Source organism: Erythrolamprus reginae, chromosome 7 (assembly GCF_031021105.1).
Source record: "Erythrolamprus reginae isolate rEryReg1 chromosome 7, rEryReg1.hap1, whole genome shotgun sequence".
NCBI lineage: Eukaryota > Metazoa > Chordata > Lepidosauria > Squamata > Dipsadidae > Erythrolamprus > Erythrolamprus reginae.
This window is the reverse complement of record NC_091956.1, coordinates 68,052,419-68,337,401: the sequence shown is the minus strand read 5'-3', so window position 1 is coordinate 68,337,401 and position 284,983 is coordinate 68,052,419. Positions and strand designations below refer to the sequence as shown.

Here is a 284,983-nt window from a genome sequence, read left to right as displayed (position 1 = left end):
ATAGACACATAATTGATTTTCTTCCTGTAGTAGAATAGCGCTATAAAATTCATCCATAGATGAGGAAAAAGTAGATCTTGATCTACTTAATGGATCCTGAGTAACTGGCTATAGATCAGTAACTACCCCTAATACTTGTATAATGATAGTAGCCACAAAAGGCCCACCCCACCTTAAATTGCCATTTGATCAAACTATTGTTTCTTTATCAAAAGACACTTCATTGCAACCTGGTCCAATAGTTGAGCTTTTTTTCCTCTTAGGCTTCTAAATCTCAATGTCTGACTTCTGTCTCAACCTCCAGTTGGTAAATCCAAAGGTTAAAAAAAATGGTAGTAATAAATCCTTGAAAACAAGAGATTTGCTAATTTCTGAAATTAGCCCATGTAGTGTCTTGTTACTCTTCTTATATTCTGTCCTCCCCCCCCCTCAGCTGTTAGTTTTCCTAATTTGCTAGTCTGTGAGGAAAGTGAACCATGAAATAATTGCCAAGCTTTGTAGTCAGCACAATTTATCATGTTCCACAAAAATTGAAATGTTTAAGTGCAGATGTCACCATGAATGCCATTTCTTCATATCCCAGAATACTTTTGGATTCCAGCATGTTTTGCTAAATGCCACCTTGGACAGTGCTAAGCACTGGCATTCAATCCCAAAGTGGAAAACATTGAAGATACCATCTGCTTCTTTCTTTCTTTCTTTCTTTCTTTCTTTCTTTCTTTCTTTCCTTCCTCCCTCCCTCCCTCCCTCCCTCCTCCTCTTCCTTCCTTCCTTCCTTCCTTCCTTCCTTTCTTGGATGAAAACATCTTATGAAATCTAATTTTGGTCCTGTGAATAGTGCAAGTAGAAAGTTAGTGTACCTGGGAAAGACAGTTATTTACGTTGTATCAAAGATTGTTGTTGCATCTGATTTATTATACCGTAAGTACTGAAACTGCAATGCAGAAAGCAGATTGTTCTTTTTAAGATCATTACCTTCAACAAAAGATTAGATTAGATTTATTGGATTTATATGCCGCCCCTCTTCGCAGACTCGGGGCGGCTCACAACAATGGTGAAGAACAATACATAGTAACAAATTTAATATTTAAGAATCTACATTACAGTTTTAGATTAAAAAGTCCAAAAAAGAAACCCCAATATATATATTTAAAAACACACACAATCGAATCATACACAAAGACTACATGGGCAAGGGGGAGATGTTTCAATTCCCCCATGCCTGAAGGCAGAGGTGGGTTTTAAGAAGTTTACGAAAGGCAAGGAGGGTGGGGGCAATCCTAATCTCTGGGGGGAGCTGGTTCCAGAGGGTCGGAGCCACCACAGAGAAGGCTCTTCCCTTGGGTCCCGCCAGATGACATTGTTTAGTCGACGGGACCCGGAGAAGGCCAACTCTGTGGGACCTAACCGGTCGCTGGGATTCGTGCGGCAGAAGGCGGTCTCGCAGATGACTCAGAAAGATCAGCCTGCCCCATCTCCATAAAGTTTAATGAGGAATGTTGCCCAAATTGATGTAGTTCCATTTGACTCTGAATTAACAAAGGAACTAGAAATATTAGTTTATTGCTATTTCATTCAAATTGGGGAAGATTAAACCCTCTTCTATTAATACAAAAAGAATCTTAGTATAACTTGTGCTGCCATATATTGTTAAATCTTCCTATGACAACTTACCTGTCTGATTATAAGGATGTAGTTGCTTTAATATTGGAAGAGGCTACTCATTTTTCCAGTATATTCTTGTCTAAAAATATAAGGCACCCCTTGTCTTCAGTTCAATTCATTTCCATAACATGTGAGATACTGCATTAATTACCAGGGGCAAAAGATAGTCTGAATCTTGTAGGGCCAACTTTCTTTACTACAAATGCATGTCCAGTTTTATGTTACCTACAGTGTTTCAGTAAGACACAGTAAACATGCCAATTTTGCTGTTCTTGGTTGCTGACATGTTAAACCATGTTGTCCATCTGTATGCAGCCCATTTGCAAAGTTGGGTTATGATGGTCAAAAGTAATATTTAGCTTGTAAACTGCCCCTAGACCTGCCTGTGTTTCTCCTGTCCCACTCCAACAATTTCCTTGTTATTTGAGGGTAAGCAACACCAATGACATATTATTTTAAGCAGTAAAAGCCATTATGGCCGATATACTAGTGGTAGGTAAGTGGTCAACGAATAGCACGTGTAATTTTGCACTGATAGTTTTTCTTTTCCAAAATACAAAAAAGGGAAAGTATTTAATACTGTAAGGAAGCCAATTTGGTGTAGTGGGTTTAAGGCATCAGCCAAGAGACTCTGAGTTCTAGTTCTAAAGGACAAAGCCCTCTGACCTTGGACTAGTCAGTTTCTCTCAGTCCTGAGAAGGAGGTTATGGCAAAGCACCTATGAAAATCTTTGCTAGGAAAACTGCAGGGACATATCCAGGCAGGGTCCAAGAATTGGGCAGGAATGAGAATGAAATAAAGTACAGTGATACCTCGTCTTACAAACGCCTCGTCATACAAACTTTTCGAGATACAAACCCGGGGTTTAAGATTTTTTTGCCTCTTCTTACAAACTATTTTCACCTTACAAACCCACCACCGCTGCTGGGATGCCCTGCCTCCGGACTTCCGTTGCCAGCAAAGCACCTGTTTTTGTGCTGCTGGGATTCCCCTGAGGCTCCCCTCCATGGGAAACCTCATCTCCAGACTTCCGTGTTTTTGTGATGCTGTGATTTCACTGATGCTCCCTTCGCTGGGAAACCCCACATCCGGACTTCTATTGCCAGCGAAGCGCTCATTTTTGCAATGCTGGGATTCCCGTACTGGGATTCCCCTGCAGCATCACAAAAACACAGAGGTCCGGAGGTGGGGTTTCCCATGGATGGGAGCCTCAGGGGAATCCCAGCAGCGCAAAAATGGGCACTTCAGCTGGCAAAAGGGGTGAATTTTGGGCTTGCACGCATTAATCCCTTTTCCATTGATTCCTATGGGAAACATTGTTTCGTCTTACAAACATTTCACCTTAAGAACCTCATCCCGGAACCAATTAAGTTTGTAAGACAAGGTATCACTGTATATGTAATTAGGAAATATTGATATTGTGCTCTACTTTAGGAACATGTCTTCTCCATGTGTTATTAATTTAGATTAACAATGTTCAATTAAGGACATTCCTTATGATTTGGAATTTATTTCTTTGAACTAAAGAAATCAGTAATTAGGGTAATTTATTTATTGGCTGTCCAAGAATGTGTTTAGTGCCAAAAGTGATCTAATGTGCTTTGTGATCTAAAGCTACGGAGCGTTTTTGGATTTATTACTAATCTTCCAACTTACTGAAGATGTCTTACCTAACAATTGATATTAAAAGCAATAGAATAACTTAGAAAATCAGGCAACCTATATTAAGGATCTGATAAAATTGCAAAGATAGCTCACTGAGTAACGGTCCTCAGTCTGACTAGAGTCGGTTTAGAGTTATGGCGAGATAATCTGCCCCATCCAACTGAATAGCATAAGTGTAGGGAGAGAGTGAAAGGGATATTAGAAGCTAATGGCTTTCTGCTCTGAAATGCCTTAAGTCTACAGATTGTTTAAACCCCGCCAACTGTTGAACAGAATGCAACTTGATGGGTTCCAGGGCGCTGTCTTTCTACTTCCAAATAATCGCTTCTGCCACCCAGAGTTTTGAGAAATAATTATTATACTGTAGTGAAATGAGCTAAATGTGGGTTGCATGTTGATGGTCAACCATGAGATAATAGTAGCAACATGTTGGAAGGCATAGAAACATAGAAGTCTGACAGCAGAAAAAGACCTCATGGTCCATCTAGTCTGCCCTTATACTATTTTCTGTATTTTATCTTAGGATGGATATATGTTTATCCCAGGCATGTTTAAATTCAGTTACTGTGGATTTATCTACCACGCCTGCTGGAAGTTTGTTCCAAGGATCTACTACTCTTTCAGTAAAATAATATTTTCTCATGTTGCTTTTGATCTTTCCCCCAACTAACTTCAGATTGTGTCCCCTTGTTCTTGTGTTCACTTTCCTATTAAAAACACTTCTCTCTTGGACCTTATTTAACCCTTTAATATATTTAAATGTTTCGATCATGTCCCCCCTTTTCCTTCTGTCCTCCAGATTATACAGATTGAGTTCATTAAGTCTTTCCTGATACGTTTTATGCTTAAGACCTTCCACCATTCTTGTAGCCCGTCTTTGGACCCGTTCAATTTTGTCAATATCTTTTTGTAGGTGAGGTCTCCAGAACTGAACACAGTATTCCAAATGTGGTCTCAGATCTACAAGTATTCGGAATGACCATGCTGTCCTCAAGTGGCACTATAACATTAAAATAAAACCTGCCCATCATCAGCTCTCCAACATTCAGCTATTGCACAGTAAATGCAGGAGGGGAAACCTATCTATTGTCAGCGCCCCAAACAGCATTAGAAATAAATCAGATTCCAGTCCAATTCTCTCACTCAAGGTACGATTTATTATCAGAGCCATATTGGTCACGCAAATGCCATTGTGATACTAACTTCCTTCCAGTATCCCACCTAGGTCAAGGTTCATTCCACATCCCCACACCCACAAGTCCATCACGAGGACCAGTCCAAGTGCAGGGATTCCACCAACTTCCCCCTTTTCAATTCAATTCAATTCAATTTATTAGATTTGTAGACTCGGGGCTGCTCACAACAATGATAAAAACAATATTATAGTGAAACAAATCTAATATTAAAAAGAAATATATAAAACCCTATCATATTAAAAACCAGACAACACATACATACCAAATATAAAATATAAAGAGCCTGGGGGAAAGGTGTCTCAAATCCCCCATGCCTGGCAGTATAGGTGGGTCTTGAGTAGCTTACGAAAGACAAGGAGGGTGGGAGCAGTTCTAATCTCCATGGGGAGTTAATTCCAGAGGTCCAGGGCCACCACAGAGAAGGCTCTTCCCCTGGGGCCCGCCAGACGACATTGTTTAGTCGACGGGACCCTGAGAAGGCCAACTCTGTGGGACCTTATCGGTCGCTGGGATTCGTACAGTAGCAGGCGGTTCCGGAGGTACTCTGGTCCAATGCCATGTAGGGCTTTAAAGGTCGTAACCAACATTTTGAATTATGACCGGAAACTGATCGGCAGCCAATGCAGGCCACAGGGTGTTGTAGAAACGTGGGCAAATCTAGGAAGCCTCACAATGGCTCTCGCGGCCGCGTTCTGCACTTTTCTTCAATTGATGCAGAACAAAAGATGACCTTGGGCTCTAAGGAAGGAATTTGTTGTGGCTAGTAACTTTCCCTCTCATTAAACTACCCCTCCCAATTCCCCTAATACTGTGCTACTGTGGCAGGCCAAAGTCTCTAATTCCACATGATGGCTTCGGACTGACATCTATAATGTAGAGAGCAAAGTCGTTTGCTAGTTGTGTTGCTATATATATATATATAGCTGGTTTTGTGAAAATGTATGCAGTGTTACATTGGATGATCTATTTCATCGAATTTAATAATGCAGAGCAGCCTTTGCCGATGGGCAATTCTAATAACTTTATTAGTGTTAAGAACAGACTTTCTTGAGCTTGTTTAAGCTTCCAGTAATATTTAAAAAAACTTTTTTCTGTTATTGCTTACTGTGTAGGGAGAGTAGCTCCATTTTACGTTTGCACAGTACACAGTCTGTGAAAAACCAAGATACGATTTTTTGGGTAGTCCTTTGAGAAATCATGCCCCACAAACTACTTCTAGCAGGCCATCAACACAAACTGTGTCATGATCATTAGATGCAGTTTTTTTTCACCTCGAGTGTATTTTTGCCAAGACATTTATGGAATCAAGCTCAAAGCAATGCCTTGAACGTAGTACAAGTTACAGACAGCTGGAGGAGAAACCATGTTTCTGAATGTGCTTCCATTGGCAACCAGATGGATCAATAATAAAGGAAAACATAATTCAAGCCAAGCTTCTCCAGTCTTGACAACTTTAAGACTTGTGGACTTCAACTCCCAGAATTCTGGGAGTTGAAATCCACAGGTCTTAATGCTGCCAAGGTTGGAGAACCCTGGTTCAGAAGACAGAATATGCATAGACACGAAGAAACACCAGATATAAAGACCCTCTCTATTTTACTGACAGAGATGTAGTTCTGTATCCACCGAAACCTTCCCCAAGTATCCATATGGCGTACTGGATTTTTGAGAAAGCTTTAATACATTTTTAAAAGTGTTTGTTATAAACAGGGCATAGAATATGAGCAAACAGCAAAAAAGATTGAGCTGTAATAAACTTTGGGGGGCGGGGTTCTTTTTAACTGAAGCAATTGATCCATAATAATAAATAATAATATAAGATACTTTAGTATGTAGGTCTCTGCATAGCAGATTGTGTTTGCTAACAGCTGCATAGCAGAGGAAAGCCCTCTGCTGTAAAAATCCCAGGTTTTAGAACTTCCCTCTTAATATATTTGTTGCTTTAGTAGTTGGAAATTTATCTCACCAATAAAAATGCTTAATCATCCACAAGTGGGATTGAGGACTGAGAGGGATGTCCATTATTATTATTGTTTTAAATGAAAAAAAGTTGTATTGAACATACTAAAAGGTATCCTTAAAATCTCATATTTATAGCGTATCATCAAATAATTTTTGGGAGTGTCCCCTTACAAGAATGTATATGAGGAAGACTACAAAAAGAAAAGGAAATTGAACATTTTCTTCCTGTTTGCTTCTTTTGTATCTTGTTTGTTTGTTTGTTTATTTTGAAGGCATCAAATGTTACCCATTTATTTTGCTGCAACGATTTACTGATGTGAAATATCAAAATGTTTTTTACATGTACATAGTATCATTTCTCCTTCCCTTTTTCATGGCTAAGCCACCTGATAAAGGCATTTACCATTTTATAAATAGAACAAAATGTAAAGCAGGAATTAATTTGGTGGGTGGGAAGGGCTGTTATTTTTATAGCAAGATGTTCCTTGTACTTATTAGCATTTTAAAATAATTTTGTACTTGTCAAACTGTACATTCCATCCATTTCTCGAAATATTTTTTATTTAAAGTACTTTATAAACACAAAAAAAATTGATAAAAGTTTCATCAATAAAGACAAAAATATTTGGATTACAGTAATAGCTCCAAAGTTCTCTCCTGTATCATATAGACTACTTGCTATACCAGCAAATGCCAACTTAAAAAAAAAACCTAGAAAAAAAATCCTTTTAAATACTGTAATGGCAACTAAATTATTTCTAATTGCATTTTTTTTTTCAATTTCTGTTTTTTAACAAGAAATTTGCTTCTGTCTGTGGATTTGGAATATTTCCCAATTTATATTTGAATGAGGAGCCTGCTTTGACAGCATTCATCGTGAGTTTTATTCAGGTGTTACTGTTTGCTCTTCAGAATTTTGCTCAGGAAAACCTTTGTTTTTCTGTTTCAAGCTGGAGTCAGCTCTGTCTATACTGATTGCCTGTAAAGCCATAAGGCCATTTCCTCTTTCACTCATCTAACAGTTGTAGCATTAATTCATTGTTTAAAAATTTATAACTGTGCTCTGAAACCAGTTTAAAAATAGAGAGCGGAGGCTACCTGAACACATGAATATGATACTGTAAACCAGAACTCTTCAGAATTTTGGCTTATTAGCAAACAAGCGTATTTACTCCTACGGACGGTGGAAGAAAACAAACTGAAAATTAAAAAGAAGCCGTGATTTGACTTTGAGCTTTCTCTCTGCCTTATTTCAGAGGACAAAACAGAATATCTGATTTGAATTACAGTAGTACCTCTAGATACGAGCTGCTCCACATGCGAGTATTCCAAGTTACGAGCCGAGACACGAGCAAAATTTCTGTTTGACACCCGAGCTCAAATTCGGGATACAAGCCGAGCTTCCACTAGGTGGCGCAAGAATTCCTTGCTTCCAGTTATCTCGACGCGAAAAACAAAGTCTAAAGGCATTCGTTCGAGATGCGAGTTGATTGACATACGAGCTCGGGTCTGGAACGAATTAGACTCGTATGTCGAGGTACCACTGTACATCAAACCTGCTGCTGTGTTACCCATATCTGCCTAGAGCAGTCGTTCTCAACCTTTCTAATGCTGAGACCCCTTAATACAGTTTCTCATGTTATGGTGACCCCCACCATAACTCTAGCGCCAATCCTCACAACAGAGCTTTAAGCTGATTGGCAGGAAGGTCAGAGAGAGACCTCCAATGTAAACACCGGATTGGTCGGATTGTAAAAATATGTTCCAAGGCGCCAGATTAGAAATTTTAGTTCCTAACACCATGGGAAATTTGTTTTTTCCCATGGTCTTGTCTTTTCTCTGTGAGACAGTCATTTGACTCCAAAAGGGGTCTCGACTCCCAAGTGGAGAACCACTGGCCTAGAGCAAGAGTGTCAAAATTGTGATGACATGTCATGTCATGTATCACAACTTTTTTCCTTGACTAAACATTAAGGAAAATTCCTTAACATCCCTAAAACAGGGGTGGGCATGTCCTGTAAAAGACACATCTGATCCTCGGGCCATGGGTTTGACACCCCTGACCTAGAGGAAGAGCTATCCGAACGACCAGGGTCAGTGCTTATGCTGACCAGTTTCTTCATCTGTAGCAAACCCATATTCTGAAGAAATCAGAGGATGGTTAAAATAATCAGAGGAAAGAGTATTGTAATCTCTCCTTGCCATTCCAAACACTTGAGGCAAGCTGGCTTTTCAGTCATGCTACTATTGTGAAATGCTGTGTAAACTGATTGTACTGAACAGAAAAACCTACGGTAATGAAATTGTTAGAACAGACTGCTTGTTTTGGGGGAGTTGTTTAGTTTTTGTTTTCATGTGCTTTGTTTTTGTTGAGTAAGACTCCTCTAAAAACATACTAATCTTTTAAGTTTTAGCTATTCTGTGTTTTTTTCTCCCTTCCTGGTTTGACAGAGGAAAACAATCCAGCATGGTAACCTACAGCCTAGTCTTCAACTTGATTAGCAAAATAGAGAGGAAGATGGAAATAATCATGACCGCCCATTGATATTTGCATAGGCAAAGGCTTTCTTTATAAACCAATCTTTTTTGTTATACTATGTGGAGTGTGTGCGCCTATGCAAAGCCCCAGTGGTTTGTGGAGAATTTGTTTTCCTACAATATTTAGTAAAGTGTTGCAAACATATTTCAGTCACTAGTATATCTCCTGTTACTTTATTTCTATATCTTTTTTTATCGCTCTCACCTTCCTTTCCAATGCACTTTATATCACTTGGAGAATGTGGGAGTCAGACGCTATTACTAAAGGGACTTGCCTAAAATCAAGAGGCGGACACATTGGTCGTTTTTTTTCCCTTTATTGTTGTCCTTTCTGTACTTTTCAGTTGTGACAAGTGACTCAGCGAGGGTCAGGAGAAATATTGGAAAACCATTATTCGGTAGTAAAACATGGCTATTTTTGTTATATAGAGGATTATAATGTAAATATGTGATACTGTGTTATTCTGTATTAGTAAAATATTGCAACTGTAAAAGCTGAAGGATTGTGAATTCTAAGCAATTTTATTGCAAGGATTTTTTAATAAAAAATATCTGAGAAGTGTCATATGTTTTTCTTAACAAATGCATTGGTTGACCCTAGTTTCTTAGAATAGCAAAACTTGAAATCATCTCACATACTATTCTTGGGTGCTACAAATTATAATCTACAAAAATCCATGGAATTTGATGGAATCCATTTAATTGAATTTTCACATTCACTTCTGTTAATATACAGTATTTTGTATAGGGGAGAAAGGGAATTAAGAATTGTTTCTCATAGTAGAAGAAATTTAATTCAGCAGCCATAGCATTTTGTATTTTATAATACCAAGTTATATCTTATAATCAAGGAGGTTGCAGTATTAATTATAAATAAGAAACAGATGGAAAAAACCATACTATCTTACCGAAATCCCAATGACCACTTCAGTATTTTAAGTTTGGATCGCATACATGTTTAAGTATTTTAAGTTTAAGTATTCAGAAGTTAAATACAAATACTCACAAAGAAAAAATACATCTAAAAAAGGGAAAATTTAATAAAATGTTCTTTAAAAACTACTTGGTTATAAATTTTATTTTATTTTTCCCACTGTGCTCCAACTCATAATTACAATCAATATATTTATAAATACTTTACCTATTTCCCCCCCCCCTTTGGAGTTGTATTCTAAGTACAGTGATACCTTGTCTTACAAACTTAATTGGTTCTGGGACGAGGTTCTTAAGGTGAAAAGTTTGTAAGATGAAACAATGTTTCCCATAGGAATCAATGGAAAAGCGATTAATGCGTGCAAGCCCAAAACTCACCGCTTTTGCCAGCCGTTTTTGTGCTGCTGGGATTCCCCTGAGGATCCCCTCCATAGGAAACCCCACCTCCAGACTTCTGTGTTTTTGCCATGCTGCAGGGGAATCCCAGCATGGGAATCCCAGCATCGCAAAAACGAGCACTTCGCTGGCAACGGAAGTCTGGAGGTGGGGTTTCCCAGCAAAGGGAGCATCAGGGGAATCCCAGCAGCACAAAAACGAGTGCTTCGCTGGCAACGGAAGTCCGGAGGCGGGGCATCCCAGCGGCAGTGGTGGGTTTGTAAGGTGAAAATAGTTTGTAAGAAGAGGCAAAAAAATCTTAAACCCCAGGTTTGTATCTCGAAAAGTTTGTATGATGAGGCGTTTGTAAGACGAGGTATCACTGTATATGCTTGCCTTGTAATAGAATGTATGATATACAGTATAAGTAAGCCATTCTTGCTTAAATTTAGTTAAGCTTCTGTTAAGAATATACATATGCTGTTAATTTTGCCATTTCTCCAAGTTCAGTTTCCCAGTCTGACATCACATATAAATTGCATCCATTGATAACCATTCTGGTACTTTAAAAAAATTAAACAGGAGTGACGTAAATAAGAAGACCAATTTACAAGCCCATGTCAAATGTAGCTGTTTTTCTTCCATACAAAATGTAAATGAGTACCCCAATTGATGTTACATAGAAACATAGAAGTCTGACGGGAGAAAAAGACCTCATGGTCCATCTAGTCTGCCCTTATACTATTTTCTGTATTTTATCTTAGGATAGATATATGTTTATCCCAGGCATGTTTAAATTCAGTTACTGTGGATTTATCTACCATATCTGCTGAAAGTTTGTTCCAAGGATCTACTACTCTTTCAGTAAAATAATATTTTCTCATGTTGCTTTTGATCTTTCCCCCAACTAACTTCAGATTGTGTCCCCTTGTTCTTGTGTTCACTTTCCTATTAAAAACACTTCCCTCCTGGACCTTATATAACCCTTTAACATATTTAAATGTTTCAATCATGTCCCCCCTTTTCCTTTTGTCCTCCAGACTATACAGATTGAGTTCATTAAGTCTTTCCTGATACGTTTTATGCTTAAGACCTTCCACCATTCTTGTAGCCCATCTTTGGACCCGTTCAATTTTGTCAATATCTTTTTGTAGGTGAGGTCTCCAGAACTGAACATAGTATTCCAAATGTGGTCTCACCAGCACTCTATATAACAGGATCATAATCTCCCTCTTCCTGCTTGTTATACCTCTATTATACCTGTTTGCTGACATTCTGGCTCCATTTGGTAAAATAGATTAACCTATCTAAGAGCTAGAAAGAAAGATATTCAGGTAGGGGTAAGTAAGGTGTTTCAACTAATTTTCTGAATTTCAATTCCAAGCTTGCCATACCAGCTCTCCATAATATCTCCTAGATGACAGTTCTTGATTACAGGGATTCCAGTGAATTGAGAAAAGTCACAAGACAAATGTTCCCAGTTCTTTAAAAACAGAGCAGAACTAAATCTTGTGATCAGGCTCCATCTGATGATGCAGCAAAACGGCTAAAACGACTCTTCATACCAGAGGAAAACACATAAATTAAATCATAAAGAGGAAACCACGGGTATTTTCATACATTTTTGTCAACAGTGCTGGGAAATGTTCTAATATAGCGAAGGGTCCAAGATGCCTGTTTTATAATCCCACTGTCATGATTGCAAGATGAGCCATAGATAATGTTTCCTTGCTTATTATTAATCACTGTGGGAATAGAAACATATTAGTCTTTGATATCCCAACATCAGAAGGAATCTGGTAGCACATTTTCAGACTAACAGCATAAGCTTTAGATAACTCACAAAAAGGTATTTCTGTAACTTTGAAGAAGTTGACAGAGGCTTCTCTGTTTATTTAGTATTCCCCAATTCTTTCAGTTGTTCTTCCCATTTTCTTTCTTGTTTCTTGTTGCTATTTATTCGTAAGATCCATTTAAAATATGGTCATCAGAGAAAAGAAGTAATGTATTTGAGACAGCTGGTTCTGCTGCTGTGATTTGTTCATATAATGTGTGATGTTATAGGTCAGTGATGGCGAACCTTTTTTCCCTCAGGTGCCGCATAAGGCGGTCTCGTAGATATTCTGGTCCGGTGCCATGAAGGGCTTTATAGGTGATGACCAACACTTTGAATTGTGACCAGAAACTGATCGGCAACCAATGCAGACTGCGGAGTGTTGGTGTAACATGGGCATACCTTGGGAAGCCCATGATTGCTCTCGCAGCTGCGTTCTGCATGATCTGAAGTTTCTGAACACTCTTCAAAGGTAGCCCCATGTAGAGAGCGTTACAGTAGTCGAACCTTGAGGTGATGAGGGCATGAGTGACTGTGAGCAGTGACTCCTGGTCCAAGTAGGACCGCGACTGGTGCACCAGGCGAACCTGGGCAAACGTCCCCCTCGCCACAGCTGAAAGATGTTTCTCTAATGTGAGCTGTGGATCGAGGAGGATGCCCAAGTTGCGGACCCTCTCTGAGGGGGTCAATAATTCCCCCCCCAGGGTGATGGACAGACAGATAGGATTGTCCTTGGGAGGCAAAACCCAGAGCCACTCTGTCTTATCAGGGTTGAGTTTGAGTCTGTTGACACCCATCCAGACCACAACAGCCTCCAGACAGCAGCACATCACTTCCACTGCTTCGTTGACTGGACATGGGGTGGAGATGTACAGCTGGGTATCATCGGCGTCCTGATGATAACTCAAGTCTTAATATGAGCTTTTACAAGTGTTCGATCGGATTCAGATTTACTCTTCCTCCATAGCTTCTGTAGACGTCTCTTCTGGCATTTCAACTCCCGGAGCTCCTCGTTGAACCATTGAGCCCTACAGGGTATAGTGCCACAGAGAAGTCACAGCGGAGCAAACTGGTCAAGAGCCTTTGCTGCAGCCTTGTTCCAGGCCTCATCAAGAGACTCTGCTGAACTCTGGACGAGTGCATCTGGAATAACCCCAAACGCCCTCTGAAAGCCCTCTGGGTCCATCAGGCGTCTGGGGCGGAACCTCCTAGTCAGTTCCGCCTCCATGCGGGGAAGGATTGGAGCCAGGAAGTCGAGCCGCAATATAAAATGGTCTGACCATGACAAAGGCAACGCTTCTAAGCCCCTTAGTCTCAGACAATTACTCAGTTGCTCAGAGAGGAATACCATGTCGGGTGCGTGCCCCCCTCATGAGTTGGACCCTGTACTACTTGAGTCAGGTCCATGACTGTCATGGTGGCCATGAACCCCTGTGCTAGCCCAGAGGTTTCACCAAGTGGCGGTAGGTTAAAGTCCCCCAAGGCCTTGATACTAGAAAACCCACTGGAATCGGGGAAACTTATTATGAAAGAGGTGGAGGATTTCGGCGAGGTAGCAGGTTTAAAAATAAATATGTAAAAATTACAAAATTATGAAGTCAGTATCATTCAAAGAAAACATCATAAAAATGTTCTACAGGTGGCATATGTCGCCATCAAGACTAGCACAGATTTTTCCTAAAACCAGACCAAATTGCTGGAGGTGTTCAAATCCGTCGGGAACTTTTTTCCATATTTGGTGGAGCTGTCCAAAGATAAAAAAATTATGGACTAAAATAAAACATTGGATATTCGAAATTACGGGCATCAATCTACCACTCAAGCCAGAGACCTTCCTACTGGGAATAATAGATACAAAAATAAAGAAAACAGATTATCACATAATCCAACACATTATAACAGCAAGCAGAATATCAATAGCTCAAAACTGGAAAAGGGAGGAGGTACCATCAGACAGAGAAATAATTAAAAAAATATTTGACTGCGCCGAATATGATTCCTTAACACAAAAACTGAAAGATAATAAAGAAACAGAAAACATAACCACATGGGATAAGTTCTATAACTGGATCAAGGAAAGGGAGAGAGAGAAGCGAAGGGAAACTGAGTAAAAGAGAACAAATCACAAAGGGATCAGGAATGAAGAGAAAGGAGGAGAAAAACAAGATAAAACAACTTATTTGATTGCTCGCTGATATCCTTTTACTTATTTATTCAATATTAAGAAATATACCAGAAACATAACAATCAGAATTTTAAACATTACACCTAGAAAAGGAAGTACTAGACTAATAGATTAAACAAATCTTAAGAAATAGGATTCTGCTGAAAGTACAACCGGAAAAATGAAATACAAATATAACTGCAGGTTGGCAGAGGGGGGGGGGAGGGAAAAGGGGCGTCCTACGTTTATTGTTAGTGTTGAATGTGGTTTGTTCGACCTTAATGAAAATAACAATTAGACGCATATGATAAGAACAACCTGTCCTGTTCATACTGTTTTGTATCATTTTTGTGTATAGTTTTGTATATAATCAATAAATATTATTTTTTTAAAAAATAAAGTCCCCCAAGACAATAAGTCTGGGGAACCCTACCGCCAGCCCGGCTACCTCCTCAAGCAGCACAGGCAGGGCTGTTGACATGCAGCTGGGAGGCAGGTATGTGAGTAACAAGCCCACCTGAACTCCTAAGTCCAACTCGCAACCCGCAATCTCTGGAGCAATGAATCTACGCAGGCAAAGTTTGTCCCTGGCTATAATAGCCACTCCTCCCGCCCTTCCCTGGGGTGGGGCTGATGCCATACCCGAAACCCGGCTGGGCAAATTTCAGAGAGAGGAACTCCTCCCTCTGGGCCCAGCCAGGTTTCGGTCACCCATGCCAGGTTGGCCTCCTCATCTAGGATCAAATCCCGGATGAGGAGAGCTTTATTTACCACCAACCTGGCATTGAGTAGCAGCAGCCTGAGCCCAGGGCCAGAGTTACACTCATCACCAGTGCCTTGAGTTGAGCTCATGGAGATGGAAGAAGGAATTGCTACTAAGCAGCTATCACTCCTTCCCCTGGAACAGCTAGCTCCATGGCTCCCGTCATATCTGCCTCTCCCCAGCAAGACCAGAATATTCTGACCCTCTGTCACCCCAGAGATAGGTGCCCCCTCCCCTCCTGCCTCTCCAGCGTCAGGTGTGCCAAGAATTTCATTTGTACCGTATCCATTCACCTCATACATACTATAATAACACCCACCCATCCCATCCCATCCACCCCCATTCATTCCACTCCATTCATTCCAGTAGTTATAAACATCCATCACTAAAAACCCCAATAAAAACCATACTGCAGGCATGAGGTTTGTGCAAAATAGAGATGCTTCACAAAGTAACTGGTACAACAAAGCAGTCACTCTTGAAAGACTGAGGCAAATGCACACCCTCCAGATGTGCAGCATGGCTGCTTTGATAAGTTTTTCTAATCTTCTTCATTTGCACATTAGTTCAAGTGCTTGCTTCCCCATCGGTCTCAAGACTGATGTAAGATCTGCGGCCGGTTAGGTCCCACAGAGTTGGCCTTCTCCGGGTCCCGTCGACTAAACAATGTCGGCTGGCGGGACCCAGGGGAAGAGCCTTCTCTGTGGCGGCCCCGACCCTGTGGAACCAGCTCCCCCTGGAGATTAGGATTGCCCCCACCCTCCTTGCCTTTCATAAACTTCTTAAAACCCACCTCTGCCATCAGGCATGGGGGAACTGAGACATCTCCCTTTGCCTATGCAGTTTTATGTATGGTATGTCTGTGTGTATACTTTTTTATATAAAGGGGTTTTTAGGCTTTTAATGTAAAATTGTTATTTTAGACTTTAATATTAGATTTGCTATTATATATTGTTTGTCACTGCTGTGAGCCGCCCCAAGTTTACGGAGAGGGGCAGCATACAAATCTAAATAATAATAATAATAATAATAATAATAATAATAATAATAATAATAATAATAATGGTGGGACAGAGGTCTTCCCTTAGGCCTCAGTGGTCGGTCCTCTCTCCCCTCCTATTTAATGTTTACATGACACCACTGGATGAGATCATCCGAAGGCACAACTTAACATTCTATATGACCAGATTATTACTTTTGTGATATTTCAATTAGTTCTAAAAATAATGTAATGGGCTTTGGGTTTTTTTTATTTTGATTTTTTCCCCCTTGACCTTATATAGTTGTTTTTAAAACTGAAGAAGGCTGGCTGAGAAAATATTTACACTGCCTTCTGTCATGAACGCAGAATTTAGACTAAACAAACACCATTAGGATATAATTTCATATTGTGGGTTCCATCAAGAAAGTTTATATTGCCATCTAGCGGCTGATACTAGTGCTTAATATTGTACATTGTTTTTGCTCTTTGAATTTGGTTTCTTGCAAGTTTCATTACTCAACTAGGTAATATTATGAATGTGGATTTTTCCTTCTGTTTATATACTGTAACTTTCCCTACTAATATTGGTGGGGGTGTGGTTTTCTCCTTGGTAGCATTTTGATTAGCATATTTTTTTTTCTGTTTGACAGTTTGCCTGATGTAATCCCTGCTTATCTGGGTAATGGCTCTTGAAGGGGGTGTTTCTCGTCTTTTTGTTTCCTTCTTAGCTCTTCTACCTCTTTTACTGATGGTTCATTTCTAGGTATATAGGGGAGCTACCTAAAGATCACTCAGGTACTCTGGGACCTGCAGGTCTAATGGTATAGCCAGATCTTGAAGGACTTTCCTTATTAGGAAAGACTTAATGAACTCTATCTGTATAGTCTGGAGGACAGAAGGGAAAGGGGGGGGGCATGATTTAAACACTGAAATATGTGAAAGAGTTAAATAAGGTTCAGGAGGGAAGTGTATTTAATAGGAAAGTGAACACAAGAATAAGGGGGCGCAATCTGAGGTTAGTTGAGGGAAAGATCAGAAGCAACATGAGAAAATATTATTTTACTGAAAGAGTAGTAGATGCTTGGAACAAACTTCCAGCAGACGTGGTTGGTAAATCCACAGTAACTGGATTTAAACATGCCTGGGATAAACATATACCCATCCTAAGATAAAATACAGGAAATAGGATAAGGGCAGACAAGATGGACCATGAGGGTTTTTTTCTGCCGTCAATCTTCTATGTTTTATGTAATGTTAAATTTTTTTTTTTATTTATTTTGTCCAATACACAATGAGGGTTTTAGTGGGGGGATATATATATATATATATATATATATATATACACACACACACACACACACACACACACACACACACATACATACACATAGTAAAATACATGATGAAGGTTATAGAGGAGATACTCATAGTAAAATATATCTAAGAAAGAATAGAAAAGAAGATATAGTAATAGAACATATCAATGAAAGAATAGAAGAAGAGATATAGGAATAGAAGAAAGGAATAGGAGATATAGGAGAGCAATAGGACAGGGGACGGAAGGCACTCTAGTGCACTTTTACTCGCCCCTTACTGACCTCTTAGGAATCTGGATAGGTCAACCATAGATAATGTAGAGGTAAATTGTTGGGGGTTTGGGGATGACACTATAGAGTCCGGTAATGAGTTCCACGCTTTGACAACTCGGTTACTGAAATCCTATTTTTTACAGTCAAGTTTGGAGTGGTTAATATTAAGTTTAAATCTGTTGTGTGCTCTTGTGTTGTTGTGGTTGAAGCTGAAGTAGTGGCCAACAGGCAGGACGTTGCAGCATATGATCTTGTGGGCAATACTTAGATCTTGTTTAAGGTATCTTAGTTCTAGGCTTTCTAGGCCCAGGATTGAAAGTCTAGTCTCGTAGGGTATTCTGTTTCGAGTGGAGGAGTGAAGGGCTCCTCTGGTGAAGTATCTTTGGACATTTTCAAGGGTGTTGATGTCTGAGATGCCTGAGATAAATGGGAGAGAAAAGTCCATAAAGCAGACACCATGGCATAGAAGGCCTACCTCCTGGACTTACCAGGTGTAATTCCTTAAGAGATGGGATCCACAGCATGCCTTCTTTGTCAGATCTGATGGGATACTCTTCCAGGTGAGCCCAAGGGCGAAATCCTCTCCCAGTTCACTCGTGCCTGTCACTTGTTGGAGAGTTAGTTGTGAAGGGAGCATGAGGCTCCGCCCATCTGTCCAGATGCCCCCATTTGGGTTATTTTACCCTCCGCGCTCTCAGATGACTGACAAAACGGGAGCATTTCACTCCTGGGTGAGCCCCACATTACAGAAATCCAAGTGGGAGGTGAATAAGGCATGAGTGATTGTGAGCAGAGCCCAATGATCCAGGAACAAGTGAACTAGAACTGAGGCACCTAAAACACGACTTGAGTATTGCCCACAAGATCATATGCTGCAACGTCCTACCGGTCAATGACTACTTCAGCTTCAACAGCAATAACACAAGAGCACGCAACAGATTCAAACTTAATACGAACCGCTCCGAACTTGACTGTAAAAAATATGATTTCAACAATCGAGTTATCGAAGCGTGGAAGTCATTACCGGACTCAATAGTGTCAACCCCTAACCCCCAACACTTCTCCCTTAGACTCTCCACGATTGACCTCTCCAGGTTCCTAAGAGGCCAGTAAGGGGCGTACATAAGTGCATTGGTGTGCCTTTCGTCCCCTGTCCAATTGTCTTTCCTTTCTCCCACTTATCATATATATTTTCTTTCTTTCATATATCCTCTCCTATAAGTTCACTTTTACCCTTATAAATATTACTACATGTCTATGTATTTATGTATTGGACAAATAGAATAGAATAGAATAGAATAGAATAGAATTTTTATTGGCCAAGTGTGATTGGACACACAAGGAATTTGTCTTGGTGCATATGCTCTCAATGTACATAAAATAAAATATACATTTGTCAAGAATCATGTGATACAACACTTAATGATTGTCATAGGGGTCAAATAAGCAATGAAGAAGCAATATTAATAAAAATCTTAGGATATACGCAACAAGTTACAGTCATACAGTCAACATGGGAGGAAATGGGTGATAGGAATAATGAGAAAAACTAGTAGAATAGAAGTGCAGATTTAGTAGAAAGTCTGACAGTTTTGAGGGAATTATTTGTTTAGTAGAGTGATGGCATTCGGGAAAAAACTGTTCTTGTGTCTAGTTGTCTTGGTGTGCAGTAATCTGTAGCGACGTTTTGAGGGTAGGAGTTGAAACAATTTGTGTCCAGGATGCGAATAAATAAATAAATGAATAAATAAATAAATAAACTACAAATAAATAAATAAATGAATGAATAAATAAATAAATAAACTACAAATAAATAAATGAATGAATGAATGAATGAATAAATAAATAAATAAACAAACAAACAAACAAACTACAAGGCTTTGCAAAGGCCCTCCAAGCCATGACTGCCACCTGTTCTTCCAGCAGGGTTTATGGATCCAGGATGACCCCCAGATTGTACAGCAGACCTGCCTGACATACAGTGGTGGGCTCCTATGGGTACGGTCAGTTACGCAGAAATAGCAAAGTAGTGGTCAGATACACAGTATTGGAAGTAAAATTTTGTGGGGGTTTTTTCTTTTTTCCCCTTCTGGGCTCTGGGTATGCTTTTCCTATCGCTGTAAATGAGGTTGAATGTGTATAATTTTAGAAGAGCTGTGCATGCGTGTGTGTACATACACTTTATATAGTAGATAATCAGGAGTGGGCTATTGCCCAGATGGGGGGCAGCGAAAATGGAGCTCCACCCCAGATCACCGAATTTGCATTGAAAGATGTTGAAACAAAATGCACAAGCCACACCCACAGTGTGGTAGTGAAAATTTTGGTAGCCCATCACTGCTGGCATAGTACTAAACCCATTCAGCACCAATGGTGGCATCATCCTAGAACTGAAAATCCAAAAATTCAAAGCCACTCAATGATATTGAAACCTTATTGAGATCCTCATAACCTCCAGGCATTGGGATAAAATGTTCACAGCATCATTTAATTTGCTAGTAGTGATTGTGTGTGTGTGTGTGTGTGTGTGTGTGTGTGTATATATTTGTTTTCGTAAATTTTCACGGGTATATGTATGTAGATTGTTCTGAGTTCGGGTTTTGCCCTGTGTAATGTTGTGTGTGTATACCTCATCTCATGGTGATGCATGAGCTCAGCTCGCAGACCAATATTCCCTCTAATTTTTTTTCAGTGTGCGCAGAAAAGTAGTGTCAGAGTGACACATTTTCATGTCTGAGCACCTGATGTTTTTTCACAGATGTCACCCAAGACAACAACAAAATCAGTGTTATTTGAAACTCAAAGTTATGTTTATTCAATGTACCCGCTTAATTAAAAGTATATCACTTATAATACTGCATGTCTGCGATATTAAAATATGTGTACAGTGATACCTCGTCTTACGAACTTAATTCGTTCTGGATGTGGTTCGTAAGGTGAAAAGTTCGTAAGATGAAATAATGTTTCCCATAGGAATCAATGGAAAAGCGAATAATACATGCAAACCAAAAACTCACCCCTTTTGCCCATTACTGCCAGCATTCGGATCCTTGTTTGTGGGGGGGTGGCGGTGGGGGGTGGATGTGACATTCCCAGCGCTGCTACTGCTTCTCAAAGGGAAACCACCACCGCCACTATCCTCTTGTCCTGGCTGGGACGTGGCAGCCCCACCCTTTGGGAGGGTGGGGCTGAAGCAGAGGGGCGGCTGCGAGAGGCCCCCTGCATCGTTTGGGGGCTCAGTGCCAGGGCTGTCAGCAAAGGGGTTGTGAGAGGGTTTTCTCCAAGCGCTTTGGGAACACCTGCCACACAAGGATCAGATAATCCTCCACAATGGCCAAACCCACAAATAGCAGCCTCACTAATTACCACAGCCCCACCCAACCACAGGTGGCCTCATTTTCTTTGATAATAATTTCTCAGTTGTTGCTACCTATGCATCGCTCTCCGCATGCGTGGCTGTATCATTAACTCTTGTTCTGAATCCAAGGAGGAGAGAGATAATTGATCTCCTTCTGAGCTGTCTGCCACACTCTCCTCCTCCCTGTCACTCATGTCTTTTTGGTCAGAGGAGCCTTCATCAGCAGATTCCACCGGGGGCAAAACAGGCCTGCAGCATGTGGATGTCTCCCCCACATCCACAGTCCTTGGGGCAGGAGCAGGGCCAGAGCTAACCACAACACGTGGAAATTGTTTTTTTTTCCCCTCCTCATAGTTCAAGCTTTATCTTCCTTTCCTACAATCTCCCTTTCTTAGTTTGCAATTCCGCTTTTTCTCCAACCTGTGATGAGACACCATTTCCCCCCTACCTCACTTCCAAATAAAGGAGCTTCACTATGAAGTAAATTTTCTGGACTATCCAGAGATTTCAAGCTTTTCCTCCATTGTGGAAATGTTTTTTCTTTCTCCTTTCTCCTCAGTCTCTTCCCATGGACACCAGAGATGAATCATCTGAGAAAGGCAACCGTGTGTACTGAATTAAAGAAATAAAAAGGCAACAGGAAGTCCACATTCCTCTCCCGAGCTGGCTTGAAACACTCCTATAGAATTCAGGCCTCCCCAAGCCTGAAAATATTCCCCCTCCCCCTTTCACCCCTGCTTGTCTCTCTGCACCAAACTCTCCTCCATTGGGTGAAGTCAAGGGAGACTCTGCCCGGAGACCAATGACACAGCAGAAGGGAGCATTCCAATTGGGCCTTTTGCTCCTGGTGTCTCCCTAATCCAAAATTCAAGCATGCCCCCCCACCCCATCCAGACTTATTCTTCTTCTGGGGCTGGGAGCACCTGCGTCTTTCTCCCCTCTCTCTGGGGGCGCTTGTGGGACAGCAGCATCCCTCAGCGCCCCTCCTGTTCTCGGCCTCCCTCGCCGGGGCTGTGTGTGGGAGCGGGGAGGAGCCAGACCCAGACTGGCGGGGGGCATGTACCCCATGATGATTGTGCGGCACTTGGAAAGTGCTGCGCGGAGGTTTTTTGTCGCCTGCACAGCCGCGCGGCCATGAGGGAGCAGTGTATAGCACCATGCCACCAACCCCAATTGAAAGATACAGTAGAGGCCATTTATCCTCTCTCGATTTTTCTTCTGGCTCTCACCTAAAGAATAGAATAGAATAGAATAGAATTTTATTGGCCAAGTGTGATTGGACACACAAGGAATTTGTCTTGGTGCATGTGCTCTCAGCGTACATAAAATAAAATATACATTTGTCAAGAATCATGTGGTACGATACTTAATGATTGTCATAGGGGTCAAATAAGCAACGAAGAAGCAATATTAATAAAAATCTTAGGATATAAGCAACAAGTTACAGTCAAACAGTCAACATGGGAGGAAATGGATGATAGGAATGATGAGAAAAACTAGTAGAATAGAAGTGCAGATTTAGTAGAAAGTCTGACAGTGTTGAGGGAATTATTTGTTTAGAAGAGTGATGACGTTCGGAAAAAAACTGTTCTTGTGTCTAGTTGTCTTGGTGTGCAGTGCTCTGTAGCGACCTTTTGAGGGTAGGAGTTGAAACAGTTTGTGTCCAGGATGTGAGGGGTCAGTAAATATTGAAACATTCACATTCACTCTTATCCAATAGCATCTAAAAGTACCACTTCCATGTTCTCACCAGCTGGTAGAAGCCCCCACCTTATTTAACTCCTTCAAGGAAGAAAGAATAAGCTACTTTCCAAAGAAGACCTGTTCCATGTCTATCTGTCTCTATACAGTGGTACCTCGAGATACGAGTTTAATTCGTTCCGGACCTGGGCTCTTAAGTCGAGCAGCTCTTATCTCGAACGACTTTTCCCCATAGGAATTAATGTAAATAATTTTAATTGGTTCCAGTCCTCAAAAAACTCACAAAGTTAGTCTAAATTATGCAGAAAGACATGTTTTTAATGAAGAAATGTACATGTACATATAAATGAATAATGAAGTTTCTTTCACTTAACTTGTAAACTTTCTTAAACTTTTAAATTTACATATGTTCAACTTCTCTGCCACCCAATCCTGTAGGACAGAGGTCCCCAACCCTTTTTGCACCAGGGACCGGCTTTAAGCGATCAAGAGAGGAATGGGTGAATGAATGGACGGAGAGTGGGAAGGAAGGAAGGAAAGAGGGAAGGGACAGGAACAGAGGAAGGAAGCAAGGAAACTTATGAAAGGGGAGAGTAAGAGAGGAATGAGTGAAGGGAGGGAGGGAGGGAAGAAGGTGGGAAGGAGAAAGAAAAGAAGAAATAGAGGAAGGGAAGGTAAAAGAGAGAAAGAAAAAGAGCAAGAAAGAAAGAAAGAAAGAAAGAAAGGGGGAAGGGACAGGAACAGAGGAAGGAAGCAAGGAAACTTATGAAAGGGGAGAGTAAGAGAGGAATGAGTGAAGGGAGGGAGGGAGGGAAGAAGGTGGGAAGGAGAAAGAAAAGAAGAAATAGAGGAAGGGAAGGTAAAAGAGAGAAAGAAAAAGAGCAAGAAAGAAAGCTGCAAGCACCACCCCCCGAGCCCCCCAGGCCGGCTGCAACCTTTTAAAACACGCGCGCCGCTTCGCAGCTGTCTCCTGAAGCCGAACGCGGAAGTTAGCGTTTGGCTTCAGGAGACAGCTCCTTGGCGCTTGTATCTCGAATTTGGGCTTGTAAGTAGAACAAAAATATCTCTCCCCTCCCAGCTCTTATCTCGAGTTGCTCTTAAGTAGAGCAGCTCTTATGTCGGGGTTCCACTGTATTACATTTCCAAGGTTGCCATTAGCAATTAATCTCACCAATGCTGGGAAAAACCTGCAGCAATCTTTTCTCCTAAAAATTGGCGGCCACCTGTGATAGAGTTAGACATTGCTCAAGCTGGCTGAATATTTATTTATTTATTAGGTTTGTATGCCACCCCTCTCCGAAGACTCGGAGCAGCTCTCAACAACAAAACAGTACAAATCCAATAGTTAAAAACAATTAAAAACTCCTTAATATAAACAACAGTCATACAACTCAGACAAACTATATATAAAACAGAAATGGCCCAGGGGAATCAATTTCCCCATGCTTGACCGCAGAGGTGGGTTTTAAGGAGTTCGCGAAAGGCAAGGAGGGTGGGGGCAATCCTAATCTCTGGGGGGAGTTGATTCCAGAGGGTCGGGGCCGCCACAAAGAAGGCTCTTCCCCTGGGTCCCGCCAGACGACATTGTTTCATTGACGGGACCTGGAGAAGGCCAACTCTGTGGGACCTAACTGGTTGCTGGGATTTGTGCGGCAGAAGGCGGTCCCGGAGATATTCTGATCCGATGCCATGAAGGGCTTTATAGGTCATATCCAACACTTTGAATTGTGACCGGAAACTGATCGGCAACCAATGCAGACTGTGGAGTGTTAGTGTTACATGGGCACACCTGGGAAAGCCCATGATTGCTCTCGCAGCTGCATTCTGCACGATCTGAAGTTTCCAAACACTCTTCAAAGGTAGCCCCATGTTGAGAGCATTACAGTAGTCGAACCTCGAGGTGATGAGGGCATGCTTGACTGTGAGCAGTGACTCCCAGTCCAGGTAGGGCCGCAACTGGTGCACCAGGCGAACCTGGGCAAACGCCCCCCTCGCCACAGCCGAAAGATGTTTCTCTAATGTGAGCTGTGGATCGAGGAGGATGCCCAAGTTGCGGGGGTCAGTAATTCCCCCTCAGGGTAATGGACAGACAGATGGAATTGTCCTTGGGAGGCAAAACCCACAGCCACTCCGTCTTATCAGTATTGAATAATGGGTCACTAAGGAGAAAGTCATAGGGGTAGTATCCTGTGACTTAGGCTACTTCAGAACATGGTCTGCTAGTTTTCTAGAAAAACTCAGCTTACAGGGTTTTTCATTCTAGCCAGTGACCACAAATCAGTGACTTCTCAGCTGAGCTCTTTTGGACAGAGGTTTATCACTTCCCAGAACTCTAAAAGAGGCGATTTGCCAGTTTCTTTTGCCTCAACACAGGGATAACTGGGAACAAGCTACAGCAGATATTTCTGTATACAAATTTCAGTTGTCTTATACCAGGGGTCTGCAACCCGTTGCTCTGGAGTTGCATGTGGCTCTTTCATCCCTCTGCTGTGGCTCCCTGCCACTCAAAATATGCATCACAATCGCCAATGTGCGACACCTGCCGGCACATAATTAATTAAGCTTTTCTAACCATCTTTTTTAAAAATTCAAAATGTTTTTGTTGCATACAGAAATAAAAAATTGTTCATTGATTACATAAATTACACTGTAGATTTTTTATACATGGCATAAAGGTAAAAAATGATATATGCAGTCTTATCTTCATTTTAGATGTCAAAAAGGGTTTTGTGACTCCCGGTGTTTTTTTTTCTGTGGAAAGCAGGTCCAAATGGCTCTTTGAGTGTTTAAGGTTGCCGACCCCTGTCTTATATCTTGTGTAATTTGTAGAACAGCATGGTATCAACACAAAGAGGCTTGGGAAATTCTAAACCTTTTTATGCAAACATGGGAAAGGTGAGTCTGAAATCCCTATTTGCTCATTTCCACAACACCAAGACTGGTATTGTTCTGGTTTCTGGTAGAAATTTAGTAATTACAAATAACTCTTATTAAATGCATCATTTCATGAATAAAGCAACTCCGTTTATTTCTCTGCTCTCCTGTACTTCAACACATTCCATACAGCACTCGGTCCGTTATTTCTCTCTTAGCCGCATTTCTCACATTCCTCTTCCTGCTTCACTTAAACAAGATTTATTTTCCTAACCACATAACTTTGAGAAAAAACAGCAACACTGACTGAATACAATACAAAATACTTTGGCTTACTTTAGCGTGGCAAAAACACATCCATTATTCTTTTCGGCAACGTTGAAACTCCACCCTTCTTCTCCACTGACCCCCTGACGTGCCAAATGCATCACTACAATATTTAACCCATTCCTCTCCTTAATATCTTCTTCCAGACCTCTGCTCTCTATGTTTTTGGGCCCTTCTGAATTTGGGGTCAACCCAGAGAGCGTCTGATTCTCCCTCGCTAGATCCTGAACTCATAGCCCCATCCTGTGGCTGGCCTCCCACCTGTTCTACTACCTGTAACCCCGGGGCCCGCCACTACTTCATAAACACTATCTGAATCCGAGTCCTCAATATCTTCATCATCCTTCAACAACTGATCAGGAGTATGTACAACAGGTCTGACGAGGCCCTCAATGAAATTTCACAGAAGCTTCTTCTCTTTATGATTCAGATTACGCTCTGCATAATATTCTCTTTGCTTCAAGTCTTTTTACGGAAGAAATAAAGCAACATGCAAAGAAAGCGACTGTGCTTCTCTAACAATCACCTTTAGAAACATAGAAACATAGAAGACTGACAGCAGAAAAAGACCTCATGGTCCATCTAGTCTGCCCTTATACTATTTCCTGTGTTTTATCTTACAATGGATCTATGTTTATCCCAGGCATGTTTAAATTCAGTTACTGTGGATTTACCAACCACATCTGCTGGAAGTTTGTTCCAAGGATCTACTACTCTTTCAGTGAAATAATATTTTCTCACATTGCTTTTGATCTTTCCCCCAACTAACTTCAGACTGTGTCCCCTTGTTCTTGTGTTCACTTTCCTATTAAAAACACTTCCCTCCTGAACCTTATTTAACCCTTTAACATATTTAAATGTTTCGATCATGTCCCCCCTTTTCCTTCTGTCCTCCAGACTATACAGATTGAGTTCATTAAGTCTTTCCTGATACGTTTTATGCTTAAGACCTTCCACCATTCTTGTAGCCCGTCTTTGGACCCGTTCAATTTTGACAATATCTTTTTGTAGGTGAGGTCTCCAGAACTGAACACAGTATTCCAAATGTGGTCTCACCAGCGCTCTATATAAAGGGATCACAATCTCCCTCTTCCTGCTTGTTATACCTCTAGCTATGCAGCCAAGCATCCTACTTGCTTTTCCTACTGCCTGACCACACTGCTCACCCATTTTGAGGCTGTCAGAAATCACTACCCCTAAATCCTTCTCTTCTGAAGTTTTTGCTAACACAGAACTGCCAATGCAATACTCAGATTGAGGATTCCTTTTCCCCAAGTGCATTATTTTACATTTGGAAACATTAAACTGCAGTTTCCATTGCTTTGACCATTTATCTAGTAAAGCTAAATCATTTACCATATTACAGACCCCTCCAGGAATATCAACCCTATTGCACGCTTCAGAGTCATCGGCAAATAGGCAAACCTTCCCTACCAAACCTTTCCCTATGTCACTCACAAACATATTAAAAAGAATAGGACCCAGAACAGACCCTTGTGGCACACCGCTTGTAACCTGTCTCTGCTCAGAATACTCGCCATTAACAATAACTCTCTGATGTCTATGCTTCAGCCACCTTTAACTCTGCACTTTGTATTTTGGTGGGTTTTATCCAATGCTTACATAAAGCTCTGCTATCCGTCTGCTGAGATTCTCAGCCGTTGTAACACAAGAGCGTGTGACTCAGTTCCTAAATATAGCAAAATGTGTCATCTCAGTCCAAGGTGCCGGCCTGATTACTAATGAGGTTTTTCTCAGTCTTTAGCACATCTGGAAATCATATGACACCAAACTGTATACTGACATTACGAAATAGGCTGTTTTGGGGTTTTTTTTTCTACAAACTATGAAGAAATGAATGGTGTTCCTTTTTTGTGAAATACTAACAGAACATAACATCTGTGGTCATAGCCATATTACAGACTTCAACCAATTTTAACAGTAATTTCCTGTTTGGTGGGGGCCTGGGAACTGTGGTTGTGGGAGATAGATGAAGTGAAGCTTCTATTACTTCTATTTTTTTATATTGTTCTTATGGCTATTAAGTCCACATATTAACTCTAGCAGAAGCCAGCCTTTGGAATCCACTATTCCAGTGTTTCCCAACCTTGGCAATTTGAAGATATTTGTACTTCAACTCCCAGAATTCCCCAGCCAGCAGACACTGGCGGGGGAATTCTGGGAGTTGAAGTCCAAATATCTTCAAGTTGCCAAGGTTGGGAAACACTGCACTATTCCTAAAAGGTATTATTTTCGGTAATGTATCTTTGATCCATGGTGAGCCGTGGTGGCGAAGTGTTCAGAGTGCAGTACAGTGTCCCCTCGATTTTTGCGGGTTTGAACTTCGCGAAGTCTATACCACGGTTTTTCAAAAATATTAATTAAAAAATACTTTGTGGGTTTTCCCCCTATACTACGGTTTTTCCTGTCCGATGATGTCATATGTCATCACCAAACTTTCGTCCACCTTTAATAAATATTTTTTTAAATAAACTTTAATAAAGAAACATGGTGAGTAATAATCTAAATGGTTGCTAAGGGAATGGGAAATTGCAATTTAGGGGTTTAAAGTGTTAAGGGAAACTGTTCATAGCCAAAAATAGTGTATTTACTTCCGCATCTCTACTTCGCGGAAATTCGACTTTTGCGGGCGGTCTCGGAACGCATCCCCCGCGAAAATCGAGGGAACACTGTACTGCAGGTTATTTCTGCTGATCATCGGCTGTCAGCAGTTTGGCAGATCGAATCTCACCAGGCTCAAGGTTGACTCAACTTTCCATCCTTCCGAGGTGGGTAAAATGAGGACCCAGATTGTTGGGACAATATCCTGACTCTGTAAACCACTTAGAGGGCTGTAAAGCACTGGGAAGTGGTATATGAGGCTAAATGCTATTGCTATCCTACAGATAAATCCAGCAATCATAGCTAGTAGCCAGTGGCAGCCTTAAATGTATATACAGTGATCCCTCATTTTTCGCGGGGGATGCGTTCCAAGAGCACCCGTGAAAAACGAATTTCTGTGAAGTGGAGGAAAGATATTTTTAATGTATTTATTTTATTTATTCATTTATTCATTCATTCATTCATTTATTCATTTATTTATTTATTAGATTTGTATGCCGCCCCTCTCCGTAGACTCGGGGCGGCTCACAATACAATAAAACAGTTCATGACAAATCTAATAATTTACAATTTAAAATATTTAAAAACCCCATTATTAAAAAGACATACATACAAACATACCATACATAAATTATATAGGCCCGGGGGAAATATCTCAGTTCCCCCATGCCTGACGACAAAGGTGGGTTTTGAGAAGCTTACGAAAGGCAAGGAGGGTAGGGGCAGTTCTAATCTCTGGGGAGAGTTGGTTCCAGAGAGTCGGGACCGCCACAGAGAAGGCTCTTCCCCTGGGGCCCGCCAAGCAAGTATTTGAAATTTTAAAACCCACCCTTTGCATTAAACAGCCATTCTATAATGTTTCTAGGCTGGAACTACATGTGATATCCTACCAGTTTCTTTAATAGAGTACAGTAGTACTGCAGAAGAATTTTATGAATTTTTAATGGATTTAAAATTTTTAATGGATTTAAGCCCCCTTTGAAAACCTGTGAAGTAGCGAATCTGTGAAAGATGAACCGTGAAGTAGTGAGGGATTGCTGTATTCTTCATGCCCTTTATAACAGATTAATTTTCTTTCATGTACTATATGTGGAATATCCTAATATTTAGACTCATTGGAGGACTGAACCATTCCAGAACCATGGCACAATAAGAAAAATATAGCTCAAGCTAATCTATCTTATCTGTTAAGATTCACATTATGAATTAACAAAATTCTGGGCATAAGCAAATGCAAAAAAATGCCATATGCTTTAGGAAGAACACAACACAATGAGGAATATTGGTGTTGATCATGTTTGAATGCAGCATTCATTTTACTGAAATGTATGAAAATATATATTTTTTAAAATTATCATAAAATGAATCTATTTTTTCCATTTGCTTTATAAGCCTAATACATACAATCTTCATTTTATGTTTACAGAACTTAGGATATGCATGAATGAATCTGTTTATGCAAAGAATTTTGCTGGCTGTCTTTCCATTACGTACTAAAGGCAAAAAATACATAATGTAAAAGTTTGTTTTTACAAAGATCTAACATCTTACAAAACAAACTTAAAAGGTAATTATTATTCATTTCTGCTATGATTATAATCAAATCTTTTAATGTTATTGAATGATGTACAGTGTTCCCTTGATTTTCGCAGGGGATGCATTCCGAGACCGCCCGCGAAAGTCGAATTTCCACGAAATAGAGATGTGGAAGCAAATACACTATTTTTGCCTATGAACAGTGTCACAAGCCTTCCCTTAACACTTTAAATCCCTAAATTACAATTTCCCATTCCCTTAGCAACCATTTAGATTATTACTCACCATGTTTATATATTAAAATTTATTTAAAAAAATATTTATTAAAGGCGGACGAAAGTTTGACGATGACGTATGACGTCATCAAGCAGGAAAAACCGTGGTATAGGGGGGGGAACCGCAAAGTATTTTTTAATTAATATTTTTGAAAAACCGTGGTATAGGCCGTTTGTGAAGTTCGAACCTGCAAAAATCGAGGAAACACTATTGATTAAAAAATAATAATGCAGTACTGCAACATCTAAAAGTCTTGCCTAAAGAATCAGATCAAAGCGGTTAGAATTTTAAAAGCTTTAATGTCATCTTTTTGACATTGTTTTTCAATCCGAAGTTTATAGCGTAGCATAGTGTGTCTATCTATATGTAAGTCACTTGAGTTGTTTTATGCTAAGCTGAATACTAAGGATTTCAGTTGATTTTTTAAAAGTACATAACAATTCCATTTTAATTATTCTGCTAGAATAAGGAATTTGCTTCATAGACATTTGTTGATAAATATTGAGGAACAGCTGGCAGTTGTGGCCAGAAGGACCTTTCAGTAACAGTGGGTCATGCATATCAGTTACGCTCGTTCCTGGATCAACTGACTCTGTTCACAGTGACCCATGCCCTAGTCACTTCCTGTCTTGACTATTGTAATGTTATCCACAGGAAGAAAGTCATCCTAAGCATGAATAAAGCTTTGTTGTACAGTATTCCCTCGATTTTCATGGGGGATGCGTTCTGAGACCACCTGCGAAAGTCGAATTTCCGTGAAGTAGAGATGCGGAAGTAAATACACTATTTTTGGCTATGAACAGTATCAGAAGCCTTCCCCTGACACTTTAAACCCCTAAATTGCAATTTCCCATTCCCTTAGCAACCATTTAGATTATTACTCACCATGTTTATTTATTAAAGTTTATTAAAAATATATTTATTAAAGGCAGATGAAAGTTTGGCGATGACATATGACGTCATCAGGCAGGAAAAACCATGGTATATGGAAAAAACCCATGAAGTATTTTTTAATTAATATTTTTGAAAACCCGTGGTATAGACTTTTAGCGAAGTTCGAACCCGCAAAAATTGAGGGAACACTGTATTTCCTTCCCATCTAGTGTCCTACTGAATACTGTGTGGGGATGATGTTTTACAGCAAGAGCAGTGGAGGGCTCCCCACCGCCGGTGCTACTGGGGTGCTCCCGGCATAAAGTGACCAGATTATTACTTCAGCAAAGCGGGACATCATTCCGGGGGGAGGGCGACACATATAGATGGACGGACAGCAGCATGAGCCCAAACTCACGCAGGCTTCAACTGGGGCATGAAACCAGCTTGCTTAGGCAAAACAATCACTGCGAGAGGGGGGAGGAAATAACCTCAGAGGTTGGATCGGTTGTTCCCGAGATTGGCGCTGCTGTGGTTGGCTCTGGCCCAGCTCCTGCCCCAGGGAATGGGGAGGTGGATGCAGGGGAAACTTCAACATATCATAGGCCTGTGTTATTGCCGACAGAGTCAGTTCAGAGTTTAGTTTCCTTGGACGAAGAAGAAGGTAGGAGTGACTTGGAAGAGGGGGGCTTGGCACACAGCCCAGACAGTCAATCTCCATTATCTTCCACTGATTCAGATGAAGACGTCTTGGACCCACGCAAGTGCAGAATTATGTGTAGAAGAGACCAAGTAAGAACATATTACAGGAGATAAGAGAGGCCACCTGTGTTTGGGTGGGGCTCCAGTAATTAGGGCTCCTGCTATAAATAGCAGCATGTGGGTTTGGCCGTTGTGGAAGAGTATCTGATCGCAGTTTGTCAGGAATCCTGGGTTGCTGGTTTCTGGACTTTGTTGATTTTTCACGCCTTTGAAACCAAAGCAGAGCAACGTGTGTGTGTGTGTCTCACTTCATTGGAAGAAGAAGGGGTGTGAAGTTTCTTCACAGCTGCTAGCTAAGTACTTAATGACTGCTTAAGGGAATTTGTACAGACTACCTGGTTGTTTTGGAACGAATGCTCTTTGCAATACAAAAAGAGTGCTTAGTTTATTTTGAATTTTGTGATAAAGAACATTGTTTTGAATTTTCAAACGTGTGTGTGTGTCTGAAATTTGTACCCTTGAATTTTCGGGAGGCTCCTACCAGAGAGCCCAGCAGAACAAGCGCCAGCAGAGGAGGCAGGAACCAAGTGAGGAGGAGGAGGAGGCAGAGCCACTGGGCCAAGCCACTCCATCTGTGGCACTGGTAAGAGCTGCTCTGCGTCAGTCTTGCTCGGGGAGCACGCTCGGAACCCGGAGCAGCCTCCTTGCAGCCAGACCTTCAGCAATCACGGATTGGCCTGACCCTTCTCCTTCGCTTAAGGTGACCACATGTCCCATTTTTTAAAAATCGTGCACACATCTGACATGTGTAGGTGCACCCACCCCCGCAAGATTCTGTTTCCTCACATGCGCCTGAAGGCAAATCTTGCGTGAGGATGCTCGCACTCATGAGATTTCGGCATTTTTTGCTGATTTCTTTGCTTCCGTGCATGTGCAGAAGCAAAAAAATCAGTGAAAATCACCAAAATCTTGTTCCCATGAGCACTCTCACGCAAAATTTGGCTTTGGGTGCATGCGCGGAAGCTGAATCTCACACGTGCACACCTTGGGGGTGCACAATTACGTGTGCATTCTGATTTTAACTACCGGGACAGAGCACCTGACCGTTCCGGCTGCTGCCCATCACTGAGCAAGAGAGCCACTATGGAGAAGGCCCACTAGAGTCTACACCGGACACTCAGAGCCACTTGGGTCCATTTTCCACTGAAAACAAAACAGGGACCATCTTCTGCCTCATGCATCCCAGCGGCTGGTTAGGTCCCACAGAGTTGGCCTTCTCCAGGTTCTGTCGGCCAGACAATGTTATCTGGCGGGGCCTAGGGGAAGAGCCTTCTCTGTGGCGGCCCCGGCCCCTGCCCTCTGGAATGAACTCCCTCTGAAGATGTGTACTGCCCCCTTCCTCCTGGTCTTTCGTAAAGCTCTGAAGACCTACCTCTGCCAGCAGGCACGGGGACTGTGAGCGACGAGATTGTCCCCGATCGATGTGAATGATTGAATTGGATGAATGTGGATAACTGTATAAGGGTTTTTTAAAGAATTTTTATTAATTTTGTACTTGTCTTTTTAAAAATAATTAGATTTCTCACATATACTGTCTGCATTTACAATGTTGTCCGCCACCCTAAGGCGTTTTGAGAAGGGCGGCATAGAAATCTAATAAATAAGTAAGTGGCGAAGGTAAGTGGAACCCAGCCCTGTATATAAAGAGCCACCTTTGTACTAATTCATTCACAAGCTGCAAAACAAATTATGGACATTTAACTAATGTTTTTGAAGTAAGGCTAACATGTCACCCAATATAAACCAGTCAATCTTAAAACACTCACAAAAGAACCATAAAACTGGACCCAAAGTTGAATAGTTTAACCTCAAGGGTATCTTTTGATGATTAACCTAGAGATACATCATTATCATCATCCACAAAAAACAGTAATACACAGCAAATGACATTGATATGCTTGATTTCGTGTCACAATATCACAAGTTGAACACTTACCAAGCGTCTAGGACTGTGTGATGTATTTTTGTATGATGCGTGCAGATCCAAGTACAGTGGCCTTTTGCAACTGACATATCGCAATCTTGTCGATGTTTATTGTTTTCAAATGCTGGCTGAAGTGTTTTGGCACAGCACCCAATGTGCCGATTAGTACTGGGACCACCTGTATTGGTTTATGCCAGATTGTAATTTGATTTTAAGATCATGATATCGGCTAAGTTTTTCTTTTTGTTTTACAGCGACATCAATCATCCAAACTTTTTTTCTTTTCTACAATCATGAGGTCCGGTGCATTGTGTTTCAAAACTTCGTCAGTTTGAATTATTATTATTGTTGTTGTTGTTGTTGTTATTATTATTATTATTGTCGTCATTGTTATTGGTGGTGGTGGTGGTTATTTCCCATAATAAAAATGTAGCCAAATAAACATCTTCCTGAATTGCTCTAATTGGAGCACCCTATCTTAAAGAAGTATGATTGCACCTTAAAAAACCCATAAGAATTAAATCTTCTCAAACATGTGAACTCTTATGTAGGACTATTAGCAAAGGCAGGGGATCAAAAATCCCTTGGTGTTTCCGCGCAGAGAGATAGGTAAAAGCTGTTATCTTGGGCTACAAGAACCGCAATGATTCAGACCGCCCACCAGATGGCGGTAAAGAACTTGGATTTCGTATCTCTTGCTTCTACCTGGCGCGGTCATCCAATTTCTCTCGTTCAGTCTAATAATGCAGATTAATTGTATTTTGTGGGTGAGGAACATTTTGTGGGCTTATGGGGCTTTTCTTGTTGCCGCAATATATATTTTATTGCTCCCACCCTCCTTGCCTTTCGTAAACTCCTTAAAACCCACCTCTGTCGTCAAGCGTGGGGGAACTGAGACATCTCCCCCTGCCTATGTAGTTTTTGTGCATGATATGACTGTATGTATGTTTTTTATATTGGGGTTCCTTGCTTTTTAGACTTTTTAAATGTACTATTGTTATTTTAGATTCTAATTATTAGATTTGTCATTATGTATTGTTTTTATCACTGTTGTGAGCCGCCCCGAGTCTACTGAGAGGGGCGGCATACAAATATTATTATTATTATTATTATTATTATTATTATTATTATTATTATTATTATTAACCACAACAACAACAACAACAACACCTTGTTGCCAACACCTGTCTTGAAGAAAAGAAAAATGATTTCTGTCGTAAGAATAAACCGACTGGCAAAGCAGTCCGATTTAGCAACCGAAACGGGCGATTAATCCCTGACTCGCTACCGTCTCGCCGGCACCTTCTGTGGGGAAAGAAGCGGGCAGGGGGATGCGCCTCTTCTCTTCCGCATTACCCTTCACGAAACTGCGGGCTCCGCAGGGGGCCCTCCGGCCTCCTCCCGCCGCTTTGGGTGGAGCTTTCCGCGGGCTCGGGACTGAGCCCCGAGCCGAGGCTTACATGAGCGAGACCGCGTGACCAGCTCTTGGGATTGCAGGAAGCGCCAAGCCAACCACGGCGCGCTGCGCAGGTTGTGCCAGCCGAGGCCGCGCCTCTTTCGGATCCTGGCGCGTCAGCCGCCCCTCCGGAGGCCAAGAGGCTCGGCCGGCCGATGGCGAGCCGCAGTCCGGAGCGCGAAGCGGAGCCGGGTCCAGGGACGGACGTTCTAAGCCGCCGCGAATTTTCCTCAGCCTTTAGCGGAGGGTGCTTGCTTAACCTCCCGCGCTTGAACCAGGCCCGGCGGCCGTCTCCTTTTAGCCGCGTTTAACGACCTCCGTTTGCCGGACGGTTGTCGGACAGCGTCCTCTTTCGGGGGAAACGAGCTCTCCGTGGCCGGCCCGGTATAGGTCTGTCGTGCGTCCCCCCACTTCCTTTTTGCGGCGGTGGGTTTTTTAAAAAAACCCCGTAGAGGCCGGTTTGAGGCAGGAGCGATAGGACGCGAGCATCCGAAATCCCGAGGGGTTTTTATATAACCAGCGTCGGGGTTTGTGTAAGGTGAGGTGGAGGAGGAGGAAGGACGGCCGAGTGGCTTTCTAAGCTTCCGTCCATATACCTGACCTTGCCTCCTTTTCGCCTAAACGGCGCAGAATAAGCGCTCTTAGCAAGGCGAGGCGGCTTTTCTTGGCTCGTGAGGCGGCTTTTCTTGGCTCCTGTCAGGTAAATCGTGAGGTAATTCCGTCGCCCGCATCCCTCTTCTGTGGGGGGTTTTTTGGGTAGGGGGCAGTCGGGTGCGGTCCTGGTCCTGCCGTCGTATCCTTCCATCGCCGTGAGCTGCCTGGGAGATGGCGTTCCCTGCCGGCAGGAGCGAAGCTGGGTGGGCTCAGCCGCTCTGAGGTCACCGCGCTCGGCTCGCTCCCGCGTCTCCACCACCACCACCACCGACGTGACTCCCGAGCTGCTCCTGCCGAGGACCGCGGGGGAAAGCGCAGCGGGCATGCCGCGGCTCTCGCTCGCTCGCCTCCTTGCCCAGGATCCGGGCTTCCGTCGAGCTGCTGGCGGCGCCCCTCCGGGCCTGGCAAGACGCTAAGGGAGAAGAGAAGGCCGCGTTCGTGAGAGAAGCGTCCCCCGAAAAAGAGAAACGCTCCCTCCCCCCTGCCCCTCTCCCCGGCTGCCATTGTTCTTGGCCGGGAGGATGTGGGTGAACCCGGAGGAGGTGCTGTTGGCCAATGCCTTGTGGATCACAGAACGGGCCAATCCTTACTTCATCCTGCAGAAGAGGAAGGGCCACGGGGGAGATGGAGGCAGCGGAGGGATCACTGGTAAGAAGGGGGGGTTCCTCTCTGGGGAAAAGGGGTGCTCAGCAGGCGGGGGGGGGCATGAAATTGACATCTATGGTGGCCGAGATGTGTTGAATGGTATGCATGTGTGTGGATTGCATTGTTGTGTTGAGGATTTTTAACTCGGGTTTTATAGTTTTTTAGACTTTATTATATTTGATTTCTTTTTATTGTATCTGTATTTTTTGCTTGTTCGTTTGTTTTGTTAAGTACACATTGGAGGCATGAAAAGATATAATAATATTTATATACATGATACTAGTAAAAAGAAAAATAAGAAAAAACATTAATAATAATAATTTATTAGATTTGTATGCCACCCCTCTAATAATATTATTATTAGATATAATAATATTCATATACATGGTACTAGTAAAAAATATAAATAAATATTAGGACAGGGGACAGAAGGCACGCTGGTGCACCCCTTACTGACCTCTTAGGAATCGGGAGAGGTCAACAGTGGATAGTCTAAGGCAGGGGTCCCCAAACTTTTTACACAGGGGGCCAGTTTACTGTCCTTCAGACTGTTGGAGGGCCGGACTATTAAAACAAACCTATGAACAAATCCCTATGCACACTGCACAAATCTTATTTAAAGTAAAAAACAAAATGGGAACAAATACAATATTTAAAATAAAGAAGTAATTAAATAATTAAGTAATAAAGTAATTTATACTTCTTTATTAACAAGTAAATTTAAACTTAAATCAACAAACTCCCTCCATTTCTCCTTCCTTCCCTCCCTCCCTCCTTCCTCTCCATTTCTCTCTTCCCTCTCTTTTCTTCCTTCTCTCATTTGTTTCATTTTCCTCTCCCTCGTTTTCTCTCCATCATTTTCTCATTTTTCTCATTTCTCTCTCTCTCTCACTCTTTCCATCTATCCCCCTTTCTCTCTTCCTCTCTATCTCTCCCTCTTTCTCTCTCTTTCTTTCTCTGTCCCTCTCTCTCTCTCTTTCTCTCTCTTTCTTTCTCTCACTCATTTTCTTTCTCTCTCCCTCTTTGTATCTCTCACTCTTTCTCTCTCTCCCTCTCTCTCTATCTCGCTCCTATCCTCCCCGCCCCTTGCCTCTGTACCGCCTCCTCACTCAGCAGCAGACCGCGGTGAGTTGACAGGAGATTCGGGAGCTTATTATATCTATTGATAAAATCTCGTGGGCTGCCGCGGGCCGGATGAATTGCCTCGGGGGCCGCATCTGGCCCCCGGGCCGTAGTTTGGGGACCGCTGGTCTAAGGGCAAAGTTTTGGGGGTTAGGTGAAGATACTAGAGAGTCTGGTAGTGAGTTCCATGCATCAACTACTTGGTTACTAAAGTCGTATTTTCTGCTGTTGAGTTTGGAGCAGTTTACTTTAAGTTTGTATCTGTTGTATTCTCGTCTGTTGTTGTGATTGAAGCTGAAGTAGTCGTTGACAGGAAGGATGCTGTAGAAGATGATTTTATGGGCTATGCTTAGGTCGTGTTTAAGGTGACGTACTTCTAAGCTTTCGAAACCTAGGATTATAAATCTAGTTGCGTAGGGTATTCTGTTGCAAGTGGAGGAGGGCTCTTCTGGTAAAGTATCTCTAGACATTTTCTAGAGTGTTTATGTCCGAAATGCGGTGTGTTGATTGCATGTGTGTATGTTGCTTAGATTGCTGTGTTGAGGGTTTTAAACTGGGGTTTTATGGTTTTAGACCTTTTTATATTTCACTTCTTTTTATTGTATTTGTTGTGGTTGGCTGTGGCCCAGCTCCTGCCCCAAGGAATGTGGAGGTGGATGCAGGGGAAACATCAACATGTCATAGGCCTGTTTTATTGCCGACAGAGTCAGGTAGTGAAGTTTCCTCGGAAGAAGAAGGTGGGGGTGGCTTGGAAGAGGGGAGTTTGGCAGACAGCCCAGGAGGAGATCAATCATCCTTATCATCTCTGGATTCTGAACAAGAATGTATGACACATCCATGCATGTGTAGAGTAATGCATAGGAGAGAACAACTGAAGGATTATTACAGGAGATACGTGAGGCCACCTGTGGTTGGGTGGGGCTGCTGTAATTAGTGCTACAGATAAAAGAGCAGCCTGCTGGTTTAGCCTCATAGCAGTTTATCTGATTCATAGTTTCGTCAAGATCGTGGTTTTTGCTGTTCAAGATTGTGTGTGGACTTTAGAATTGGACTCAATTTCCCAGTTATTGGGTGAGAAATTGGATTGCATTTAACCTGTGCCTTGTGTGTACCAGAAAATCCCTTTGACATTTAAAAAGGGAGCTGTTTCTGTTTTTTCTGTTGATAAAGACTTTGGGGTTTTCCTTCTATCGTGTGGTGTGTGTCTTTCTGGTCTAATTACCCTGTAATTACGGGCGGTTGGGACACGCCGGCAGAACAGTATTGGTATCTTTTCATGTCATTGTAAGCCACCCTGAGTCCTTCGGGATTGGGTGGGATAGAAGTTGAATTAAATAAATGCTGAACCCCTCTTTTTTATCAGGAAGACAACCCTCCTGAATTCAGTGGGACTGCTGATGAGGAGGCCCTTTTGGACTAGATATCCTGTATTGATCTAGCTCTTTTTTGGGGGGGTGTCTTATTACCACTGATGGCGAGGGAGGAGGGCTATACTTGAGCAGTTCTTGGTTCTCCTTGAGGTCGGTTTTTTGCTTGCAGATCTTACATTGCCCAACAAGATAACAATGAGGTATCAACTCTAGTTTCTTCCCCAAAAACTTTTAACCTTAGATTGTCTGCAGTTTACCTCTCCCTGTTTCTAGGAGGTCTGTAATGGGCATACATAGGCACACCACTGTGCCTACCATCCCTGTCCTATTGCCCTATTGCCTTCTTTTATCATTACTTTTTATTTACGTTATGTTTATACAAACTACTGTCTATATGTGTTTCACAAATAAAATGAATGAAATAAATAAATAAACTGGAGAGCAAACCCCACTTTCACTTGCACTGATGTTACCCAGTCATGGAATGGAGTGGAATGTAATAATAATAATAATAATAATAATAATAATAATAATTTATTAGATTTGTTTGCCGCCCCTCTCCGAAGACTTGGGCCGGCTCACAACAATAACAAAAACAATATAATAGTAATACAAATCTAATATTAAAAACAGTATGTATAAAACCCCAAGAATTAAAACCATACAACACATGCATACCAAACATAAAATATAAAAGCCTGGGGGAGGTGTCTCAGTTCCCCCATGCCTGGCGGTATAGGTGGGTCTTGAGTAATTTACTAAAGACAAGGAGGGGGGGCGTTCTAACCTCTGGGGGGAGTTGATTCCAGAGGGCCGGGGCCGCCACAGAAAAGGAATGGGATACAATATGATACAATACCTTTATTGCCACTTTGAATGTACACTAATCAGCATACGTTAAAATGAAATTTCATTGCATGCAGTTCTCAAAGGTTCTCAAAGTTCTCCACTTCCAATATACACTACATAACCATGAATGAATGAATTAATGAATGAATGAATGAATGAGGAATGTCTAGAACCTAACAACCAAGCCTTGATAGCACCAAGAACTTCACAATTCAACCTTGAGCTGCTGACCTGTATATTTTCTATAGGCTCTATAAGATTTTAACATTTCAGGTTGAAAAGGTAACACATCTCTTAAACCAGAGGTGGGTAACTATGGCCACTTTATGACTTGTGGACTTCAACTTCCAGAATTTAAGTCCACATATCATAAAAGGACCATGGTTTCCCACCCTATCTCAAACAAAACTGAAAATGACTTCTATATTTTCTTCCATTATGTCTTTTGGATGTATGTATACACTTTACTTGAACTTTGCTAGCGCTTCTACAATCTAATGTCCTTCAGATATGTTGATCATGAAGCTCCCTGCCAAAAGCCACTTGGTAGGGACTCTTGACGATTGTCATCCCAATATTTTTGGAAGGTATTAGGCTATGGAAGGTTGTAATTACCGTATGTACAGTAATTACTTGCAGTATTATTTTGGGTTGACAATTTTATTGCTAATTATTATTTCCTTTGTCATTGCATGGAAAAACATTGGAATTTATGACAATTCCATAACCGCTGGAATTATTATTGACCTTCTGTAGGAAATCTTTTAAAACTCTGTTGATCTCCCTGAGAGGTACTTCCAAGTACTTAAAGAAAAAAATTAGTGTATTATTCTGCTTTGAAATTTTTTTGTAGTTTCCTTATCTAAGGTTCTCTGTGAAAGTTCCTTTGCTTCTATTTTGCTGTAAATACGTTGCTTCTATTGTGCTGTAAATACGTTGCTTCTATTTTGCTGTAAATACGTTACATTGGGTACAAAATTGCCTAAGGTCACAGAATTAAAACTGCCTTGTAGAGTCTTACAAAAATCAGTTCTGAACATCAAGGTTAAAAATGGCTTAGGATATTTTCTGTTTCCTACACAAACAAATAGGGGACGGGCTCCTTTTAAAAATTTCTGTAATTGCAATGTCCCGAAGGTAGTTTTTCAAGTGGTAACTGGACTTTCTGGTTTTTCTTTGAAGACACTTTGCTTCTCATCCAAGAAGCTTCTTCGGCTAAGAAGCGAAATGTCTTCAAAGAAAAACCAGAAAGACCAGGTATCTCTTGAAAAAGCACAACCTGGATGACTGAAAATCTCCATAGACATGTACTTGCAGTAGTTGTGGAATCTCCATAGACATATAGTTGCCGTGGTTCAGATCCATATCTATATTTTGTTGGTGTTAACAAGCAATAATCCATAACTAGAGAACTCTTTTTGATTTAATAGTTTATATTTATATTTAATAATAGTTTATATTTAATAGTTTATATCGGTGGTCATCATGGCTACCATGTTTAGATTTACTATTGAATAATTTTGCTTAGAGCTTTGAGCAGTCAGATAAATACTGCACATTGTATTTATGTTGAGTCTTACATAGTTATCCAAGATATTATTAACTTTACAATATAGAAAAAAATAGAATTGTCTAATTTTATCCCAGATAAACTCTGTAAGAGTAGCAGAAGCCTAAACGAATTTTAATATTCTTATTCTACTGTTTCAGGTAAGGTAGTAGACATGTTTTACGTATACGACTGCTTTTTTCTTTTTAAGGAATTTTAATTTGGGTGGCTTGGAAACCTTTTGTAAGGACATTCTTAATTTATCCTTTTCCTTTTGATATCAGATTTTCATTAAAATAGCTATATTTATCATCCCTTTCATTAAGTGTGTTGTTGTTATTATGAGCAGTTACAGAATGGAAATCATGGTATGCTTTAAACTGTTTCTTGTTCCATGATTTGATTTAGTTTGTAGAAAATCATATTCTAAAAATAATCTAAATATAATTCAAGAAGATCTTCAAGGTGACTTCAGATTCTTACTAGAAAAAGAAATGTTCAGTTTATAGCTGTTGCCCCTGTCTTAGGTACCTAGCCAAACATGCCTGTAAATTAAAAAACATGTCTTCTGCTGACAGCAGTACCTTCAGGCATTTTGTTTTTAGGGTTTCATTAATGTATTGAAAATAATATAGTGTTCTATAGGTGAATAATTCAGCCTATTTCTGACCATTATTTCACAATGAAAAATTATGACTTTGCTTCCTTTTGAAAAAACATCCACCATCCACGATATTCTAGCAGAGTATATGGTAATTGTTAAATGAAAATGTTATATTAAAATGTTGAAAAATATTTGAATGAATGAACTGAAAGAAAAATCACTGAGGTTTAATGTTTGGGAGGAATTTTTCAGAAGGGATCAGATCTGAAAGCATAAAGTACTTAGTTGCAGCATTTTTCATATAATTTTCAGTTGAAGTTCAATAGCACTAAATACTAAATAAAAGATTCCAGACATAGCCTCTAATAATTTCTTGTTAAAGATCTTGGACAGTAAAAGTAAGGAAGGTATATATTTGTTAGAGCTGCTACCAAGAGACACAGAATTCAGATCTTTTCCATAATCTTTAATAGTATATTCAAAGTTTTAAAAAATCAAACGACGTTTTAAATTATGTAAGCTTTATGTTCCATGGAATAGGATTGAACTTCCAACGGTTCGATTTTTAAAGAGTATGTCTATCTTGTACATAAAGTGCATGTTCTGTTTTGGTTTTATTTAGTGGCTAAAACAAATGAAGAATAATTGTACATATTAAATCTGAGGTAAATGGGAAATTAAAATAAGAGTTTGAGATACGGTAGGTATCTCATTGCTTCTATGTTAGGGATTCTCTAAATTTCAAATATTTGAGTACAAGCAGTCCTTGACTTATAATCACAATTGAGCCCCAAATTTCTATTGATGAGATGGTTGTTAAGTGAGTTTTGCTCCATTTTATGACATTTCTTGCCATGGTTGTTATGTGAATCACTGCAGTTGTTAAGTTAGTAACAATTTGGTAAGTGAATCTGGTTTCCCCAGTGACTTTGCTTTTCAGAAGCTCACAAACAGGAATCACATAATTAGGGATACTGCAAACATCATAAATATGAGTCAATTGCCAAGCAATTTTGATGGTGTGACCATGGAGATTCTACAATGATCATAAGTATGAAAAAGTCATAAGTCTTTTCCCAGCGACCAGTTAGGTCCCACAGAGTTGGCCTTCTCCGGGTCCCGTCGACTAAACAATGTCATTTGGCGGGACCCAGGAGAAGAGACTTCTCTGTGGCGGCCCCGACCCTCTGGAACCAGCTCCCCCTGGATATCAGAGTTGCCCCCACTCTCCTTGCCTTTCGCAAGCTCCTTAAAACCCACCTCTATCGTCAGGCATGGGGGAATTGAAATTTTTTCCTTTCCCCTTAGGCTTATAGAATTTATACATGGTATGCTTGTTTATATGATTGGTCTCTTAAATTGGGGTTTTTTAGATTATTTTTTAAAATTAGATTTGTTACATTGTCTTCTTTATTGTTGTTAGCCGCCTCGAGTCTTCGGAGAGGGGCGGCATACAAATCTAATAAATAATAAATAAATAAATAAGTCACCTTTTTTCAGTGCTGTTGCAATTTCAAACAATTACTAAATGACCTGTTGTAAATTAAGGACTACCTGTAGTTTATCTGCCCAAATCTATGTTCAATTTAGACTTGGACAAAGGCCTCTATTTACAGGAGCCATTTCTTTGTAATGAATGGTCATATATACTTCCATATATTTATGATAGCAGCTGATTCTCATTGTCTGGTCTATGAAGTAGTTTATTACAATCTGGTTATGTTCCAATAATTGACAGCCTGTGAAATTATGCCAAAAATCTTTCAAATGCATTGTACGGGTATTAAAAAGTAATTAGGATTGAACTGTTTCCTTCTGCCTGTCTGTGGAGATTCTCAATCATCCAGGTCATGGTTGTCAGAAAGATGCTTTTTCAAAAGGCACCTGGACTTTCTTGGTTTTTTTCCTTAAAGATATTTTGCTTTTCAACCAAGAACATTCTTCAGTTCTGACTGAACGGTGAGGGGCATGGAAGGATTTATATTCCTTGCAGTCATCTGGTTGTTATTACTCTAGGAATATAATCGTGGAGTTTTCAACACATTAAAGAAAGGTGAAAGATTTATATGATCTGAAGTATATGCTGCAAATAAATGAAATGTTGTATCAGTATTTTTTCCATTACGCAGTCAGCATCATTTTAAAAGAAGTTTCTATTTTTTTAAAAAATAGTTTTTATTGAAATTTAAAATTTAAAAGAAAATATAAACATACAAAAAGACAAAACACAAAAAAGAAAACATAAGAGAAACTAAACAAATATATACATACACAGAAGAATAAATACATTTACAAGAACGTTATGTCAAACACCTTCCTTATATTCTTTTGTTTTCTTGTTTTGGCAAATACATTTAATTAAAAAAATATTTTGGTTATTACTTTCTCTAAATATCTGTTATCATTCCTACCACCTTATCTTAATCGTTAATGCAAGAATTCATGTAATTAAAATAATCAAATTTCTAATAAACACCATAAGGGGAAAATCCAAAACAGTGTGGAAGGATCTGCATCTCTGTAATTTGGCTACTTTTCTATCCTGTAACTTCCCATTTTCTGAGCAATCTGGCAGCCACTGTAGTTGATTTTAAAAGAGAATACAGTATGTGGAATTGAGACAGAGGAGCAGAAGAAATCACTTCCTTACAGTTCTGCTGATAGACAGTTTTCACAGCAGAAGCTGACACTGTTTATTCATGTACTGTATATGCCGTTTCCTTTTCTTTGCCTTTTTGAATTGTTTGTTTTCAATAATGGTTATAAGTCACTTTTTCAGTGTTGTTGTATCTTCGTTCAGTCACTAAACAAATGGCTATAAGTTGAAGAATACCTGTAATAACTTCCATATTATTTATTTATAAATGATATTCACATGGAATTCGATATTCCATGTTATTTATTACTTATGAACGCTCGGTACATTAGTTTCATGTATGATCCCATGAAAAGATGTCTTGAAGTTGCCAAGGTTGAAAAACATTGGAAAAATCCCCCCCCCCACGCACACACATCTGTAGCTGGAGATTTCTTATGACATGACATCATAATATTTTGTGTTCATGATTCCATATATAAGTCGTTACTGTAATAGGACTTTGGAATGCACATGTGATTTAAGACAGTTTTAAGTTTACTGGTTATTAAAACAAAAGTAGATATTATGGGGAAGGAATACCTTATTGCTACAGTGTTTCCCAAACTAAGACTCAACCGGAAAATAAGCTGTAGCATGATTTTTCAGGATGATCATAATATAAGAGCTGTCCCAAAAATAAGCCCCAGTTAAGATTGTCAGCCAGATAGATGCATTTAGTACCGTATTTCCCTGAAAATAAGACCTAAAGTGCAAAATAAGTCCTAATGCATGTTTGGATCAAAAATTAATATCAGACTCAGCTTTATTTTGGGGAAAACTTGTACTTCAGATTCTCAGATTTCTTCTTTGTAAAAAAATATGTATGAAAACACTTTAACCTTTTTTAAAATGTCCTTGGGTAGACATCCTTCCTTTTTTTCTATAGAATTGTCTAACAAAGCATAAACTGATAGCTTGGTATGAAATTAAATGTAATAATAATTAGCCGTATGAATGTACAGCTTAGTAATTTTTTCTTTGAATACTTGGCGAGTGTGTCTATGTGTCATCTGTTAGTTTCTAAAAATAAAATGTTACACACTAAAAAAATAAACGATGCTTCTGAGCAAGAAAAACATGTTTATCAGTCATAACCTGGATTTTGTGTATACTAATTATGTGTACAAAATAAACATTATGTGAAGCTTGAGAAATTACCAATAAGAGTCCAAATGCCTACTAAATCTGTGCTGCTGATGCAAAGTTCAGCCTTGGACATTTTTTTTTTCATTTTTTCCTGTATTGTAGGCAATCACTAGGACAGAAAGAATGCAACAAATGTTATTCTTTCTGTTGTTTCCCCCAAATCTAGGAAAAGTACCCAAACCGTCCATTTTTTTCATTCCAATGAAAATAAAGCTTTCCTCCAGTTAAGCGTAATTCTTACTGACTTCAAGTATTTAGTAGCTGCAAACCTGTTTAGTGGCATTAGATAGCATTCCATATTTTCAGTGGAAAATAAAATGTGCTTGCTTTGTTTGCCCTCTGAGCCGCATAGAAAGGGTTTATGTGGTATTAAGTTGCTGTCGTCTTCTCTCCTCCAAAAACAGGCATAGAAATGGTTACAGTAAATAAACCTGCAAAGAGGCATGTTGAAAGAATCTGCTAATCTCTACTACACCTACTGCACACAGCAGTAAATGGTTGGGTTAGGCTCCATCCTTCTTAGCCTTGTCAGAAAGCTTTAAAGACATGTCTCATCTCTCAGGCTGTTAGATGTTAGATGACTGAAGATATGAGTTATGTAGACAGCCTCAGTTATTGTGTATTTTGTTGATGTTAGTTTTAGTAAGGTGTGTGTGCCTAGAGTCACATGAATTGGATGAGCACAGTGGTGGTATTCAATTTTTTTTTACTAATAGTTCTGTGGGGGTCTGTTGCAAAGGTCATCTTGCAATTTGGTTTGATGCCCAGTGTGATTCCTTTGTAATTAGATAAAAAGATAAAGACACTCTTGAATAGACTTTGACTATTAATGACTTCATGGAGCCGTTTACATTGTTTTTCAGCAACAATATGGAAAAAAGGTTGTCGTTGCTTTCATCCAGGTTGTTAATTTCAAGCCTTAGTCTATAGCCCTGGAATTTCTAGTGAATTTTCATCCATATTTTTCCAAATCCAGCTGTGCTAAAGTATTTCAGGATAGTTTAGTTGTATGTTGCCACCTATCATGATCTAAGAAAAACTTGTTATGCTCTCCCTCCAAAATGGCTGGTAGGAAAACATGGTCTCAGAAAACCATTGAGGAAACAATGGGCTGCTTTGCCATAGATGTGACTAGTCCTCATCTGATATCACTAGTTCTCAGTGGTGGCACCAAGTAAGAAAAGAAATGTAGTTAACCCTTTGCCCAGGATGTATCTTCTTGTGCTTTTTGCTGGCTCCTAAAAGTGCAGTAAACTTCTGATAAATCTTCCCTCTAGAAAATTGCTGCCAGGAAAAAACATCTGTAGCAAAAGCTATAGATATACAGTGTTCCCTCAATTTTCACGGGTTCGAACTTCGCGGAAAGTCTATACCACGGTTTTTCAAAAATATTAATTAAAAAATACTTTGCGGGTTTTTTTCCCTATACCACAGTTTTTCCCACCCGATGATGTCATATGTCATGGCCAAACTTTTGTCTGCCTTTAATAAATTTTTTTTTAATAAACTTTAATAAATAAACATGGTGAGTAATAATCTGAATGGTTGCTATGGGATTGGAAAATTGCAATTTAGGGGTTTAAAGTGTTACGGGAAGGCTTGTGATACTGTTCATAGCCAAAAATAGTGTATTTACTTCCGCATCTCTACTTCGCGGAAATTCAACTTTCGCGGGCGGTCTCAGAACGCATCCCCCCGCGAAAAGTGAGGGAACACTGTACTATTTAAAGACAGCAGGAGCAAAATATGAGAAATGTTGTCTTTGCCAACAAGCTTTATCACCATAACTGATTCTGAACTTGATTCCATAATACAGGGTGTCACAAAAGTGAGTACACCCCCTCACATTTTGTAAATATTTAAGTACCGTATTATTTGGAGTATAAGACGCATCTTAATTTTTGGGGAGTAAAATAGGGTGAGAAATCTGCCTATCAGATATTCATCTGGCTAGCGTCCTTAGTCTGGTCAGCTTCAGCACATTATTTTATCCCCTGGTTAGGGCTTTAAAAAAAACCTTATTTGGAGAGAGTAACAATGAAAGAGCTTGCAAGCCGGTAAGAGCTGGGAACATTGTTAGCACCTGGTTACGGCTGGAAAGAATAGACTAGACCAGACCAGACCAGAATAGAATAGAATAGAATAGAATTCTTTATTGACCAAGTGTGATTGGACACACAAGGAATTTGTCTTTGGTACATGTTAGATCTACAGCTGGAGTATGCTTTAATGTGGCATACACTTTCTAATATGCAACAGGTAATATATGCATAATTCTTTTTTTCCCCAGGACTTCTCGTGGGAACTCTTGATGTTATGTTAGATTCAAGCGCAAGGGTAGCACCGTATCGTATTCTGTATCAAGCACCGGATTCTATGATATACTGGACTATTGCTTGTGGTAAGTATGTGAACTGTCTTCAAGGTATTGTGGTTTTGACCAAAGATTATTGGATGTAACTAATACTTTTACAATGTATCAGTTTTACTTTATAATGGTTATATTATACTGAACACTTGGCCCAAATGAAAATCAGTGGTGAGGAAAGCAAGGTTCTACATTTAGCAAGAAAAGTCAATTTTACAGCTATAGTATAGTTGGTACCTGGCTCAATAGTAGTAATTGTGAGAGGGAAATTGGAGTTGTAGTAGACAAACAATATGAGCCAGCAGTCCCAGGCTGTATTAATAGAAGTATAAATCAAGATCACATTAAGTGTTGGTACCACTCCATAATGCCTTGTTAAGTCCACATTTGGAACATTGCATCCAGTTCTGGTTGCATTGTATAAAAAAGATATTGAGACTCTATACTCTAGAAATAGTATAGAGAAGAGCAGTAAAGATAATTGGGGGATTGAAGGCTAAAACATGTGAAGAATGGTTACAGGGATTTGGTATGTAGGATGACATGGTAGCAGTGTTACAATATCTAAGGGACTGCTGTAAAGAAGAGGGGACTGACCCATTATACGAAGCAACTAGTCAAGGAAAGAACCAACTTAGAACTAAGGAGAAATTTGTGAACAGTGAGAACAATTAATCAGTGCTTGCCTCCAGAAGTTGTGGGTGCTTCAGCAATGGAGATTTTTAAGGAGAGATTGAAGAAGTATTTGTCTAAAATGGTACAGGGCTTCCTGATTGAGCTAGGAGTTGAACAAAGTTGGAAGGAAACTCCAAATTCACTTCCAACTTTGCTGTTATGTTCTGTAGCTCCTTGTAGATGCATTATGCTTTGGTTTCCGTAAGAATTAGCCAACTTGCACAGTATATGTGGGTCATTTTTTACTTTCTGTTTACTATTTTTAAAATATAGTTTTCCCTCTACTGCAAGTAGATGCAAAGATGAAATGCTGACATATAGTTGTTTGCTGTAGTTGAAGGGTTTCTCCGTCTCCTCTGTGCAACCCTAGTAATTCTGGATTCTGGCCTTTGTTTTCATAGGGTTGAAATTCCTTGAATGAAAATACATATTTATTCTTTATAAAATATGAATGAGAAGTCCTGTATGAAGTTTTTGTCTTTGATAGCAAATAGTGGACATAGTTGTGAGGTCTTGGACTAGGTGTGGAAATTAAATAAGTATTGTAGTGATAAAATGAAAGGAGATTTCTGTAAAAAGTGCGAAGCTAGAACTGGAATAAAGATGGGTTGTGTGTACACTACACACGATAAAGGAGAATACTGTATTGATTATTGGATGAATGGGTGAGGGGCATTGTCTGTATATCATTAAAACTCTCAAGTTTCCTTTATAAATATGAGGGTTTTTCTGGAAGCTAAAGTTCTAAGCTGCCAGATTCGTCTTGATGGACTCGATATCAAATTTCTGAATGGCTTCACTCACTCAGGCTTTTGATAAGTTCTTTTTTAATGTTTAATTGCTACTATGAATTTAATCTCACCTATTTAGATGTCACTGATATGCTATAGGTCAGCGATGGCGAACCTATGGCACAGGTGCCAGAAGTGGCATGCGGAGCCATGTCTGCTGGCACGTGAGCCATTGCCCTTGCTCAGCTCCAACGTTCATGTGTGTGCTGGCCAGCTGATTTTTGGCTTGGACAGAGACTCTGGGAGGGCCTTTTTGGCTTCCAGAGAGCCCCTGGGTGGGATGGGGAGGGTGTTTTTACCCTCCCCTTGCTCCAGGGAAGCCCTTGGAGCCTGGGAAGTGTTCTGGTCTAGCTGTGCTGCTTCAAAAATACTCTCTTTACAGTCTTGGATTTTCAAAATAACACTCCTATATTATTTTTTTTTCTTCCACGCTGGAATTCGCCAAAATACATCTACGGCATGCAAGTGCATTCCAATTTCCCATTCCTTCTAATGAGCAAGCTGTCAGCTTCTAACATCTCCTTATCTCTGAGTCAGGTTCAAACTAATTTCAGACATTTTTATCATGCAATGTTAGAACTTACTTTGCTGGAGAAAGGGCAGAACATCCATCTTGTCTTCTTCACTTTCCATAAAAGCATCCCTTATTTCCGAGATATTAATTAATTTACACACTCCGAATAGCAGATTCAAATCCTCCTTCCCAAAAGCTCGTCTTTTCTTTTCTCTAATCTCCTAAATCTGGCACTTAACCAAGGGCTATTTTCTATTCCCCCATTGTCTGAAGAAGCACTACTATCCATGTTAATGTCCAATGGATTTTCTACTAAGCTCTCATCCTCACTCCCCTCCTCCACTTCTCTTAAATCAGGGCAAATTACAGCTTCTGCGTCTTCTCCCTCCTCTGAATCTGACATTTCCAAAGGCTGGCAGGGAACACTCACAACACAAAGGGTGAAACACGAGCCTACTGGGCCCACCAGAAGTCGGGAAACAGGCCGTTTCTGGCCTCGAGAGGGCCTCCGGGGGGTGGGGGAAGCTGTTTCCACCCTCACCCAGGCATTGAATTATCGGTGTGGGCACTTGTGCATCCACGACAGCATGTGTGCACTCTTTTGGCACCCAATGAAGAAAAAGTTCACCATCACTGGTGTTCTGCCGGCGTGTCCCAACCGCCCATAATTACAGGGTAATTGGTCCAAAAAGACACACGCCACATGATAGAAGGAAAACCAAAAGTCTTTATCAACAGAAAAGCAGAAAAAACTCCCTTTTTAAATGTCAAAGGGATTTTCTGGTACACACAAGGCACATGTTAAATGCAATCCAATTTATCACCCAGTAACTGGGAAATTGAGTCCAATTCCAAAGTTCAGAAAGTCCACACACAATCTTGAACAGGGAAACAGCAAAACCATGATCTTGACGAAACTATGAATCAGATAAACTTCTACAAGGCTAAATCAGCACGCTGCTCTTTTTATCTGTAGCACTAATTACAGCAGCCCCACCCAACCACAGGTGGCCTCACTTATCTCCTGTAATAATCCTTCAGTTGTTCTCTCCTAGGCATCACTCTACGTGTTGTGATTCAGTCTGAGGCTCCTCAGGGAACGGCTGGAACTCTGCCGGCTCCATGCTCAGAGGGGGAGGACGAGGAACAGGAGGAGGGGGAGGACCAGGCAGACGGGGAAGAGGAATGTCAGGAAGAGGAGGAGGGAGAACAGCCTGAGACCCCCGGGGGGGAGCTCTCCCCAGCGAGTAGCCTGGAGTCATTAGATGAGAACGCACAAGCCATCATAGATATGAGGCAGAGAAGGGCAGCACAAAGAAGGGGACAATTAGCCAGGTATTTCCATCCCTAATAGGCAACAGCTGGGTTTGGGTGTGGTTCTCCTCAGAAAGGTTGAAAAGGCAGGCCCGCCCTTCCTGTATTGTGGAGAGTTATCTTTTGGGAGTCCTGTGACCTTGCTTCGATCCTTGGCGTCTCTGATTCTGGCTTGTGGCCTCGAAGGCTGAAAACTTGGGGGAGGCGTGGGTTTTATTATCTACAGTGGTGTGTGTGCCAGCAAGAAGCCTGTTGTATTGTCTGGCCGTCGTGACTCTTTTGTGAAGCTTCATAGCATTCCAGTTTGTAAGAACAGTTTTTGTTATCTGTGTTTGTTTTCAAAGATATAAAATGACTTTGCTTTTTACCAGCGTGTCTGGCTACTCTTTTTAGTTGGTATTGACGTCCGGGGGAACCCAGACAGAACACTCCGCATGCGTGGGTTTGTCATACGTTCTTGTTCAGAATCCAGGGATGATAAGCATGATTGATCTCCTCCTGGGCTGTCTGCCAAACTCCCCACATCCACCTCCCTTGGGGCAGGAGCTGGGGCAGAGCCAACCACAACAACTGCTATAGGTTGTAAGTAGAAAATTCCATATTTAAGGGCCCATTCATATACAATTTGCGATAATTGTTACATGCAGATGGGGCATTCAATGGTTCTGTCCTTTATCCAGATTTCAGTTTATATATATATAGAAACATAGAAGACTGACGGCAGAAAAAGTCCTCATGGTCCATCTAGTCTGCCCTTATACTATTTCCTGTATTTTATCTTACAATGGATATATGTTTATCCCAGGCACGTTTAAATTCAGTTACTGTGGATTTACCAACCATGTCTTCTGGAAGTTTGTTCCAAGGATCTACTACTCTTTCAGTAAAATAATATTTTCTCACGTTGCTTTTGATCTTTCCCCCAACTAACTTTTGTTCACTTTCCTATTAAAAACACTTCCCTCCTGAACCTTATTTAACCCTTTAACATATTTAAATGTTTTGATCATGTTTCCCCTTTTCCTTCTGTCCTCCATACTATATAGATTGAGTTCATTAAGTCTTTCCTGATACGTTTTATGCTTAGGACCTTCCACCATTCTTGTAGCCCGTCTTTGGACCCGTTCAATTTTGTCAATATCTTTTTGTAGGTGAGGTCTCCAGAACTGAACACAGTATTCCAAATGTGGTCTCACCAGCGCTCTATATAGTGGGATCATAATCTCCCTCTTCCTGCTTGTTATACCTCTAGCTATGCAGCCAAGCATCCTACTTGCTTTTCCTACTGCCCAACCACACTGTTCACCCATTTTGAGACTGTCAGAAATCACTACCCCTAAATCCTTCTCTTCTGAAGTTTTTGCTAACACAGAACTGCCTCAAATAATTTATGTTGTGACAAGAAATTAATAACTTACTAAACTATAGGACTTTCCCATTAAACATCAAATATGAGGGAATACCGGTAGTTATTCTGAATCTTTGGGTGTGCAAGCATGTAGAAATTGGAGAAAGACTAACTCAGATTTCATAACAACATCCAGTATTTAACAATATATTTTCATACATTAATTTCAAGCACAGTCTGGTGCACATATCAGATAAGAGGTTCTGCTGCTCTGATTCAATTATGCAGGCTTTTCAGAGCGAAGCATGTTCCAAGAAATGCCAGGCCTCCCTGGAAAGGAGACAGGATGATGTCATTCCTCATCAGCAGGCCAGGATCAGATATAAGCTTATCCTTGCAGTTCTTCAGAATCAAGATCATTCTGCAAGCTCTGTAGGAGATTAGGAAGCAGTTTATTTTCACATTATATCCACCAGTGCCTTTCTGACAGAATTTAAATAGGCTTTTCAATGATTTATAGACTATGTATTGAAGCATTCATATTCAATCTCAAAATACTGTTATTGATTGTGAGCACAATTCAGCTATGAACACACAGACTCGCCGTAATATACTTTTCCTGGGTAAGTATCATTAGGAAGACTGGAGCAGTATTTCCCAACCGTGGGAACTTGAAGATATTTGGACTTCAACTCCCAGAATTCCCCAGCCAGCTTATGCTGGCTGGGGAATTCTGGGAGTTGAAGTCCAGATATCTTCAAGTTGCCACGGTTGGGAAACACTGGACTAGAGAAAAGGAATAAGCAATAGTAAGCCAAAAATGGAAGCCACGAAATAAGAAAATTAAAATAGAATAACAGTGTTAGAAGGGACCTTAGAGGTCTTCTAATCCAACCCCCTGGTCAGGCAGGAGATCCTATACCAGAGGTCTTCAAACTTGGCAACTTTAAGACTTGTGGACTTCAATTCCCAGAATTCTCCAGCCTGCTATGCTATGCTATGCTGGCTGGAGAATTCTGGGAGTTGTAGTCTACAAGTCTTAAAGTTGCCAAGTTTGGGGACCCCTGCCCTATACCCATGATGCTGAACCTATGCCACATGTGCCCAAACGGCAAATGGAGCCATGTCGCCTGGCACATGTAGTATCACCCGTTCCTCTTCTGGGTTTCTGGCACACATGCGTGCATGATAGTAAGCTGGCCTTCCTGCATTGCAGTGCCAGAAACAGGAAGAGCATTGTCTTCTGTTTTCCAGCCGGCGCATGCGTGGCAATCAGCTGATTGTTGGAGGCGCATTCACGCCAGTAACTGGAAGAAAAACTGGTTGGCACGCACATGTGTACCAGAAACCGGAAGTTCATTTTCCGGTACGCGCATGTCCCCTGGGCAGCTCCTCTTCCAGTTGCGGCCTAGTTGAGTTTGCAAAGTGCTCCCACACACACTCCCTTTTCGGCACTCCATGTCCAAAAGGTTCACCATCACTCCCATAATACAATTAGCACGTTTTCAAACAACGAAGAAAGGAAATTGTTGGCATGGGTGCAAGGAAAAAGGAGTATTTATGCATATATTTTGGGAATGTAATAAAGTTCAAAAATTCTGGAAACAAATACAAATGGAAGTGAATAAAATTACGAATGGTAATTGGAAAATAACTAAGGAAGCAGCATTATTGATAAAAAATAGTGAGGTAAAAGAATATGAAGAAATCAAAATTGCAGCGATAGAAAGTGCCCAGGCAACTATAGTGCTTGGGTGGAAAGATGACAATAAATGGACGATAAAAAATTGGTGCAAATACATGGCGGATCACATTCCCTATGAAATTATGGAAATCAGACTACATAATTATAATGAAGGGAAATTAGCAGCAACAATGAGGCGGTGGGAGAAGGTTAAAAATTATATATTAACAACATCAGTAAGCGATCCAAATGTAAGAAATAAAATTCAATCACTCTATAAAGAAGGAACAATGTAACCCAGAGACAAAGCAAATGAAGGATACAAAATGGATTCTTCCCTGGTGAAGGGATTTTTTTTTCTGTATGGTGATGGTACACTTTATGCTTTCTGTTTTGTTTTTTGTAAAATTCTTAAAAAATCAATAAAAAATTATATTTAAAAATAATAATAAAAAAAATCACTCCCATAATCATGTCCAAATTCTTCTTAAAAACCTTCAGTGATAGGGCACTCATAACTTCTGAAGGCAAAAGTTGTTCCCCTGGTTAATAATTTTCACTGTCAGGAAATTACTCCTTAGTTCCAGATTGGGTCTCTCCTTGATTAGTTTCCACCCATTGTTTCTTGTCCTGCCTTCTATTTGCTTTGGAGAATAGGTTAACCCCCACTTCTTTGTGGCAGCCCCTCAAATATTGGAACACTTCTATTATGTCACCCCTAGTCCTTTTTTTCACCAAACTAGACAAACCCAACTCCTGCAAACATTCATCATATGTTTTAGACTCCAGCCACTTAATCGTCTTTGTTGTTCTTCTATACACTCTTTCTCAACACCTTTTTTATTTTACTTTTCTTGGCGGGACCCAGGAGAAGAGCCTTCTCTGTGGCGGCCCCAACCCTCTGGAACCAACTCCCCCCAGAGATTAGAATTACCCCCACCCTCCTTGCCTTTCGTAAGCTTCTTAAAACCCACCTCTGCCGCCAGGCGTGGGGGAACTGAGATACTCTTTCCCCATAGGCCTTTACAATTTTATGCATGGTATATCTGTATGTATGTTTGGTTGTATAATAAGGGTTTTAACTGTTTTAATATTGGATTGTTATATGCTGTTTTTATTACTGTTGTTAGCCGCCCCAAGTCTACGGAGAGGGGCGGCATACAAATCCAATCAATCAATAAATAAATAAATAAAGTGATGACCAGAATCTACAGTTTATGCCACCATCAGGCTCTATCACTCTCCACATCTTTTTGTCCTTACAAACAACACTTTCTCCATTTAGAATATCATTGCCATCAACACAAGAAAGCCTTTTACATTTATAAATAAATACCTGAAGTATAGATGGAAGTATCACACACTTTGCTTACATCATGTTCAGTGCTGAACCATACAGTTCACATTCCATTGCTTCTTATGTATGCTTCCTTTCCATTATTATAATTCTTGTCCATTTACCCAACCAACCTCCACTTTCATATTTTTTGTAAGACCTTCCTTGTAAACCATATTCACTTTATTGTAGCCTTTTTTTAAGTCCATAAACATAAAATGAACTTTATCATATTTATGCATTCCTCAGTGATCTAGGATGACCAATATTCTGGAAATTCAGCAGTTACTTACCATATATTTCGGTGTATAAGACGCACATCTTTCCTCCCTAAAAGAAGCTGATAATTTGGGTGGGTCTTATACTCTGAATGTAACTTCCCCCCACACACCCCAGCCCTAACTATCTGTTAACGATCTTCCCAGCTCTTATCTTGCAGGCTCTTTCATTGTTTCTCTCTGTGCAGAATGTTTTCCAAACCCTAAGTCTTTGCAGGTTTTTTTTTTCATTATTCTAATATGCTCTGAGTAAGTTTCTTTCCAGCCCTAACCAGGTTCTAACGATGTTCTCAGCTCTTACCAGCTTGCAAGCTCTTTCATTGTTACTCTCTGCAAACAATGTTTTCCAAATCCTGTCTTTGATTTTTTTTTCATTCTCTATTTGCTCCAAATGTTTCTTTCCAGCCCTAACCAGGTGCTATGTTCCCAGCTTTTACTGGCTTGCAAACTCTTTCATTGTTACTCTCTGCAAAGAAGAATGTTTTCCAAGGCCTAAGTCTTTGCAGGGTTTTTCCCATTGCTGTACTTGCTCAGACTGTTTCTTTCCAGGTGCTAATGATGTTCCCAGCTCTTACTGGCTTGCAAGCTTGTTACTTGTTACTCTCTCAGAATAAATTTTTTTAAGCCCTTAACCAAGGGATAAAATAATGTGCTGAAGCTGACCAGACTAAGGACGCTAGCCAGATGAATACCTTGTAAGCAGATTCTTTTCCCTGTTTTCCTCCCCCCAAACTAAGGTGCGTCTTATATTCTGGTGTGTCTTATACGGTAAAATACGGTAACTCAGGAGGACTCAAAAATAACAAACTTGCTTCTTTGGTGAAACCTGCTTCTTTAGGGTGTAAATGGAAACAGAGGACCAGATGTTTCTAGAGAAAGAGCAGCTCTATCTTCTTGTGATTTAACTTCATCCTCTTTAGTCCCATTCAGTCCTCCATAGCCTTCAGACACCGGTTACAATTTCTATGCCATCTCCAGTCCTGCCTATGGTGGACATTGTACAGCTGGATATGATCCATAGGTTGATAATACCTTGTCCTGAACTACCGGATGACTTTTCCAGGCGTTTCATGTAGATGCCAAAATGTAGGAGTGAGAAAAATGAATGCTTCAGTTCCCTGTAACTTCATCCACTGAGCTGATTATCATCATTCATACCTATAACATCATTTCCCTTACTGTTAGTTTCACTTACACACAATGTACCTATTTTTAATTTGTTAATCTCATCTGTAAATACATTCTCTTTACCACTTACATTCCAAGTCATGATTTTCACATGCCCTAGTCATCACGATGTGGTTGATAGAAGCTGATGATAAAAAGCAAACATTACTTTTATTGAGATTGCCAATAATAACAATAATACAATCTTGCAAGTCTGTTTTTGATGTTGTTCTTCCTGCTTGTTCAGTCAATTATGGAAGTGCCTCCCTGAGCCCTGTCATATGTAACATTCCTTGCAAAAGTTGAGAGTAGTCAGTCAGTTTTGGTTCCTGTTGGCCTGTATGCCACAAATGCAGTTAAAGCCCAGTTTTACTGCTGATATGCTCATGTTGGTCAAAGTGTTGGTCATGACCTTTAAAGCCCTACATGGCATTGGACCAGAGTACCTCCGGAGCCGCCTGCTACCGCACGAATCCCAGCGGCCGATAAGGTCCCACAGAGTTGACCTTCTCCGGGTCCCGTCGACTAAACAATGTCATCTGGCGGGCCCCAGGGGAAGAGCCTTCTCTGTGGCAGCCCCGGCCCTCTGGAATCAACTCCCCCCAGAGATTAGAACTGCTCCCACCCTCCTTGTCTTCCGTAAACTACTTAAGACCCACCTATACCGCCAGGCATGGGGGATTTGAGACATCTTTCCCCCAGGCTTATTATAATTTATGTTTGGTATGTATGTGCTGTTTGGTTTTTAATTATGATAGGGTTTTTAGTTTTTTAATATTAGATTTGTGCCATTATAATATTGTTTTTATCGTTGTTGTGAGCCGCCCCGAGTCTTCGGAGAGGGGCGGCATACAAATCTAATAAATAATAATAATAATAATAATAATAACTATTATTATTATTATTATTATTATTATTTTGTTGTTGTTGTTGTTCTGGACAAAGTAAGATCTGTTACCTACAGACTGCCTTGTAATCTATCATATTGTTGCCCTGCTTTCCATCAGCCAGGATGTGTATGCAGTCTACACAGAGAACACCTCCCAGGAAATTAAAACAATTTTTAAAATCCTAGTGAGAATGATAGATTTTTGATATTATGTGAAGTTTGGCAAGAGTATTGCTTAATAATTTGTAAGCGATAGAACCAGACTTTTCTACATACCTATGTCTGATTCCATTTCCTATCTCACTAGGTCAGAAGTTCACCTTGTTGTTCACCTCTTTCTGTTTGTGAAAATATTATATTAACTGTTTGCCAGGCAATTATTTCTCATGACCGAGTTTGAAAGAACATGAACTCTGTTTGGGACAAGGTGGAGAAACGATAGAAACATAGAAACATAGAAGACTGACAGCAGAAAAAGACCTCATGGTCCATCTAGTCTGCCCTTATACTATTTCCTGTATTTTATCTTACAATGGATATATGTTTATCCCAGGCATGTTTAAATTCAGTTACTGTGGATTTACCAACCACGTCTGCTGGAAGTTTGTTCCAAGGATCTACTACTCTTTCAGTAAAATAATATTTTCTCATGTTGCCTTTGATCTTTCCCCCAACTAACTTCAGATTGTGTCCCCTTGTTCTTGTGTTCACTTTCCTATTAAAAACACTTCCCTCCTGAACCTTATTTAACCCTTTAACATATTTAAATGTTTCGATCATGTCCCCCCTTTTCCTTCTGTCCTCCAGACTATACAGATTGAGTTCATGAAGTCTTTCCTGATACGTTTTATGCTTAAGACCTTCCACCATTCTTGTAGCCCATCTTTGGACCCATTCAATTTTGTCAATATCTTTTTGTAGGCGAGGTCTCCAGAACTGAACACAGTACTCCAAATGTGGTCTCACCAGCGCTCTATATAAGGGGATCACAATCTCCCTCTGCTTGTTATACCTCTAGCTATGCAGCCAAGAATCCTACTTGCTTTTCCTACCGCCGGACCACACTGCTCACCCATTTTGAGACTGTCAGAAATCACTACCCCTAAATCCTTCTCTTCTGAAGTTTTTGCTAACACAGAACTGCCAATGCAATACTCAGATTGAGGATTCCTTTTCCCCAAGTGCATTGTTTTACATTTGGAAACATTAAACTGCAGTTTCCATTGCTTTGATCATTTATCTAGTAAAGCTAAATCATTTACCATATTACAGACCCCTCCAGGAATATCAACCCTATTGCACACTTTAGAGTCATCGGCAAATAGGCAAACCTTCCCTACCAAACCTTCCCCTATGTCACTCACAAACATATTAAAAAGAATAGGACCCAGAACAGACCCTTGTGGCACACCGCTTGTAACCTGCCAAAAGAACTGTAACAAACAAGTCCTGAATTCTACATATATGAGAGACACAAAAGCAAACTCACGCCATACAAAGATGCCTTTCAGCAAGAACATCCCAAGCTTTAATTTCCAGTATCAAAATAATTCTCAGTTCTTCAGGATGACCACACTTCACAAAATGTGGCTTGGTTAAAATTTTAATGGGCAAAACAGGGTTTATATTCTGAATTGCTGTGAAATTATAAACCACGGCATGGATCCTTGGTTTCTAGTATCATAAAAAACTGGCTTGTTTAAAATGAGAAGAGAAGCTCAGTGAGATGAGAAGAAAAAAAGAGGAAAAATGAGAGGCCAGGCGAAATAACGTCCAGCCGAAAATTGACAATGGCGTGAAGCAACTCGGCTCCCCCATCAGCTGGGGGCGTTCCCCGAGATAGCGCGGGAACGTCCCAGAGCAATCAGTGGCTGCTCGGGCATTCTGGGAAAGCCGAGGGGCGGGGCGTGTGCCCTTTATCAGGGCTTGCTTGCCCTCCCCCCCGGCTTCTCTTGCCCCCGAGCTCGCCACCAAATGGACCTCCGCTCAATCCAGGATGTTTTTATAGGTCGCCTGGTTTGGGGCCGAGTAGGAATTTTTGCAGTCTTATAGCATTTGCTACGGATTGTTTTTCGCCTACTCCATCCTGGACGAGGGTAAGGATTTGTGGTTACGGGGTGCATCTGTATGTAAATAGGTTTTTGATTCAACAATTGGATGTTTATATTCTTGGTCACTATATGGCAGAAACGGGGCGGAAAGGGTATCAGTAGCAACTGTGTGTTCTCCTTGGGGCATCTTTTGTAAGATGATTGGCACCCCCATTGCACAACTCACGCTTCCTCCACGGACAGAGAGGTGTGAGGGGGGGTGCCCTTGGGGCTCACCTACGTCATTTCCGGTTCCGGGTCATGCAAGGCGAGCCCTCCCACATGCTGGGTGTGGCTTTCGGGTCGGGAGTAGGCGGGGCACGCCTCACCCTTACCAGGCATGGAGTAACGCCCATTTGAGTTGCCCAAGTATGTTGTGTTCAGGAAACTCCGCCCCATTTAGCGACCCCTGCAGGTCTTTCTGTTAATATTTAATAAAGTGACCCATTTTACCCAGCTTGGTGTCCGAGTGTTCATTTCCCATCCAAGGCAATGACCTTTTTAGGCAAGAGCTACATCAGAAGGCATCATTTAAAACTGTTTGATAATCACTAGTAATATTGGAACTAAAACTTTTTGTGCAAGTGTTCTTCATAATGGAATAATTTTTGCAAACACTTCATGTTCCTACCTTAGGTTGCTCAAGAAAAGAAATAACTGAGCATTGGGAATGGCTTGAGCAGAATTTACTACAAACTCTTTCTATATTTGAAAATGAAAATGATATAAACACTTTTGTCAGAGGAAAAATACAGGTATTGTATTTTTTTTTATCTGTTCAATATATATGTGAGTAGGAAAAGCTAGTATATAACTGTACTTTGTTTCTGATTTTCTTGTGTGTGTGCATTTTTTAAAATATGATTCCAATAACTGTGTAATATTGTTTGCACAATCAGAATGCCAGTATTAAGTGATATTGATTGGAAGAGGTACAAACTGGTGTTTTAAACACATGCCAGTTCCACCACAATTTCTAAAATGTTGATGGAGTAATACTGTTGCTTTTACTCACATATATCCACGCATACCTTATAGAGTTTGACTATCATTTTTCAAAAGCAGATTTGCCATGTAATTTGGCTGTTTTTATGTAGCAGAATGAATCCAGTCTGGTTTAGCAGACACTAACAAATTATGAGTAACACGCGGATTTGTAATTCTCATCCAAAAATGTATTATGTGAAGGATTAATAATGTGAAACTCTTGATCTGGATAGCTTACCTCCAGAATCTTTTTAATAGTGACCATAACAAGCATTTTGCAACATTGTTAAATCTTATGAGAGCAAGCTACTATACAGTATTTGCATAGGCAATCTCATGAAGCTATGGCATTTGTTTCTTTATTAAACATTTGTTTACTGAAACATAATATGAAATTGTTCAGTAGTTTTCCATATACAGTGATACATCGTCTTACGAACCCCTCGTCATATGAACTTTCCGAGATACGAACCCGGGATTTAAGATTTTTTGCCTCTTCTTCCAAACTATTTTCACCTTACGAACCCACCGTCGCTGGGATGCCCCGGCTCCAGACTTCTGTTGCCAGCCAAAGCGCCGGTTTTCACGCTGGTGGGATTCCCCTGAGGCTCCCCTCCATGGGAAACCCCACCTCCAGATTTTGCGATGCTGTAGGGGAACCTCAGCAGGGGAATCTCACCAGCGTGACAACGAGCATTTCGACTGGCAATGGAAGTCCGGAGGTGGGGTTTCCCAGCGGGGGAATCCTCAGCGAAATCGCAGCATCGCAGGGGAATCCCACCAGCATGAAAACGGGCGCTTCGGCTGGTAAAAGGGGTGAATTTTGGGCTTGCACGCATTAATCGCTTTTCCATTGATTCCTATGGGAAACATTGTTTCATCTTACAAACTTTTCACCTTACGAACCTCGTCCTGGAACCAATTAAGTTCGTAAGACAAGGTATCACTGTATTTGGAGCATGTACTAAAAGGGAAAATTATAATTATTTAAGATTTTTCTTGAATTCTTTTATTTCTAAATTAGTGGATCAGTATGTGTACATTATGATAGCGATCATAATTTAAATACTAGAAGTGAAATGCAAAGGGTATAGTTGCTTTGAGAATTCCAAGTACTGTAGTCCTGTATGCTCTACTTTAGGGTATCATCGCAGAGTACAACAAAATCAATGGTATTCGGGAAGATGATGACACGGCTAAATTTAAGGAAGCAACTGTGAAGTTCCATAAATTGTTTGGAATGCCAGAAGAGGAGAAACTTGTGAATTACTATTCCTGCAGTTATTGGAAAGGGAAAGTCCCACGTCAGGGCTGGATGTATCTCAGCATTAATCATCTCTGTTTCTATTCTTTTCTCATGGGTCGAGAAGGTAGGAATGAATGTCTTCTTATTGAATTATTAACTGGTTCATTTATACAAATACACAGTGTGTTTGATTTACTGTTGTTCTTATTCTCATGTTCAGGAACTGGAGGTAAGAAAATAAGAATAGAATAGAATAGAATAGAATTTTTATTGGCCAAGTGTGATTGGACACACAAGGAATTGTCTTGGTGCATATGCTCTCAACGTACATAAAATAAAATATACATTTGTCAAGAATCATGTGATACAACACTTAATGATTGTCATAGGGGTCAAATAAGCAATGAAGAAGCAATATTAATAAAAATCTTAGGATATACGCATTAGAATAACAAAATCTTAGGATATACGTTATTAGAATAACAAACATACGGAAAGGTGGTTTAAGAAACTGAAGAAACTACACCGTATTATTTCACTCAGCATGTTCTTCAATTATTAATATTATAATATACAGCAGTGTTTCCCAACCTTGGCAACTTGAAGATATCTGGACTTCAACTCCCAGAAGTCCCCAGCCAGCATTTGCTGGCTGGGGAATTCTGGGAGTTGAAGTCCAAATATCTTCAAGTTGCCGAGGTTGGGAAACACTGATATACAGTATGTCATACAGAAGGAGCAGCATACAGTATATACAGTATATAAAATGCTGAAGCAAAGGATTTAATTAATACTTAGTTGATAAGATTATTTCCAAAGGATGTTAGATTTTGCTGCAAGTAACTGCAGATAATTCATGGACATGCATGTATGAACCCTTTTTTATTCATGTTAACATTTTAAAGAGGTTTATAGCTTTGAATTTTATTCATTAATAAGGGTCACTTTCGCCGGGATATTCTGTCACCAGGATAATTACCTAATTTTTAGCACCTGAATTGATTTAGCTCGATTTAAAACTAGTGGATCTTTATTTAAAATTTGGTTGCTTTTTTGTTAAGCTTTTTTTGGTTTAGCGTACAATTATAAAATTATTTGATTCTCTATCAGAGGTGTGTAGGGATAGGTTTTTATCTGTAAAACAATCTAACTACATTTGCTAGTCAAATAGTGTAGTCAATATATAGATTTATGAGACACTCGTACAGATGGTAGACAAATCCTTTCAACTGATAACTGCATAGTACTAGCTACTCAATCAGTCAAAAGCACTGAGACTAACATTTAAGCAAACTTTCAAAGGACTGCACCATAAATCGGTATTTAATTATATGTATGCAAGTCGTTTATAATTATTATAAAATTTTTAGATTTTATCTGGTTTCTGAATTGGGAAATATTGAATTGTTATTGTTTCTGCTAAAGCTGTATTTTTTCTTTAACAGCTAAACTTGTCATCCGATGGGTAGATATCACCCAGCTTGAGAAGAATGCAACCCTGCTGTTACCTGATGTGATCAAAGTTAGCACAAGATCCAGTCAGCATTTCTTTTCTGTGTTTCTCAACATCAGTGAAACATTTAAACTAATGGAACAACTTGCTAACATAGCTATGAGGCAACTTTTGGACAATGAAGGCTTTGAGCAGGACAAGTCGCTCCCCAGACTTAAGAAGAAGTCTCCTAAAAAAGTATCTGCCCTAAAACGGTAGGATTTGGAATCGGTTGCTATAGTGCAGCCCAAAGTAAACAACTTGTGTGCTGTCTTAGCATTATGCTTCAGCCCAGATGTATATTTTTACATGGGTTTCTCTTACTTAAAAGCACGGGAAGGGGTTGAAGGGAGTGTTTTATGGGGAACATCTATGAAATTGAAGGATTTGGTTGAAAGAACCAGCATACAACAGCTTTCCATTTTTTCCTCTTTTTATTCAAACTGCCAATAAAACACAGCAAAATTGTTTCATTTCCTCATCCTCTAGGTTTACAAGAATAATCTACAGCAGGAATGTCAAACTCATGTCGTCATAGTGGCGTCACATGACATATTGGGACTTTTCCCCCTTCACTAAACTGGGCGTGGGTGTGGCCAGTGCATGAGTTTGACAGCCTTGATCTACAGCTGTCATATTGCCTACTATTCCATTGGGAGTAGTGTCTTCCCCCTTCAGATAAATTCTGTTTCGAAAGTATGAAATCACTTTCCTCTGAACACTTTCTGCTCTAACCAATTTTAAATGTGTATAACGGTACACATTATAATACATATTTAACATAACACAGTTCTTGCTTAACATCTCCGAGTCCACGGAGAGGGGCGGCATATAAGTCAAACAAACAAAATTAAATTAAATTAAATTAAATTAAATTAAATTAAATTAAATTTAAAAAAATAATAAAATAAAATAAAATAAAATAATAAAATAAAATAAAATAATAAATTAAATTAAATTAAATTGAATTGAATTGAATTGAATTGAATTGAATTGAATTAAATTAAATTAAATTAAATTAAATTAAATTAAATTAAAAAAATTGATCATTGGAATGGGCCACTCCTTTGCTGATGCAATCATAAAGTGTGACATCACGTAACCTCTGTTGACTTATAAAATAGGTGTCAAACTCGATCACATCATGTGACATGTCACAACTTTTTTACCATTGTAGAGTTGGGGTGGGCATGGTATTGCATCCATCCTGCGGGTCACCGGTTTGACAGGCCTGACTGACAGCCACAATTGCAGCAGTTCCAGGTGTCATCATTAGGGGAATCCCTTGCCATTGCAGTGTTGGGCACTCACCCGATTGCCATTTGCAACCTCCCGCTGGCTTCCGCATTGATTTGTTGGAAGCTGGCAGTGATGGTTGCAAATGGGGAATATGGATAGTCCTCGACTTATGGCCACAATCGAGCCCAACATTTCTGTTGTTAAGTGAGACACTTGTTAAGCGGATTTTACCCCATTTTACAACCTTACATAACACAGTTGTTAAGTGAATCACTGCAGTTGTTAAGTTAGTGACACTCTTGTTAAGTGAATCTGGCTTCCCCATTGACTTCGCTGTTCAGAAGGTCACAAAAAGTGACCACATGACCTGGGGTACTGCAACCATCATAAATGTGAGTCAATTGACAAAAGTCTGAACTTTGATCACATGGGTGGATATTTCAATGGTTGTAAGTGTGAAAAATGGTCAAAAGACCCTTTTCCAGTGCCTTTGTAACCTTGAACAATCACTAAACATGAACTGTTGTAAGTTGGAAGACTACCTGTATATAACTGTAAAATGCTGCATACCATTGTAGTTGCAAGCCACTTGCCAAGCACCCGAATCATGATAATGTGACTGTAGAGACACTGCAATAGTCACAACTACAAGAAACAAGTGCAAGTCTCCTCATTCAGCCTTGAGAATAATAGAATAATAGAATAATCACTGAATAGAATAATAATAGAATAATCACTGAACAAATGGTCACTGAATGAAGACTCCCCCATTGACTACTATGCTATCTATCCATCTACTCTTCCACATTTTAGAATTAAGAAAGAGATTATTATTTGCCTTTTTTTCTTTTGCATTCAGTCACTCCTCCACTCGAAACAGAATGCCCTACAAAAGCAGACTATCAATCCTAGGTCTAGAAAGCTTAGAACTACGACGCCTAAAACACGATCTAAGTATTGCCCACAAAATCATATGCTGCAACGTCCTGCCTGTCAATGACTACTTCAGCTTCAACCGCAACAACACAAGAGCACACACCAAATTCAAACTTAATATTAATCGCTCCAAGCTTGACTGTAAAAAAAAAGACTTTAGCAATCGAGTTGTCGAAGCATGGAACTCATTACCGGACTCAGTAGTGTCAACCCCTAACCCCCAACATTTCTCCCTTAGACTATCCACGATTGACCTCTCCAGGTTCCTAAGAGGCCAGTAAGGGGCGTGCATAAGTGCACTAGCCTGCCTTTCGTCCCATGTCCAATTGTCTCTCCTTATCTCATATCTCATATATCTTTTCTTCTCTACTTTTATATTTTTCCTTTATATATAATACTTCATGTCTATCCTCTTCAATATGTATTGTGTATTGGACAAAATAAATAAATAAAAAATAATAATAAATAAATAAATGAAATGGCAGATGATCTTAATCTGTCTGATGAGTCTTTCACTCATAAAAAAACTTTGGTCTCCTCCCTGCCCCAATATCTCCATCCCCCCACCAGGTATCCTCTGCATTAGATTTAATCCATGTCAGTCATTTACCTCTTCAGTTCTCTCCTTCCCAAATTATCCCCTTGAATGCTTCGTGGACTTTAGTCCATTCACAAACTAATGAGTCTTAAGCAGTGTAAACCTTGCCTAATCCATTGTATTAATGCTACCTATCTTTCCTCTGGTTAGAAACCAACAGTCTTCTTTTAGGAGCCACTAAAGCAGGGGTCCCCAAACTTTTTACACAGGGGGCCAGTTCACTGTCTCTCGGACTGTTGGAGGGACGGACTATTAAAAAAACCTATGAACAAATCCCTATGCACACTGCACATACCTTATTTTAAAGTAAGAAACAAAATGGGAATGTACTATTTAGGGGGGGGGGAAGAAGTCTGAAATTCATATATGTTTATGTTTTGTTTTTTATTTTATTTTGTTAATATCTGATTGGCTATGCAAGGTTTTCTTGGCTTATAGAAAAATGTATAAAGAAAGAAGGAAGCACTTTGGCATAATGGTTAATAAGTTAGAAATATAATTGGTGTTGTACTTTTTTGAGGAGGGAATTTAATTAAAAGAAAATGAATGTAACTGGATGACAAAATTAGAAAAAAAACTTTTGCAACTTTTTTGATGATTGATATTAGTTACTAACAAAATACCGCATTTTATTCATGGAAAATTAGATGTGCTCCTGTCACTCACCCGCGGGCCGGATAAATGGCCTCAGCGGGCCGCATCTGGCCCGCGGGCCATAGTTTGGGGACCGCTGCACTAAAGCTTCTCTGTCTATTTTATTAACTATTTTAGTTGCACCCTTCTACTCCATTTTCTAACTTGGTTTTTTTTTTCTTAAATCCTCGATGGTTATCTAAAGCAGTGATTTTCAACCTTTTTTGAGCCGCGGCACATTTTTTACATTTACAAAACCCTGGGGCACATTGAGCGGGGGGGACGGCTAAAAAAAGGTTGGACAAAAAAATTCTCTCTCTCTCTCTTCCTCCCCTTCACTCTATTTCTTTCTCCCTCCCTCTTTCTCTCCCTTCCTTCCTCTTTCTTTCTCTCTCTCTCCATCCCTTTCTTTCGCTTCCTTCCTTCCTCTCTTTTTTTGCTCTCTCTCCCTCCCTCCCTCCCTCTATGTCTTTATCTCTCTCTCCTTCCCTCCCTCCCCCTCTCTCTTGCTTTCTTTCTCTCTCTTGCTCTCTCTCTCTTGCTCTCTTTTGCTTTCTTTCTCTCTCTATCTTGCTTTCTTTCTCTCTTGCTTTCTCTCTCTCTTGTTCTCTCTCTTTCTCTCTTTTGCTTTCTTTCTCTCTCTCTCGCTTTCTTTCTCTCTTGCTTTCTTTCTCTCTTGCTTTCTCTCTCTCTTGCTTTCTTGCTCTCTGAGCTTCGCGGCACACCTGACCATGTCTCGCGGCACACTAGTGTGCCACGGCACACTGGTTGAAAAACACTGATCTAAAGCAAGGGTCAGCATCCTTCTGGCCAGAGGATATGATGTTGCTGCCACCATTTCTGGGGGATGCAGCAAGGTGGCTGGTGAAGCCATCTCTAAAATGTAGAATGTGTTTTCTCTCTCTTGCCTGGGTTGAGTAAATGTATTTTTGTGATCACAAGCCAGATTATATTGAGTGGTAGCCCATATCTGGTCCACAAGCAACAGGCTGTTGAGACCATATTTAAAGACTTCCTCCTTTGTCAATCCATACAGTATATACAGTCAGGCGGTAGAGAAAGCAAATAGGGTGCTTGGCTGCATAGCTAGAGGTATAACAAGCAGGAAGAGGGAGATTCTGATCCCGCTATATAGAGTGCTGGTGAGACCACATTTGGAATACTGTGCTCAGTTCTGGAGACCTCACCTACAAAAAGATATTGACAAAATTGAACGGGTCCAAAGACGGGCTACAAGAATGGTGGAAGGTCTTAAGCATAAAACGTATCAGGAAAGACTTAATGAACTCAATCTGTATAGTCTGGAGGACAGAAGGAAAAGGGGGAACATGATCGAAACATTTAAATATGTTAAAGGGTTAAATAAGGTCCAGGAGGGAAGTGTTTTTAATATGAAAGTGAACACAAGAACAAGGGGACACAATCTGAAGTTAGTTGGGGGAAAGATCAAAAGCAACATGAGAAAATATTATTTTACTGAAAGAGTAGTACTGTAGATCCTTGGAACAAACTTCCAGCAGACGTGGTAGATAAATCCACAGTAACTGAATTTAAACATGCCTGGGATAAACATATATCCATCCTAAGATAAAATACAGAAAATAGTATAAGGGCAGACTAGATGGACCATGAGGTCTTTTTCTGCTGTCAGTCTTCTATGTTTCTATATGATCATTAATTTCTTCAGTAAGAAGCACAGGAATATAAATTAACACTTTATCTTGGTTTTCAGGAAAGTGAGTATAACTTGTTTTGTTTGGGTGTCAAGCAAAAGGTTCATCCAACTCAGGCTCATTGGGGTATTTTGCTCAGCTAAAGATAATTAGATATTTTTCTGGTGTCTTATTTTGTTTCAGTAGTTGCCAATAGAAAAGTTCTTACTATTGCTAGGACAATTAAGGCTTTTATTGTAAATGCCTGGAGGTAGATTCAAAGCAGAGTGCAATGACAACTTAGACCAGTTTATTACACTCTCTACCCTCCATACATGTCGGGACAATAGCTTGTAGTATAGCTTATAACAGTGTTTTTCAACCAGTGTGCCGGGGCACACTAGTGTGCCGCGAGACATGGTCAGGTGTGCCGCGAAGCTCAGAGAGAAAGAAAGCAAGAGAGAGAGAAAGAAAGCAAGAGAGAGAGAAAGAGAACAAGACAGAGCAAGAGAGAGAGCAAGAGAGAGAAAGAAAGCAAGAGAGAGAAAGAGAGGGAGGGAAGGAGAGAGAGAAAGACATAGATGGAGGTAGGGAGGGAGAGAGAAAGAGCAAAAAAGAGAGGAAGGAAGGAAGAGAAAGAAAGAGGGATGGAGAGAGAGAGAAAGAAAGAGGAAGGAAGGGAGAGAAAGAGGGAGGGAGAAAGAAATAGAGCGAAGGGGAGGAAGAGAGAGAGAGAGATTTTTTTTGTCCAAACTTTTTTTAGCTCCCCCCCCCCCCCCGCTCAATGTGCCCCAGGGTTTCGTAAATGTAAAAAATGTGCCGCGACTCAAAAAACGTTGAAAATCACTGGCTTATAACTCCACTTATTTGTAGGAATGTAGCTAACTAAACATTACAAATTGGCTTATGGGTACAGGTAGTCCTCACTTACTGACAATAATTGGGCTAGAGTACAGTATACTACTATAACTACCACTACTACAAAAAGTGTAATAAACACGTTAAAAATATTTTATATGTTTGTTTTGAGCCCTGTTAATATAAATGTTACGGTACTTTTTATATGTCACTTGCCAGTGAAATCTGAAATGCTGTTTTTCAGGGATCTGGATGCCAGGGCAAAAAGTGAAAGGTACCGTGCTTTGTTCCGGCTTCCAAAGGATGAAAAACTAGATGGACATACAGATTGTACTCTGTGGACCCCATTTAATAAAATGCACATTTTGGGTCAGATGTTTGTGTCTACAAATTACATTTGTTTCAATAGCAAAGAAGAAAATCTCTGCAGTCTCATCATCCCACTTTGGGAGGTTAGTACAAAACATGCTGGTTTTATTATATTGGGATTACTGTGAACATTCAAGATATAGGATCAAAGCCCAGCCCACAAGCATGGCTTCATCAGTGATACCTGAAGGCTTGTTTGGAATCTTCTCTGGTATTAGAATATGGTGCTAGGCTCTTATCCAGCTGGTCTATTCTCTCCTGGTGGTCTGTTTTTGGCTTTGTTAAGCTTTTTGCTGCTTGAGTGCCTCTCTTAGACATGTCATGGTGGAGCTTGGCCGTCATGAAGACGTCCTTCCTGGAGTCCATGTTTCAGCCGGCCAGGAAGGACGTTTCCATGATGTCAAAGCTCCGCCCATGGAATTCCCTATTGGGATTCCCCACCTCCGTTTGAGCCTCCCGACCGGCCGACAGCTCTGCGGCTCTTTTGCAAAGCTGACAGCCGGGCAGGGGAACTTCTCACGGCCTCCCAAGCGCCGAACCCGGAAGTTCGGCAAAAGTTCGGGTTTGGCGTTCGGGTTCGGGAGGACGCCAAGAAGCCCCCCAGCTGTTTCAAAAGGCGACAGACGGGCAGCAGGGCTTCTCGGCAGCCACCTGAACTCGAACTTTTGCCGAACCTCCAGATTTGGCGTTTGGGCGGCAGGTTCATAAGGCGGAAAAAGTTCGTAAGAAGAGGCAAAAAAATTCCAAACCCCGGGTTCATATCGGAATGTTCGTATGGCGAGGGGTTCGTATCACGAGGTACTACTGTATTTAAAAGCTGCAAGAATGCTGGTCTGTGACCAAATTAAGGATTTAGTTGATGGAGAACTGCATCTTCCAGTGTATCAATTCATTTAAGACTTTATTTTGGTCCTTCTTTTTCTATGTGTGTATCATTAGGTGACGATTGTTGAAAAGGCGGATAGCTCAAGTGTCTTACCTAGTCCTTTATCTATCAGCACTAAAAACCGAATGACATTCCTCTTTGCCAATTTGAAAGACAGAGATTTTCTAGTGCAGAGAATTTCTGATTTCCTCCAGAAAACTACTTCCAAAATTTATTCTGAAAGAGAGATTTCTGGAAGTTACAACAGTTCAGATGATGAGGTGAGTAGATAGTCACTTTAACTTTAAATTGCTTATATAATTATTAACCCAGGCAAGGTGATTACACAAAATCTTGATTTGCCCTTCTCAATTCTTTTGTTTTGTTCTAGGCCTTCAGATTAATCTTGTTTTCTGGTGATTGCTTGTTTTCCTCTCTGTTTGTAGTGATTTCAAGTCCCTATTGTTTTCTTGGAAACATTTTTTGGAAGTGTTTTGTCATTGTCTTGTTCCTATGGCTGAGGGAGAGAAAGACAGAGAGAGAAAGAGAAAGAGAAAGAGAGAGAGAGGTGGAGAGTCATTCTATTATTGTAGTTAGTGGCGGGCACTTATTTCTTCTTATTTGTATTTAAACTGCATGAAATTCTAAGATAATAGGTGTTAAGGGGGGAAAAGATGTATAAATAAAAAGGTTCAGACACCTTTCAGATATAAGATATCACCGTCTTGGATTGTGGATGCCATAAAAGTAAAATAAATATTACAAAGTAAATAATTGGACAACGTTTTAAAATAGCTAAAATTTGATGAAAGCTGAAAATGTTGCCAAAGTTTTCCATCTCATAACAATTAGTTAGCATTAAAATATGTTTTAATTATTTTGGAAGTCAGTGGATATCATTTTGTGCTGTAAGACACTAATTGCTATGAATGACTCACTACTTACAAAATTATTTAGAAGTGAGATCTACAGCAGATTAATTTGAATTCAGTGCTGAATTGATTTTAACTGAACAAATCAGTTTGTTCAGCTATATAGTACATCAGTGTTTCCCAACCTTTTTTGAGCCGCGGCACATTATTCATATTTACAAAATCCTGGGGAACATTTGGGGGGGGGGGGGCTAAAAAAAGTTTGGACAAAAAAAAATCTCTCTCTTCCTCCCTTTCGCTCTATTTCTCTCTCCCCCCTCTCTCTCTTGCTGTCTTTCTCCCTCCCCCCTCTCTCCCTCTCTCTCTCTTTTTCTCTCTCTCTCTCTTTTGCTTTCTATCTCTTTCTCTCTCTCTTTTTTGCTTTCTCTCTCTTTCTCTCTCCCCCCCTCTCTTGCTATCTCTTTCTCTCTCTTGCTATCTCTCTCTTTCTTTCTTTCTCTCTCTCTTTCTCGTACACCACCCCGCAGCACCATCAGCAAAAAGTTGTGAGACCAGAAGCTGAGCTTCCTTCTTCGCGGTACACCTGACCATGTCTCGCAGCACACTAGTGTGCCACGGCACATTGGTTGGGAAACACTGCAGTACATGAACTACAGTTATCAGTGACAATTGGAGTAAAGAGACCGTGGTTCAACTTAGACCACCAAATTGAAAACACTATTAGTGTGACATTTTCATGGCAACCTTGAACATCTAAAGACTATCAGAATTAAAAGTTCTCCTGTTACATATTGTAAGAACTCTGCTTTAAGTACCCTTATGCTCTGGTCATTTTCCACTTCAAAATAGACTTTCATAAGCTTCTAATCTGCCAACACGCTATGTGAACTGTATTTAATTTATTGCATCACAAGTTAGGCAGATGCTTATGTTTCTGTTGAGACAACAGCAGAAACAGAAGACTATTGATGTCTTACTGACTGAGAGAGTATATTTATTTATTAGATTTGTATGCTTTTATAAAAGTATAATTACATGCAGAAGGAGCCAGACATATGCAAACAAATCATTCAGGCAATTAAGAAAATTAAACATTTTAAATGGTCAAAGATTAATTCTGTATTTCAAATTCTGCATTTCAAATTCATTTTATTGCACACAAAATAGGTTTTAGAAATATTATGTGGTATACACATTCAACCAATATATTTCTTTGGATTTTATTGCTTGGATTTTATTTGCAATCTGGTAAATATTCAAAACTCAATGGTTGGCATTTGGTGGACTCAGACAAGCTTGTGAATTTGAGTATTTTTCTTTAGATTTAATCTTAAAACAGTATTTTTAAACAGAAGCAATACATATTATAGAATAGTGGTTCTAAAGCTGAGATTAAATATTATAGATTCTCTGCTCTCTACTATATTGGATTGCACATACAGACTGGTTGAATATCCTTCAAGGAAAACCAAATATTATGATTTGGTATTTATAGTTATGTACCTTAACATTCAACTAGCTCACATTAAGATAAAACCCAACCGAACTCATAAAAAAATGGTAAATCATGGTTTGTAGGACAAATACACAGAGCTAATTTGATGTAATTATGAAAGACACCAAGGTAGAAATTCATGGAGACCATAAACTATATTCCTGTCTTGTCACAAAACATTGGTTGCCGATCAGTTTCCGATCACAATTCAAAGTGTTGGTTATGACCTATAAAGCCCTTCATGGCATCGAGCCAGAATATCTCCGGGACCGTCTTCTGCCGCACGAATCCCAGCGTCCGGTTAGGTCCCACAGAGTTGGCCTTCTCTGGGTCCCGTCGACTAAATAATGTCGTCTGGCGGGACCCAGGGGAAGAGCCTTCTCTGTGGTGGCTCCGACCCTCTGGAACCAGCTCCCCCCCAGAAATTAGAATTGCCCCCACCCTCCTTGCCTTTCGGAAACTCCTTAAAACCCACCTCTGCCATCAGGCATGGGGGAATTGAAACATCTCCCCCTTGCCCATGTAGTTTCTGTGTATGATTCGACTGTGTGCTTGTTTTTTATATATTGGGGTTCTTTTGGATTTTTTAACTTAAAACTGTAATTTAGATTGCTAAATATTAGATTTGTTACTATGTATTGTTTACCATTGTTGTGAGCCGCCCCGAGTCTACGGAAAGGGGCAGCATATAAATCCAATAAATCTAATCTAATCTAATCTAATCCAATTGAATAAAATTGAACTCTTTATTGGCCAAGGGTGATTGGAGACACAAGGAATTTTTCTTTGGTGCATAGGTTCTCAGTAACCTTTTCTGAAAATTCCAGTTGGACTGAAGTATTCTTTTATTTGTTTATTTGCTTACCATTAACATAAGTTGTCGGAAAACTGTAAGGTTAAAAAAAAAATCTTTAACATTCTTCTTCTAGCTCAGTGGTGGAATTCAAATTTTTTTACTACTAGTTCTGTGGACATGCCTTGGTGGCCATGCCATGGCTTGGTGGGTATGGCAGGGGAAGGATACTGTAAAATCTCCATTCACTACCAACTCCAGGGGAAGGTTACCACAAAATCCCCATTTCCTCCTGATCAGCTGGGATTCTGGGGGCAGAGAATAGATTGGAGTGGGGCCAGTCAGGGGTGGTATTTACTGATTTTACGAACTACTCAAAATTTCTGCTACCGGTTCTCCAGAACTGCTCAAAACCTGCTGAATCCTACTTCTGTTCTAGTTTCTTTATCTTCTTGATGGACCACAATTTTCCTTCCACAATTGTTTTCACAATCATAAGTAGATAAGTAATCTAAATCATTTATCATTGCTGTAAGCCGCCCCGAGTCTACGGAGAGGGGCGGCATACAAATCTAATAAATAATAATAAATAATAATAAATAATAATAATAAATACTATAGGATGCCAAAGAAGAAACAATTAGAAGCAAGTATAGCATTTCTTTTCCTAACAAATTAAGAAATAATAAGGTTGTGAGAATTTGGTGGGCCAGTCCTCTATATCAGGGTTCTCCAAACCTCGGTCCATGGACAGGCACCGATCCCCAGCATGCCAGAAACTGGGTCAAACAGACAAGCAACCACGCCCCCTTTGGTTCGTGGAAAAACCACTCCCCACAGACCTGGTTCCTAGTGCCCAAAAGGTTGGGGAGTGCTGCTCTATATCAGTTACCGTATGTTTCATACATACGATAGCACTCAGAAAAGGGGAGAGAAAACGTTCTGCAAATTGTTCCACTGCAGAGCATATTTTTTGCAAGATTACTATTATAAATTAATTGTTCTTATACTTTGTTATTTGGAGACTGTTCTGTTGGGCTCTCTGGTAGAATCCTCCCGGAAATTCACAGATACAAATTTCAGACACACACACGTGTTTGAAAATTCAAAACAATGTTCTTTATACCGAAAATTCAAATAAACTAAGCACTCTTTTTGTATAGCAAAGAGCACTCGTCTCCAAACAAACTGGTAATTTGTACAAGTCCCTTATCAGTTCTGAGATACTTAGCTTGCAGCTGTGAGGCAATTCACAGTCCTTCTTCTTTCACAAAGTGAAACACACTTTGCTCTGCTTTAGTTTCAAAGCGGGGGAAAAATCAGCACACAAAGGTCGAAGTCAGCAAGGCAGGCATGAAACACAAGGATCAGATAATCCTCCACAATGGCCAAACCCACAGGCTGCTATTTATAGCAGCCTCACTAATTACCACAGCCCCACCCAACCACAGGTGGCCTCATTTTCTTTGATAATAATCTCTCAGTTGTTGTTGCCTATGCATCGCTCTCTTCATGTGTGGCTGTATCATTAACTCTTGTTCTGAATCCAAGGAGGAGCTAGATAATTGATCTCCTTCTGAGCTGTCTGCCACACTCTCCTCCTCCCTGTCACTCATGTCTTCTTGGTCAGAGGAGCCTTCATCAGCAGATTCCACCGGGAGCAAAACAGGCCTGCGGCATATGGATGTCTCCCCCACATCCACAGTTCTTGGGGCAGGAGCTGGGCCAGAGCTAACCACAACAGAGACTGTTTCTGAATATTTACTGTATATTAGAAAATGTTCAAAAAATATTTTATGGGAGGATTAAATATTTTGCTTAAAGAGAGAATGTGTGTTTTTTTCAAGCTTTGTTTTAATGCCAGTGCTGAAATCCTTTCTGCAGTTTATCTGATGTTCAGTGATTTTATATGGATCCATATTTACAAGCAATTACTGTGTAGATCTCTTAATTTGGGTTAAAGGCTGCAGGCTGCCGATATAAAGGGTGGGGGAGCAATCTTCCTGCTTTTGGGCTTCAAACACATTTGGCAAAAGTGCACATTTTCTGCCGCAGTGCCTTTTATCTTCAGCTGCTTGGATTACTCAGGCTCAGCACTAAAAGTAGGAGAAAGGAGGGATGGGCGATGAGATAAAAGTATGAGCTAAACTGTTTCCTACCTTAAAGCTTTTAAAACATGGGCACTATTATCCTAGCACAGGTCCAATATCGGTCCTCAGGTTTTGGTTCTCTCCATTCCTGGGCTCTCTATGAAGTACTGTATGTGGGCTCCCCATAACCAGTCCTCTTCCCCAGTTTCTGATTACACGAAGAGACTGAAGAAGTAGCATTGTTTATCCTTGAGAAGAGCAATATTTGGACAGGGAGTCATTGCTCACAGTTGCTCATGCCCTCATCACCTCGAGGTTCGACTACTGAAAAGTGTTTTCAGCTACCGGTTCTCCAGAACTGCTTTGAAAAGTGTTCGGAAACTTCAGGTTGTGCAGAATGCGGCCGCGAGAGCTATCGTGGGGCTTCCTAGATTCGCCCACGTTTCTACAACACTCCGTGGCCTGCACTGGCTGCCGATCGGTTTCTGGTCACAATTCAATAATAATAATAATAATTAATAATAATTTATTAGATTTGTATGCCGCCCCTCTCCGAAGACTCGGGGCGGCTCACAACAAACGATAAAACAATATATATAGGCACAAATCTAATATTAAGAAAAAAACTAAAAACCCTATCATAATTAAAAACCAAACAGAACATACATACATAACATAAATTATAATAAGCCTGGGGAAAGGTGTCTCAAATCCCCCATGTCTGGCGGTATAAGTGGGTCTTAAGTAGTTTACAGAAGACAAGGAGGGTGGGAGCAGTTCTAATCTCCGGGGGGAGTTGATTCCAGAGGGCCGGGGCCGCCACAGAGAAGGCTCTTCCCCTGGTGTTGGTAAAGTGTTGGTAATGACCTTTAAAGCCCTTCATGGCATTGGACCAGAATACCTCCGGGACCGCCTTCTACCGCACGAATCCCAGTGGCCGATAAGGTCCCACAGAGTTCATCTTCTCCGGGTCGGTCGACCAAACAATGACATTTGGCGGGCCCCAGGGGAAGAGCCTTCTCTGTGGCGACCCCGGCCCTCTGGAATCAACTCCCCCCGGAGATTAGAATGGCTCCCACCCTCCTTGTCTTTCGCAAGTTACTCAAGACCCACCTATATCGCCAGGCATGGGGGAATTAAGACATCTCCCCCAGGCTTTCTTATATTTTATGTTTGGTATGCATGTGTTGTATGGTTGGGGTTTTTTAATATAATTTTATTATTAGATTTGTCCCATTGTTATACTGTTTTTATTATTGTTGTGAGCCTCCCCGAGTCTTCGGAGAGGGGCGGCATACAAATCTAATAAATTGAATTGAATTGAATAGAATAAAGTATATGGTATCACTCTTAAAATATTTGACAGGTTTTCACAGAGGAAAACTCAAGATCTGTTCTTTTTCTTGTCAGAATGCAAGACATGAATCACGGATATAAGTTACAGGAATGCAGATTTAAATTGTGTTACTGCTTTAATTTGGAATCCTGTACCAAGCAGGGCTAATATGTTGTGTCATTCCCTTCAGGTTTATTCAAGGGCAAGTAGTGTCCTTTCATCCAGCCCTCAGAGAAGCCTGAACTCTGAGGTGGATGGAGACCAGCACTTCAACTTGAATGGAAACAATGTCCCAACCGTAACCCAGGCCCTAATGACGATGTATCGCCGGCGTTCTCCAGAGGAATTCAACCCTAAATTAGTAGGCTGACTTATTTTTGTTGTTCTTAGTTGTATACCAAAAATGCTGTCCTTGTTCATTTTAAAATATGTGAATGTAAATTACAGTAATACCTCGTCTTACGAACTTAATTGGTTCCAGAAGTAGGTTCCTAAGGCGAAAAGTTTGTAAGACGAAACATTGTTTCCCATAGGAAACAATGTAAAAGCGATTAATGCGTGCAAGGGGGGGGGGAATTGCAAAATGGCGCTCCGCTGGGTGCCGCTGCCCGGCTGTCACCTTTTAAAACAACTGGGGGGCTTCTCGGTGTTCTCCCGAACCCGGGAGGCCGCCGAGAAGCGCCGCCGCCCAGCTGTCACCTTCTGAAACAGCCGGGGGGCTTCTCGGCGTTCTCCCAAATGCCGAACCTGGAAGTTCGGGTTCCGGAGGCTGCCGAGAAGCGCCCAGCTGTTTCAGAAGGTTACAGCTGGGCGCCACCACCCAGCGGAGTCCCATTTTTGCGATCAGCGGTGGCGTTTTCATCCGATCTGGAGGCTGGAAAGGAGGTGGAGAGTCGCAATAGGGAATTTCATGGGCAGAGCTTTGATGTCACGAAGACGTCCTCCTCCAGAACCCGAACCCGGAAGTTCGGGTTTGGGAGCACGCCAAGAAGCCCCCCCGGCTGTTTTAAAAGGTGATAGCCGGGCGGCAGTGCCCAGCAGAGCGCCATTTTGCGATCTGTGGTGGGTTCGTAAGCCGAAAAAAGTTCGTAAAAAGAGGCAAAAAATTTCCAAACCCCGGGTTCGGATCACGAGGGGTTAATATCACGAGGGGTTCGTATCACTGTATATCCATACCAGTTTTTTGATTAAGATGGTGCGTGAAGCCAGTTTAGAAAAATATTGAACATCTTAATTTAAACTTTGCAATATACTATCTTGCCTATTTATTATTTTGAAGAATTAAAACATAACTTACTACAAGTGGAAAAAAATAAGATATATCATTGACAAAAATCTATTTCATTGTTCTCTGAATTGTTTATATGCTTTTATTATTACAAGAACAGTGTTGTACAGTGATGGTGAAAGTATCATGGTTTATCACAAGTAATTGTTCCTGAGATTATTTCCATCATCTGCATCCTCAACTAACATAGAGTTAATTAATTATGTGGCATCAAAAATGTTTTGTTTGATCAAATAAATATGCTTTTGAAATTAACATACCAGGAAAGCTTTATTGTAAGACTAATCAAATGTACCATCCCCAAATCAAATTAAGGAACATAGTTAAATATCAGGATAAGAAGAGTTGTTTCATATTTGGACATAATACAGTGGTACCTCTACTTACAAACTTAATTCGTTCCGTGACCAGGTTCTTAAGTAGAAAAGTTTGTAAGAAGAAGCATTTTTTCCCATAGGAATCAATGTAAAAGCAAATAATGTGTGCGATTGGGGAAACCACAGAGAGGGTGGAGGCCCTGTTTCCTCCCAGGAGATTCCTAGAGAGGCCCCATGGAGGCTTCTCCCTGCCTTTTCTGGCTCTGTTTCCTCCCAGGAGATTCCTAGAGAGGCCCCACACAGGCTTCTCCATGCCTTTTCTGGCTCTGTTTCCTCCCAGGGGATTCCTAGAGAGGCCCCACAGAGGCTTCTCCATGCCTTTTCTGGCTCTGTTTCCTCCCAGGAAATTCCTAGAGAGGCCCCACAGAGGCTTCTCCCCGCCTTTTCCGGTTACAGTTTCGGAAGCTCGGGTTTGTAAGTGGAAAATGGTTCTTGAGAAGAGGCAAACAAAATTGAACACCCGGTTCTTATCTAGAAAAGTTCGTAAGTAGAGGCGTTCTAAGGGGGAGGCACCACTGTATTAATATATTTTATTAACAGCGTGGTTTCCCTGTGCATTTTATGATGTCATATCTATTACTTTTAAGGCAAAAGAATATTTGAAGGAAGAAGCTTGGAAAATGCATTTTGCTGAGTATGGCCAAGGTATCTGCATGTATCGTACAGAGAAAACAAGAGACCTTGCATTAAAGGGCATTCCTGAAAACATGAGAGGGGAACTCTGGCTGCTCTTGTCAGGTAAGTGTCAGTAGGTAACTTACTTCTAGAAGGCTTCGTCAGCAATTGGTTTACTTGCTCCTGGGAAACTCATCATGTACAAAGTAGGAGATCCAAGCATTGGCTGCGAGAAAATGGAAAGTAATAGTGGCATTGCTAAGCATTTTTATTCAGGAGAACATCTCTCTGATTTCGTCAGAACTACCTATTTATTATTTATTATTTATTTATTAATCAGATTTGTATGCCGCCCCCTCTCCGCAGACTTGGGGCGGCTAACAGCAATAATAATACAATGTAAACAAATCTAATATTTAAGTTAATTTAAAACCCCAATTTAGAAACCAATCATACATACTGACATACCATGCATACATTTTATAAGCCTAGTGGGAGGGAAAGTCTCAATTCCCCCATGCCTGACGACAGAGGTGGGTTTTAAGGAGCTTACAAAAGGCAAGGAGGGTGGGGGCAACTCTGATATCTGGGGGAAGTTGGTTCCAGAGGGTCAGGGCCACCACAGAGAAGGCTCTTCCCCTGGGTCCTGCCAGACGACATTGTTTAGTTGACGGGACCCGGAGAAGGCCCACTCTGTGGGACCTAACTGGTCGCTGGGATTCGTGCGGCAGAAGGCGGTTCCTGAGATAATCTGGTCCAGTGCCATGAAGGGCTTTATAGATCATAACCAACACTTTGAATTGTGACCGGAAACTGATCGGCAACCAATGCAGACTGCGGAGTGTTGGTGTGACATGGGCGTATTTAGGAAAGCCCATGATAGCTCTCGCAGCTGCATTCTGCACGATCTGAAGTTTCTGAACACTTTTCAAAGGTAGCCCCATGTAGAGAGCATTACAGTACTCGAGCCTCGAGGTGATGAGGGCATGAGTGACTGTGAGCAGTGACTCCCGGTCCAGATACGGCCGCAACTGGTGCACCAGGCGAACCTGGGCAAACGCCCACCTACCTACCTACCTACCTACCTACCTATCTATCTATCTAATTTATGTGCTGCCAAACTCCTCAAGGACTCTGGACAGCCTACAACAAATAAAAACAATATTTGAAAGAACAATTTAAAAAGTAATTACAAAACCCTAGTAAAAGCCATACATATCTCTCAATATCTCTTATGGCCAGATCTAGATGGTATGTCATTCAGTCAACTGCCCGAGGTCTCCTGGAAAAGCCAAGTCTTTACAGCTTTGCAGAAGGCCACTAGTGTGGGGAGGGTACAGATCTTTGGAGGCAGCTGGTTCCAGAGAGTTGGAACTGCCACAAAGGAGGCCCTTCCCTGTGGCCCTGCCAGTAGAACACATTACAATAGTTGAGCAGTGAGGTAATAAAGGCATGAGTGACTGTGTGAAGAGCCTCCTGGTCCATGTAGGGTCGCAATTGGTGGACCAGGTGAACTAGCTAAAGATGAGGGATATTGATCCAATCTCAGCCGGGAATCTAGGAGGACTACCAAATTTAAGGCTCTGGATAAACCAAAGTCAACGTTCCATTCTTTTCCACATCAAGCACAAAATTCAGAAACGGTTTCCATGGGGAAACAAAAGTACTTGATCTGTGCAGTTAATTTGATTCTTGGCCTACATCTATAATCTCTCCCTCTCCCTCCCTCCCTCCCTCCCTCCCTCCTTGTTTTTTTGCTTGCTTGCTTGCTTGTTTGTTTGTTTGCTTGTTTGCTTGTTTGCTTGTTTATTTGTTTATTTGTCTATTTGTTTATTTGTTTATTTGTCATTTGCATTTCTAGGAGCAATAAATGAAATGGTTACCCACGCTGGCTATTATGAAGACTTGGTAGAGAAATCTATGGGGAAATACAATCTCGCAACCGAAGAGATTGAGCGGGATTTGCATCGCTCTCTTCCGGAACATCCAGCCTTCCAGAATGAGATGGGTATTGCGGCTTTGCGGCGCGTCCTAACTGCGTATGCATTTAGAAATCCAAACATAGGATATTGCCAGGTATCATAAAATAGATTCTTTCACTCATTCTAATGCTTTTATTGTTTAGTCCAGTGTTTCTCAGCCTTGACAAGTTTAAGATGGGTGGACTTCAACTCCCTGAATTCCCCAGCCAGTATCTAGTGGGTGGGGAATTCTGGGAATTGAAGTCCACCCATCGTAAACTTGTCAAGGATGAGAAACACTGGTTTAGTTGAATTTTCAGCTGAGGACAGATCTCGAAAATTCAGATTACTGATGGTGAACCTATGGCACGGGTGCCAGAGATGGCACGTGAGCCATATCTGTTGGCACACAAGACATTGCTCTAGCTCAGCTCCAATGTGTATGTATGTGCTGGACAGCTGATTTTTGGCTCTCACAGAGGCTCTGGGAGGGTGTTTTTGGCTTCTAGAGAGCCTCTGGGGAGATGGGGGAGGGTGTTTTTACCCTCTGCCAGCTCCAGGAAAGCCTTTGGAGCCTGGGCAGGGAAAAACACGAGCCTACTGGGCCCACCAGAAGTTGGGAAACAGGCTGTTTCTGGCCTCCAGAGGGCCTCCGGGAAACGGGGAAGCTGTTTTTGCCCTCCCAGGTATTGAATTATGGGTGTGGGCACTTGTGCATACACAATAGCCCCCGCCTATGCTCTTTGGACACCCAAGGAAAAAAAGGTTTGCCATCACTGTCTATATAACACTGATGCATACTAACTAATTTAGATATAAATTCATAATCCATACATCTGCAGAGTTTTCGGAGAGGGGCGGCATACAAATCCAAATAATAAATAAATAAATAATAAATAAATGTACCACTGATAATAGACTTTGGTTCAGGAGGATAGGCTTCACAAAGGCAACACATCTTTATATCGGTACATATAGCATCCAAAATACTTTTTATTCCCAATAGACTGTGCTGTGGGTCTTAGAGAACACTAATAAAAGAAAAAAAATGCATTCCGTTTTTGCATATGCTTCATTGTTGTCTCTGCGCAATGGATATTTTTTGTAGAATGTTACTTTGCAAAATTTCAAGGAACCCTGTGAATAACAAAACACATGATATTGAAGTGTTCAGCAATGATTTAATTTTCCAGTGAAAAGGGTTGTATTGAGGTTTGCTGAAAATGTAAACTTTGCGCCTGCCTTGGGACTTTATCTAGATCCAGTGTCTCAAACTCAAAGCTTCCAAAGTGTTGCATTAGCCTTTAGCTTGAGGACCTCGCTTCTTTTACTTTTACTTTTCTATTTTTGCTGAGTAGAGATATCTTCCCTAATTCGTTTTCTTCTGCTCTTCTCTCCTTGCCTGGTTGAATCTTTTCTCTTTCTTTCTTTCTTTCTTTCCTTTTCCTATCATAGATAGTCTCCGCTTGGTTGTGCCTGTCTATCCCATTATTTGCCTAGCAAAGGAGGATCTTTGTGCTTATGCACTTCATACCAAACCCCACCTCTTTCCCTTCCTAGGGAACCCCGACTTCCTAATGCCTTTGCCTGAGAATTCAGCCCCACTAAAAAATTGACAAGAGTTGACAGGAGTTCCCAGGCAATGCCATATTTCATTGTGAGAGGACTTGTGCGCCAAAGGCATGGTTCAGCTAACCAGGTCCGGTTGTTGCTATGACACCTGCTGGAGTTGGGCAGTGGTGAACCGGTAAACTGCCACTGCCAGACTAATCGACTTCTTGCATAATTTTCTGTGCCTTAATCTGGTGTCCCAGGTGATGTTGGGCAGGCCTTTACTTCTCACAAACTAAGATTTTAGGCTACAGAAAATAATTTAGAGGGCTGCATGTTTCAGTCCCCTGAGCTATAGGATTGGTTAGACAGTACATATCAGCTTTATAATACAAAATTCTGGCTAGTCTTGTGATCCAGGCAATACATGTTTTAAAATAGAAATTACAGTGTTCCCTCGATTTTCGCGGGTTCGAACTTCGCGAAAAGTCTATACCACAGTTTTACAAAAATATTGATTAAAAAATACTTCACGTTTCCCCCCCTATACCACGGTTTTCCCCACCCAATGACATCATATGTCATTGCCAAACTTTCATCCGCCTTTAATAAATATTTTTTAAAATAAACTTTAATAAAAAAACATGGTGAGTATATAATCTAAATGGTTGCTAAGGGAATGGGAAATTGTAATTTAAGGGTTTAAAGTGTTAAGGGAAGGCTTGGGATACTGTTCATAGCCAAAAATAGAGTATTTACTTCCGCATCTCTACTTCGCGGAAATTCGACTTTCGCCGGAGGTCTCGGAACACATCCCCCGCGAAAGTCGAGGGAACACTGTACATTTTAAATATTGGACTTCTGAACTGGTTTTTGTATTTTTATATGTTGTGAGCCGCCCTGAGTCCTCGGAGAAGGGTGGCATATAAGTCCAATAAATAAGTAAAGATAAATAAAATCTATTGGAAAAAAATGTAGGGAGCAAGAAGTGGGTCACCTTATTCATAATAGCAGATCTGAAATATTTTTGTCATAGGGCATTTTAAAATGTTAAGATTACCTTCACTCTAATCAGGAGTGGATTCTAACTTTTATGTCGCTGCTGGTTCACTTCCTCCCATGCTGGGTGGCCGGGCCTCATGGGTGTTTGTACATGCACAATGCTGAATTTTTTTAAAAAAAAATTAAAAAGCCCAAAACAAGATGGCAACACATGAGCAGTGCTGAAAATTTGGCTTCTTCGCATGCTCAGAAGAAGAAAAAATCCCAGAAAAAAATTCTCCCCCCCCCCCAATTATTATTTTTTTTTAAAGGCAGATTCCATGTACCGGCACTGATCAAACCGGTTCAGTTATGTCATCGTGACATCACCAGCGAACTTGGAGGAAACCACTTCTATATATTTTCTTGGACATATATGGGCATTGTTTGAGCCCCTCCCCCCAAAATATTCAGCTTCTTTGAAGGGCAGCTGGCAGATAGGAAGAGCTGTTCACACTGAATTGAAATTTTCCTGTTCCTGAATTTTCCTGTTTTGGACTCCAACACTGCGTTTCACTTGTATCTTCCTGTCTATTGGAAGAAGCTCTTGTTCAGGATTCCAATCAGCCATGTACAGTGATACTTCATCTTACGAACCCCTCGTCATACTAACTTTTCGAGATACGAACCCGAGGTTTAAGATTTTTTTTGCCTCTTCCGAACTATTTTCACCTTACGAACCTGCCGCCGCCGCTGGGATGCCCTGCCTCCAGACTTCCATTGCCAGGCGAAGGCTCCCCTCATTGGGAAAACCCACCTCCGGACCTTCCGTTGCCAGCGAAGTGCCCATTTTTTTGCTGCTGGGATTCCCCTGAGGTTCCCCTCCATGGGAACCCCCCCATTGTGCGATGCTGCAGGGAAGTCCCAGCAGGGGAATCCCAGCATAGCAAAAACGGACGCTGGCAAGGGAAGTCTGGAGGTGGGGTTTCCCAGCGAGGGAAGCCTCAGCGAAATCGCAGCATCGCAAATGGGGTGAATTTTGGGCTTGCACGCATTAATCGCAATGGGAAACATTATTTTGTCTTACAAACTTTTCACCTTACGAACCTCGTCCTGGAACCAATTAAGTTCGTAAGACAAGGTATCACTGTATTCCTGGAAGAATCTTGTAGTCTTTATTATCCACTGTCCTTTCTTATTTTCTTTCCTGACCAATACCAAACATTCTGTTACTACTGAATATTTGTCTCCATAGGGCAGTTTCTGGGAGTTTATCATCTTTTTTGCCTGTTTAGATGAATGGCCCTCAATACTTGAAAGTTGTCTTGTTAGGAAGATATACATTGAGGGTTTACAACTGGCACTAAGAATATAAAACTTATGGAGTCTATGGTGCTCTATGACCTTGCTTGGTGGTTTGCTTGGAGACACTAGGTAACCTCAGCAAATCAATATATTTTTCCTATTAATGTTTTATTATCCTCGTCTAGCCTATTAAAACTATACTTAATCCTTCCTGTGATTTTCCCGTGAGAATGAATGTTGGAGACTCTTTTGTTTTAAGTCTCATGGGAAACATTTTTGCAATCTTAAGTCATAGTAAGTTGCTCCTCATATGTATATTGCTAAACAGAATCTGTTACGAAAAGTTTATCAACTCTGTGTCTTAATTATTTTCTAGGCCATGAATATTGTTACATCAGTCCTACTCTTGTATGCAAAGGAAGAGGAAGCATTTTGGTTGTTGGTAGCTTTATGTGAGCGCATGCTGCCAGATTACTATAACACAAGAGTTGTTGGTATGTTAATAAAAGTAATAATTGGGAAATTATTTAAAACTATCAAAAAGTTAAATTTGAGCTGCAGGTTTGGATGATTGACTTGATTGATATGGAATAATAGTAGAGCTAGTTCAGTAAGTAGTTATCTGTATTACATTTTTATGCTTTCTTATTTCATATCACAGCCAAATGTAAGGTACATGTATTTTGTTCCTAATATGTAAAACAAATCCATGTTTTTCATAAACTGCAGATATTGCTAAAGTTGTGGTGCTTTGCCTGGTTATTTAAATTGGAAAACAATTATTAAAATAGGCTATTACTAATAATAACAATATTTTTATTTACAGCCATGCGAATCAGACAAGTTAATGCATGCTTTTTAAAAGGCTTCTTTTCTGAACAAAAATTGTGTAGCTTATAGATAAACAACTTCTTGTTCACAAGATGATTTGAGCTGTAGTTTCCACAACTCTTCCTGTTGGTCATGTTGACTAGGAAGATGGCAGGTGAAATTCAAAACACCTAAGTGGACCGCCTGAGTCCAATTCAACCTGCATTAGTTGAAGAATGCTTCTACTTTTGGTTTCTTGGATGGGGGTGATTACATACCCAGTTTCCCCGAAAATAAGACGTACCCCGAAAGTAAGGCATGTCAGAGGTTTTGCAGAATTTGCTAATATAAGGTACCCCCCGAAAATAAGGCGTAGTCAAGTTTACATATGGTACGGTGGAAAAACATATGGTACCATTCAAAGCTGTTCATAGCGGTACCATAATAATGTGGCGTCCCCTGCTGGCCCCTTCCATCGCTTTGTACCGTCCAGTACAGCAGATACAGTCTGCTGCTGTCTCATCGCCATTACAGTCTCCACTACAGTGCATAGACTGTAGTTCCTCTGGTGGCCGGAAGCTGCAACAGCGGGAGTATACTGTTGTACCACATAAGTGCCGTTGTTTGTGTGTGTGTGTGTGCCATACTGACAGGTACCGTACTGTAATTAGTGTACAGTACGGTACACTTTCTTTGGGGGGTGTCAGCTTTTCTGCCTGTGAATTTGTCTTATTTGAGAAATATAAGGCACCCCCTGAAAATAAGACGTAGCACAACTTTTGGAGCAAAAATTAATATAAGACAGTGTCTTATTTTCGGGGAAACACAGTATTCTATTGACTCCAGTTTTGCTTATCAAATACTTGATTATTCCTTACAGGTGCTCTGGTGGATCAAGGTGTGTTTGAAGAATTAGCTCGGGATTACATCCCACAACTCTACGACTGCATGCAGGATTTGGGAGTCATCTCAACCATCTCTCTTTCGTGGTTCCTGACGCTCTTCCTCAGTGTAATGCCTTTTGAAAGTGCTGTTGTGGTGGTAGATTGTTTCTTCTATGAGGGCATAAAGGTGATATTCCAGTTAGCACTAGCTGTGCTAGATGCAAATGTAGAGAAGCTGCTGAACTGTAAAGATGATGGTGAAGCTATGACTGTGTTGGGAAGGTAAGTACCGATACTCTAATTGCAGGTTTTCATTCCATTCATCCCACTCCTTCAAATTAGTAATTTTGCATTGCCAGAATCTTTTCATATAACGCAGTTTAGCTCTTAGCTCTTAAGTGGAGCCTTTTGGCTTTTGGTGATTATTTGCTTTTTTTTTGTAACTTGATTTAATTATATGAGGCAGTTTTCTACAGAGATAAGTAATTCCTTTAGTGCGTCATTGTCCTTCCTGGCTGCAAGTAATGCCAAAAGAGAAGTCTTGCCCAGCCTTTTTGCTAGAGGTTTTAGAATAAAAATTTACTGGGATTTCATACTGAGTAAACTAAGTTTAAAAAAATATTTTTGAACAATTGCAGCTTCTGCTGTATTTAGTAGAAGATTTAATCATACATACCGTGTTTCCCCGAAAATAAGACAGCGTCTTATATTAAATTTTGCTCACAAAGATGTGCTACGTCTTATTTTCAGGTGATGTCTTATTTTTTTTTCATTGAATTGCATCCTGTATCCTGCTGCAGCAAAAACGCATCCAAACACGCAGCCGCATGTTGGATGGGTGTTGGATGTGTTTTAAATCTGATTGATGCAGCGTTTTGCGATGCAATTTATGGACAGTAGTGTTATATATGTTCCATTCGGGAATGCTGCGAAACGAAACGTTTCCTACATCTTACTTTTGGGGGATGCCTTATATTAGGCAATTCTACGAAATCTCTCCTAGGTCTTACTTTTGGGGGCGACTTATTTTTGGGGAAACAGGGTAGGCACCTATTACTGTCTGAAGTTTCAACTACCTATGCATTCCTCTGGAATAGTTTAAACCAGAAATCTATATAAATATGTGTTGTAAAAGCTAAGCTTCAGCACTGACTTTTCATGTGACTGTCTAATAATAAAGCATTTGTTTATATTTTGTTTCTTGAACCACGAGTCCATATCAATACAAAATGATAGAATGCTGGCAACAATATTTAGTTTGCAGGGAAATCCTTTAGTGTAGATTAGACATACTCAGAATAAAATTGGCCTGTTATTGCCAACCTGGACCAAATCAGCTCAAACTAATTGCTACTGTCTTTATTGTTATAGCAGGGAAATTTTTGTTTAGGTAAGACAAAGGCACTGTCTCTTTCTCTTTACAAACTGTTGGAGAAAGCTTTGGTTGAACAAATCCATGAGGGATGATAGAAGACCATGGCATATGGAAGACTGATTTGAAATACAAGAGAATAAAATGAATATGAAGTGACAAAGAAAAATAGATACACATTTGCCTTACAAACGAAGAGGAAGGAATATATAATAGATCTGAATGAAATTGTTGAACACTACTTGATTACATAATAGATGGGAAAAAGATGACAGACAACATGAAAGTAACTAGGACATTTGGAAATCCAAGAATGAATGAAGATTAGGGACTGCTTAGAATAAATCTTGTTTGTTTTGAATATATAATTTAAATATAACAAAGGATTGAAAATAAATCTAAAAGCTTAACTGATGTGATTAATAATTTATTTAAAAAATTGAGAGAATAAGTGAAACTAGAATATTGATTTGAAAATAAATATATCAGAGACCAAACGCATTGCAATTGACAGAAAAAATGGGGTGAACAACTTGTATGTAAATGATAAGGAAAGATGCAGAAATATTAAGATATGTACGTGTTGATAGAATATTAGCAAACAGCGTCTGGTCTGGAATGAACATTTGTCAAAATAGGCAAAACGACTGACCAAAATATTATTTTGTTCACTTTGTTAAATGGCAGCAAGAGTAGTATAAATCAAGGGAAACAAAAAAGTAAGCTTCATGTGATGGGGATTAGTTAATAGTTAAATAATAATATTATTTATTTATTATTATTATTTATTAGATTTGTATGCCTCCCTTCTCCGAAAACTCGGGGCGGCTCACAGGATACAGTATTTAAAAAAGCGTATAAAACAAATCTAATACATTAAATCTAATACATTAAAAACTACAACTAAAAACCTGTGGTAAGAAGGGATAGAATCAAGAAGGAACTAGTGTTTGACTAATACAAAGTATGCTGAAGTGTAGTGGTTATATAAGAATAATATATTAGTGAAAATGGAATGAGAATGCAAGTTAATGGAGAAAATAGAAAGGAGTTGGATTTATAATTAACCAATTCTTCTTCTTAAGTGGGCCTTCTCCGGGTCCCGTCAACTAAACAATGTCGATTGGCGAGCCCCAGGGGAAGAGCCTTCTCTGTGACGGCCCCGACTCTGTGGAACCAGCTCCCCCCAGAGATTAGAACTGCCCCTACCTTCCTTGCCTTTCGTAAACTCCTTAAAACCCACCTTTGCCGTCAGGCATGGGGGAACGGAGATATTTCCCCCGGGCCTATATAATTTATGTATGGTATGTTTGTAGGTATGTCTGCTTAAAAATGGGTTTTTTAAACTATTTTAAATTGTAAATTGTAAATTATTAGATTTGTCATGAACTGTTTTATTGTGTTGTGAGCCGCCCCGAGTCTACGGAAAGCGGCGGCATACAAATCTAATAAATAAATAAATAAATAAATAAATAAATAAATAAATAAATAAATAAATAAATAAATAAATAAATAAATAAATAAATAAATAAATAAATAAATAAATAAATAAATAAATAATTCAATTTAAATTCTTCAGTCTACAATTAATTGTTCTATTTCTCCCCTTTATATAATGTTTACCACAAAAGAAAACAGCATGATGGGTATACACGTACCTTCCTTACTTTGCCCATTTTTCTTACTTTACATTTTTCCTCGCTTTACATTTTTCTCTTCCTTTTCACTACCTCCTTCCACCATAGCACTCAAGCATCATTCAGGTGCAGCCATAAATGTGTATTATAAAGGTAATGCTGTAGCAATAACGCTCATTTTATAGGACCGGTGCAAAGATAAATATAGTTATTTTTGTGAAACCTTTAAAGCTATTTAGGAAAAACCATTTAAAAATACTGTAATGTATTTTCAATTTTTTTGCATTATGCCTGTGTGAATAAATGTTGTGATACATTGGAAGTAGAATATCATGTACTTTTACACTTGAATTAAAATGTGGCATATTATTGTTTTTTCTTGCCACCTGTAGGTATTTAGACAGCGTGACCAATAAAGACAGCACCTTGCCACCAATTCCTCACCTCCATTCACTACTGAGTGATGACATAGGGCCTTATCCTGAAGTAGATATTTTTAGGCTCATCAGAACCTCCTATGAGGTAATTTCATGAATGTATTGGTAATTAAGCATGAGTAGGAAAAAATACCTCCACCTAGAAAATGATTTGTCGGATTATAGCTCCCTCCTCCCTCCTTTGTCCTCCAAGATGTGTTGGATTGTTATGACTGTTATAATAAGTGATGTGCCGGTGTCTGGAGGCTGTTGGGGTCTGGATGGGTGTCAACAGACTCAAACTCAACCCGGATAAGACGGAGCGGCTGTGGGTTCTGCCTCCCAAGGACAATTCCATCTGTCCGTCCATAACCCTGGGGGGGGAACCATTGACCCCCTCAGAGAGGGTCCGCAACTTGGGCGTCCTCCTCAATCCACAGCTTACATTAGAGAAACATCTTTCGGCTGTGGCGAGGGGGGCGTTTGCCCAGGTTGGCCTGGTGCACCAGTTGCGCCCCAACCTGGACTGGGACTCACTGCTCACAGTCACTCATGCCCTCACCACCTCGAGGCTTGACTACTGTAACGCTCTCTTCGGAAACTTCAGATCGTGCATAATGCAGCTACGAGAGCTGTCATGGGCTTTCCTCAATTTGCCCATGTTACTCCAACACTCCGCAGCCTGCATTGGTTGCCGATGGGTTTCCGGTCACAATTCAAAGTGTTGGTTATGACCTATAAAGCCCTTCATGGCATCGGGCCAGAATATCTCCGGGACCGCCTTCTGCCGCCCGAATCCCAGCGACCAGTTAGGTCCCACAGAGTTGGCCTTCTCCGGGTCCCGTCGACTAAACAATGTCGTCTGGTGGGACCCAGGGGAAGAGCCTTCTCTGTGGCGGCCACGACCCTCTGGAACCAACTTCCCCTGGATATCAGAGTTGCTCCCACCCTCCTTGCCTTTTGTAAGGGCCTCAAAACCCACCTCTGTTGTCAGGAATGGGGGAATTGAGATATTCCCTTCCCCCAGGCTTATAGAATTTATACATGGTATGTTTGTATGTATGATTGGTTCTTTAAATTGGGTTTTTTTAGATTATTTTTAATATTAGATTTGTTTACATTGTCTTTTTATTGTTGTTAGCCGCCCCGAGTCTGTAGAGACGGGCGGCATACAAATCTGATTAATAAATAAATAAATAATATCTAAATTGGCTAGAAATTCTGAGACCTATTCTGTATTTCCAACATATGGAAATGAAGTTGGGAAAGTTACTCAACACAGAAAGAACAGGAAATACTTTTGGATTAAATATAGACAATCCATAAACTTTAAGAGGTATTTCCTTACCTAAAGATATAAACAAAATGACAAGGGGGAGGGAGAAGCAGAGGTAGTTGTAGTTATTTGTTTAGCAGAGTGACGGCGTTTGGGAAAAAACTGTTTTTGTGTCTTGTTGCCTTGGTGTGCAGTGCTGTACAGCATCATTTTGAGGGTAGGAGTTGAAACAATTTATGTCCAGGATGTGAGAGGTCAGTAAATATTTTAATGGCCCTTTTTTGTGACTTTTGCAGTATACAGGTCCTCAAAGGAAGGCAGGTTGGGAGTAATCGTTTTTTCTGCAGTTCTGATTCTCCTCTGAAGTCTGTGTCGGTCTTGTTGGGTTGCAGAACCAAACCAGACAGTTATAGAGGTGCAGATGACAGACTCAATAATTCTGTAGAACTGTATCATGGGCAGTTTGAGCTTCTTGAGTTGATTCTTTGTTGTGCTTTTTTTATGATGTTTTTGATGTTATCTAGTACTGTAAGAGGTGATAGAATGGGAGGGTTTCTCCTAAAGTCTGCCACCATTTCTATGGTGTGGAGTTTGTTCCTTTCCAGATTGTTCCGGTCATACCACAAGGCTCGTTGTTCAACCTCCCGTCTGTTTGCAGTTTCATCGTTGTCTCAAATGAGGCCAATCACTGTTGTATCATCTGCAAACTTCACTAGTTTAGCAGATGGATCATTTGAGATGCAGTCATTGGTATATAGAGAAAAGAGAAGTGATGAGAGCACACAGCCTTGGGGAGGGTGTGTGCTAATTTACAGGTATCTGATGTGATTTTGCCTAGCTTCACCTGCTGCTTCCTGTCTGTTAGGAAGCTTATAATCCACTTAGAAGTGTGTTCAGGTACTGCTAGCTGATTTAGTTTAGTTAGAAAAACATCCGGTATGATGGTATTGAATGCTGAACTAAAGTCTACAAAGAGGACCCTTGCGTAGGTCTTTGGAGATTCAAGATGTTGTAGAATGTAGTGCAGAGCCACATTAACAGCATCATCTGTCCATCTATTTGCTCGGTATGCAAATTGCAGAGGGTCTATTGTATTGTAAGAGCTGGTAGAAGGCCCATTGGTAGGAAAATGGAAAAGGAACCCACCCCTACTGTTGAAACCTCCTCCCCTTCCCCCCCCCATAGTTCTATAATCCTGTCTAAATATCTGAAATCCTGTTATATGCATGCTATTATCATCAATTTCCTTGGTTAGCCAGGTTTCAATAAAGCAGATGCATTGTAAAAATCAGAATTGTATCTGTTAAAAGGAATATTTCATCCATTATATTAGCAAGTGAACATAAATTGGGAAGAAAGATTGAAGGGGCTGGGGTTTTTTAAATTCCCTTATTCTTTAGTCTATTTAACCTCTTTGTCTCTGCCCATAGTCTGGGAAATTAGTTTCCTCCTGTGTTAGAATCTCCTCCCCATTTGTAAAGACAGGTGGGGGTGAGGTTACAAAGAGCTATTCCTTAAAGCAGTGTTTTTCAACCAGTGTGCCATGGTCAGGTGTGCCGCGAAGCTCGGAGAGAAAGAAACCAAGAGAGAGAGAAAGAAAGACAGAAAGAAAGCAAGACAGAGAGAAAGCAAGAGAGAAAGAAAGAGAAAGAGAGAGAAGAGCGAGTGAGAGAGAAAGAGAACAAGAGAAAAAGAAAGCAAGAGAGAGGGAAGGAGAGAGAGAGAAAGACATAGAGGGACGTAGGGAGGGAGAGAGAAAGAGCAAAAAAGAGAGGAAGGAAGGAAGAGAAAGAAAGAGGGATGGAGAGAGAGAGAGAGAAAGAGGAAGGAAGGGAGAGAAAGAGGGAGGGAGAAAGAAATAGAGCGAAGGGGAGGAAGAGAGAGAGAGAATTTTTTTGTCCAAACTCTGTTTAGCCGCCGCCCCCACCCCCGCTCAATGTGCCCCATGGTTTCGTAAATGTAAAAAATGTGCCGCGGCTCAAAAAGGGTTGAAAATCACTGCCTTAAAGAAACATTCCTTAATTATTAGCAGATGGTCACCTGAGTTTGAAATCTGTAGAGAATCACAGAGAATAATAGAATGTAAAGAAACCTTTTGACAGCATTTCACTCAGGCAGACTTCATCAGCGCCATCTTAAAATTTAAATACATGATCTTAGCATTGCCACTAAAATTTCCTGTTCTTTTTTCCTTATATGATTATTTTTCTGGCATGTCAGAATATATATATTTAAACTGCTATTTAGAAAAGGAAGATGTAACCCCTGATTTTACATTTAGTCATACCTTTAGTCACATCTTACTTTATTTAAGTAATGTCTAAATGAAATTGCCTTTTAGTGTATTTTGTATCTTAAATTTTGCGGAAAGAATGGATGTTATGTTTTTTTCCTATTAGAAATTTGGCACCATTAGAGCAGATTTGATTGAACAAATGAGATTCAAACAAAGGTTGAAGGTCATTCAAACCCTAGAAGATACGACTAAACGAAATGTGGTAAGTTTGGAGAGTTTTGTTCTTTGAATTTAAATATTAAAGATTCCATATTTTTCAGACTATAAGACATACCTTTCCCCCCCTAAGATGGGGTGGAAAGGTTGGTTGTCTTATATGCCAACTGCAGCCATTCTTGGCCACCCAAAGCCCCACCCCTGCATCCCATTTTTGCAAAAAACAGGGTACACAGAGGGTTTGGAAGCAATGTTCCCTCTAATTTTTTTCCAGTGTGGGCAGAAAAGTATAGTGTCTGAGCGGCAGTCCCCTTGGGACTGGGTGGCATAGAAGTATGTATGTATGTATGTATGTATGTATGTATGTATGTATGTATGTACGTATATAAAGCACTCGGAGCGGCTAGTGGCCGCATCAGGAGGATGAGAAGACACAGCCACCAGCGCCGCTGCAGCCACCGCTACAGGAGGAGCCGCGCCCCAAGGTGGAAAGTGGAGGAGGAGAAAGAGGGGCGGATCGGGCGGGTGGGGGGCAGCGGCGAGAAGCCGGGGCGCGAGGAGGCCGGAGGCGGCCGCGGCTCCTTTCACGGCCTTGGAAAAGGGTGCACGGGTGGGGGGTGTTTTTGGCCACGCAGCCGCGCACCTTAGAGGGTACATTGTTTGGGAGGCCTGCAGAGTGCTTCTGGGGATTTGCAAAAATACCCATTTTTGCAAAAAAAAAAAAAAGGGGGGGGGGGAACTGGGCTGTTTTTGTCTTCCTCCAGCCCCCAGAAGCACTCTGCAGACCTCCCAAACTCTCTACCCACCCTGTATTTTGCAAAAATGGGAGAAAAATGGGCCCCTTTTTGAAAAAAATGGGGCACACAGAGGGTTTGGGAGGCCTGCAGAATGCTCCTGAGGGCCGGAGAGGGCATACACTTTTTTTCTTACCGCTGCGAAATCCTGGTGCATCTTATACACCAGTGATTTTCAACCTTTTTTGAGCCGCGGCACATTTTTTACATTTACGAAACCCTGGGGCACATTGAGCAAGGGGGGGGGGGGGCGGCTAAAAAAAGTTTGGACAAAAAAATCCTCTCTCTCTCTCTTCCTCCCCTTCACTCTATTTCTTTCTCCCTCCCTCTTTCTCTCCCTTCCTTCCTCTTTCTTTCTCTCTCTCTCCATCCCTCTTTCTTTCTCTTCCTTCCTTCCTCTCTTTTTTGCTCTTTCTCCCTCCCTCCCTCTATGTCTTTCTCTCTCTCTCTACTTTCCTCCCTCTCTTTCTCTCTTTCTCTCTCTTGTTTTCTCTCTCTCTTGTTCTCTTTCTAGCTCTCTCGCGCTCTTTCTCTCTTGCTTTCTTTCTCTCTCTTGCTTTCTCTCTCTCTTGCTTTCTTTCTCTTTTTTTCTCTCTCTTGCTTTTTTTCTCTCTGAGCTTCGCGGCACACCTGACCATGTCTCGCGGCACACTAGTGTGCCCCGGCACACTGGTTGAAAAACACTGTTATACACCAGTGCATTTTATAGTCTGAAAAATACAGTAAGTACATGTGTTTAAAGTTTCTCCTTTTTATATTTTGAAGGTACGAACAATAGTAACTGAAACTTCATTTACAATAGATGAGCTGGAAGAACTTTATGCTCTTTTCAAGGTAAATAGCTGTCTTGTATCTGTGTTATTTATGGCAGATGCCACACTTCCCTTTTCTTATTAAGTTCAACTTAACAGTTTCTAAAATAATTTAAAGAGACCAAAATGTGCTACTGAAAAAATGTTTAATTTAGAAAACAGAACTTTATATTTCCCCTTAATGTACAAGGGTTTGGTATTTAAATTACACTTTAAAATGAGTAAAATGCTTATCAGGGTATTAAATGTAACTGTTTATTGTTATGTAGACAATATTTTTGTGATCATAATCAATAAAACATAGGGACCCCAATCATAGTTCCCTCTAAGCTGAGCAGTGAGCAATCGCTCACTTAAAAATCATCATCAACTCAGAGTTTTCCAAACCTGCCCAGAAGCCGAGAGGGAAAGAGTGAGAGGGAAGGAGAGAGAGGAAGAGAGAGAAACAGATAGAAAAAAGAGAGGAAGGAAAAGAGAAAGAAAAAGAATGGGAGTAAGGAAGAGAGAAAGAAAATCAAAATCTAGTTTGAAACTAGCTCAACTATTTAAGTGGCATTTTGATATTGATAGAGTTGCCCTATTATGAGCTCACTGTTGTAGACACACAGTACAGTATTTTATTTTGAAATTCTCTGAGGCAAAACAAGGTGGGTTTTTTGTTTGTTTGTTTGTTTGTTTGTTTATTTAGTTAGTTAGTTAGTTAGTTAGTTAGTTAGTTATTATTTCTGTGCCGCCCAGTCCCGAAGGGACTGCCGCTCAGACACTATACTTTTCCGCCCACCCCCAAAAAAAATTAGAGGGAACACTGACCCCAATTAATTGTTTTCATCCTGAAAATTGATCGTAGCTGCACACTTGCTGTAAAACCAGATTTGAAGTTACAGATTAAATTGAGCTGGGGTGGCGCAGCAGGTAGAGTGCTGTACTGCAGGCCACTGAAGCTGACTGTAGATCTGAAGGTCAGCGGTTCAAATCTCATCACCGGCTGAAGATTGACTCAGCCTTCCATCCTTCTGAGGTGGGTAAAATGAGGACCCGGATTGTGGTGGCAATATGCTGGCTCTGTTAAAAAGTGCTATTGCTAACATGTTGTAAGCCGCCCTGAGTCTAAGGAGAAGGGCAGCATAAAAATTGAATGAATGAGTGAGTGAGTGAATGAATGAATGAATAAATAGTTAGTTAGTTAGTTAGTTAGTTAGTTAGTTAGCTAGCTAGTTAGTTAGTTAGTTAGTTAGTTAGTTAGTTAGTTAGTTAGTTAGTAAGTAAGTAAGTATCCGGAATATTCAGTGGACTTGAAAATTCAACTTTCTTTTAAATCAAGTACTGTAATAAATCTCAATAATGTATCTGAGACAGATGGCAATTTTCTCTATCTGTTTAAAAAGGGAAACATAAATATAATCAGAAACACATATTTTGTTGTTTATATGTATAACCTACCATTCCTCTAGGCCAGTGATGGCGAATCTATGGCATAGGTGCCACAAATGGCATGCGGAGCCATATCTGCTGGCACGTGAGCCGTTGCCCTAGCTCAGCTCCAGCGTGCATGTGTGTGCCGGCCAGTTGATTTTGGCTCATACAGAGACTCTGGGAGGGCGTTTTTGGCTTCCAGAGAGCCTCCGGGGAGATGGGGGAGGGTGTTTTTACCCTCGCTCAGCTCCAGGGAAGCCTTTGGAGCCTGGGGAGAGTGAAACACGAGCCTACTGGGCCCACCAGAAGTTGGGAAACAGGCCGTTTCCAGCCTCCAGAGGGCCTCCAGGGCACAGGGGAAGCTGTTTTCGCCCTCCCTAGGCATTGAATTATAGGTATAGGCACTTGTGCATGTGCGATAGGGCGCTCGTACACTTTTTCGGCACCCAATGAAAAAAAGAGGTTTGCCATCACTGCTTTAGGCTTTCTAGGCAACATCTTTGTAAGTCGTCCGGAGTCACTGAGAATGAGTTGAGTGGCCATATAAACTTTCTTATATAAATAAATAAAATAAAATAAACATACAATGGACTTTCCTTCAGGGTATATTCACAGTAACACCCCTGTGAAATCAACTAGGCTGAGAGATATTAACAGCTGCAAAGTGATCTAATGAGTTCCATTGAGCCGGGGTGGCGCAGCAGGTAGAGTGCTGTACTGCAGGCCACTGAAGCTGACTGTAGATCTGAAGGTCAGCGGTTCAAATCTCATCACCGGCTCAAGGTTGACTCAGCCTTCCATCCTTCCGAGGTGGGTAAAATGAGGACCCGGATTGTGGGGGCAATAGCCTAGCTCTGTTAAAAAGTGCTATTGCTAACATGTTGTAAGCCGCCCTGACTCTAAGGAGAAGGGCGGCATAAAAATCAAATAAATAAATAAATACATACATACATACATACATACTTAGATGGGGATTTGAACTTGAATCTTTCCATTGCATGCCAACATTTTAATGTTGGGTAACTTGGGTTTGTAGATTACTCCTTGTCCCAAATGTATGAAGTGACACCAGTCAGAGACTAGGAGGACAACAGTTTTGGAACTTAATAAGAGAAAGGCTTGTGATGGTAGAAATATGTAGGTAGAAACATTTCTGGATGGAGTTTGTCCTATTTCTGTGTCTATATTTACTTCCAAGAACTGTGCCACTGAATGAATTAATATTGTAACTAGAATTTGCTTTTTAATAATATTAGTACCAGGCAATGTGAAAAACATTTTCATATTAAGATGTTTTTAAGCTGCATAAACTGTGATGGGAGAAGGTGTTGCTGACATAACTATAGAGACTGTAATGATTTCACAAGCTTTATTTTTCTAACAGGCAGAGCACCTCACTAGCTGCTATTGGGGAGGCACCAGCAATGCTACTGACCGTCATGATCCAAGCTTGCCTTATTTGGAACAGTACCGCATAGACTTTGAGCAGTTCAAAGGGATGTTTACTCTTCTCTTTCCTTGGGCATGTGGAACTCATTCTGATGTCCTAGCTTCACGCTTGTTCAGATTGCTGGATGAAAATGGCGATTCCTTAATTAACTTCCGGGAATTTGTCTCTGGACTTAGTAAGAACAAAACTGCTTATATAATGGCGTTTAATGGCTCTTTATCACCATTGCCTATAAAATTATTGTCTGGCATGCAATCATTTATGAGACAGATTTGCATTATAAAACATGTGTCTGTGATTTTTTTTTTTTTGCCATTGTTTATAGGTAGTTAATATTCTTCAAATCCGTCAAATTCTCCTATTTGTAATCTATTAGTAGAAATACTAATAGATGCTATATAAGTGCTATATAGTATGTGGTTCAGTAACTAGGGGGTGGGTACAAGTGCACTAGTGTGCCTTCCGTCCCCTGTCCTATTGCTCTCCTATATCTCCTATACCTTTCTTCTATTCCTATATCTCTTCTTCTATTCTTTCATTGATATGTTCTATCACTATATCTTCTTTTCTATTTTTCCTTAGATATATTTTACTATGAGTATCTCATCTATAACCTTCATGTATTTTACTATGTGTACATAGATATATACCCACTAAAACCCTCATTGTGTATTGGACAAAATAAATTTAAAAAAAACAAACTATTGGTTTGGCTTAGACTGCAAAATTATTTTAAAGTCAGCACTGAATATATGTATATAGACAATCTTGAAATTTATTCTTTGTGAAGACAGGATTCAATTAAAGAACATAAAATATTGAAATAGATTTCAAATTCCAGAATTAATCTATATTCGAATTGGTATATATAGTAATTCCTCTTTAACTATTTTAAAGGGAAATATAATCAGCTGAACTTGCTTACAGTTCTGTATATGCTGCCCAGTTGAGCCAATATTTCTTATTTTTCTATAAGATTGAAGATTTACAGATAGGTATTTGTTACTGTTCTGTCGGGCTCTCTGGTAGAATCCTCCCAAAAATTCACAGGTACAAATTTCAGACACACACACACGTTTGAAAATTCAAAACAATGTTCTCTATAATGAACATTCACTTAAACCAAGCCCTCTTTTGGTATAGCAAAGAGCACTCGTCTCCAAACAAACTGGTAATTTGTACAAGTCCCTTATCAGTTCTGTGATACTTAGCTTGCAGCTGTGAGGCAATTCACAGTCCTTCTTCTTTCACAAAGTGAAACACACTTTGCCCTGGTTTAGTTTCAAAGCGGGAAAAAATCAGCACACAAAAGGTCAAAGTCAGTAAAGCAGTCACGAAACACAACAATCAGATAATCCTCCACAATGGCCAAACCCACAGGCTGCTATTTATAACAGCCTCACTAATTACCACAGCCCCACCCAACCACAGGTAGCCTCATTTTCTTTGATAATAATCTCTCAGTTGTTGTTGCCTATGCATCGCTCTCCGCATGCCTGGCTGTATCATTAACTCTTGTTCTGAATCCAAGGAGGAGCTAGATAATTGATCTCCTTCTGAGCTGTCTGCCCCACTCTCTTCCTCCCTGTCACTCATGTCTTCTTGGTCAGAGGAGCCTTCATCAGCAGATTCCACCGGGGGGGCAAAACAGGCCTGCAGCATGTGGATGTCTCCCCCACATCCACAGTCCTTGGGGCAGGAGCTGGGCCAGAGCTAACCTCAACAGTTACTGTGAGATAAAATAATGTTATTAGTTACCCCAGATAAATAAGATGCTACGTCTTTCTTCATAATACAATTGCAGATTGTGACACTGAACAAAATCCATCTCCTTCCATATCGCCAGGCAAGGAGTGAAAACTCATTAGGATTTTGCTGGTTGCTACTCTACCCAGATACAGTGGCAAAACACCTCCATCCAAAACTTACAGAAGGGGTGATAACTGCTGATTAGTGGACAAAAGGATGGGTAAAGTAATATTGCCTGAAGCTGTACTTTTAAGTCTAGGTTTTGGTTGGGAATGGTAGTGTGTAAGGCCACGTCATTTGAATGAGTAAAGCTGTGATTCACTGGGCTTTAAAGATTCTTAAAACCTGAATTTTGCAGAAAGATATTAAATCTAACAGGTTCAACTATCTGGATGGAAGCAAGTATCAATGATATTAATTATTTCAGAAGAGCATATGTTATGTTAAATAGATGACACAGTTGATGAATATATTTAGGATTAATACAATGACTCAATTACTTCTAGGTGCAGCTTGTCACGGAGACCTTACTGAAAAACTGAAACTACTTTATAAAATGCATGTTTTGCCAGGTACGTAAGCATGGGGTAATTCCAGATAGCTTAACACGATACAATTTCATGTGAAATCCTATACCATTTTAGGTGATGGTAAGAGGAACTGTAGGGATTGTCATTGCTAAGGGATGCAGTCACATGATACCATGCTTTACAACAGCATCATTTGGTGATGGAAATTCTGATTCCAGTTGCCATCATAAGTGCCTCCTTCAGAAGAGAAGGGTTTAGGGGTAGTGATTTCTGACAGTCTCAAAATGGGTGAAGAGTGCAGTCAGGCGGTAGGGAAAGCAAGTAGAATGTTTAGCTGCATAGCCAGAGGTATAACAATCAGGAAGAGGGAGATTTATTTTATTTCATTTTATTTTATTTTTTATTTATTTATTTGATTTGTTTTGATTTGATTTGATTTGATTTGTATGCCGCCCCTCTCCGTAGACTCGGGGCGGCTCACAACAATAACAAAGACAATGTAAGAACAAATCTAATAATTTAAAAAACACTAAAAACCCCATTATTAAAAGCAAGCATACACACAAACATACCATGTATAAACTGTATAGGCCCGGGGGAGATGTCTCAGTTCCTCCATGCCTGACAGCAGAGATGGGTCTTAAGAACTTTACAAAAGGCAAGGAGGGTGGGGGGCAGTTCTGATCTCCGGGGGGAGCTGGTTCCAGAGGGTCAGAGCCACCACAGAGAAGGCTCTTCTCCTGAGACCTGCCAAACGACATTGTTTAGTCGACGGGACCCGGAGAAGCCAACTCTGTGGGACCTAACCGGTTTCTGGGATTAGTGCGGCAGAAGGCAGTCCCGGAGATATTCTGGTCCGATTGTGATCCCGCTGTATAGAGTGCTGGTGAGACCACATTTGGAATACTGTGTTCAGTTCTGAAGACCTCACCTACAAAAAGATATTGACAAAATTGAATGGGTCCAAAGATGGACTACAAAAAAAGGTGGAAGGTCTTAAGCATAAAACTTATCAGGAAAGACTTAATGAACTCAATCTGTATAGTCTGGAGGACAGAAGGGAGAGTGGGGGACATGATCCCCATGTTGTGAGCTGCCCCGAGTCTATGGAGAGGGGCAGCATACAAATCTAATAAATAAATAAATGATCGAAACATTTAAATATATTAAAGGGTTAAATAAGGTTCAGGAAGGAAGTGTTTTTAATAGGAAAGTGAACATAAGAACAAGGGGGAACAATCTGAGGTTAGTTGGGGGAAAGAGAAGCAATGTGTGAAAATATTTTACTGAGAGTATTAGATGCTTGGAACAAACTTCCAGCAGACGTGGTAGATAAATCCACAGTAACTGAATTTAAACATGCCTGGGATAAACATATATCCATCCTAAGATAAAATACAGGAAATAGTATAAGGGCAGACTAGATGGACCATGAGGTCTTTTTCTGCCGTCAACCTTCTATGTTTCTAAGTGGAGGACTGCTTATGTAGTGTTCTAGCTATAAATGATAGATATGGGGACGCATGTGTACAATGTGACATTTGTTGATGATTTATCATTCCTGTTTGTACAGATCCATCTTCTGATCCCGAAGAACCAGATTCAGCATTTGAAGCCACTCAGTACTTCTTTGAAGACATTACACCAGAGTGTACACAGGGTAGAAAGATGTGTTAGTTTTCTTGTTCCTGACTAAACATATTGATAATTTTGTATAGTCTCCCTTACCTTCAAAAGAAAAAAAAGAGCTAGCTTGTCTGGGGGAAAGGAGAACAACAGTTTTAACAAGATGTCTTTTAATTGTTGCATTATTAGATTCTTACAACGACAGATTGAGTAAGCAAATTTGTGAATTTCACATATAAACAGCCATCTGTTTGTATATGAAACTGTAAAACAAAATTTATATTTGTTTCTAAACTTGTGGATCATGGTAGATTTAAAGATTGGCATCCCAAATTGGATCAATATATTTGCATTTATTTATTTGAATCCTGCCTTATATTATTTTTTACAAATAATTCAAGGCAGCAAACGTATCCAGCACATCTTCCTCTCCTATTTTCTGCACAAGAACCCTGTGAAGTGGGCTGGGCTGAGAGAGAGTGGCTCAAGGTCACCCAGATGACTTTCATAGTTAAGGCAGAATTTGAACACACAATCTCCTGCTTTCCAGCCTAGCGCCTTAACCACCAGACAAAGCTGGCTCTTTCATTGAGAGTTTTTGAGAAAATAATGGTAGATTAAAATAATGTTCATATCGAGATCAATATTCTGTGTAGTCACTTTGATAGAAGTTTTAATATCAAGCATGTTTAATAAAAGTGTATATAAACATAGATAAATATGTATATAATTGTAGAAAAACAAACACATTTCATTACTAATGTTTTTTCCCAAATTGCTGAAAAAGATTGTTTCATTTTAATATATGTATTTCTGGTACAGAGTTGTTGCTGATATCTTTTTCCAAAAGATTTTTCTTTTCTCAGATTTTTTAAAATTAGAATTCTTCCGTAAAATAGGGAAATCAGCACTTCAAAAAACAAGCATTTAGTCTTGGAAAACCTGCCAAATACAAGTTTTCCTAGTTTGTAGCACTTGGCAATGATCAACCTTGGTTGATTTTGAGAAAGCAAACCAGGTCCAGACCTAATTACTATTTGAACCACCAAAAATCCCCAGGCATTATGTACAATAATTTTGGAAATTGAAAAGCACTGAAAAGAATGCAATGTTCAATGCTGAAAACAACAATAGCAAACAAACAACTCTGGAAGGTCAAGTTCACATAGTCATCAGGCATTGAGTTTTACTTAAGAGAATCTTGACTGTATCACATTTTGAAAAAAGAGTGCTTATATATTCATTCTTTTATTAGTTGTTGCAGTAGAAGGAAGGAACAAGCATGGAGCTGAAGAAGGATTTGTTAATGTGAGTTTGAAAACAGAAAAAGGTATGCTGTTCATTATCTTTACCAACATCAGGGCTATTAGGGGAATTGTATTTGCACCATAGTCAGATAAACATTACTATGTTTTGGATAATTGATTCTAATAGGAAAGAAGAATTCTCAAGAAAATAAAAATTGCCTTAAAATCTGGAATCAAGAGAATAAACCCAAAGCCAAAAATGTAAAGGACTTGCCTAAACTAAATCAGGTACGTGTTCTTTTGAAAAATGCAAAATACACATCATGCTAAAAGTGCATGATGGGATTTCACATCAGTAAAGCCAGCGGTGGGTTGTTCGGACCGGTTCTTAGAACTACTAGTAGGACCAGCGAATGGAGGTTTCACCCATCCGCCCGGGACGCATCTCCATATGCGCAGAAGTTTATGTTCATCCCACACACAAGTACACATGCAAACCAGTGGCAAAATATTTTGCAACCCACCACTGAGTAAAGCATTTACGTAGCTTATTTATTTATTTATTTACTTACTTACTTACTTACTTACTTACTTACTTACTTACTTACTTACTTACTTACTTACTTATTTATTGGATTTGTATACCGCCCCTCTCCGTAGACTCGGGGCGGCTAACAACAGTGGTAAAAACAACATGCGACAATCCAATACTAAAACAGCTAAAAACCCTTATTATAAAACCAAACATACATACAAACATACTATGCATAAATTGTAGCAGCCTAGTGGGAAAGAATATCTCAGTTCCCCCATGCCTGACGGCAGAGGTGGGTTTTAAGGAGCTTACGAAAGGCAAGGAGGGGGCTATTCTAATCTCTGGGGGGAGTTGGTTCCAGAGGGCCGGGGCCGCCACAGAGAAGACTCTTCCCCTGGGTCCCGCCAAATGACATTGTTTAGTTGATGGGACCCGGAGAAGGCCCACTCTGTGGGACCTAACTGGTCGCTGGGATTCGTGCAGCAGAAGGCGGTCCCGGAGATAATCTTAACCTTGAGATGGGATTAAAATTTGAAAGATTTAATTCCAATTGTAGAATATTCAAATTAAAAGAGGGAAGTAGGACAGTGGGCTCCCTTGGTATTCTTCTCATGCTCTGTATTAGAGGTGAGCAGCCTCTAATTGGTGGAGCTTCCCTTTTTCATTTTGCCCTGCATGGAAGTCTCATAAAAGTGTCTATGGGACTAAGGATTTAGGACATTTGGGGCTACATATTTCATTTTTGATTAGGTAAACAAATCACAACACTTGCTTTCAGGAGATAAGCAAATCAAAGCATCTGGAAAGGTAAAATATTCTATTACTAGGAAAACTGGGCTGCTTATTCCTTTTTCTTCTACATATTTTATAACTTCATTAAATATAAACGGTTCTATGAGAACTTGGAAGTGTTGTACAGTGCTCCCTCGATTTCCGTGGGGGATGCGTTCCGAGACCGCCCGCGAAAGTCGAATTTCCGCGAAGTAGAGATGCGGGAGTAAATACAGTACACCATTTTTGGCTATGGACAGTATCACAAGCCATCCCTTAACACTTTAAACCCCTAAATTACCATTTCCCATTCCCTTAAGAACCATTTACTCACCATTATTACTGGTACTCACCATTGAATGAGACATTTAGTGATCCTGATATTTATAAACATAATTATTTATTAACAATAATAATTATTATTTTATTTATTTGCAAAATTATTAGTTTGGCGATGACATATGACGTCATCGGGTGGGAAAAACCGCAGTATAGGAAAAAAAACGCGAAGTATTTTTAATTAATATTTTTTGAAAAACCGTGGTATAGGCTATTCGCGAAGTTCGAACCCCCGAAAATCGAGGGAACACTGTATTCCTATCTTGTGCAAAAGAATAGTTTGCTTTAATTGGATTACATGCTAAATACTGGTAAAAATCTTTTTCAAAATCTTACTGTGCAAGATTGCACTGGTTATTATTAATTAATTATTATCTAGCAACATTCATTCATCAAAAGCACATGTATGAATTTTAAAAAATCTCTTAGAGATTTTCACTATGGAGTTATTTCTCTTCAGCGCCAGCAAATGATGTAGGAACATTTGATAATGTCATTATTGAAAGTAGACAGGTGTTATCTAGTCAGTCTATTCGGAGAAAAACAACTAGGAGCCCTATCTAAAATTAGATTTGAATAGGATGAATAGCTGCTTATCAACAAAGCATTATTTATCTTTTACATCTAGGAGCAATTTATTGAACTGTGTAAGACCATGTACAACATGTTCAGTGAAGACCCCAACGAGCAGGATCTTTATCATGCAACTGCAGCTGTGACAAGTTTGCTTCTAGAGATTGGTGAAGTCGGTAAACTGTTTAGTGTCCAATCTATTAAAGAGGCTGAGAATACCAGCAAAACCATTCAGAATGTGTTGATTCAGAAAAAAGGGAGCCAACAGTACCGTCTCGACCGACAGGATCATTTTCAGAATGGTTTTCTTGATGAAGAGGAGAATATATGTGGTGACAGTTCACAGATGGAGGACGTGAAACTCGAAGATTCTTCTCCTAGGGATAATGGAGCTGGCTCTTCCATGTTGATTTCTGATGATGATACTAAAGATGACAGCTCCATGTCTTCGTATTCTGTCCTGAGCGCAGGTTCTCACGAAGAGGAAAAACTGCACTGTGAAGACATCAGCGAAGACACTGTTTTGGTACGGAGCAGCAACCCAACGTCTCTTCCAAGAAGTAGTAGTATTGACAGAGACTGGGCTATCACCTTTGAGCAGTTTTTGGCTTCCCTGTTGACCGAACCAGCACTTGTGCGGTACTTTGACAAACCAGTGTGTATGATGGCAAGGATTACTAACGCTAAGAATGTGCGGATGATGGGAAAGCCCATAATATCAGCAAGTGACTATGAAATCTCTGCTATGTCAGGCTAAATGGACTGAAGAAGTAGAGTTTTTAAACATTCTTTTAGGTTTTTGAAATATTTATTATAACCTCCGCAGGTCCTGGTGTTCACAAAATGTATTAGTTATTGTTAATGTAAACATGTTGGGATGTACAGTACATCTATTTTATTTTGAATTATTATTTTTCTCTAATTAAAATACTTATCTGAATCAGTACAAGGGAAATCATTGTCATTGGTATATGTATTGTTAGTCTTGCTATCCCTGGATAAATAGTGAAAATTTGTTCAGTTCTAATTTAATGGACATTATACGTGTATGTTTTTCAGACCAATCTGATATCTCTGAATAAGGAAGGAAGCTGAATAACTTAGAACAGTGCAAGCATAGAGTATGCTGCAATGTGTCTGCAGAGTTCCTTTATAACATTTTTTTAAAAAAAATTGGTAAAATTGCACTGTTTAGCTTTTGTGCAAACAGAGTTGCTTCCTTCCAAACTAAATTAAGGAGAAAATGGACAGAAACTATGTGTGCAATGCAGCTGTTGTGCTTGTAAAAAAATAGGTGAAGAAAGAAATAGAAAGGGATGCTGTCCACTTGTTTAGGATTGAAAAGTAAACTGCAGCTTACCTGGTAGGTTTCTTTTCATAATTTTTTTTAAAGAAAGCTTGTTATTTTTTAATACTTATTAAAACATTCTTCAGGGATACTGCCAGGAACTTTTCTTGATATCTATCAACATCCCGACCTAAACAATGGTACCCCTTTTTTTAAACAAATTGACTTTTTACAAATTCTGTAGATAATTATGTCTTATTGATACTTTCATCCTAAACATCATAAACCTTAGTGTATTGTAGATGAGAAATTCATAACTGAATTGCATAATCCTTCATTAAAACAATTATTAGCAAGACTGTAACCTGTAAAATAGCTGCAAGAAAATGTAATCAAATGTTTGAAAAATCTTGAATGAAATTGTCACTTTATTTATAAGTAACAGAATGTGTTGAATGACAAATGGAGCACCTGCACTTTGAATTCTTGCTTATTTTTTAGAATCATGAGTTGGACACAACCCAGTAGTAGAGAACAGGCAGTACAAGAAACAGATACTCGAGTAATGACTGAATGCCAATTGAGATGTGTTTTGCTCTTTGCAACCTGTCTATTCAAGGAGAAGAAATGATGCTTTAAGTAACTCTACACAAACGCTCTCAATATGGATCCAATACCCATGTTAGGACAGGATTATGTCTAGTCTTTTTACACATTCATAGATGATTGAATATGAGTAATTTTATCTACTTTAAGTTGGTTTGCTGTCTTCAAAAAGCCCCTCATTTTTTCCTCTTTATGTATTGTATATTATTGTAATTATCTTTTTTTAAATTAAAACATTGATTTGATTCTTATTTAGAGTACTTAATTGTCTGCAGTGGTTTTTTTCAGAAGGAAAAGCTGAATGCGAGATTACAATTCTGCTAATTTATTTTCAACGGTTAGAAATTTAAATTTGGCACTGGAAGGGGGAACCTGCACAACAGATAATTTGAGGGGGGAATGGAGGAGGGAAGCCCGAGATACATCACTGCACATACACTAAGTTTGCATATCTCCTTGTAAGATCCACTACACAAAGGTGCAATTGTCTTCCATGAATATTGTATTGAGAATTTTTAAAAAGCAGTTTCTAATACATACCGTATTTTTCGGTGTATAAGATGTACTGGTATATAAGACGCACTGGTATATAAGACGCACCTAGTGTATTTAAAAGGGATTTTTACAAAGCAAAGTCATTCTTGTAATTATTGCTGGCAAAGTTCCCAAATTGAGCTGATAGATAACGGACTCACTGCAGACCAAAGAGCCGGGGTGGCGCAGCAGGTAGAGTGCTGTACTGCAGGCCACTGAAACTGACTGTAGATCTGAAGGTCAGCGGTTCAAATCTCATTACCCACTCAAGGTTGACTCAGCCTTCCATCCTTCCGAGGTGGGTAAAATGAGGACCCGGATTGTAGGGGCAATATGCTGGCTCTGTTAAAAGCGCTATTTATTTATTTATTTATTTATTGGATTTGTATGCCGCCCCTTTCCAGAGACTCGGGGCGGCTAACAGCGACAATAAAACAGTGTACAATAGTAATTTGGTATTGATGATTAAAAAATCAATTAATATAAAAACCAAACATACATACATACATACCATGCATAGAATTGTAAAGGCCTAGGGGGAAAGAGGATCTCAATTCCCCCATGCCTGGCGGCAGAGGTGGGTTTTAAGTTGTTTACGAAAGGCAAGGAGGGTGGGGGCAGTTCTAATCTCTGGGGGGAGTTGGTTCCAGAGGGCCGGGGCCGCCACAGAGAAGGCTATTGCTAACATGTTGTAAGCCGCCCTGAGTCTAAGGAGAATGGCGGCATAAAAATCCAATAAATAAATAAAATAAATAAGAGCCCATTCCAATTAAGAAATTCCAAAGCGACATACCTTTATAATCCTCAGAGTTCTCTCAAACATCTGCATCTCTGTGCGATAAAGTTAAAGGGAAAACAACAGTTTTCCAGCAAAGCATTTCTGGACCTCCGGAGCTAACACTGCCACCATGATGAAAATGTTGAAAGACCACACCTTTTTACCAGAAACCCTCACTTAAATGCTCTGGGTGTGGTCAGCTATTCCCTAGATATATACACCTCAGACTTTGTTTCATAGACTTACTTCCTAGAACTCTTTCCATACAATTATTCTTGCCTGCTTTGAAACCTTCTGGCTCAGGCATCTAAGAGGGGTTCCTGGTCACCAACCTCCCCCTTAGAACCAGACATTTGTGAAGTAATTATATTTAGAACAAAATAGTAGGGAAATTTGAGGATTAAATCCAGTTTATTTTCCTTTTTTCTCCACTGCTGACAACAGTGGAAACCTTATTTTACTTTTGGGGGTTATTTTAGATAGTTTCTAATAATTTTCCAGGGGATTTGTCTTCATGTGAAGAAACACTGCTCCTCTATACATGAAGGCGATAGGACCATTATACTTAAATCCATGATCCCTGAACATGAATCGTTGTAATGTAAAACAAAGAGGGATGAATGAGTAGAAGAAAAGCATTTATTTAAATTTATATACATGAGACAATGTACATATCAAGGTAGAACGCAGGCAATAAAAATTACAACTACAGCATACTGTATCAAAACAGTAATTTTGAATTATTTCATCTTAACATTCTCATTCCAATGTAGAGCCATATTTTTTATTGCTTTTATAACCACATGCTCTAGTGGGCACAATTTGCCTTAAATTGGTCTCCGTTCACACAGTTTTTCACAATAAAAAAAAGAGAAAGACAATTAGAACATAGAAAAAGCACATATATGTACCGTATATCCCATTTTTCATTGAGGAGCTCAGGGTAATGGAGAATAAATAGCCCCATGATGCTCAATGTTTTAAAATTGATGAGTTTCCATACCTTTTCCATACCTTTTCGCCATATTGTTTTCATTAATACCAAAGAAACGACATAGGACAGATGCAAATAGAAATAGAAGAAAAATGAACAGGGCATAGCATTGAATGCTGACATGCATTTGTAATAATGAGAAGTCAAGCAGCAGCAACATTCAAAGTTGCAATGAAATATTTATAGCCTTGTGAGCTAGCCATTGATTTTTATAATGCTCTCCTCTTACTTGAGGAATCAATTGAATGTTTTCATCTAATTTTCTTGGGCAATTTTACTATATTTTTATGTTCTTGCTCATTTTCAGAGGTCAAGCTATTCGCAAATTGCACAACATAAATTTATTTCATATCAAATTCTCTTTTAGGAATTGCCCATTTCATAATATAATTGAAAGGAATTTACAAGAGTTTTCTCATGTGATTATAAATTCACTTATAAATATGAACAAAAGATATCCTGAAACACTGTAATAGATACCCATCCTTTGGGGGATTGGGGAACACTTGGGCATTGAAAGAGGTTTAGTTTTATCATTGCCCTGAATATAAATGCAACAATGATGCATTAGTCGACCTTGCCTGGTTTATTTATGGCAAAGGCAGTAAATTGATCTCATACTACAGTTCAGCCTCAAACTCTGGACAATCATTCCAAATGGATTTAGAGAATAGTCTTTTAAGAAATACGTAATGAGAATGCTTTGCGGAAAAGGAAAAAAGAAATCTGCCTGAATTTTAAAAAGAACATAATAGATACTGCAATGGTTGCTACCCCAATTTCACATTATCTTAAATCAAAAAGGCATATTTCAATTTTTATAAAAGCTTAAAATCACCATATTGACTCAATATAGATCATTCTCCATATATACTTCAACGCTTCATATCTTTGCTTGTCCAGTCCTATTCAAACAAATGTTATAATTATTTAACTTCTTCCCATGCAGAGACACTGAAAGAGAGACAAATGTTTCTTACTCGACATCAAGTAATAATTGGTATCTTGCTACATCAAAAATCATTTTTCAAAGCCTCGATCAAATGGACTTTGCACACCACTGATATAAATCTGTTTAGTGAAAATTCTCAATTATAACTATTAGCAGCTGTAAAAACATCACGCTGGGTGAAACAGGATATATGTTCATGCCTTCTTTCAAATTTTGTTTAATATGTTTTTCCATTTAACATAAACATGTTTTTGTATCATGAACCTAGAGATAGATTAACACTATTTTCTGCTTTAAATATTTTAACATTCTCTTTATATTTTATTAAATATTATTTATTAATATGAGGATCTTAAGTAGTGAGTATGAAAGTTTTCCAAGCACCCACAAGGAATGTCTCAATTTTGAAGTTTTACCTTTAAATGTTGATAAATCATATTCAGACATTTTCTGATGACAACATTCTATATATGCCCCATGCTTACAAAGGGAGACAAATATTGTTTTAAAGCCTCCATTTTATAAGGATGGTGTTTCAGCATATAGGTAGTTTCAACTTAGAATTGTTTAACGACCATTTGAAGTTCCCACTGCAATATAAAAAGTGACTTACAATCAATCCTTGCACTTATGACCCCCACAGCCATGCAATGCTGATTTGGGCAGTTGGCAATCGGCATGAAAATATAATTACCCCTTGTAACTTTTCCAGGTGGTTTCCAACAAGTGTAATGAGAGAAGCTGCATTTGCTTAATGACCATGTGATTTGCTTAATGACTGCAGTAAAAGAGCGATAAAATTAGGTGCAACCCATTTAATGACTGTGTCATTGTGAAGGAACGTACAGTCCCAATTGTGGTTGTTAAGTCAAGCACTACTTGTAAGAGGTTGCAGCCCTTCACACAAAAATGGGAACTAATTCATATATCATATTTTTAAGACCATAAGATGCACTGGTGTATAAGACGCGCCAAGATTTCAAAGAGGTAAATAAGAAAAAAAGTTTGTCTTCCCCGCCCCCTGCGCTCCCCATTTTTTGCAAAAACGGGCATGGTTTTTTTTGCAACAAATGGGGTGGGCAGAGAGTTTGGGAGTCCTGCAGAGTGCTTTTGGGGGCTGGGGAAGGCAGAAACGCCCGGGGGGTTTGCCTTTTTTACAAAAATGGGGGCGTTTTTGCCTTCCCCCAGCCCCCAGGAGCACTTTGCAGGCCTCCCAAACCCTCTGCACACCCCATTTTTGAGAAAAAGGACCCATTTTTTGCAAAAAATGAGACATGGGGCAAGGCTTCAGAGGCCATTCAAGTAACATATTACTTATTGATGTATATATTCTTTTCCAAATCATAATTGAGCACTAGAGCTTCCATATTTGAAAAGAACAAGATATATACTATTAAAAAAATCTAGAACAAATTTTCTATTAATGAAGTATCGTAGCCTCTTTTTCTGTAAACCAAACACCAAATTTGTATGTGAAGCTATTATTGAGCAACATGATAAAGTTCAACAATTATTTTACACCTTCTACTAAGTGTAGAAAAAATGTGAGGTTCTATGATCCGACGAGGATCTTTATATTTAAAAAATTATCTTTAGAGTACAATGTTCAGTCTTAAATAAGCATTGATTGTCCAAGCATTTTCTATAAAAATAATAATGGATGTATAAACCTTTGAGGAATAAATGAAGTTTTTGGTTGAATACCAGAGTTTTGATCAAGTGCATAATATTTATGTACAGAACTCAAAAGAATCACACATTTCTAGTTTTCAGTTTTTAAGGCAAGGACCACATCATAATCCAGGAGTTGTCTTTTGATTTTGTCATGAAACTTCTCTCTGTACTGGTTGAAATACATAATACTCTCCGGCTTCTCTTCAAACCAAAAGTTGTCAAATTCATAAGTCAAATAACCTGTTGGAAAAAAAACATAAAAATCAAATACTTATTGTGAGAATATGCTGTATTTTTCAAAGTATAAGGCACACCTTTTTCCTGCCCAAGAGGCTGAAAATTTGGGTGCATCTTATACTCTGAATGTAGCTTTTTTCAAAGCTTTTTTTTTCAGCTCTAACTAGGTGCTAACTATTTTATTTATTTATTTATTTATTCATTCATTCATTCATTTATTTGGTTTGTATGCCGCCCCTCTCCGCAGACTCGGGGCGGCTAACAACAATGATAAAAACAGCATGTAGAAATCCAATTAATAAAACAACTAAAAACCCTTATAATAAAACCAAACATACACATAAACATACCATGCATAACTTGTAATGGCCTAGGGGGAAGGAATATCTTAACTCCCCCATGCCTGGGGGCATAAATGAGTCTTGAGTAGTTTACGAAAGACAGAGAGGGTAGGGGCAGTTCTAATCTCCGGGGAGAGTTGGTTCCAGAGGGCCAGGGCCGCCACAGAGAAGGCGCTTCCCCTGGGGCCCACCAAACAACATTGTTTAGTCGACGGGACCCGGAGAAGGCCAACTCTGTGGCACTTTATCGGTCGCTGGGATTCGTGCGGTAGCAGGCGATTCCGGAGGTAATCTGGTCCCATGCCATGTAGGGCTTTAAAGGTCATGACCAACACTTTGAATTGTGACCGGAAACTGATCAGCAGGCAATGCAAGCCATGGAGTGTTGAAGAAACGTGGGCGAATCTTAGAAGCCCCACGACGGCTCTCGCGGCTGCGTTCTGCACGATCTGAACTTTCCGAACACTTTTCAAAGGTAGCCCCATGTAGATCTTCCCAACTCTTACCTTGCAGGCTCTTTCATTCTTACTCTCTGTGAAAAATGTTTTCCAAAACCTGTTTTTGATTTTTTTTCATTGCTCTAACTTGCTCCTAATGTTTCTTTCCAGCCCTAACCAGGTGCTAACGATGTTCCCAGCTCTTACCAGCTTGCAAGCCCTTTCATTGTTACTCTCTCCGAATAAGGTTTTTTTTAAGCCCTAACCAGGGGATAAAATAATGTGCTCAAGCTGACCAAAATAAGAATGCCAGCTAGATGAATATCTGGTAGGCTGATTTTTTCTCCCCATTTTCCTCCCCAAAAACTAAGGTGAGTCTTATACTCTGAAAAAATACGGTAATATTAGAAATAAGGAAAACATTTTGTCCATTATTCAAACTAGTTACTTAAGTACATTTGAATATCTCCCCAGGGCCTATACAATTTATGTATGGTATGTTTGTTTGTATGTATGTCTGCTTAATAATGGGGTTTTTAAATATTTTAAATTGTAAATTATTAGATTTGTTATGAACTCTTTTATTGTGTTGTGAGCCGCCCCGAGTCTACGGAGAGGGGCGGCATACAAATCTAATTAATAATAATAATAATAATAATAATAATAATAATAATAATAATAATAATAGTTTTGCTGAATCAAGCCAAAGCCTCTCACAAAATTGGAAAGAATTGAGGCTCAGGATCAACTGTCCTTGAAAGATCTGTCTACAAATGTTTAAAACTATCCATATTACCAGCATAGCTTGTGATAATTCCACAATTAGGAAGGGAGTGAGGAAATGCTGTATTTTGCCTGTTCAAAATCAGGAAATGGTTAGATTATACCAGTGTTTCTCAAATAGTGGGGCGGCCCCCCCGGGGGGACGCAGAGCGATTCCAGGGGAAGCGTGTGACCCCAGGGCAGGGGTTTTGCACGGAACAATAAGCACACAACACAAAATAGGAGATATGAAGTGCAGATAACAAACCTTTACGAGACACCATAGAAAAATATTTAACAGGGCTGAAAAGAAAGGAGGAGAAAGATGGAGATAGTGAGACAAACGTAAGTCTCCTGAAAGCTAAGACAAGGAAATATGAAGCATATGTAATGCTTGGCTTCACTGTGACTATGGTGGGAGACGAGGAAAGATTAGTATGTCTACTGTGTCTAAGGGGAAGAGCCTTCTCTGTGGCGGCCCCGACCCTCTGGAATCAACTCCCCCCAGAGATTAGAACGGCCCCCACCCTCCTTGTCTTTTGCAAATTACTCAAGACCCACCTTTGTCGCCAGGCATGGGGGAGTTAGGATATTCCTTCCCCTAGGCCATTACAAGTTATGTATGGTATGTTTGTGTGTGTGTTTGGTTTTTATAATAAGGGTTTTTAGTTGTTTTATTAAATTGAATTGTTACATGTTGTTTTTATCATTGTTGTTAGTCACCCTGAGTCTGCAGAGAGGGGCGGCATACAAATCCAATAAATAAAATAAATAAATATTGGCAGCGGACAGCATGAAGACAAATAAATCAAGGCATCACCTAAACACATTCCATCCCAATCATGCTGATAAGTTTTTTCCGCGAAAATGTACTAAATATTGCAAACCATCGTCCCAGCGGAGAGTTGGGGGAGTACAAAATGTTTACTTCTTCCTGGGGGGAGACGTAACAAAATAATTGCGAAACACTGGATTATACCCATTCAATTTTCGGATATAAACTTGTTCAATTTCACCATGTCATACATGTTATAACTCTTGATCATCTTCTCTTTGTTTACTCTCCCCCAGTTTCGAACAATCAAAGAAAATATGGGAGCAGATTCACTTAATAACTGCAGTAATTCGCTTAACAACTATGGCAAAAAAAAGTTATAAAATTGGGAAGGAATTATTTAGCATCCGCCTACCTTAGCAGTCGAAATTCTGCCCCCAATTGTGGTAGTAAGTTGAGGGTTACCTGTATTTTCATTTCAATTTTCAGTGCAAAGAAGATTGACAACAATTGACAACTATGCTACATGATACTGAAGCTACACCAATGGTCCAAAAGTGTTTCCTGACAAAGACTAAACTACTTTAGGAGGGATTCTCTTAGCTTGTATATGATTCTGCGTTTTTTCATATTTTTAATGTTGTTTGGGGTTTTAAACTAGGTTAATAGCTGAGAGACATCTGATTATACCAAGGTAGAAATCTGACTTACCTTGCAATAAACTTTGCAACAAAAATGCGACACTTTTTCCAAATATTTCTATAACAATTTAAACAGGGTGGTACTTAATATGGTAATAAAAATTTCTAAGCAGATCGTAGAATAGCATCCTCCAAAAATATAAACACCAACCATCTCTGTAAAGTATTGCAAATACTCACAGTAAAACTGATGGAAATCATTCAGCTGAGGAGCACCAGGAACCAAATTGTAAAAGTGGGTTTTTAAAAGTCCTTTGATTAACAAACTGTAAGCCATCTCTGTCAAATTGATTCCAACGATTGCATAAGAGTATCTGCAATAAACAAACAAATTTATTTATTTTATTTATTGGATTTGTATGCCGCCCCACTCTGCAGACTCGGGGCGGCTAACAACAATGATAAAAAATAACATGTAACAATCCAATTTAATAAAACAACTAAAAACCCTTATTATAAAAACCCCCTTATTATAAAAACCAAACATACAAACAAACATACCATACATAACTTGTAATGGCCTAGGGGAAGGAATATCCTAACTCTCCCATGCCTGGCGACAAAGGTGGGTCTTGAGTAATTTGCGAAAGACAAGGAGGGTGGGGGCCGTTCTAATCTCTGGGGGGAGTTGATTCCAGAGGGCCGGGGCCGCCACAGAGAAGGCTCTTCCCCTGGGGCCCGTCAAACGACATTGTTTGGTCGACGGGACCCGGAGAAGGCCAACTCTGTGGGACCTTATTGGCCGCTGGGATTTGTGCGGTAGAAGGCGGTTCTGGATGTATTCTGGCCCAATGCCATGTGGGGCTTTAAAGGTCATTACCAACACTTTGAATTGTTACCGGAAACCGATCGGCAGCCAGTGCAGGCCGCGGAATGTTGCAGAAACGTGGGCGAATCTAGGAAGCCCCACGATGGCTCTCAAATACCTACATATATATTTCCTTCTTAATAGAATGAAACCATCTCAATCACCTTTGTATATTTATTTGGGATGTTCTTAGAGTTATCCTTATCATCAACAATCTAAGTCAGCGTTTCCCAACCGGTGTGCCGTGGCACACTAGTGTGCCGCGAGACATGGCCAGGTGTGCCGCGAAGTCTTTGGAAGCTCCAGCTGGGCGGGGCGCTGCCAGTGCCGGACCGCCAGTGCCTCCGACCTGGAGCTCCCACTCGCAGCTGTCCCCCGGCTGCTGCCCGATGCAGCTGTTTCCGGAGCTCTCCTGCTGGGCCCCACAGAAGGAAGGCGGGGAAAAGGAGGCAGGGTCGGGGAGGTGCGGCAGTAGGAGTAAAGGGAGCCGCGGCTGCCCCTGCCTCCCCACGGTGCCTCCGGCCAAACGCGCCCCTGGCTTCTCTGCCCTGCCCCATTGCCCGCCCGATCCGCCCACTCGCCGCCGCCGCCTCCTGTCTTGGGGCGCGATCTGCCCCCTCTCCTCCGCCGCCGGAGAGAGAATGGAGGGCGCCGTTGTCTTCGCCTCCGCCCGCCGGCTCTGCAACTAAGAGGCGGCAACCATCAACCCCCTCGCCCTCCCAGACGTCCCCAGCGCCCGGCCACGCGCCGCCTCCCGTTAGCCCGGCCGACTTTTCCCTGCTGCCATTTTCTCTTCATGGCGCAAAGCCACACAATCCCGGACTCCCGGATCGCTCACTTCTCTGGCCAGCAAGCTGGCTGCCCGGCGCGGCACTTTCCTGGGCAGATGGCTTTGCTGACCGGAGAAGCGAGCGATCCGGGAGTCCGGGACTGTGTGGCTTTGCGCCATGAAGAGAAAACGGCAGCAGGGAAAAGTCGGCCGGGCTAACGGGAGGCGGCGCGTGGCTGGGTGCTGGGGACGTCTGGGAGGGCGAGGGGGCTGATGGCTGCTGCCTCTTAGCTGCAGAGCCGGCGGGCGGCGGCGAAGACAACGGCGCCCTCCATTCTCTCTCCGGCTCTCTCTCTCTCTTTCTTTTTCTCTCTGTTGCTGGCGTGATGAACGAGAGAGAAAGAGAGAGAGAGAAAAAGGATGGGAGAGAGAATGAGAGAGAAAGAAAGCAAGAGAAAGAGAGGGAAAGAAAGCAAGAGAGAGAGAGAAAGAGAGAGGGGAAGGAGGGAGATGGAAAGACATAGAGGAAGGGAAGGAGGGAGAGAGAAAGAGAGAAAAAAAGAGAGGAAGAAAGAAAGAGGGATGGAGAAAGAGAAAGAAGGGAAGGAAGGAAGAGAGAGAAAGAGGGAGAAATAGAGTGAAATGGAGGAAGAGATATTTTTTTTGTCCAAACTTTTCTTTAGCCCCCCCACCCCCTCCCCCATTCAGTGTTCCCCAGAATTTTGAAAATATGAATAATGTGCCACGGCTCAAAAAAGGTTGGGAAACACTGATCTAAGTGATCTCCATGATAGGGTCAATTTATCAACTAGGGATAGTCCTTGCTTAATGACTGGTTGCTTAGTGACCATTTGAAGTTAGGTCACTTACAACTTAATTTTTGAAGTCCTGACAGCTCCATTTCCCCACCCATAGTCACATGACTGCATTTTAGGTACTTGGCAATCAGCTTGGACTTACCATTGTTTGCAAAGTCCCGTGGTCATGTGACCACCATTTTCAGTGGGGGTGGGGGTTTTGCCAGTTTTTGTTGACTTCCAGCAAAAAAAATCTCATTGAGAAAAACAGATTCGTTTAATGATCCTGTGGGCTTTCCCTTAACAACTATGGCATTCACTTAACAATCACAGTTTTTAAAATTACCATGGCATTTCTTTAGCAACCAGTGCAAAAAAATGTAATAAAATTGGGTAATTCCAGAGTCGATCATGATCATAAATTGAAGATGACCATATCTCCTTTCCTGGGGAGAAACAGTCTCTCTATAATGGTTCAAGCATTGATAACCTTACGTTTCAAACACTGCAATGCAACCTAAGTGGAGCCCATCCTTTATTTGGTTTGAAAGTTCAAGATGGAGCAGAATGCAGTGGCTAGGTTGCTGAATAGGGCACACAGCCATGTACAATATGCTTTTGTTAAAGCATATCAAAAGAAAACTATTTTTATTGTAGAAATTACAGTGGTACCTCGACATACGAGTTTAATTCATTCCAGACCTGAGCTCGTATGTCGATCCACTCGCATCTCGAACGAATGCCTTTAGACTTTGTTTTTCGCGCCGAGATAACTGGAAGCAAGGAATTCTTGCGCCACCTAGTGGAAGCTCGGCTCGTATCCCGAATTTGAGCTCGGGTGTCGAACAGAAATTTTGCTTGCGTCTCGGCTCATAACTTGGAATACTCGCATGTGGAGCAGCTCGTATCTAGAGGTACTACTGTACTGACTTATTTTTACAAACACACACACACACCTTGAAATTAATTCTTGAAAAATAGGGTTAATTGGGGGAAAGATCAGAAGCAACGTGAGGAAATATTATTTTTCTGAAAGAGTAGTAGATACTTGGAACAAACTTCCAGCAGACGTGGTTGGTAAATCCACAGTAACTGAATTTAAACATATCTGGGATAAACATACAGTGATACCTCGTCTTACAAACGCCTCATGATACAAACTTTTTGAGATACAAACCCGGGGTTTAAGATTTTTTTGCCTCTTCTTACAAACTATTTTCACCTTACAAACCTACCGCCGCCGCTGGGATGCCCCACCTCTGGACTTCCGTTGCCAGCGAAGCACCCGTTTTTGTGCTGTTGGGATTCCCCTGAGGCTCCCTTCCATGGGAAACCCCACCTCTGGACTTCCGTGTTTTTGTGATGCTGCAGGGGAATCCCAACAGGGGAATCCCAGCAACACAAAAACGGGCGCTTCGCTGGCAACGGAAGTCTGGAGGTGGGGTTTCCCATGGAGGGGAGCCTCAGGGGAATCCCAGCAGTGCAAAAATGGGTGCTTCGGCTGGCAAAAGGGGTGAATTTTCTGCTTGCACACATTAATTGCTTTTCCATTGATTCCTATGGGAAATATTGTTTCGTCTTACAAACTTTTCACCTTAAGAACCTTGTCCCGGAACCAATTAAGTTTGTAAGACAAGGTATCACTGTATATCCATCCTAAGATAAAATACAGGAAATAGTATAAAGGCAGACTAGATGGACCATGAGGTCATTTTCTGCTGTCAATCTTCTATGTTTCTATAAAGTAATTACTACATGAAGGCTTGGTTTTCCTTCATCTTTTAAAAAATAAAATAACTGAGATGCCACTTACCCAAGTTTTGGATGATTTGAACGAACAAGGATTCGACGAGCTTCATGAGGATAATGTTTACTAAAATATCTGACAGAGACACAAAATTATTATTCACTGCAGTTAATTGCTCTGAACTATTAAACTGAGTTAAAATGTTAACATTCGCGTTATCTTGAAGACAAATTACCATATCTGATTTGAACGAATCAATAACGTATCTTCCATTAACAGCAGTAAATACATAGCCAAAGTAAGCTATCATATTTTAACTTTAAATCATGGGAAAGTATACTTATATACTTTATACTTACAAAAGATTAGTTAATCCTAGCATTCCCATTCCTCTGAAGTCTGTTTTAGGGTCATCACCTTGGAAACCAATATCGCACCATTGCTTTGTGATTCTGGCCTTCAGTTTTTCATGGGGCATTAACAAATTCCAGAGCTGCGCAAATATGATTCTATTAATTATATTTCTAAAATCATTTTAAGTTATTCTCATTCTTATGGAATAAATTCATGCAATGTCTACTTTAAAAAGCAAAATCATATCGCTTAAGTACTCACACAAAACAATCATAAAAACATTACCGCAATGTCTACCTATAATAGTAGCCTGCCATGCCTACAAATCAAAGAGTTCCTGCTGTACCAATTTCTCATTCACCATAAAACGTGGCTCACATATTTATTAACTAATTTATATGTTATCCATCTTACGACAACATTGAGAACTGAGGGACATACAACATGGGCTTTGTGGTACCAACAAGGACTTTGTAATATTATTGTACTTCCTAAGTAGCATTCATTTTCTTGTATTCTGTCTTATTAGTCTTTTTTTAAGTGTACATCTATTTTCTTGTATTTTGTCATATTATTATTATTATTATTATTATTATTATTATTATTATTATTATTATTAATAATTAGATTTGTATGCCGCCCCTCTCCGTAGACTCGGGGCGGCTCACAGCAATGATAAAAACAATATACAATGACAAATCTAATAGTTAGAATCTAAAATAACAATAATACGTTTAAAAAGTCTAAAAAACAAGAAACCCCAATATATAAAAAGCATACATACAGTCATATCATACACAAAAAAAACTACATAGGCAGGGGGAGATGTTTCAGTTCCCCCACGCTTGACGACAGAGGTGGGTTTTAAGGAGTTTACGAAAGGCAAGGAAGGTGGGGGCAGTTCTAATCTCTGGAGGGAGCTGACTCCAGAGGGTCGGAGCCGCCACAGAGAAGGCTCTTCCTCTGGGTCCCGCCAAACGACATTGTTTAGTTGACGGGACCCGGAGGTTAGGTTAGGTTTATTGGATTTATATGCCGCCCCTCTCCGCAAACTCGGGGCGGCTCACAACAATAATAAAAAAACCAGTACAGTACATAATACCAAATCCAATGCCCACCCATCTAGTTGCAATTTAAATTAATAATCTCATAAAAACAGTATACAGTGATCCCACGTTTATTGCGTCCCCAACCATTGCGAACAGGGTACTTCGCGATTTTTCAACCCGGAAGTCAAAATACCATCTACGCATGCGTGCCCGTTTTTTCTATGGGCACGCATGCGTAGATGGCAACCGGCTTCCCTGGGTCTTCCCCCTCTTGCTGGCGTCAGCGAGGAGTTTCCCCACCGCCCACGCAAACTCCTCGCTGCCGCCCGCCCTTCGCCCGCCCACGCGGTTCATTCTCGCCGCTTTCGAGCTGAGTCCTGAAGCGAATTCGCTCCAGGACTCAGCTCGAAAGCGCGGAGAGCCAGCGTGGACAAGCCGTTCGCTAGCGCTGGCTATCGGCGCTTTTGAGCTGAGTCCTGGAGCGAATTCGCTCCCGGACTCAGCTCGAAAGCGCCGATAGCCAGCGTGGACAAGCCATTCGCTAGCGCTGGCTATCGGCGCTTTTGAGCTGAGTCCGGAAGAGAATTCGCTCCCGGACTCAGCTCGAAAGCGCCGAGAGCCAGCGTGGACAAGCCGTTCGCTAGCGCTGGCTATCGGCGCTTTTGAGCTGAGTCCTGGAGCGAATTCGCTCCCGGACTCAGCTCGAAAGCGCCGAGAGCCAGCGCGGAGGAGCCGAAGATTGGGGGCGGCGCGGCTATTTTAAAATGTCGCCGCCGGCATGGGGGGCTTGCCAGCACCCCCCGGACCCCCAACCCGGGTTTGGGGGGCTGCTAGGAAGCCCCCCATGCCGGCGGCAAACAGCCGCGCTGCCCCCAATCTTCGGTTCCTCGCTAGCGCTGTGGGAGTAAAAACACCATCTGCACATGCGCAGATGGTGTTTTTACTTCCGCAGCGCTACTTCGCGAAAACCCGCTCGTTGCGGGGGGTCCTGGAACGGAACCCTCGCAACGAGCGGGGGATCACTGTATATAAAAAACAGGCACACAGTCAATCAATCAACAAAACAACATGGGCAAGGGGGAGGTGTTTTAGTTCCCCCATGCCTGACGGCAAAGGTGGGTCTTAAGGAGTTTACGAAAGGCAGGGAGGGTGGGGGCAATCCTAATCTCAGGGGGGAGCTGGTTCCAGAGGGTCGGGGCCCCCACAGAGAAGGCTCTTCCCCTGGGTCCCGCCAGACGACATTGTTTAGTCGACGGGACCCGGAGAAGGCCAACTCTGTGGGACCTAACCGGTCGCTGGGATTCGTGCAGCAGGAGGCGGTCCCGAAGATATTCTGGTCCGGTGCCATGAAGGGCTTTATGTCATAACCAACACTTTGAATTGTGACCGGAAACTGATCGGCAGCCAATGCAGACTGCGGAGTGTTGGAGTGATATGGGCATACTTGGAGAAGCCCATAATTGCTCTCGCAGCTGCATTCTGCACGATCTGAAGTTTCCGAACACTTTTCAAAGGTAGCCCCATGTAGAGAGCGTTACAGTAGTTGAGCCTCGAGGTGATGAGGGTATGAGTGACTGTGAGCAATGACTCCCAGTCCAAATAGGGCCGCAACTGGTGCACCAGGCGAACCTGGGCAAACGCCCCCCTCGCCACAGCTGAAAGGTGTTTTTCTAATGTGAGCTGTGGATCGAGGAGGACGCCCAAGTTGCGGACCCTCTCTGAGGGGGTCAATAATTTCCCCCCCAGGGTAATGGACGGACAGATAGAATTGTCCTTGGGAGGCAAAACCCACAGCCACTCCGTCTTGTCTGGGTTGAGTTTGAGTTTGTTGACACCCATCCAGGCCCAAACAGCCTCCAGGCACCGGCACATCACTTCCACTGCAGAGTTGGAGGAGACCAACTCTGTGGGACCTAACCAGTCGCTGGGATTCGTGCGGCAGAATGCAGTCTCGTAGATAATTATTCTTTTTTAATTGCAATCTTAACAATTTTTGAGAACCTTGCAAGCTGGATTGTGAAACTTCAGTAATGGTATCCTGTTCATCCTGATTGTACAATACATTGTAACATTCCTCAAACTGGAATAGCAAGTCCAGTCTACCATTCTTGCAAAACAGAAAGGGATTTCACCCAATGGGAAAGAGCTGAGGATCAGCTGAGCTCATGAAGGCACATTTGGGGGAATTACAGGGGCTTCCACAGTGGGTAAAACCACTCCTTACATCATCTAAGGGCTGGAACAAGGGTTGTTGTAAGCACAAAACTAGCCCCTTAGAATGGTTTTGACTGGGGTAGGTCCTCGGTTAACAACTGGCGGAATTTGTTTAATCATGCAATGGGGTTTGTTGGGATTATGGTTACTAAGCAATGTGGTCATGTAACATCTGGCTTTATGACTGCATTGCTTAATCCCACCTGTTGTAAGTCGAGAACTATCTTTAGTACAACCAATACTTTGTTCCTGCTATGAAAAAATTCCTGCCCATGTATTTTTTGTGTTCACAAATCAATTATTTTATAAAATGTTATAAAACCCCCCGGGACTTGCAACTTCCTGCCAGTTTTCCCACTCTCATCCATCTCAAGTGAACCAGACAGGAAACAGGCACTATAGAAAATATCCAGAGATACTTTGCTAGAAGAGCCCTCCACTCCTCACTCGCAATGGAATACCCTATGCAACTAGACTTACAATCCTAGGTTTAGAAAACTTAGAACTATGTTGTCTTAAACATAATCTAATCATAGCCCATAAAATTATCTGCTACAACATCCTTCCTGTCAATGACTACTTCGGCTTCAACCACAACAACACATGAGCACACAACAGATACAAACTTAAAGTAAAGCGCTCTAAACTTAACTGCAGGAAATATGACTTTAGTAACCGAGTAGTTGATGCATGGAACTCACTACCTGACTCCGTAGTATCATCGCCTAACCCCCAAAACTTTGCCTTTAGACTATCCACTGTTGACCTCTCCCGATTCCTAAGAGGTCAGTAAGGGGCGTGCATAAGTGCGCCAGAGTGCCTTCCACCCCCTACCCTATTGTTTCTCTTTTACTAGTATCATGTAAATAAATATTATTATATATTTGTATACCACCAATGTACACTTCACAAAACAAAATAAATAAATATATAAATATATAAATAAATATATAAATATATAGAATAAATATATATATACCGAGAGGAAAATAAGGAGCTATGATGTTCCTTCAATACACCAGGGTGATTCGACACAAAAATATGTAACCCTTCCCTGGTGCAGAGCTGAAGGGATTGGATACTGTAGCCTAGAGGATAATTCTCTGCCTTACAAGGCAAAAATTGCAGGTTCAAGTCCCAGTGGGTATGGCTAGCTGATGAGGCCAAAATAAAGCTGAAATAGATCTATCCTAGTCTCCCTTAATTTTCTAATTCAGCCAAAAAACTTCTACTTGACTGTAAAATTACATTAACAGAATTTTGGAAATCTGAAGAAACAAGCTTCACTTTCACCTGTTTGATCCATTAGGGTTGGATCCTTCCTAAGCTTCATTCTCTGTAGGCTTCTCCCTTTTGCGTCTAAACCAGGTGGGTTCTGACTTACCTTGCTTACCTTGCGGGCGCACCCAGGCAGTACTAAAAACTCAGCTTATGTGCATTTACAGAAGCAAAAAACAGCTTGTGTCAATGCACAAAACCTAAAAACAAGATGGCGGCACCTACAAGAGCCGGTTTGGGTGGTGGGGGTGTCCAGCCAGCATTGCTGCTGGTTCAGCGAGCTTGAAGAAATTCCCACTATCGGTCTAAAACAGCAGGAACTCCCTAATCATTCCCTAGGCAGCTTCTCATTTCCCCAAGGTCATTCATACATTCCATTACACCCACTGACTTCATTGTGGGAAACTGGCTTCTATTCAATTATTTGATATTTTAAAATGTTCTTACACCACAGTTACATACTCCAATATCTAATTATGTTAAGTACTTTTTATTGATTCTAGACAAGTTGGTAAATCAATTTTATTAAATGATACTTGGTGTTAATAACCGTAATAATATACTGTAATAATAACTGTAACAATATACTGTACCCATATATCCTTCTCCTCTTTATCAATTCTTTCTGTGCAACATTACTAACAAGAAATGTTGAGAATTACAGTAAATCTTGTATATAATTAATTCATTTTATTCTATGTTTTTTATATTACAAATTTAAATTGCTTAATTTTATAATACAGAAGTATTAAAATGTTCACCTCCATTAATTGCTCTTCATGTTCTTTATTGTCTGAATTATATACTTGTTTTTTGAGATCTTCTACTGCCAAACAGAGTTTCTTGTAGCCTGATATTTGGAGCAAAGCTGATTGTAGCTTTGAAGCAAATCTAAAATAAATTGAAAATTCAGAGAAGCCTAAGTAACATGTGATGCAATGTGAAACAACGTTCAATTGCAAAACAAATAGAATCAACAAAACCAAATGTTCTATGTCGGAAGTGAAACACAGTGATACGTCTTACGAACCCCTCGTCATACGAACTTTTCAAGATATGAACCCGGGGTTTAAGATTTTTTTGCCTCTTCTTCCGAACTATTTTCACCTTATGAACCCAAGCCACCGCCACTGGGAAACCCCACCTCCGGGTTTCCGGGTTTTTGCAATGCTGCAGGGGAATCCCAGCAGCGCAAAAACAGATGCTTCGCTGGCAACAGAAGTCCGGAGGTGGGGTTTCCCATGAAGGGGAGCCTTAGGGGAATCCCAGCAGCGCAAAAATGGGCGCTTCGGCTGGCAAAAGGGGTGAGTTTTGGGCTTGCACGCATTAATCGCTTTTCCATTGATTCCTATGGGAAACATTGTTTCATCTTACAAACTTTTCACCTTACGAACCTTGTCTCGGAACCAATTAAGTTCATAAGACAAGGTATCACTATATAAAATTTTCATTTTATAAATAATGTGTTTCCCCGAAAATAAGATCTGGTCTTATATTTGGGAGGGCCTTCAAAATAAGCATTAGAGCTTATTTTCAGGAAACCCCCTTGCACAGCACAAGAACAAAAGGAGAGTCCACGGAGAGGGGCGGCATACAAATCCAATAAATAAATAAATAAATAAATAAATAAATAAATAAATCTTGGATGATCAAAGTTTGGAATAATTTGAAGTCATGTTTAACAGTCATAAACAAGTGGCTGTACAAAAACATTATATACCAAGATATCCTACCTAGTTTTGACATATTATAATAATATACTGTATAATGTAAGACTATATACTCACTTCTTCAGTTATACAGCAAAGTTTCAAATAATCACCATTAATAAGGATATTATCTTTCACTGAGTAGAATATCTAATCAATTAGTTTTGGTGAAATCAATTTCAGCTAATTCTCTATTTATATCTATATAAATAAACAGCTTAATCACTTGTCTTATCCATGAGTAGAGTATTATGCATCATACAGTAAATTTGTAGTATTATGCATCATACAATAAATTTAATTATGAACTTACTTCTTTCACATTTTATCTAAAGATTGCTTTACCAAATAGCTATCCAAACAGACAAGCTTTTTCCTGTGATGGTAGCAGAACGTGTAACAGACATACCCTATATCTTTCTGTACTTTAATTTTTTTTTCTTCTATTATGCACGCAACACATTTTTCCACTTCATCTTCAGTAGTGTTCAAAGCATTTTTCAAGGACTAAACGAAACAAAGTAGAAAATTAAAGTTAAATTAAAAATTCACAATAGATAATATTGATAAGTAATGTTTAAAGTATCGGAAAATATCTGAATATTGTCAGTTAAAGTTTCCGTAGATTATGATGATCATTAATTTTTACTACTGGTTCAATTGATAATTTTGACCATAAGTTTGTGCATAAATTAACCTGTGTTAACAAACACTCCAAATAAAAGTAGGTTTTTAAACAGTAGAGCCATCTTTTAGTCTGAAGCAAGTGTTCAGCTTGAGTCTACGGAGAGGGGCAGCATACAAATCTAATAAATAATAATAATAATAAAAATAATAATTTAGAAAAATCTACCTAAGGACTCCTTTCCTAAGATGGCTGCTGAACAGTAGGAACTTTTCTTTTTCCTGATGATGATCTGCCAATTTTGCTGCCAAAACTGATTCTTTGGCAGGGTTGCTTCCTGGTTTTGAATGGGAGCACTTAAGAATGACCCAAGATAGCTTTTGGAAAGATGTGGACCCTTTTGGTAAAGGGAGTCTTGAAGATTCCAGTTCCTTTGGGAAAGTCACAGGGTATATATCTTCCTTTTGGCGGTTCATTTTCTTAAGCATGTTTGGGTTTTAACTTCACCTTTTGAATCCTGTGTTACTTTGCTTTTATCTTTAAAAGTTTATGTTTATTTATTTTAAGCCCCTGCTGGACAGCATCTCTTTGGATAGTGAAACTGCTTTTACTTGATTTAAATTTTTATTGGTCATTCACTAAAGGGATTTTGTATTTTATCAATCTGGAAAAGGTTTGGAGTTCATCTTTATTAATCTTTCAATCTTGGATTGAAATAGCAAGATAGTATCTTCCCTGCTCTTTTTCCCTTTTTCTTGTTTTGCCTAGTGACATAAGCTAAATTAAGTATGAGTGACTGGGTCAAAATTATCAAGTAAGCTTCTATGGATGAGAAAATGTAACAATAATAATTTACATAATTTTTCAATTGGAATGAAAAACATCAGAAGTTGCTAAAAAGTACCTTCCAATTGTTTACATTTTCAATGTAATTTGACACACTGTTCTTTGGCAATTTAACAGTTAAGCACCAACCCCAAATTACTCTGCTGGACATGTAAGAGAGCTAAGAATTATTGGAATCAGGTATGTATTTTAATTCAGAGAATTAAAAAACTGAATGTACACATGAAGCCAAGGTCTTTTCTTTAATGGACAAGCAAATAAAAATGTTAAGAAAAAGAGGGGGGAAAGCACTTTGTACACAGAACATATACCCTACCTTATGTTTTGATGATTCCAGTGAATATTCTGCAATGATAAGAGTTATTTTTATTAAAACTATTCACAAAATCCCAAATATTTTTTATGTTTACAAAGAATAAATTAGTGAACATTATACTGGTATTAACAAGCCTTGTAAATATGTTTATAACTCAGCAAAGACATGAATTAATGAATATTCAGGAAATATGACAAATAAACTAGAGATTTGAAACATAGAAACATAGAAGTCTGACGGCAGAAAAAGACCTCATGGTCCATCTAGTCTGCCCTTATACTATTTTCTGTATTTTATCTTAGGATGGATATATGTTTATCCCAGGCATGTTTAAATTCAGTTACTGTGGATTTATCTACCACATCTGCTGGAAGTTTGTTCCAAGGACCTACTACTCTTTCAGTAAAATAATATTTTCTCATGTTGCTTTTGATCTTTCCCCCAACTAACTTCAGATTGTGTCCCCTTGTTCTTGTGTTCACTTTCCTATTTGCTTATTGTTTATTATTATGTCTTTTGAACCATAAACTGTAGTTTGTTCTGAAAGCAACTGCAGTGGCAATTTGCATAATATAACAAACTAAATTGTAACAATAACTGTCATAGTGTGAGAGTCACCTTTACTCATTGCATGAGTTTTGTACATGCCCATGTTACTACTAGTATGGAATGTTTAGATTAGGCTATCATCAATAGAGCTACCGTAATTAAATGTAAAAGATAAGAAGGGAGTGGAAGCCCTAGGAAAGCAATGAAAGCACTAATATAGAGCTATGAAAAGCAAAAGTAGGTAGGACTTAAAAACAAATAGCTCAAATTAAACAAAATGAGAAATGGGGATAATAGCTCAAAATTCAGAAAACTAAGAAGAGTTAAAGGTTAGAGGGAAAGAGTCTAACGAAAAAAATCATAGAGGGATAACCTTGCTTAAAATAGCCTTAGCCCTGTGTTTAGCCTCTTTGAGGAAGACGGGCACTTTTGAAATAGGAAATGCAAATAAATATATAAACAATCCAACTATTACTGTTCCAGACTATATGGGAAAAAGACGCAATGTAAAGGTAAGCTAATAGTTAATGGTTCTGTCCCATGTATAACCAGATATTTGGCTTGCTATTACAAATATTACCAATAATTTAGATGCTACTGAACAACTTTTAAAAAGTTATGAAAATTACACAGGTTTTCAGATCAACTCTTTGCCTGTCTTTGGCCTATACAGAAGATTGTCATAATGGTGTATTTACATATTTATTACCTATTCCTAGTGTTCTTTTTGCATTTTTCCTTGTGCCATTGCAAATACGCTGCAGTTCACATTTTCCAGTTACCAGCCTTAAGATCCACTTTAGCCAAAACCGAAAGATATTTGTATAGAAATATCTCCATAGCTCTATAATCATTTTCTATAAAAACATAGAAAAGGGGAAAAGGTATCATAACAAGCCTTATAAAACCTGGCTACATTCTAATCTAGAGCAATTGTGCAACCTAATCGCCCTCATTTTTAAAATAAAAACTGAAATGGTAGCTCTTATTAATTGGTGATTTTACAGTAAATCTATTCATTCAATAAGCAAACAGCATATGCATGCCTATTGAAAAGTAAAGGATTTCAGGTCTATCCCTTTTAATTTCTACCTATCCCTTTGTTGCCTGTAAAGTTCTGGGTTTTTGATTTCATAATTTTTATTTGTTACCTAATGTTCCCCAACAAAGCACTCACATTTATCCGGCTGCTAATCCTCTCTACAAGCTATAAAGTTTTAACAGACCAGCAGAATAGTACTTTTAAAAAACAAGTTATTTGCATTGCCAACACTCCATAGTCTTGGCAATACCGGACTCCATAGTGTCATCCCTAAACCCCCAACACTTTACCCTTAGATTATCTACGGTTGACCTATCCAGATTCCTAAGAGGTCAGTAAGGGGCGAGTACAAGTGCACTAGAGTGCCTTCCGTCCCCTGTCCTATTGCTCTCCTATATCTCCTATACCTTTCCTCTATTCCTATATCTCTTCTTCTATTCTTTCATTGATACGTTCTATTACTATACCTTCTTTTCTATTCTTTCTTAGATATATTTTACTATGAGTATCTCCTCTATAACCTTCATCATGTATTTTACTATGTTTATGTAGATATATACCCACTAAAACCCTCATTGTGTATTGGACAAAATAAATAAATAAATACATTTCAATAACCTGCTCTCTGGTGGATTTTTTTTTTAAGGGTGCCAATAAAGATGCCAATTTTTTTTTCCTAATCTGGTTTGACCTAGCCCCTCAGTATTGCGTTGGCATCCTTCAGTCTCCAAAGACCATGGTCCATGCTCTAGATTTCCCACCTCAGTATACAAAGGCAAAAATTGTAGAAACGGCCTTAATCAACAATGCCTTACTACTGCAAAAATACGCGCATGTATCCTCCCTCGCTCCGCCTTCATAATGTGCCTTATCCCAGACGCTGATAACAAATCCCTTTCATTAGGCAGCTACCTGCACAGAACCGAGTCCCTATGAGGGTTTTCTCCACCACCCCACTCCCCCGGGGGGAGGTAGATTCCCTTATCCCCCCCCCTGCCCTCGGGTGCCCGCCCTCCTTTTAATCGTTACCAGCCTGATTACATCATTCCAGCGAACCCCAGCAAAACCGGCCGCATACTCGCTTCACCTTCCCCAGCAGTTCCTTCTTATGCTAAAAAGGAAGTTGCCTTGCCACAGGCCCGGAAGTGAGATGGGGCCGGGTAGGAGGGAACGCCATTTATCCCCCTCCTGTCATTTGGGAACCAGACGTGCAATTTCCTCACACACTTTTGTTTGTTTGTTTTTTCGTTCCCACCTCCCTTGAAAAGACTTGGACTGGCGCGTCGGCCTCCATGGAGACCGCAGAAAGCCCGCCAAAAAAAGGAGGATGCGACTCTGCTCCCCCCCTTTTTTTTTTGCACTGGGCGGGGCTTTCAAGTTATGGGATCAGGGCCGACAGCGAGAAGAGACCGGGAACTGCCGCCGCCGCCGCCGCCATTACAAGGCAACCGTTGCCACAACAGCTGAGGGGCCGCGGCGTGTGGGCGGGTTAGGCTCCCGCCGGCAACTGGAGGAGCTCGGCCCCGGCTGCTGGGAAGGCGGCGTCCAGGGGGCGTCAGGCCCCAAGAAATCGCTTAGCAACGTCTCTCGTCATAAAGTGTCTTTTTTTTTTTTTTGTAGCGCGGCATCTCCGCTCAGGGCGATGAGGGGTTGCAGTTGCGGGATTTCGTGAGAAGGCGGCGAGGTGGAAGCATAGGTGCACCAGCGTGCCTTCCTTTCCCTCTGCCCTAATGTGTCTCTCTTACTAGTATTATGTATATAAACATTGTTATGTCTTTGTATTCTACCAATACGTACTTGACAAAACAAATAAATAAAAATAAGCAGCGCTCAGGCTTCAATGGAAAGAAGGGCTATAGGGGTGACACGAGAGCAGTGTCCAATGCCTCTGAGAGGCTGCCACAAAGAAGGAGTGAAGCTATTCTCCAAACCACCTGAGGGCAGGACCAGAAGCAATGGGTAGAAACCCATTGGTCACCACACTTCAAAAGAGACATTGAAACTCTGGAGAAGGTGCAGAAAAGAGCAACCAAAATGATTAGGGGACTTGAAACCAAGACTTACGAAGAGAGATTTTATTTATTTATTTAGTCCAATACACAATGAGGGTTTTAGTGGGTATATATCTATATACACATAGTAAAATACATGATGAAGGTTATAGAGGAGATACTCATAGTAAAATATATCTAAGAAATAATAGAAAAGAAGATATAGTAAAAACATCAATGAAAGAATAGAAGAAGAGATATAGGAGTAGAAGAAAGGTATAGGAGATATAGGAGAGCAATAGGACAGGGGACGGAAGGCACACTAGTGCACTTGTACTCGCCCCTTGCGGGAACTGGGCATGGATAGCCTAGAGAAAAGGAGGGCCAGAGGGGACATGATAGCTGTATACAGGTATATGAGGGGTTGCCACAGAGAGGAGGGGGCCACTCTATTCTCCAGAGCACCGGACGAGGAACAATGGCTGGAAGCTGACGAAGGAGAGATTCAATCTAGAAGTAAGGAAGAACTTCCAGACGGTCAGAGCGATCAACCAGTGAAACAACCTGCCTGCGGAGGTTGTGAACTCCCCAACTCTCGACACTTTCAAGAGGAGATTGGACTGCCATTTGCCTGGGGTGCTTTAGGATTCCTGCTCAGGCAGGGGGTTGGACTTCATGACCTGCATGGTCCCTTTCAACTCTAACAATAAATAAATAAATAAAATAATCACAGAGAGAAGCAACCTAAGAATTAAGGAGAAATTTCCTGAGGAACAATGAATCAGTGGAACAATTTGCCTCCAGAAGTTGTGAATGCTTCAATACTGGAAACTTTTAAGAAGTGATTGAATAACTGTTTGTCTGAAATGGCATAAAAAGTCATGACTGAATAGTGGGTTGGATCCTTTCCAACTCTTGTTATTCAGTCCAGAATTGGAGGTGGGAAAATAGCAATAGCATTTAGCATGTAGATTTATATACAGTTTCATAGTGCTTTTATAGCCCTCTCTAAGCTGTGTACAGAATCAGCCTATTGCTCCCAACAATCTGGGTTCCCATTTTACCCACCTTGGAAAGATGGAAGGATGAGTCAACCTTGAGCTGGTGGTGAGATTTGAACTGCTGAACTACAGCTAGAAGTTACTGCTGAACTACAATTAGCAGTTAGCTGACGTAGCCTGCAGTGCTGCACTCTAACCACTGTGCCACCCCAGTTCTTTTTATTGCATGTATGCAAAAGTATCATTCGTGGATCAGCTGTTCATCTTTTCTGGTATCTCATGGTTCCCCAAGTGTGGAGTAGACAATCTTGGACATCTGTAAAACCCTTCCAAGGGTCCACAAATAAATATTTTAAAATTGCTAATACAATATACCTGGATAGAAAAAAGCTTTGGCCTACATCACTCTAGTAAGCCAAAGCCTTTTGAGTCCTGTTATGTTTAAGATTGTAAAAGGGTCCAGAGATCAAAAAGTTTGAGAACAGCTGTCATACCTCATTGACATAAATGAAACAAATCTACAACAGTCTGTAGTTAAGATTAATAATACTGTATTTACTTTATCAAATTGAAGACTCCTACAGTCAACTAAACCTTGAAACAGAAGAGCCAACAGGCAGAATGAATGGAAGTAATTTCAGGAAACCTAAGCTGTCCCTTGAGATGGAAGGGACCTACAATTACCTGAAATCAAAAGCACTTTCCTACCTCTTTTACACACCTCAGTGATATGGTTAGCAGCGCTGAAGCCCTCACAGTAATATCTGATAGTTTTAGAGCAAGAATTTATTATTTTTCTGGGGACAGCAAAAGGTCATTTCATTTATGCAGAACCTGTTCCTCCCCATCCTGAAACCAGCCCCAAGTCAGGAAACATTTTGCTAAGAATGTCATTTGTTGTGTGGTGGAAATCGTAGAGGTCCCCTCCCCGCCGCCAAAAAAGTTTGAAAAATCATTAATTTCCAGCATCAAGAAGTGATTAAATGTAGTACATTCCTTCATCCTTTATCTTTCATCTGTCTGCATGTGTTACATTAGTTTCTGAGTCTAGTTAGTGCTCAGAATCACAGGAATTAGTTAGGCTTATTTACGCTTACATAAACTTTCCAATATACCTGTATTCAGTTTATGTAAGGTCGATTTTGTCATTTCTTGTTCCTGTGTCTCAGACATACCGGTAGATATATTTTTAAGCAAAGTATCCTGTGTCTTCTGTGGCCACAAAAGAAATCACATGGAGGCACAGAGCCAGCTGGAAGGTTACCATAGCCCATCTATCCTTATTTAGAAATGATAATAGGTATTGGAGCAGCCAAATTTGGTAAGACATAATGCCAAATGAAATGTCAGGAGTTTTTTTTTAAAAAAATATTTATTTATTTTGTCAAACAATTATAGGGTGATAATTTGTACAAATAAAACATTGGATAAGTAATGATAAAAAGTAACAAAAGAAGACAATAGGACAGGGACGGTAGGTACAGTGGTGCGCTTATGCACAGACCTCTTAGAAAGGGGGAGAGGTCAATTGTAGATAGTCTAAGGTTAAAGATTTTGGGGTTAGGAGTAGAAACCACAGAATCAGCTAGTGCATTCCAGGCGTTGATTACTCTGTTGCTGAAGTCATATTTTTTGCAGTCAAGTTTGGAGCGGTTGACATTTCGTTTAAATCGATTTCGTGCTTGTGTGTTGTTGTGGTTGAAGGTGAAGTAGTCGTTAACAGGTAGGACATTTTGGTATATGATTTTATGAACTATAATTAAGTCGGAACGGAGACGACGGAGTAGTAAGTTGTCTAAACCAAGAATTTAAAGTCTGGCGGAGTAAGGTATTTTGTTGTGAGATGAGGAATGAAGGACTCTTCTTGTGAAATATTTCTGGACTCTCTCAATTGTGTTGATGTCAGATATGCAATGTGGGTTCCATAACCCTATGTATTCCTTCTTTCATAGATTACTCCCCACCCCCAGATAGTTAACTGATAATTAGATGAAAAATGCCTCCCAGCAAAGCCTTACATAATTGACATTAGCTTCAGATGATGAGGAAAAATAGCTGGGTATCATCAGTATTTTGATAATGCCATTTTGACAGATAACTGATGAATTCACTCATTGGCTTCATATAAATGTTTAAATGGTTGAAGAAACTTACAGCACAGTACCATAGGATTAAGTAGAACTATTACTACCCTTGCTATTCTATTCCCAATATGCAGAAATAATCCTATTTGAAAAGTTTGGTGTTTATTTTCTCCAGATGTCAGTACAATAAGAGTACTTTCCCCAGTGCTAGCCTTTCTAGTTTTGTGAGAAAATTTGTGGAAGAAAAAAGTCTAGTACTTCTGGCAAAATTTAATTAAAGGCTTGCTGTAAGCTAGGACAATATGTATGTCCAGGTTATTTGCTAAATTCAGCAAAGCCTTAAAAGCCACCTTCTATATGTTGCAAAGATTTTGAAATTGTTCAAATCAAAAGTTAGAAATGCTTGGAATGAAACTTTTTTCTCTACTTAGATTTTTTTTACTTCTAGAAATTGCAGCACAAGTTATGCAGTATAGGAAAGGCAATTTATGTTGCCACAAAAGTGCACTCATTACACACTCTAGTACACTCATGGGTACCATAAACAAATAATCATGTATGATTCATAATGACTATTAAGAGGGGTAATAAAACAGTCATTGTAAATTGTTAATACAGGAAGATAGTTACAAAATAAGTTAAGGATTTTAATGTATAGCATAAAGGTGCCTGTGCTAAAAATCATAATTTACACAAAACATTTTAACTTGAATCCAAATTATTATTTATTTATTTATTTATTACTTAGATTTGTATGCCGCCCCTCTCCGAAGACTCGGGGCGGCTCACAACATGTAAAAAACAAATCATAAGCAATCCGACAGATTTAAAATATTTAAATATTTAAAAAACCCCATATGCTAACAGTCACACACACAGACATACCATGCATAAATTAAACGTGCCCGGGGGAGATGTTTCAGTTCCCCCATGCCTGCCGGCAAAGGTGGGTTTTAAGGAGTTTACGGAAGGCAGGAAGAGTAGGGGCAGTTCTAATCTCCGGGGGGAGTTGGTTCCAGAGGGCCGGGGCCGCCACAGAGAAGGCTCTTCCCCTGGGGCCCGCCAACCGACATTGTTTAGTTGACGGGACCCGGAGAAGGCCCACTCTGTGGGACCTAATCGGTCGCTGGGATTCGTGCGGCAGGAGGCGGTCTCGGAGATATTCTGGTCCGATGCCATGAAGGGCTTTAAAGGTCATAACCAACACTTTGAATTGTGACCGGAAATTGATCGGCAACCAATGCAGACTGCGGAGTGATGGTGAAACATGGGCATACCTAGGTAGGCCCATGACTGCTCTCGCAGCTGCATTTTGCACGATCTGAAGTTTCCGAACACTTTTCAAAGGTAGCCCCATGTAGAGAGCATTACAGTAGTCGAATCTCGAGGTGATGAGGGCATGAGTGACTGTGAGCAATGAGTCCCGGTCCAGATAGGGCCGCAACTGGTGCACCAGGCGAACCTGGGCAAACGCCCCCCTCGCCACAGCTGAAAGATGTTGTTCTAATGTGAGCTGTGGATCGAGGAGGACGCCCAAGTTGCGGACCCTCTCTGAGGGGGTCAATAATTCCCCCCCCAGGGTGATGGACGGACAGATGGAATTGTCCTTGGGAGGCAGAACCCACAGCCACTCCGTCTTATCCGGGTTGAGCTTGAGTCTGTTGACACCCATCCAGGCCCCAACAGCCTCCAGGCACCGGCACATCACTTCCACCGCTTCGTTGACTGGGCATGGGGTGGAGATGTAAAGCTGGGTATCATCCGCATATTGATGATACCTCACCCCATGTCCTTGGATGATCTCGCCCAGCGGTTTCATGTAGATGTTGAATAGCAGGGGGGAGAGGACCGACCCCTGAGGCACCCCACAAGGGAGAAACCTAGGAGTCGACCTCTGGCCCCCCACTAACACCGACTGCGACCGGCCAGAGAGGTAGGAGGAGAACCACTGAAGGACAGTGCCTCCCACTCCCAACCCCTCCAGCCGGTGCAGAAGGATACCATGGTCGATGGTATCGAAAGCCGCTGAGAGGTCAAGGAGCACCAGGACAGAGGATAAACCCCTGTCCCGGGCCCGCCAGAGATCATCCATCAACGCGACCAAAGCGGTTTCCGTGCTGTAACCGGCCCTGAAACCCGACTGTTGGGGACCTAGATAATCGGCTTCTTCCAAGGACCGCTGGAGCTGGAGTGCCACCACCTTCTCGACAACCTTCCCCATAAAGGGAAGGTTGGAGACTGGACGATAGTTGTTAAGTACGGCTGGGTCCAGAGAGGGCTTCTTGAGGAGGGGGCGCACAAGCGCTTCTTTATAGAGTGATGGAAAAACTCCCCTCCCCAAGGAAGCGTTGGTAATCTCCTGGGCCCAGCTCCGTGTCACCTCCCTGCTGGCCGAAACCAACCAGGAGGGACACGGATCCAGTAAACAGGTGGCGGAACTCACAGCTCCGATGGCCTTGTCCACTTCATCAGGTGTCACCAGATCAAACTCTTCCCAGACAGGTGGACAAGTACGTGCCCCAGTCACCTCGACTGACTCGTTGTCAGTCGACTCTGTTACACAATTGGAGTCGAGATCGGCCCGGATCCGAGCGACTTTATCAGCGAAAAACGTGTTAAAATCCTCGGCACTACTCTGTAAGGGCTCCCCAACTCCCCCCTGGTTGAGAAGGGAGCGGGTCACCCTAAACAGAGCGGCCGGGCGGGATTCCGCTGATGCAATCAAGGCGGCATGGTACGCGCATCTTGCCGCCTTGAGCGCCACTTTGTAAGTCTTAATAAAAGCTCTTACAAGTGTTCGATCGGATTCAGACCTACTCTTCCTCCATCGCTTCTCTAGACGTCTCTTTTGGCGTTTCAACTCCCGGAGCTCCTCGTTGAACCATGGGGCTCTACGGGGTCTAGCGCCATGGAGAGGTCGCAAAGGCGCAATCCGGTCAAGAGCCCCCGCTGCAGCCCTGTTCCAGGCCTCCGCGAGAGACTCCGCCGAACTGTGGACGAGTGCCTCTGGAATAACCCCAAGCGCCGTCTGAAAGCCCTCTGGGTCCATCAGGCGCCTGGGGCGGAACATCTTCATTGGTTCCGCCTCCCTGCGGGGGAGGATTGGAGCCAGGAAGTCAAGCCGTAGTAGAAAATGGTCTGACCATGACAAAGGCAACACTTCTAAGCCCCTTAGTCTCAGACCATTACTCAATTGCTCGGAGAGGAATACCATGTCAGGTGCGTGCCCTCCCTCGTGAGTCGGACCCTGAACTACTTGAGTCAGGTCCACGGCTGTCATGGTGGCCATGAACTCCTGTGCCAACCCAGAGGTTTCGCCGAGTGACGGCAGATTGAAGTCCCCCAAGACAATAAGTCTGGGGAACTCTACCGCCAACCCGGCTACCTCCTCGAGTAGCACAGGCAGGGCTTTTGACACGCAGCTGGGAGGCAGGTACGTGAGAAATAAGCCCACCTGAACTCCTAAGTCCAACTTCATCAAGAGAGACTCGCAACCCGCTATTTCCGGAGCAATGAGTCTACGCAGGCAAAGGCTCTCCCTGGCTACAATAGCCACCCCTCCCCCCCTCCCCTGGGGTCGCGGTTGATGCCATATCTGAAACCCGGCTGGGCAAATTTCAGAGAGAGGAACACCTCCCTCCGGGCCCAGCCAGGTTTCAGTAATACATGCCAGGTCGGCCTCCTCATCCAGGATCAAATCCCGGGTGAGGAGAGCTTTATTAACCACCGACCTGGCATTCAACAGCAGCAACCTGAGCCCAGGGCCAGAGTTACACTCATCACCAGTACCCAAGATTGGGCTCACAGAGCCAGAACAGGGGACCGTTATTAAGCAACGGTCCCTCGTTCCCCTGGAACGGCTAACTCTGTGGCCCCCGCCATATCTGCCTCTCCCCAGCAACACAGGGATATTCCGACCCCCTGCCACCCCAGAGATCGGTGCCCCTCCCTCTCCTGTCTCCCGGGCGTCAGGTGGGCCAGACATATCATTCACACTACTATCGATACACTCATCCATACCATATCCCCCCCCGCCCCCGCCCCCGCCCTCGCCCATCCAATCGTACCAGTCATTCGATTCGTAACCACAAGCAAATTTATCCCAATCATCCATTACTTAGAACCCTAATAACGTTAAAAATCAATTAAATTAATAATAGTATAAAATGACAGTTAATAACAATTTAAAAACACTAAAAACTGTTAAAAATATAACTATATACAATATACACTAAAATTATAAGTTAATATAGATTAATATAAAATTGATTTCGTTGATGGTATAAACAGATCTTAAAAATATTCTTCAATCATCAGTAATCAGTCAGTCCAGGCATGATGTTCTTCTGGTCTTCACAGGTCTTAGGTCTTAGTCTAATTTAAAAAGCCTTGATCTTAAAAATTTTCTCTCTTTCTGGGTGTCTTTTTAAAAACAGTCCACAAGGGGGCAGTGTTCTTCAATTCATCCACAGTCCACCGGGAGCATAGTCTTTCAGCAGTAGTATACATAGATCACAGAGATTAAGGTTAAAAGGGGAAGAGGGGGGGGGGAGGGAGTAAATAGAATAGTCCTCAGTTTTTTAACTCCCCTTGGCCCCCAGTAGCTCTCACCCACTGGTGCCAACGGGAGGGGGCTAACTTAATTGCCCCTAAATGTCCTCGTTCGTCTGTTGGTGTTACTGCTAGCTTCCGACACTGGACTCCATTCTTCCCCGCTGTCTCTCTCTCTCTCTCTCCCCCGTATTGTCTCTGCCGCTCCCAAACATCACCATCTCGGCACCAGACCTCTCACCTCCGGAGTCGAGCTGGGGATCCATCTCAGTAGGGGACTCGGCTCCCTTCACTCCCCACAATTTCTCTCATCACCTCTCCGCCGGCGCCGCGAGCCTCCGACCTCTATCCGGTCCCGCCGCCATTCTCCGCGCCGGCAAGATGTTCCTCTGGTGCCGCGCTCTGTCAGCTCTCCCTCGGCACCCTCGACACCCCCTCAGCAATGGCTCGGCGTTCCTTCGTCCTCTCCCCTCTCTCCAGCAAGGCTGCATCTCACCGAGGTTGTGCCCTCTGCGAGGCTCCGCCAAACACCAAACGCCGAACGCCGCCGCCATCTCCATACTTCACTGGCCACCTTTCCTTGCCGCGGTCTTTCTCGGCGGCCCCCCCAACAGGCGGGAAAGTTCCCAACCCTCAAGATCACAGAAGTAGGGGGACAAAGTGGCTAGTAGGCTCCGACCCATCTCCAACCGTCTTAAGCCCGGATTGACCCATTTTCCTGATGATTCCCGTCATTCAGGGGAGCAGCGGACCCACCATGCTCCTCACTGCTCACCCAGTACATATTTTGTTGGAAACTATAATGCCAAGATTACATGGGAAGAACATGTATGCATCTTAGTACTGCTCTATATCTGTTTATAGTTCAACTTGGAGAAACAAAGATATGAAATTAACATTAGAAATGAATTTGAAATTGTAAATACAAACACCACAATATTTTATGAAATTCTAATGTATTTAAATTTAAGAACAAAATATCTTCTGATCCTCTGTATTGGTATTCCTGAACAGTGATCTGTCAGATACATCTGGCTTAACAGGATAGTCATGGTTCCAGTATAATAATGATCAGCAATTCAAAATGCATATTGCAACAATAAATCTTGATTTTGGGAAACTGTAAACTTCAAGCAAGAAATGTAGACCTTTAACTCTTCTGATACTGTACTTGGCAACTTCGCCTAGAAATTGATAAATTTCACACGAAGTTTTTAAAATGTGTGTGTTTGTGTATATAAACTAAACAGATGTTGCTATTACTGCTTACATTGTTTATAAAATGACATGCTAAAATGCTAAATATTTTCAATTAGGTTCAGATTGTAATTACAAAATTGTTTAATTTGATTACATGAACATAGAATAACTGAAACCTTCCATGAGTTGAATATTCATTCAATTGTAAGGGTTGCTTTTTATTCCCACTCAACAGAATGAGGGAAAGACATCAGGGCCTGAAAACCCTATTTATCTGTCTATTAATAGCATTTATTTATTTACATTTCTTTATTCAATTTCCACAGCTGCCCATTTCAGTCAATGATTCTGGATAGCTTACAGTTCAAATGCTTAGAATTTCATGTTTGGGGAAGCAAAAATAAATATCACATGAAAAAATGAGCTCGATCAAGCCTGCAAAGGAAAGCATTCCAACAAGAAATCCACTCCGCCCCATGCATTCCCATGAAAGTGTTAGGCAGTGGTTTCAGATGCTGCAAATTTTCCATTCCATGGTCACCTGAACTCTAGCGTAATGTATTCAATTTGCCCTGTTCTCTTTAGTGGCCACTTACGTACACAGATTCAGCATAACTGGATAACACATACTGAAATGTATTGCTTTGTTATACAGAAGAAAATACAAATGCCTTCTAGGTGGGTTTGGGATTGTTGAAAGAGTAGTTGGAAAGAATTCTAGAAGCCATGCTATGCATACTTTCCCTGCCTTGTTTCTAGATAGTATACACACAACCACACACAGAGACACACAGATGGATGGATGGATGGATGGATGGAACAAAGACTCAGTTTATTTTATTTATTTATTTATTTATTTATTTAGATTTGTATGCCGATGTCAGGGTAGTGAAAATTCCCGATTACTATTGTGATGTGCTTCCTACATACCAGTGGTGAGTTCCTACCATCACATTACAATCCCCTGCTTATTTGAGTTATCATTATCACAACTATCTTGACCTGTCACTTTAGTGTTCCTATTAAGGTCGGCAAGGGCACTATATCTGTTATGCTGAGACACAGCAAAAGCTTTGAATCAATTGCAAAATGTTACCGTTACATACAGGTACATGTCCAAAAATCATAGGACGTTTAAAAAAATATTTTTTAGAATTGATATCCTCTTTGCACATTTGCTCACTAAGATTACTAGTGAAATGTGTTTTTTTTCTAAAGATAAGCTAGCAAGAGGGGTAACAACTTGACATATTATGGGGAACTCCTCTCTGATTCCACAGACTCTCTTTGGAATTACTCCAAAATCCTATAGTATAGATAATACTTGGTGCTGCCGATTCTGGCGCCTGCAATCCAATTCCCCAAGGAACGAAAAAGCTGCAAGGGAGTAACTCAGTGTTTTTCAACCAGTGTGCCGTGGCACACTAGTGTGCCGTGAGACATGGTCAGGTGTGCCGCGAAGAAAGAAGCTCAGGTTCCGGACTCGTAACTTTTTGCAGAGAGAGTGAGTATGTGTGTGTGAGAGAGAGAGAAAAAAGAAAAAGAAAGAAAGCAAGAGAGAAAGAGAGAGAGAGAGCAAGAAAAGAGAGAAAGAGAGAGAAAGCAAGTGTCAGAGAGAAAGAAAGCAAGAGAGAGAGAGAGAAAGCAAGAGAGAAAGAAAGCAAGAGAGAGAAAAGGAGAGGAAGGGAGAGAGAGAGAGAAATGAGCAAAAATGGGAGGAAAAAAAGAGAAATGAGAAAATGATTGACAGAGAATGAGAGGAAAGAGAGAGAAACAAAAGAGAGAGAGAAGTGACTCTTGATTTAAAGCATATGATAAAAAGCACCCAAAGAATAAGAGAGAGAAAACCCCCAGCCCTCACCTGTTTTTGGAAATGATTCAAAAGTGTGTATACAAACACACGCACAGGGGTGGGGAGGAGACAGGGATGGAAAAAGAGAGGAGAGTGTGCCCCAGGATTTTAAAATGTAAAAAATGTGCCGCGGCTCAAAAAAGGTTGAAAATCACTGGAGTAACTGGATGCTAGCGCAGCAACTTGGACTTTGGGATCCCGCGGTTGCAAAACTCAGGATACGAGTTCTGCGAAATGTGATCCCAGGAAACACACCTGCGCGATCTAGAGGCGGGCTATCCAATAAGAAGACGGGGGTGGGGGTGGGAGAGAATCTCAGGGGAAAAGGCGCCCTGGCTCCGTCGAGCATCTTGGAGCCGCCGCGAGGACGCGCGTTCCTTTGCTCCTGCGCTGCCAAGAGGCAACAAAGAAGTCACGGCGTGCCATTGTTGCGCGTGTCAGCCGCGAAATTCCCAGGGTGGCTGGGAGATGAGGCTCAGGGTGAGAAGCGCCCTGAAGTGTGTCTGCCTGAGCGCAGTCTTCTCCTTGGCGTGGTACATAAGCTTCCACAGGACTGAAGGTGAGAGCAACGAAAACCGGGGTGGCGGCGGTGGCGGCTGTGTTACAACATTCCCAATTGCGCTCGGGCATTGCGCCTATTCCTCCCCCCACCAACGCCCGCTGGAGGAGATAACTCCAAGAGGATCTCAACTTTCGGTTCTCAAAGGGCAGAGAGAACATTTCTTGCACCAACAGAGAGGATGCGCCAAGTTTCAACTCCCACCGGTGCCATTTCTCGGCAAGCAACTCATGAAGTTGCGCGCCGCTGCCGACCGTGCGCTCTCTGTCCGGTTAAGCTTTCGGGATCTGGGTTCTTTCGAGGCGGGGGGCGCTCTGCCTTTATTGTTTGCCTTGATCTCTATAGAGCGACCTTTGCTTCTTGAAGTTAGAGCAAAGCAGTTGCATCTCGGTAGGACTCTGTCCCTGGCACACGCAGCGAACTTGAAAGTACAAATTGTGGTACTTTTGCATCCAAGCTTCAGTAGCTTTCCCATTAAAATCTAAATAACGTCCAAGAATAGAATAGAGTAGAGTAGAGTAGAATAGAATAGAATAGTGTGATTGGACACGCAAGGAATTTGTCTTGGTGCATATGCTCTCAGTGTCCATAAAAGAAAAAGATACATTTGTCAAGAATCATGAAGTGCAACATTTAATGATTGTGATAGGGGTCAAATAAGCAATGAGGAAACAATCAATATTGATAAAAAGCAACAAGTTACAGTCATATAGTCATAAGTGGGAGGAAATGGGTGATAGGAATGATGAGAAAAAACTAGTAGTAATAATAGTGCAGACTTAGTAAATAGCTTGACAGTGTTGAGGGAATTATTTATCTAGCAGAGTGATGTTCGGGGAAAAACTTCTTGTATCTAGTTGTCTTGGTGTGCAGCGCTCTGTAGCAAGGTTTTGAGGGTAGGGCTTGAAACAGTTTGTGTCCTGGATACGACGGGTCAGTAAATATTTTCACTGCCAAGTATGGTCATCATCTATAAAGCCCTTCATGGCACCGGACCAGGGTATCTACGAGACCGCCTTCTGTCGCACGAATCCCAGCGACCGGTTAGGTCGCACAGAGTGAGCCTTCTCCGGGTCCCGTCAACAAAACAATGTCATTTGGCGGGGCCCAGGGGAAGAGTCTTCTCTGTGGCGGCCCTGGCCCTCTGGAACCAACTCCCCCCAGAGATTAGAATTGCCCCCACCCTCCTCGCCTTTCGTAAACTCCTTAAAACCCACCTCTGTCGTCAGGCATGGGGGAACTGAGATGTTCTTTCCCCCTAGGCCTTTACAATTTATGCATGGTATGTTTGTTTGTATGGATGTTTGGTTTTACAAATAAGGGTTTTTTAGCTGTTTTAGTATTGGATTTACATGCTGTTTTGTACTACTGTTGTTACGCGCCCCGAGTCTACGGAGAGGGACGGCATACAAATCCAATAAATAATAATAATAATAATAATAATAATAATAATAATAATAATAATAATGGTAAAGCTCTTTCAGAAAATAGTTCTAGAAAATGGCACTAAAAATTGACTTCGCTGCTTGCTCTGTGCTTGGAACACAGCCTATTTCTGAAGTGTATCATGTTCTTATTGCTAATTTTCTGATAGTCTCAAAATGGGTGAGCAGTGTGGTCGGGCGGTAGGAAAAGCTAGTAGGATGCTTGGCTGCATAGCTAGAGGTATAACAAGCAGGAAGAGGGAGATTGTGATCCCCTTATATAGAGCACTGGTGAGACCACATTTGGAATACTGTGTTCAGTTCTGGAGACCTCACCTACAAAAAGATATTGACAAAATTGAACGGGTCCAAAGACGGGCTACAAGAATGGTGGAAGGTCTTAAGCATAAAACGTATCAGGAAAGACTTCATGAACTCAATCTGTATAGTCTGGAGGACAGAAGGAAAAGGGGGGACATGATCGAAACATTTAAATATGTTAAAGGGTTAAATAAGGTCCAGGAGGGAAGTGTTTTTAATAGGAAAGTGAACACAGGAACAAGGGGACACAATCTGAAGTTAGTTGGGGGAATGATCAAAGGCAACATGAGAAAATATTATTTTACTGAAAGAGTAGTAGATCCTTGGAACAAACTTCCAGCAGACGTGGTTGGTAAATCCACAGTAACTGAATTTAAACATGCCTGGGATAAACATATATCCATCCTAAGATAAAATACAGGAAATAGTATAAGGGCAGACTAGATGGACCATGAGGTCTTTTTCTGCCATCAACCGTCTATGTTTCTATGTTTCTAATTCGGGCTTCAACTGGTCTTTCCTTCTTCAAGTGATGCAATCTCTTTGTTTGCAGCTTTATTCTGCTGCACACCAAGGAGTGGTCTGTATCGCAGTCAGCACCCTGATAGCTAAATGTGATTGTAACATTGGGAAGATTGATATGGGAAGTGCCACATCAAATCCTGCTCCTGTCAATAGCAGTGTCTCTCAAGGCAGTGTTGTAGGATCAACACTCTTCATACTCTACATAAACGATCTGCGCGATCATATTATAAGCAACTGTGTTCTCTTTGCTGATGATGTTAAACTATTTAATACCACCAACAATGCTGCTACCCTTCAAAAAGATTTTGGCCATTGTAGCAGAACGGTCAAACAACTGGCAATTTCAAATCTCAAACAACAATTGCTCTATCTTACACATTGGCAAAAAGAATCAGAGTACAAAATACAAACTTGGAGGAAATGAATTTGTAGACGATCCTCACTCTGTCAAAGACTTTGGAGTACTCATATCCAATGACCTAAGTGCTAGAGCCCACTGTAACAACATTGCCAAAAAAGCACTAAGAGTTGCTAATCTAATCTTACATAGCTTCTTCTCTGGCAACATTAAACTGTTAACCAGAGCTTACAAAACATTTGTTAGACAAATTCTAAAATATAGCTCATCTGGCTGGAACCCACGTTGCGTATCAGACATTAATACAATTGAGAGAGTCCAGAAATATTTCACAAGAAGAGTCCTTCACTCCTCTACTTGCAATAAAATAACTTATTCCACCAGACTTGAAATTCTAGGATTAGACAATTTACAACTTCGTCGCCTCTGATCTGATCTAAATGTAGTTCATAAAATCATATACCAAAATTATTATTTTTTAATTATTATTATTTACTAGATTTGTATGCCGCCCCTCTCCGAAGACTCCTTCCTGTTAATGACTACTTCACCTTCAACTGCAACCATGCACAAGCATGTAATAGATTCAAAGTAAATGTAAACCGCTCTAAACTCGACTGCAGAAAATATGATTTAAGCAATAGAGTGATGCTTGGAATGCACTACCTGACTCTGTGGTTTCTTCCCTAAACCCCAAAAACTTTAATCTGAGATTGTCTACAGTTGACCTCTCCCTGTTTCTAAGAGGTTAGGGTAGAGTAAGGGGCATGCATAAGTGCACCACTGTGCCTACCGTCCCTGTCCTACTGTCTTCCTTTATCATTACTTTTTACTTATGTTTAAATAAACTACTACTATCCTATAGGGTTTAGGACATTTTGCCTCCGCCAGTTGGATGAAGCTCTTTCCTCCGCAGCAGCTGATCGGCCCCTGCCTTCTCTCCCTTGCCCAAAGGCCCCTAGCTATTGGCCCCAGCCCTTTCATCACAAAAATCCACATTCAGCCACAGCCTTTTGGCCACATGGGACACTTTACCACCATCCAATCAGAATGGTTGTTACAAAATGCTACTTTTGGAAGGAAAGAATGGGACAGTTTGCTCTTTCATACACACACACACCAGTTGAATGATAGAGTTGGAAGGGGCCTCAGTGGCCATCTAGTCTGACATTATCATATTACAGAACTTTTATCAACACATTTTGAGAATGGCATCTTGATATAGTGGACAGTTCATTGTTTATGTTTGAATTATCAGTAACTCCTTTTTCTTTTTTCTTCTAAAGATTACATAGAGTGGAAAGTCCAGAACTTGAGCAACAAATTCTCAATCCATCCTGCAACTATCTGCTACTATTTGCCTCATCTCCAAAAAAATGTAGATGCTATTTACCCGAAAGTCATAACTGGGCAGAGCAGAACTGGGGGTAAGAATAAAATTGAATATAGAAGAGAAAGTTTTTGCATGTGTATTAATTGTATAATCATGCACACACCAATGCTTCTGGAAACAAGTGTTGTCTTTAAATTATTAATTTCAGTGTGTGTATCTTTGATAAAAACAAATCTGTGAACAAAAGAGATGATACATCTGAAAATATGTTGCTTTTATTTGCTTATATGAAGAAACCTTATTAGAGAATTGCTTAAAATCCTAAATTAAAATGAAAACAAAAAATATAAGCTTGGACTGTTACATTTTCCTTTTTGTTTGATGCACTGCTTAGATAACTTATTATTATATTGTTATTTCACTAACATCAAGTGAAAGTTTAACGTGAATCTTTGCCCAAATTTTTGGTAATCTATTTGACTAAGTAGCATACAAGATCTACTTCTTCCAGGTCACATCACTGCATTAGACCTTATTAGTTTACTAAAGATTAATTTCCATAAAAGCATATTTTTATCAACAGCTTTGCACAAAGCTGCTGCAGTATTCTGTTGGGATGGTGGAAATATAATACTATTAAGATACACATCCTGCTAAAGTTTATAAGAAATGATAAACCTTCCAGAACCAACAACAGGTAGTTAAAAATACAAATATTCCTCTACTTACAAAGAGGTTAAGGCTCTGAGAGTCCCTTTTGTTGGTAAGTCCAAACAAGCATTAAAAACTTGTACAATATATAGCTCCTACCTTACTTAATTAATGATGAACAGTATGAGTGCAGATCGGGAAGTGGAAATTGTGAATAAAAATTGGAAGAAGGTGGGAAAGCATTAGTTTATCCTGCACCATACTAATCCTTTCCTGCCTTCTCCTAACTTTGGCAACTTCTAAGTTGAATTGTGCACAGGTTTTTCTGTATTGGTGAACGTTTATAACTTGAAAGTTTGTAGGTAGAGTAATATCTGTAAGGCACCAAAATAATACAAGATTTCTTGGGTATATTTAGCTTATAAATTGAAAAAAAAATCAAGGAACGATCTATGGAAAATGATTTGTGAATTATTGAAATAATAACCAAGATACTATATATGTATACACTTTATATTCACCTCTTTTTATAGATAGTCCTCCACTTATGACTATATCTGATCTCAAAATTTCTGTTGCTAAGTGAATCACCGTTATTAAGTTAGTAACATGATTATTAAATGAATCTGACTTCCTCGCTGACTTTGCTTGTCAGAAGGTCACAAAAGGTGAGGGGATCACATGACACTATAACTATCATAAATATGAGTTGACTGACAAGGATCTGATTTTTGATCCCGTGTTCATGGAAATGCATCAACAGTCATAAAAGTGAAAAATAGTCATAAGCCATTTTTTTCAGGGTCATTGTAACCTTGAGCATTCACTAAATGAACTTTTGTAAGTTGAGGACTACCTGCATGTATTTTTCAAAAAAAGTATTGTACAAACTTCTATACAGTGTTCCCTCACTTTTCACAGGGGATGCATTCCGAGACCGCCCGTGAAAGTTGAATTTCCGCGAAGTAGAGATGCGGAAGTAAATACACTATTTTTGGCTATGAACAGTATCCCAAGCCTTCCCTTAACACATTAAACCCCCTAAATTGCAATTTTCCATTCCCTTAGCTACCCTTTCAGATTATTACTCACCATATTTATTTATTAAAGTTTATTTTAAAATTTTTTTATTAAAGGCAGATGAAGTTTGGCGATGACATATGACGTCATCGGGTAGGAAAAAACATGGTATAGGGAAAAAACCCCGCAAAGTATTTTTTAATTAATATTTTTGAAAAACCGTGGTATAGACTTTCCGCGAAGTTTGAACCCGCGAAAATTGAGGGAATACTGTATAAGTTCCCAAGTTATAATAAGTTTTGTTATTTTTGACAGTTGCTTATTTTCTATATTGCTATTATATAAAATGAAATAATTTCTGTATGTTAGTATTCCTAGTAATTGGTATATCATCAGTGCGAAGAAGAAAGGAAAGTTATTTGATAAGTACGTTGAATTCCCTTTTCAATGGAATGTCTAAATATGAGAAGAAAAAATGTGTGATAATTGTCCTTATAGCAGAGGTAAGATCAAATGAGATGATTCATTTAAGCTAACGAAAAAGGAAATATAGTAATCTATATCCATTGTTGTATTAGTACTGTGCAACTGAATATTAATCACAGCTTATGGAAGAATTTTTAAAATTCATTTTCTTCACCCATATATTCAAGATCCTTTTATAAATGCTGTGAACTTCTCTCCCTTAATGTTTTGTGTGCATTTGTGTGTGTGCCTTTGAGTCACCATTGATTCCTGGTAACTGCCTGCATAATTCCTTATAGTTTTCAGTGATTCAACAGAATAGAAAAGGAGTGGAATTAGAATTAGAATTATTAGAAATAGAAATAATAGAAATAGAAGAAATAGAAATAATAGAAATAGAAGAAATAGAAATAATAGAAATAGAAGAAATAGAAATAATAGAAACATTTGGAATACTGTGTTCAGTTCTGGAGACCTCGCCTAAAAAAGATATTGATAAAATTGAACGGGTCCAAAGACAGGCTACAAAAATGGTGGAAGGTCTTAAGCATAAAACGTATCAGGAAAGACTTCATGAACTCAATCTGTATAGTCTGGAGGGCAGAAGGGAAAGGGGGGACAGGATCGAAACATTTAAATATGTTAAAGAGTTAAATAAGGTTCAGGAGGGAAGTGTTTTTAATAGGAAAGTGAACACAAGAACAAGGGGTACAATCTGAGGTGAGTTAGGGGAAAGATCAGCAGCAACATGAGAAAATATTATTTTACTGAAAGAGTAGTAGATATTTGGAACAAACTTCCAGCAGAAATGGTTGGTAAATCCACAGTAACTGAATTTAAACATGCCTGGGATAAACATATATCCATCCTAAGATAAAATACAGGAAATAGTATAAGGGCAGACTAGATGGACCATGAGGTCTTTTTCTGCCGTCAATCTTCTATGTTTCTATGTTTCTATGTTTTCTTGGAAAGATTTCAGAAGTTATTTGGCATTGTCTCTTCACTATGGATGAGAGAAATGTCTGGCCCGAAAGTCACACAGTGGAAAGTGGAATTAAAATCCACAGTCTTCTAGTTTCACGCTACAGAAAGCTGTAGGTGCTTTAACCACTATACAAACTGGCTCTCTTTTTATATTTTGTTATAGATTACATTATGATATTCAAAATTATCACACATATGTAATTCTTGATTTTGAAAAATGCATAACTGAACTGTCAGCTTTGAACTATTCATCATCTGCAGATACAGGATTTCTATTTAAAATGTTGAATGCATGGATTATAATCTGATATCATACAGTATATTGAATTTTATGTAATGGACAATGCTACATGTATTTTATAATTTTATAATTATGAATTGTAATTTTATGTAGCAGAGAATTTCAGAAGATTTGCCAGTGCAACTGCTATAGCAATGACATTATTCATATAAGAGGCAGTTTTTAAATTTTATAATATATCTTTTAATGTTTAAAATGACATGAAAATTATACTAATAAAATTTCATTACAGTCCGTCAAAAGTTCGGCAAAAGTTCAGGTTCGGGAGGCCGCTGGGAAGCCCTGCCGCCCGGCTGTCACCTTTTAAAACAGCCGGGGGGCTTCCCAGCAGCCTCCTGAACCCGAACGCCAAACCCGAACTTCCGGGTTCGGCGTTCGGGAGACCGCTGGGAAGCCCCACCGCCCTGGTGTCACCTTTTAAAACAGCCGGGGGGCTTCTTGGAGGCCTCCCGAACGCCAAACCCGGAAGTTCGGGTTTGGCGTTCGGGTTCAGGAGGATGCTGGGAAGCCCCCCGGCTGTTTTAAAAGGTGACAGCCAGGCGGCAGGGATTCCCAGCGGCCTCCTGAACCCGAACTTTTGCAGAACTTCCGGGTTCGGCGTTCGGGAGACCGCTGGGAAGCCCCGCCGCCCTGCTGTCACCTTTTAAAACAGCCGGGGGGCTTCTTGGAGGCCTCCCGAACGCCAAACCCGGAAGTTCGGGTTTGGCGTTCGGGTTCAGGAGGATGCTGGGAAGCCCCCCGGCTGTTTTAAAAGGTGACAGCCAGGCGGCAGGGATTCCCAGCGGCCTCCTGAACCCGAACTTTTGCAGAACTTCTGGGTTCGGTGTTCGGGAGGCCGCTGGGAAGCCCCGCTGCCCGGCTGTCACCTTTTAAAACAGCCGGGGGGCTTCTTGGAGGCCTCTCGAACGCCGAACCCGGAAGTTCGGGTTTGGCGTTCGGGTTCAGGAGGACACTGGGAAGCACCCCCGGCTGTTTCAAAACGTGACAGCGGGCGGTGGCGGTTTTTTGCGGGGGGTTTCTTTTCCGTTGCACGGATTAATCGATTTTACATTGTTTCCTATGGGAAACAATGTTTCGTCTTACGAACTTTTTGTCTTACGAACCTCCCTCTGGAACCAATTAGGTTCGTAAGACGGGGTATTACTGTACTAAGTAAAAGTTCTGAATCCCTATGCCAATGTAATATTTCAGTTTTTTCTTTTTAATAGATTTATAGACATTTCTAATATTCTGTTTTCATTTTGTCATTATGGAATACTGAGTGTAGATTAATGAAAAAAAATGAATTTCAACAACTGTATACAGTGATCCCCCGCTCGTTGCGAGGGTTCCGTTCCAGGACCCCCGCAACGAGCGGGTTTTCGCGAAGTAGCGCTGCGGAAGTAAAAACACCATCTGCACATGTGCAGATGGTGTTTTTACTCCCGCAGCGCTAGCAAGGAGCCGAAGATTGGGGGCGGCGCGGCTGTTTTAAAATGTCGCCGCCGGCATGGGGGGCTTCCTAGCAGCCCCCCAAACCCGGGTTGGGGGTCCGGGGGGTGCTGGCAAGCCCCCCATGCCGGCGGTGACATTTTAAAACAGCCGCGCCGCGCTGGCTGTCGGCGCTTTGGAGCTGAGTCCCGGAGCGAATTCGCTCCGGGACTCAGCTCCAAAGCGCCGACAGCCAGCGCCGGCGAACGGCTTCTCCGCGCTGGCTGTCGGCGCTTTGGAGCTGAGTCCCGGAGCGAATTCGCTCCAGGACTCAGCTCGAAAGCGCCGACAGCCAGCGCCGGCGAACGGCTTCTCCGCGCTGGCTGTCGCCGCTTTCGAGCTGAGTCCCGGAGCGAATTCGCTCCGGGACTCAGCTCCAAAGCGCCGACAGCCAGCGCCGGCGAACGGCTTCTCCGCGCTGGCTGTCGCCGCTTTCGAGCTGAGTCCCGGAGCGAATTCGCTCCGGGACTCAGCTCCAAAGCGCCGACAGCCAGCGCCGGCGAACGGCTTCTCCGCGCTGGCTGTCGCCGCTTTCGAGCTGAGTCCCGGAGCGAATTCGCTCCGGGACTCAGCTCCAAAGCGCCGACAGCCAGCGCCGGCGAACGGCTTCTCCGCGCTGGCTGTCGCCGCTTTCGAGCTGAGTCCCGGAGCGAATTCGCTCCGGGACTCAGCTCCAAAGCGCCGACAGCCAGCGCCGGCGAACGGCTTCTCCGCGCTGGCTGTCGCCGCTTTCGAGCTGAGTCCCGGAGCGAATTCGCTCCGGGACTCAGCCCCAAAGCGCCGACAGCCAGCGCCGGCGAACGGCTTCTCCGCGCTGGCTGTCGCCGCTTTCGAGCTGAGTCCCGGAGCGAATTCGCTCCGGGACTCAGCCCCAAAGCGCCGACAGCCAGCGCCGGCGAACGGCTTCTCCGCGCTGGCTGTCGCCGCTTTCGAGCTGAGTCCCGGAGCGAATTCGCTCCGGGACTCAGCCCCAAAGCGCCGACAGCCAGCGCCGGCGAACGGCTTCTCCGCGCTGGCTGTCGCCGCTTTCGAGCTGAGTCCTGGAGCGAATTCGCTCCGGGACTCAGCTCAAAAGCGCCGACAGCCAGCGCCGGCGAACGGCTTCTCCGCGCTGGCTGTCGCCGCTTTCGAGCTGAGTCCCGGAGCGAATTCGCTTCAGGACTCAGCTCGAAAGCGGCGAGAATGAACGGCGTGGGCGGGCGAAGGGCGGGCGGCAGCGAGGAGTTTGCGTGGGCGGTGGGGAAACTCCTTGCTGATGCCCGCTGCTCGCCCTCCCGCCAGCAAGAGGGGGAAGACCCAGGGAAGCCGCCCAGCAGCTGATCTGCCGGGCCCCATCTACACATGCGTGCCCATAGAAAAAAAGGGCACACATGCGCAGATGGTGTTTTGACTTCCGGGTTGAAAAATCGCAAATTACCCTGTTCGCAATGGTCGGGGACGCAATAACCGGGGGATCACTGTATTGTCTTTCTTTAGTATGTGTCAATTTTGAACAAATATTTCAGTCTAAGAAGATAATCTAAAGCTATAATACTATCTACTTTATATTTTACAATAATCATAATCATAATATAACGGAAAATTAGACATACTTTGCTAGAGAGACATTCCCTGAGGATGAACTATAGCATGAGTCCAAAACTTTGGAAGACTAAACCTCTGGTCCCAGTGACCAACCCAGATGGGATCTTTTACGTACAAAGACACTGTGAAGAATAAATAAATTGATTTTCAGAAAATAACAGTTCTGAAATTTTCTTTATTTTTTCTAGGTGAACTCAACATACGTTAATAGCATTGCAGAGAACATTAAAATAAGGTAAACATTTTAAAATCTGAAAATATGTCATACGTATTGCTTAAAAATTCACTAATACTAAATTTTATGTAATGTGAAATTAATTGCATGTTTATTTAAAACATTACAAATGCTAGACAAAGTGTATGTGTAGTATGTGCATATATACATGCTCATACACAAACACACATATTATACATAAATCAATTAATTTAAGATAGTAGAAGAGACCTGATTCATTCACAGAATCATAAGAGCTCAAGAGGTCATCAAGTCTGCACACTGTAGGATTAACTACAACATCCCTCTATATGACTTCCTTGAGGTAACTGATTCTGCTACCAAACACTTCCCTCCTGGACCTTATTTAAGGGTTAAAGGGTTAAATAAGGTCCAGGAGGGAAGTGTTTTTAATAGGAAAGTGAACACAAGAACAAGGGGTCACAATCTGAAGTTAGTTGGGGGAAAGATCAAAAGCAATATGAGAAAATATTATTTTACTGAAAGAGTAGTAGATCCTTGGAACAAACTTCCAGCAGACGTGGTTGGTAAATCCACAGTAACTGAATTTAAACATGCCTGGGATAAACATATATCCATCCTAAGATAAAATACAGAAAATAGTATAAGGGCAGACTAGATGAATCGTGAGGTCTTTTTCTGCCATCAGTCTTCTATGTTTCTAATGTTTTTCTCAATGTTTAATCTGTTAAGCTTTTCCAATGCTTATCTTTAAAGTTCCCTCATTCTAAGAGCCAAATTGCTTTTATGTAACATGGTAGAAGCTGCAGGCCTTTAGGTCCATAATCTAAATTGAGTTAAGCAGCTTGTAGGCTTCCGGAAGAGCAGTGATGGGCTACTACAGGTACGGTCAGGTACGCAGAACCGGTAGAAAAATGTTGAATTTTTTTCTTTTTTCTCCTTCTGGGCTCTGGGAATTATTATTATTATTATTTATTATTATTTATTAGATTTGTATTCCTATCGCAGTAAATGAGGTTGAATGAGTATAATTTTAGAAGAGCTATGTGTGTATGTATACATACACATACAGTTTGTATAGTAGATAATGTATACTTTTGTGTCCCTCTGTGTAATATGTATTTACACACATGGCATATATACATAGAATTAAATAGTATATTTTGGATGTTCAGTAATAGTAAATAGATAGGGAAATAGTATCTCTTTGAGGCGGGGAGAGGCCAGGCACCCTAACCCTAATCCTGTCCCAAACCCTTGATGTGAGTGACGTCAAGTTGGCCACCTTTAAGCCAGTCACATGACCTTTAAGTCACTCCCAGTCACATGATCATCAAACCTCTCCCACCTAGTCACATGGCCAGCAAACCACACCCACAAAATAAGCTATGCCCACAGTGTGGTAGTAAAAAGTTTGCAGCACTTCAGAGGAAGTACAGTAGTCCCTCGCTATACCGCGCTTCACCTACTGCGGCTTCACTTCATCGCAGGTTTTCAAGAAATATTAATGAGAAAAATCATTTGCGGATCTTCGCTGGTTCGCGGGTTTCTGAGGAAGTCGATCGGCAGATTTAAACAGCCCGCCAAACTCGATCGGCAGGTTTTTCAAAAAAAATATATCTAAAATTGTAAATACTGTATTTAAATACTGTATCTAAAATAAATACTGTGTGGGAAGGGTTTATAAACACTTAAAACAATGAAAACTTACCAAACAATTACAATATAAATACTTAAATAAGTACTATCAGTCGATAAATTCCCCATTGCGGATTTCACCTATCGCGGCCGGGTCTGGAACGTAATACCAGCGACAGGTGAGGGACTACTGTATTGCAAACTCAGAACCACAGCAAAGACAAGAGAACCAGTGAGCAGCCTGTTTCCTTGGCAACTCTGGTGATGAAGAGAGGGTGGCAGATTTCCCCCTCCCCAATAGTCTCCAGATAGCTGTTCCTTACATTATGATTGTAGGACTGCATGGCATTTTGTTATTGATTTGAGTGTTGGGAGATGATCTTCCTTCCTTCCTTCCTTCCTTCCTTCCTTCCTTCCTTCCTTCCTTCCTTGATCCTTCCTTCCTTCCTTCCTTGATTCTTTCTTTCTTCCTTCCTTCCTTGATTCTTTCTTTCTCTTCCTTCCTTCCTTGATTCTTCCTTCCTTCCTTGATTCTTCCTTCCTTCCTTGATTCTTCCTTCCTTCCTTCCTTCTTTCCTTCCTTCCTTGATTCTTCCTTCCTTCCTTGATTCTTCCTTCCTTCCTTCCTTCCTTGATTCTTTCTTATTCTTCCTTCCTTGATTCTTTTTTTCTCTTCCTTCCTTCCTTCCTTGATTCTTTCTTTCTCTTCCTTCCTTGATTCTTTCTTTCTTTCTTCCTTGATTCTTTTTTTCTCTTCCTTCCTTCCTTCCTTCCTTCCTTCCTTGATTCTTTCTTTCTTTCCTCCTTCCTTGATTCTTTCTTTCTCTTCCTTCCTTCCTTGATTCTTCCTTCCTTCTTGATTTTTCCTTCCTTCCTTCCTTCCTTCCTGTGTGTGTGTTTGTCTGTCTTTCTGTGTGTATCTGTGTATATGTATATGGTGTGTGTTTATATCACACATACACACATGCAGAAAATGAATTAAAGCAACCATTGCAGATATGTAGCCTTAAGTCATTAGATATAAATATTGAAATATCATATTGGCATTTGGCACCACCTTCTGTTGAAGTCCTGTCATTTGAAGTGCTTTTAATTACCCTGATTGAACACTCACTGGAAGAAAATATTGTTCTTTTCTTTCCTCAGCTTTTCAAATGAAGTTCTTTCTGGTGCTCTGGAACTTATTTCTCCCCACGAATCCTTTTACCCCGACTTCTCCAATCTTAAGGAAACATTTGGGGATTCAAAAGAAAGAGTGAGGTATGAAAGGTGGGATGATAAGATCCTTGGATTGCATTTTCCTATGCATTTTTAAATTAGGATTGTTTTATTTCTTAAAATTTGATCTCCATTGTTGCACATGATCGTTATACAATAACTTTATAATAAAACATAATAGTGAAATATGTGTTTATTGCCTCTGATTAACACATAAAGCAGCTACCAATAAAAGGTAGATATAAGCAGAGAGACATTAATGAAAAGGGGCACAATCTGAGGTTGGGGGAAAGATTAGAAGTAATGTGAGAAAATATTATTTTACTGAAAGAGTAGTAGATGCTTGGAACAAACTTCCAGCAGACGTGGTCGGTAAATCCACAGTAACTGAATTTAAACGTGCATGGGATAAACATATATCCATCCTAAGATAAAATACAAGAAATAGTATAAGGGCAGACTAGATGGACCGTGAGGTCTTTTTCTGCCGTCAATCTTCTATGTTTCTATGTTGAAAGGAACTCATTACAATCAGCTTTAGAATAACCTCAGTTTTGAAAATTTATATTTGTATAATTTTTAAATAATTAATTCCAGTTCTTGTCCTGATTTAGTTAGTTTACAAGAGATGAGTTGTTGGGGACCCCTGGAGGACAGAAGGAAAAGGGGGGACATGATAGAAACATTTACATATGTTAAAGGGTTAAATAAGGTTCAGGAGGGAAGTGTTTTTAATAGGAACGTGAACACAAGAACAAGGGGACACAATCTGAAGTTAGTTGGGGGGAAGATCAAAAGCAACATGAGAAAACATTATTTCATTGAAAGAGTAGTAGATCCTTGGAACAAATGTCCAGCAGACGTGGTTGGTAAATCCACAGTAACTGAATTTAAACATCCCTGGGATAAACATACAGTATATCCATTGTAAGATAAAATACAGGAAATAGTATAAGGGGAGACTAGAGACTAGTATAAGGGGAGACTACCATCAGTCTTCTATGTTTCTATGATGTAATTTATTTGTATATACGTAATCTGTTGGAGTTCAAAATCCTGTTCCTTCATATTGATAAGCTAGCACAGGGGTCCTCAAACTTTTTAAACAAAGGGCCAATTCACAGTCCCTCAGACTGTTGGTGGGCCAGACCAGCTGGGTGGGTGTGGCTAGATCGTGTGATAGGTGGACATGTCCTATTTAATAGTCCATTAAACAATGCATACACATTAAACTTGTTTTGCTCCTGGAGGCGTTTTATTTGCTGTTGTTACTCTTTTGGCTGACTTTTCTATTTACTAGATCATTTTTTCAGTTGTCTAGGACAGTGTTTACCAACCTTGGCTACTTGAAGATATCTGGACTTCAACTCCCAGAATTCCCCAGCCAGCAAATGCTGGCTGGGGAATTCTGGGAGTTGAAGTCCAGATATCTTCAAGTGGCCAAGGTTGGGAAATACTGGTTTAGGAGACTAGTGCCATGATGGCAAATCTAAGGCACGTGTGCCACAAATGGCAGGCAGAACCATATTGGTGGGCATGCGAGCTCAGGTCCGGCGCGCAAGTGTGCACTGGCCATCTGATTTTTGGGCTTTTTGGGCCGACAGGGAGTCAAGAAGTCTCCAGAGGGGGTGGATGAGACCCGTTTTTGTCCTCTGCCTAAGCTACAGAGCCTCTCTAGGAACCTGGGAGGACCAAAAATGGCCTTCCCCATCTCCTAGAGGTTCTCCAGAGGCCAGAAACATTTCATTTGCTGGCCTGTTTTTTGGTCTCTTCAGGTTTCAGAGCCTTCCTAGGAGCTTGGGGAGGGTGAAAATGGCCTTCTGCTCTGGAGACCAGAAATTACCCATCTCCCAACTTCCAAATGGGCGGTTTCTGGCCTCCGGAGGGTCTCTCTCTCTCTCTTTCTTTCTCTTTCCCCTCTTTTCGGTCTATATCTCTATCTATTTTTCTTCTGGAAGCGGGGGATGGGGAGGCCAATTTTGTCCATTTTCTGGACTCCTAGCGCATTTTTTGTTTGTTTGTTTATTTATTTATTTAGTTAGTTAGTTAGTTAGTTAGTTAGTTAGTTAGTCCAATACACAATGAGGGTTTTAGTGGGTATATATCTATATTCATACTATAGTAAAATACATGATGAAGGTTATAGAGGAGATACTCATAGTAAAATATATCTAAGAAATAATAGAAAAGAAGTTATAGGAATAGAACATATCAATGAAAGAATAGAAGAAGTGATATAGGAATAGAAGAAAGGTATAGGAGATATAGGAGAGCAATAGGACAGGGGACGGAAGGCACTCTAGTGCACTTGCCTCCAGAAAGTCTCGGCAGGCAAAAATTGTTGGCCTTATCTTTAAGTTCCAGTCCACAGGCCTCGTGAAGATATTTGATTGGATTGGATTGGATTTGTATGCCGCCCCTCTTCGTAGACTCGGGGCGGCTAACAACAGTAGTAAACAGCATATGACAATCCATTATAAACAGTTAAAAACCCTTATTGTAAAACCAAACATACATACAGACATACCATGGATAAAATTGTAAAGGCCTAAGGAGAAAGAGTATCTCAGTTCCCCCATGCCTGGCAGCAGAGGTGGGTTTTAAGAAGCTTACGAAAGGCAAGGAGGGTGGGAGCAATTCTAATCTCTGGGGGGATATGTCCTGTGCTCAGGCGAAGGGTGGGCAGGGAGATATGGATGGGCCACATTAATGGCTTTGGTGGGCCACATTCGGCCATAGTTTGAGGACCCATGAGCTAGCAGGTCCCTATTTTCTATGAAAGGGTACAGTCATCAAAGCTATAAGAAGCATTATTACCACAACTAACAGTCTGGGTCATATTGAGGCAACTTTTAAAGGGGAAACTAGCGCTTTCCAGGAAAACTGACACATACACCAGACAGTTGCCTGCATTTCCAAGCAGATACAAGATGCCATACATATGAAGATCTTTCTGGAACAACATGATGAAATTCTGGTTACTATATACGGTACGTTAGTCCTTGGATTTAAATATTTAGCATCATCGTTTTTTTAAGACACAACCAATCAATTCTAAGTTTGAAGGTTTCTGTTTTAGTTCCTTGTTTTCAGTGCAAGAAAATTTATTTGGCACAAGAATTAGTGACTACCACTTCACCTCTTCAATTCTTCCACCTATTTTCTACACCATAGATAAGAAAGAAAGCTGGTTTATTTATTATCATAAAATAAGAAATCCTCCAGTATTTTTTACACAATTTCACTTTGTGTACACAAACCATATACAGTGATCCCCCGGTTATTGCTTCCCCGACCATTGCGAACAGGGTAATTCGCGATTTTTCAACCCGGAAGTCAAAACACCATCTACGCATGCGTGTCCTTTTTGCTATGGGCACGCATGCGTAGATGGCACCCGGCAGATCAGCTGCTGGGCGGCTTCCCTGGGTCTTCCCCCTCTTGCTGGCGGGAGGGCGAGCAGCGGGCATCAGCAAGGAGTTTCCCCACCGCCCACGCAAACTCCTCGCTGCCGCCCGCCCTTCGCCCGCCCACACCGTTCATTCTCGCCGCTTTGGAGCTGAGTCCTGAAGCGAATTCGCTTCAGGACTCAGCTCCAAAGCGGCGAGAGCGAGCGCGGACAAGCCATTCGCTGGCGCTAGCTCTCGCCTGCCTGCCCGGTAGCAAGGAGCCGCCTGCCTGCCCGCTAGCGAGGAGCCGAAGATTGGGGGCAGCGCGGCTGTTTTAAAACGTCCCCGCCGACATGGGGGGCTCGCTAGCACACCCCCAAACCCGGGTTGGGGGTTCGGGGGTGTGCTAGCGAGTCCCCCATGTCGGCGGGGACGTTTTAAAAACACCCGCGCGACTTTCCAATGAGTCCCGAAGACAACGTGTTTGTCTTCGGGACTCATTGGAAAGTCGCGCGGGGTGTTTTAAAACGTCCCCGCCGACATGGGGGGCTCGCTAGCACACCCCCAAACCTGGGTTGGGGGTTCGGGGGTGTGCTAGCGAGTCCCCCATGTCGGCGGGGACGTTTTAAAACACCCGCGCGACTTTCCAATGAGTCCCGAAGACAACGCGTTTGTCTTCGGGACTCATTGGAAAGTCGCGCGGGTGTTTTAAAACGTCCCCGCCGACATGGGGGGCTCGCTGGCACACCCCCAAACCCGGGTTGGGGGTTCAGGGGGGTGCTAGCGAGCCCCCCATGTCGGCGGGGACGTTTTAAAACACACGCGCCGCTTTCCAATGAGTCCCGAAGACAAACGTCAAACTTCCCCGTTTGTCTTCGGGACTCATTGGAAAGCGGCGCGTGTGTTTTAAAACGTCCCCGCCGACATGGGGGGCTCGCTAGCACCCCCCAAACCTGGGTTGGGGGTTCGGGGGGGTGCTAGCGAGCCCCCCATGTCGGCGGGGACGTTTTAAAAAACACGCGCCGCCCCCAATCTTCGGCTCCTCGCTAGCGCTGCGGAAGTAAAAACACCATCTGCACATGCGCAGATGGTGTTTTTACTTCCGCAGCGCTACTTCGCGAAATCCCGCTCGTTGCGGGGGGTCCTGGAACGGAACCCTCGCAACGAGCGGGGGATCACTGTATCAGAGAAGATCAATGAAGAAATTAAACTTTAGGCAAATATGATGGAAAAATCTTGAAAGATAATATCAGGTGAATAAAGGATTTACATTCTGAAATTCAAAGCCCGGTAGGAATAGATCCAATCTATCAAAGTGCTTATAATTTCAGATTGAGAAAATATAATTCTTGATACTACTCAAAGCTTTTAATATCCAGAATAATCAGTAGAGTTGTTTTCTACATAAATATTCTTCCAATTATAAATAACGACAGCAATTTCCATTCTGAATTCTACCTTGCAAAATAATTTGAATGAGTTTCAGCAAAAAAATTATCTATACAAAAAGAAAAATATAAAAATAGATTTGCATTTTAAATTTTCCATGATTTTTTTGTTTTGTTTAGGTGGAGAACAAAACAGAATTTGGATTATAGTTTCTTAATGATGTATGCCAAACAAAAAGGAACATATTATTTACAGGTGTGTTTCGTGACTATATATGGTTATCCTGTCTAAATTGTGCAAGATTATGTGTCTGGATTCTACAATCTTTAGGTGTCGGTTAGGGTTAGGGTGGCCGGTAACCTCACAGGCATCCAAAACAGATGGCAAGACAACATAAGACAACATCAGCGACCGATTAGGTCCCACAGAGTTGGCCTTCTCCAGATCCCGTCGATGAAACAATGTCGTCTGGTGGGCCCTAGTGGAAGAGCCTTCTCTATGGCGGCCCCACCCTCTGGAATCAACTCCCCCTGGAAATCAGGATTGCCCCCACCCCCTCGCCTTTCGCAAACTCCTTAAAACCCACCTCTGCCGTCAGGCGTGGGGAAATTGACTTCCTCGGGCCGTTTCCATTTTATGTATGGTTTGTCTGGGATGTATGACTGTTTTTTATATTCATGGGTTTTAAACTGCTTTTTTAATCATTAGATTTGTACTGTACTGTATTTTGTTGTAGTGAGCCGCTCCGAGTCTCCGGAGAGGGGCGGCATACAAATATAATAATAATAATAATAATAATAATAATAATAATAATAATAATAATAATAATAATAATAATATAAACAAAGATATGCAAGCCATGGACCTGCGCCCTGGAGATGCAGCTGACCTTGCAAAGTGGTGCTCAATGATCCAAAAAGCGGACGCAGGATCTATGAAAATACACTAGGAAGAATAAGAAGAAGATAGAACAGTGATGGCAAAGCTTTTTTTCCTTGGGTGCTGAAAGAGTATGTGCACATTCCATCGCACATGCGCAAGTGCTCACACCCATAATTCAATGCCTGGGGAGGGTAAAAACAGCATCCCCCATCCCCGGAGGTCCTCTGGAAGCCGGAAACAGCCTGTTTCCCAACTTCTGGTGGGCCCAGTAGGCTGATGTTTTGTCCTCCCCAGGCTTCAAAGCCTTCCTTGGAGCTGGGGAGGCTAAAAATGCTCCACCACCCCCTCCCAGAGGCTCTCTGGAAGCCAAAAACATCCTCCCAGAGCCTCTGTGCGAGCCAAAAATCAGCTGGCCGGCACACACATGCACATTGGAGCTCAGCCAGGGCAACAGCTCACGTGCCAGCAGATATGGCTCCGTGTGCCACCTGCGGTACCCGTGCCATAGGTTCACCATAACATTTAGCATCTTCGTCCTTTTTTAAAGACACAACCAATCAAGTGACAGTGAGTTTGTCATTTTTTTCTCCTTTACATGCAAAGAGAGATTAAATGGTACTTATTCTCATGCTATATTGTCTTTAAAACTGGAATATATGTATAAATGAGAATCCTTTTCTAATAGGTGGCAGGGAAGAAAGGGGAAGATATCTGGTTCTTCCTTTCCTTCTAGTTGTGCTAGGAAGCAATTTTATTTATTTATTCACTTGTCCAATACACAAATACATAGGAAGAAAAATAGACATGTAGTAATACAGTGATCCCTCGATTATCGCGAGGGTTCCGTTCCAAGTCCCCTCGCGATAATCGATTTTTCGCGATGTAGGGTTGCGGAAGTAAAAACACCATCTGCGCATGCGCGCCCTTTTTCCATGGCCGCGCATGCGCAGATGGTGGAGTTTGCGTGGGCGGCGGGGAAACCCGGATCTTCGTCTGCTCGCTGCTGCTGCGGCCGCCCAGCAGCTGATCTGCTCGGCGGCGGCAGCGAGGAGCCGAATCGGGCTTTCCCCTTTGCGTGGGCAGCGGGGAAACCCGGATCTTCGTCTGCTCGCTGCTGCCGCCGAGCAGATCAGCTGCTGGGCGGCCGCAGCAGCAGCGAGCAGACGAAGATCCGGGTTTCCCCACCGCCCACGCAAAGGGGAAACCCCGGCTCCTCGCTGATGCCCCTGCTCGCCCGCCCGCCCGCCGCCCGCCAGCAAGAGGGGGAGAGATAGAGAAAGAGAGAGAAGGAAAGAAAGAGATGAGAGAGGGAGGAAGAGAGTGTGAGAGAGGAAGAAGCAAGATAGAGAAAGAGAGAGAGAAAGAAAGATGAGAAAGGAAGGAAGAGAGTGACGTCATCGGGTGGAAAAATCGCAATATAGCGTTTCGCGAAGAACGAGATCGCGAAAATCGAGGGATCACTGTATATATAATCTAAGGCAATTAACCCACCTATTTGCTTATGCCTTCCCCCCCCCCATGCAAGCTATTCTTTTCCTTAAAAAAACAATAATCTGGCAATTGCGTTATTAATCAATACAAGATTGACAGTAGTTTAGAGAAATTTGTGTCAATATCTTCAGCTCATGCAGTCATTCATGTTTTCTTGAGTCCACAGAGGCCTCTGAGAGACCTTTGACTCTGCTAAGGAATAAATAATGAGGGTATCGGAGCCCTAAGTACAAGCAACCAAATCCCTCCTCACCTAAGATGAAATGTAATTATTTCTCGGTCTCCTTTCAGACCTCGCTCATTCTGAGATAATTGTGCATTTCAAAGCTGAAAGCATTTTTGATGAGCTCTGATTCAGTAGGGCCCAGAAAGTGTTTCTTATCAATGCTCAAGGGAGGGGAATGAAAACATTAAAAACTTCATTAGCTTTTAGTGTCTTGATTCAGAACGTGAGCCAACAGTCAGGGACTTGACGCACTGTTTCATGAGAAGTTTATCTTTGTGCAGTTAATGCTCAATTAAAAATGCCAGGGTATTACAAACTGTTCTGTCGAGCTCTCTGGTAGAATCCTCCCAAAAAATGCACAGATACAATTTCAGGCACACTCACGTTTGAAAATTCAAAATAATGTTCTTTATACCGAAAATGCAAATAAACACAGCACTCTTTTGGTATAGCAAAGAGCACTCGTCTCCAAACAAATTGGTAATTTGTACAAGTCCCTTATCAGTTCTGTGATACTTAGCTTGCAGCTGTGAGGCAATTCACAGTCCTTCTTCTTTCACAAAGTGAAACACACTTTGCTCTGGGTTAGTTTCAAAGGGGGGGAAAATCAGCACACAAAGGTCGAAGTCAGCAAAGCAGTCATGAAACACAACAATCAGATAACCCTCCACAATGTCCAAACCCACAGGCTGCTATTTATAGCAGCCTCACTAATTACCACAGCCCCAGCCAACCACAGGTGGCCTCATTTTCTTTGATAATAATCTCTCAGTTGTTGTTGCCTATACATCGCTCTCCGCATGCGTGGTTGTATCATTAACTCTTGCGCTGAATCCAAAGAGGAGAGAGATACTTGATCTCCTTCTGAACTGTCTGCCACACTCTCCTCCTCCCTGTCACTCATGTCTTCTTGGTCAGAGGAGCCTTCATCAGCAGATTCCACCGGGGGGGGGGAGCAAAAGAGGCCTGCAGCATTTGGATGTCTCCCCCACATCCACAGTCCTTGGGGCAGGAGCAGGGCCAGAGCTAACCACAACACAAGCGAACACATTTTATTCTGTTTTCAGAGTGGTGGTCATCAGGGGCAGATTCCTCTTACGTAGTGAAGGGCTACCAAATTTTTTACTACCACACTGTGGGCGTGGCTTATGCAGGACGCCCTACATTTTCTTTCAACATCTTTCAGTGCAAATTAGGTGCTCTGGGGTGGAACTCCATTTTTGCTACCCCATTGCATCACACACACCCCCGTCCGGGCAGCAGCCCACCCCTGCTCTTACGTGCTGCCACCAGTGTGCTGCGCGCACTCAGCATGGAGAGTCTTGCATGTGTATATATTATGTGCATGGGTCCCCAACATAATTTTGCTTCCCTGTTCGTGCAGGAAGTAAAAATGCACTAAAATATTGTGAGAGGACATGTGCACAAGAGTTTTCAGCATTTTTTTTTGCTTCTGCGCATGCCAGATTTTGCTTCTGCACATGGGCAGGAAGCAAAAAATACCCAAAATTAAAGAAAAAAGATGACAGCACCCGAAGGACTGGCATCGGAGTGGTTGTGTGTAAATTGTGCAATCTGGTGGCCACTACCAGTATACAGTCGCCTACTGCACTGGTAGCAACCCAGCTCTGGTAGTCATGTTACTGTTTGAAGCACCAGCCTTAGGATGGACATGTGGGCTAAAAGGATATTATGGCACCAATGAAGACCTAGAGGCTATCCAAGTCATTGGACTGTGATTCACAAAAGCTTAGGTGTTAAAAAATAAACTTGTTTAGCTTTAGTATGCCACAGGATTCTTTGTTTTAAATACTATGGTAATTCAAGATTGGGCTGATCAAGTGGTTAAAAATAACAGAAGCATTGGCTTGCTAGCATTCAATACAACTTGTACTGGAAAATATTGAAAGAGAGGAGGTTTGTTAAATAAACAGGACACATTTTGGGAAAGTAGAATAATATTGGCAACAAGGTTGGGTTACAGCTAATAAGAGATTTGCCTACGGTATAGAGCAGGGATCCTCAAACTTTTTAAACAGTAGGCCAACTCAGGGTCTCTCTGACTCTTTGGGGACCAGACTGGTTGGGTGGGAATGGCCAATTTAGTAGTCTATTAAACCAGAGGTCCCCAACCGCCGGTCCGCGGACCGGGACCGGGCCGCTGGGGTTTTTCAGCCGGTCCGCGGCGCCGCTGACAGCTAGCTTTGGCTGCCGGGGGGGCGGGGAGGATTAAATCCTCCCCCCCTCCAGGAGCAGCAAAAGCCTAAGCGGCGGGGTGCATTTCGGCAATGCTTTCCCTCCGCGGTGGGGGGTGCAGGGCAGGCGCAGGCAGCCCCAGGAGACGCCGCCGCTATCCGGGCGCGGCGAAAGCGAGTCGGTCGAAAGGCTGCCCGGGTCGCGCCTGCGGTCGTCCTCGCGCTCCCATCGCGCAACAAGTGCGGGCTTGTTGTGGCTGCCGCGCGCCGCTTTGCCTCCCTCTGCTGCGAGCCTTCGGGGCTCCGGGGCGGCGCGGCTGGCGGGAGGGCAGCTTCCAGCGGGACGTTGATGGGTCTTGGAAAGCTTTCTCGTGGCGGTGGCTCTGGCGCGGCTGCAGGGCGTTGGTGGGAGCAGGAACTCCGTCGGATCGCCCGAACTCCAAAGCCTCAGCGAGGTTTGGCTGCCGGGGGGGCGGGGAGGATTAAATCCTCCCCCCCTCCAGGAGCAGCAAAAGCCTAAGCGGCGGGGTGCGCCCTTTGCATTTCGGCATTGGCGCTCTCTCCTCCAGGAGCAGCAAAAGCCTCAGCGACTGATCGCGTCGTTTGCCTTTCTGCTCCATCGCTGAGGCTTTTGCTGCTCGTGGAGGGGAGAGCGCCAATGCCGAAATGCAAAGGGCGCACCCTGCCGCTTAGGCTTTTGCTGCTCGTGGAGGGGGGGTTGGCGGTGCCGATACCAAATGCTTTCCCTCCGCGGTGGGGGGTGCAGGGCAGGCGCAGGCAGCCCCAGGAGACAAAGAGTGAATGAGAGAAAGGAAAGAGAGAGAAAGGGAGGGAGAGAAAGGAGTGAGAGATAGAAAGGCTAGAGAGTAAGAGGGAATGAGAGAAAGGAAAGAGAGAGAAAGGGAGAGAGAGAAGGAAAGAGTGAGAGATAGAAAGGATAGAAAGAGGGAATGAGAGAAAGGAAAGAGAGAGAAAGGGAGGGAGAGAAGGAAAGAGTGAGAGATAGAAAGGATAGAAAGAGGGAATGAGAGAAAGGAAAGAGAGAAAGGAAGGGAGAGAAGGAAAGAGTGAGAGATAGAAAGGATAGAAAGAGGGAATGAGAGAAAGGAAAGAGAGAGAAAGGGAGAGAGAGAAGGAAAGAGTGAGAGATAGAAAGGATAGAAAGAGGGAATGAGAGAAAGGAAAGAGAGAGAAAGGGAGGGAGAGAAGGAAAGAGTGAGAGATAGAAAGGATAGAAAGAGGGAATGAGAGAAAGGAAAGAGAGAAAGGGAGGGAGAGAAGGAAAGAGTGAGAGATAGAAAGGATAGAAAGAGGGTATGAGAGAAAGGAAAGAGAGAGAAAGGGAGAGAGAGAAGGAAAGAGTGAGAGATAGAAAGGATAGAAAGAGGGAATGAGAGAAAGGAAAGAGAGAGAAAGGGAGGGAGAGAAGGAAAGAGTGAGATAGAAAGGATAGAAAGAGGGAATGAGAGAAAGGAAAGAGAGAGAAAGGGAGGGAGAGAAGGAAAGAGTGAGAGATAGAAAGGATAGAAAGAGGGAATGAGAGAAAGGAAAGAGAGAGAAAGGGAGGGAGAGAAGGAAAGAGTGAGAGATAGAAAGGATAGAAAGAGGGAATGAGAGAAAGGAAAGAGAGAGAAAGGGAGGGAGAGAAGGAAAGAGTGAGAGATAGAAAGGATAGAAAGAGGGAATGAGAGAAAGGAGAGAAAGGGAGGGAGAGAAGGAAAGAGTGAGAGATAGAAAGGATAGAAAGAGGGAATGAGAGAAAGGAAAGAGAGAGAAAGGGAGAGAGAGAAGGAAAGAGTGAGAGATAGAAAGGATAGAAAGAGGGAATGAGAGAAAGGAAAGAGAGAGAAAGGGAGGGAGAGAAGGAAAGAGTGAGAGATAGAAAGGATAGAAAGAGGGAATGAGAGAAAGGAAAGAGAGAAAGGGAGGGAGAGAAGGAAAGAGTGAGAGATAGAAAGGATAGAAAGAGGGAATGAGAGAAAGGAAAGAGAAAGGGAGAGAGAGAAGGAAAGAGTGAGAGATAGAAAGGATAGAAAGAGGGAATGAGAGAAAGGAAAGAGAGAGAAAGGGAGGGAGAGAAGGAAAGAGTGAGAGATAGAAAGGATAGAAAGAGGGAATGAGAGAAAGAGGAAATGAACCCCACCCCCATATGACCAAAGCGCCCCCCCCCCCACCGGGCCATGGAAAACTGGTCTAGCTTAATGCCGGTCCCTGGTGCAAAAAAGGTTGGGGACCTCTGTATTAAACCATACACACAAACTAAATTTTAATTTGTTTTGCTCCTAGGGGTCTTTTATTTGCTTTGTTTGCGTGTTGCTCTTTTAGTTGACTTTTCTTTTTACTGGATCATTTTTTAAGTTGATTGGGAATTTTACAACCAACAAGTCTCTCTCTCTCTCTCCCTTTCTCTCTCTCTCTCTCTCTTTTTCCCTCCCTTCTCTCTCTCTCTCTCTCGCTCTGACATCTGGGGGAGGGGGAAGGAACTCCTGAACTGGTGCTGGGTGGTGGAATCTGATGTTTGGAGGTCAATCAGCAGTACACCGAAGACCAGTTGGCTGGTGGGGCAATCCCGTGGTATCCCCAAAAGTAACACATCTCTTTTGCTTCCAACTTAAAGACTAATCTGGCCAGTGAGTGGGCAAGCTGATGGCCTTCCTCCACAATCCAGTCCTCCTGCAGCTCTCTTCCGGCCAAAAATGGGCCCTTATGGCCTCCTGGGGGCCTCAATGTGCCCCATTTTTGGCTTCCCTGATTAATGGCTTCAATGGGCTGCATATGGCTTGTGGGTCGTAGTTTGAGGACCCTTGGCATAGAGCCTAGATGCAGGTATCAAGCATAGTAACCTCTCTTCTGACGGCATAACCTTTTCCAATTTTCTGGAAACTTATTTGAATTTATGTTATCCCAAAGAAGAGACATTAATTAACTAGGTAGGTAGGCACTAAACAGAAGCTTCAAATGGCATAGCTTATTAAATGACTCGTCTGCCAGCTACAAGAAGTCCCTTCACCATTTATCATTGTCAGGGTAGTTACTGCAGATTATTTTTTTTCCTCCGCTCCCCTCATACATAACATTTATAAAGCTACTGCCTTTGCCTTATGCTTGTTGCTGCTATACAGAACAAAATTAAACCACCGGTAGCCCTGCACTTTATTTAGGGAAAATATAGAAGTAAAGTAATTTAACATGTTTACTTTTTAATCAATACAGTACAATTCAATAGGGGAATGGTCTACTTAATTTTATATATCTTTCAAAGATCTACCAGGCTTTTACAAAAATGTAATTTGTGATTCCTTATCCTTGACTCAAAGCTATCTGTGATGGCCAGTCATTAAAGCCTGGAATGACTCTGTGGCTTCTTTCCCAAACCCCCGAAACTTTACCCTTAGACTGTCTAATGTTGACTTCACCTCATTCTTAAGATATCTTTAAAGGTTGTACATAAGCGCGCCAGCATGTCTATTGTCCCTGACCTAATATTGCCTTTCGTTTGCATCCATTTCATGTATTCATAGTTATGTTTATACTTATATCTGTTAATCTAATACATGTTTGATGAAATAAAAAAATATACACTCGTATAAAAGTATACATGTACAAAAGGATCTCTTATCAAAGCAGATGTTTGTCAATTGTTTTCCTAGAGCAGACAGGTGGGAAGGCACAAGAGTAGGAGAACTTTCCAGTATGAGTACAGTGATACCTTGTATTACGAATTTAATTGGTTCCAGGATGAGGTTCGTAAGGTAAAAAGTTCGTAAGATGAAACAATGTTTCCCATAGGAATCAATGGAAAAGCGATTAATGCGTGCAAACCCAAAATTCACCCCTTTTGCCAGCCGAAGCGCCCATTTTCACACTGGTGGGATTCCCCTGAGGCTCCCCTCCATGGGAAACCCCACCTCAGGACTTCTGCATTTTTGCAATGCTGTAAGAGAATCCCAGCAGGGGAATCCCACCAGCGCGAACACGGGTGCTTCGGCTGGCAACGGAAATCTGGAGGTGGGGTTTCCCAGTGAGGGAAGCCTCAGCAAAATTGCAGCATCGCTGAGGCTTCCCTCACTGGGAACCCCACCTCCTGACTTCCATTGCCAGCTGAAGCGCCCGTTTTTGCGATGCTGGGATTCCCCTGCTGGGATTCCCCTGCTGGGATTCCCCTGCTGGGATTCCCCTGCAGCATTGCAAAATCCGGAGGTGGGTTTCCCATGGAGGGTAGCCTCAGGGGAATCCAAGCAGCGTGAAAACGGGCACTTCGGCTGGCAACGGAAGTCCGGAGGCGGGGCATCCCAGCGGCGGGGGCGGGTTCGTAACGTGAAAATAGTTCGTAAAAAGAGGCAAAAAAAATCTTAAACCCCGGGTTCACATCTCGAAAAGTTTGTATGACGAGGGGTTCGTAAGACGAGGTATCACTGTATATGGTAATCTGTAGTCTGGACAAGATTTACTTAAAGCATCTTAGAGTCAAACCAGTTTGAGAACCCAATGGGAATAGCTTAAATAGCAAGTGCAGATATGCTTCAGGATAAGAATATTCTATTTTATTCTTAAGGGAAATGGAACACTGCCAATATAAATGCATTTGTATAAGCTTTCATAACATGCCTATAGCTCTGTCAATCTGTGGTGGATCTTCTGTGTTAATAATAATATTCCCACATGTTGTTTGGCAGGGAATCCTTCAAGGATTACATTCCTAGATTGCTTTCCTAGATTGCCTTCATGCCATTTCCATACTTATGCCTTTTCATTGGCAATTAATTTCATTCACTAGAATTTATTTAAATTTTATGTTCATACATACGTTGATGTTTTATTATTAGTAGTAGTATTTTATCAGGGTATTAGTTGAGTCTTGACATAATCATCATTTTAGTGGTTCCTGGAAATCAGCTTTATTAATAATGTAAATTCTGGATCGATTCCAAATATACAATGATATTCCTTCTATTTGTAGATTTCTAACGATACGTTGATGACACCTGGAACTCTCAAATTTTCATAAATCTTTCTTACTCTAATCCTTTTCTTGTTGGAAGAAAAATTCCATTAAGTCTTAGGATCTATGATTTTGCTAGTAAAAATAATCTCTTTTTCAGCTAGAAGATGATATTGTGGCCAGCCCTCATTATTTATATAGAATAAATGACTTTATTGAACAAATGTTATCACAGGAATGGATAATTCTTGAATTTTCTCATCTTGGGTTTATTGGTAAGTACAGCAGTAGTATTTAAATTGAATATATAATAAATAAATAAATATTGTCAAGAGTCCAGAAAGATAAGCTTTAAAAAATGTGGATGCATTTTTTATTTTTCACCAGCAAAATTATATTATTAATTATTTGATGGTGGTCATTTCCCACAATATTTTTAAATTTATTACTAGAATTTGTATGGCCACCCATTTCACTAAAAGCACACCGGGCAGCAAACAAATATCCAATAAAATATTTTTCCAAAATCAGGTGTTTCTGTGCTTGCTTTTTCAGACTATGTTAGGTATGCATTGCAGTAATAGGTACTGTATGTCTCATGGAATTCAATAAAGCTTATCCGTAATTTAAAAATTATAGGCTTTTCAAGTCAAAATCAATGTGCTTCAAAAAAGAAAAAAAAAGTCCACATCACTTTTTATGTAAATTATGGATTTTCCAGAGGATCATGAAAGAAAATAACTGGTGAAGTTGTGTAGTGAGTTGCCTAGATCTCATCCAAGCACTATAAGAATAGTATAATACATTATCACCTCGAGGTTCGATTACTGCAACGCTCTCTACATGGGGCTACCTTTGAAAAGTGTTTGGAAACTTCAGATCGTGCAGAACGCAGCCGCGAGAGCCATCGTGGGGCTTCCAAGATTCGCCCATGTTGCCTCAACACTCCGTGGCTTGCATTGGCTGCCGATCAGTTTTCGGTCACAATTCAAAGTGTTGGTCATGACCTTTAAAGCCCTACATGGCATTTGACCAGACTACCTCCGGAACCGCCTGCTACTGCACGAATCCCAGCGACCGATAAGGTCCCACAGAGTTGGCCTTCTCCAGGTCCCATCGACTAAATAATGTCGTTTGCCGGGCCCCAGGGGAAGAGCCTTCTCTGTGGCGGCCCCGGCCCTCTGGAACCAACTCCCCCCTGGAGATTAGAATTGCCCCCACCCTCCCTGTCTTTCGTAAACTACTCAAGACTCATTTATACCGCCAGGCATGGGGGAGTTGAGATATTCCTTCCCCCTAGGCCATTACAAGTTATGCATGGTATGTCTGTGTGTATGTTTGGTTTTATAATAAGGGTTTTTAGTTGTTTTATTATTGGATTGTCACATGCTGTTTTTATCATTGTTGTTAGCTGCCCCAAGTCTACGGAGAGGGGCGGCATACAAATCCATTATTATTATTATTATTATTATTATTATTATTATTATAAAAAAAACAATCTCCATCAATTAGGATTTATCCTTGTTGGTAATAGAGTTTATTTAATATTTATAGTTGATAAAATGAATATAAAGTTAGGCTGAGTGTTACATTTGCCTTTTTAAAACCATTCCTATTCTAAAAATAATCAAGGTTTTAAATTTTATGTGATAGGAGAGAATTTTAAGTTCATTTAAATCTTCATGGACTGGTCTGGATATTCATGCATTTGCCTAAGTCCTTAGCAGTTCTTAAGTGTTTGAGTAGAATGTCTTTCCCTGACGAATAATCTCTCCAGCTTTCTGTAACCTCTCATATTTCAGTAAAATGCTAAGTGAAAACATTAGGGTGTTGCTTTACTTTTTTTCTGTTTAGGAAGCAAAGGTAGACAGAAATGTTAAAAACAATGGAGAAAGATGTATGGTAATAAAAAAATAGAATTATCGTTATCCTATGCCATCTTGCAATAATAAAATAAGCTAAATAATCTAAAAGCATCTTGAAGATAAAAAATACCCAAACCTCTTTGCTTGGATTTGGGAGATAAGAGCTGCTGCGGTAACTGCTATTTTAGCAAATAAAAATATGAAACAGTCTTTCAAACATAAAGAAATGAGATCAGAGTCAATACAAATGAGGGGCCATAAACACATGAAATTATTAATTGTGTTAATATTTCAATGCTTACTCACATTACTAGAGTCATTACTATTTTCTTTAAACAAAATATTTTCTATAAATAGATTGATTACAGATTTTTGCAATACTCTAAACTATTAAAATCAATAGAATTTGAATTATGTATGACTGCTGTAAGTGTATTTAATAGATTAAATGTAACTGAATCTTGATCCAAGTTGTTAGTAATGGATAGATCTAGACAATAAAGTTAATAAATTACTGTGTTGTAAATAAAATTATGGTTCTCTTTTCCCTTTTCTAAAAAAAATTGCATTTTCAGGAAAATTATTCCGATGCAGAGACTTACCACTGATAGTAGAATTTTTTTTAATGTTCTACAAGGATAAACCAATTGATTGGCTACTAGACCACTTAATTTCGGTTAAAGTTTGTAATCCAGAGAAAAATGGAGTAAGTTATCTATTTATTAACAATAGCTATATGTATCATTAATCATTAAGTGTTGTACCACATGATTCTTGACAAATGTATATTTTATTTTATGTACGCTGAGAGCATATACACCAAGACAAATTCCTTGTGTGTCCAATCACACTTGGCCAATAAAAATCTATCTATCTATCTATCTATCTATCTATCTACACAGACACATTGACATACACAAAACGAGAGACACATTTTAAGGAAAAATTATAACTATATCATTTTGTATTAAAACTGATTTATAAATTAACCAGTTTCCTGAAATTTTAGTGCTAACAATTAAGTCATTGTATTATTAAAAAGCATCCATCATTATACTGAAAATAGAAATACAGTGGAACCCCGACATAAGAGCTGCTCGACTTAAGAGCTACTCGAGATAAGAGCTGGGAGAGGAGAGACATTTTTTTATTTTATTTTATTTATTACTTGGATTTGTATGCCGCCCCTCTCCGCGATACGAGCCGAGAAGAGCCGGGCTGGCTTACTTTCCTTCCTTCCCGCGCTGATGCAGAGCCACTCGAACAAAGCGTCGCGCCCCTCTGATGCTTTCGGCGGCTTCCGAAGCGACGCTGGGCTCTTTTGCCGCCAAAAGCGTCAGGGGGGCGTGACGCTTTGTTCGAGTGGCTCTGCATCAGCGCGGGAAGGAAGGAAAGTAAGCCAGCCCGGCTCTTCTCGGCTCGTATCCCGGCACTTGGTGAGTGGAGAGGCGGTCGCCTCCCCTGCCGCCCCACTCTGGGGGTCCTTGGCTTCTGCTGGGGGTGGGGGGATCCGAACGCTGTTTTGAATTTCACATTCCGAGTGGCCCAAACGCCAAAGGCGAACTTCCGCACCTCAGGAGTTAGCTCGCAAACGGCGCGGCTGTTTTAAAACATCGCTGCCGGCCTGGGGGGGGAGAGGGAAAGGGGGGAGAGGGGGGAGAGAAAGAGAGAGGGAGAGAGAGAAAGAGAGAGGGAAAGGGGGGGAGAGGGGGGAGAGAAAGAGAGAGGGATAGAAAGAGAGAGAGAGTGAGAGATGCTCAGTGAACCTTTCTTTGAAGTTGCCTTTCTTTCTTTCTTTCTCTCTCTATTTCTTTTTCTCTCTTGCTCTCTTGCTCTTTCATTCTTTTTTCTTTCTCTTTCTTTCTTTCTTTCTCTTTCTTTCTTTCTTTTGCTTTCTTTCTTTCTCTTGCTTTCTCTCCTTCCTTCCCTCCTTCCATTTCTTTCATTCTCCCTCTCTATTTTTATTTCTCTTTCATTTTCTTTCTTTCTCTCTTGCTTGCTTTCTTTCTTGCTCTTTTTCTTTCTCTCTTTTACCTTCCCTTCCTCTATTTCTTGCTTTCCTTTTCCTTCCTCCCTTCTTTCCTCCCTCTACAGGATTGGGTGGCAGTGAAGTTACTCTCCCCTTTCATAAGTTTCCTTGCTTCCTTCCTCTGTTCCTGTCCCTTCACCCTTCCTTCCTTCCTTCCTTCCTTTCTTTCCTTCCTTCCTTTCCTCCCTCCATTTCTTGCTTTCCTTTTCCTTCCTCCCTTCTTTCCTCCCTCTACAGGATTGGGTGGCAGTGAAGTTGAATAAATAACTACAGTTTAATGAATAAAAATAAAAGTTTGCCATGTTGATTGTTTTGGGTAAAAAGAGGAAGGGAAGGAAAGCTCTCAGCTTATGATCTTATTAATAAGTAAAGTTACATTTATTCTTGCAATGTCTTTTTGCATAATTTAGACTAACTTTGTGAGTTTTTTGAGGGCTGGAACCAATTAAAATTATTTACATTAATTCCTATGGGGAAAAGTCGTTCGAGATAAGAGCTGCTCGACTTAAGAGCGCAGGTCCGGAACGAATTAAACTCGTATCTCGAGGTACCACTGAACTATATTTCCTGGGCTATGATTTCTCCGTCAAGTTATTTCCATTTTAATTTACAATATTGGTTATTTGCAGTTGCACAGTAACTTCATGTTATTTATTATTCCATTTGTAGATAATCCTTGACTTACAACACTTCATTTAGTGACTGTTGAAAATTACAATGATGCTGAAAAAAGTGATTTATGACTGTTTTTCACACTTATAACTGTTGTAGTATCCCATGTTTATGTGATCAAAATTCAAAAGCTTGGCAATTGACTCATATTCATGACTGTTGCAGTGTCCTGTAGTTCCATGATCCCCTTTTGTGACCTTTCTCCTGATTGGTAGGGAAGGTTTGCCTATTTGCCGATGACTCTAAAGTGTGCAATAGGGTTGATATTCCTGGAGGGGTCTGTAATATGGTAAATGATTTAGCTTTACTAGATAAATGGTCAAAGGAATGGAAACTGCAGTTTAATGTTTCCAAATGTAAAATAATGCACTTGGGGAAAAGGAATCCTCAATCTGAGTATTGCATTGGCAGTTCTGTGTTAGCAAAAACTTCAGAAGAGAAGGATTTAGGGGTAGTGATTTCTGACAGTCTCAAAATGGGTGAGCAGTGTGGTCGGGCAGTAGGAAAAGCAAGTAGGATGCTTGGCTGCATAGCTAGAGGTATAACAAGCAGGAAGAGGGAGATTGTGATCCCCTTATATAGAGCGCTGGTGAGACCACATTTGGAATACTGTGTTCAGTTCTGGAGACCTCACCTACAAAAAGATATTGACAAAATTGAACGGGTCCAAAGACGGGCTACAAGAATGGTGGAAGGTCTTAAGCATAAAACGTATCAGGAAAGACTTAATGAACTCAATCTATAGAGTCTGGAGGACAGAAGGAAAAGGGGGGACATGATCGAAACATTTAAATATATTAAAGGGTTAAATAAGGTTCAGGAGGGAAATGTTTTTAATAGAAAAGTGAACACAAGAACAAGGGGACACAATCTGAAGTTAGTTGGGGGAAAGATCAAAAGCAATGTGAGGAAATATTATTTCACTGAAAGAATAGTAGATCCTTGGAACAAACTTCCAGCAGACGTGGTTGGTAAATCCACAGTAACTGAATTTAAACATGCCTGGGATAAACATATATCCATCCTAAGATAAAACACAGGAAGTGGTATAGGGGCAGACTAGATGGACCATGAGGTCTTTTTCTGCCGTCAGTCTTCTATGTTTCTATGTTTCTATCAGCTGGGACTCGGGAGGCAGAGAATAAATGGGAGCGGGGCCAGATCTCTGAACTACGCAAAATTTCCGTTACCTGTTCTCCCTAAGTGATCAGAACCTTCTGAAACCAACTTCTGATACTAACACATTTTATAGTTTCTTCTTACAAGACTATATGTAAGAGAAAAATAAAGGGTCAGGTAAAATTCTGGTAAATATGATTGTGTGGTTTTTATGACACAAAATGCTTTCCTTTCCAGAAAGACTGTCAAAGCCGGAAGTCTAATTTACGTGTCCGTTATAAACCATCACTTTTTCAACATGTGGGATTTTATTCTTCTTTAACTGGAAAAACACAGAGGCTGAGAGTAAGATGTCTTTTTTTGTTTATTCTGATTTAAATTTGTTTTATTTTAGAAAATAATGAGATATTTCTTTCGGTTAGGTTTTCACAGAAAAATAAAATTAACTGCAGCTCCAGTCAAGAAGTGTTTATGTTGGCCTTTTAAAATTCCTACGGTTTGGTAGGAAGAATTAGGATTTTGTCTTTTCAAATAAAGCAACCTTATTAATTTGGACCTTTAGCAAACAAATGGTCATAAATATAACTACACTTGATCCCCTTCTTTCTAGCTTGCTTTTATTTCTCATGTTTTATATAACTAATTTATATAGAGAAGTTATGCTGGATCAGACTAATGGCATGAGGACTTCCATAATTTATTCTTACAATGTCAACTAGATATATCTGGGGTGTGTGTGTGTTTGTCTATGATTGTTTGCCTCCGCCACTTGGTCACACCTGTTTCATCTCCAGGCCTGGAGACGAAACAGGCGCGGTCAAGTGGAGGAGGTAAACAGTCCCATTCTGTCTCTAGGGCAGTGTTTCCCAACCTTGGCAACTTGAAGATATTTGGACTTCAACTCCCAGAATTCACCAGCCAGCAAATGCTGGCTGAGGAATTCTGGGAGTTGAAGTCCAGATATCTTCAAGTTGCCAAGGTTGGGAAACACTACTCTAGGGCAGTGTTTTTCAACCAGTGTCAGGTGTGCCGCGAAACTCAGCTTCTGAGATCGGAAGCTGAGCTTCATTCTTCCTGCCTCCTTTTTCGCGCCTTTGGGGCCCAGCGGGAGAGCGCTGGCAGCAGCGGCATCGGACAGTAGCCGGGGCAGCGGCTGCGAGTGGGAGCTCCAGGTCAGAGGCACTGGCAGTGCCCCGGCCAGCTGGAGATTCCCTGGCAGCACCAGGTAATAGCCGGCAATGTAGCACCCTTTTCCAGGGCTGCGCAAAGAGCCGGGCGTTGGAGTTTGGGGTGGGGAGCAACGAAAGTGCGGAGGCCAGCCCCGCGGCCGCCCCCACCCCCAGTGCCTCCGGCCTCCTTGCGCCCCTGGCTTCCCGTCACTGACGCACGCACGCACGTGCGCTCCGCCCTTTCTCCAGCTCCTCCTGCAGCGGTGGCTGCAATGGCGGCGAACGCTCGGAGAAAACCTCACAGTGGAGGTCGGTGAAGGTTCTTTGGAATGTCGGGGGCGCGTGTGCGCGCGTTCCCCATCCCCCTGCCAGCCCACCCGGACAATTTACAATAAGAAAAAGCTTTGCCGGCCTCCGCAGAGAAGAAAGATAGAGAGAGAACAAGAGAGAGAAAGAAGGAAGAGAGAGAAAGAGAGAGATAGCAAGAGAGACAGAATGAGAGAAAGAAAGAGAGAGAGACAGCAAGAGGGGGGAAGGAGGGAGAGAGAAAGAGCAAAAGAGAGAGGAAGGAAGGTAGAGAGAAAGAGATAGCAAGAGACAGAATGAGAGAGAGAGAGAGAAAGAGAAAGAAAGAAAGAGACAGCAAGAGGGGGGAAAGAGGGAGAGAGAAAGAGAGCAAAAGAGAGAGGAAGGAAGGGAGAAAGAAGGAGAGAGAGAAAGAGACAGCAAGAGGGGGGAAGGAGGGAGAGAGAAAGAGCAAATGAGAGAGGAAGGAAGGAAGGAAGAGAGAAAGAAAGAGATAGCAAGAGAGACAGAATGAGAGAGAGAGAGAAAGAGAAAGAAAGAAATAAAGAGAGAGAGAGAGACAGCAAGAGGGGGGAAGGAGGGAGAGAGAAAGAGAGCAAAGGTGAGAGGAAGGAAGGGAGAAAGAAAGAGGGATGGAGAGGGAGAGAGAAAGAGGAAGGGAGAGAAAGAGGGAGGGAGAGAGAAATAGAGCGAAAGGGAGGAAGAGAGGGTTTTTTTTTGTCCAAATTCCCCCCCCCCCCGCCGCTCAATGTTCCCCAGGATTTTGAAAATGTGAATAATGTGCCGCGGCTCAAAAAAGGTTGGGAAACACTGCTCTAGGGAACTCAGCAATGTGACACAAAAGAAAAAAATAATAATCTCCCATTTGGCTTCCCTTTAGTTCCTTGTCATGTGAATTCCCAGGATCCTGCATGAAGTTATAATTTATTTGTTTGCTTATTTGTTTGAACTGGTTTTATTTGCGTAAACCAACCATTTTTTTCTCTGGAAAGCAGAAACACAGTTATATACACACACAAAAAAAGGTAAGGCTGGAGATGGGGTTAAAAAATAAAGGTGTAGCACTTGGAAAAAGCTTCAGGAACAAAATTAAACATCCACATTCTTCAACAGAAGTCTTTGCAGCCTATTGTACCTCTGCCTATTTCTTTGTTTCCAACAGCTGCTTCTGTCCTTATCAGTAGGACAAGCTGTAATTTGATAAATTGATAACTAATTATTTGGGAGACTGTAATTACTACTAGATATGGTGTTATCATTGCTCACAATCACTCATGCCCTTATCACCTCGAGGTTCGATTACTGCAACGCTCTCTACATGGGACTACCTTTGAAAAGTGTTCGGAAATTTCAGATCGTGCAGAACGCAGCCGCGAGAGCCATCGTGGGGCTTCCCAGATTCGCCCACGTATCTACAACACTCCGTGGCCTGCATTGGCTGCCGATCAGTTTCCGGTCACAATTCAAAGTGTTGGTTTTGACCTTTAAAGCCCTACATGGCATTGGACCAGAATACCTCCGGAACCGCCTGCTACCGCACGAATCCCAGCGGCCGATAAGGTCCCACAGAGTTGGCCTTCTCCGGGTCCCGTCGACTAAACAATGTCATCTGGCGGGCCCCAGGGGAAGAGCCTTCTCTGTGGCGGCCCCTGCCCTCTGGAATCAACTCCCCCCCGGAGATTAGAACTGCTCCCACCCTCCTTGTCTTCCATAAACTACTTAAAACCCACTTATACCGCCAGGCATGGGGGATTTGAGACACCTTTCCCCCAGGCTTATTATAATTTATGTTTGGTATGTATGTGCTGTTTGGTTTTTAATTATGATAGGGTTTTTAGTTTTTTCTTAATATTAGATTTGTGCCTACATATATTGTTTTATCGTTTGTTGTGAGCCGCCCCGAGTCTTCGGAGAGGGGCGGCATACAAATCTAATAAATTATTATTATTATTATTATTATTATTATTATATTATTATTATTATTATTATTATCATCACAGACAGCTATGAGTGTGTGGGGATAGTGAGTGGTGACACATAGATTGTGATGTTGCAACAAAAACCCAGTGAGTTACTTAGCCTGATGCAAGGACACGAGTTTAAACGTTGTGGTTTGAGTTGTGACATCATAATGCAGGTTTCGTTGTTTTTTCATTATTCTGCTTAGTAATAGACACTTATTTTTGTTCCCGCTCTGAATCTTCCCCATATTGCCTTTAGCAGGAGATTCCCAAATCTTGTTATATTCCAAGATTATAATTTGTGCATTATTGTTTTTGATAAAACTTTGTACAATAGTGTTTTTAAACGTGAATCTACATTTATATTTTACAGGATAAAGATTTTGACAAAACATCATTTAGGAAACATGTTAATCCTCCTGCAAAAATGAAAACAAGTTTAAAAGCATATCAGCGGTTTACTCTAGAAAAGGCTTACAATGGACTAGAAATATTTTGGGCTCTTGCTCCTAAAGCTGGAGATTATATTCTGTTCATTTTTGAGGAACCATTGAAAATAATAAGGTAATTAATCACCTGAGGCAAAATTGTCTCTAATGTAATGATTTCCCCCACATCAAAATTGGTTATCTAACTTGCCTTAATTTTTCTCAAAGTGAAAAAAGTTCCAATAAGTCATTTGAATTGGGAAAATGACAAATGAGATAACACTAAGATTACATTGTTGTTCTTGTGTGATCTGATAAGGTCCCACAGAGTTGGCCTTCTCCGGGTCCCGTCGACTAAACAATGCCGTTTGGTGGGCCCCAGGGAAAGAGCCTTCTCTGTGGCGGCCCCAGCCCTCTGGAACCAACTCCCCCCGGAGATTAGAACTGCCCCCACCCTCCCTGTCTTTCGTAAACCACTCAAGACTCATTTATACCGCCAGGCATGGGGGAGTTGAGATAGCTCTTCCCCCTAGGCCATTACAAGTTATGCATGGTATGTTTGTGTGTATGTTTGGTTTTATAATATGGGTTTTTAGTTGTTTTTATTATTGGATTGTACATGTTGTGTTTATTATTGTTGTTAGCCGCCCCGAGTCTGCGGAGAGGGGCGGCATACAAATCCAATAAATTATCATTATTATTATTATTAATTATTATTTTTAACGAAAATAGCAAAGATAGAGAATGCTATCTGACATTGCTGGATACTGCCTAATAGTAGTTCCAATCTTTGTTACCGCTTTATTCCTAACTATGCGTATGGAACAAATGTCCTTGGAGAAGGGCGGCATATAACTAAAATAAAATAAAACAAACAAACAAACCCAAACCTCATAACTATAATTTACTTTTTGTTTGTAAACTGTTTGTAAACTGTTCTAGAAGCATTTTCTCTAAACAATAAGTTGAACTTGTCTCACATTAAAAGCCCACAATTTCATATTAATGGTAACTTTCCTCATGTTTTTATGCAATTTGCTCTGCAGATATTTATTTAGAAGTGGAAATTCGGATCATCGTAGAGACATATTGTTTAACGCTACTGTAGATGTTTTACCTAGTAATGTAAGTATCTCTACCCATATCAATGTGAAGCTTCTAGAAAAGTAAGAAGCTTTATATTTCTATCTACTATCCCTAATCTATTAGGGTCCTATCTTCTACATAGAATAGTTTCTTCAACATTTCTAATAAATGATAACCTTTTAAATTGGACAACCATTTGTCTGATATGGTAAAGGGTTTCCTGCCTGAGCACGGTCTCATTCTATTCTGTTCATAACTATTTGCCTTTTAAAATTTCTTCAAAATTGTTTTTTCATTGTAGTTGGATATCATGACGAACATAATGTAAGCAATTATAGTGTCCCCTTCTTTATTACTTCCTGGCCCTACTTTGTTTCTCCTCAAACCACAATTTGACAATACAGTGTTCCCTCGATTTTCGCGGGGGATGCGTTCCGAGACCGCCCGCGAAAGTCGAATTTCCGCGAAGTAGAGATGCGGAAATGAATACACTATTTTTGGCTATGAACAGTATCACAAGCCTTCCCTTAACACTTTAAACCCCTAAACTGCAATTTCTCATTCCCTTAGCAACCACTTAGATTATTACTCACCATGTTTATTTATTAAAGTTTATTAAAAAAATATTTATTAAAGGTGGACGAAAGTGTGGCGATGACGTATGACGTCCTCAGGTGGGAAAAACCGTGGTATAGGGGGGGGAAACCGCAAAGTATTATTTAATTAATATTTTTGAAAAACCGTGGTATAGACTTTTCGCGAAGTTCGAACACACGAAAATCAAGGGACCACTGTATTCCTCATTTGAAATAACCTGTTGGAAATTATGTCACCTAGCCAGAGGAAAAATGATTTCCTAGAGAGATTTGATGGTGGCGGTGTTTTAAACACACCAATAAGCAACGACCCTCACTGACTAGTTGGGAATTTTCACTGAGCTTTAGCTGAATTTTACATAACAGAAATGTGATCAAGATGATGTTGCTTTTCTTTCCAGAGACTGGTTAGAATTTTATTCCTTTTATTTGTTTCAGAATATTACTTTACGGACTGTAAGAAACAATGCAAACAACATCACCATCATAAAAACTTGGGATGGATTTTTTCAGATAGGTAAACAATACATCGAAAATGCTTCTAGTTTGATTGCTATTTTTCAATGTTGTTGTAGTGAACAAGTGAGGGGGCTTGTGGCAGGTTGCATCCAAAAGTTATTTTCCACTGGATAAAATGTAATTTTTCTCTTCTTAGAATTTTTAAATTTTATTTTATTTATTTATTTAGTCCAATACACAATGAGGGTTTTAGTGGGTGTATATATATACACACACATAGAAAAGTACATGATGAAATCTAGATAACTTCAGCTCTCTTTTGAACAGAAAGGGACATAAATAACTATATTTTGAAGAGGACTTTATGTCCTATTATTTATTGATTTTTTAAAATCCAATTTTGGTATTGTTTATCATTTTGTAACACTTTGGTGATGATACAATAGTTTCTTTCTATCTACTTATTTATTCATTTATTTAGTAAATATATACTCATTTATTTAGGTATATGTATATGTTTGTATACATTGTGTGTCTGTGTCTGTGTGTGTGTGTGTGTATACACTGTTCAAAAAAATAAAGGGAACACTTAAACAACACAATATAACTCCCAAGTAAATCAAACTTCTGTGAAATCAAACTGTCCACTTAGGAAGCAACACTGATTGACAATCAATTTCACATTCAACTTTGTACAGAATAAAGTATTCAGCGAGAATATTTCATTCATTCAGATCTAGGATGTGTTATTTGAGTGTTCCCTTTATTTTTTTGAGCAATATATAATACATACATATATGTATGTATGTACATATACATACAGATATACTGTATAGTTGATTGTCGAATATCTAACACACATACACACACACACATACAGTGGTACCTCTACTTAAGAACTTAATTCATTCTATGACCAGGTTCTTAAGTAGAAACATTTTTAAGAAGAAGCAATTATTCCCATAGGAATCAATGTAAAAACAAATAATGCATGCAAACCCATTAGGAAAGAAATAAAAGCTCTGAATTTGGGTGGGAGGAGGAGGAGGAAGAAGAGGAGGAGGACAGTCGCTGCCGAAGGAAGAAGGTGAGGTGAGGGGAATCAAAAAAATCCAAAACTTTGAGGCTTAAAAAAAAAAGAGGGACTCAGAGGCAGCGGAGCATGGGGCCTCCAATACACCCAGCGCGAGGCTGCCTTCCATACACTGCCTTCCATACTTTTATTTATTTATTTATTTATTTATTTATTTATTTATTTATTTGTTTGTTTGTTTGTGTTCGTTCGTTCGTTCGTTCGTTCGTTCGTTCGTTCGTTCGTTCGTTCGTTCGTTCATTCATTCATTCATTCATTCATTCATCTGGCTGCTGCTGCTGCTGCTACCTGCTGTCTCTTCCTTCCCATGCTGAAGGGCTCCCCTCTCCTCTCCCTCGCTTTGTAACCGGCGCCTTTCCTTCGCTGTGGTGACTCCTCGGCTGCCCAGAGCAAAGGGAGTGTTTCTTTTCTCTGGGCGCTGGCAGAGGTTTATTCCCTCTCCAAGCGGCCAGAGAAAGGAAAACACTCCATTCGCTCTGGACTGCCAAAGTCTACTTAAGCACCACCGAAAGGCTCCTCTGGCAGCCCAGAAAAGCCCAAGATGGCTGGGATTAAAGGGGGAATGGCAGGAAACTGGCTAGGCCTTCGTGCCGCTCTCAAATTTCCTGGGAAATCTTTCCGGGCTCGGGTTCTTAAGTAGAAAATGGTTCTTAAGAAGAGGCAAAAAAACTTGAACACCTGGTTATTATCTAGAAAAGTTCTTAGAATAGAGGCATTCTTAGGTAGAAGTACCACTGTATTTCGTGAGGTAAAAAATATCCTGAATCAATTTCTAGATACTATAATGATTAAATCATTTTTATAATTATACTGTAATTAACCATGTCTTAATTAACTTAACTACACATATATACATACATACACTAAATGTGACTCTTTATGGTTCTTTATGGCAGGATATTATGCTAAAAAATAATTTTGGCATACACCTGAAGTAATATTTTTATTTATTAATAGACAACTTTGAAGATGGAATAGCAGAGGGTGGCATTGTCCCATTTTTAGGAAATATAAATGCTTTACGTGTGTTTATTCATTCTAATTCTCCCAAATGGGTATTACTAAGCGAGGTAGGTACAGATTTTTAGACTATCAAGATTATAGAAACACAGAAACATAGAAGTCTGATGGCAGAAAAAGACCTCATGGTCCATCTAGTCTGCCCTTATACTATTTTCTGTATTTTATCTTATGATGGATATATGTTTATCCCAGGCATGTTTAAATTCAGTTACTGTGGATTTATCTACCACGTCTGCTGGAAGTTTGTTCCAAGGATCTACTACTCTTTCAGTAAAATAATATTTTCTCATGTTGCTTTTCATCTTTCCCCCAACTAACTTCAGATTGTGTCCCCTTGTTCCTGTGTTCACTTTCCTATTAAAAACACTTCCCTCCTGGACCTTATTTAACGCTTTAACACATTTTCCTTCTGTCCTCCAGACTATACAGATTGAGTTCATTAAGTCTTTCCTGATACGTTTTATGCTTAAGACCTTCCACTATTCTTGTAGCCCGTCTTTGGACCCGTTCAATTTTGTCAATATCTTTTTGTAGGTGAGGTCTCCAGAACTGAACACAGTATTCCAAATGTGATCTCACCAACACTCTATATAGCGGGATCATAATCTCCCTCTTCCTGCTTGTTATACCTCTAGCTATGCAGCCAAGCATCCTACTTGCTTTCTCTACCGTCTGACTGCACTGTTCACCCATTTTGAGACTGTCAGAAATCACTACCCCTAAATTAACCTACCATCGCCTTATGTACCATTGCAATCATTTTAAAAATAATTTTGTTCTAATATATTTAGGAATATGTTTTGTAATTAATTTGGAGTAAATAGAGCCTTTTCAGACTTGTTCTATGACTCACATTCACAGTTATTTTGAACTTTTGTTTTAGAGAGAAGTGTCAGCTGTTCTCCATTTACTTAATTTTCAAAATAAACATAATAATAAAGTATCACTTTCAAAAATTTCCCTATTAATAGTTTTTTTTAAATTTTACCCTGTTATTGATACCTCCTCAGTCAGAATTTTTGAAACAATTACTGTATGAAAGTTTACATTTTTAAAAGGGTATTGTTATATTTTAAATATTTCCAAAATACCATGCGGACATACTGGGAGGAAAATGTGTAAAGATATTGAGAGATTGTGAATTGTAAATGTACTTTGTATTTACCATGTTGAGAAACAGCATCTCTTTTTTTCTAATGCAGATATTTATAGAGACGTGAAATAAAGAATTACAGACTTCTTTGAGATTTTGAAAGTGTAAAAGCAGTATGGAAACAAGGCCATCTACTGGTAGCAAGAAAATGATCAACAATAGAATGCTATTTTCTTCCTAATACCATACTGTGCGGTGGGACTAGGAGAGTGGTTAATTATATTAAGTTTAGAGAATATTTCCATATTATTTTTTCAATAAATGAAATTATTGTAATTATAATCTATTGCCAAGAAGCTCTTTATTAAAAAGTTTAAATTGTCTGAACAAAAAAGGCTATACTTCTATACAAACATAATAGAAGAAAATGTGGTTATAGACAACAGAATTTATGAATGAATACACATTTATATACCAACTGTAAAAGCTACATGTGAACAAATGCATAGTAGTTTAGCAATACAGTGATCCCCCGATTATCGCGAGGGTTCCGTTCCAAGACCCCTCGCGATAATCGATTTCTCGCGATGTAGTGGTGCGGAAGTAAAAACACCATCTGCGCATGCGTGCCCCTTTTTCCATGGCCGCACATGCGCAGATGGTGGAGTTTGCGTGTGGGCGGCGGGGAAGACCCGGGGAAGACCCAGGGAAGGTTCCTTCGGCCGCCCAACAGCTGATCTGCTCCGCAGCGTGGCAGCAGCGAGGAGCCGAAGATGGGGTTTCCCCGTTGCCCAGGCAACGGGGAAACCCCATCTTCGGCTCCTCGCTGCTGCCGCGCTGCGGAGCAGATCAGCTGTTGGGCGGCCGAAGGAACCTTCCCTGGGTCTTCCCGCCGCCCAGGCAAAGGGGAAACCCCAAGATTGCTTGCCGCTTGCCCGTTCGCCCGCCCGCCCGGCTGCTCGCTTGCCGCTCGAGAGCAAGAGGGGGAGAGATAGAGAAAGAGAGAGAAGGAAAGAAAGTGATGAGAGAGGGAGGAAGAGAGTGTGAGAGAGGAAGAAGCAAGATAGAGAAAGAGAGAGAGAAAGAAAGATGAGAAAGGAAGGGAGTGACGTCATCGGGTGGAAAAATCGCGATATAGCGTTTCGCAATGATCGAGATCGCGAAACTCGGGGGATCACTGTACATCAAAACAAATAAAAACAGTAAAACATGATCTTGCCAAAATGACATACTTTTACATTTTCTTTCAGATGACAAATTTTATTAAGTATTTGGTCAAGATTTTAATTTTCCTTAAATTATTTTATTTTGACATTTTGTTGGGCTGTAATCTCCTAGTGTAAAAATTGAATTGTCTTACCTTATGCTTCCATCAATAAAATTTACTGATACATTATATTTATATATTATTGCATCAGTCATCACAAGCTGGCATTAGTTCTATTCAATTTCCTTTCAAGAAGGAAGAATTGATGGAAGAAATTGTGCACTTTACATCTTCCATATCTTACTAACCTAGGTTTACCAGCTCCAGCTGAAAATAGTCCTATAGATTTTCTCCTTCCTATAACGCTATGCAGTAAACATATTTAATGCACACACTGTCCAAAATGAAACTGCAATCTACCCAGGCCTGTGGAGCTCAGATATTTCTTCACACATATTTCTTCATATTAGATCAGGAGTAATATTTTCATTTTTAATGAGTATAGGGTAGAATTATGGAAATGACAGGTGTACTCTTTGATTCATAACTAAATAAAATCTGAAAACTTAAGTCTTTTGAAGGAGATAACAGCTATCAGATTTCAGGCAAGTAAGTTTGGACTTTTTAAAAAGAATGTTCAGTATGGTTTGCTATGGAAATTTTACATATGTGACATATACTGTGTTGTGGTTAGCTCTGGCCCAGCTCCTGCCCCAAGGACTGTGGATGTGGGGGAGACATCCACATGCTGCAGGCCTGTTTTGCCCCCCCCCCCGGGTGGAATCTGCTGCTGAAGGCTCCTCTGACCAAGAAGACAGTAGTGACAGGGAGGAGGAGAGTGTGGCAGACAGCTCAGAAGGAGATCAATTATCTAGCTCCTCCTTGGATTCAGAACAAGAGTTAATGATATAGCCACGCATGCAGAGAGCAATGCATAGGCAACAACAACTGAGAGATTATTATCAAAGAAAATGAGGCCACCTGTGGTTGGGTGGGGCTGTGGTAATTAGTGAGGCTGCTATAAATAGCAGCCTGTGGGTTTGGCCATTGTGGAGGATTATCTGATTGTTGTGTTTCGTGACTGCTTTACTGACTTTGACCTTTCGTGTGCTGATTTCCCCCGCTTTGAAACTAAACCAGAGCAAAGTGTGTTTCACTTGGTGAAAGAAGAAGGACTGTGAATTGCCTCACAGCTGCAAGCTAAGTATCACAGAACTGATAAGGGACTTGTACAAGTTACCAGTTTGTTTGGAGACGAGTGCTCTTTGCTATACCAAAAGAGGGCTTAGTTTAAGTGACTTTTCATTATAAAGAACATTGTTTTGAATTTTCAAACGTGTGTGTGTCTGAAATTTGTACCTGTGAATTTTTGGGAGGAGTCTACCAGAGAGCCCGACAGAACAGGTACTGTATGTAAAAATGCCCCTAGCTAAGATTCCTAAAATTTGTTTAACTCATTCTTTGCACCAATCTACACACAAAAAGAAACTGTAGCCCAACCTACCAAAAACATAACTGTAAAAGAAAGACTATAAATAAAAAATTAAAATAAGCAAGAAAATGGTAGTAAGAAAAAACCTGTCCGATCTTGATGAACATAAATCACTGGGATCTTGAGCTTTTTTGGAGGTTCTGGCAGGGAAGCATAGCTATTGCATACCATTGATTGAAGATTGGTACACACCTTCTATTCGAATATGTCACCAATCTGCTGGAAGCGCAAACAAACGCAGGGGACATATTATTATTTATGGTGGACATACGCAGCAGCGAAAAAATACTGAACTAAAGAAAATGGCTGGAGGAAACAACAGAATACCTAATAAATTGGAAACTGGATCTGTGGACATCTAGAATCAAGTTATAATAGTAGCCAGCATGGGTTTGCTAAAAATAGATCATGCCAGACCAATCTTATTTCATTCATTGACAAAGTGACTATAAATCAGTGGAGCAGCAAATTGCTGCGGACATAGTATACTCAGACTTCAGCAAGGCATTCAACAATGTAGAGGACAACCTACTTGGTAAATTAGAAAAATGTGGGATAGACAGCATCATCACCAGATGGATTTGTAACTGTCTGACAAACCATACTCAATGAGTAATCCTTAATGGTATATCTACCTGGGGGGAAATAAACAGTGGTATACAAGGTTATGTCTTATACCTAGTACAGTGGTACCTCGTTTCTCGACCACAATTCGTTCCAGAAGTGTGTTCGAGAACCGATTTGGTCGAGTACTGAATTAATTTATCCCATAGGAAATAATGGAAATGGATTTAATTGGTTCCCAGCCCCTGTTGACTCGCTGGGAACTAATTAAATCTATTTTCTTTATTTCCTATGGTATAAAAAATCTGAGGAGCTCTATAAGCGCTCCAAGCTGCAGGAAGGGTGAGGGTGTCTGCAATCCTGGCAGCTTCGGGGGGCTCCTTTTCTCAGTGCTTCGTCTTGTTACCTGTAGGCAGCTGCACCAACTTTCTCCTTCCCGGCGGCGGCAACGGCGGCGGCTTCCCTTCGAGTAGCAACAGCGCCGGGAACATCACGTAATGAAGGGAAGCTGCTGGGATGGCTCCGGCGGCTTCCCTTCATCACGTGACATTCGTGGCGCTGTTGCTCCTCGAAGGGAAGCTGCCGCCATTGCCGCCGCCAGGAAGGAGAAAGTTGGTGCAGCTGCCTACAGGTAACAAGACGAAGCATTGAGGAAAGGAGCCCCCCGAAGTTGCCGGGATTGCAGCCGCCCCTGGCGGTAACATTTCAGATAAATAACAAAATTTTCTGTGGCTGTTCGGTATCCGAATTTTTGTTCAGATACCGAAGGAAATTTTTGCTGAAAATTTTGTTCGGTATCTGAAATGTACGACAACCAAGGCATTCGAGAACCGAGGTACCACTGTACTTTTAAATATCTTCATAAATGTCTTAGATGAGGGAATAGAATGGTAACTCATCAAATTTGCAGATGACACTAAAGCTGGAAGGAATAGCCAACACCTCAGAAGACAAGCCCAAGATCCACAAAGATCTTGACAGACTTGAACAATAGACACTATCCAATAACATGAAATTTAATGTGGAGAAAAACAAGGTTTTACACCTAGACAGAAAAACTAAGGGAACAAATACAAATTAGGAAAAACCTGGCTCAAAAACAGCAGCTGTGAGAGAGACCTAGAAATCCTAGTGGACCATCATTTAAATATGGACCAGCAGCTTGCGGCAGTAGCCAAAAAAGCTAATACAATCTTTGGTTGTATAAACAGAACCATAGACTCAAAATCACATGAAGTATTAGTACTGCTTTATAAATCTTTAGTAAGACCACACTTGGAATACTGCATCCAATTTTGGTCACCACATTACAACAAATTCAAATTCAATGTTTTATTATTACAGTCATAGACCAAAACAAATAAAAGCACTTAGTGAATACTCAATCAAAAGCTATGATAAATAAGAGATAAAATCCATGATAAAATCCAGTCTATCAATTATGCATTGTCAATACTACTAAAATTACAATCTATAAGCTGTGAGGTCTATATTCAGTTTGATACTATTAGGGAAAGGAATAAACAAGGTTGCCACATCGTATAAATTAGCTAAGGTGTATTAAGCACTTAAAAGCTGGCGACAAATGGTATACGTACATACTGTACATACATAGATACATACATATACAGTGATCTCTCGGTTAGCGCGGGGGTTACGTTCCAAGACCTCCCGCGCTAACCGATTTCCGCGTTATACTGGATGCGGAAGTAAAAACCACCATCTGCGCATGTGCGCCATTTTTTTCATGGCCGCACATGCGCAGATGGTGGAGTTTGCGTGTGGGCGGCGGGGAAGACCAAGGGAAGATTCCTTCAGCCGCCCAACAGCTGATCTGCTCCGCAGCGCGGAAGCAGCGAGGAGCCGAAGATGGGGTAAAGGCAAAGGGGAAACCCCATCTTCGGCTCCTCGCTGCTGCCGCGCTGCGGAGCGGATCAGGTGTTGGGCGGCTGAAGGAACCTTCCCTTGGTCTTCCTGCCGCCCAGGCAAAGGGGAAACTCCAAGATCGCTTGCCGCTTGCCGCTTTGCAGCTTGGAGCCTTGCTTCGCCTCCTTCGCTGCAATAGGCAAGCGGCAAGCGATCTTGAGAAAGAGAGAGAAAGGAGGGCGACTTGCCAGTCCACGCCCCCCTGGATGAACAGCCTCGCATGGCCCCAGCGCCGGGCTCCGCTGTTGCCTCCGCCCCCATTCGGCTCTGCAGCTGAGAGGCCTTCCCGGCAGAGCCCTCCCCAACAGCTCCCGCTGCCAGCGCAAAAAAGAAAAGAAAAAGAAATCCCCAAAAGAGGCAGGCACAAAGCGGGGGCACAAGGGGAGCTGCCCGGCAGAGGTTGCTTTTTTTCTTCTCGTGGGCAAGTGGAGGGGGGGAGAGAGAAGGGAGGAAGAGAGTGTGAGAGAGGAAGAAAGAGAGAGAGAAATGATAGAAAAAAGGGGAGAAAAAAGAGAAATGAGAAAATGATTGAAGCATAGTGACAGGAAAGAAAGAGAAAGAGACAGAGAAGTGACTCTTGGTGATGACGTATGACGTCATCGGGTGGGAAAAACCGTGGTATAGCAAAAAAACCGTGGAGTATTTTTTAATTAATATTTTTTGAAAAACCGCGTTGCAGCGTTTCGCACTAATCGAGACCGTGCTAATCGAGGGATCACTGTATATACATATATTCATACATATACACATACATACATACATACATACATACATACACACATATATGCATACACACATATACGCACATATATACACACATACACACCACATTACAACAAAGATGTTGAGACTTTGGGGGGAAAAAAAGTGCAAAGAAGAGCAACTAAGATGATTAAAGGCCTGGAGACAAAAACCTATCAGGAACGGTTGCAGGAAATAGATATGGCCAATCTAGAGAAAAGAAGGACTAGATGTGACGTGATAGGAGTATTCCAGTATTTGAGGGGCTGCCACAAAGAAGAGAGGATCAACTTATTTTCCAAAGCACCAGAAGGCAAGACAAGAAATAATGGATAGGGACTACTCAAGGAGAGAAGCAACCTGGAATTGTTTATTCCTAACAATGAGGACAATGGACCAGTGGAACAGCTTGCCTTCCGAAGTTGTAATTGCTTCATCAGCAGAGTTTTTCAAGAAAAGATTGGACAGTCAACTGTCTGAATACCAGCAGATGACATGATTAGATTAGATTAGATTTATTGGATTTATATGCTGCCCCTTTCCGTAGACTCGGGGCGGCTCACAACAATGGTAAACAATACATAGTAACAAATCTAATATTTAGCAATCTAAATTACAGTTTTAAGTTAAAAAATCCAAAAGAAACCCCAATATATAAAAAACAAGCACACAGTTGAATCATACACAGAAACTAGATGGGCAAGGGGGAGATGTTTCAATTCCCCCATGCCTGACGGCAGAGGTGGGTTTTAAGGAGTTTCTGAAAGGCAAGGAGGGTGGGGGCAATCCTAATCTCTGGGGGGAGCTGGTTCCAGAGAGTCGGAGCCGCCACAGGGAAGGCTCTTCCCCTGGGTCCCGCCAGACGACATTGTTTAGTCGACGGGACCCAGAGAAGGCCCACTCTGTGGGACCTAACCGATCGCTGGGATTCGTGCGGCAGAAGGCGGACCCGGAGATATTCTGGCCCGATGCCATGAAGGGCTTTATAGACATGGCTCCCTAAATCAACACAGACTGTGGAAATGTTACACTGGACCTCAAGCATCTTGCATTGTGTGCCTCTCCATTCTTCCTCCATAGTCTGGGTTCTTGGTTTCCAAATGAGATGCAAAGGTTTCCACAGTGTCATTTGTTGTTATTCGTCCACTATGCTTCATTAAGTCGAGGGTCAACGCAGCTGTCTACCAGGAGATTTTAGAGCGCTCCGTGCTTCCATCCGCATACGAGCTTTATGGGGATGGCGACTTAAATTTTCCAGCAGGACTTGTCACCTGCGCACACTGGCCAAAGCACCAAAACCTGCTTCAATGACCATGGGATTACTGTCCTTGATTGGCCAGCAAACTCTCCTGACCTGAACTCCATAGAGAATGTATGGGGCACTGCCAAGAGAAAGATGAGAGACATGATACAGAACAATGCAGAAGAGCTGAAGGCCGCTAATGAAGCATCCTGGTATTCCATAACACCTCAGCAGTGCCACAGGCTAATACCATCCATGCCACGCCGCACGGGCCCAAACGAAGTACAGTACTGAGTACATATGCATGCTTATAATATTCTAATTTTCTGAGATGGGGGATTTGGGGTTTTCATGAGCTGCACCCCATAATCATCACAATTATGACAAATCACTGCTTGAACTATCTTGCCTTGCATGTTATGAATATCTCTCATATATTAAGTTTCACCTTTTAAGTTACATTACTGAAATAAATGAACGTTTGTATGATATTCTAATTTTTCGAGTTTCACCTGTATACCACACTAAGCCATAATTTATTTGAACCATGAGCTGTGGGGTTAGAATGCAGTATTGCAGGATTACTCTGCCAACTGCCAGCAGTTTGACCTTGACTGTCTCAAGGCTGACTTAGCTTTCCATCCATCCAAGGTCAATGTTGGAGATTGTTGGAGGCAATATACGGACTCTGTAAACTGCTTAGAGAATGGTGTAAAGCACTGTGAAGTGATATATAATTCTAACTGCTATTGCTATTATTGAATAAATCACAGTTGAGTATGCCCAAAAGGCTAAACTATAAAACCTGGTTGGACAATAACACAATAACCACAATAACAAGATTAACATATTATTAACTAAAACCACATTATACTTTAAAGCACTCTAGTCATATTGACACATGAGTTTCAGTAGTACTTTTAAAATAAGTCTAGAGCCTGTATTACTGATGCTTTTGTGATCAACTGTGTTTTATCTCAACCTGGTGTCAACTATACCATCTGGAAATTGTGAGCTTCAGGATTAACATACAGTGGTACCTCTACCTACAAAGGCCTCTACATACGAACTTTTCTACATAAAAAACGGGTGTTCAAGATATTTTTGCCTCTTCTCAAGAACCATTTTCCATTTACAAAGCCGAGCCTCTGAAACTGTAACCGGAAAAGGCAGGGAGAAGCCTCTATGGAACCTCTCTAGGAATCTCCTGGGATGAAACAGGGCCGGAAAAGGAGGGGAGGAGCCTCTGTGGGGCTTCTCTAGGAATCTCCTGGGAGGCAACGGAGCCAGAAAAAACAGGGAGAACTTCATGGGCCTATCTAGGAATCTCCTGGGAGGAAATAGGGCCGGAAAAAGCAGGGAAAGCCTCTGTGGGGCCTCTCTAGGAATCTCCTTCTTACAAACTTTTCTACTAGTCACGGAACCTAGTCACGGAACGAATTCAGTTTGTAAGTAAAGGCACCACTGTATTTGGAAGTCACCATATTAAGGAAAAGCATTCATTCAATTTCTGTGAGGTAATACTGAGAGAAAAAAATAAAACAAATATTGGGTCATTGGAAAATATTTTAAAAATTGAAAAGGGGTAAACTGTCCAGTTTGAAATTAGTGGGGAAGGGAAACCTGTGTAAAAGAAATATTACCCTTTGAAAAAGGTGGAAAAATAAAAGAATATCTCACCAGCAGCTGATTGTTCAAGAAGTCATTTCCTTATAACAGATAATTTTACATAGATAACTAAAAATAGAATGATATATTCAAAATTAGAATAATTTAAAGTAGCTCTTTTTAAAAAGCAAGTTCAAACATTTAATTTTTGCCTTGATGATTAATTAACACTAATAAATTTTGTAATTCACCCATCCTCTGGAATTCCAGTTGTATAAATTCATAAGAGTATTCGGAGAGGGGCGGCATACAAATCTAATAAATAATAATAATAATAATAATAATAATAATAATCATCATCATCATCATCATCATCATCTGCTGAACTCAGCAAAAGTCCTCTAACCCAGGGATATCCAACCTTAGGCATTTTAAGCCTGGCGGACTTCAATTCCCAGAATTCCCCAGCCAGCAAAGCTGGCTGGAGAATTCTGGAAATTAAAGTCCGCCAGGCTTAAAGTGCCCAAGGTTGGAGCCCCCTGCTCTAACCGATTCCATGACAATGGTCGGGTTTGAAACCGGGTTTCCAGGTCCCAGTCTAACATAGAATGCAGCTGCGAGAGCAGTCATGGGCTTACCCAGGTATGCCCATGTTTCACCATCACTCCGCAGTCTGCATTGGCTGCCGATCAGTTTCCGGTCACAATTCAAAGTGTTGGCTATGACCTTTAAAGCCCTTCATGGCATCGGACCAGAATATCTCCGAGACCGCCTTCTGCCGCACGAATCCCAGCGACCGATTAGGTCCCACAGAGTGGGCCTTCTCCGGGTCCCGTCAACTAAACAATGTCGGTTGGCGGGCCCCAGAGGAAGAGCCTTCTCTGTGGTGGCACCGGCTCTCTGGAACCAACTCCCCCCGGAGATCAGAACTGCTCCTACTCTTCCTGCCTTCCGTAAACTCTTCAAAACCCACCTTTGCCGTCAGGCATGGGGGAATTAAACATCTCCCCCTGGGCACATTTAATTTATACATGGTATGCTTGTGTGTGTGTCTGTTAGTACATGGTTTTTTTTAAAATCTTTAAATATTTTAATTAATTGATTATTTATGATTTGTTTTCACTTGTTGTGAGCCACCCCGAGTCTTCGGAGAGGGGCGATATACAAATCCAAATAATAAATAAATAAATAAATATTAATCACTGCATTGCATTCATTTTTGCTGGAAGACATATGCCTGCGATAGAAATGTTTAACAAAGCACTTTAAAAATTCCATATCGGAAAAAAGCATGCACTAATGTATATACTTGAGACAAATTATAGTCTGGTGTATAATTAATATAATATAAATATAGTGACTTCAAGGCTAATATAACGCTAATATCTGTATATATTATTATTAATTTAATTTTCTTTGATTTTCTTCTGTACTTACTATTGTGTTTTCTTTTTTAAAAGTGGAAAATTAATTTAAAATAATATTTAAAAAGAAAAAATTCCATATCGAAATCGGAAGAATTGATTTTTCAACAGTCTGAGGTGTAGCTACACCGGCAACCGTGGTTGCAACCGTCCGCGAAAATACATTTAAGGTTTTTTTCCCTTCAGCAGCAATCAAAGCTGCAACCTGATTGGACAGGCCGCGCGCGCTGCGTTCTCTCAAAGAACGGCGGACCGATTCGGGGTTGGGTTAGTTCGCCGACGGGAAAGGCATCCCTTCGCCGTGATTGGCTTAGAAAAAAACCTCTAAGCGTCCCGCTGCCATTGGCCGAGGCTGCCAGGCGAAGCACCTGCTCCTTGACGCCCGCCGGTTCGGATTGCGCGACGCATGCGCGCTGGGAAGCTAAGGTGATGCTCTGTGGCGAGCGTCCGTGTTCCAGCTGCTGGGGCGACGCTGACTGGAGGTAAAAGGCGGTCGTTTCTTAGGGAACGCTGGGAGGGACGTCCCGCGGACGGTTCTGTGGTTTGGGCGGACTGCAAGGCGGCGAGCGGGCGCTGTCCTCCCTGGAGCTCCTCTCCGTGCGCGGAAAGGGGTCGGCCGTCCCTCCGACTCTTTCCTCCTTCGGACGCAGCCGTTACTCTGCCGTTACTCGGTGCGACCTGCACCGGTTCTTCTCGGCCGCCGCTTCCTTCCCCGGCGTGAGCGAGAGACGTTGGACCCAGTGCGGGAGTTCGCCTCCAGGCTGCCTCTCTCTCTCTCTCTCCTAGTCCGCCCCGCGGCTCCGGAGGGATGCGGCGAGCTCGGGCTGCCTCCGCGGAGAGCCCTTCCTCCTGGGGGCAGATGCGGAGATCAACACCAATTAGCTGCCGTATCCGAGGAGGAAGGAGCCCCGGTGGCAGCGCTTTGTTCGGCTTCGGCAGAGGTCTCCGTAATTACCTGGCTTAGGCGGGAGAAGTTGGGGCTAATTGTCTTTAATCGGCTCGTTTGTTTACCATCATCGTTCAAACGTGGAAATTGCTGCGGTTCTTAAACAAAGGAGGGAAAGGAGCCTCCTAGGTTAGGAACGCACCAAAATAAACAAGAACCCCCCCCCCAAATAAACACAACACTGTTAAGAGGAAGGATCCTAATTGCTGTTTCATTGTCCAGTCGGTCCATCCATTCATTTAATTAAATTTATTAGATTTGAATGCCGCCCCTCTCCGAAGACTCGGGGTGGCTCACAACATAGCAACTGTACAATACAAATCTAATATTAAAATTTTAAAAAGTTAAAAAACATAACATAATCAATATCGTAAAATCATCAACTACGCAATCATACACACTCAACCTGCATTGAAATTAGTGGATCAGTTTCGGGTCACAATTCAAAGTGTTGGTTATGACCTATAAAGCCCTTCATGGCATCGGACCAGAATATCTCCGGGACCGCCTTCTGACACACAAATCCCAGCGACCAGTTAGATCCCACAGAGTTGGCCTTCTCCGGGTCCCGTCTCGTCTGGAGGGACCCAGGAGAAGAGCCTTCCCTCAGCGTGCTTCCTGTTATTAGCATTAAATTATCTCACAGAGAGTTGTCAAGTTTTCGAAGCATGGAACTCATTACCAGACTCCACCGTGTCATCCCCAAACCACCAACAATTTACCCTTAGATTATCTATGGTTGACCTATCCAGATTCCTAAAAGGTCAGTAAGGGGCGAGTACAAGTGCACTAGAGTGCCTTCCATCCCCTGTCCTATTACTCTCCTATATCTCCTATACCTTTCTTCTATTATTTATTTTATTTATTGGATTTGTATGCCACCCCTCTCTGTACACTCGGGACAGCTAACAACAGTAATAAAGAACAGCATGTAAATCCAATACTAAAACAACTAAAAAACTCTTATTGTAAAACCAAACATACATACAAACATACCATGCATAAATTGTAAAGGCCTAGGGGGAAAGAATATCTCAGTTCCCCCATGCCTGACGGCAGAGGTGGGTTTTAAGGAGCTTACGAAAGGCAAGGAGGGTGGGGGCAATTCTAATCCCTGGGGAGAGTTGGTTCCAGAGGGCCGGGGCCGCCACAGAGAAGGCTCTTCCCCTGGGCCCCGCCAAATGACATTGTTTAGTTGATGGGACCCAGAGAAGGCCCACTTGCTGGGATTCATGCAGCAGAAGGCGGTCCCTGAGATAATCTATTCCTATATCTCTTCTTCTATTCTTTCATTGATATGTTCTACTACTATATCTTCTTTTCTATTCTTTCTTAGATATATTTTACTATGAGTATCTCCTCTATAACCTTCATTTTGTATTTTACTATGTTTATATATATATATATATACCCAGTAAAACCCTCATTGTGTAGACAAAATAAATAGATAGACAGACAGACAGAGAATCCCTTTCTGTGCCTGTAGAAGGATTTGGGACTCCATGGTTGCTTGCATTTGGCTGCTGAAGTTCTGGCAAACACTGTGCTGGAAGTCTTTTTCCTGTTTCTGAAGAGCTCTCTGCAAGAGGAGGAAGAGAGAGTTTTTGGGCTCTGGGCAGGTTTGGATTTCAGCTGCTAAGATGCATTAAAAAGAGAGCTGAGGTGGCTTAGCAGGTAGAGTGCAGTACTGCAGGCCACTAAAGCTGACTGTAGATCTGCAGGTCACTGGTTCAAATCTCGTCACTGGCTCAAAGTTTACTCAGCCTTCCAGCCTTCCGAGGTGGGTAAAATGAGGACCCGGATTGTGGGGGCAATATGCTGGCTCTGTTAAAAGTGCTATGGCTAACATGTTGTAAGGCACACTGAATCTAAGGAGAAGGGCGGCATAAAAAAAATGAATGAATGAATGAATGAATGAATGAATGAATGAATAAATAAATAAATAAAGGCATGGAGGTAGGTATCCCTTTTCTCCCGCTTCTGTGGAGCTCCCTGCAGGGGTGGAGAGAGGGATTTTGGGCTCCATCCTACCAGTTTCCCCACTGGCTTTATGGGGAGGCCAGCAGGGAACAATGTAAGTGGCAAGCACATGATCAAAGGGTGCTTGACAACCATTTGTAAGTCCAAACAGGCTTTCAAGTACCCAGATAGTGATCACATGCCCATAGGGGGCACCTGATATTTTATGATAGGTGGTAGTGGATTTATAGGTAATAAACTCTATTCTGAAACTTTCATAATTTTAACCAGTCATTATGTGATGGATCCTTAAGTGAGGACTACCTGTATTCAGGGGTGGGCTACTGCCCGGATGGGGTGAACACAGCGGGGTAACAAAAATGGAGCTCCCAATTTGTATTGAAAGATGTTGAAAGAAAATGCAGGTCGTCCTACATAAGCGACGTGTGGTAGTAAAATTTTTGATAGCCCCTCACTGCCTGTATTGTACTGTTTTCAGAATTGCAAAATAGTATTAAGATTGCAAATAGAACTATAAAAATATGGAACTTATGGAGATGCGTAATCGTCCAATCCAAGTATTTCTGCTTAACTCTCTTTGGGCCAAAGCTGGTGTAGAAATTTGCAGGTTGCAGAGCCAAATTCAGGAAAAGAATGGAGTTGATAAACTTAAGAAAGCATGTTTGATTAAAGTATTAATTAGATTCCTTGTTATGGTTATAGTAATTTTTAAATGGCTTGGCTCCATGAAAAATTGAAGGCATTAGGAGCATCTAGATACTCTAAAATTTGTACTATAGACTACTTCAACTATAATGATGTACTTTTGGACAATTTTTACAATGGATGAGAGAATAATGTTTACCCCTTGGATTACCTTGATTGTCAAAATAGAACCAGTAATAAGTAATTTTTAAAATCAATATATATTCTGCTATTTCTCAATAAGTCTGAACTATCTACTTTTTGAGTATTATTAAGAAAATTATTTGTTCTAGTTAATTGTCTATCTACTGCTGAACTACCATAATGCTGGAGGTAGTTTAGAGATTGTCTTTTTCTACTGAATTACATTTCTTGCTAATTTTTTGTACTTTTGCTTGAATGTGCCTAATTAATATATTTATTTTGCATGGCTATTCTTTAAGGTACTATAAGTCTTGCTTCTTTATTATTAGTTTGTTAAATGTTGCAAAAAAAAAGGGAAGTCCTTTAGTTTTTTGTGTGTAGATAGATCAGGTTTTTTACCCTTTACATACATGTTGTGGTTAGCTCTGGCCCAGCTCCTGCCCCAAGGAATGTGCAGGATGATGTGGGGGAGACATCCACATGCTGCAGGCCTGTTTTGCTCCCGATGGAATCTGCCGATGAAGCCTCCTCTGATCAAGGAAGCATGAGTGACAGGGAAGAGGGGAGTTTAGCAGACAGCCCCAGGAGGAGATCAATCATCTGTATCATCCTTGGATTCTGAACAAGAATTAATGATACATCTACGCATGCGTAGAGTGATGCATATGGGACAACAACTGAAGGATTATTACAAGAGAAAATGAGGTCACCTGTGTTTGGGTGGGGCTCCAGTAATTAGGGCTGCTGCTATAAATAGCAGTGTGTGGGTTTGGCCGTTGTGAAAGGGTATCTGATCGCAGTTCTTCAGGAATCGTGTGTTGCTGTTTTCTGGACTTTGTTGATTTTTCACGCCTTTGAAACCAAAGCAGAGCAACGTGTGTGTGTGTGTGTGTGTCACTTCAGTGGAAGAAGAAGGGGTGTGAAGTTTCTTCACAGCTGCTAGCTAAGTACTTAATGACTGCTTAAGGGAAATTGTACAGACTACCTGGTTGTTTTGGGACAAGTGCTCTTTGCAATACAAAAAGAGTGCTTAGTTTATTTTGAATTTTGTGATGAAGAACATTGTTTTGAATTTTCAAACGTGTGTGTGTCTGAAATTTGTACCCTTGAATTTTCGGGAGGCACATACGGTATGTTTTATTTCCTCTCGACCCATCCTATTATTAATATTGTTTCCAGTTTTTTATCTCATTTACCTGGAAATAATAGTACTGTAGGATTTATTTCTGAATATATTGAAGGGTAAAATTTGTTCTAATGTTTTTTTTTTTTTAATCTTTTTGGTTTTGCAGAGCTAGCTTGTGTGCATTTCGGATATTTTTGCTTCTACAATTAAAATGAGAATGGATTGACCAGACTGCTCTTGAAATCTGATGTGATTCCCTTAAGAGCTGCCTTGCTTAGCAACATAAATTCTGATCCCAATTGTGCGCTATATACTACCTGTATAACCAAGGAAGCGTATTCTGTTTTCTTTTTGCTTTTCTAAATTATCCAACTTGCTTTAGCAATAATATATCATGTCCTCTGGACTTATCTAAAGTCATATTAAATATCTGTCATTGTTTACTTACTTATTTATTTATTTTGTCAATCTCATATTAGATAATACTTATAAATAGATACATAATTTGAATACATGAAATGAAAATGAATAAAAGGAAATATTATTTATTTATCTATTTATCTTATCTATCTATCTATCTATCTATCTATCTATCTATCTATCTATCTATCTATCTATCTATCTATCTATCTATTAGATTTGTAGGCCGCCCCTCTCCGTAGACTCGGGGTGGCTCACAACAGCAATAGAACAATTCATAACAAATCTAATAATTTAAAAACATTTTAAAAATCCCATTATTAAGCAGACATACATACAAACAAACAAACATACCATACATAAATTGTATAGGCCCGGGGGAGATATCTCAATTCCCCCATGCCTGGCGGCAAAGGTGGGTTTTAAGGAGTTTACGGAAGGCAAAGAGGGTGGGGGCAGTTCTAATCTCCGGGGGGAGCTGGTTCCAGAGATTCGGTGCCGCCACAGAGAGAAGGCTGTTCCCCTGGGACCCGCCAAACGACATTGTTTAGTCGACGGGACCCGGAGAAGGCCAACTCTGTGGGACCTAATCGGTCGCTGGGATTCATGCGGCAGAAGGCGGTCCCGGAGATATTCTGGTCCAATGCCATGAAGGGCTTTATAGGTCATAACCAACACTTTGACAGTGATTAGGACAGTGATGGTAGGCACGCTGGTGCGCTTATGCACACACCTTACAGACCTCTTAGGAATGGGTGAAGTCAGTAGTAGACAGTTTAACGTTAAAATTTGAGGGGTTTGGGGATGAAACCATCAAGTTGGATAATGCATTCCAGGCATTGACCACTCTATTGCTGAAGTTGTATTTTCTGCAATCAATTTGGAGCGGTTCACTTTAAGTTTGTACAGTGGTGCCTCTACTTAAGAACTTAATTTGTTCCGTGACCAGGTTCTTAAGTAGAAACGTTCTTAAGAAGAAGCAATTTTTCCTATAGGAATCAATGTAAAAGTAAATAATACGTGCAAACCTATCAGCAAGAAATAAAAGCTTGGAATTTGGGTAGGAGGAGGAGGAGGAAGAAGAAGAGGAGCAGAGTCGCTGCCGAAGGAAGAAGGTGAGGTGAGGGGAATCAAAAAAATCCAAAACTTTAATGCTTAAAAAAAAAAGTAAAAGAGGGACTCTGAGGCTGCGAGGAGGAGCATGGGGCCTCCAATACACCCGGCATGAGGCTGCCTCCCATACACTGCCTCCCATGCACTGGCTGCTGCTGCTGCTACCTGCTGCCTCTTCCTTCCCATGCTGAAGGGCTCCCCTCTCCTCTCACTCACTTGCTTTGTAGCCAGCGCCTTTCCTTCGCGGTGGTGACTTGTCGGCTGCCCAGAGTGAAGGGAGTGTTTCTTTTCTCTGGGCGCTGGCAGAGGGTATTCCCTGTCCAAGCGCTCAGAGAAAGGAAAATGCTTCGTTCACTCTGGACTGCCAAAACTTCCTTAAGCGCCACCGAAAAGCTCCTCTGGCAGCCTAGAAAGCCTGAGATGGCCGGAATTAAAGGGAGAATGGCAGGAAACTGGCTGGGCTTTTGTGCCGCTCTCAAATTTCCTGGGAAATTTTTCCAGGCTTGGGTTCTTAAGTAGAAAATGGTTCTTAAGAGGCAAAAAAAATCTTGAACACCCGGTTCTTATCTAGAAAAGTTCATAAGTAGAGGCGTTCTTAAGTAGAGGTACCACTGCATACATAACAACCTCTTTAACGATTCTACGGTGAATTGCCTTAATGTTATATTTTCATTTATATGTTATTAAGTTGAACTGTATTTCCTTTACAGTTTTTATCTATTTCTGTTTTAGTAAATATATATGTATCCTTACATAAATTGTCATAAGTCCTTACAAAATTGATCTCCAATTTTCAACTAGGCTGGGGTCTTCTACTGTGACCTTGGTTGGGTAGGGAGTTGGTCCTGAAATATTTTTGAAAGATTATGTTTAGTGGTTCAGATATAGCAATGGAAAGTTTTTTAAGAAAGTATGCACGTGGTCCATCAGAACCGATAAAGATGATTTTTGGTTGTGTAGTGCCTTTTCAATGTTATCTTCTGTAAAATCTATTTGTCTTAGGTCGTTGTAATTATTTGTGGTGCGACTAGGGAATGTTGGGCAAGAGCCATTGCTGTTTGCAAAAACTGAGCCGAGGAATGTGTAAAAGCGGTTGGCTTTAACTGTAATGCATACATACATAGGTAGACTAATCTTACTAAGTACTGTATCTCATTGTCAGGGTAGCAGTGAATTAGATTCACATGGAAATATTATGTGATCAGTTGCAGGCACTCTAGCATGTCACATACAGTGGTACCTCTACTTAAGAACTTAATTCGTTCCGTGACCAGGTTCTTAAGTAGAAAAGTTTTAGAAGCAATTATTCCCATTGGAATCAATGTAAAAGCAAATAATGCGTGCAAACCCATTAGGAAAGAAATAAAAGCTCGGAATTTGGGTGGGAGGTGGAGGAGGAAGAAGCGGAGGAGGACAGTCGCTGCCCAGAGTGAAGGGAGAATTTCTTTTCTCTGGGCGCTGGCAGAGGTTTATTCCTTCTCCAAGCGCCCAGAGAAAGGAAAATGCTTTGTTCGCTCTGGACTGCCAAAGCCTCCTTAAGCACCACCGAAAGGCTTCTCTGGCAGCCCAGAAAAGCCTGAGATGGCCAGGATTAAAGGGGGAATGGCAAGAAACTGGCTGGGTCTTTTTGTGGCTCTCAAATTTCCTGGGAATTTTTTCTGGGCTTGGGTTCTTAACTACAAAATGGTTCTTAAGAAGAGGCAAACAACCTTGAACACACAGTTCTTATCTAGAAGTAGAGGCGCTCTTAAGTAGAGGTACCACTGTATTCAGATGACATTTAAAGTTTGATACAATTAAAATTATGTTGAGAATAAGAATGCTGGCAGGTTTTGTATTACACTTAGGAATGAATATATTTTTAAGAGCCATGGTACAATGGTTAGAATGCACTACAGCAGGTTTATTTTGCTGACTGCTGATGTCTGGTGACCAGCTTAAGGTTGACTCAGTCGTCCATCCTTCAGAGTTTGGTAAAAGAAGGAACGAGATTATTGGGGGAAAATGTGCTGACTCTCTAAAGAAAACCACTTAGAAAGGGCTGTAAAGTACTGTGAAGCAGTATATAAGTGCTATTGCTATTTAAGAATATTTTTTTTCTAATTGGAAAATAAACAAATTGGGGTTGGGGTTATGGAACACTTCTTTTCTTATGCCTATGTTCACATTGCAATGTCAGCATCCGGGTTAATTAAGTAAATTTATTGTCTGGGAAGATAAAAGCAAAAGTTTCCAGCTGTAGCTTTGTTTGATTTATCTTAATTTTTAAACATCTGATTATTTAAAAAATAATAACAATAAATTTGTCATAAATCCATTTTACAGGTGGTCATAATGCAACATCAGTGGGATTTGTTATGTCTGAGTCTCTTATTATTAAGTTCAGTAAATGCAGAATATGAAGATCCAGAAGTTGAAGTAGAAAATTTTGACCAAGTTTCAGAAGACACTAACACTGAGACAAGCAGATCCTCTATGGAGGTAACATTTTCATGTATAAATTAAAATTTAAAATTGACTGTAAACTTCACTGTTCCATTTATTATTGCTTTTAGAAATAATAAAGTATTAAGAATGTGTATATTCGGACCCAACACATTACTTCTTTTAAAATTCATTTTGGTGCCATAGAATGTCATAAACTATGCCATATATTAGTGGATTTTAGATTAGATTAGATTAGATTAGATTTATTGGATTTATATGCCGCACCTCTCCGTAGACTCGGAGCGGCTCACAACAATGGCAAAAACAGTACATAGTGACAAATCTAATATTTACCAATCTAATTACATTTTTAGGTTAAAATATTCATAAAAGCAACCCCAATATATATAAAAAACAAGCACACAATCAATCATACACCAAAACAACATGGGCAAGAGGGAGATGTTTCAATTCCCCCATGCCTGATGGCAGAGGTGGGTTTTAAGGAGTTTACGAAAGGCAAGGAGGGTGGGGGCAATCCTAATCTCTGGGGGGAGCTGGTTCCAGAGGGTCGGAGCCACCACAGAGAAGGCTCTTCCCCTGGGTCCCGCCAGACGACATTGTTTAGTCGACGGGACCTGGAGAAGGCCAACTCTGTGGGACCGAACCGGTCGCTGGGATTTGTGCGGCAGAAGGTGGTCCCGGAGATATTCTGGTCCGGTGCCATGAAGGGCTTTATAGGTCATAACCAACACTTTGAATTGTGACCGGAAACTGATCAGCAACCAATGCAGACTGCGGCGTGTTGGAGTAATATGGGCATACTTAGAGAAGCCCATGATTGCTCTCGCAGCTGCATTCTGCATGATCTGGAGTTTATTTATTTATTTATTTATTTTTATTTATTTATTGATTTATTTTATTTTATTTATTCTTTTGTTTTTATATGCATTCTTTTATTACAGGTCTATAATGTTGTCCTGTTTTTAATGCAGCGGACCTGTTACCAATGATCCTTTATCCTCACACAGTCCTGAGACATAAAATCATGCTGTGCATAAATTAATAAATCAATTTATGAATCTAAATCAGATGTGTATCTTATTGTCATGTAGAGAAGTCATATTCATCATTTAAAAAAAACCCTAAGCATGATTTATTAACAATTGGTTAATATAAGAGGCTGCTTATATTTGCTCAGTTCATTCCACACTTGGAAAGCATCTGTCAATATATACCGTATTCCTAGATTTTGGTAATGTTATCTTACCATTCCTGCTACAAAACCATAAAAGGTATCAATTAGTATTTGTATTTTTCAGAAGAATCTAAAATCTCACTGAAGTGGCAAAAAGGAGGTACAGCAAATGTATTTGGTACCTATTGAATATTATTTTCTTCCAAAATAATTCATGTTGCATCTTGATACATTGCTATTTCACATCTGCTGCTTTTGCCTTGTGTAATTTATTATGGAAGTTCTTACATAATAAATGTGTTAGCTTCTAAAATATCAAAGAACTAATTTGCTCCATAAATTTAGGATTCTTTAGTAATTAAACTTTTGATTTGCTCTAGAATATAAAGGTCAATTATAAATAACTTAGAAATGTAAAACTTAGATTGTAATTGTTTGAGTCCACAGTAGTAAATGTTACCAACTGTGCATAAATGAAAAACCAAACTCTATTGCTGTTGAATGCCTTACATGTATTGCTCTCTGATGGGGGGGAAAAAGCCAGAGAAAAACATGCTTTATATTTCGCTGATAGCATAAACTTCATTTTCATGGAAGGAAGTTCTTGATGGATCATGTACAGACATTTGATTTTCTTTTAGCCCTTTTAATGTACAGTGTTCCCTCGATTTTCGCGGGTTCGAACTTCGCGAAAAGTCTATACCACGGTTTTTCAAAAATATTAATTAAAAAATACTTTGTGGTTTCCCGCCCCTATGCCACGGTTTTTCCTGCCTGATGGTGTCATATATCATCACCAAACTTTCGTCCACCTTTAATAAATATTTTTTTAAAATAAATTTTAATAAAGAAACATGGTGAGTAATAATCTAAATGGTTGCTAAGGGAATGGGAAATTGCAATTTAGGGGTTTAAAGTGTTAAGGGAAGGCTTGTGTTACTGTTCATAGCCAAAAATAGTGTATTTACTTCTGCATCTCTACTTCGCGGAAATTCAACTTTCGCGGGCGGTCTCGGAATGCATCCCCCGCGAAAATCGAGGGAACACTGTATTCATTTGTAGGTGCTGATTCTGATTCTTGTTATGATTTTTCTAACTTTTTGGTAGGTTGTATACAAAACACCAGAGCCTATAGGAGAAGTGTACTTTACTGAAACCTTTGATGATGCAATGTTGTCCGGGTAAGTGTTCTCAACAAAAGCCCTACAATTATGAATATTTGCAGTTTAGATGGATAATTTACAACTTGCTGCTTATAAATAGTTACATCTTGCTCACATATTTGAAGTGAATTTTTCTTTAGTAAATGTTCTGGTTTCTGGTAGAAATTTAGCAATTACAAATAACTCTTATTAAATGCATCATTTCATGAATAAAGAAACTCCATTCATTTCTCTGCTCTCCTGTAATTCAAACACATTCCATAAAAGCACTCGGTCCGTTATCTCTCTTAGCTGCATTTCTCACATTCCTTTTCCTGCTCCACTTAACAAGATTTATTTTCCTAACAGCATAACTTTGAAAAACAGCAGAACTGACTGATAACAACACAAAAATACTTTTGCTTACTTTAGCACGGCAAAAAACACATCCATTTTCCTTTAGGCAACGTTGAAACTCCACCCTTCTTCTCCACTAACCCCCTGACGTGCCAAATACATCACTACAATATTTAACCCATTCCTCTTCTTAATATCTTCTTCCAGACCTCTGTTCTCTACGTTTTTGGGCCCTTCTGAATTTAGGGTTAGCCCAGCGAGCGTCTGATTCTCCCTCGCTAGATCCTGAACTCATAGCCCCATCCTGTGGCTGGCCTCCCACCTGTTCTACTACCTGTAACCCTGGGTCCTCCACTAATTCATAAATACTATCTGAATCCGAGTCCTCAATATCTTCATCATCCTCCCACTGATCAGGAGTATGTACAACAGTAAATAAACTTACCATGAAGATAAATCAAATGCTTCTTAAGCCTATTCCCCAGTCTACTTGACTACAGCACAATTCAGTCTTGGCACTTTAAAATCTTTTTTTCCTTTGGCATCGTTACATTGTCCTCATTGCCATCAAGTTTCATTAGTTGTGTTAATATAAAAATATTAAAAAATGAAAATTAAATTACATTTTAAAAATGTCATTTTTTAACATTGCCCAAGGATAGCCTGCAGACCTGTAAAAAAAGTAATCAAAGATAATAATAAAATGGGAAAGATAGATTTATTTGTTAAAAATTTCAAAAATTAAGAAAAACCTATATGCAAAGATAGGTATAAGAAAGGGATAGGAGAAAAATATATAAAGGGTTGTAGAGAATATATGAAAAAACAATAGATTCATATAAAATTCCCAAATTAATGATATATATGAAGGCTTGATCGTTGAATTAGTGTCAGACATTCTCGAAAATAAGGTTAAATAGGGTCCTAGAAAATATTGCTAATCACAAAGCTGAACGAATTGATGAAGTTACCACTAAACTGTTTATAAACCTATAAAATAATACAATTAAAGCACTACATTTATTACAGAAATATGTATGACAACACAGCAGTGGGCAAGGGTGCAGAAATTATCAGTTTATCAGATACCAAATTCAAAATAAGCTAGATTCAGATGATGCAAAGCACCTGAAATCATATGACTAATATCTGGTGATAATGGAAATTACAAGTATATTTAAAGAGCACGGCACACCAAGACAACTAGACACAAGAACAGTTTTTCCATGAATGCTATCACTCTATTAAACAAATAATTCCTTCAACACTCTCAGACTATTTACTAAGTCTGCACTACTATTACTACTAGTTTTTTCTCATCATTTCTATCACCCACTTCCTCCCACTTATGACTGTATGACTCAGGGGTAGGGAACGTTGGCTCTTCTATGACTTGTGGACTTCAACTCCCAGAATTCCTGAGCCAATCATGCTAGCTCAGGAATTCTGGGAGTTGAAGTCCACAAGTCACAGAAGAGCCAACGTTCCCTACCCCTGCATGTAACTTGTTGCTTGTATCCTAAGATTTTAATTAATATTGATTGTTTCTTCATTGCTTATTTGACCCCTCTGACAACCATTAAGTATGATTCTTGACAAATCTATATTTTCATTTATGCACACTGAGAGCATATGCACCAAGACAAATTCCTTGCGTGTCCAATCACACTTGGCCAATAAAATAATTCTATTCTATTCTATTCTGCTTTATTGGTTATATGCAAAGTCTTTGGTTTCAGACTGTATCAGGAGCATAATTCAAACATGTAGATTTACTATTTATATCAACAGTCATGAAAAAGTGCCATTTAGGAAAATACATTAGACAAGTTCTTGTGTTTTAAAAAGGTCAGAAAGCTGTAGAAATATTTTTGTATTTCTGTCCTCTAAGGAAAGAAACATTTGAATCCAAAAATAAGAAAAACTCCTATTTATAGGAGCTATACTATTCTCAGAATCTATAAGACAATTTATTATACACTAATAAATAATATAGCATCCATTTCAGTAAAAACAGGCAAAGAAATTTAAAATTGAGCTTTTTGAATGAGACCAGAAGTTTCCCTTTTAAAAATCACCTGTAAATCTAGAAGAATATGACAGTTTTATTCTAATGCTATGCCAGGACCTGCATCTCTGAATGATCTATGATTTCATAATGTTGATTATTCTATCTGAAAATTAGTAATTTGGGGACATTTAAAAATGTCATGTTTTACAGTATAAGATACTCAATACTGAACAAATTGAAATTGGGAAAAATGTAAAGAAATAAGTCATTGACTAGTTCTTAAGGTTTCTATTTTTATATACCTGTATAATTGCAGTTTGAATAGAAGCAGTTTAGGAATAGAAGGAATTAAAAACCACCTGGTCTTTTGCCAATCCAAAAGTGGAAAGCCGTGACCTATATCTCCCTCTACTGTAGCTAGTTGGAATGGTTGCTTGTGAATAATTTCTAATATTTATTATTTTATTATTTTATCATGAATGTACAGTGATTCCTTGTCTTACAAACTTAATTGGTTCCGGGACGAGGTTCTTAAGGTGAAAAGTTTGTAAGACGAAACAATGTTTTCCATAGGAATCAATGGAAAAGCAATTAATGCGTGCAAGCCCAAAATTCAACCCTTTTGCCAGCCGAAGCGCCCGTTTTTGCGCTGCTGGGATTTCCCTGAGGCTCCCCTCCATGGGAAACCCCACCTCTGGACTTCTGTGTTTTTGCGATGCTGCAGGGGAATCCCAGCATCGCAAAAACAAGTGCTTTGCTGGCAATGGAAGTCCGGAGGCGGGGCATCCCAGTGGCGGCAGTGGGTTTGTAAGGTGAAAATAGTTTGTAAGAAGAGGCAAAAAAATCTTAAACCCCGGGTTTGTATCTTGAAAAGTTTGTATGATGAGGCGTTTGTAAGATGAGGTATCACTGTATATTCATTGTTATAAGCCTTGAAATAAATAATTTTAATCATTACTGAAAACTAGCTATTGAGTGATCAGAGTACAATTTCAGTTTAATATAGTTTTCATTTGTTAAGGGTTATCTTTTGTATTAAGGAGAAATATTTACTCCCACTGGCCCCAATGTTGTAATCTGAATTGATGTAAATTTTTCTAACTTCTCAGTATTAGATTATTTCAAATTTATCCATATATAGATGAGATGAAACTTTAAATGAGTGACAAGTGACATTCTGAATCTCCAGGAATTTGTATAATCTGGTTGTGTTGTGTGTGTTTTTTTAAATAGGTGGGTTTTATCTCAGACCAAAAAGGAAGATACAGATGAAAATATTGCAAAGTATGATGGTAAGACATGAACTAATTATTATTAATCAATTGTTGCTTTGTGTAAGTTTATTTGAATATTTTGTTTCAATGTCTAGTACTTCTCGGAAGGATATTTGATTTAATCGTGGCTATCCTTCCCATTAGGGAAAGAGGGAGCTTTGTCCATTTTTTAAAATCTTTATCTACTTCTTCAGAAAGTTTATCATAGTTATCTTTCTTGATTGTTGCACAGCTCGCAGTAATCCATAAGCCTGTGTTGTGATTCAGCCTGAGGCTCCTCAGGGACCGGCTGGATCTCTGCCGGATCCATGCCCAGAGGAGGAGGACAGTGAACAGGAGGGGGAGGACCAGGCACATGGGGGAGAGGAACGTCAGGAAGAGGAGGAGGGAGAGAAGGCTGAGACCCCCAGGGGGGGGCTCTCCCCAGCTAGTAGCCTGGAGTCATTGGATGAAGACGCACAGGCTATAATAGACATGAGGCAGAGACGAGCAGCTCAAAGACGGGGCCAATTAGAAAGGTATTTCCATCCCTGAATTGGCAACAGCTGGGTTTGGGTGTGGTTCTCCTCAGCAGGGTTGAAAAGGCAGGCCCGCCCTTACAGTCTTGTGGAGAGTTATCAATTGGGAGTCCTGTGACCTTGCTTCGATTCTCGGCGTCTCTGATCTTGGCTTGTGGCCTAGAAGTCTGGAAGACTTGGGGGAGGCATGGGTTTTATTATCTCCAGCGTTGTTTTTGCCAGCAAGAATCCTGTTTTATTGCCTGGCCTTCGTGAAACCTCTGTGAAGCTTCATAGTGTTCCTGTCTGTAAGAACAGTTTTTGTTACCTGTGTTTGCTTCGAATTATATAAACTGCCTTTGCTTTTTACCAGTGTGTCTGGATACTCTTTTTGGTTGGTGTTGGCGTCTGGGGGGACCCAGACAGAACACTAAGTATTTAGGTTTTTTTGTGGATGTAAGTGTTGCTAATTCTTCTAATTTATTTATCTGGGTTTGAGTCATATTTTTAATTATTATTTTAGTTTTTTCTTTGTTGATATTTAATCCGGAGACAGCACCAAATCTCTCAATTTCCTTGTTGAAATTTGTTATTGACTTTAATGGATCCTGTAGGATGAAAACCATGTCGTCAACAAACGCTTGTAGTTTGAAATGTTCTTTTTTTATTTGAAGGCCTTGTATTTGTGTATTTGCTCTTATATTATAGTACTTCTCATGTATATTCTTCATTGTATTGTTAATTAAAATTCCATACAAATTGCACCATGACAGTAGAGGTGGGATTCAGCAGGTTCTGATCAGTTCTGGAGCACTGGTAGCAGAAATTTTGAGCAGTTTGGAGAACCTATAAATACCACCTCTGGCCCCCATCTATTATCAGCCATCCAAGTCCCAGCTGATTGGGAGGAAATGGGGATTTTGCAGCAACCTTCCCCTGGAGTGGGGTGGGAATGGAGATTTTATAGTATCCTTCCCCTGCCATGCCCATCAAGCCACCCCCACAGAACTGGTAGTAAAAAATTTGAATCCCACCACTGCATGGAAGGTTGTACTTGTAGCAGTTCTCAATTATTTAATCATAATAGTATACATATCAGCCCACAAGAAGATAGTTTAAGATTAAAAACAAAAACAGTTCCTTCTGACAATATATTCCTTCACTGTAATTTAGCATGTCTCTTTTGTAATTTCAACATAAGAAAGCTATCCAAGTTGCTCTTCTAATTTATTATTATTATTCCTATGTATTTTCCTTTCAATTAGTAAGATATTGGCCAATTTCATTTTCAAGTCCAGTGTGACATCTTTTTCTGTATCATTTTTGTAATCTGGCATTTTAAAATCTATTTTCAAATTCATATTTGCAATCAGCCCCGGTATCTATTTTGTCCAATAAAATCTGCACCTCTTCTGTAGCTTCTTTATTTTTATCTTTCTTTATTTTTGTAACAGCAAACAAAACTCATTTCTTAGTGTATTTTCCCCAAATATGCTCGAATTCTTCCACCCTCATATAATATTGCTGCATTATATTAATAGGTTGTCTCTCCTTTAATTGTAATCTTTAGCTCTGTCTGATTTCCTCTAATCAACCTTCAAAGTTCCCTCTTACTATACGTGCAGTTTTTGTAATCAACACTTTCCCATGGGTATATTTCTTACAATTAAGTTTCAAAATCTTCATATAGATTTTTATAAAAAATTGAAAAACCCATAGGAAATAGTTTTTAATACATCTATCCCATTAATCTGCTTATAACTTTCCAAAATCAACATGCTAATCACTCTTTTCCCTATTAATTTATTTTTTTTCTTTCTAAAGACCTTCAACATGCATAGAAACTTTCTATCAAGGATAGAAGGAAATTCACCTGGCTGTAATGAAACTTGCCTTTTCTCAAGTTTCTTAACTTCTAAAAAACCATTAACAAGCAGTTTCCTAGGGCAGTGTTTCCCAACCAGTGTGCCACGAGACATGATCAGATGTGCCGCGAAGAAGGAAGCTCAGTTTCTGGTCTCGCAACTTTTTGCTGAGAGTGCGAAGAGCAAAAAGTTGTGAGACCGGAAGCTGAGCTTCCTTCTTTGTGCCTTCCAAGTTTTCCAGCAGCTGCAGCGCCCCGCCCGGCTGGAGCTTCCCTGGCGGCGGCAGCAGGTGAGCTTTGGGGCCCAGCGGAAGGGCGGTGGCAGCGGGAGGGCGGTGGCAGCAGCAGCACCGGGCAGTAGCCGCTAGGCAGCGGCAGGGTGGTCAGCTGTGAGCCAGAATTCCAGGACAGAGGCACCGACGGCGGCAGCTGGACATGTTGCTGTACGCCGTACATGCTGGCATTGCGTGGCTGGCACTTGCCTGCTGGCTGGGCCGGGACGGAGGCTCCAGCCCCACGCCCATGCCCAGCGCAACGGCAGCATGTCCAGCAGCCGCCATTGGTCCCTCTGTTCCAGAGCTCCGCCTCACAGCTGACCATCCTGCCGCCGCCCCACGGCTACTGCCCAATGCCGCTGCTGCGCCGTGGTGTACGAGAAAGAGAGAGATTGCAAGAGAGAGAAAGAGATAGCAAGCGAGGGAGAGAGAGAGAAAGAGAGGGAGAGAGAGGGAAGAGAGAGAAAGAGAGAAAGCAAAAAAGAGAGAGAGAAAGAGAGAGATGGCAAGAAAGAGAGAGAGAAAAAGAGAGGGAAAGAAGGGGGAGAGAAAGAGAGAGAAAGACAGCAAGAGAGAGAGAAAGCAAGAGAGAGAGAGAAAGAGGGGGGAAGGAGGGTGAGGGAAAGACATAGAGGGAGGGAAGGAGGGAGAGAGAAAGAGAGCAAAAAAGAGAGGAAGGAAGGGAGAAACAAAGGGATGGAGAGAGAGGGAAAGAAAGGAAGGAAGAGAGAGAAAGAGGGAGAGAGAAAGAAATAGAGCGAAAGGGAGGAAGAGATATTTTTTTGTCCAAACTTTTTTTAGCCCCCCCCTTTCCCCCCCGCTCAATGTTCCCAGGATTTTGTAAATGTGAATAATGTGCTGCGGCTCAAAAAAGGTTGGGAAACACTGTCCTAGGGTGATTAAGAGAGGAAGTATGTGAACCCAGTGTTCTTTTAAACAGGCTGATCTTGACTTAGAGGAGTACTGTACTTGATTGTGAGGAGCTAAGAGAAATAGGGCAGAAAAGAGTGAGTGGGCTACACTTAGGGTAAGTGGGTTTGGCATCTTTGTATGATTTCCTCCCTTCCAGTTCCCACTTTTCATACTGGGGAACAATGATCCAGGTAATTTAGAATCCAAGAATTGCTGCTATTTAACGCTAGGTCTGTCTGTAGTAAAACCTGACTCATCCATGATTTCATTATGGATGAGAGGGCAGAGTTGGCCTCTATTTCAAAACCTAAACAGTGGAGGAAGACAAAGGATTGTTGTCATAAATGTACCTATCCAGATTTCAAATTAAGATCAGGCAATTTCTGAGGGGCGAGGGAGTCCTTTTGTCATATGGGTCATTCTTTGTCAAGTGGACCAAGTGAAACTGAAGCCTTATTTGAAAAGAAACCATCACAAAAACAACATATAGGATGGAAAAAACATGCTCTTTCTAATGAAGTGACAATGAAGATGATTGAAGGTGAGAAAACAGAGCGATAGAAAAAAACGTGCTTTTTCTAATGAAGATAATTGAAGGTGATGAAAACGAGCTCTCTGTTTTCTCACCTTCAATCACCTTCGACAATGTTTTTTCCCATCATATACAGTGTTCCCTCGATTTTCACGGATTCGAACTTAGCAAAAAGTGTATATCATGGGTTTTCAAAAATATTAATTAAAAAATACTTAGCGGGTTTTCCCCCTCTACCACGGTTTTTCCTGCCCAATGACGTCATATGTCATCGCCAAACTTTCATCCGGCTTTAATAAATATATTTTTTAATAAACTTTAATAAATAAACATGGTGAGTAATGATCTAAATGGTTGCTAAGGGAATGGGAAATTGTACTTTAGGGGTTTAAAGTGTTAAGGGAAGGTTTGTGATACTGTTCATAGCCAAAAATAGTGTATTTACTTCCGCATCTCTACTTCGCGGAAATTCGACTTTCGCGGGCAGTCTCGGAATGCATCCCCCGCGAAAATCGAGGGAACACTGTATGTTGTTTTTGTGATTTTTTTTTCAAATAAGGCTGCAAAAATCACCTGGTCCATTTGACAAAGAATGACCCATGTGTGAGATTTTGTTGGCTTCAAGAGGCATCACTGAATGCAATTCCTTATTTGTAAATTGGGACTAGAAGGACTAGTTGAGTTGACTGCTCTTATACTGTCACCTCTAGCACACTGTGGCATTACTGCCAAGGCTGCTCATTCTGATTGCTAAAATGGCAGTACTGGGAGTCTTAATCTTTCCTCCCCTTGGTTGGATATCTGAAATAGCCCTAAGTTTAGAGCTGCCATTGCAATAATAGATTTGACTCAATTTACTTAGTGTCTGGCACATGTTGGAGATCATACATAAGGTCTGGTTTTTGTCTTGGAACAAATGTAACTTAATATGAATATAAGAGACATTGAATTTTGGCCCTAAACATGGGCAGATCTCTGATCAATGTTATTTCTTTTTGGATTCTGGGAGGCTTTGATGACTTATCTGTTCCATTTTACAGAGAAGAAATGTACTCTTTGTCTAGTTGGTGGATTGATGGTGCATGGAAACTGCAGTTTAATGTTTCCAAATGTAAAATAATGCACTTGGGGAAAAGGAATCCTCAATCTGAGTATTGCATTGGCAGTTCTGTGTTAGCAAAAACTTCAGAAGAGAAGGATTTAGGGGTAGTGATTTTTGACAGTCTCAAAATGGGTGAGCAGTGCGGTCGGGCAGTAGGAAAAGCAAGTAGGATGCTTGGCTGCATAGCTAGAGGTATATATCAAGCAGGAAGAGGGAGATTGTGATCCCCTTATATAGAGCGCTGGTGAGACCACATTTGGAATCCTGTGTTCAGTTCTGGAGACCTCACCTACAAAAAGATATTGACAAAATTGAACGGGTCCAAAGACGGGCTACAAGAATGGTCGAAGGTCTTAAGCATAAAACGTATCAGGAAAGACTTAATGAACTCAATCTGTATAGTCTGGAGGAGAAGAAGGAATAGGGGGGACATGATCAAAACATTTAAATATGTTAAAGGGTTAAATAAGGTCCAGGAGGGAAGTGTTTTTAATAGGAAAGTGAACACAAGAACAAGGGGACACAATCTGAAGTTAGTTGGGGGAAAGATCAAAAGCAACATGAGAAAATATTATTTTACTGAAAGAGTAGTAGATCCTTGGAACAAACTTCCAGCAGACGTGGTAGATAAATCCACAGTAACTGAATTTAAACATGCCTGGGATAAACATATATCCATTGTAAGATAAAATACAGAAAATAGTATAAAGGCAGACTCGATGGACCATGAGGTCTTTTTCTGCCGTCAGACTTCTATGTTTCTATGGTATTTGTATTCATTGGAGTTTATTGTTTATTTTTATGATAGCTAGACAGTAGATTTATGAGGGTAGATAGTAGATGTCTTCTCATAGTTGTGTTTGTAAAATTTCACTTTTTTGTTTTTCTCTTGCTGTATTATCTCACTTAGGAAGATGGGAAATAGAACCATTAAAAGAAAACATGGTGACTGGTGACAGAGGATTGGTACTAAAATCAGTAGCAAAACATCATGCAATATCAACTATGTTAACAAAGCCATTTCTTTTTGATAGTACACCACTAATTGTTCAGTAAGTATATATTTACATGTGAAATAATGGTAATATCCACAACGCTCGATAAGTGGATAAATATGTCAAATCTAGTCTAACTACCTGACTGATTGTGCAACCAACCATAATAATGGGTAGTGATTTCTGGCAGTCTCAAAATGGGTGAACAGTGCAGTCAGGCGGTAGGGAAAGCAAGTAGGATGCTTGGCTGCATAGCTAGAGGTATAACAAGCAGGAAGAGGGAGATTATGATCCCGCTATATAGAGTGCTGGTGAGACCACATTTGGAATGCTGTGTTCAGTTCTGGAGACCTCACCTACAAAAAGATATTGACAAAATTGAACGGGGCCAAAGACGGGCTACAAGAATGGTAGAAGGTCTTAAGCATAAAACGTATCAGGAAAGACTTAATGAACTCAATCTGTATAGTCTGGAGGACAGAAGGAAAAGGGGGACATGATCGAAACATGTAAATATGTTAAAGGGTTAAATAAGGTCCAGGAGGGAAGTGTTTTTAATAGTAAAGTGAACACAAGAACAAGGGGACACAATCTGAAGTTAGTTGGGGAAAGATCAAAAGCAACATGAGAAAATATTATTTTATTGAAAGAGTAGTAGATCCTTAGAACAAACTTCCAGAAGACGTGGTAGATAAATCCACAGTAACTGAATTTAAACATGCCTGGGATAAACATATATCCATCCTAAGATAAAATACAGAAAATAGTATAAGGGCAGACTAGATGGACCATGAGGTCTTTTTCTGCCGTCAGACTTCTATGTTTCTATAATGTTATATCCTGCAATAATTCCTGCCTACCAAACAACATCTGCCTATCTCAGGACCTTGAGGAGGTCTCTATAAGTGGATAAAATTGCCAAATCCAGTTTAAATATCTAATGTGCAATGAACCATAATAATAATATTAATTCCCCTCTACTTCGAGCATCTGGTTTTAAAAATGTACTATAAATTGTTTTTGGTAAAAAAAGAATACAAGACTAATATGTAACTTTAAATGTTCAAAACAAATTTAAAATGTTTTAGATCAATCACAGGGAGAAATACAGGTAGTAACTGATGCTAAAAACTGCATGACACAATGCCTGAAGTAACTGAGAACTGGTAGTTAAAGAAAATTAATTAATATTTATCTGCAAAGGAGTATTAATGTGTTTCTATTATGCAGATATGAAGTGAACTTTCAGGATGGCATTGATTGTGGTGGTGCATATGTTAAACTTCTGTCCAAAAGTGACGATTTGGATCTGGTACGTAATAACTGCAAGAAATTATTTGATCCATCATGTTCAGCTGTTTTTGCTCTACCCAGGCTTCAGGAAAGAGGGTGAGTGGGGACATGTCTCCATGTCTCCTAGCTTTTTCAAAATCAGCTGAAGTTGGCTAACACTAATTCAAAGGTAACACCCAAAAATGAGCCAACAGGCTAATGGGAAGTTCACTTGTGTGCATCACCCCAAGCCTCCTTTTCGCTGTCAGAGGTCTTCAGGAACTTCTTCGGCTTTGGACAGTTGCAGCCGGGCCTCGCACACCTCGGCCCATTTCTTCTGCAGCCGGCAAGGCTTTCTTGAAGGCCTCTGCAGCTGATAACAGAGCTTCAGATTGACACAGAGCTCTGTTATTGGCTAGAGCAGCGTTTCCCAACCGGTGTGCCGCGGCACACTAGTGTGCCGCGAGACATGGCCAGGTGTGCCGCCAAGCTCCAGCTGGGCGGGGCGCTGCCGGTACTTCCGTCCTGGGGCTCCCGCTCGCAGCTGTCCCCTGGCTCCTGCTCGATGCCGCGGTTTTCGGCGCTCTCCTGCTGGGCCCCAAAGAAGGAAGGCAGGAAGAAGGAGATAGCAAGAGAGACAGAGAGAGAGAGAGAGCAAGGGAGAGAGAAAGACATAGAGGAAGGGAAGGAGGGAGAGAGAAAGAGAGCAAAAAAGAGAGGAAGAAAGAAAGAAAGAGGGATGGAGAGAGAGAAAGAAGGGAAGGAAGGAAAAGAGAGAAAGAGGGAGAAATAGAGCGAAAGGGAGGAAGAGAGAGGGGTTTTTTGTCCAAACTTTTCTTTAGCCCGCCCCCCGCCCCCGCCCCCCCCCTTTCAGTGTTCCCCAGGATTTTGAAAATATGAATAATGTGCCGCGGCTCAAAAAAGGTTGGGAAACACTGGGCTAGAGAAGCCTTCAGGAAAAGCTGAGAAAAGCTATCAGTGAACACCCCTCCCTTCTCCTGTTTATGGGCCCACGTGGTTCCTTCCCCTTTGGTTCCAACCAAAGGCTTCTTGCTTTACAAGCAGCAGTAGCAGGACCTGTGAGTGCCTGCCAGCAGGTGAGGCGGCCAGGGAAGGAATAAGAGACCAGACTGCTTTTTAAAAATTATTTGGGATTACAGGGCTTTTAAGCCTGAAGGAGAATTCAAACTGATTTGCTTTTTGCTACGCTTGTGCATGAAAGCTACCGAAATTGTTGGTGGATGTGCTATATTTGTGGCAAGAATCAAATCAGTGGGTGAATTCTCATACGGGCATTTACTGCAGTTACACTTGAATTAGTGTTAGCCAACTTCAGCTGATTTTGAAAAAGCTAGGAGACATGGAGATATGTCCCCACTCACCCTCTTTTAAAGCGCTACCTTGAAAGCAGCTCCTCCCCTACTTACCTACCACTGGCGCTCAATCACGGGGCTGTGAAAAACATCCTGAAAACACTTTTTGGCTGTTTTTTAAGTGTTTTCAAAGACTTTTAATTTAAAGCAGTACTTTGGAAAGGCAGAGCTGCTTTTCCAAGCAGAAGCAGCCCCTCCCCTACTCAAACACCAGAGATTCCTTCTCTAAAACCATATCAAATTATTTTCTGCTTCCTTCTATATACATATGACTGCTTTTCGGTCATTTTTTTCTTGCAAGAGTCCTAATTGTAGAAGAGGAAGGTTATCAGCAGGAAATTCCTATGCAAGTCCAAGCACAGAAGGTCAAATAATTATCTTTTTAGGTCTCATTAGTTATCAATTACCAGTATATATTGGGGGGGTTTTCATTTTGTTGTTACAAATTACAACTAAAGAAATGCTACTAATTTCTAAAAAAACGTTCTTTTAAATATCATTTAAATAAAATAAAAAAAAATAAAAAAAAATAAAATAAGGAGATGTCAAGCTCTAATTAGTGGCAATGTTTTTTGTTGCAGAATATTTTTCTTACAAACAAAATATTGTGTTCATTTTTATCCTACAGGAAGATTTCCATGATAAAACATCATACACGATTATGTTTGGGCCAGATAAATGTGGAGAGGACTATAAACTACATTTTATCTTCAGACATAAACATCCTAAGACTGGGGATTACGAAGAAAAGCACACCAAACGACCTGAAATAGATCTGAAAAAAGTTTATACTGATAGGAAGACCCATCTATATACCCTTGGTATTTTTTTTTGCGTTTTTAAATTTAGAAAAATAACTAGGATGGAAATACTTCCTAACTTATATTTATAACTTATTATACTTACAAGCATATATTTAAAACACATAAATATGTTCTGCATTTTTAAAAAATGTTAATTTTCTTTTGGTCACTCTGGGAAACTCCATTTATGTGGTAACAGTTTAATATTGCGGTCTGGTTAATGTTTGAAGTATAGGACAAAGACTTCAGAGAAAAACAAAAGGAAATAGAACTCTGTGTCAACAATATCATTTGCTCAAAAAAATAAAGGGAACACTCAAATAACACATCCTAGGTCTGAATGAATGAAATATTCTCATTGAATACTTTGTTCTGTACAAAGTTGAATGTGCACAACAGCATGTGAAATTGATTGTCAATCAGTGTTGATTCCTAAGTGGACAGTTTGATTTCACAGAAGTTTGATTTACTTGGAGTTACATTGTGTTGTTTAAGTGTTCCCTTTATTTTTTGAGCAGTGTATATTCCTATTACAATGAATCTTTCTAAATAAATATTCAGTCTTCATGCTCAATAAAACTTGTTATATTTTAGTGCTGAATCCTGATAACACCTTTGAAGTATTAATTGACCAAGCAGTTGTCAACAAGGGAAATCTGCTAGAAGATGTGATTCCACCTGTAAATCCACCAAAAGAGATAGAAGATCCTAATGATAAGAAGCCCGAAGACTGGGATGAGAGAGTTCAAATACCTGATCCAGATGCTGTAAAGCCAGATGACTGGTAAAGAGAAATATATAACTCCTCCCTCCCACCCTTTTGATGCATTTCTGCTGTCTCATTTACATATGAGTGGATTTTTAAGTCTTCCTTCCTTCCTTCCTCCCTCCCTGCCTCCCTCCCTCCTTCCCTCTCCCTTCCTCCCCATAATATTCTAAATGCCATAGTCATCAGCACTTATGCTCACAAATAGTATTCTCTGGTTATCATCATGGGTCAAACAAGGCTCTCACTTAACTGCTTTTTAGCAAAATGAAGCCTAGATTAACAGTCTTCAATAAAACTGTTAATCTTGGAAGTATTAGTTCACATGCAAAGATTGGAAAATATAATATTGGTGTAGTAGCAGTATTCTTTTGATTCACTTCTATAATAAAAGGATTTGGAATATATCAAATATTATTATGCAGATATAGAAACACATCTAAAAATATTTCTGAAAGAACAAATGTACTCATAATAGTAATGCATCTTGCTCCTTTATGAGTTTTGTGATGAAACTGGTTTGTCATTTTAAGGAATGAAGATGAGCCTCCAAAAATAGAAGATCCTGATGCTGTTAAGCCTGAAGGATGGCTTGATAATGAACCTGAATACATTCCAGATCCAAATGCAGAAAAACCAGAAGATTGGTAAGTGTGTCTCTCATTCTGGAAATTATTATCAGACTTTGATCCCTGTAAAAGATTAGATTGAAGATACTCTTTTATTTTTAAATTGTGTTTATCTTTTGCTTTATTGTCTGGCTTTTGTTACTTTATATTGTATACATTTATTTATTTATTTATTTATTTATTTACTTCCTTCCTTCCTTCCTTCCTTACTTACTTACTTACTTACTTACTTGGATTTGTATGCCGCCCCTCTCCAGAGACTCGGGGCGGCTAACAGCAACAATAAAACAGTGTACAATAGTAATCTAATACTAAAAACGATTAAAAACCCATTAATATAAAAACCAAACATACATACATACATGCCGTGCATAGAATTGTAAAGGCCTAGGGGGAAAGAGGATCTCAGTTCCCCCATGCCTGATGGCAGAGGTGGGTTTTAAGTAGTTTACGAAAGGCAAGGAGGGTGGGGGCAATTCTAATCTCTGGGGGGAGTTGGTTCCAGAGGGCCGGGGCTGCCACAGAGAAGGCTGTTCCCCTGGGTCCCGCCAAGCGACATTGTTTAGTTGACGGGACCCGGAGAAGATCCACTCTGTGGGACCTAACTGGTCGCTGGGACTCGTGCAGCAGAAGGTGGTCCCTGAGATGTAAAAACTAACTACAGTACTTAGTTCAGAAACTAAAAATTGAATTTTTTTAAGGTGTGAAAATTAATATATCAAATGAACAACATTAGTTCTCAGTGTTGTGCATTAGAAAACGTTATTTATTTATTTACTTGAGATGCCCTTTACCTAATTTTATTGGCAGAAAGCAGTACTCTAGAAAAGCTAGCACATTCCACCAAAATTTCACATCCACTTGAAATCTCAAGCAGAATTTCAAGCTTTCTTAAAACTGATAATGTGACTATATACTAATTAGAAATTATTTTAACTGATCTATCAAGGATTGGATTGTAAACACATATCTGTGGCATTTGATGTGTTGATTCATAGATCACATGTAATTGAAACATTTAATAATTGCACTGTGCATTTTACTAAAGTAAAAATCTTAAGTGGTATGAGAAAAACACCTTCATTTTCCCTTTCAGTATGTTGCACTAATGAATAAGTGAAACAACTAAAACGTTAGCAGGATGCAAGAATCTAATTGTGAAATGTTAATCCAGAGGAAACTGACGTAGTTTATCTGTCATATTTATATTTTAAGCTGCCCATCTAGCAGTTCAAAAAGCATTCAAATGCAAGTAGATAAATAGGCATCACTTGGTGGGAAGGTAACAGCACTCCACGCCCCTTGGTGTATAGTCATGCTGGTCACATGACAACAGAAATATCTTTGAACAATGCTGGCTCCCTAGGCTAAGAAACAGGTAAGCACCACCCAAATCTTCTTTCTTCCCATCCTTTTTAAAAAAAAAAAATTAATGGATATTTTTATCTTTTTTACAGGGATGAAGAAATGGATGGGGTGTGGGAAGCTCCCCAGATTCCTAATCCAAAATGTGAAGCTGCACCTGGTTGTGGGGTATGGGTACGCCCCATGATAAACAATCCAAACTATAAAGGGAAATGGAAGCCGCCAATGATAGAAAATGCTAACTACCAGGTAATAGCAACAATTGTTATACAGTGGTACCTCGGTTCTCGAATGCCTTGGTTGTCGTACATTTCGGATATCGAACAAAATTTTCAGCAAAAATTTCCTTCGTCATCCGAACAAAAATTCGGATACCGAACAGCCACAGAAAATTTTGTTAGTTATCCGAAATGTTACCAGCGGGGGCGGCTGCAATACCGGCAGCTTCGGGGGCTCCTTTCCTCAGTGCTTCGTCTTCTACCTGTAGGCAGCTGCACCAACTTTCTCCTTCCTGGCGGCGGCAACTGCTCCCTTTGAGAACAACAGCGCCGGGAACGTCATGTAATGAAGGCAAGCTGCTGGAGTGGCGGCAACTGCTGAAATGGCTCCAGCGGCTTCCCTTCATCACGTGACGTTCCCGGTGCTGTTGCTTTTGAAGGGAAGCCGTTGCCGCCGCCGGGAAGAGAAAGTTGGTGCAGCTGCCTACAGGTAGAAGACGAAGCACTGAGGAAAGGAGCCCCCCGAAGCTGCCCCACCCTTCCTGCAGCTTGGAGCGCTTAGACTATAGCGCTCCTCCGATTTTTTATCCCATAGGAAATAAAGAAAATAGATTTAATTGGTTCCCAGCGAGTCAACAGGGGCTGGCAACCAATTAAATTCATTTCCATTATTTCCTATGGGATAAATTAATTCGGTACTCGACCAAATCGGTTCTCGACCACACTTCTGGAACGAATTGTGGTCGAGAACCGAGGTACCACTGTATTATTATATATTTTGTTGGGGACTATAATGGACTGCTTTAATTGTTTTGTTACTAAAATGCCGAATCTCACATCATCATTGCATGGTAGGAAAATCAGAGGTTAAAATGGCCAAGTTCAAATACAGATATACTAGTTAGATTAGATTCTGTTTGTGGATTGATGTCAATTTTATACAAATGATATTTGCAACAGATTATATATATATTTATTTATTTATTTATTTATTTATTTATTTTGTCCAATACACAATGAGGGTTTTAGTGGGTATATATATATATACATATATATATATATATATATATATATATATATATATATATATATATATATATATATGTCATATGTTTAAGCTGAATTTGAAAATTATATATATACACACACACACACACACACATAGTAAAATACATGATGAAGGTTATAGAGGAGATACTCATAGTAAAATATATCTAAGAAAGAATAGAAAAGAAGATATTCCTATAATAAAGTCTAATTGACCATGCCCTCTTTTAAAGTAATTTATTCTATGCTTTCACAACTTTCATAAATCACTGCCATTTCAATAATCTCCATTCTTATCTCACTAAACACAATTTGTCATCAGTGGGCTACTTCAGATTCTTATTGCCCCCCAGGCGTTTTTTCCAAGAACTGTTATTCTTAGGAAATTTTCCCCAACTCTGTTTGAATCTTTATTTTTTGTGTACAGTGATCCCTCGATTAGCACGGTCTCGATTAGCGCGAAACGCTGCAACGCGGTTTTTCAAAAAATATTAATTAAAAAATAAGTCCGTGCTAGTTCTCTCTCTCTTTCTCTCCCTGTTGCCGGCCTGGTATATGAGAGAGAAAGAGAGAGGCAGAGGTTGGGCGCATTACCGGGAGGTGGAGGCGGCGTGGGGACGCTGGGTGCCGGGGACACCGAGGAGGGGGTGGACGTGGCCTCTCAGCTGCAGAGCCGAACAAGGGCGGAGGCAACGGCGGAGTCCGGCGCTGGGGCCATGCGGGGCCGCTCATCCAGGGGGGCGTGGACTGGCAAGTCGCCCTCCTTTCTCTTTCTTTCTCTCTCTTATACCACACCGGTAACAGGGAGAGAAAGAGAGAGAGCGGAGGGCACCTTGCCGGTCCACGCCCCCCTAGATGAGCGGCTCCGCATGGCCCCAGCGCCGCCCAGGCAAAGGGGAAACCCCAAGATCGCTTGCCGCTTGCCGTATTGCAGCGAAGGAGGCGAAGCAAGGCTCCAAGCTGCAATACGGCAAGCGGCAAGCGATCTTGGGGTTTCCCCTTTGCCTGGGCGGTGGGAAGACCAAGGGAAGGTTCCTTCAGCCGCCCAACACCTGATCCGCTCCGCAGCGCGGCAGCAGCGAGGAGCCGAAGATGGGGTTTCCCCTTTGCCTTTACCCCATCTTCGGCTCCTCGCTGCTTCCACGCTGCGGAGCAGATCAGCTGTTGGGCGGCTGAAGGAACCTTCCCTTGGTCTTCCCCGCCGCCCACACGCAAACTCCACCATCTGCGCATGTGCGGCCATGAAAAAAATGGCGCGCATGCGTAGATGGTGTTTTTTACTTCCGCACCACTATAACGTGGAAATCGATTAGCACGGGAGGTCTTGGAACGTAACCCCCGCGCTAATCGAGAGATCACTGTATACTGTATGCTTCATATTGACTATATAAGAAATATATAGAACAGCATTGGAATAATTGAGTTAGATGTTGATGTGTATAATAGAAAAATAGAAGTGGGAGATAAAAGATGTACACTATTAACCCTTTGAAAACAGAAAAAGTCTGAAGGATAGTGACTTTTGATATTTAATTGCTTGTATTTTCTAATAAAATTTTCATATACATTTTGTTATATATGTATCTAATGGATTTATAACGCTTCCCAACAAAAACCCAGAGAGACTAAGGTTGGTGTATAACAAAAACAAACAATAAATAGGAAAAACAGTATTAAAAACAAACAATATATAAAATACAAAAGGGTGAACAAATATGATAATTATCCCAAAGGTGCTTTTCCCAAAAGGTAACTGGACTTTCTTGTTTCTGAAAAAAATTCACTTCTCATCCAAGAAGCTTCTTCATGACTATTATTGAGAATCTCCATATACAAATGTGATAATTAAACAATCAAAAGGAAATTTCACTCACTAAATCCAAATGCCTGGGAAAAAAGCCAGGTCTTAATGGCTTTTCTAAAGGCAAATACAGTTGGATCTGTGTAATGGAATCTGTGTAGTACAGACTTATTTGAAAGCATAAGAGGACTTACTGATATTCTAGGGAATTGGCAAATTAAAACCTTACAATGTCCAATCATTATAAAAACTAGTTTATTTAATTTAATTTTTCATATTTTCAACATAATGGGAAATGGTACTCACTGCTTTAAAAGATCCTGAACCATATGAATTACACTATTACGGCAGATGAAATATAGAAAACTTTTAACAAGCAGCTATCTATGTCAGTGAGATATTTCTTATTATTAATTTCTTCTGATCATTAAACTAATTGATGGTGGCCTTTGGATAAGCAAACTTCAATTTATGTTTTGATTGTCTCTCATTTCCTTTATTCTTTCTTTTGCTGGGCAAAAAAATCAAATGAGAAAAATTCTAGTAAACCATTGTTTTCAATTTCAAGTTTAGGAATTTGTACTGGTTTGCTTATGCCAGGGGCGTCAAACTGGATTTCTTTGCGGGCTGGATCAGCATTGTATGCTCCATCACAGGCTGATTGGCAGGAACTGGATGGACTCTCCCTGCAATGCGCCCCCTTTCCATGCAAAGTGCTGCAGGAGACCAGCCAGAGCTAAAACAGGGTATGGGGAGCCCCCCCCTTTCCAATCCTTTGATATTTCCAGGCCAGCCCTATGGGCCAGATTTAATTTATTATTTATTATTTATTTATTACTTAGATTTGTATGCCGCCCCTCTCCGAAGACTCGGGGCGGCTCACAACATGTAAAAACAAATCATAAGCAATCAGACAAATTTAAAATATTTAAATATTTAAAAAACCCCATATGCTAACAGTCACACACACAGACATACCATGCATAAATTAAACGTGCCCAGGGGGAGATGTTTCAGTTCCCCCATGCCTGACGGCAAAGGTGGGTTTTAAGGAGTTTACGGAAGGCAGGAAGAGTAGGGGCATTTCTAATCTCCGGGGGGAGTTGGTTCCAGAGGGCCGGGGCCGCCACAGAGAAGGCTCTTCCCCTGGGGCCCGCCAACCGACATTGTTTAGTTGACGGGACCCGGAGAAGGCCCACTCTGTGGGACCTAATCGGTCGCTGGGATTCGTGCGGCAGGAGGCGGTCTCGGAGATATTCTGGTCCGATGCCATGAAGGGCTTTAAAGGTCATAACCAACACTTTGAATTGTGACCGGAAATTGATCGGCAACCAATGCAGACTGCGGAGTGATGGTGAAACATGGGCATACCTAGGTAGGCCCATGACTGCTCTCGCAGCTGCATTTTGCACGATCTGGAGTTTCCGAACACTTTTCAAAGGTAGCCCCATGTAGAGAGCACCTGAGTTGGATCCCCCTGGCTTATGTCATAGAGAAAGGAAAAAATAACTAAATATAGAGGCAAATAATTTATTAATACTGTGCTACAAACACAATCTGGAGACAGGTTAATATTTTATTAGGGTACTTAAAATTGATTTACTAAGCTCTGTTTTCCAATGCATAAAATACTAGAGATTGAATCCATCCATGGGAACCAGAGGCTGGGTTATGTAAAAATTTATTTATTTATTGGATTTGTATACCGCCCCTCTCCGTAGACTCGGGGTGGCTAACAACAATGATAAAAAACAACATGTAACAATCCAATTAATAAAACAACTAAAAACCCTATTATAAACCAGACATACACACAAACATACCATGCATAACTTGTAATGGCCTAGGGGGAAGGAATATCTTAACTCCCCCATGCCTGGCGGCATAAGTGAGTCTTGAGTAGTTTACGAAAGACAGGGAGGGTGGGGGCAGTTCTAATCTCCGGGGGGAGTTGGTTCCAGAGGCCCGGGGCCGCCACAGAGAAGGCTCTTCCCCTGGGGCCCGCCAAAAATATTTTGTGTTATCTGTTTCTATAGTATTAGCTCTAAAATAATAGGAAGCTTCATATTTTGAATAATTTCCAACCTTATATCTGTCATATTAGGTTATTATCTTCTTTCATATAGATTCTATTATTTTTTTCTTTCAGGGTATATGGAGTCCTCAGAAAATTCCTAATCCTGATTATTTTGAAGACGCTCATCCTTTTCAGATGACTACTGTTGATGCAATGGGTTTAGAACTCTGGTCTATGACATCAAATATTTACTTCGATAACTTCATAATCTGTTCAGACAAAGAAGTTGCTGATCGATGGGCAGCGGATGGCTGGGGATTTAAAAAATTGGTTGCAAGTGCCAACGAAGTAAGAATTTATTATATTTTTGTCTCACTTACACTTGCTGCAAGAAAAAAAAAGCACTGAAATACAGAACATTTCAAATTTCCAATGATATTTAATTTTCAATATATCATAAATATTATTTATTATGTTATTCACTATGTTAATTATGCTCAGTGTTTTATAAGCGTGTACTAATAACCACTTCCTAATTAATCATTGATTGCCCTTGGATGAGAAATATTTAGAAATCCATTGAGTTTGATTATAGAACCATGCTTTTATGCTTTGTTTACTTTTACACAATTAAGGCGCTTAAAATGCCATTAAATTTCTTTAACACAGGGGAAAAAATTATTGAAACTTTGGCAACTTCTGAGCTATGTTCTCGCTGGCAGAGGGCTAGCAAAACAAACGAAAAACAAAACAAAAGGCGAAATGAACATGCAAGAAGGGGCAGGAAAGGACAAAGGGAAAGAGGAAAGAAGAAGAAATTTAAGGAAAGATGGATAGAGAGCAAGGAAAGAAAATGAAAGAAAGAAAGGGGATGGAAGAAAAAAGGAGAATGAAGAGAGATGGAAAAAGGGAGGAAGGAAGGAAAGGAGGGAGGGAGGAGGGAGGGAGGGAGGGAGGAAGGAGATTAGAACTGCCCCTACTGTCCCTGCCTTCCGTAAAGTTCTTAAAACCCACCTTTGCCGTCAGGCATGGGGGAACTGAAACATCTCCCCCGGGCATGTACAATTTATGTTTGGTATGTTTGTGTGTGTGCTTGTTAGTATATTGGGGTTCTTTTTTAAAAAACTTTTATAAATATTTAAATTTATTTGAATCTATTTGGATTTGTACGATTTGTTTATGCTTTGTTGTGAGCCGCCCCGAGTTCGCGGAGAGGGGCGGCATACAAATCTAAATAATAAATAAATAAAATAAATAATAAAGGAAAGAAGGAAGGAAGGAAGGAAGGAAGGAAGGAAGGAAGGAAGGAGGGAAGATTATAATGAGGGAGTAATGGTCTGAGGGAAATCCTGCCTTAGCACTTGGCCACACATGGGCCTCCAACACAATGATGTCGAGCTGGTCATGCCCACCATGTCCACCCCTGGCTGTACTACATCAACGCCTGCTCTCTGAGGTCAAATGCAGCCCTGATGCAGCCCTCAAATCGAGTTTGATACCTCTGGCCTATGTAGAATGTGCCACTATAAACTGAATGGCAACTATAACATGAGTGATTGTGGACATGACTTTTCAATCAAGAAATGATTGCAATTGGTGTACAACATACAGGGTGTGTTCAAAAAGAATACAATTTTTTTTAAAAAAAGTAATTTATTGAACAGATTTGCACAAACACTTCAAATTCTTCAAAGTACAGTACTGTCCTTGGGCCTCTACACATTTTTTCCAGCGACTCTGCCATGACCTGTACGCACCCTGGAAGGCGTCTTTGGGGACCTCTCGCAAGGTCTTTGTCACAGCTGATTGGATCTCTTCTATGGACAAAAAACGCACCTTGCCACAACGTGCTACAAGTCCGCGAGTTCCTGACCAAACACCAGGTGCCAACACTGCCCCACCCCCCTATAGTCCTGATGTTGCCCCAGCAGACTTCCTTTTGTTCCCAGCCCTGAAAGGAACCTGTTTTGTGTCCATAGAAGAGATCCAATCAGCCGTGATGAAGACCTTGCTAGAGGTCCCCGAAGATGCCTTCCAATGGCACGTACTGGTCATGGCAGAGTCCCTGGAAAAAATGTGTAGAGGCCCAAGGACAGTATTTCAAAGAATTTTAAGTGTTTGTGCAAATCTGTTCAATAAACTACTTTGAAAAAAAATAATTGCATTACTTTTGGAACGCACCCTGTATTACTGTGCAAAAGCTCTTTAGATACAGCTGCCACTTGTGAGTGTGTGTGTGTATGTGTGTGTTTGTGTACATATCGGGTGAAATCCACTTACCTTCCCTACTGACTTGCAAAGGAACAAAACTTTATTTTAAAATATTAGTTATTTAATCACTACCGTGCTCATTTCATTAAACCAATCACTATATTCTTTCTCCAGATATGTGATCAATTTTTGTTACTGATTTGAGATATACATAATTAAGATAGTGGCCTCTTTATGTCCAGAAGTACTTTCATACTAACACTCTTGCTTATACAGTGGTACCTCATGATACGAACCCCTCGTCTTACGAACAACCCGAGATACGAACCCGGGGTTCAGAAATTTTTTGCCTCTTCTTACGAACTTTTTCCTTCTTACGAACCCACCCCTGCCGCCCGGCTGTCGCTTTTTGAAACAGCCGGGGGGCTTCTCAGTGTCCTCCTGAACCTGAACGCCAAACCCGAACTTCCGGGTTTGGCATTCGGGAGGCCGCCGAGAATCCCCCGGCTGTTTCAAAAGACGACAGCCGGGCGGCAGGGCTTCTCGGCAGCCTCCCAAACGCTGAACCCGGAAGTTCGGCAAAAGTTCGGGAGGCTGCTGGGAAGCCCCGCCGCCTGGCTGTCACCTTTTAAAACAGCCGGGGGGCTTCTCTGCGGTCTCCCGAAAGCCAAACCCGGAAGTTTGGGATTGGCATTCGGGTTCAGGAGGACGCGGGGAAGCCCCCCGGCTGTTTCAAAAGGTGACAGCCAGGCGGCGGCGTTTTTTTGCGGGTTTTTTCCCCGTTGCACGGATTAATTGATTTTACATTGTTTCCTATGGGAAACAATGTTTCATCTTATGAACTTTTCGTCTTACAAACCTCCCCCTGGAACCAATTAGGTTCGTAAGACGAGGTATTACTGTAATTTATATAGCTCATGAATTGATCAACATTTTAAAAAATGTCTTGAAGAAAATTCCATGAAGTTTGAGCTCTAAAATAAGTGAACGCCCTTTGCCTTTTCAGCCTGGTATGTTTAGCCAGTTGGTGACTGCTGCAGAAGAACGCCCATGGCTTTGGATTATTTATATCTTAACGCTGGCACTACCAGTAGGACTGGTCATATTGTTTTGCTGGCCATCCAAGGTATGCTATCTCATTATGTATTATAAAAATAAATAATTTGCTTGATCTGTTCTTGGTTCAAAATATGTTTAGAAATATATTGTAATGGGAGAAAGCAGGAAATTGGCAAGCACGAGACAGTCAATTTTTTTTGGAAAATATTAAGTCTGAATAACCACACATAACTAATCCTTCTATTTTAGAAAATAGATGACGACATAGACTACAAAAAAACTGATTTAGCTAAGCCAATTACAAAAGGAGAACTAGAACAAGAGATATCGGAAAAGGAGGAAATTAAAAAAATGAATGAAAATATTGATGAAGGAGGTAAGAGATTTTGACAATATTTATGGAATGTGATAAATTAGAGTTTACATTAGTTGCTGACCATTTGAAACATATTCCAAGCTGGAAAACCATTGTTAAATATTCTGTACTTACGGTATTATATATACTCTATGTTCTGTCGGGCTCTCTGGTAGACTCCTCCCAAAAATTCACAGGTACAAATTTCAGACACACACACGTTTGGAAATTCAAAACAATGTTCTTTATAATGAAAATTCACTTAAACCAAGCCCTCTTTTGGTATAGCAAAGAGCACTGGTCTCCAAACAAACTGGTAATTTGTACAAGTCCCTTATCAGTTCTGTGATACTTAGCTTGCAGCTGTGAGACCATTCAAAGTCCTTCTTTCACAAAGTGAAACACACTTTGCTCTGGTTTAGTTTCAAAGCGGGGGAAAAAGCAGCACACAAAAGGTCAAAGTCAGTAAAGCAGTCACCAAACAATGATCAGATAATCCTCCACAATGGCCAAACCCACAGGCTGCTATTTATAGCAGCCTCACTAATTACCACAGCCCCACCCAACCACAGGTGGCCTCATTTTCTTTGATAATAATCTCTCAGTTGTTGTTGCCTATGCATCGCTCTCCTCATGTGTGGCTGTATCATTAACTCTTGTTCTGAATCCAAGGAGGAGAGAGATAATTGATCTTCTTCTGAGCTGTCTGCCACACTCTCCTTCTCCCTTCACTCATGTCTTCTTGGTCAGAGGAGCCTTCATCAGCAGATTTCACCGGGGGGGGGGGGGGGCAAAACAGACCTGCAGCATGTGGATGTCTCCCTCATATCCAGATTCCACCAGGGGGGGCAAAACAGGCCTGCAGCAAGTGGATATCTCCCCCACATCCACAGTCCTTGGGGCAGGAGTTGGCCAGAGCTAACCACAACACTCTATATCACCCTTTTATACACAGCCAGAGTTCTTTAATAAAATCTGTAATCCCTGTCTAGCTGGAAGGCGCTAACTACTTCATTTCAAATGTGGAGATTTGAAGGTATTCACATGTTCTGTAAATGAATTACTCCATACATTCAATCTAGACTAGGTGTTCTGGCCTGTACATGAAACAATGAATATGGATTAAAGCATGGTTTTTTTTTTTAGGTAGAAGAATAAAACAAGGAGAAAAAAGTAAAACAAATCTCTAAGTGTTCTTTGGCAGGAGAAAGCATAAGAAGATGGAAAGGGAGGGACTGGTCCTATCCACAGCAGTGGTGGGATTCAAGCAATTTAACACCTGGTTCTCTGCCCTAATGACCAGCTGGGTAGGCGTGACTGGGTGGTCATGTGACTTGTGGTCGATTCAGTGTCACTCACATTGAGTGGCGTTTCGCTTTGCCCAGGCTCTTGTGACTGTGGGGGTGCGGCAATGGTCATAAGTGTGAAAAACAGTCTAAATCACTTTTTTCAGTGCCATTGTAACTGAATTATCACTACATGAACTGTTGTAAGTGAAGGGTTGCCTGTATAAAAATACACAAAGCTTCTTTGCTTGCAAAGAGCTGCCCTAACTATCCATCATTAGATTAGAAAAACCTGCAAGCTGGAGTTACAAATCAGGCAGGGTGCCAGAGCACCTTGAGGAATTAAAATAGTTAAAATATAATGATAACTATTACCAGCTAACTCTTGCTCATCAAGTGAAACCTTATAGCAGAGAGGTCATTTAAGCTCTCCAGAAAGAGCAAACTCAATAATCAATAATAAGGATAATCAATCCTTAGATCCATTTGCACCAAAGAAACTAGCTGGTCTCATGTACCTCATAAAATATTCTAAGGAAATCATCCAAATTTAATGAAAGCTCACATGCCGTTCAAAAAGGCAATAAAAAAAATCAGTGCCAAGCTTGCATCCTCATTCTTGGGAGTAAACCCCAAAAGGACAATGCCAAGAACCACTAAAGCAGTGAAGGAAGACCCCACCCCAGATAGAAAAACAAACCATGGCAGGAAAAAATGTAAACACAATAGTATAAATCCTTTTAAAACTAAAACACAAGCTCATTGCCAGAGCTCCCCCACCCCAACCAGGCAAGCTCAAGTGTAAACACTTGAAATAAGCCTAACTACAAAGAAAGCAATTAACTCTAGAATGAAGCAAAGGAGCATCCACAGGAGCTGTTGCTTGTTAAACCAGAACAAAGAGACACAGGAACTAGCCAGATTTCTGAAGCTGCTTCTTTTCAGGAACAGAGATTAATATTTTTCCTTCCAGTTTGTAAAGAGTGACTGGTCCAAGGTAGATGGATGATTTTGTGTCTAAGGTGGAAGTAGAACTCACAGTTTCTTCGTTTCTAGCCTGGTGCTTTAACCACTGTACCAAACTGGCCTGAGAACTTATTCTGGAGTTATTTATCAGACATTCTTTGTGTCCTTGCTATTTTTCATCCTTACTGTACTATACATAATAATTACTGACTGTCTCTTGGAATATAAAGGGGGTGAAGATGATGATTATGAAGAAGAAAATGACATCGCTGAAAAAAGTCAAGAGGAAGATGATAATAAATCTCAATCAGAAGAGGATGAGGTGAGACTTTCTAGAATTACTGAAACGTAAAGTAGTAATAATAATAATAATAATAATAATAATAATAATAATAATAATTTATTAGATTTGTATGCCGCCCCTCTCCGAGGACTTGGAGCGGCTCACAACAGCAGTACTAATACAATACAATACAAATACAATATAAAAAAATAAATTAAAAACCCATTATTACTAAAAAACAATCAATTCTACACAATCACACCACTCTCAGATGCTAAACTCAGAAGGGTGGGGGAGATAATGAATCTCCCCATGCCTGGCGGCATAAATGTCTCTTCAATATCTTGCGGAAGGCAAGGAGGGTGGGGGCAATTCAAATCTCTGGGGGGAGTTGATTCCAGAGGGCCGGGGCCGCCACAGATAAGGCTCTTCCCCTAGGTCCCGCCAGGCGACATTGTTTAGTTGATGGGACCTGGAGAAGGCCAACTCTGTGGGACCTAATAGGCCGCTGGGATTCATGTGGCAGAAGGCGGTCCCATAGGTATTCTGGTCTGATGCCATGTAGGGCTTTATAAGTCATTACCAACACTTTGAATTGTGACCAGAAACTAATCGGCAGCCAATGCAAGTTTTAGTTCTGCCAATTCTCTTTAAGATACAAATAGAATAAAATGAAATATGCTAGAAATATGCTAGATCTAGAAAAGCACTCCAGATTTTTATATATTTTTTATTCTTATTCTTATTTAGATTTATATGCCGCCCAATCCCATGGGACTCTTGTATAAGTTGTCCATATGAAATTTAGGTCTGTGGGCAATCTGCTCATATGTAACAAGCACAGTCAGGTCTTCAAATGCGTTGAGTGAATGGAGCCATACATTTATTTTTCATATATTGCAATATTAGTTTTTCATCCATAGAGTAAGGACATGGAGAATCCATTTATGTTGTCAAAATTCAAGTGCTAGATATATAGTTGTCAAAATCCAGTTATCAAATTCCTAGTACAATATATCTCTGAAAATCTCATTATTTATGCAATATATACTTTCCAAAAAGAGGGTGGAAATGTTGATGCATCTAGTTCACCGAATACAGCCATTTTTGGCCTCCCAACAACATCCCCCCCTCCCGCGTGTCTTGTTTTTGCCAAAAAACCCAGGCCCGTTGTTTGCAAGTATGGGGACATGCAGAGGGTTTGGGAGGCCTGCAGAGTACTCCTGGGGGCTGGGAAGGGGAAAAACCTTTATTGTTTACCTGTTCAAAATCTTGGTGCGTTTTATTGTCTGAAAAATATGGATAATTGCATAAATCTAATTCTTTATTCCACTCATTTCTTAGCATATACATAAGGATCAGATTTATTGATAACAGATGGTAGGTAGGCAGTAGGTAGGTAAGATAGAGAGATAGAGAGATAGATAGATAGATGGTAGATAGATGATAGATAGGTAGGTAGGCAGATGTGTTGAAGGATTTAATTACTTGTTCTAGTATCTCAGATGAAAATATGAACAATGTTAACAAGTGTACCTGTAAATATGTAAATATTGCCATTGGGTTAAATCTGATATATCATATTTCTTGTAATATTTTAAAAATTCATTATCATCTATCAACTGGTCCATATAGCTGCTTCCATCCAATTTTTCCATATCATCTTTTCCCAAATTTTTAACGTTGCGTTTTCCATAAAGTCAACTTAGCACGGGAAAAAGGATCAAATCTTTTTTTTATTTGACTTTTCCATCCCATAACTTTCTCACTGGCATAATTATTTCCTGAAATACTAGAGTTCTAGTGAATTTAGATTGTATATTAGGATCTAAATACACTAGATAGAAGATACTTTTAAGTCAACATGGAAAGAGTTATTGATTTAAATATGTTGGATGTAGTAAATATCCTAACTTCGGTTTTCCCCTTCTTTCTATAAGTAGTATAAGTTATAATGCTTAAAAAGAATGATAAGCAAGCCATATTTGTAAGTACAAAGTAATTATTGATTTTCTTAATGTTCTAAGAAATAAAAACATTAATATTTTAAAACTATTTTCAAAAGTACACTTAATATTTAGTTGCAACCAAGATGGATAATAATGAACCATAACTTATTTTGACAACTCCCATTCATATTTTCCTCTCCCCCAGATGAGAGAAGCAGATGAAAGCACTGGGTCTGTTGATGGACCTGCAAAATCAGTACGGAAACGAAGAGTTCGAAAAGACTAACACACTTCCATCTAGTATTATTTGTTTCTAGTTACAGAACCCAGTCATACTGTTTTAACACTGGCGCAGGCATGGAGATAATTAAACAAAGACTGAACTCAGTTTTGATTTTAAATTTTATTTTTCAGACCCTCTTCATATTGTCAGGTTTTTCATTTTATTTTTGAAGAAACATTCCTACTTATTTTTTAAAAATGGTGATTGGCCTGATTTACTATAAATATTCTTTTAAAGTTATTTAACAATAAATATTGTTTGGAAATAAGTTTGGCTTCAAATTATCCTTTAAACTCTTCATGTTTTTTTCCTCCTAGATATAGGAGGATATATTGTTTCTGAGCTTAAGAGTTAAAAATTTCAAAGATGATAAAACCACTTTGATATTTTGAGCTGAAAGCAGTAACTGTGTTTGGCTGTTGATTACATTTTTGAAAACTGTAATATTTACTTACATTTTGTTGTAACGTGTGTTTAATGTTTGTTATAGTTGCTGCTTTTTGTTTTACAAAGTACTTCATTGTTATTAATTTTAAACAATGTTTTACATTGAAATAGAAAAAACATTAACTGTATTTACGTAACTGGTGTACATGAAATTTTTCATGCTTTTATAGTTTTATGTTTCAAGCCAGATTGGCATAATCCATGTACAATTCACTTCCTAAATTATATTGATTCTTAAATAAAAATCTTTAATATAACCTGTTATTTAACTCAAAGCTTATTAATGTATATATTATTGGAATCACACTTTTTTAAAAATAAACTATTTCTAATAATATTAACATTTAATTTTCTGCTATATATTCAGAATTGTCAACATTCAGTATGTATTGTACTGCAAAGTGGAAAATTGCTAGAATAACATTAGTTTCCAGAAATTGATTGCAGATTTTCTGCAGGAGTTTCACTTCTGGGTTACCTTGAACAAATGAGTATAACAAAGATCTCTTATCTTCGTGAGCCCACTAACCCATTTTTATTTTAAAAAGCTATTTTGTCTCAAGGCTCTTTATTGTAGAACAGGATTGTTTTATATTGGGATACAGTAGTCCCTCACCTATCGCTGGTGTTACGTTCCAGACCCGGCCGCGATAGGTGAAATCCGCGATGGGGAATTTATCGACTGATAGCACTTATTTAAGTATTTATATTGTAATTGTTTGGTAAGTTTTCATTGCTTTAAGTGTTTATAAACCCTTCCCACACAGTATTTATTTTAGATACAGTATTTAAATACAGTATTTACAATTTTAGATATATTTGTTTTGAAAAACCTGCCGATCGAGTTCGGCGGGCTGTTTAAATCTGCCGATCGACTTCCTCAGAAACCCGCGAATGATTTTTCTCATTAATATTTATTGAAAACCCGCGATGAAGTGAAGCCGCAGTAGGTGAAGCGCGGTATAGCGAGGGACTACTGTACAGTAGTCCCTCGCTATATCGCGCTTCACCTACTGCGGCTTCACTTCATCGTGGGTTTTCAAGAAATATTAATGAGAAAAATCATTCACGGATCTTCACTGGTTCACGGGTTTCTGAGGAAGTCGATCGGCAGATTTAAACAGCCCGCGGAACTCGATCGGCAGGTTTTTTTTAAAAAAAAAATCTAAAATTGTAAATACTGTATTTAAATACTGTATCTAAAATAAATACTGTGTGGGAAGGGTTTATAAACACTTAAAACAATGAAAACTTACCAAACAATTACAATATAAATACTTAAATAAGTACTATCAGTCGATAAATTCCCCATCGCGGATTTCACCTATCACGGCCGGGTCTGGAACGTAACACCAGCGATAGGTGAGGTCTTACTGTATTTAAATGAAGGTGCAAGCCATGGTCATGTGATTACAATTTCCAACATCCCCTGACAGCGAAATCAAGAGAAGCCGAAGGAAATCAGAAATCATATTCACATGAAGTCCTTCATCAATGATCCACATGATCATTGTCATTGCTACATGTGCAGCAGGGGGTTGTGCACATGTGCACGGCATGGCATTATGGGCTTGGGTACGCACATGCGTGCTACCGCGCATGCGTGCACCCGAGACGAAAAAGGTTCGTCATCACTGGACTAGATGATTCCTGGTTTGTTATACATTAACTCACAACTGTTCACAAGCTCTCACATTCCTATTTTTCTCAAATGTATTAAGTGATGTAAAAGGAGAACGTTTGGAGGAATCCCCAGGCATTTCACCAAGGCAAGATGGGACGTAATCACCAGTCAGTTCCATCCTTACACAATCCAAATGTTGCTTTTGAATCTGAAATGTTGTAACGGCATCACACCCCCAAAGGAAGAAGGAATAAAATAATCACTAGCTAAGCAGGTCATTTGACTTACTACTAGATTAATGGAAATGTGGAATGTGGAAGAGCCGGGGTGGCGCAGCAGGTAGAGTGCTGTACTGCAGGTCACTGAAGCTGACTGTAGATCTGAAGGTCAGCGGTTCAAATCTCATCACCGGCTCAAGGTTGACTCAGCCTTCCATCCTTCTGAGGTGGGTAAAATGAGGACCCAGATTGTGGGGACAAGATGCTGGCTCTGTTAAAAAGTGCTACTGCTAACATGTTGTAAGCCGCATAAAAATTGAATAAATAAATAAAATAAATTAGTTTCAAACACATCTTCCTCACAGTATAGTATGAAAAAAATTCTAGAATCTCTTAAGAGCCATGGTGGCACAGTGGTTACAATGCATGACTGAAGACTATTGCTGACTGTCAATCGTCAGCCGTTTGGCAGTTCAAATTCTCACCAGTTCAAGGTTGACTCAACCTTCCATCCTTCCGAGGTTAGTAAAATAAGGACCCATATTGTTGGGGGCAATAATCTGACTCTGGGAACCACATAAAGAGGGCTGTAAAGTACTGTGCAGTGGGGTATATAAAACAAAGTGCTTTTGTTATTGCCAGTGGGCTTCATCAGGAGAAAAAAGCATTGAAAGACACTATCTACCTGTTTCAGGCCTCCTGCTCAATGAGTACCAATTATAATACTGTTCTGAATCATTTATGGCCTCCCAAAAACAGAAATACCCATCTATCTACAAAGCAGTAGACTTTTGCTCAGAATAGAAATTAAATAATCCTTAAACTACTATTAAAAATGGCAAAAAGGACCTCAAACTGTTAGAACCCAATCAAATAAGAAGCCATTCCATTCCAAGTCTTGTTCTTAAAACCTAATTACTGCTTTTTCCAAGTCCATTGGGACTGCAATTTTCATTCTTAATGATATCAACAAAGTGGCATCAAATTAACGAAAACACAGTGTCTGCAAAAATGAAATAATTCACTACATCTCACCTTTAGTGAAAATTAGAGACTTTCTTATTGTAGATATTCACAGAAATGTCACTGTGTATATACCTTCATCTAAGTAAATTGCTTGCTTATCCTGGAAAAGTAGTATATTATATAAGCCTTATTACATTTAACTGCTTTAAGTGTATCAGAGAGACAGTATGCCTTTTGGTACATCTCTGCAGCAGCTGGTATTTTAGAAACATAGAAACATAGAAGACTGACAGCAGAAAAAGACCTCATGGTCCATCTAGTCTGCCCTTATACTATTTTTTGTATTTTATCTTAGGATGGATATATCTTTATCCCAGGCATGTTTAAATTCAGTTACTGTGGGTTTACCAACCACGTCTGCTGGAAGTTTGTTCCAAGGATCTACCACTCTTTCAGTAAAATAATAATATTTTCTCATGTTGCTTTTGATCTTTCCCCCAACTAACTTCAGATTGTGTCCCATTGTTCTTGTGTTCACTTTCCTATTAAAAACACTTCCCTCCTGGACCTTATTTAACCCTTTAACATATTTAAATGTTTCGATCATTTTTCCTTCTGTCCTCCAGACTATACAGATTGAGTTCATGAAGTCTTTCCTGCCATTCTTGTAGCCCGTCTTTGGACCCATTCAATTTTGTCAATATCTTTTTGTAGGTGAGGTCTCCAGAACTGAACACAGTATTCCAAATGTGGTCTTACCAGCACTCTATATAGCGGGATCATAATCTCCCTCTTCCTGCTTGTTATACCTCTAGCTATGCAGCCAAGCATCCTACTTGCTTTTTTTTTGTAGAGATATTGCCATGCTTGAAAACCCCTAATTTCATTCTAGTGATTGAAAGGCAAAACATCGGTGGGGCTAAAATATGATTATAAATTAGTAGGAATTATGTAATAAAAGTATATCTATAACTAGTGAAAATTCATAAATATATATATAAATATATATATACGTAAATTGTTCTGAGTTCGGGTTTTGCCCCGTGTAATAATTTGAGTGTCTATGCGACGTTTCGGTGAAATCACATTCACCATCATCAGGCTGAAGTTTCAAGCTTCGTGCTGAAATATACCCGTGAATATACATATACCCGTGAATATACATATACCCGTGAAAATCTACGAAAACAAATATATATACATATACTGTATACATATATATATATGAAGTTCTTGGCATATTCGGATTTCATCATGTAAGTTTCAGAGATTTCTGGCGACGTCTCGACAAGATCCCACTCATCGTCTTCAGGCTGGTGCTTCTGTCCTTGTGCTAGGGCGAACACAGCAAGACCTGAGCTTCCTTCCTCTATAAAGGGAAGGTCTCGCTGTGTTCGCCCTAGCACAAGGACAGAAGCACCAGCCTGAAGAAGACGAGTGGGACCTCGTCGAAACGTCGCCAGAAATCTCTGAAACTTACACCAGAAGAAACCCAAATATGCCAAGAAATTCATACCTATACCCTAGAAAATCAACACACACACACACAAGATTATATCTCCCAAGATTGTATCATCACAATTAATAATATTACAATGTACCTACGGTAAGTGTTCTGTAAACGGGACACACTTAAAACAATTGCAACACACTACTGGCCCAATAAGTGAAAGGAACTTTAAGACATTTTAAAAATTATAATTTATTAATTCCAGAGTGGTATATCAAGCTATGGAGTGCTCTTTTTCCTCTTTACAATTTTGCAAGCAATACATTATACACCCTCATTTCAAAGAATTAACTTCCACCACTCAACAAGCTAAACCATGTCTTCATCTGGAAGAATTAGCATAGACTTTCCTGGAGAATGCAGAAGAGATGGAGAATGTACAACTTTTTTTGAAAACTAACCAAAGTCATGCAAATAATTCATTCCAAATAAGTATTTTCATATCACTTTGCACAACACTGTATTATGTTGCTAGCAAATAGTAATACTATAAAAAACCATGATAATTACAGTACTTGGCCATGTAGGACATTAACCATAAAAGCAGAACAGATTTTCAAAAGCACTTGTATTCAGACTGTGGTAGTAATAAATATATTTTCTCTATCCTATGTTGCTGAAAACTGACATTACAGACTTGTACTGTCCAATTCATTAAAAAAAAATTAAATGCCTAGAACTAACATTAAATTTTCATAACTTTAATGATGATACAAACTGGAGTGTTATGTAGCCTTATGTAATTGAAAATCAAACCGAAGCAGCAGCAATACAATAGTATTGTTTGGTTACCAGCGTCTTACTTCCTTTTGCTTTTGGTGTCAGTAGTCTGAAAAACACTAGAGGCAGACATGAGGTTTTCTATATATTGTCCAAGAACCTGATTTTCTGATTTCAATTTCAAATTTTCTTCTTTAACAGCATCTACTCTTGCAGACAGATCTGTAAAGATATGTAGAGGTCTGTAGCAGCCAATGGTTAGGCAAAACATTTTTTAAAGATTGCAACGTTTTTGAAAGTACAGTGTTCCCTCGATTTTCGCGGGTTCGAACTTCGCGGAATGTCTATACCACGTTTTTTCAAAAATATTAATTAAAAAATACTTCGCGGTTTTCCCCCCTATACCACAGTTTTTCCCGCCCGATGACGTCCTATGTCATCGCCAAACTTTCGTCTGCGTTTAAAAAACATTTTTTAAAATAAACTTTAATAACTAAACATGGTGAGTAATAATCTAAATGGTTGCTAAGGGAATGGGAAATTGTAATTTAGGGGTTTAAAGTGTTAAGGGAAGGCTTGGGATACTGTTCATAGCCAAAAATGGTGCATTTACTTCCGCATCTCTACTTCGCGGAAATTCGACTTTCACGGGCGGTCTCGGAACGCATCCCCCACGAAAATCGAGGGAACACTGTACTTAAAAAGGCAAAGACAATTGTATAATGAAATCCATGCAATGAGCTCAATAAATGTATGTATGTAATTACAAAGAAGCCCAAAAGTAATCTATTACGTTAGATGGGACACACCAAAGCCACGATGACCTAACCAAAAATATCCTATGATCTCTCACTGCTAAAATATTTCTCACCAGGGCAGGTCTGTCTAGAGAAAAGTAATCTTTACCTTTATAGTTCACAACTAATTAGTAAACGTTGGAAAGAAATATTGAACTGAACCCATAAATGCAGCAGAAGTAATTTCAATTATTTCATAGAATCATAAGATTGGAAGTCTTCTAGTCCAACATTCTTGCCTGTGTTGGAATTCTAAAACCATCTAGGAAAACATTATCCCAACTCCTTAATCTGTCTGCCTTTATAATAATCTAAGTTGTTTATCTCAGTGTTTTTCAACCAGTGTGCTGCGGCACACTAGTGTGCCGTGAGACATGATCGGGTGTGCCACGAAGCTCAGAGAGAGAAAGAAAAGAAGAGAGAGAGAAAGCAAGAAAGAGAGAGAGAGAGAAAGAAAGCAAGAGAGAGAAAAAGAAAACAGAGAGAGAAAGAAAGCAAGAGAGAGAGCAAGAGAGAGAGAGAAAGCAAGAGAGAGAACAAGAGACAGAAAGAAAGCAAGAGAGAGAGCAAGAGAGAGAGAAAGAAAGAGAGAGAAAGAAAGAAAGAGAGAAAGAAAGAGAGGGAGGGAAGGTGGGAGAGAGAAAGACATAGAGGGAGGGAGAAAGAGAGCAAAAAAGAGAGGAAGGAAGGAAGAGAGAAAGAGGGATGGAGAGAGAGAGAAAAAAGAAGGGAAAGAGGGAGGAAGAGAGAAATAGAGCGAAAGGGAGGAAGACAGAGAAAAAAATTTTTGTCCAAACTTTTTTTAGCCCCCCCCCCCCCTTTCAATGTGCCCCAGGGTTTTATAAATGTAAAAAATGTGCCATGGCTCAAAAAAGGTTGAAAATCACTGGTTTATCTGAGTCAAAAGGAATTGATACACACATTTAAATACACCACATTGCTCTAGTTTCCTTAAAAAGCACTGCTTTTATATTGCAGTCATGGTATATTAGTCTTAATATTAGGTTATTAGCCTAGCCCAGCGTTTCCCAACCGGTGTGCCGCGGCACACATGGCCAGGTGTGCCGCCAAGCTCCAGCTGGGCAGGGCGCTGCCGGTACTTCCGTCCTGGGGCTCCCACTCGCAGCTGTTCCCCGGCTCCTGCTCGATGCCACGGTTTTCGGCGCTCTCCTGCTGGGCCCCAAAGAAGGAAGGCAGGAAGAAGGAGAGCTCCATTCTTCGCGCCTTTTCCCCGCCTTCCTTCTTTGGGGCCCAGCAGGAGAGCGCCGAAAACCGCGGCATCGAGTAGGAGCCGGGGGACAGCTGCGAGCGGGAGCCCCAGGACGGAAGTACCGGCAGCGCCCCGCCCAGCTGGAGCTTCTCTGGCGTCGACAGCAAGTGTCCTTTGTGGCCCGGCGGGAGGGCACTGGCGATGGGAGCTGGGGGGCGCAGCGGCCGCAGGCAGTCGCAGGGAGATGGCGGCGGCGAGAGGGAGCGCTCTCTCTCTCTCTCTCTCAGCTGACTGCAAGCAGGAGCCCTGACGGTGACGGTTGGACGTGCTGCTGGACGTCATACATGCTGGCGCTGCGGGCCTGACATATACGGTGTCCAGCAGCACGTCCAGCTGCCGCCGTCAGGGCTCCCGCTTGCAGTCAGCTGAGAGAGAGAGAGAAAGAAAGAGAGACATATAAGAGAGGGTGAGAGAGAGAGAAAGAGAGACATAGCAAGAGAGGCAGAGAAAGAGAGACAGAGCAAGAAAGAGAGACAGCAAGAGAGGCAGAGAAAGAGAGATAGAGAAAGAGAGAGAGAAAGAGAGACATAGCAAGAGAGGCAGAGAGAGAGAAAAAGAAAGAGAGACATAGCAAGAGAAAAAGAGAGACTTAGCAAGAGAGGCACAGAGAGAGAGAGAAAGAGAAAGAAAGAGAGACATAGCAAGAGAGACAGAGAGAGAAAGAAAGATAGCAAGAGAGGCAAAGAGAAAGAAAGAGACATATAGCAAGACAGTGAAAGAGAGAGAGAGCAAGAGAGAGAGGAAAAAGCAAGAAAGAGATAGCAAGAGAGACAGAGAGAGAGAGAGAGAGAGAGAGCAAGGGAGAGAGAAAGACATAGAGGAAGGGAAGGAGGGAGAGAGAAAGAGAGCAAAAAAGAGAGGAAGAAAGAAAGAAAGAGAGATGGAGAGAGAGAAAGAAGGGAAGGAAGGAAAAGAGAGAAAGAGGGAGAAATAGAGCGAAAGGGAGGAAGAGAGAGGGTTTTTTTGTCCAAACTTTTCTTTAGCCCGCCCCCCCCGCCCCGCCCCCCCTTTCAGTGTTCCCCAGGATTTTGAAAATATGAATAATGTGCCGCGGCTCAAAAAAGGTTGGGAAACACTGGCCTAGCCCACAAAGTTAAAGAAAACATTCAAATATATTTTCAGTTTCCTTTCTCTACTGTATCTTTAAAATAATTTGGCATGAATTTATACATCTAAATTAAGACACTAACCTTCCAGTGTATGCTGCAGTTCCAAAACTTGATTGATAAGTCGTGTTTTTTCTTCTAATTCTACTTGATTTTCAGTCTCAACAGCTGATAAAAAATACATAATCTTTAGAACAGTTAAATATTATAACATACATAATAGCAGAATGATAGTAAAATGCATTGTACCATCCATATCCGAATTCATCATTGTTAAATAGATCCTTTCCGTCCTCAACGTCTTGTGAGATATATTCTGTTTGAAGGACAGAAAACAATATCAATAGGACGCACATACACAGAACCAACATTTTCTGGCTTAATAATGGACAACACTTGTTACCAAAACTTGAAAATGCATATAAGAATATCAAAACGGATAAATGATTCAATAGCTACAAATACTGGTTTTAAGGGACAAATTAATAGATATAGTTTTTATTCTAGAAAAGTGTTAGAATTCTGCACATATTAAAACTATTCACTTCCCAACATTTTATAACACCTTTGAAATATACACATTCTTAAAACTTTACACAATTCTTCAAGCAAATATTACTGCATCCCAAAGGAGCACATGCAAACATTATCTGGAGGTTCAACTCATTTTAAATATGTTTTACGACAATTTCAGTTAATATACTGTATATACTTGTGTACAGTATAATGTGAATAGAGTATATTTACATTATATCAGTGATGGGCTGCCAAAATTTTTACTGCCACACTGTTGGCGTGGCTTATTTTGTGGGTGTGGATTGATGGTCATGTGACCGGATAGGAGTGGCTTGCCCGCCAGGTGACCAGGTGGGAGTGGTTTGACAATCATGTGATAAGGATGGCTTAAAGGTCATGTGTCCCACAGAGTGGGTCTTCTCCGGGTCCCGTCAACGAAACAATGCCACTTGGCGGGACCCAGGAGAAGAGCCTTCTCTGTGGCGGCCCCGGCCCTCTGGAACCAACTCCCCCCAGAGATTAGAACTGCCCCTACCCTCCTTGCCTTTCGTAAGCTACTCAAAACCCACCTCTGCCGCCAGGCATGGGGGAATTAAGACTTCTTCTCCCCCTAGGCTGATACAACTGTATGTATGGTATGTTTGTACGTATGCTGGTTTTATACATTAAGGGGTTTTAAGTTAGTTTTTAGTATTGGATTTTTACTGTATATTATTCATGTATATTGTTCATGACTGTTGTTAGCCGCCCCGAGTTTTCGGAGAGGGGCGGCATATAAATCCAATAAATTGAATTGAATGTGACTGGGTGGGAGTGGCTTATGGACCAAGATAAGTTTTCAAATAGGTGCTTGGACTCTTTTTCAGTTGATCAAGTCACATTATTTGAATAAGGACAAATGATAAAACAGCATTATTTGTTGAGGAGCACAGTAACATTTTAAGGTTTTGTACTGAACCCACAAGGTTCAGTATGATAACAGATTAGGCAAGTAGCTCAATTTTCTTGAATTGCTATAAAAGTTCAGTTCTAGATAATTATTAAAATGATCAAAAGTGTCTATGGGTAAAACATGGAAACATACATAAGAACATAAGAAGAGCCATGCTGAATCAGGCCAAAGTGTGTCACACAGTGGCCCACCAATTGTCCTTGGGGATGTTGAGTAGAAAGAGAAGGCAAGATCCTCCCTTTCCCCTGACCCCCAACAAATGCTACTCAAGGGAATCCTGCCTGCTTCAACCAACATAGAGGCAGCACATAGAAGATTGACGGCAGAAAAAGACCTCATGGTCCATCTAGTCTGCCTTTATACTATTTCCTGTATTTTATCTTAGGATGGATATATGTTTACATCCATCCAGTTACTGTGGATTTACTGACTATGTCTGCTGGAAGTTTGTTCCAAGCATCTACTACTCTTTCAGTAAAATAATATTTACTCACGTTGCTTCTGATCTTTCCCCCAACTAACCTCAGATTGTGCCCCCTTTTTCTTGTGTTCACTTTCCTACTAAAAACACTTCCCTCCTGAACCTTAGTTAACCCTTTAACATATTTAAATGTTTCGATCATGTCCCCCTTTTCCCTTCTGTCCTCCAGACCAGTGTTTCCCAACGTTGGCAACTTGAAGATATTTGGACTTCAACTCCCAGAATTCCCCAGCCAGCATTTGATATATATTGCTTCTATTTATTAAATTTTTGATTGATAGACATAAGAGTTCCAATTTACCATATTTTAAAGCTTATTATAAACTAATTGTTAAGTGGAAGACTTAATTCTTCTTCTTGAAAAAAATAAGAAAATAAGACGTAGCACATCTTTTGGAGCAAAAATTAATATAAGACGCTGTCTTATTTTTGGGGAAACAGGGTAAGTATTCAATAAAGAGCGCATAAACCTCACTGGTTCCCACACACACACCCGTGGGGACAGCAACCCATTACTGATTATAGTGCATGCCAATTGTTATGCCCGTGTAATAATACTTTTGCATCCTTCAAATTTGCCATGGTGGAATGCAATTGTATTCAAAAGATTGCATTGGACCCCGTTGCCAGAGAGGAAGCCAGGGAGATGCTTTCCCCCATCGCATAAGGGGCTCTGACAACAGATCCTAAGCGGAATTCTTCGCATTTCTCCCGCAAAGCTTTAATTCAGAAGGAAAAATACGCCCGCTCCTTATAGTAGGAAATACGGTTTTGCATCCTGGCACGAAGAAACCTTCGCCTACATCCCGTCAACCCTCAACCACGCACGCCGACCCGCCGCGTCGCAGCTTCCTGCAAGGCTCCCCGGGGCAGAGGCGCGTGCTCGACCCTCCGATTTCGTCACCTGCCGAAGAGGCGCTCGCCTACTTACCCACCTGCCACAACAAGATGCCCTGGCTGCTCCGACCCCAGCCGAGTTCAAAAGCCGCCACGGCGCCTGCGCGATCTTTTCCTCGGCCGAGCCAGCAGCGCACGCGCCTTGCCCCGTTGAAAACAACGGGGAGGAGCCCAATCGGAGAAAAAGGGCGGGCCGAAGAGAGAGAAAGAGAGAGGAGATTTTCGCCCTCTCCAATCACAGCCGGGGAAAAGGCGACGGCTCTCCTCGAGGCAACCAATGAGAGGCGGGAGACATCATCAGACGCTTCCTAGTCATTCCGCTTGACGGCTTGCTGCTGAGGATGGAGGCGGCTGAGCGGACGGAGTCCAAAAGGGAGGCGCGAGGGCTCCTTCAAATCCAGACACTCCCCCCCCCCGTTTATTTCAGGGGTGTGGTCCTAATTTCTCTTAATAATTTCTCCTAATCATTTCTCTTTAAAAAGTCGCGGTAGAAAATACGTTTCAGTTGTAGAGGGGATTTTGGAGTGGGGGGAACAAGGACAAAATCCCGGGTTATTACTTTTATTTTAATTCTCCTTCCTAGTTAGGCCGCACACACCTGTAGTAAAAATTCCCCAACTGTTGAGTTACTGGTCTAAGCCCTCAGCCTAGTTCTTGTCGGGAATAGTAGCATTTTGAATTCCTGACTGTGCTTTAGAAATACAGTAGTATGCCAAAATGTAAATAATGGCTAGTTCAGAAAGGTCATTTGGGAATTGGAAGGGAGGTTTGTGTATCAAACTTTGCAAAAACACCTGAAATCTAATGGAGTTTGCTGAAGAAAATGGTTGTTTATTTAGTAGTGTATGACATATCATACATGGACTCTATCTATCTATCTATCTATCTATCTAAATTTTTATTGATAAAACACATAAAAAAACAAAACCAATTATCAAATGTGACAAATCTTCTAATATATTCACTTTAATACTTGAAATGATTACATCAATAGCAATATATTTAGCGGTTTACCTAGATTAGTAAAGCACAATAAAATATAAATGTTAAAAAGAGCTATCTTCAAATACCAATATCTAGCCATCTAACCATTGAAGCTCAGCATCAGCATCATTTATATATATATGTATATGTATATGTTTTTTCTGTCGGATTACCCGGGTATGGCTAGCTGATGAGGCCAAAACAAGGCCGAAATAGCGCTATCCTAGTCTCCCTTAATTTTAAAAATTCAGCAAAAACGTGGTATATGTATATATATATGCATACATACATACATACACACACACACATATATATACAGACAGACAGACAGGCAGATAAATAGATCAGATTATGTACCAGTATAGGCCCTCAGTTTACAGCTGGTTATGATGTGATCTACAGTTTGATGTGGGACCTACAATCAGACTGAGAGGAGGATACTATGCCCCAGTTATATAGAGAGTCATATGAGATGTGAATCCTATTGCTAATGTTTTAGTTCAAAGCCTGGCACCTTTTTTTGTGAGGTCATTTATATGTCTGGCCATTCAGCAACCCATTTGGCTCTCCATTGGAAATCAGTGATAAGGTTGCTGTGCAGTGCCAACGGGGGCTTCCTCTATTTCAGTCTTTCTGCTGATAAATGAGGAAAATCGGTGTAGGGGTGAATTGTTCATAGTTTTTCTGTAGTCTCTCACTAGTGCATCTTGCCTTTGTAAAGCTGATGATATTATATAGCTCAGAACAGGAATCCAGCAAGTCAGAATGCTTTTAATATATCTACTGTACTTATAATCCTCATAGTGTTGTTGAGTCTGATGTCTAATTTACTAATATGGCACAAAGGGCACAGTATTCTGCAGTAGAGCCTACTGCGGATTACCTGAGGTTGGCAGCTGAAGTTCCTCATTTAGTTCCACATAATTTCTGGAGTATGTTGTTCCTAGTATTGATTTTTACCACTGTACAGTGTTCCTCGATTTTCGCGGGTTCAAACTTCGCGAATAGCCTATACCATGGTTTTTCAAAAAATATTAATTAAAAAATACTTCGTGATTTTTTTTCTATACCACGGTTTTTCCCACCTGATGATGTCATACGTCATCGCCAAACTAATAATTTTTGCAAACAAATAACACAAAAATTATTATTGTTAATAAATAATTATGTTTATAAATATCAGGATCACTAAGTGTTTTATTCAATGGTGAGTACCAGTAATAATGGTGAGTAAATGGTTGTTAAGGGAATGGGAAATGGTAATTTAGGGGTTTAAAGTGTTATGGGAAGGCTTGTGATACTGTCCATAGCCAAAAATGGTGTATTTACTTCCACATCTCTACTTTGCGGAAATTCGACTTTCGCGGGCGGTCTCGGGACGCATCCCCCGTGAAAATCGAGGGAACACTGTATTCTCTAGATGTACTTATAGGAGAAAGTCCAATCCAATGATACTCCAAGGTACTTTGGATGGGGATTATAGTGGAGTGAATTGTTGTTTAAATAAACCTTCAGTTTATAGGTTCATATTTATATTTCATAAAGGAAACAGCACTTTCTCATATGAGCCTCTGAATTGATACATCTTGAGGGGTGCGTCATCTCTCACAAAATTAACTCACAACTAAACATAGCTGGAGTAGGACATATAACTTAAGCATGTACATATTTATTTATTTATTTCATATGCTGCCCATTTTACTACAAGTGACGTATTACCTACCAGTCTTTTCACTTTGCAAATACTATAAATTTATTTATTTATTTAACAACAGTTTAGTGATACTTCAAAGTTACAACACCACTGAAAATATTTCCCCACTTATGATCATTGCAGCATCCCCACTGTCAGATGATCAAAATTCATATTTCAACTGACTCATATTTATGATGTTTGCAGTGTCCCTGAGTCAAAACAACCGTTTTTCAACTTTCTGACAAGCAAAGTCAATGGGGAAAGTAGATTTACTTAACAACCATGTTTCTAATTTAACAACTACAATGATTCACTCAATAACTGTGTAAAATGGGGCAAAACTCAGTTAACAAATGTCTCACTTAGCAACCAAAATTTTGGAATCAATTGTGGTCATAAATCGAGGACTACCTGTAGTATAATTTGGCTAGGGTGGCTATTATTTTATTTTATAGATTGAGATTGAGAAAAGATTATCTGTCCCAGAAATATTTGTCCTGCAATCTATTGACATTTTTCAGACGAAACCACACTGTGTTTACTAGCAAAAGTTCAATTGCAATCACAATTGGGAATAGCAATTCAAGTCATTAAGTATACCAGTCACTAAGTAAAACTGTAAGTATGATCCCACTTTAACTTTCCTTTGTTTACAGATTTACAAAATTATTGATTGTAAAGTTACTTTTTCATCTCTGTCATAACTGCGAACAGTTATTAAACCAGGAAGTTGCTAAACAAGTCACCCTGTAACTCTCCAATGAGTTCATCAGTATCAATTCTTTGCTTCCGACTACACAAACTTTCCACTAAAAACATGCATTTATTTTTCCAGTCTGCACGAGGCCCTTAGCAGCCTATGGATGCCTATGCTAAATAGCATGCTAATGCTGCTATTTCTTGAATTCTCCTCTCCAGATTGCCTTGCCAGATGTTTGGTAGGGAAGAAAACACCTTATTCCACAGAACAATTAATGTTTGGTTGCCAGGCAGCAACATGTTGTCTAGCTCAGTGTTTCCCAACCTTTTTTGAGTCGCGGCACATTATTCATATTTTCAAAATCCCGGGGAACACTGAAAGGGGGGGGGGCGGGGCGGGGGGGAGGGCTAAAGAAAAGTTTGGACAAAAAAACCCTCTCTCTTCCTCCCTTTCGCTCTATTTCTCCCTCTTTCTCTTTTCCTTCCTTCCCTTCTTTCTCTCTCTCCATCCCTCTTTCTTTCTTTCTCTCTTTTTTGCTCTCTTTCTCTCTCCCTCCTTCCCTTCCTCTATGTCTTTCTCTCTCCTTTGCTCTCTCTCTCTCTCTGTCTCTCTTGCTATCTCTTTCTTGCTTTTCTCTCTCTTGCTCTCTCTCTCTCTTTCACTGTCTTGCTATATGTCTCTTTCTTTCTCTTTGCCTCTCTTGCTATCTCTCTTTCTTTCTCTTTCTCTCTTTCTCTCTCTCTTGCTATGTCTCTCTTTCTTTCTCTTTCTCTCTCTCTCTGTGCCTCTCTTGCTAAGTCTCTCTTTTTCTCTTGCTATGTCTCTCTTTCTTTTTCTCTCTCTCTGCCTCTCTTGCTATGTCTCTCTTTCTCTGCCTCTCTTTCTTGCTGTCTCTCTCTCTCTGCCTCTCTTGCTATGTCTCTCTTTCTCTCTCTCTCTTTCTCTGCCTCTCTTTCTTGCTCTGTCTCTTTCTCTGCCTCTCTTGCTATGTCTCTCTTTCTCTCTCTCTCTGCCTCTCTTATATGTCTCTCTTTCTTTCTCTCTCTCAGCTGACTGCAAGCGGGAGCCCTGACGGGGCAGCTGGACGTGCTGCTGGACACCGTATATGCCAGGCCCGCAGCGCCAGCATGTACGACGTCTAGCAGCACGTCCAACCGCCACCGTCAGGGCTCCCGCTTGCAGTCAGCTGAGAGAGAGAGAGAGAGCGCTCCCTCTCGCCGCCGCCATCTCCCCACGACTGCCTGCGGCCACTGCGGCCGCCCCCGCCCCCCGCTCCCATCGCCAGTGCCCTCCCGCCGGGCCACAAAGGAAACTTGCCGTCGACGCAGGAGAAGCTCCAGCTGGGCGGGGCGCTGCCGGTACTTCCGTCTTGGGGCTCCCGCTCGCAGCTGTCAACCGGCTCCTGCTCGATGCCGCGGTTTTCGGCGCTCTCCTGCTGGGTCCCAAAGAAGGAAGGCGGGGAAAAGGCGCGAAGAATAAAGCTCTCTTTCTTCCTGCCTTCCTTCTTTGGCGCCCAGCAGGAGAGCGCCGAAAACCGCGGCATCGAGCAGGAGGCGGGGGACAGCTGCGAGCGGGAGCCCCAGGACGGAAGTACCGGCAGCGCCCCGCCCAGCTGGAGCTTAGCGGCACACCTGGCCATGTCTCGCGGCACACCGGTGTGCCGCGGCACACCGGTTGGGAAACGCTGGTCTAGCTCTTCTCCCTCCTTTCATGCCAAAGTTCTGCTCCATCCCCACTTGTACAAAACAAAGGGTGTACATTTCTGTCATTTTGGACTCACCATGGCAGCATGGTTATTGAATCATGGGAGGAGAGGTCATCTTGCTCCATTGATGAGCCCATGTTTGTTCTCTGTGCCATTTAAACAATATTACTATCAATAGCTCTGCCTGCTAAAGCTACCATACATAACACCCTTAGTCAAAATAAACTAAACATATACCAAGGGGTTTTTTTTAGAGCGCTCTACCCTTTCTGTCATACAAATGATATAGGCAGAATTGTTGCAAGCAGTTTGTTTCAGATAAAAAAATATACGCAGTTAAATACTTTTAATTCCTGGAAGTTGATTTTTAGAACATAATAATAATAATAATAATAATAATAATTATTATTATTATTATTATTTATTAGATTTGTATGCCGCCCCTCTCCGAAGACTCGGGGCGGCTCACAACAAACGATAAAACAATATATGCAGGCACAAATCTAATATTAAGAAAAAACTAAAAACCCTATCATAATTAAAAACCAAACAGCACATACATACCAAACATAAATTATAATAAGCCTGGGGGAAAGGTGTCTCAAATCCCCCATGCCTGGCGGTATAAGTGGGTCTTAAGTAGTTTACGGAAGACAAGGAGGGTGGGAGCAGTTCTAATCTCCGGGGGGAGTTGGTTCCAGAGGGCCGGGGCTGCCACAGAGAAGGCTGTTCCCCTGGGGCCCGTCAGACGACATTGTTTAGTCGACGGGATCCGGAGAAGGCCAACTCCGTGGGACCTTATCGGCCGCTGGGATTCGTGTGGTAGCAGGCGGTTCCGGAGGTATTCTGGTCCAATGCCATGTAGGGCTTTAAAGGTCATGACCAACACTTTGAATTGTGACCGGAAACTGATCGGCAGCCAATGCAGGCCACGGAGTGTTGTAGATACGTGGGCGAATCTGGGAAACTCCACGATGGCTCTCGCGGCTGCGTTCTGCACGATCTGAAGTTTCCGAACTTTGATAAGCTTTGATTTGCAACTGACTTTTTAAATTAGCTAATAAAATGTTGCTAGAATAAACAAATAACTCTCCCTGAGCTGTATGTTCTTGTTTTAGAGCCAGGCTAGTAGCCAAGGTAGATATTTGGACATACAAGTTCAATTCCTTCCAGTTGATTTAATTCAACCCTCAAGGGAACCAAGCAATTATATATGCACTACTGCTTTGCAGTTCTACAAAATATATGAAAACTATATCCGTTTCCTTTACTTTATTCACCAAAATGGATTCATGTGAATTCTTCATTTTCTATATGTGTAATATCTGCATCTTGTAGAAAGAATGCTTGAATTTCTTTGAAGTTCCTAAGTGGTGTATCTTAATAATTAGGTTTTATTTGAGCGAACAAGATGTAATAGCTTCTGAAGAATTAGTGGAATTCTGCTGTTTTAACTTCACAAGTAAAATATGAAATCGGTAGCCTCTACAGATAGAATGTACTATTTTTAATAAGTTTTCTGTCTTCCATATCATTTTGTTCCATAGACATTTCTGCATTTCACACGTAGAACCATAGTAAAAGTGCTCTATATAACTTGAGGTTTCTATTTCTTTTCCTTTCCTTTTGATTCTTATTTTTGATTTGATTGGATTGGATTTGTATGCCGCCCCTCTCTGTAGACTCGGGGCGGCTAACAACAGTAGTAAACAGCATATGACAATCCAATATAAACAGTTAAAAACCCCTATTGTAAAACCAACATACATACAGACAGACCATGCATAAAATTGTAAAGGCCTAGGGGGGAAGAGTATCTCAGTTCCCCCATGCCTGGCGGCAGAGGTGGGTTTTAAGAAGCTTACAAAAGGCAAGGAGGGTGGGAGCAATTCTAATCTCTGGGGGGAGTTGGTTCCAGACGGTCGGGGCCGCCACAGAGAAGGCTCTTCTCCTGGGTCCCGCCAAGCGACATTGTTTAGTTGACGGGATCCAGAGAAGACCCACTCTGTGGGACCTAACTGGTCGCTGGGATTCGTGCAGCAGAAGGCGGTCCCTGATTCTTATTTTTCTAAAATTAATTTAATGAAAGCATATCAAAATATTCTTAAATAAAGAACCAAACTATCAGCTGGACTTATGTTTGATATTAATTAACTTTGATAGTACTAAAATAAAATCTAAATTTTATAAAAGTAGGGTTCTTGCTTTTAGTTAAAGGTATTAACTGAATTGTATTTACCCATACACAAAGTTTTCTCACCTACTTTTTATACATGAAGAACTCAAGCAATATTGTATGTATTTAGGAAAGTAAAACCAGAATCATGCCTACAACTATTCTATAATCTTCTGCCCAAACAAATTCAGCAGGTCTAGTTTATTAAACAGGGAGGAAGGGAATTTGATACATTTTTAAACAAATGAGTTTACCTTGTTATTAATGTATGCGTTCACTGTTGTGTGCTGTTGCATTTGTGGGTGTCTGCTTTCCTAGTAGAGGGAACCAAAACTTGTAGCTCACTTGTCACTTGATGCACAAGAGGAATAGTATCAGTTATGGCCCTTGAGTCAGACAACAGCCAATGCAGTATGGAAATTTGTTTTCTAGTGCTCATTTGGAATAGAAGTTAGAGATATTCTTGGTTCGGTTTTCTTGGTTAAAGCCTGTCTAGCTTGGGAAACATAATGACTTCTAGAAAGAGAAAGAATTCTGGTTGTGAATAACTTCTGAATCTAAAAGACTCTGCCTATTATTTGTAATTACAGGTAGTCCTTTATATCACAATTGGGACCAGAATTTCCATTGGTCAGATGCAGTTGTAAGGTGCAATGTCACCTACAGTGACGCCTTACACCTGCAGTGTAAACCTAATCCTATGTAGTTTCTGCTCTGGCAATCTCACACTACTTACCAGAGCTTACAAAACTTTTGCCAGACCCATCCTCGAATACAGCTCATCTGTCTGGAACCCATATCGCATCTCAGACATTAACACCCTTGAAAATGTCCAAAGATACTTCACCAAAAGAGCCCTTCACTCCTCCACTCGAAATAGAATACCCTACGAGACTAGACTTTCAATCCTGGGCCTAGAAAGTTTAGAACTAAGACGCCTTAAACAAGATCTAAGTATTGCCCACAAGATCATATGCTGCAACATCCTGCCTGTCAGCGACTACTTCAGCTTCAACCACAACAACACAAAAGCACACAACAGATTTAAACTTAATATTAAGCGCTCCAAACTTGACTGTAAAAAATATGACTTCAGAAACCGAGTTGTCGAAGCGTGGAACTCATTACCGGACTCCATAGTGTCATCCCCAAACCCCCAACACTTTACCCTTAGATTATCTATGGTTGACCTATCCAGATTCCTAAGAGGTCAGTAAGGGGCGAGTACAAGTGCACTAGAGTGCCTTCCGTCCCCTGTCCTATTGCTCTCCTATATCTCCCATACCTTTCTTTTATTCCTATATCTCTTCTTCTATTCTTTCATTGATATGTTCTATTACTATACCTTATTTTCTATTATTTCTTAGATGTATTTTACTATGAGTATCTCCTCTATAACTTTCATCATGTATTTTACTATGTGTATATAGATATGTATATCTATATATATGTATACCCACTAAAACCCTCATTGTGTATTGGACAAAATAAATAAAATAAATAATAAATTACTAGATCACTTAACAAATGCAATTTCCATATTTCCCATTCCTATCATAAACTGAATTCCATTAGCTGGGTACCCACTCTAGTCCAAGCCTTACAGGTTTGGTCCATCCTAGCCCTGAGTCTCAGTGAAGGTAAGGAACTTCCTCTTCAACTCCTCCTACCCAGTTTTCCCCCCATTTCTGTCTCTTTGAGCATCCTGCGTCCTGCCAGCTCAGTAATATATTCAAATGAAAACATTTATAACTATATAAAACATAATTAAATACTCTACCACAGTTACATTAAACGGTAACAGATGGTGGTCGCAATAAAATGACATTCAGCTCTATAGGCAGAGAGCTGTCTATAGACAGCTACATCAAAAAGCAGCTACAGCTCAAGTGCATTATAAAATTATATTTAAAAAGTGCAGCAAACATTATGAGTTCCTAATGGGGTTGAGCCAGTGGAACTTGTAGAATCCCACTTGAAAGGCTGGGAGAAGACCTGTCCTTTTTGCTTACAGCTACAACCAAGACTTAAAAGTAGATCTCATTATGTAGGCAGAGTTGTTTGCCTAAGGAGAATCCTTCAGGATTTTAGAAAGTAGAACCAAGAAGTACAATACAGTGGTACCTCTACTTAAGAACTTAATTAGTTCCGTGACCAGGTTCTTAAGTAGAAAAGTTTGTAAGTGGAAGCAATTTTTCCCATAGGAATCAATGTGGAAGCAAATAATGTGTGCAAACCCATTAGGAAAGAAATAAAAACTCGAAATTTGGGTGGGAGGAGGAGGAGGAAGAAGAGGAGGACAGTCGCTGCTGAAGGAAGAAGGTGAGGTGAGGTGAATCAAAAAATTCCAAAACTTTAAGGCTTAAAAAAAAAAGAGGGAGTTTGAGGCGGCGAGGAGCAGCATGCGCCTCCCATACACCCATCGCGAGGCTGCCTCCCATACACTGCGCCAGAGAGAGAAACCCAGGGGGAATGGCAGGAAACTGGCCGGGCCTTCATGCCGCTCCCAAATTTCCTGGGAAATTTTTCCGTGCTTGGGTTCTTAAGTAGAAAATGGTTCTTAACAAGAGGCAAAAAAATCTTGAACACCCAGTTCTTATCAAGAAAGGTTCTTAAGTAGAGGCGTTTTTAGGTAGAGGTACCACTGTATTTAGATTGGATAATTCCCCTGGCAATATATAACTAATAGAATGGAACCGTTGCACATTCTGCCACTAATTCATACAAACAATATGAAATATATTTGTCTTAATTCTCCATTCCTTTTAACTGATATCTACGATATATTGTCACACTCAGAAGTTCTAGCTCTAACATTATTGGGAATTTACTTTAATGGAATCTTGCAAGTTTCATGTCTCCCATCTTGCCTTATTAGGGAGGAACCTATATCGCCAGGCATAGGGGAACTAAGGCATCTCCCACAGGCTCTCTTATATTCTATGTTTGGTATGTATGTGTTGTATGGGTTTTTTTAACAGTTGGTTTTTTTTATATAATTCTTATTATTAGATTTGTTCTATTATCTATACTGTTTTTTATTGTTGTGAGCCGCCCCGAGTCTTCGGAGAGGGGCGGCATACAAATCTAATTAATAATAATAATAATAATAATAATAATAATAATAATTATTATTATTATTATTCTGATACATTTTCCACATTCATTTGCCAGCCTTTCTTACATGATCCATATCTAGACTTTGGCACTTCCACTGTCTCCCAAAATCCTTCCTGCAATCCACCCTATCCATTGTAAATTATTTCAAAAGCCGGACCATTTCACTTTTACATGACAGGGATCCACTTTTTAAAAAGAATATAAAAAACTCTTTTTTGCTTTAAGTAGTCCCAAATAAAACATGCAGTCCCATAGATAATGGCCTACAATGACCTTTATGCTAGTCAGAATGCCCACAGAATGGAACAATAAGGGAACAGCAATGACATTAATTGGCTATTTCAAAATATGGATTGCATGGTGCTTGCTCAACCACTTTTCCTTTTGTCTTGTTCTTGAGTTTTGTGCATTTAAGTTGTTGCAACAGCATAACTAGATTTTTTTTTCTCTCCAGTGCATTCACTGTTTGTGGGGGTGAGGGTTTGCCGGTGACATCATATACATTTACATCACTGCTTTGCAGTTTTTCAGAATGTTAATTTTAACAGATATAATTGCTAATGTTAAAATATAGAGCAGAAGAAAAATCTATGACTGAGCAAGTGTTTTTAATTTTGGTTTTCAAAATTATTATCAAGGATAATATAACAATACCAAAGGAACATAAAATACAATAATCAGGATTATATTTATGGCACTAGCACAGCCAAAATGTGTTAGTACCTATTTCCTTCATTTAAATTTCTCCTGCCTCTTCATCCAGGTGTTCAGTTTTCTGTTCCGAAATATCAAATTGCAGACAGTACTATAAATTCAGCACAGAGGCATAAAGATTATTCATAGTGGCAGTTTTAACCTAAACCTTAAAAGGTTTTTGGATTTTCCTGTTTCCCAAAAGCTTCAAAAGAAAACCACTGCCATCAAGAAAACTGCTAATGAATGAAAAGTAGTAGGACAACAACCTTGAAATTACTGACTGTCACTGTTAGAAATGGCAACAAATAGAATTGTAGTTGTTGTGGTTAGCTCTGGCCCTGCTCCTGCCCCAAGGACTGTGGATGTGTGGGAGACATCCACATGCTGCAGGCCTGTTTTGCCCCCCTCCCCTGTGGAATCTGCTGATGAAGGCTCCTCTGACCAAGAAGACATGAGTGACAGGGAGGAGGAGAGTGTGGCAGACAGCTCAGAAGGAGATCAATTATCTAGCTCCTCCTTGGATTCAGAACAAGAGTTAATGATACAGCCATGCATGCGGAGAGCAATGCATAGGCAACAACAACTGAGAGATTATTATCAAAGAAAATGAGGCCACCTGTGGTTGGGTGGGGCTGTGGTAATTAGTGAGGCTGCTATAAATAGAAGCCTGTGGGTTTGGCCATTGTGGAGGATTATCTGATCGTTGTGTTTTGTGACTGCTTTACTGACTTTGACGTTTTGTGTGCTGATTTTTCCCCGCTTTGAAACTAAAGCATAGCAAAGTGTGTTTCACTTTGTGAAAGAAGAAGGACTGTGAATTGCCTCACAGCTGCAAGCTAAGTATCACAGAACTGATAAGGGACTTGTACAAATTACCAGTTTGTTTGGAGACGAGTGCTCTTGGCTATACCAAAAGAGGGCTTGGTTTAAGTGAATTTTCATTATAAAGAACATTGTTTTGAATTTTCAAACGTGTGTGTGTGTCTGAAATTTGTACCTGTGAATTTTTGGGAGGATTCTACCAGAGAGCCCGACAGAACAGTAGTAGCTGTTGCCATTGTCAGTGGTATCAGGGCAAAGACTGGCCTAAATTGTCCCAGGCCACATTAACTTTTGCTAGTAACAGATTTGAAATATTTTTTTTAAAATTCCACTGTCCTTGCCTACAGATTGCAGTCACAAATACTCTGAAGGATTACATATTTAATAGAGTGTGCAGTGTGTTAAGTATTAAGCATTTGTTGGACAGCTTAAATTCACTCATGACTAACACACAAAAAACTCCAATAGAAAGAACTATACTGTACTGCTAAAAAATAAATAAAGGGAACACCCAAATAACACAATCTAAATCTGAACAAATGAAATATTCGCATTGAATACTTTGTTCTGTACAAAGTTGAATGTGCACAACAGCATGTGAAATTGATTGTCAATCAGTGTTGTTTCCCAAATAGACAGTTTGATTTCACAGAAGTTTGATTTACTTGGAGTTATATTGTGTTATTTAAGTATAGGAGCTCTGCTCTTATCAGAAGTTTCTGGAGAAAAACCTTTGCAAATCATATCATACAAAGAAACATATACTTACATTTTCTATTATTTACAAATTTTTAGCTATTTAGTTCTATACAATATTTTTAATTATTGAATTATTCCTTAATCTTCTGTTCAACCAATCATAGAACTTATCCCAGACTTTGTAGTACTCTGCTTCCTCTTGTCCCTTCAACCTCTTCGTCATCATATCCATCTCAGCGCGCTCAGTGATTTTTTAGATTATCTATTTTTCTTTTGGAATTTCTGCACCCTTCCATCTTTGTGCGAAGACTATTCTTGTTGCCATTAAGACATGTATTATCAAATGTTGAATTTCTTTTTTATATCTTTGGGGGAGTGCCTAATAGGAAGAATTCTGGTGTCTTTCTTAATTCCAGTTTTATTATTTCTCTTAACCATTTCTCAATGGTGTTCCAATATAATTTGGCTTTGGGACAAGTCCACCACTGTTGATAATATGTACCAATTTCATTTTTGCATTTCCAACATTTGGGCTGAATACTAGGATACATTTTTGAAAGTCTGTTGAGTGGTAAGTGGTAATATTTTACCCAATGTTTGTTATATATATTTTTGTGTTGTTGGGGAAGATTTGCCATCTTGTTCTTTGTTGTTCCTTCTTGTTCCTTTCTATTTTATGGTTTTGTTTGTTAAATTGCAAGACACAAAGTTATTCTGGAGTCAGGCGGGATCAATAAATCAATAAACAAACATCTTAAATGTAACTGAAGCTAGTCTTACAAAGGCATGTGTAATATCACTTCAAACAGCAATATTATTTTCTTTCTTTTTAATTTGATTGTGCAAAAGACAGGGCCAAGTCAAGGTATTTCAATGACTTATGACAGTGAAAGTCAGAAAATGAATCCCAGAGTTCTATTGTAAAGAGGAAATTAAACATTTTTATTTTGGAGAATAAAAAACATTCATGGTAGAACGTAGCTGGAAGATTGAGAGGAAATTCAGTCTGTTCTGCCAGGCTCTCTGGTAGGAGCCTCCCGAAAATTCAAGAGTACAAATTTCAGACACACACATTTGCAAATTCAAAACAATGTTCTTTATCACAAAATTCAAAATAAACTATCTTTGTATTGCAAAGATCACTCGTCCCAAAACAACCGGGTAGTCTGTACAATTTCCCTTAAGCAGTCATTAAGTACTTAGCTAGCAGCTGTGAAGAAACTTCACACCCCTTCTTCTTCCAACGAAGTGAGACACACACACACACACACACACACATACGTTGCTCTGCTGTGGTTTCAAAGGCGTGAAAAATTAACAAAGTCCAGAAAACAGCAACACAGCATTCCTGAAGAACTGCGATCAGATACTCTTTCACAATGGCCAAACCCACACGCTGCTATTTATAGCAGCAGCCCTAATTACTGGAACCCCACCCAACCACAGGTGGCCTTATTTTCTCTTGTAATAATCCTTCAGTTGTTGTCTCCTATGCATCATTCTATGCATGCGTGAATGTGTCATTAATTCTTGTTCAGAATCCAAGGATGATACAGATGATTGATCTCCTCCTGGACTGTCTGCCAAACTCCCCTCTTCCCTGTCACTCATGCTTCCTTGGTCAGAGGAGGCTTCATAGATTCCATCGGGAGCAAAATTGGGCTAGTGTGGTAGTAAAAATTTTGGTAGCCCTTCACTGTGTAGGTCCCTCACTCTGATAGCTCGTTGTACCAAATTGTTGGGTCAGAATTTATGGAAAGAAAGAAAACTTTCCAACACTGGCATTTGCAACTTCAAATTTTCCTTGCACTGATGTTAATAAATAAAACTGTAAAACCTGTAAATTGCTTTTTAATTATTTTTAATTATTTTATACATATATTCTGCAGAGTAATTATAGATGTATTTTGTGTAAGTTAGGTATTATTCTATGTAACATGCAAAAATAAATTCAGGCTTAGACTGTGTTTTGCTTAGCTCTAGCCCAATTTTGCATACAAATCTAAATAATAATAATAATAATAATAATAATAATAATAATATATTATATTTGAAGTATACATTTTTTTTCTTTTAGAATGTTTTAGTTCTTTAGATACTTATCTTAGAATAAGTCCTGTTTGATTTAGAAACTTCGTTCTGAGTGTACCAGTGGATCCCATCTATATCCTATGCACTCTCTAATACAGTATGCTTTGAAGCAGTTACAGTATATACTAACAATAGTCTATAAAACATAGAAACATAGAAGACTGACGGCAGAAAAAGACCTCATGGTCCATCTAGTCTGCCCTTATACTATTTCCTGTATTTTATCTTAGGATGGATATATGTTTATCCCAGGCATGTTTAAATTTAGTTACTGTGGATTTATCTACCACGTCTGCTGGAAGTTTGTTCCAAGGATCTACTACTCTTTCAGTGAAATAATATTTTCTCACATTGCTTTTGATCTTTCCCCCAACTAACTTCAGATTGTGTCCCCTTGTTCTTGTGTTCACTTTCCTATTAAAAACACTTCCCTCCTGAACCTTATTTAACCCTTTAACATACTTAAATGTTTCGATCATGTCCCCCCCTTTTCCTTCTGTCCTCCAGACTATACAGATTGAGTTCATGAAGTCTTTCCTGATATGTTTTATGCTTCAGACCTTCAACCATTCTTGTAGCCCGTCTTTGGACCCGTTCAATTTTGTCAATATCTTTTTGTAGGTGAGGTCTCCAGAACTGAACACAGTATTATTCCAAATGTGGTCTCACCAGCGCTCTATATAAGGGGAAGAGGTTAGGATGACTGGATTAACTAAAGTTACACTGTGAAGTTCAGTGAATGATTCAGTATTTGAAGCAAGATGATTTTCAGATCAGATTTAGCATTCAAACCATTACATTAAAGTAGCTCTCCTCTGATTTCCGTTTTGACATAATTGTCAATTCATTTCTTTGCTACATTTTTGTCCTTTTTTTAACGTGCAAAATGTTTTCTTTAACCTATCTGCAGATGTCACTTTAAATATTATTTTCCAGGGTTTTATTTTCCAGAAAAACAGATGTCTGTAATTATCTCTACTTTGACCTCTGAGACTTATCAAAGTCAAATAGGCAATCATCCAATCATATGAGCTATCATTATTAGAGGAAAAGTAATTATAATCTGAATATGTTTGAACGTGATTATTATAAATCTAAACTGTTGTACTTCTGATTGGGATTGAACTGAAAAAATTATCATTTATAATTCAAATTATATAACTTCATTTGTTTTTCTATTTTTAAGAGTAGAGAGCAACATGGTTTAATAATATAATTTTTTAACTGGGAACAAAAGACAGAGTGATATTTTAAAAGCCATAAAAACTGTCTTAATTCAAGTAATGAAGGAAAAATCAGAAGCCTCAAAATGAGTGAATAAGGTTTCTGGAAATAAAGATATCACAAAATCTTTAATTCAAAATTTTTGGAGAAGACAAGTAAGTAACAAGTCGGGCAAGTTTTTGATAAACGTGAATACTATCTAATAGGTCTCCATGAGTATAAAGAGAATCCTTGAAGAATTAAGCCTATTCAATTAAGTTCTTATATTAAAATTGTCTGACCAAGTTGTATTTACATATGGGGATAATCATATTCTATTTATATACTTAGAATTATTTAAGAAAGTGTATATTTACTAACATAAGTACATTATCATCCTCAAGTGTCTCTTTAGTAGCAGCTTTTTCATTATTTCTCTAATCCCACTTCAATTTAATATGTTTCTAGAATCTCATTCAGGATATTAATATGTATGTACTGTATGCTGTAGTAGGCACTTGTACACATGGGCAGTTCTGCTTCATTGTGTTCTACAGGCTCTTGTATATGGAATACAAGTGCACTAGAGTGCCTTCCGTCCCCTGTCCTATTACTCTCCTATATCTCCTATATCTCTTCTTCTATTCTTTCATTGATATATTCTATTCCTATATATATATGTATGTATATGTGTATGTATGTGTATATATGTATATATGTATGTATATATATATATATGTGTGTGTGTATATATATATATACAGAGCTGAAGGGATTGGATACTGTAGCCTAGAGGATAATTCTCTGCCTTACAAGGCAAAGGTTGCAGGTTCAAGTCCCAGTGGGTATGGCTAGCTGATGAGGCCAAAATAAGGCCGAAATAGAACTATCCTAGTCTCCCTTAATTTTCAAATTCAGCTTAAACATGTGACACACACACACACACACACACACACACATATATATATATATTCTATATATTCTATATATTCTATTCCTATATATTCTATTCCTATATCTTCTTTTCTATTATTTCTTAGATATATTTTACTATGAGTATCTCCTCTATAACCTTCATCATGTATTTTACTATGCGTATATTGATATATACTCACTAAAACCCTCATTGTGTATTGGACAAAATAAATAAATAAAATAAATAAACAAATGAAAATTATTTTGTCTCAGTGGTTTCAGTGGAAGAGTTAAGGTACAGGGTCTTTCAGTTAAGTTGAACCACTGGTGGATAAATGTAGTATGGGTTTTTTGGTAGGAATATACAGATGAAGTTTGCTATACTTTTCTCCTGGGGAATCTGTCCTTAAATGGTTCCCCCTGAATTCAATATAGCTGAAATGTTTTGCTCTAAATAGTTTTTGCAAAGTCATGTGCTTCAGTGATTCCATGTTCAAACCCGGAGTATTGGATGGTTTGTTATTTGCAACAGAATTGTAATAAATCCACAGGCAAGCTCCTTCTGGCAAGTTGAGATTTAATCCACATTCAAATATAGAATCTCCATGTTCACTAGCAATGAAGATCATATCTCAACTCAGATTAACCCATCCAATCCTTTCTGGTATTCTGTTACAGGAAAAAATGCAAAGATTTCACTGCAGAGTTGTTTTTATATTAGTAACAAATCAATAGCATATTTAATCTGTTTTGAGCTTTATTTATTTTTTTATTTGATTTGATTTGATTTGATTTGATTTGAATTGAATTGAATTGAATTGTATGCTGCCCTTCTCCGAGGACTCGGGGCAGTTCACAGCATATAATATAACAATAAAAAACAAAGGAAAATCTAATTAAATTTAAATTTACAGTTTAAAAGTCCAATATTTAAAAACAATCATTCTAGTTCAGTCATACAACATATATCTCATTTCATTGGACAGTGGGCTGAGATCTAATTACCCCAAGCCTGGCATCATAGGTGGGTCTTACAGAAAGACTCTTACAGAAAGCAAGATTATATAATCTGTATCATATATAATATGATATAGGTTTCTGGGAGAAGAAGTTTAAAATCATCTGCTTTTCAACTTGTGGCCATTACTGTCCTTTAGTATTAGCTTACATTTTCAAATTTTACATCCAAGAGAGTTCTCGTTTGTATGGTCTAATGTTGATGAAGCACTGAACTTGAGGGTTTAGGGATTTTTTAAATCCTGATTTTATTATTTTCACAAATCTCACAGTGGTGAACATATGAACACGTCTATATTCCTTCTGCCTCCTATTTTCTCCACAACCCTGTGAAGTGAATTGGGCTGAGAGAGAGTGATTGGTTCAAAATTATCCAGTTGGCTTTCATTATTGATGTAAATTTACTTATTTATTTTGTCAATCTCGTACTAGATAATACAGTCTGCGGAGAGGGGCGGCATACAAATCTAAATAAATAAATAAATATACTGTAAGTATATACATAATTTGAATACATAAAATGAATAAAAGTAAAAGGGGAACATTACGACAGACAGGAACAGTAGGCCCACAAGTGCACTTAAGAATGCCAGTTACGGACCTCTTAGGAATGGGATGAGGTCAACAGTAGACAATCTAAAGTTAAATTTTGGGGGGTTTGGGAATGAAACCACAGATAGTGTATTCCAGGCATTGATCACTCTATTGCTGAAGTGGTGTTTATGCAATTGAGTCCAATTTAAGTTCATACCTATTGTGTGCTTGTGTATTGTTGTGGTTGAAGCTGAAGTAGTCATTGACAGGTAGGACATTGTAGTAGATAATTTTATGAACTACTCTTTGGTCATACTGAAGGCAGCATAGTTCTAAGCTATCTAAGCCCAATATTTCAAGTGTGGTGATATAAGTACAGTGATACCTTGTCTTACAAACTTAATTGGTTCCGGAACACGGTTCTTAAGGTGAAAAGTTTGTAAGATAAAACCATGTTTCCCATAGGAATCAATGGAAAAGCGATTAATGCGTGCAAGCCCAAAATTCACCCCTTTTGCCAGCCGAAGCGCCCGTTTTTGCGCTGCTGGGATTCTCCTGAGGTTCCCCTCCATAGGAAACTCCACCTCTGGACTTCTGTGTTTTTGCGATGCTGCAGGGGAATCCCAGCAGGGGAATCCCAGGATCGCAAAAACAAGCGCTTCGCTGGCAATGGAAGTCCGGAGGTGTGGTTTCCATGGAGGGGAGCATCAGAAGAATCCCAGCAGCGCAAAAACGGGTGCTTCACTGGCAACAGAAGTCTGGAGGCGGGGCATCCCAGTGGCAGCGGTGGGTTTGTAAGGTGAAAATAGTTTGTAAGTAGAGGCAAAAAAATCTTAAAGCCCGGGTTTGTATCTCGAAAAGTTTGTATGATGAGGCGTTTGTAAGATGAGGTATCACTGTATTCTGTTGCGAGCAGAGAAGTGTAGGACTCTTCTTGTGAAATATCTGAGCCAGGGGGGAAATGTGAAATTTTTCCCTGCCGGTTCTGTGGGCGTGATTTGGAGGTCATATGACTGGGTGGCTGTGACCAGGTTGTCATGTGACTGGGTGGGTGCACCCAATTTAGCAGTTCATTTCGCTAGGGAGCAGGGGGTTGGACTAGATCACCTCTGATGTCCCTTCCAACTTTTGCTGTGCTATTTCATAGCATCCTCTGAAGCTGTGTTTAGTGCCAGCCAGGTTCGTGGTCCTCTCTCTCTCCCTCCCTCCCTTCTCCCTCTCTCTTTCTTTCTTTTGTGGGAAGCAAATATTACTCATAATAAAGACTCACAGAAAAATAAGGAAAAATCAAGCTTCTAACAAAGAACCTGCCTGAAACTCATTCCACATTCCTGCCCGATAGAGATAATGAGATAATGACTGTATAGAAAGTGAAAGCCTGACATTTGGCTCCATTTACACAAGCGGGCAAACAGATCCATAGAAAACCCATTCGAAATGGGATATTCTGAAATTTCCCCATGGCAATTTTTTGGCAGCTAACAAAACTGAGTAGTAGAATCAGAATAAGCAGCCCCAAACTCAAGACTTTACCCAGGACGAAAGTCATTTAGCCACAATGGGAATCATCCAAACCCTTTTAGAAACACGAAGCCCATATTGCACAAACCCCGAAACTTAGATACGAGTACTCCGAGGTCCTTGACAGAGCGAGGGTTGTCTACAAGGTCTGGTCCACTCAGTTTGTATTTTGTATTCTGATTCGTTTTGCCGATGTGTAATACAGAGCATGGTTGAGATTTGGAGTTTGACCATTTGTTTGACCATTCTGAGAGAAAGTCAAGGTCTTTTTGAAGGGTAGCAGTATTTATTTACTTATTTTATTTATTTATTTATTAGATTTGTATGCCGCCCCTTGCCGTAGACTCGGGGCGGCTCACAACACAATAAAACAGTTCATGACAAATCTAATAATTTACAATTTAAACTTTAAAATAGTTAAAAAAACCTCATTTTTAAGCAGACATACGTACAGACATACCATACATAAATTATATAGGCCCGGGGGAGATCAATTCCTCCATGCCTGACGACAAAGGTGGGTTTTGAGGAGTTTACGAAAGGCAAGGAGGGTAGGGGCAGTTCTAATCTCTGGGGGGAGCTGGTTCCAGAGAGTTGGGGCCGCCACAGAGAAGGCTCTTCCCCTGGGGCCCACCAACCGACATTGTTTAATTGGTGGTCATCGTATTGTTGGTGGCCATCGTCAAAGAGGACATAGTTACTTATAATATGATTGCAAAGGTCATGTATGTAAATTACAAAGAGTGTTGGTCCTAGAACACTGCCTTGGTGGACACCACTGTTAACAGGTACAGGATTTGATAGGGCGCTCCCTATTTTGACCACTTGTTGTCTGTTTGACAGGAACACAGTTATCTAATTATGTAGAGGTCCAGAGATGCCATAGGATTTTAGTTTTAGAAGTAGTTTGTTGTGTACCACTGAATCAAAGGCTTTACTAAAGCCTATGTAAATTGTGTCTATTGCTTTGCCCTGATCAAGTGTTGTAGTCCATGTGTTTTTGCTGTGTAGAAGTTGTAGATTACAGGATATTTTTTAATTAAACCATATTGTTTAATAGAGAGTAGGTTGTTTCTAGTTGGAGAGTAATGGATTGATTAATGATTGATTCCATGACTTCGCAGGTGACGCAGCATAGAGAGATTGGTCTGTAATTTTCAACTAGGTTTCCCTTTTTGAAGATAAGGATGACCATAGCTAGTGACCATTGGTTGGGTAAGGAGTTCGTCCTGAAAGATTTTTCAAAGATTATGCTTAGAGGTTCAGCTATACCAGTGGAAAGCTTTTAAAGAGAAGTATGCACGTAGTCCATCAGGCCGGATAGATAGTGATGGTTTTAGGTTGAGTAATGCCTTTTCAATTTTATCTCCTGTGAAATCTATTTGGGTTATTCATGTCTAAAGTGAGATTAGAACTCACAGTCACCTGGTTTCTAGTCTGGTGCTTTAAATAGACTAAACTGGTTCTTTGAAGAAGTTTTGTTTTGGGGCGGCTTTGCGGGATTCTAACAATTATTCAGAGTTTAGTTTTCCTAGAAACAAATAAATGGAAACTGATAGTTCCTTGCTATAAAATTTATTCACAGTTATATATATATATATATACAATGATACCTTGTCTTACAAACTTAATTGGTTCCGGGACGAGGTTCTTAAGATGAAAAGTTTGTAAGACGAAACAATGTTTCCCATAGGAATCAATGGAAAAGCGATTAATGCGTGCAAGCCCAAAATTCACCCCTTTTGCCAGCCGAAGTGCCCGTTTTTGAACCCCACCTGTAGACTTCCGTGTTTTTGCGATGCTGCAGGGGAATCCCAGCAGGGGAATCCCAGCATTGCAAAAATGGGTGCTTCACTGGCAACGGAAGTCCGGAGGTGGGGCTTCCCAGCGAAGGGAGCATCAGTGAAATCGCAGCATCGCAAAAACACCAAAGTCCTCGAAACCCCACCTCCAGACCTCTGTGTTTTTGCGATGCTGCAATTTCACTGAGGCTCCCCTCGCTGGGAAACCCCACCTCTGGACTTCCGTTGCCAGCGAAGCGCCCGTTTTTGCGCTGCTGGGATGCTCCTGCAGCATCACAAAAACACGGAAGTCCAGAGGTGGGGGTTCCCATGGAGGGGAACCTCAGGGGAATCCCAGCAGAATAGAAACGGGTGCTTCGCTGGCAACGGAAGTCCGGAGGTGGGGCATCCCAGCGGCAGCGGTGGGTTTGTAAGGTGAAAATAGTTTGTAAGAAAAGGCAAAAAAAATCATAATCTGGGTTTGTATCTCGGAAAGTTTGTATGACGAGGTATCACTGTATATGATAACTTTATATAATAATATATCATATATGGTGCATTATTGTTATAGCAGATTTCTGTCTCTAATAAACTGCCTGCTATCCTAAATTGAGATTAGCATAATGGAACAACAAGCATAATGCTCAGTATAGAAAGAAAGGAACTGCACTTGATGAAAAGATTCCTGTCGAAATTGGATAGATTCTGTATTGAAACATTTCCATATTCAGTCCATAGCTAACAAGTTTTTATAGGAGGATTGAGAAACCTGGGGTAACCAAGCTAGAGATACTACAGTAGTCCCTCGCTATATCGCGCTTCACCTACTGCGGCTTCACTTCATCGCGGGTTTTCAAGAAATATTAATGAGAAAAATCATTCACGGATCTTCGCTGGTTCGCGGGTTTCTGAGGAAGTCGATCGGCAGATTTAAACAGCCCACGGAACTCGATTGGCAGGTTTTTAAAAAATATATATATCTAAAATTGTAAATACTGTATTTAAATACTGTATCTAAAATATTGTGGGGGAAGGGTTTATAAACACTTAAAACAATGAAAACTTACGAAACAATTACAATATAAATACTTAAATAAGTACTATCAGTCAATAAATTCCCCATCGCGGATTTCACCTATCGCGGCCGGGTCTGGAACGTAACACCAGCGATAGGTGAGGGACTACTGTATTCATAAATCAAATGTCTCATGCTTAAAATACAGGACGTACACAATCCCTACCTCCCTTTCATATACAGTGTTAAACTGGGAGATTATTAATCCCTCCTAGTTCCTTTCCCTATCATAACATATTATTTGTTGTCGTTGGCTTGCCCCCACACCACTGAAAATACGCAGCAAATACAACTTATATGTTCTAAAACTAAAAATCAGTATAGGGTATATTGAGCCGGTGATTAAATCACATTCCTGCCTTCCCTCCACTTCCTGTAGGAACTTTGCTGGCGTAAGAATCCCACCAGGAGCGGAATCAGTAAATGAGCTAATTGTCTCCACAGCCCCAATTTACTGAAATATTGTGCTCTTAGTCACTTGTGTGATTTAGTACCCTCCTTACTCACAACATACATGCAGGCACCAGACACAATACAAAAGGAATAGGCTTTGCCTCGTGTGGGTGTCTGCGTGTCTCCCAAAGGATATTATTAAGATTATTGAAGAAAACAGTCCTCTTAGCTCACCGATGTAATTGCAGCTTTGCTGAGTTGCATCTATTGTTCTGAAAACAATAGAATCACATTCCTTATATTGACAGCAAATGTCATAGTTATGGAAGAAATCTACATAACAAATTTTGGGCACTTTGTCTAGAAATGATTATCGGGGGGGGGGTGTTTGCGGCGGCGGGGGGAATGCCAATGTACCTAGGAGAGAAAGTATTTGGACATCCTTTGCACATATAATTAATCTTTATTCAGAATTTTAAGGCTGACATTTGTAAGCCAATAAGACGCCTAGGGGGAATAGAAGGCTAATTCTTTTGTCCTCTGGAGACAGCGATCCGTTTAACATTCACTTAGTACCAACCTCACTCTCTTGTGGGCTTGTAGGAATGGCGTTTGGCCAGTAGATGGCAGAGCTGCTGCAGGTAGCAGCCAATCTGTAGGGACAACAAGGCAAGAAGTATTCTAAGCAACCAAGCAGTCCAACTCCCTTGACTCCCCCTTTGCTTGTCAGCAGCTGGAAGCCTGACAGAGACTAGGGAAAAAAAGAGCAGCTTGGGAAGAAGGAAGGGGAATGGTGCTGAGCCAGCATTCCACACAAAGAACCAGCAGCAGGTTGAGGCGCTTCCAACACAGTGTGTTTCCTGCTGGTGACAGCTTTGGCCCCCAAAAAGCGAGAGGTGACATCGGTTCAGAATCCCAAAACCTGCGCCAGTCAAAAGCCTTTCTACTGCTGAGAACAAAGAAGGGCAGAAATTTGAGAAGAGCTAAAGGCGGGTTTGATTTTAAGACCACAATTCCCCAAGTGATGCAGCTAAGAACAGTGTTTTAAGCATGTGCAGATTTATTTATTTATTTAGACTTCCATGCCGCTCTTCTTAACTGAGTCAACTTACTAAATATTGTACAACGTGTATAGAAGTCTAATATTAAAATTAAAAACTAAAAAAAATATATCTAAAACCCCATTTATCCTAAACATAACCATCCATTGTTATTGTTAATGGCGAGTATTCTGAGCAGAGACAGGTTACAAGCGGTGTGCCACAAGGGTCTGTTCTGGGTCCTATTCTTTTTAATATGTTTGTGAGTGACATAGAGGAAGGTTTGGTAGGGAAGGTTTGCCTATTTGCCGATGACTCTAAAGTGTGCAATAGGGTTGATATTCCTAGAGGGGTCTGTAATATGTAAATGATTTAGCTTTACTAGATAAATGGTCAAAGCAATGGAAACTGCAGTGTTTCCAAATGTAAAATACAGTAATGCACTTGGGGAAAAGGAATCCTCAATCTGAGTATTGCATTGGCAGTTCTGTGTTAGCAAAAACTTCAGAGGAGAAGGATTTAGGGGCAGTGTGGTCGGGCGATAGGAAAAGCAAGTAGGATGCTTGGCTGCATAGCTAGAGGTATAACAAACAGGAAGAGGGAGATTGTGATCCGGCTGTATAGAGCCCTGGTGAGACCACATTTGGAATACTGTGTTCAGTTCTGGAGACCTCACCTACAAAGATATTGACAAAATTGAACGGGTCCAAAGACGGGCTACAAGAATGGTGGAAGGTCTTAAGCATAAAACGTATCAGGAAAGACTTCATGAACTCAATCTGTATAGTCTGGAGGACAGAAGGGAAAGTGGGGACATGATCGAAACATTTAAATATGTTAAAGAGTTAAATAAGGTTCAGGAGGGAAGTGTTTTTAATAGGAAAGTGAACACAAGAACAAGGGGACACAATCTGAAGTTAGTTGGGGGGATGATCAAAGGCAACATGAGAAAATATTATTTTACTGAAAGAATAGTAGATCCTCGGAACAAACTTCCAGCAGACGTGGTTGGTAAATCCACAGTAACTGAATTTAAACATGCCTGGGATAAACATATATCCATTGTAAGATAAAATACAGGAAATAGTATAAGGGCAGACTAGATGGACCATAAGGTCTTTTTCTGCCGTCAGTCTTCTATGTTTCTATGTTTCTATCCACGTTCATCCAACTGGATCTAACCAATCATAACATCGGCTGGAGTTACTCAGGGGCCCCCATGCTCACTGGCAAAGATGAATCTTCAAGGCTTCGTGAAAGGCCAGGAGAGACGGGGTAGTATGTATCTCCGGAGAGAGTTTGTTCCAAAGGATCGGGGCCGCCACAGAGAAGGCTCTTCCCCTAGGCCCCGCCAGACAACTCCCAGCAGTCGATTAGGTCCCACAGAGTTGGCCTTCTCCGGACCCCGTCGACTAAACAATGCTGGCTGGCGGGGCCCAGGGGAAGAGCCTTCTCTGTGGTGGCACCAGCCTTCTGGATCAACTCCCTCCAGAGATTTGAATAGCTCCCACCCTCCTTGCCTTCCGTAAAACGCTGAAGATTCACCTTTGTCACCAGGTGTGGGGATAATTACCTCCCCCCTTTGTTGTGTTTTCCGGCCTCTGTTGTATGATGGATTGGGTTGAATGTCTATGTTTGTGTAGTTGGTGATTTTAGAATACTGGTTATGTTATCAATGCTTTTAAATTGATTTTTAAATTTTATTATTAGATTTGTAATGTATTGTGTTGTTGTGTTGTGAGCCGCCCCGAATCTTCGGAGAGGGGTGGCATACAAATCTAATTATTATTATTATTATTAATAATAATAATAATAATAATAATAATAATAATAATAATAATTGTCTGTCTGACCGACGGGACTTGGAGAAGGCCGACTTTGTGGGACCCAACCGGCCGCTGGGATACATGAGGCAGAAGACGGTCGTGGAAACAATCTGGTCCTAAGGTATGTAGGGCTTTATAGATCATAACCAACACTTTGAATTATGTATGGAGAACAATCGGCAACCAATGCAGCTTGTGGAGATTATCATTATTCACCACCATTTAGCAATCACAGAGATTTTTCACATATTTTTCTTGGGAACTGTAACTCTAGGCAACATATTTTTTTTATTCTGTGTCCCCATAATGTAGCCTTAATCTCATCCCGACTAATCTCAGTAAGATTTGCTTCAGTTAAAACTGGCTGTTCTGGCCTCTCTCTGTGTGTTTTCTTACTTCAAAGGCAACCTCAACATAAGTAAAATTTCTTAGGCTTTGTCATCCATTGCTTGGAGAGAGATCAAATGATTGGACAGTACAAGCAGGATAGGGATTAGCAACATGGACATCGTATTTCATTCGGATATAGTTTTCTCTTGACTCAGGGATAGGCAATGAAGAGTTGGTTGAGCTTCTATTTTAGGATGGAGGTTGATTATTGTTGTCCTCCACCTATCTTCTTGGGTAGAGTAACCTTTCCTTCCCCCTTCTAACCTCCAACTTCTGTTCACCTTTGTTATGGCTGGCTCTGGCCCAGCTCCTGCCCCAGGGAATGGGGAGGTGGATGCAGGGGAAAATTCAACATGTCACAGGCCTGTGTTATTGCCGACAGTATCAATTCAGAGTTTAGTTTCCTCGGACGAAGAAGAAGGTGGGAGTGACTCAGCAGAGGAGGGCTTGGCACACAGCCAAGGCAGTCAACCTTATCCTCTATAGCTTCAGATGATAACATTTTGGACCTACGCAAGTGCAGAATTATGCGTAGAAGAGACCAAGTAAGAACATATTACAGGAAATAAGGGAGGCCACCTGTGTTTTGGGTGGGGCTTCAGTAATTAGGGCTGCTGCTATAAATAGCAGCATGTGGGTTTGGCCATTGTGGAAGAATATCTGTTGCAGTTTCGTTAGGAATCTTGTGTGCTGGACTTTGTTGCTTTTTCACGCCTTTGAAACCAAAGCAGAGCAGTGTGTGTGTGTGTGTGTGTGTGTGTGTGTCTCCCTTTGTTGGAAGGGAGACACACACAGCTTTTCCACAGCTGCTCGCTAAGTACTTAAGGACTGCTTAAGGGAAATTGTACAGACTACCTGGTTTTGGGAAGAGTGCTCTTTGCAATACAAAAAGAGTGCTTAGTTTATTTTGACTTTTGTGATAAAGAACATTGTTTTGAATTTTCAAACGTGTGTGTGTGTGTCTGAAATTTGTATCCTTGAATTTTCGGGAGGCGCCAATCAGAGAGCCCGGCAGAACAACCTTCTGGCAATTAAAAGGCTTAAATACAATTATTGTTGATTTGTATAATACTACTACTCACATGGTTCCATCTGTATGTTTGTATACACCTTTGATTAATACCATTCAGCGTGTTTTACAGAGCTGAGTAAAATTATTTCTCTACTTTAGTATATAACTTCCTTTATTTCAGTAATTCTCTTTTCTATTAAGAGGCTTGTTCACCCATCATAGCATGTTAAACTATAACATGGTTTGATTTGATTTGAATCGGTTTGACTGTCACATAAATTGAATCCAAATACTTTGATTTTTCAATCATAGTGTAGTATTAATTTGTTCCAGGTCAAAATAAAATAAGATAAAAGAAGATAGGACTCTTAAAACCCCCAGTTTATATAGAATCAATAACTGTAACATTCATGAACCACTGAACCTTTTCCTTGTAGTCCGGGAACTTCCTTCGCGGAGCTGTTACTTATTTGATACATGCGGCATTATTATTTCCTCCCTCCAAATCACAGCAGAAAAAATACCAATACAGTACCTGCCTAGGTTAATGGATTAAAATTTCATATTTAATTTCTGGCTTGTGAAGGGTTGGCTCAAATGCCCGTTACACCTAGAACTACTACTTATCTACTACCAAATATTACCTATTGTGTTCAGTTTTGGAGACCTCACCTACAAAAATATATTGATCAAATTGAATGGGTCCAGAAAACAGGCTACAAAAATGGTGGAAGGTCTTAAGCATAAAACTTATCAGGAAAGACTTCATGAACTCAATCTGTATAGTCTGGAGGACAGAAGGAAAAGGGGGGACATGATCGAAACATTTAAATATGTTTAAAGGGTTAACTAAGGTTCAGGAAGGAAGTGTTTTTAATAGGAAGGTGAACACAAAACAAGGGGGCACAATCTGAGGTTAGTTGGGGGAAAGATCAGAAGCAATATGAGAAAATATTATTTTACTGAAAGGGTGGTAGGTGCCTGAAACAAACTTCCAGCAGACGTGGTTGGTAAATCCACAGTAACTGAGTTTAAACATGCCTGGGATAAATATATATCCATCCTAAGATAAAATACAGTACAGGAAATAATATAAGGGCAGACTAGATTTATTTATTTATTTATTTGTCCAATACACAAATACATAGGAAGAAAAATAGACATGTAGTAATATATATAAGGGTAAAGTGAACTTAGAGGAGAGGATATATGAAAGAAAGAAAACGAGTCTTCGGAGAGGGGCGGCATACAAATCCAAATAATAAATAAATAAATATATGATAAGTGAGAGAAAGGAAAGACAATTGGACAGGGGACGAAAGGCACACCAGTGCACTTATGTACGCCCCTTACTGGCCTCTTAGGAACCTGGAGAGGTCAATCGTGGAGAGTCTAAGGGAGAAATGTTGGGGGATAGGGGTTGACACAATTGAGTCCGGGAATGGGTTCCACGCTTTGATAACTCGATTGTTGAAATCATATTTTTTACAATCAAGTTTGGAGCGGTTCGTATTAAGTTTGAATCTGTTGCGTGTTCTTGTGTTGTTGCGGTTGAAGCTGAAGTAGTCATTGACCGGTAGGACGTTGCAGCATATGATCTTGTGGGCAATACTCAAATCGTGTTTTAGACGCTGTACAGTAGTTCTAGGCTTTCTAGGCCCAGGATTGTTAGTCTATTTTCGTAGGATATTCTGTTTCGAGTGGAGGAGTGAAGGGCTCTTCTGGTGAATATCTTTGGACATTTTCAAGGGTGTTGATGTCTGAGATGTGGTATGGGTTCCAGACAGATGAGCAGTAGTCTAGGATGGGTCTGGCCAAAGTTTTGTAGACTCTTGTGAGTAGTGTGAGATTAGTGTAGATGGACCACAAGGTCTTTTTCTGCCGTCAATCCTCTATTTTACTATGTTTCTACCTAAGAAAAAGCAACTCTTTTTGTAAACTGATGTGTAACCTATGAGCAACAGAGAAGCATTCTCTTCTTTCATTTGAGAAGGGCCTGACCACAATGACTTTTAAGACAATCCCTTTCTGCACTTGTGTATGTGAACTGAAAGAAAAAGGTCCTAAACATTCATAGAACTGGAACCTAAAAAGAATCAGAATCAAAAAGTCAACTAAAAATAACTCTGACAAAAGAAAATATAAAACTTCTATGAAACATTTTGGCTTCCAAATACAAAGACCCTTTCAGAGGTTATTGTGTTAATGTAGGAGCTACTTTACTCTTTTTACATGCTTGAAATAATAAGATGGTTGTGTTGGACTTTCTCATGACGTCTATGAGAACCACCACTTGCCCACATGATCTTAACTTCATGTGGAAGTAAACTGAGCTGGGTTCACATATCATACTTTGTTATAATCTGATTAATTTTGGTTAATTTATTACAACATATATAATACCAGCTCCGCAACATATATAATGCCAGCTCCTACTCTCTTCATTCTCTAAATCAATGACCTCTGTGACCATATCAAAAGCAACTATGTTCTTTTTGCCGACGATGTGAAACTTTTCAACACCACTGATAACACACTCACTCTCCAAAAAGACCTGGACTTTGTCTCAGACTGGTCTAACACCTGGCAACTTCAAATATCAACCAACAAATGTTCTACCCTCCACATCGGCAAAAAGAATCCAAACCGCACATACGAACTGAATAAACAATCTCTCACTGCTAACCCACATTCCGTAAAAGACCTTGGAATACTAATATCGAATGACCTAAGTGCTAAAGCCTACTTCAACAATATCGCCAAAAAAGCTTCAAGAGTTGTTAACCTGATCCTACGCAGCTTCTGCTCAGGCAATCTCACACTACTCACAAGAGCCTACAAAACTTTTGCCAGACCCATCCTAGACTACTGCTCATCTGTCATACCACATCTCAGACATCAACACCCTTGAAAATGTCCAAAGATATTTCCCCAGAAGAGCCCTTCACTCCTCCACTCGAAACAGAATATCCTACGAAAATAGACTAACAATCCTGGGCCTAGAAAGCCTAGAACTAGGCCGCCTAAAACACGATTTGAGTATTGCCCACAAGATCATATGCTGCAACGTCCTACCGGTCAATGACTACTTCAGCTTCAACCGCAACAACACAAGAGCACGCAACAGATTCAAACTTAATATGAACCGCTCCAAATTTGACTGTAAAAAATATGATTTCAACAATCGAGTTATCGAAGTGTGGAACTCATTACCGGACTCAATTGTGTCAACCCCAACCCCCAACATTTCTCCCTTAGACTCTCCATGATTGACCTCTCCAGGTTCCTAAGAGGCCAGTAAGGAGCGTACATAAGTGCACTGGTGTGCCTTTCGTCCCCTGTCCAATTGTCTTTCCTTTCTTTCACCTATCATATATATTCTCTTCCTTTCATATATCCTCTCCTCTAAGTTCCCTTTTACCCTTATATATATTACCACATGTCTATTTTTCTTCCTATGTATTTGTGTATTGGACAAATGAATAAAATAAATAATAAATAAATAAATAAATATCCCGTTGGGAGGGAAGGAAGGAAGGACCATTAAAAGCTAAAAACTAAATTTGTCTCTACCTTATTCAGCTACAACTAGCAGTGTGGCCAAAGGTGAGGGCTGCTGGGAGTTGTAGCTCAACAAATTTGAAAGGTGACAAATTCCTCCCCAGGAATCTTCAGGGAATTTTACATAGTCCCTGCTGAATATCCAGCAGGGAATTTTACATAGTCCCTGCTCCATATAAAATGAAGCTGTTGCAGTTTTGCAGCTAATAACCTTTCACCCTAGAAAGAGGACGATTTGGTGGAAACCCCCACTGCTTTTCCATGTAAAGTTCTTGATTTTAGAAAAAAAAAATTAACATTCTGGATTCATTACCTACCTTCCATATAATGCCACAAGTGGTAAAGTTCCTTCTAGTTTAATTGGACTCCTTATAACTTTACTTGTGCTTTTATCCTTAAACACTGCTGCTGTATTTCCATGACATATTTCACATGATTTATTCAGTGAATCCAATGTTTAGAGTTCATGAGAAATCATGCTGTAGCCCCTGCCTTATAGAATATTCTCCTTTCGGAGATTAGAATGGCCCCCACCTTCTTGGCTTTTCCCAAAGCTTTAAAAACCTGGCTGTGTTCCTGGACCTATGGCTTGGAATGTTGTTAAGGCTCTGTTACTTCGCTGTCATCACGGCTGCAGCTTATATGTATTTATTTTGTGGCTGTTCTTAATGTTTTTTTTAAAAAAAATCCAGAATAACTTGATTGAGTTAGAGGGGGTTATATAAATTGTATAGGTAGGTAGGTAGGTAGGTAGATAGATAAGGTAGGTAGGTAGGTAGGTAGATATATAGATAGATACTAGAGAGAGAGAGAGAGAGAGATACTGTAGATAGATAGATAGATAGATAGATAGATAGATAGATAGATAGATAGATACTGTAGATAGATAGATAGATAGATAGATAGATAGATAGATAGATAGATCTAGTATCTGAGAGAGATACTGTCGATAGATAGATAGATAGATAGATAGATAGATAGATAGATAGATAGATAGATACTAGAGAGAGAGAGATACTGTAGATAGATAGATACTATAGATAGATAGATAGATAGATAGATAGATAGATACTAGAGAGAGAGACAGACAGATACTGTAGATAGATAGATAGATAGATAGATAGATACTAGAGAGAGAGAGACAGATACTGTAGATAGATAGATAGATAGATAGATAGATAGATAGATAGATAGATAGATACTAGAGAGAGAGAGAGAGACAGATACTGTAGATAGATAGATAGATAAATAGAGATAGATAGATAGATAGATAGATAGATAGATAGATACTAGAGAGAGAGACAGATGCTGTAGATAGATAGATAGATAGGTAGATAGGTAGATAGGTAGATAGATAGATAGATAGATACTAGAGAGAAAGAGACAGATACTGTAGATAGATAGATAGATAGATACTAGAGAGAGAGAGACAGATACTGTAGATAGGTAGGTAGGTAGGTAGGTAGGTAGGTAGGTAGATAGATAGATAGATAGATAGATAGATAGATAGATAGATAGATAGATAGATAGATAGATAGATACACGGACAGATAGATAAATAGATAATAAAGTAATCACATTGACTTGTCTTCAGATAACACACTAGGCTAAAAGGTGATTGGCTAGTTTGTGGTTTAGTGTCTGGTCAGGACACAGTTTCTACCTGAATACATGGGTTTTTTTTTTTAACCGGTTGTCATAAGAACACCCAAACTGCTGACGCAGGCCTCCCATCCATCTAGCTCAGCATTCTTCCTTCAGATAATTGATGGGGTGGAGACAGCACAGGCAAGCTGACAAGTGGGAAGGACGTTATGTTGGGCTCCACCACCAGCGTCTGGATTCTCTGCAATGTAATGCTTCCAGAAAGGAAACTTGTAGATCCCGTAAAAACAAGGTGCCGGATTTATGGAGTAAAGAGGTGTCAATCTGACTTGGCTGCCAGTGCCATAGAAAAGGCATACGTCCACGTGCCATGCCTTTAAATCACCGTTTCCCAACTTTGGCAACTTGAAGATATCTGGCATTCGCTGGCTGGGGAATTCTGGGAGTTGAAGTCCAGATATCTCCAAGCTGCCAAGGTTGGGAAACACTGCTTTAAATGATACTGGTCTAAAGCAAAGGTAGCTCCTGGCTAGGCAGTCAAGCTGCCTTGTCCACTTAACACCACTCTCGGCTCAATACAGCAAAACCCAGGGATTCCTGGCTCTTGTTTCCTGAAAGTTTTGGAGAGGTTTCTGCAAGCTTCTCCACTGCAGCCAAGCTTGGAGTAGGTGGGGGGAAGAGATGGAACTGCTCTCTGGGCACAAAGATGCTGCTTGGACTGCTCTCAGACAACTCTGAACAGCTGGTGATAATTATGGGCTGCAGCTTCAGAGGAAGTTGCTGGCTGTGGGGAGTGTGCAGAACTTGGCTGCCGCTCCGCTGCTCTTAAGGGTACAGCCAAGAGAGATGGTGGGAGGCAGAGCAACAGGGAGAGTAAAAAAAGTCTAATTATCCTTCTACCACCAGAACCCGCTCCCTTGTCAAATCATTACATCTTTGTGAGAGAGACCCTCAGCATACATAGGAATTCATAGCACCAGGCAGCGAAAGTTAGGAAGGAAAACAAAGGAAAACAAAAAAAACCCAACCCACACAAAAGAATCTGTCTCCATCTGACAGTCTTTTGTTGTTTGCTGCTGCTGTTTCTTTCTTTTTTTAAAAATAATAATTCAGCAATTATTAAGAAAAAGAATTCTTTTATATTTAGGATGATATTGGAACGGGAGCTGTTGGCTGTGATATTTTTCACAGTTAAAATGGTTAAAGACAAAGCTAGTTGGTGTATTTATTTACTATTTTAATTCACAGTACGCACCTTATAAACTTGTTTTTCTTGGGCCTAAAATGTTACTTAGATTTATCCCTCTTTCAAACCAGAGGTGGGTTCCTCCTGGTTCAGATTGGTTTGCCCGAACCAGTAGTGACTTTCTGGTGATGTCACAATGACGTCACCAAACCGGATCGGTTGATGCTGGTTTGTGGGTGCCGCCATCTTAGAAACATAGAAGTCTGACGGCAGAAAAAGACCTCATGTTCCATCTAGTCTGCCCTTATACTATTTCCTGTATTTTATCTTACAATGGATATATGTTTATCCCAGGCATGTTTAAATTCAGTTACTGTGGATTTATCTACCACGTCTGCTGGAAGTTTGTTCCAAGGATCTACTACTCTTTCAATAAAATAATATTTTCTCATGTTGCTTTTGATCTTTCCCCCAACTAACTTCAGATTGTGTCCCCTTGTCCTTGTGTTCACTTTCCTATTAAAAACACTTCCCTCCTGAACCTTATTTAACCCTTTAATATATTTAAATGTTTCGATCATGTCCCACCTTTTCCTTCTGTCCTCCAGACCAGTGATTTTCAACCTTTTTTGAGCCGCGGCACATTTTTTACATTTACGAAACCCTGGGACACATGGAGCGGCGGGGGGGGGGCGCTAAAAAAAGTTTGGACAAAAAAATTCTATCTCTCTCTTCCTCCCCTTCGCTCTATTTCTTTCTCCCTCCCTCTTTCTCTCCCTTCCTTCCTCTTTCTTTCTCCCTCCCTCTTTCTCTCCCTTCCTTTCTCTTTCATTCTCTCTCTCTCCATCCCTCTTTCTTTCTTTTCCTTCCTTCCTCTCTTTTTTGCTCTCTTTCTCTCTCCCTCCCTACGTCCCTATATGTCTTTCTCTCTCTCTCTCTCTTGCTTTCTTTCTCCCTCTCTCTCTCTCTTGCTTTCTTTCTCTCTCTTGCTTTCTCTCTCTCTTGCTTTCTTTCTCTCTTGCTTTCTCTCTCTCTTGCTTTCTTTCTCTGTGAGCTTTGCGGCACACCTGACCCTGTCTCGCGGCACACTAGTGTGCCACGGCACACTGGTTGAAAAACACTGCTCCAGACTATACAGATTGAGTCTTTCCTGATACCTTCCACCATTCTTGTAGCCCGTCTTTGGACCCGTTCAATTTTGTCAATATCTTTTTGTAGGTGAGGTCTCCAGAACTGAATCTTTTTATTTATTTATTTTTATTTATTTATGTATTTTCCTTCTGAGCATGCGCAGAAGTTGAGTTCTGGCACTGTGTGTGTGGTCGCCATCTTTTTTTCAGCTTTGTTTTTTATTATTGTTTTCAGAGAGGGGCGGCATACAAATATAATAATAATAATAATAATAATAATAATAATAATAATAATTTTAAAAAATCCCCTGCTACTTCACGGTTCATCTTTCACAGATTCGCTACTTCACGGGTTGGTTGGTTTTTTTAAAAAAAATATAATTTATTTATGAATACCAAAAAAAAAGGAAGGGAAGGGAAGTATGAACAGAAGAAGAAAGGGGGTAAGGGAAAAGGATACAAAATCAAGGAATTTGGAAAAATGATAATGTTATACATCATGGTACGTAAATTTCTTAGTGTCAATATAATATTTCTCAAGTTATGTAAATAAACAGTATCCTTATTATTACCAATTATATCTTAAATTGTAGTAGTAAATCTTACATCCCGTTTCCAATGAAATATCAATTTCTAATACATGTATATACATATATGTATTAGCTAATAATAGATAAATAAAGATGATTTATAAAAAAAGAAAATAAGAGCAAAGGAGTAAGGAGTAAGTTTTCAAAGGGGGCTTAAATCCATTAAATC

The 284,983-nt window shown here is 40.6% G+C and overlaps 5 protein-coding genes across 11 annotated transcripts; 3 read left to right on the top strand and 2 right to left on the bottom strand.

Annotated features, from left to right (window-relative positions):
- The first annotated feature begins 35,406 nt into the window (after positions 1-35,406).
- TBC1D9 (TBC1 domain family member 9) lies at positions 35,407-108,785 on the top strand. Of its 2 annotated transcripts, none has more exons than XM_070757750.1 (21): positions 35,407-36,677; positions 48,243-48,353; positions 61,043-61,161; positions 62,535-62,763; positions 64,085-64,346; positions 70,292-70,499; positions 71,356-71,562; positions 78,058-78,228; positions 80,120-80,270; positions 82,009-82,223; positions 86,322-86,439; positions 87,636-87,921; positions 91,041-91,170; positions 94,740-94,838; positions 96,352-96,420; positions 99,196-99,436; positions 101,517-101,582; positions 103,114-103,200; positions 104,422-104,496; positions 104,601-104,701; positions 106,687-108,785. In XM_070757750.1, exons 1-21 carry the CDS (start codon positions 36,551-36,553, stop codon positions 107,386-107,388), a joined length of 3,774 nt encoding a protein of 1,257 aa, XP_070613851.1. In that variant the 5' UTR covers positions 35,407-36,550; the 3' UTR covers positions 107,389-108,785. The 2 variants fall into 2 exon arrangements, with proteins under 2 accessions (XP_070613851.1, XP_070613850.1); XM_070757749.1 differs by having other exon boundaries at positions 103,114-103,212.
- Positions 108,786-110,458: 1,673 nt separating this feature from the next.
- ELMOD2 (ELMO domain containing 2) lies at positions 110,459-132,210 on the bottom strand. Of its 4 annotated transcripts, none has more exons than XM_070757745.1 (9): positions 132,069-132,210; positions 130,481-130,628; positions 129,223-129,251; positions 127,845-127,942; positions 126,488-126,617; positions 121,191-121,324; positions 120,898-120,966; positions 116,891-117,024; positions 110,459-113,697 (listed from the first exon to the last, which is right to left on the bottom strand). In XM_070757745.1, the coding sequence occupies exons 1-9, from the start codon at positions 132,105-132,107 to the stop codon at positions 113,546-113,548; spliced, it is 933 nt and encodes a 310-aa protein (XP_070613846.1). In that variant the 5' UTR covers positions 132,108-132,210; the 3' UTR covers positions 110,459-113,545. The 4 variants fall into 4 exon arrangements, with proteins under 4 accessions (XP_070613846.1, XP_070613848.1, XP_070613849.1 ...); XM_070757747.1 differs by lacking the exon at positions 132,069-132,210 and adding an exon at positions 131,896-132,050; XM_070757748.1 differs by lacking the exon at positions 132,069-132,210 and adding an exon at positions 131,901-132,050.
- An 11,750-nt stretch (positions 132,211-143,960) lies between these two features.
- On the top strand, positions 143,961-187,148 carry MGAT4D (MGAT4 family member D). The gene is made up of 14 exons (XM_070756642.1): positions 143,961-144,051; positions 147,966-148,106; positions 150,053-150,186; positions 154,679-154,725; positions 157,471-157,584; positions 162,500-162,575; positions 172,217-172,331; positions 174,497-174,627; positions 177,979-178,086; positions 181,551-181,741; positions 182,652-182,730; positions 183,726-183,804; positions 185,797-185,909; positions 187,065-187,148. The coding sequence occupies exons 1-14, from the start codon at positions 143,961-143,963 to the stop codon at positions 187,080-187,082; spliced, it is 1,437 nt and encodes a 478-aa protein (XP_070612743.1). The 3' UTR covers positions 187,083-187,148.
- Positions 187,149-197,508: 10,360 nt separating this feature from the next.
- Positions 197,509-238,546, top strand: CLGN (calmegin). Of its 2 annotated transcripts, none has more exons than XM_070756640.1 (15): positions 197,509-197,642; positions 205,899-206,054; positions 208,306-208,379; positions 211,942-212,000; positions 218,075-218,216; positions 219,390-219,471; positions 221,433-221,625; positions 222,202-222,391; positions 222,907-223,020; positions 224,460-224,616; positions 229,583-229,798; positions 232,668-232,787; positions 232,970-233,096; positions 235,558-235,649; positions 237,765-238,546. In XM_070756640.1, exons 2-15 carry the CDS (start codon positions 205,908-205,910, stop codon positions 237,843-237,845), a joined length of 1,794 nt encoding a protein of 597 aa, XP_070612741.1. In that variant the 5' UTR covers positions 197,509-197,642; positions 205,899-205,907; the 3' UTR covers positions 237,846-238,546. The 2 variants fall into 2 exon arrangements, with proteins under 2 accessions (XP_070612741.1, XP_070612742.1); XM_070756641.1 differs by lacking the exon at positions 197,509-197,642 and adding an exon at positions 198,065-198,101.
- A 4,228-nt stretch (positions 238,547-242,774) lies between these two features.
- Positions 242,775-249,511, bottom strand: SCOC (short coiled-coil protein). Of its 2 annotated transcripts, none has more exons than XM_070756639.1 (4): positions 249,381-249,511; positions 246,750-246,816; positions 246,585-246,668; positions 242,775-243,549 (listed from the first exon to the last, which is right to left on the bottom strand). In XM_070756639.1, the coding sequence occupies exons 2-4, from the start codon at positions 246,769-246,771 to the stop codon at positions 243,407-243,409; spliced, it is 249 nt and encodes an 82-aa protein (XP_070612740.1). In that variant the 5' UTR covers positions 246,772-246,816; positions 249,381-249,511; the 3' UTR covers positions 242,775-243,406. The 2 variants fall into 2 exon arrangements, with proteins under 2 accessions (XP_070612740.1, XP_070612739.1); XM_070756638.1 differs by having other exon boundaries at positions 249,385-249,466.
- Between the last annotated feature and the right edge of the window lie 35,472 nt (positions 249,512-284,983).

Excerpts from the sequence above, each read along its gene's own strand:
- TBC1D9 (XM_070757749.1), top strand. The coding sequence starts at position 36,551 with ATGTGGGTGAACCCGGAGGAGGTGCTGTTGGCCAATGCCTTGTGGATC. Across the intron at positions 48,354-61,042 it reads ATACTGGACTATTGCTTGTG|GTTGCTCAAGAAAAGAAATA; the intron begins GTAAGTATGTGA and ends TTCCTACCTTAG. Across the intron at positions 91,171-94,739 it reads TCATCAGAACCTCCTATGAG|AAATTTGGCACCATTAGAGC; the intron begins GTAATTTCATGA and ends TTTTCCTATTAG.
- ELMOD2 (XM_070757745.1), bottom strand. The coding sequence starts at position 132,107 with ATGGAGGCCGACGCGCCAGTCCAAGTCTTTTCAAGGGAG. Across the intron at positions 130,629-132,068 it reads TCCAAGTCTTTTCAAGGGAG|AAAATGATTATAGAGCTATG; the intron begins GTGGGAACGAAA and ends ATGTTTTTATAG. Across the intron at positions 120,967-121,190 it reads CTAGGATTAACTAATCTTTT|ATATTTTAGTAAACATTATC; the intron begins GTAAGTATAAAG and ends TGTCTCTGTCAG.
- MGAT4D (XM_070756642.1), top strand. The coding sequence starts at position 143,961 with ATGAGGCTCAGGGTGAGAAGCGCCCTGAAGTGTGTCTGCCTGAGCGCA. Across the intron at positions 144,052-147,965 it reads AAGCTTCCACAGGACTGAAG|ATTACATAGAGTGGAAAGTC; the intron begins GTGAGAGCAACG and ends TTTCTTCTAAAG. Across the intron at positions 162,576-172,216 it reads AAGGAACATATTATTTACAG|CTAGAAGATGATATTGTGGC; the intron begins GTGTGTTTCGTG and ends TCTCTTTTTCAG.
- SCOC (XM_070756639.1), bottom strand. The coding sequence starts at position 246,771 with ATGATGAATTCGGATATGGATG. Across the intron at positions 246,669-246,749 it reads GATGAATTCGGATATGGATG|CTGTTGAGACTGAAAATCAA; the intron begins GTACAATGCATT and ends ATTTTTTATCAG. Across the intron at positions 243,550-246,584 it reads ACTGCAGCATACACTGGAAG|ATCTGTCTGCAAGAGTAGAT; the intron begins GTTAGTGTCTTA and ends ATATCTTTACAG.
- CLGN (XM_070756640.1), top strand. The coding sequence starts at position 205,908 with ATGCAACATCAGTGGGATTTGTTATGTCTGAGTCTCTTATTATTAAGT. Across the intron at positions 212,001-218,074 it reads AAATATTGCAAAGTATGATG|GAAGATGGGAAATAGAACCA; the intron begins GTAAGACATGAA and ends TATCTCACTTAG. Across the intron at positions 218,217-219,389 it reads AGTACACCACTAATTGTTCA|ATATGAAGTGAACTTTCAGG; the intron begins GTAAGTATATAT and ends TCTATTATGCAG.